Source organism: Homo sapiens, chromosome 4, assembly GCF_000001405.40.
Source record: "Homo sapiens chromosome 4, GRCh38.p14 Primary Assembly".
In the NCBI taxonomy this organism is placed as follows: domain Eukaryota; kingdom Metazoa; phylum Chordata; class Mammalia; order Primates; family Hominidae; genus Homo; species Homo sapiens.
Window position 1 is genome coordinate 125,285,996 of NC_000004.12, and position 288,358 is coordinate 125,574,353.

Here is a 288,358-nt window from a genome sequence, read left to right on the forward strand (position 1 = left end):
TTATATTTTTGATCCCCATCAAGTTTTATAAGATGCAGTTGCCAATTTCTTATCCTTAGAAGTATGCATACCATCTGTTACAATGTTTCCTCTCCTTTCATGAAGTCACATGATCAAAAGAATCTATTTCCTTAAGAGCTGATATTATATTATTCACTTCGCTTTTTTTTATTTATTTTTTTGAGATGGAGTTTCACTCGTGTTGCCCAGGCTGGAGTGCAGTGGTATAATCTCGGCTGACTGCAACCTCCACCTCCCGGGTTCAAGTAATTCTCCTGCCTCAGCCTCCTGAGTGGCTGGGCTTACAGGCATCCACCACCATGCTCAGCTAATGTTTTGTATTTTTAGTAGAGATGGGGTTTCGCCATGTTGGCCAGGCTAGCCTCAAACTCCTGACCTCAGGTGTTTCATCCAACTTGGCCTCCCAAAGTGCTGGGATTATAGGCATGAGCCACCATACCCGGCCATATTATTCACTTTTCATTGCAAAATCATTTCAATTGTCAGATAATTTAGGTAAAGTATCAGTTAGGGGAAAGTGATTTACTATTCCACATAATTCTTCTTACTTCTTCTTCATAATGTTATATAAGAAAGAAAGAATGAACAACCACCATCTTTCACTTCCTCTAAAAATTATAGGTAGAGGAAAGTCCAAAACTTTTTAAAAATAGTCTAGAGATGTTTTGTGAAATCCTGTCCTAAAAACATTGCTGCAATAACTGTGGACTGTATCTGCAAAGCAAAAACAAAGAAACTTTATTACATAATTTTCACAAGTCAAAACAAAAGAAAATCACTAAATTTGAGCCTACTGTTCTGGTTTTATCTTTCTCTAATATTTTAAAAATCTATGATATACAGCAATCCCCCCTTATGTGTGATTATGCTTTCTGTGGCTTCAGCTACCCATGTTCAACTCTGATTTGAAAATATTAAATAAAAAACTCCAGAAATAAACAATTCATCAGTTTTAAATTGCATGCTTTTCTGAGTAGTGTGATGGAATGTCACACTGTCCTGCTTCATCCCACTCTGTCCAGCCCAGGTCCAGAATCATCCCTTTGTCCAGCATATTCACACTACACTACCCAGCTGTTAGTCATTTAGCAGCAATTTTTCACTATCATATATATATATATATGTGTATATATATACACATACACACACACATACATATATATATATAAAAACATGGTATACATAGGGTTGGATACTTTCCAAGGCTTCAGACATGCATCAGGAATCTTGGAACTTGCCTCTGTAGATAAGGGGGGAAACTACTGTACCCTCAAAAGTTTAAGGTACAGCGCTACATGTGCTGTACTCAGGATTTAAGTTGATTTGGCACTAAAGAGATCCATTACTCGAACTTTTTAAAATTAAAAATATCTATTAATGTTGCATCTCTGCTTCTATTTAATATATACTGCAATCTTCCATAACTATTTGCAACCATCTTAGGAAAGAGATCTTGATAGCTGCTTAAAACTGCAGGTAAAGTAGGCTTTAGATAATTCAGGTGTAGAAAATACAACTACTAATAATGTTCCTTGAATTTCTTCAATTGACATATGTTTGTTGAATATTTACTACCAGGTAGGTTTTTTTCTAAGAACACATAGAACTTCAGTGAGTCAAGGGTTCTTACCCACATGAAGCTTACATTCTAGAGGACCAGACACTTTATGAACAAGTAAACAAATAACCAGCATAACTTCAGGTAGTGACTACTGCACTGAAGAAAATTAAGCAAAATACTCTAATAGTGAGTGACTGTTGGAAGTCAACATTAAATATAGAAATTGGACAAGAAATTTCTGAGAAGGGGACATCTAGCTGGACTTATATAAGAAAGAATGAGCCATGCAAACACCTGAAAGAAGAGCACTGAACCAAAAAGAATTAGAAAGTGAAGAGGTCCCATGGGGAAATCTAATCTGAATTTTTTTAAAAGGCAGGGTAATGGAATCAAATAAGTGATAATGACCGAGTTGGCTTAATGTAAAACATTTTTGTTTGCTTTAACAAAAAAAATGGTGTTTTTTGTTTTTGTTCTGTTTTTGTTTTTTTGGTTGTTTTTTTTTTTTGTCTTTACTGGTCACTTGGTCAGTTGTTCTAGGAAATTTGGTGCTGAAAAACTGGACTGTAACTTATTAAGGATGATGTAGATCAGTAAATCTCAAAGTGCTTCTGAAAGTATTTCTGAAACTTGAATTTACATAGTATTATGTAAAAAATGAAGCTTCTGGTTCAGTAATTACCAATATTCAAGAGGTGGGTTCAGGATTTTCTTTTTAAAAAATTTTGGGTTCAGCGGGTACATGTGCAGGTTTGTTACATGGATATATTGCATAGTGCTGAGATTTGGACTTTTATTGAACATAACATCCAAATAGTGCACATAGTACCCAATTGGTAGTTTTTCAACCCTTGCTTATCTCCCTCCCTCCCCACTTTGAGAGTACCCAGTGTCTATTATTGACATCTTTATGTCTGTACGTAACCATTGTTTAGCTCCTACATATAAGTGAGAACATGAAGTATTTAAATTTCTGTTTCTGCATTAATTCACTTTGGATAATGCCCTCCAGCGGTACCCGTGCTGCTGCAAAGGGTATAATTTTATTCTTTGTGTGACTGCATAGTATTCCATGGTGTATAAGTAGCATCTTTTCTTTATCCAATCCACCATTGATGGACACCTATGTTGATTCCATGTCATTACTATTGTGAATAGTGCTGTGATAAACATATGAGTGCAGGTATCTTTTTGGTAGAATGATTTATTTTCCTTAGTAATAATCATAGTAATGAGATGGATAGGTCAAATGGTAGTTCTGTTTTTAGGTCTTTGGGGAATCTCCAAACTGCTTTCCTCAGGGGCTGAAGCAGTTTACATTCCCTCCAACAATGTATAAGTGTTCCTGTTTCTCCACATCCTTACCAACATCTGTTATTTTTTCACTTTTTAATAATAGCCATTCTGACTGATGTGAGATGGTATCTCACTGTTGTTTTAATTTGCATTTCTGTAATGATTAGTGATATTGTGCATATTTTTCTATGTTTGTTGGCTGAGTGTATGCCTTTTGAGAAGTGCCTATTTTTGTCATTTGCCTACAGTTTAATGTTTTTTTTTTAAATTTAAGTTCCTTATAGATTCTGGATAGTTGTCCTTTGTCAGATGCAGAGTTTTCAAATATTTTCCCCCATTCTGTAGGTTGTCTGTTTACTCTGTTGATAGTTTCTTTTGCTGTGCAAAAGCTCTTTAGTGTAATGAGATCCCACTTGTCTATTATTGTTCTTGTCGCCATTGCTTTTGAGGTCTGGAAGAAGGAAGAAAAATCTTCCAGACATTGGCCTAGGCAAATAACTTATGACTAAGTTTCTTCTAAGATTTTTATCTTAAAAGGAAACTTATAACTAAGTTTCTTTCTATGATTTTTATTTTTCTTCTACGATTATGACTAGGTTTTCTTCTAAGATTTTTATCATTTGAAGTCTTATATTTATGTCTTTGATCCATCTTGAGTTAATTTTTGTATATGGTGACAGGTACCAGTTCAGTTTCATTCCTCTACAAATGGCTAGCCATCTATCCCAGCACCATTTATTAAATAGGATGTCCTTTCCTCATTGTTTATTTTTGTTGACTTTGTCAAAGATCAGTTGGCTGTAGGTGTGGAGCATGGTTTCTGGGTTCTCCATTATGCTCCATTGATTATGTGTCTATTTTTATACCAGTACTCTGCTGTTTTGTTTACTATAGCCTTATAGTATAGTTTGAAGTCAAATAATATTACCTCTAGCTTTGTTCTTTTTGCTCAGGGGTGCTTTGGCTATTTGGGCTCTTTTATGGTTCCATATGAATTTTTGAATAGTTTTTTTCTAATTCTGTGAAAAATGACATTGGTAATTTCATAAGGATTGTGTTGAATCTGGGAACAATGGACATTCTAATGACATTGACTCTTCCAATCCATGAGCATGGAATGTTTTGCCATTTGTTTGTGTTATCTGTAATTCCTTTCAGCAGTGTTTTATAGTTCTCCTTGAAGAGACCTTTCACTTCCTTGGTTAGATATATTCTTAGGTACTTTATTATTTTTTGTACTATTGTATATAAATAATAATAATTTTATTATTTTTGTGGCTATTGTACATGAGATTACATTCTTGATTTTGTTCTCTGCTTGAACATTATTGATGTATAGAAAATGCTACTGATTTTTGTCCATTTGTTTTGCATCTTGAAACTTTACTAAAGTCATATATTAGATTTAGGAGTGTTTTGGAGGAATCCTCATGGCTTTCCATGTATAGAAACACATAATCAACAAACAGAGATAATTTGACTTGCTTTTTCCTATTTGGACGCCTTTTGTTTCTTTCTCTTTGCTGACTGCTCTGGATAGGACATCCATTATTATGTTGAATAGGAGTGTTGAAAGTGAACACTCTTGTCATATTTCACTTCTTAGGGGGAATTCTTCTAACTTCTGCCCATTTAGCACAATGTTGGCTGTGGGTTTGTCATAGATAGCTCTTATTATTTTGAAGTATGTTCTTTTAATGCCTATATGGTTGAAGGTTTTTAATCACGAAGGAATATTGGATTTGATTACATAATTTTTCTGTGTCTATTGAGATGATCATATAGTTTTTGTTTTTAATTTTATTTACATGATGAATCACATTTATTGATATGCATATGTTGAACTAACCTTGCATCCCAACAATAAAGACTGCTTGATTTTGGTGAATTATCTTTTCGATATGCTGCTGGATTTGGTTTGCTAGTATTTTGTTGAGGATATTTTCATCTATGCTCATCAGATATATAAGCTTGTAGGTTTTTTATTGTTGTTGTTGTTGTTGTTGTTGTGTCCTTGCCAGATTTGGGTATCAAAGTAATACTGGTTTGTAGAAAGAGTTAGGGAGGAATCCCTACTCCTTGATTTTTTGGAATAGTTTCATTAGTATTGGTACCAGGTTTTCTTTGTAGGTCTGGTAGAATTTGCTTGTGAATCTCTCTGGTCCAGGGCTTTCTGTGATTGGTAACATTTTTATTACTGATTCAATTTTGTAATTTATTATTGGTCTGTTCAGTTTCATTTTCTCTCTGGTTCAATCTTGGAAGGTTGTATGTTTCCAGAAATTTATTCATTTCCTCTAGATTTTCTAGTTTGTTTGTATACAGATGTTCACAGTAGTCTCTGAGAATTTTTTGTATTTCTGTGTGATCAGTTGTAATGTCACCTTTGTCATTTCTGATTGTGCTTGTTTGTAACATTTCTTTTTTCTTTTTGAATGCAACTAATGGTTTATTGATCTTGTTTATCCTTTCAAAGAACGAACTTTATGTTTCATTGATCCTTTGTATGTTTTTTTTCCAATTTCCTTTAGTTCTGCTCTAATTTTAGTTATTTCTTTTTTTCTGCTAGTTTTGAGTTTCGTTTGTCTTGTTTTTGTAGTTTGTTATGTTGTTAGCTTGATATCTTTCTAACTTCTTGATGTAGGCTTTTAGCTCTATAAACTCTCCTCTTAACATTGATTTGGCCATATCCCAATATCACAAATGTTTTGGTATGTTGTGTTTTGATTTTCATTTGTTTCAAATTTTTTTTATTTCTGTGTTAATTTTGTTGTTTACCCAAAAGTCATTCAGGAGTGAGTTATTTAGTTTCCATGTATTTGTGTAGTTTTGAGAGTTCCTCTTGGTATTGACTTCTATTTTTATTCCACTCTTATATGACAAGATGATTCGTAAGATTTTTATTCTCTTGAATTTATTGAGACTTGCTTTATGACTGAACATGTGGTCAGTCTTAGAGTATGTTCCACGTGCAGATGAGAAGAAAGTATTTTCTGTGGTATTTGGGTGGAGTATTCTGTAGATGTCTATTATGTTCATTTGGTAAAATATCAAATTTAAGTCCAGAATTTCTTTTGAAGTTTTCTGCCTCTGTCTAATGTTGTCAGGGGGGTGTTGAAGTCACCCACTATTATTGAATGGCTGTCTGTCTCTTCTCTTAAGTCTAGTAGTAATTGTTTTATAAATCTGGGTACTCAAATGTTGGCTGCATGTGTATTTAGGATAATTAAATCTTCTTGTTTAATTGAGCTATTTATGCTCAACTTTAATATTGATATGTGAAGTTTTCGTTCAGTAATAGTGTTGTTATCCAGTTGCTTTGTAGTCTCAATTGTGTAGTTGCTCTATGAGATCTATGGGCTTTTTACCTTTATCATGGGAGTGGGTTAGTCATCTCACAAGTGGGCTGCTGATAAAAGTATAAAGATTAGGCCTCTTTCTCTCTGTCTCAAGCACACATTTCCTCATCATGTGGTGTCATCTGCCATGTTATGATGCATCAAGAAGGCCCTCACCATAAATGTATACCCTCAACTTTGGACTTTCTAGCCTCTAGAACAACTAGCTAAATAAAGCTCATTTCATAAATTACCCAGTCTGTGGTATTCTATGATAGCAGTAGGAAACAGACTAAGACACTGGTATAAATGCAAAATGGTACAGATATTTTGGAATACAATTTGATAATTTAATATACAAGCAAACACACTCTTCTAATACAATCCAGCAATCATACTCCCTGAGTTTATACAAAAGAGTTAAAGCTTATCTCCACATAAAAACCTGTGCATGATGTTTGTAACAGCTTTTTTTTTCATAATTTCCGAACTTGGAAGCAACCAATATGTCCTTCAGTAGGTGAATGGATAAGTAAACTGTGGTACATCCAGACAATGGAATATTATTCAATGCTAAAAAGAGATGCTCTATTAAGCCATTAAAAGACAACCAGAAAATGGAACATCATTTAGTTATAAAAATATATGATATAATAAGCCATGAAAGAACATAGAAAAAATTTAAAAGCATGTTACTGAGTGACATACCCTGAAAAGGTATATACTGTATGACTATGATTCCAACTGTTTGACATTCTAGGAAAAACGAAACTAGAGAGACAGTAAAAAGATTTGTGATTGTCAGGGGTTAAGGGGAAGGGGAGGATGAGTAGGCAGAACATAAAGGAATTTGGGGACAGTGAAACTATTCTGTATGATACTATAATGGTGGATGTATGTCAAAGCCCATAGAATATATAACACCAAGAGTGAACCCTATTGTAGCCTACACACTTTGGTGGACAATGGTATATCAATGTAGATTCATGGGTTGTAACAAATTTACCACTCTGGTGGAGGATATTAATAATGGAGGAGGCTATGCATGTGTAAGGGCAGGGGGTATATGTGAGATCTGTTTCTTTCTGATTTGCTGTGAACCTAAAACTGCTCTAAAAGGTTGTTAATTTAAAAAAAAAAACTCAAGAAACAACAGATGCTGGCAAAGTTAGGGAGAAATAGGAACACCTTTACACTGTTGGTGGAAATGTAAATTAGTTCAACCATTGTGGAAGACAGTGTGGTGATTAGTCAATGATCTAGAACCAGAAATACCATTTGCTCCAGCAATCCCATTACTGGGTATATATGCAAAGGAATGTAAATCATTCCATTATAAAGATACATGCACGTGTATATTCATTGCAGCACTGTTCACAATAGCAAAGACATGGAATCAACCACAGTGCTCATCAATGATAGACTCGATAAACAAAATGTGGTGCATATACACCATGGAATACTATGCAGCCTTAAAAAGGAATGAGGTCATGTCCTTTGCAGGGACATGGATGGAGCTGGAAGCTCTTATCCTCAACAAACTAACACAGGAGCAGAAAACCAAACACATCTTCTCATTTATAAGTGGGAGCTGAACAATGAGAACACATGGACAGAGGGAAGGGAACAACACACACTGGGGCTTGTTGGGAGGTGAGGCAGAGGGAGAGCATTAGGAAAATTAGCTAATGCATGCTTGGCTTAATACCTAGGTGATGGGTTGATAGATGTAGCAAACCACTGTGGCACACATTTCCCTATGTAACAAACCTGCACATCTTGCACATGTACCCCAGAACATTAAAAAAAAAGTCAATGACTTGAAAAGCACATTAAAGAGTTAGATGAGTGGCCAGGCATGGTGGCTTATGCCTGTAACCCCAGCACTTTGGGAAGCCTAGGTGGGCAGATCATCTGAGGTCAGGAGTTCGAGACCAGCCTGGCCAACATAGTGAAACCCCCATCTCTAGTAAAAATACAAAAAAAATTGCTGAGTGTGGTGGGCGCCTATAAACCCAGCTCCTCGGAAGGCTGAGGTAGGAGAATCACTTGAATCCAGGAGGAGGAGCTTGCAGTGAGCGGAGATAGTGCCATTGCACTCCAGCCTGGGCAACAAGAGTGAAACTCTGTCTCACTAAATTTTAAAAATTAAAACGATACAACTGAATTCAAGTGTGAACATTTTTTGATATGAAAATAAAACATTTGTAATAGAAATTTGAGGAACAATTTCAACATTAACTATAAACTAGTTAGTTGATAGGAAATTATTAATATTTTTGGTCTGAAAATATATTTTGGTTATGTATGAGAATGCCCTACATAGACATTTATGCATTTGCTCTTAATTCAAAGAATTAAAGTTTTAAGATGTTTCCAAGTTATTTGCAACTAAATCAGATAAATTATAACATTCATAAATGGAAAGCAAATATTTTAAAATATCAAGAATTATTGAATGTCGGTAAGTGAGGAGTAAACAGATGTTCATTGTGTGAAATTGTTTATAGTAAGAACTTGGAAAAAAACAAACAATAAGATGAAGCATTAATATGGAACAGTATTTTTAGTGGTGGAATTACAGGTACTTTATTTTTACTTTTCAGCACTGTTCATTTTTATAGTACTTTTAAATTATCATTCAATCACTTTAAATTTAGTTTATCTTCATTCAACATATTAGTCATTCAACATTTTAATACTTTTATCCCTTCCACCATAAATATACAATAAATAATTTGCTTTGAAAAGATGATGAATCAGTGCTCTCATTTTTTCTCATGCAACTAAGATGTGCTTCAGTGATACTAATTTGTAAATCAATATGACAGGAGACTTCAGGTAGATCCTAAAATAATTCTCTCCTTCAACATGGGTTTCTATTCTTTGGAATGTTAGCTAGATAATGACCCTAAAGACCTTCTAACAAAAATTATGCGTTACTTACAGAGATGTTACCAAAACCTGTTGTTAGAATTAAAAACCAAACATGGAAAAAAATGATTCTAATAATTGTCTACATAGTTTGACTCTTCAGGCAGACATTTGTCAGGTCAGCTTTAATTAGGCCAGAATCCAGCAGGAAATTACATGGTGCACCAGGTTTATCATTGCTTAAGTTGCTGTTGTCATCTTTATTTGAGGCTGTCTTCAGCCAGGCTTTCCCCATAACAAGCCAGCAACAAAAGCATCTTTTAAAGTAACTTTTTAAATATTTTGAAGTTGTTTCAGATTTTCAGAAAAATTGTGACACTAGTTCAGATTGTTCAAATGCATCCTACACCCAGCTCCTCATATTTTTAACATTTACATTACTATGGTATCTTTGTTGCAATTAATGAACCGATATTGATATATTATCATTAACTGAAGTCCATACTTTATTCAGATTTCCTAAGATTTAATCTAAAGTCCTTTTCTGTTCCAGGATCCCATACAGAATATCACGTTACATTTAGTCATCATCATGTTTCTTTATATTTCTTTGACTGTAACAGTTGATCAGAATTTTCTTATTTTTCATGAGCTTGGCAAAAGTACTGGTGAATTACTTTGCAGAATTACTTTGGAGTTGTCTAATGTTGTTCCTATTATTAGAGTGGGGTTATGGGTATTTTGGCAGAAGACCACAGAGGTCAGGTGTTATTTTATCATATCTTATCAAGAACAAATGCCATCGACATGAGTTTTTTGTTAACTTTTTGGATTTTTCACATATTCATGTCAATTATAAAGAAGGATGATTTCATTTTTTTCTTCCCAATCTGTATATCTTTTATTTCCTTTTCTTATGTTATTAAATAAGCTAGGACTTATATAATATATTGAATATGAAGTAGGGAGAGAGGACATTCTGGTTTTGCTCCTGATCTCAGAAACATATCCAGTTTCTTATACTTAAATATGATATAGTCTGTAGGCTTTTTGGTAGTTATTCTTTATCAGACTGAGGAAGTTCTTCTTCATTAGTTTGCTGGGACTTTTCATCATTAATGGGTGATGTATTCTGTCAATTACTTTATCTGCATCAATTGATAGGAATATATAATTTTCCTTCTTTATCCTGTTGATATGTTGGATTACATTGAGGGATATTTTGTTGTAGATCAAGCATTGCTAGTACTATTTTAGTAGGAATAAGTCTTACTTGGTAATGGCGTATAAATCACATTGTTGGATTTGATTTGGTAATATTTTGTTGAGGATTTTTGTGTTTGAGTTTATTAAATATATTGGTTTGGAGCTTTTTCTGTCTCGCAGTGTCTTTATCCAGTTTCGTGGGTGCCTAACAACCCACAGTGTCAATTAAAATGCTAGTGTGAAATTAAATAACAAAGAGGTGCTCTCTGAATGAAAAATATATTTATTTGGGAGTAGAACATTTCAATGGAAATAACTTCTGCTATAGTATACTATGTGCACATTTAGGTAAGTAAATTGAAACCTTTACCTTAACCAACAACTATAAAAAAGACTCACATCCCAATTATGTAAAATCATCTATCACATGCGCCTTTACCATCAACATTTTTTATTATTTATGGTTATTATTTTTATAATTTCAGCATTTATTTTAGATTCAGGGGGTACATATGCAGGTTTGTTATCTTGGTGTGTTGCATGATGTTGAGGTTTAGGGTACAATTGATCCTGTCTTCCAGGTAGTGAGCATAGTAACCAGTAGGCAGGTTTTCAATCCTTGCCTGCCCCTGCCCTCTGGTAGTTCTCAGTGTCTATTGTAGCCAACTTCATGTCTATGTGTATTGAATGTTTAGCTCCTACATATAATTGACAGCATGTGGTATTTGATTTTCTGTTTCTGTGTTAATTTTCTTAGAAAAATGACCTCCAGCTGCATCCATGTTGTTGCAAAGGACATGATTTCATTTTTTGTCACGGATAGTATTCCATGTATTCCATGGTATATATGTACCTCATTTTCTTTATCCAGTCCACTCTTGACGGGCATCTTGGTTGATTCCATGTCTTTACTATTGTGAAAAGTGCTGTGATAAGCATACAAGTACAAGTGTCTTTTTGGTAGAATTATTTATTTTCCTTTGGATATATTCCCAGCAACGGGATTTCTGGCTCATTTTGCTTTAAGTTATTTGAGAAGTCTCCAAACTGCTTTCCACAATGGCTAAACTAATTTACATTTCCACCAACAGTATGTAAGTGTTCTCTTTTCTCAGCAGCCTTGCCAGCATCTGATGTTTTTTGACTTTTTAATAGCCATTCTGACTGGTGTGAGATGGTATCCAGTAGTTATTTTTTGTTTTTGTTTTTGTTTTTTTCTTTGAGACAGAATCTGGCTCTGTTGCCCAGGCTGGAGTGCAGTAGTGCATTTCAGCTCACCGCAACCTCTGCCTCCTGGGTTCAAGTAATTCTCGTGCCTCAGCCTCCCAAGTGGCTGAGATTACAGATATGCACCACCATACCCAGCTAATGTTTTGTATTTTTAGTAGAGACAGGGTTTCACCATGTTGGCCTGGCTAGTCTCAAACTTCTGATCTCATGAGATCCACATGCCTTGGCCTCCAAAAGTGCTGGGATTACAGGCATGAGCCACTGTGCCCAGCCTAGTTTCTAGTAGTTTTGATTTGCATTTCTGTGATAATTCACGATGACAAGCGTGTCTTTCATTTGTGTTTTGCCACTTGTATGTCTTCTTTTGAAAAGTATATGTTCATGTATTTTACCCACTTTTTAATAGGGTTATTTGATTTTTGCTTGTTGAATTGTGTAAGTTCCTTTTATATCCTGGATATTAGACCTTTGTCAGTTTATAGTTTACAAATATTTTCTCCTATTCTGTAGGTTGTCTATTTACTTAGTTAATAGTTTCCTTTGCTGTGCAGAAGCACAGAAGCGGACATGCTTGCAGTGGTATTTTTTTGTGAAAGGTTGCAGTGGCCTCTGTGCAAAGTTAAGATTTTTGCAGAGTATTTTACAATACTTTTTGTTAATAGGCATATAAGCATAAGAATCTTCTCTTCGTAATCTTTCCTGGTTCTATCTGTCAGGTTTTTAAAAATTCCATGTTGATTCTGAAAATTTTCACACTAGAAAGACTCAAATAACTTAGAATAACTGTCATACTCACACTTATGGTTTATTACAGTAAAAAGGATACAGATTAAAATCAGCAAAGGAAAAACATGAATGGAGGAAGTCCAGGAGAAACAAGGCAGAAGCTTCCATGTTTCCTCTCCCAGTGAAGTCATGTGGAGAATACTTAATTCTCCCAACAATGATGTTTGATAACACATGAAATTTTGTCAACAAGGTAGCTCACTTGAGTCTTGATGTTCAGGGATTTTACTGGAAGGTGAGATATGTAGGCATGCAGCCCCTGTGTGACTACTTAGTCTCCACCCCTGAGAGGCAAGTCTTATACAGTGTGGCCCTGGACATCAGGCATATAAAAACAAACATTTACCATAAATTATAATAGTAGAATAAACCATCTGCCCAAACTCATACAGCATAACCAGGACTTCTACATCCAATCATACTCTTATCAGACAGGCTCAGAAATTATCTCCCAGTATCTGACAACAACCTGTCCTCCTGATGACAATCCTTTCTTTGGAATGTGCAAGGTTTGGGCAGTTCTGGCTTGCTGAGTTAACCCTTTACTGAACAGATGTTAGGGTAATACTGTTCTCATTGAATGTGTTAATGTTCCTCTGCTTTTATTTTGTAAAAGATATTACGGAGAATTAATATCGTTTGTTTTTAAAATATTTCTTATAATTGACCAATAAAATTATCTGGCTGTGGTGACTTCTTTTTTTGGAAGAATATCGATTATCAATTTTATTTCTTTAACAGATATAGGCCTATTTAGATTATTATTTTCCTTTTATAAATTCTAGTACTTTGTGTCTTTCAGGGAGTTGTTCTATTTTATCTAAGTTGTTAAATGCGTGGACATAGAGAAGCCAGGTATTATTTAATTATCCTTTAATGTCCACTGGATCAATATTAGTGAACTCTATTTTATTTCTGATATTGGCAATTTGTGTTCTCCTTTTTTTACTTGTTTATTGTGATTTATCAGTTTTATCTTTTCCAAAATAACAGCTTTTGATTATGTTGATATTCTCTATTGCCTTTCTTTTTTCAATTTTACTGATTACTGTGCTAAATTATATTATTTATTTCCTTCTACTTTCTTTAGTTATGAGTTGGTTCTCTTTAGTTTCTTAAAGTGGAAACTTAGGTTACTGGTTATAACTTTCTTATTTTCTTTTTTGTTGTTGTGCTCAACTTTTATTTTTTAATTTTATTTATTTATTTTTTAATTTTTTATTATTATACTTTAAGTTCTGGAGTACATGTGCAGAATGTGCAGTTTTGTTACATAGGTATACATGTGCCATGGTGGTTTGCTGCACCCATCAACCCATCACTTACATGATGTTAATGTTATAATATGTTGTTTGTTATATAATGTTATGTACATTATTCTCTAAGAAGTTATTTTACTGCATCCCACAAATTATGATGAGTTAAATTTTCATTTCTTTCAAAATGCTTTGAGTTTCTTCTGAGACACTTCTTTTATCTATCTTTTATTTTTAAAGTACTGTTCAATTAACAAATATTTGAAGATTTTCCAGCTATCTTTCTGTTATTGATTTCTAACTTACTTCCATTGTGATCAGAAAACAAACTTTGTATAACTTATATTATTTTAAATATGTTAAGGTGTATTTATAAGAATAAGGTCTATTTTTTGTTCTAAGTGAGCTTGGGAAGAATGTTTTGCAACTGTTGTTGAATAGATTTTGTAAATATCAACTAGAGTAAGTTGAATGTATTGTTCAAGCAAACTATCCTTAATGTTATTATGCTTCTCAGATCTATCAATCAGTAAAAGAGGACTATTAAATCTCTAATTACGAAAGTTTTAGCAATAGTTTGTCTATTGCTCCTTTCAATTTGTCAGTTTTTGCTTTACATATTTTGGTGCTTTGTTTGTTGGTGCATACTTACTTAGGATTGTTACATCTTCTTAAAGAATTAATCCCTTTATCATTATATAATGTCTCTCATAATTCTTCATAATTTTCTTTGTTTTGAAGTCAGTTCCCTCTGAAATTAATGTAGCTGCTCTGTTTTAAAACAATTAGTATCAGCATTGTATACATTTCTCCAGTCTTTTAAACTTTCTGAATATTTACTATTTTAAGGTTTTCTATAAAAAACACATAATTTTATGTGTTCTCTCTGTCTTTCAATTGGTGCATTTTGACAACTCTTGCTTGGAGATTACTGATAAGTGGAATTAATATCTACTATATATAACTTTTAAATAATTCTTGCATGTTGTTTTTTCTCTAATTTTTTCTGATTTCTCTTGATTTCCTTGGGCATTTAATATGATTTAGTTTTCTCTCCTCTATTAGCATATCAGTTATACTACTTTTTAAAATGTTAGTGGGTTCCACAGTGTTTGTAATATATATTTTAAACTGATGTAAGTCACTTTCAAGTAACTAATTACCACTTCCTGTGTAGTATAGGTTTGTTTAATATTCTCAATTCCTTAATGCATCCTTTATGACATTTTCTTTACTCATTTCACATATCCTTATGCTATACTTACCCAGTACACTATTACTATTATTACAGCTCTACATCACCATCCATTGAATAAATGAATATATATATTCATTTATATATATTCATATATATATTCATATATATATATATATGAATCTGAAAGAAGCCTATATCCAATGTACCTCCAGTACAGATAGCAAAAGAAAGCACTTAATTCTAAGAGCTCTTTAGTGGAATTAGGATTAGAATTTATCGAGCACAAAACTGGGTTATCAATGATACAAAATACTGAAATCAAGCAAGATTGTCACAAACTTTAGCAAAATTATTAAAGACATAAAAATTGGCTTTAAATCTGTATAATATATCATCTCAATCAACCTTCTTAATAGCATCAATTTAGTGTCTTGAATTATGTAATTGTATGATAAATGTAATCATCAAAAAGGGATTGAAAACTAAGGACAGACTTATCATTTGCAAGCAGTAGTCTACCATGAGGCATTAACCATCATATCTATGAAGCAAAGATGAAGCACAGATTATCAAAGCAAGATGGTTATTTTAAACCATATTGTTATTATAAAGAAAATCCTTAAAAAAGAAAAAACAAGTCCTAGACCTACTGGGGATGAGAGATGGTTTGCTCTATTCCCTTAAAATGTGTGATGTAAACCTGTTACTATCAATCTGCTGACTCAGTAGCAACAGAAACATTTTTATAAAATTAAATTCATTTTTTTCTTTTTGAGTCAGAGTTTCGCTCTGTGGCCCAGGCTGGAGTGCAGTGGCGCGATCTCGGCTCACAACAACTTCTGCCTCCTGGGTTCAAGAGATTCTTCTGCCTCAGCCTCCGCAGTAGCTGGGACTACAGGCATGCACCACTACGCCCAGCTAACTATTTTGTATTTTTAGTAGAGACAGGGTTTCGCCATGTTGGCCAGGCTGGTCTCTAACGCTTGATGTCTAGTGATCTGCCAGCCTCGGACTCCCGAAGTGCTGGATGAGGCACGGCGATTCAAACGTAATGTATATATTCCCAAAAGAATCAGGTGATATAACTGTACAGTAGTATTTATTGCCTATAGTAATATTCAGTGACATATTTGCTTTTACTAAGAGTATTAACATGACATTAGAATTTCCTGAAGTGAATTATTGTATTTGAAGATGATAAAACCTTTATTAGCTATGACTATCTATACAGGCTTATATTCAACTTTATATGATTTTGCTGTTTTCTTAGCACTTAATTTTATTAATATATTGTCCTGTTTGAATCTACTCCATTGGAATGTATTTAAACTTAGTTTAAAATAAATGCACTATTCATACTTTCTTTTATATAACCATATTATCGCATTTAACTTTACCTATATATATTTACTTTATATTATTTTTCTTGTTTTCCTCCAAAGTTTGTAGGAAATTACTATTTATCTCAAAATTCTATCTATCCAACTATTCAGTGTTGTTTTTACATGAATACAGTTATGTTTCTTTCCATAAAAATTGAAACTATATTTTCAAATTTTCCTCTCTCTCTATATATATATATGTTTATACCCAATGAACAGCATTTAACTTTTATCTAGAACTTTTTCTAATTAAATTAAGATGTGTCTCATACACTGGCAGGCAGCAATCAACTCAGTTAACATGTGAGTTGATTTCTCTCGTTTTACAAATGAAGAAAAATTCATTACAAATTTAATCATGGAATACTGAAATTACTTTCATGTAACCTTACAGAGAATAGGAAACAGGGTCAGGTTTAGATCCAAAGACTGTCAGATTCCAAAACTGATCTTTGTTTAATAGCATAAATTAAGAGTCTTAACTACAATAATATCCTATCTGTGATTTCTTATACTATTTTAGTTCAGCATTTTTTCGTAAATATTTGTCACTTTTTTTTTTTTCCTGAGATGGATTTTCACTCTGTCACCCAGGCTGAAGTGCAGTGGCATGATCTCAGCTCACTGCAACCTCTGCCTTCTGGATTCAAGCAATTCTCCTGCCTCAGCCTCCTGAGTAGCTAGGATTACAGGCGGGTGCCACCGCACCTGGCTAGTTTTTTTTTTTTTTTATTTTTAGTAGAAACGGGATTTCACCATTTGGCCAGGCTGGTCTCAAACTCCTGACCTCGTGATCCACCTGCCTTGGCCTTCCAAAGTACTGGGATTACAGGCGTGAGCCACTGTACCCAGCCATCACTTTTTGTTTATTTCTTCAGAAACATCTCCTTGTACAAACAGCAATTGAACTGAAAACTGTTCTATTTTTCTATGCTTTACTTTGTGTTTACTGTTTACCTGTACATTTCTGTGAATTCATAAGCAAGGTGGAGAGAAAGGGGTTAATATGTTCTGCCCCTGAGGAATTACTACCCACAACCAAAATCATAGCTTAGTTTCTTCTCAAAACACATGTTTGCCATTTTTAATCACAGACTCGGTGATTAAGAATGGAATGAAAAAGAGACATGACTAAGGAGCAATTCAAATAAACAAAGAATTAAGATGCTGTGATATGTTTACAAAGACTAGAAACATCTGCAATATTCCAACTAAGTACTACAGATAATGTACTCTTTCTTTTAACAAGGGTTGTGAGCACCACAAAATATCAAAAAATGTTTAAGTACTACAGAGATCCTCTGCTAGTTTTCCTTTGTCTTCTAGCATATGCTACGTTAAGGTTTTTCTTTATTTCAATGTGTGTGTGTTCACTATTTCTGACTCAGATGCTTGTCTTTACTAAAGAGAATCTATCTTGTATTCGAACAGTGTCATGTTAATCAAATCTTGATGAATTATACTTGTCATATAGGACTATTCACTTAGATTACTTTCTATTCAAAAGGAAAATATGCAATGTTATAGGGTCTGATACCAATCACAAAATTTCTCCTTTATTTGAAAGAGAAATGAAAATGGAATAACTGTCTTCAACTATGATTGTATCAGTCAAGATCCAGTTGCAGAAACTATAAGGCAGTATAGCTGTTTCAAAAAGGACACTTACTACAGGTAATCGAGTGATTTCTAAATTATTGGAAATGCTATAGAAATAGTAATACCTCACCATGGGCACTGTGACTTCTGCCATAGTCAGCAAGGTGAAAAGATTGGAGGCCTTCACTGGAATAATTAACTTCACCGACACACCAAAGTAACTGATCCAGCGATGAGGAATTTGCTGTAGCTGCAAATAGTATGACTGTGGCTTCTCAACACGTGGACAGGCCACTGGCATACCAGGGTGGACATGCATCCATGGCTCTGTCGACCAGCAGATAAACAGCTAACACAATAGGAAGTCAGCCTCCATAGTATGTTTGCCTGAGAAGTTCTAAGCAGAGGAACATTACATGAAGAAACAAGGATGAGAGGGTGTTTTGGAAAAACAAACAAACAAACAAACAAAAAACCTCTAAAATGCACATTAAAAGAGAGCTGTAAGATTTCAATGGAGGTTGAATGTCAAGCCACAGTATTGAATACTTTAAAAATTCTCATTTCTTGTACCATTCAAAATCCTCTTCTGAGCCCCCTGAAATCATCACCATTACATTTCAAATGCTGTTTCAGACTATGGAGTCTAAGCCATCTGTTACTGCTGTTTTTTTCTAATACATTTTTTAAATTTTAGGCACCGTATAAGGTATGACATTGAGTAAACATTCATTGAATACTATCTGAGTGCCAAGAAACATGCTAGACACAGAAAAAAACAAAAGTAATCATTTATTTTCCCGGCTCCTATGGTGTTATGTCAATTGTTACAAGGTAAGTACAAATTTAAAAGAAAGATAGATGTTCACAAAGGAAACCAAATAGATTTAACAACAATGCAGCAATGACCAAAAAAAAAAAAAAAAAAAAAAAAATATCTGAGACTTCAAATGATTAAAAGGGCAAAGACATGAATAATTTATGAGAAAGAGAAATACAAGTAGCTAATATAAAAATATAGTAGAAATTCATGTTAAAAGAAGGCACCTCTTTTAGCTCCCTTAAATGGGTCAGGATTTAAGACATTTTACACTTAAATGTGTGTGTCTCTCCTTTTTGCTGAAAAAAGAACCCTGATATACTTCTGTTTCTATTATATATTGGTACATCATTTATGGAAAGCAGCTTAACACTGTGTAATAAGGGTGATTAAATGTTTACATTCTTTTTCAAATTTCTGTAATCTGACTAAATATTATACAAGTTATATCTTTTGTTCACCACTGTATTCTCTGTAATATTAAAGTACTGGACATATATTTACCTTTCAAAAAATTTTGCTGGATGATTGAATGATGATTATCAAAGCATTACTTATAATAGCAAAATAACCTAGAAAAATCCTGAATGTCAGCATCAAAGGAACAATTACTTTTTGGCTTATTTTTGTGGCAAAATGTTACATAGCCAATAAAAGAATATTTATGTCAAATTATTGTAATGACAAGAGAATGCTCATTAAATACTAGTACAAAATAGTCTTACAGTAGTCTATACTTCATTATATCAAGTAAGTTTAAAATTAAAAATTAAAAAAGATAAAATGTTAGCTGTCAGTAAAGGTGATTACAGTTCCTAGATTCAACTCTTCTGGTAGAACTCTCCTATTGATAATGAAAGTTGTAGTGCAAATAGTTCTGTATTTTCAAAATTTGTTTATACATTAAAATTCTGGTGAATGTTGACTATTATTCTCCTTAATACTCCTCTGGCATGACGAATATACATCTTGCATATAAGTTAAAGGCATTTATTCTTCCTTTTCTCTTTATATTCTAGCATGAAATGCAATGTCAGGTTTATTTTATGTTTTGAATAGGATATACACAGTCTTTGATCACTACTCATGTTAGTATATTTTTAGTCTGAGATAAGCAGGATACATATATCTAATAAAGATTAAAATATGACTAACTCTTGACATATATTTCAACAAAATGTTAGCTTGTCACAAAACAGTTGTTGGACTGAGAAGTTTCTCCAAATTATGGTAGGTAATTACTAGTTTGTGGCAAATGCCACAATATTCAGAGACCTAGTCTCACATGTACTATTGCAATTTCCATTCCAGTGGGTTTGCTCACATACTCACATGTACTATATTATGAAGGACTTTAAAGCAAACCCTTCATTTTGTTTCTGCCATAAGTGTGATGTTAAAAAATATGATTCTAGTTTCCATCATGTAGTTTTAGGCTTATTTACATCCACACAGGTTTCACATAATCTTTGGAAATTAAATACTAGTCAGAAAAAATTATGTATATATGAATTATGAAAATTATGTATATATAATGAGTAATGGATAATGAAGGAAGAAAGCTAAGTACGAAATAATGAAATCCAGATAGTTTGTGTCAAAGGCTAGAAAGGATGAATATTTAGGGAAAAAAAAAGCTTTTCTCACTACACTGTGTTGCCTTGAAGCAAACATTGCTTGCCTTTCTGCAGATTTCAGCAGCAGCAACAAAGACACCAGTGCCCTCATTAAATAGGTGCAAACTGGCCAGCTGCCCTTAGGCACTGAGTATCCTAGTCCTAAAATCCCCAAGGCTGTATATTGCAATTTAGGGAGATTGTCTCCTTCTAATCATGCTTTACCTCCCAGTTTAAAATTCAAGGATACAAATGGGAGTGATTAACAGAAGTTCCTGGTAGGTTTTCCATACAAGGCTTATTTCCTATGCTCTAAAACAGAGTCAGCCTATGATAACCTGTGGGACAAACTGGCCTTGCTTCTTGTTTTTATAAATAATGTTTTATTGGAACACTACCATACCCAACCCATTATTTCTGTAGTATCTAAAGCTGCTGTTATAGTACAAGAGCAGGAATCACTAGTGTGACAGGGATTGCCTGGCTCTCAAAACCCAAAATATTTACTATCTTGTGTTTAGAGAAAAAGTTTGTTAACCCCTGCTCTAAACTCAGAGACTAACTCCTGGCCTTTGCACCCTCCTCAACACACATTGCCAGTAATGTGTAATGAGCTCCTGAACCAAAATAACTAAACATATAAAGAAAGCCATTCTTCAGAGAAAAACAAACTGGATAATACAGGCCATAAGAAGCTAAGCATTTTAACATATGAACAAGAATATACAATTAATAAGTGTGCTAAAGATAAACAAATGATTGGTATTGCCAATACAAAATAAAATAAAAATTTCTTTTTGAATAAAGTAGAAATATTAGGCATGAAAAAGTATGAGTCGAAATAAAGAAAACAAAACATTGTTCACTCGTAGTGTACCTAAGGGATGAATTAATAAGTTGGAGCATCAGATTCTGGAATTTTCCCGAAAGATAGCAAGAAAAGCTAAAGAGACATGGATGACAGATAACGATCAAATAAGATTTCCCAAAGGAGAGAAGAAAATTGAAGAGAGGAAAATATTTGAAAAAATAATGAAGATGGCGTTCCTATTCTGGTGATATATCAGGATATTATTTTACCACTAAAACAACTAAAATTACTGAATTTTAAAGTATTTTCTTAGGAGATCAAATAGCTGACATGATAGCAATTAGCATATGATCTAGAGAAAATTGAGAACCCACATAAATAAACTCAATGATGAATTAGTTGTTGCCCTGAGAACATTTACCAAAGTTTGCAAATCTGAGCTCTGACTATTAAGGTGTGGTAAGATGTGAAAGCTGAGAGAAAAAGGTCAGCTATCTCTGGAGGTATGAAGTCTAATAGGAAATTTTTCCTATTAAAGCTGGAGCCCTCAAATCCCAAGTTCTCCGTTAAGAGTTAACTAGACATATATATATATATGGACATATGTCTATATATATATATATACACACATACACACACACACCCACACTTAGTCACCCTGCCTTCTGCAAAAGACTGTAAATGAAGTTGCCTTGACACTGATTAGACAAGGGTTGTGGGAGTGGATAAATATGAGAAGTTTAAGCTATAAAGCAACTCTCAAAATCATATTACTAGGTAGGTACAGAAAAAACTAAAACAAAACAAAACCTTATGTTGCGAATTATCATATTTTATTGTTTTAATATTCACTTTTTCGAGTCCCATTTATTTCACAAAGTAATATTTAATAGGTGGAAATGTGTACTGATTTGTTAAAGGCTGGAAAGCAGTTGTGACTTAATTACTATTGAATGTACATGAGCGTCGAAGAGGCAGTGTCAGTATGTTAACACACAAACACAGTCAATGATACGGCACTCTTCCTTTCAATAAATGCTGCACCCCTTTCAGATGGATTTTCAATATGAAGATGATCTAAGGGTGCCTTGCCCAATTCATTTTTCTTATAGTTTCCTTTTTATAGATACAGAAAATGACACATAACATCAACTTAGATGAGTGTAAAATAATTTTTTAAATAAAAATTCAAAGAAAAGAGAGTATTTTATTATTTATTTAGCAGCATTACTTAGCAATTCATAAAATATTGTTGCTTTTTATTGTTGGCATCTTTGCTTCAATGAAAACAGTAGTGGTTGCAGATGAGTAGTATCCCACATGCACCTAATAGAAACATAATCAGATTTTCTTTATAGGGGCACACCTACCTTAAGCCTCAAGGAACACCCACAAATAATTTTTCAATTAAAATAAGTAGCTTACATTCAAGCATAACTAATCACACAACAAAACAATTTATGATCAGCTAAAATTAGTAATAACAATACAAAGCAGAAACAGACCATTAAATATTTCTGATATTGAAATTGTCAGACACAAATATAAAACAACAGGAAAACTATATTTAACATTCTTGAAGAAGTAGAAAATAAGTTTGAATATAACTGCAAAGGATAGTTATCTATGAAACAACATAGGATAACATTTATGTATAAGAATTCATTCATTAAATTGAAAATCAAATGGATGAGTTTAAAAGCAGATCAAAATAGCAGAATAAAGAACTTGTGAACTGGAAGACAAGTCAGAAGTTATTCAGAAGTATGCACAGAGAAAACTTAAAAAAAATCAAAGTGACATTCGATACATGGAAGACATGAGATGTCCTGGCAAATGTCAGATTTCTTCTAAAAGAAGAATTATATTCACAGTTAAAGCCAAATTTCCATGTAAAAAAAAACTGTGCTAATAAATATGGATAGTAATGATTTGAGCCAAAAAATTCATATGAATTGAACTATGTGTAGTATTAAAAATACCCAACTAAGCTATTTCCTTTATATTTCCTTTTTATGTATGTGCACAAGAATGGCACATGGCAAAAAAATTCTGTCTAAATAAGTCTAAAATTATTTTGAATTTAGAACTGTATTCTTAAAGGAAAAAAATATTTTGAGAGCAAGGGTACAATAAAATGTTCCTAACAACACCTGCCATTCTAAAGGAAATTCAGAAAGATATATATATACACACGCACACATATATATGACTGTGTGTATATATATATGACTTACAATATATGTAATTGCCTTACAATGTATAATGTAATTATAATCATATAATTATAATGTAATTAAAACCATACATTACAATTATAATGTAATTATAATTATACATTATAATGTATAATGTAAGGAATGACTTTACATATATACATATATATACACACACACATATATATGTACATACTTATATATAGCTCTTCTTCCTTCACATTGTAAGGCAATTATACGTGTGTGTGTACATATATAATTGCCTTACAACATAAAGCAAGAATAGCTACATAACTCTATAAGGAGAATTAAAACTGCAATCATAAATGCAGCTTGAACATACCTTTTTTAGTCATCAATATATGAAGCTAACAGAAAATCAGTAATGATACATAAGATTGTAATAGCATAGTTAACAAACAATCTAATGGATATGGATAGAATATTGCACCCAAGAACCACATAATTAATATTTTTTTCTGAGTTTTCTCAACTTGTTGGAAGTCTTGAGACAGAACAAGGTGACCATGGGACTGAGTGGGCATGGGAAAGAGAAGAAGGCAATTCCTCTCTTTAGCCCTGAGGCACGACATTATAAAATGCCTCAGACTGAAAAGCAGTGGTCCATGACTTAGGAGGATGTCCTGCAGTGCAAATGAGGAAAAGTGAATCAAGGAGAAGGAAGTAATCAGCTGTGACTCTGATAAGAAAAATTTTGGTGTAGTGCTCTGGGTACAACTCTAATTGGAGTGGATTAAAAAAACATGAGAGCAGAGAATTTGGAGACTTCTTTCTATCACAGATTACCTGCTTTTAATGTAACACAATAAATAATTAGTAACAAAGGGATGTAGATTCTATGTATCAAGGAAGGTGGGGAAAGGCAGCAGGTTTTGCTGAAGGAGAGGGCTCTTAGACTAGACTTATTCCGAACTGTAATCATATATTAATAAATAATCTTGTGCTATAGAGAAAACCAAAACATAAATTTTTTGTTTGTTTTTGTTTTTGTTTTTTGTTTGTTTTTTGAGGCGGAGTCTGGCACTGTGGCCCAGCCTGGAGTGCAGTGGTGCGATCTAGGCTCACTGCGAGCTCCGCCTCATGGGTTCACGCCCTTCTCCTGCCTCAGCGTCCCAACTAGCTGTGACTACAGGGGCCTGCCACCATACCTGGCTAACTTTTGGAATTTTCAGTAGAGACGGGGTTTCACCGTGTTAGCCAGGATGGTCTCGATCTCCTGACCTTGTGATCTGCCCTCCTCGGCTTCCCAAAGTGCTGGGATTACAGGCGTGAGCCACCGCTCCCAGCCCCAAACATAAATATTTAAAAGTGAATGTGTAATACTTTGTGGGACTAGGTTAATGTAGTATTTTGAGGAATATTTATAGCTTTCAAGATACTTATCAGGAAATAAGAAAATAAAATACTGAATTAAATATTTATCACAGGAAATTGGAAAATAACAGAGCTAGATCAAAGAAATAAAAGATAGAAATAATGAAATAATGAAAACTGATTAAGAAGACAAAAATAACAATAACAGATGAAGGCGACAAAAATCCTATCCACTTGTACTTACCAAACCAGTTTTAGAACCATTCCAAATCAACGTTGAATTTACATCAGTAACCAAACTTCTGAAATCCAGCCAATCTGCAAAAACTGCCCTCTACATAAGTTAACCTATCTCTAACCCCTCCTACTTCTGAAAGTTTGCCATCTATTAACTCCATGCTTCCCCAAATCTAAATAAGATGAGTTCTCTGTTTTGCTCAGAAAGACAGTCCTACAAACACAGCTCCCTCTTGTTTAGCAAGCAGTCCAGTCAGCTATTTGTTTCAGATACTGTGTAAAGTCTTTTTCCATTTACACTATATATCTGAAAAATATTTCTATTCCTTTCCATATGGGGACAGTTGCAAGGATGTTCAGTGCAGACTTACTGTGATGACAAAGGTTTGGAGGAAAACTGGATGTCTATAACTGTGTAAGTGGATATTTTGAAATGAATGGTTGTACACATTAAAGTAAACTGCAAAAGTCAGAAACAACAGTTCAGATATACACATAGCGATATGTATAAATCTTAAAAACATAGTGCTTGGTGAAAAGATAAGAAATAGGATGAGCTATATACACAATATAATGCAATATAATTTATTTCAAAAATACAAGGTAACTACATAATACACATTTTGTAAGAACACATAGAAACAAAAAGATACACATTTCACTCAGAATGTTTGCCTCTGGGGATGAGGTAAGGAGAGTGAAGAACAATAAGGAAGTACAGTAGAGTACAGGAAGGTAGAGTAAAGTGAGCAAAAGAGAGTCCAGCGTAAAATAATAGTATAAGGTGTAAATTAAGGGGGAAAGTGAGGGGAGAGGAGTGGAAGGGAGGACAGAAGAGCCTAGAGGAGGGAAGGGGAGAGAAGGGTGTAAAGAAGAAGGAATTGGAAGGAAAGAGAAAAAAAAGGAGAGGGAGAGAGGAAAGGAGAGGAAATGAGGGGAAGAAAGGGAGGAAAAGGGAGAGGAAGAGAAGGGAGTACAAGGGATGGAGAAGGAAGGGAAGGGAAGAGGAGAAGAAAGGAGAAGAGGGGAGGAAAGCAGGAAGTTGAGAGAATACCCTTTCCTGGAATAATGTTGCTAATGCCTTACGAATTGAGGAATATAATTAACCTAGCCTTTGCCACCTGGAGTCTAAAACATGACAAAAACATAATTTCATACATTTAATTAAATAATGATGGCAAATGTGTATAGATCATAACAAATTGTTACAGAGCTATTTGTTTTAACGTATGTTCTAAGGTTCAAATGAGGTATTCTCTGGTTTCTTTCATATTTGGACATAAAAATATGTCCCCCACAGTCTATTAACATCGGGGAATATCTTCCTCTTCAGAACTTTATTAAAAGCTTTGACTAAACAACACTTCTCACACAAGCCTTTGGTAGAAAAGCACAGATAAACTTAACTTTTTTTTTTTGAAAGGCAATTAATTAAAGAAAATGTACAATGAGAAATGATTCTTACACTAACTGTTTATTAATGTGTTCCATTATAATATCTACCTAGTAATGTATTCCATGGCTTTTTTGCATATTTCATGCATACAATGATCTCTATATGTCTTTACTTTCTTTCATTTACTTTTGGAGAGGGATCCATATTATTTATCATGCATGATTTACTTTTTGGGAGGGCATCCATTTTTTAACATGCATGATATTACAGGTTGAAATGCAAAAGAGAAAAGTAACAACAAAATACCTTTGTCTTTTATTAAAACCATGCTCTATATCTTACCTTAAATTGTGTACCTATCTATACATAGATTGTAAATTCATGTATAGGTTTTATCTATAAATGAATATGTTACTTTAAAGTAGTCATCATGCGAAAAGTTTCTACTTGTTAAAATAACCACACTATTGGCTAAATAATTTTCGATAATCCTCTTTTGAAATTGTCCAAAAAATTTTTATGTACTCTATCTCTCTATATATTTTCTGTATTAGTTTATTTTGCCATATCTTGTTTTGTAAAACTAAAATGTATACATATTGCACTGATTGAATACTTTCCATTTCACAGAATGAATGATCTTCACCTGTTTCCCAAATTAAATTCACTCATATATAATGCAAATGTAATACTATTGACACTAAATCTGAAGATTATCCCACAGGCAAAAAAAAACAAGCAAACCAACAAAAGTCCATGATCTCCTACAACAAGTATCTGAATGATTTCTTTCTGTTTATTTCTCTATAAATACTTGAATAATAGTGCATTAGGAAACAAAATAAAACAAAACAGTAATATTCTCTTAAAATCACACAGACATGATTTGTAAAAATTTGTAAAAATTTGTTTGCCACTTTAGTTAATCTACAAATATTTTTTGGCTAAATTATACCAAAAATAATGGTGTTAGGATTGTAACTTAAGAAAAATACGATTTTTGAAAAACAGGCTTAAATGTCTCTAAAAAGTCTAGAGTCTAATGTTTTCAAGTTTTAAAATACATAAATGGTTAAATTTAACTTTTTTGTCTGTTTCCAGTTAACTCATTACATTACAGTAGAGGAATATGTAGAAGTTAGCTTTTTAACCTAAACAGAGGAATTGGTGATAGCTTTAGAAATCATGTTTCCATAAATCAGTTTTGAGTTACAGGCTGCCTGCATCATCAAGACTTGAATTTGCTGTCTGTCCTACTATTCTTGATTTTTTTTTTTTTACTCTAAATAAGAAAGGCACTAGGAAAGTCTTAGAGATCGTTTTCTTTGCTGCTATCCCTAGGCAAGAAGCAGGAATTAGCCTTGTAATCCGATCCTTTTAGTCTCTGCATTTAATTTTAAGCAAGAAACCAGGAGACTAAAGATGTAAGACTGACGTAGAACAGCAGAGGGCAGTATTTACTCATGACTGAACCCTCTCTGGGCGCAGAAAGTTTTACGTTTGTGAGGGATCCTTGTGGCAGAAATGTATGACATATGCCCTGTATTTGCATTGTTTGGCTTGAATTCTTATTTTCTAGGTTGGTTCCCTTAAAGGGGAAAAATATCGATCTGATTCCTAGTAACGTTTTTCTTCTTTTAAAGAAACGATGCATGCCACCACAAAAATTAACTGCAGTGAATAGTGGGTGAGTTGATCTGAGTGCATTAAGTGGCATGTGGGTATTTTTAAAAACTTAAGCTTAAATATTATTTTATTTATTTCTACTTTCTCGTATCTATTTCTCCCAGACTGAAAAGCAAAATAAAACTTTATTAGGTTTCCTTTGACTAAAAAATGTGGAGGTGGAAATACTCCATCAGGGATCAAAATTCCAAACTAACTTTGCAACAGGAAAAGATCTCCCTCTTTTCAAAGGGCTGCCATTATTATTGTTGTTGAAACCCTAAGGTTTGGGCTACTGGCACCTGGAATCCAGTTGGGAAAGAAAACAAAACAAACACTGAGTTCCCCTGGCCTTTCCTATAGTAGGAAGTCCAAAGTGCCCTTGCTACGGAGGCCTCCTGCCCCCTAGTCACCTGGAAGGTGGGGGAGAGGGGCAAGTGAGTGAAGATTTAGAGTTTAGCTCGCCCTAGACAGCAGGGAGCCCACTGTGTAGAAAGAGGAGCAAAGGGGAGGATTTGATTTGGATTCTGTGGGATCACACTGTATGGCAGCTCTATCCCTTGCATAAAGAGAGAAGGGGCAGGAAATGGTTAAAGCAAATCTGCACTGTGCATTCCCAGACAGGCTTTGCTTAATCCTTCCTCCCCGCTTTAACAGACCCTCACCCCCCGCCTTTCTTTTATTTCTCTCGACCCCCTTACCCCTGAGTTATTACTAGCATAACAACCTAACGGTCTTCCCCCAGACCCTGCCACTAAAGTTATTTATCTGCAAACCTGACCCCACCCCCATCTATTCTGCGGCAGCCTTTTGCTGTTATTGCTCTGACGCCGGCCAAGATTTGGCCGAAAAGGAAAAAAAAAAAAAAAAAAGAAAAGAAAAAAAATCACCCCCCTTTTTAGCGCCTCCGCCTCGCTGTGCTCCCACACCAGACCGCCTACAGCCCTCCGGGAGGCTGAAGTGATTAGCATCCCGAGAAGCCAGTCGGAGGCCGGGCAAGGCGGAGGGCGCTCGCGGTAGGAGTGCCGGTCGGGGCTGCTTCAGCTCCGGCCCAATGGGGCTGGGGCGAGGGAGGGGCAGAAGGTGACAGGACTGGGAGCTAGGGGGAGTCCAGGCGAACTAAAGTGCGGGGATCAATGAGTGTCGAGCAAAGTTTCTGAGTGCTGCTCCAGCTCGCGGTCTTCCCTCCCCCTCTGTTTGTGTTTCGGCGACGCGCTGTGTGTGTGTGTGTGCGTGTGTATGTGTGTGTGTGTGCATGCCTGTGCGGCGGGGAAGGGGCGGGGAGAGTGTGAGGGACCAGGCGGGAGGTGGAGAAGGGCTCGCGGAGCCCTAGCTCCACCGCAGTCCAACCTTCGGCCCCGGCCGGCGAGAGGGAGAGCGCTGACAGGCGCCGTCCGGAGCTGCGGAGGGCGTCACTACAGCCCAGCGCCGACTTCGCCGCCTCCGCTGCCAACTGTGAAGGAGAGAGAGGCATCAACCACCCCCCGCCCCAAACAAAAAGCCTTGTGGATTACAAAGTGAAACTGACACGGGACAATAAAAGCAGAGATAGCGAGGGCAGGGGCGAGGCGCGCTAGAGTGGGCTTCTGACTGGGGCCGCCGGAGAACGACCCCCCCTGGCATGGTGAGGGGAGGGCGACTCGGGGACCGCACGCTGTTTCTGCCCGACCCCTGCGAGGCCGAGAAGAAAGGGGAAACTGCGTTCGATTTGGATGTACAAATAATGGGTCGGCAGGCGCCCCGGCAGAGGTGAAAAATGCCGAGGAGCCCTGGCTGTTGTTTGTGCCGGACCACGGGCTTGAAGCCGCAACAGGGGCGGCGGCGGCGGCGGCTGCAGGAGGGGAAGGGGCAGAGTTGAGCGCTCCCGGGTACGGGAGCCAGAGCGCGAACGCTAGCGCTTGGAACGCAGTTCCCGAACTGCCTGCGCGCAGACGCCGCCGCCTGGGCCTCAGCGGCCACTGCCGGCGCCCTGTTGGAGGGGCGTTGCAGCCTGGTTTTTGAGGAGTGGGGACTCCAGGAATTCCATCGCCTCCAGCTTTTGGGAAAGAAATTCGATTCTCCCGGTTCCCCACCACCCCTTCCCCGGTGCGCAGTTGTGCTTGGACGTTTGTTCCTCCCTCTTCACGTTCTTCGCTGCGGGTAAGTTCTAAAGTTTCTGAAGACCGTTCTTTGCAATGATTCCTCATATACCTTAGATACAGGCAACTTCTCCCAACTCTCATCCACCCGGGTGAAAACGCTCAGACTATCTGGATTCAAAAACAAAGTAAAAGGGGGCATATATAAGAGGCTTGAGAAACTTTTCTGGGAACTCAGCTCACAGGAGTGTCCCGCGGAATGCCCTGCCGCTTTTCGCCACAGCATCTCTCTTGCACTCCGCGTTCAACTGGCTACCTAGAGTCTTTTGCTGATGCTACTTGCTTTTGCCGGACTGGAGGTTCTTTGAAATAGCAGAGGTCTCAGACCAAGCCGTCAGCTGAATCTTTGCTGGCGCTCCTTAATCCCTGTAAATATCATTGCGTTTGCTTCACCCCTTCCTTCTCTTTATCACATCGTTTTAGGGAGCCAGGACCATGGACTTAGCACCAGACAGGGCTACTGGCCGCCCGTGGCTCCCGTTGCACACTCTATCAGTATCTCAGCTCCTTCGAGTGTTTTGGCTACTGTCATTGCTTCCGGGGCAGGCCTGGGTCCACGGGGCCGAGCCGCGCCAGGTGTTCCAAGTGCTGGAAGAGCAACCTCCAGGCACTCTGGTAGGCACCATCCAGACGCGCCCCGGCTTCACCTACAGGCTCAGCGAAAGCCACGCCCTGTTTGCCATAAACAGTAGCACCGGAGCCCTGTACACCACCTCCACCATCGACCGCGAGAGCCTGCCCAGCGACGTGATCAACCTGGTGGTCCTTTCCAGCGCGCCCACCTACCCCACCGAAGTGCGAGTGCTGGTGCGGGACCTCAATGACAACGCCCCCGTTTTCCCGGACCCCTCTATCGTGGTCACTTTCAAGGAAGACAGTAGCAGCGGACGCCAAGTCATCTTAGACACCGCCACCGACTCGGACATCGGCTCAAACGGTGTGGACCACCGCTCCTACCGCATCATCCGCGGCAATGAGGCGGGGCGCTTCCGTCTGGACATCACCCTGAACCCGAGCGGCGAGGGAGCGTTCCTGCATCTGGTGTCCAAGGGCGGACTGGACCGTGAGGTCACTCCGCAGTACCAGCTCCTGGTTGAGGTGGAGGACAAGGGTGAGCCTAAGCGGCGGGGCTACCTTCAGGTAAACGTGACTGTGCAAGACATTAATGACAACCCCCCGGTTTTTGGCAGTTCTCACTACCAGGCGGGGGTGCCTGAGGACGCGGTTGTGGGTTCCAGCGTCCTCCAGGTGGCGGCGGCGGACGCGGACGAGGGCACCAACGCGGACATCCGCTATCGCCTGCAGGACGAGGGGACCCCCTTCCAAATGGACCCTGAGACGGGACTTATCACGGTGCGGGAGCCCCTGGACTTCGAAGCTCGGCGCCAATACTCGCTTACGGTGCAGGCGATGGACAGAGGCGTGCCTTCCCTCACTGGGCGCGCCGAGGCGCTGATTCAGCTGCTGGACGTGAATGACAATGACCCGGTAGTGAAGTTCCGCTACTTCCCGGCCACCTCGCGCTACGCCTCGGTAGATGAGAATGCTCAAGTGGGCACCGTGGTGGCTCTGCTCACCGTGACGGACGCAGATTCTCCCGCGGCCAACGGGAACATCTCCGTGCAAATTCTCGGGGGCAATGAGCAGCGCCACTTTGAAGTGCAAAGCAGCAAAGTGCCGAACCTGAGCCTAATCAAGGTGGCCAGCGCCTTGGACCGCGAGCGCATCCCTTCCTACAACCTCACAGTTTCCGTCTCTGATAACTACGGGGCGCCCCCTGGCGCAGCAGTCCAGGCGCGCTCTTCTGTGGCAAGCCTGGTGATTTTTGTTAATGACATCAATGACCATCCTCCTGTCTTTTCACAGCAAGTGTACAGAGTGAACCTGAGCGAGGAGGCGCCTCCGGGAAGCTATGTGAGTGGGATATCTGCCACTGATGGCGACTCTGGTCTCAATGCTAATCTGCGTTACAGCATTGTCTCTGGCAATGGACTGGGATGGTTCCATATCAGTGAACATAGCGGCCTCGTGACCACTGGGTCCTCTGGGGGCCTGGACCGTGAACTTGCTTCCCAGATTGTTCTGAATATAAGTGCCCGGGACCAGGGAGTTCACCCCAAGGTGTCCTATGCCCAGCTTGTAGTAACTCTCCTAGATGTGAATGATGAAAAGCCAGTATTTAGCCAGCCAGAAGGGTATGATGTGTCTGTGGTTGAGAATGCCCCAACAGGGACAGAACTGTTGATGCTCAGGGCAACTGACGGGGACCTGGGTGACAACGGAACAGTGCGCTTCTCCTTACAAGAGGCAGAGACTGACCGGAGGTCCTTCCGTCTGGATCCTGTGTCTGGGAGGTTGAGTACTATTTCCTCCTTGGACAGAGAAGAGCAAGCCTTCTACTCCCTGTTGGTTCTGGCCACAGATCTGGGCTCCCCTCCCCAGTCATCAATGGCTCGCATAAATGTGAGTCTTCTGGATATAAATGATAACAGCCCTGTCTTCTACCCGGTCCAATACTTTGCTCACATTAAGGAGAATGAGCCTGGAGGTAGCTACATCACCACTGTGTCTGCCACTGACCCAGACTTGGGTACCAATGGTACTGTCAAATATAGCATATCTGCTGGGGACAGGTCTCGGTTTCAGGTCAATGCTCAGAGTGGGGTTATTTCTACAAGAATGGCCCTAGACAGAGAAGAAAAAACAGCTTATCAGTTGCAAATAGTAGCTACTGATGGTGGCAATTTACAATCTCCCAACCAGGCAATAGTAACCATCACTGTATTGGACACTCAAGACAACCCACCTGTATTCAGTCAGGTTGCCTACAGCTTTGTGGTTTTTGAGAACGTGGCGCTGGGATATCATGTGGGTAGTGTGTCTGCATCCACCATGGATCTCAATTCCAACATCAGTTATCTCATTACTACTGGGGATCAGAAAGGTATGTTTGCTATCAACCAGGTCACTGGGCAGCTTACCACAGCAAATGTGATTGATAGAGAAGAGCAATCCTTTTATCAGCTGAAGGTAGTGGCCAGTGGGGGCACAGTGACTGGAGACACTATGGTTAACATAACAGTTAAGGATTTGAATGACAACTCTCCCCATTTCCTTCAGGCAATAGAGAGTGTAAATGTGGTGGAGAATTGGCAGGCAGGTCACAGCATTTTCCAGGCCAAAGCTGTGGACCCTGATGAAGGTGTCAATGGCATGGTACTCTATAGTCTGAAGCAAAACCCCAAGAACCTGTTTGCTATCAATGAAAAGAATGGCACTATTAGTCTGCTTGGGCCCCTGGATGTTCATGCTGGCTCCTACCAAATAGAGATCTTGGCATCTGACATGGGTGTCCCACAGCTCTCCTCTAGTGTCATCTTAACAGTTTATGTCCATGATGTAAATGACAATTCACCAGTGTTTGACCAACTCTCTTATGAAGTCACCCTTTCTGAGTCAGAACCTGTGAATTCTCGATTCTTTAAAGTACAAGCTTCTGATAAGGATTCAGGAGCAAATGGTGAAATTGCATACACCATTGCTGAAGGAAATACAGGGGATGCTTTTGGCATATTCCCAGATGGTCAATTGTATATAAAAAGTGAACTGGACCGTGAACTTCAAGACAGATATGTTTTAATGGTTGTTGCTTCTGACAGAGCAGTGGAACCCCTTAGTGCTACTGTGAATGTTACTGTAATTTTAGAAGATGTAAATGATAACAGACCTCTTTTTAACAGTACCAATTACACATTTTACTTCGAAGAAGAGCAGAGGGCTGGGTCGTTTGTGGGCAAAGTAAGTGCTGTAGATAAAGACTTTGGGCCAAATGGAGAAGTAAGGTATTCTTTTGAAATGGTGCAGCCAGATTTTGAGTTGCATGCCATCAGTGGGGAAATTACAAATACTCATCAGTTTGACAGGGAGTCTCTTATGAGGCGGAGAGGGACTGCTGTGTTTAGCTTTACAGTCATAGCAACAGATCAGGGGATCCCTCAGCCTCTCAAGGATCAGGCCACTGTACATGTTTACATGAAGGATATAAATGATAATGCTCCCAAATTTTTAAAAGACTTTTACCAAGCTACAATATCAGAATCAGCAGCCAATCTGACACAAGTGTTAAGAGTATCTGCCTCAGATGTTGATGAAGGTAATAATGGACTTATTCACTATTCTATAATAAAAGGAAATGAAGAAAGACAGTTTGCTATAGACAGTACCTCTGGTCAGGTAACACTAATTGGCAAATTAGACTATGAAGCAACACCTGCCTATTCCCTTGTAATTCAAGCAGTGGATTCAGGGACAATCCCCCTCAATTCAACGTGTACTTTAAATATTGATATTTTAGATGAAAATGACAATACCCCTTCTTTCCCTAAATCAACACTCTTTGTTGATGTTTTGGAAAACATGAGAATTGGTGAACTCGTGTCCTCTGTTACTGCAACTGATTCCGATTCAGGTGACAATGCTGATTTATATTACAGTATTACTGGGACTAACAACCACGGAACTTTTAGCATTAGCCCAAACACTGGGAGTATTTTTCTTGCCAAAAAACTGGACTTTGAAACACAGTCTTTGTATAAATTAAATATAACAGCAAAAGACCAAGGAAGACCTCCTCGTTCATCTACAATGTCAGTGGTTATTCACGTGAGGGACTTTAATGACAATCCTCCTAGCTTTCCTCCTGGAGATATTTTCAAGTCTATTGTTGAGAACATTCCCATCGGTACATCTGTCATTTCAGTGACTGCACATGACCCTGATGCAGACATTAATGGTCAACTATCCTACACAATCATTCAACAGATGCCAAGAGGCAACCACTTTACCATAGATGAAGTCAAAGGGACTATATATACTAATGCTGAAATAGATCGGGAATTTGCTAATCTCTTTGAGTTGACTGTAAAAGCCAATGATCAAGCTGTGCCAATAGAAACTAGACGGTATGCTTTGAAGAACGTGACCATTTTGGTTACAGACCTCAATGACAATGTCCCAATGTTTATATCACAAAACGCCCTTGCTGCAGACCCATCAGCTGTGATTGGTTCCGTTCTGACAACAATTATGGCTGCTGACCCAGATGAAGGTGCTAATGGAGAAATAGAGTATGAGATCATCAATGGGGACACAGACACCTTCATTGTTGATCGTTATAGTGGAGACCTGAGAGTGGCTTCAGCGTTGGTGCCTTCACAGTTGATCTACAATCTCATAGTTTCAGCAACAGACCTTGGGCCTGAAAGGAGGAAATCGACCACTGAATTGACCATCATTCTTCAGGGCCTTGATGGACCTGTTTTTACTCAACCCAAATATATAACTATTTTGAAGGAAGGAGAACCCATTGGCACAAACGTGATATCAATAGAAGCAGCTAGCCCCAGAGGATCTGAGGCCCCAGTGGAGTATTATATTGTTTCAGTTCGTTGTGAAGAAAAAACTGTTGGACGCCTCTTTACTATTGGACGACATACTGGTATAATTCAGACCGCAGCCATTCTGGACCGGGAGCAAGGAGCATGTCTTTACCTGGTGGATGTTTATGCCATAGAAAAATCAACTGCTTTTCCCAGAACACAGAGAGCAGAGGTAATGATTTTGTAGTCATTTATTATTTGTTGATTTGCTTTTTAGAAAAATCATTCTCTTTATATTTACTCTCTATAATTGTTTACCTTCATTGTTTATTGTTAAATTTGTGAACAGGAACACCTAAAAATGTTCTGTCAAAGGCTAACAGAGAGTTACATAAACTTTAGTTTTAATCTTGGTTGCAACTAAACAACAAACTTTCTTTTCACTTTATATTTTACTTTATAGCAATCACATATATAAGGTTAAGGAGAAATCTTTAGCCATTTCAGAGGGGAAAAAATCCATATATCTAAGCTAAATTGCTGAGGTAATCTAAATACCACTCAATAAGGAAGGCTACCAGAAGATGGGCACTTTCAGAATTAAGAAGACCTATTCCAAAATGAAGAGCTTTGGTAGGAATCAGCATTGTACCATAGCTCTTCAGGAAGAGTGGCCATGGAGGATGGGCTGACAGTGTACACCAGGACAGTATTAACTTTCACATCCTCAGCAGTCTTGGCAGTTTCTTTATAGACAGTGACTAATTTTAATGTGCTGAGCCAAGTTTTGGAAGATTCCTGATTTCATCTGCCTTAACATTTTAGACACTGTCTTCTGACTTAGGATAATCCTTCCTTTTCCCTCTTAAATTAAGGCATGCAATGGGCTGTGAATAATCAGAGACTAGGGATTGTTTCTTGACAATACTGAGTTCAATGCCATGGGATAGATACACTCTGTTCTGTTTGTTGGTGAGTAAGAAATTAGTGTTTCATAGCATAAGCCAAAAGAATTCCAAGCTCAGCCTTCCCTGGAGTGTATTTTAGGCTACTGCCTCCTTGTATCGTTGATTTGCTTTTTAATTGAACTACTTTCAATGTTATTTTGATAATCAACTAGAAATGATATAGCTATACTCCAGAAAACTCTTGTTTGCTGTTTCTCAGTTCATTCTTTCCCTCCCCAGGCCCCTCAAAGACATTCTAGTGTCAGTCAGCCAAAAACACAAACATCAAATGTGGTTTGTGATACTTGGCAGTGACCCAGACACAACATGCAAGTGAAATTGAGGCTCATGTGCTTGTTTTCTTGCTTCTTTTCTTTTTTGGGGGGAGGAGGTGGGGATTTTCTTTATTTTAAATGATAATTTATTATTATTATTATATATTTTTGTATCCTCTGTGATTTTTTTTCATAGTAGTTGGTTATGTCTATCTATGGATGGGGAAGAATATTTATGGCTTAAAGGACCATATTAATTAGAGATATAATTCTAAGGGGAATTCAATTTTATCTTTACCTACATAGCACTGAAAGGATTTCTAAGCCAAATAACCTCTTTTACCTAATTATTTAAAAAATATTTTAATATAGGGCTTATATGTTGAGCTATTTGGTGTAGCTCAGGCCATGATTTATATGTAATTGAATTTTGATTTGAAGTTATCCATCTTCTAAACCCACAATCCTCTCTCTAACTTTCTTCTCTGGAATGAATACTTACATGAAAATATTTGATTAGTTTGAAAACCAAAATATTGATTGAAGGCAGGAAATTAAGTCATTCCAGACTTTAGATGAATTTGTTAAACTGTAAAACAGATTATGTTATTAGATGCTGTTGTTTGGTTCAGTGTAGTACATTTTATTAGAATACTATGGAGAATGAGAATAAATGCTCAGTTTTATCATTAGATTTATTGTGTCTTTTTTATTTACCCATTAGCTATGCAAAGATTGGCTTAGCATGAAAGTATTAAATAGTGCTGCCTCTGCAATAGGCAAGAAGATTAAAAATGTTTATAAGTAATTTTGTTATTAATAGGGGATGATTTGTTTATTACTTTTTATAAGTCAAGTAACACCAATATGAAAAGTTATCATATATACTATGTTCTATTCATTTAAAAATCTGGGGAGAATTCAATGTGATGATTTTTTTAATTAAAAAAAAGTCAGCATATCTTCTGTGAACTTAAGTGCTGAAATTGTAAACCCAATTTGAGTTCTCAAGATCCAACCACTTTGAAAATGAAAAGCAAATGTGTTTCTCCAAAGAATATTGAAAGCAGTGGTTGTGAGCTAGAATTTCATATTATTATTGGTTGGATTTTTCAAGTGTATACAATAAAGTGCTGTTTTCCTTCTGCTCAAACAATTAATTTACTGTGATTCTGCAAAAATAAGTTATACATTTCCTCTTGTTATCAAAGGCGATTTTTAAATTGTTTGTTTAATTGGACTTTGTCCAGCGCATTTTAAAAAATTATTCATGTACACTGATAAGAGTCTGGGTTGCTTACTCAGGTTTCTGGCAGAGTCATGCTGATCACATTCCATGGGCAGGCAGAGAGTCAGCGGGTAAAAGAGAAACAATTTCATCTGCATTCTTTTCCTAGCTCTGACATTTGGGGTAAGAGGCTAATGACTATGACTCTGATATTGTTCATTCCAAAGATGTGTCCAGTTATACACCTTTACTTACGCTACTTGTTATATCCAAAGATTTGGCATTGGTAGTAATGTCATTGAAAGATTGTGTTTGGGTTTCAGACACAAGATTAATTACCTTTTTATTTTGTCTCTTTATGTTCTCAGAAGAGCTTAGATAGTCTTGATTATGTTAGAATAGGCCATGTAAAGTTTGTGGCATTTTTCTAGGTTCACCAAAAAATAGATATATGTACTTCAGTAAGCATTTATCCTTTAATGTGTATTACATAGGAACATGCAACTTAGGAACGTGGTTAGACCTCATGATGGTCAGGGGCTTGTTTTATTGGTCTTTGTTATTTCAGACCGTGGCATATTACCTGATGTATAGTAGGTGCTCCATACATGTTTGCTGAATAAGATGGTAGAAGACCTAAGATCAGAACATATGTCTTTATAACTTGGGAATAAATCACCAGAGAAAAGCTGAGGAAATGAAGGAAGTTAATAAATCTGATGCTGCTCATTAATTGAACTCAGGTCAGAGCATAATAATTATCTCTGCTCTACAAATGAATTGATAACTGTCAGGAAACTCAACAAGGAAGAGGAATTTACGTGGGTGTTCTGATATGGAGCTTAGTGTTTAAATGGAAGGAAGCAATCTTATACATTCAGGTAGTCACCAGGCCATAGTTCCCAAACTTGCTACATTCAGGACCCCTTTATGCTCTTAAGAATTGTCAAGGACACCCCTGGAGACTTTGTGTAAGCATGTCTTGTCTATTGATATTTACCACTTTTAACAGTACAACTGAGGAAATTAAAAATATTTGTTAATTCATTTTAAAACTACATTATATTTTAAATATATAACATGTTTATTTTGTTTTAAAAAAGTTTATTTTTTCTAACTAAAAATTAAAGAGTGGCATTATCTTACATCTTTACAAATCTCTTTAATATCTAGCTCAATAGAATACAGCTGGATTCTCAAATCTTCTTGGGCAATATATTGCAATATGTTGTGTTTTTGGCTAAAATATACAAGCAGAATCCATCCTTACACAGATATTTTGAGTGGGATAATAGAGAAATAGTTTGCCTACTGCATCAGAAGTCCACAGTGGCAGTTTCTTAAGACTTACTTGCAGTGTGGAATATGAAACCCTGTCAGCAAACTTTTCATAGTCTGTTACATAAAAATACATTTATCTCGCATTCGTAATGATTTTTTTTTACCTATTCCTGATTTAGAAATATCAGGCATTGATCATTTCAAAATTATTGGTGTAACTGATAAGGAATTTATCATAAAAGTCTTTAATATATGACTCTCAACCTGTTGGTGATGGTTAGAAGTTTTCCAAATTTGAATTTTTACTCGAAAGCTCAAATTTCACTATTAGTAACATATATTGTTGTTTTCCTGGAAGTGTCAGGCTTCCTTTGTTCATGATAAAAAGAAAAGATTATGCATACTCAAATATTTAAAAAGAAACAGTTGCTCTTTCGAGTAAAAATCGTATTCCACAAATCAAGTGGCTAGTTCAGCTTACAATTCAATTACACATATGCATTTCTTTGAGAAAACCACAATACCTAGGTACAGAGTAATGGGTCTTTGTGCACATATTGCTTTGTGTCACACAGGATATTGAAAAGACATCAAAGTTGAGTCTAGATTTGATAAAATTAATACGTTTTTTGTTTTCTCAAGAAAACTTATTTACCTTTTTAAATGAAATAGTTTTGTTTGTTTGTTTGTTTTACTGTGAGTATGTGGTGGTGAAGAACACAATTACTGCTAAAGTACTTTGGATCTACTGCTTTGATTTGTGCTAAAGTACCACCAGTTTTACCCACCATTGCTTTTGCACCTCTAGCATAAATGCCAACACAGTGAACAAAGGCAGAGGATGGTTTGCATTATCATGTAAACAGTGTTGATTTCCCAGGACTCCTTAAACAGGTCTCTGGTTTGCATGGAGGTCCATGCATACTCCACAGTGAGAGAACCATTGGTGTGGGTAGTGAGATTTTGGCAGTTCAGTTAACAACCAGGAAAAAAAGAGCCACTCGAAATAATATATTAAAAGTATGTTTGGAATATTAGGTAAATGGACTATGATTCATTAATGATTACAAATGAGTTTTAGCAATCTGATAATAAATTAATTTATTTTCACAAGAAACTATTAAGATTTCCAAGAGAAATGATGGAGACATTTGTGAGGTCAGTTTTGGATACAAACGTTAGAAATGATTTTCTTTCACAGGGTTTTGAATCACAGTAGTGCACCTTAGATTAAATGTCTGTATATCTTGTGTATTGAACCTCACAAGCAGAATACAGGCAAGAGAGCTGGATATATAATAACTGTTATTATTATAAAATTTATTGAATATTGCTATGTTTAGACATAATGATAAGTGCATAGTGATAAGTGCATTTTTAGGGATTTTATTTAACCCATACAATACTAATATCATTTGCATTTTGTAGCTATGGAAACTGAGTCTCAGATAAGTTAATAAGTCGCTTAAGTTCATATAGATAGAAAGAAAACCATATCCAGACTTGAGTAACTTCACAATGCATCCTCATAACTACTCTTCTATCAAGCTGGATCAGTCTGTGGTTTTGGTTAAGAGAAAAGCTCTTTGCCCTATAGCTATGATGATATATGTATGCTTTTTAATAACTTTGTTTTCACTCTCTGATTTGTTGCTTAAAAAGCATTTAAGGCCAGGCAAAGTGGCTCACACCTTAAATGGGAGGCCAAGGCAGACAATTCCTTGAGGCCAGGATTTTGAGACCAGCCTGGGCAACATGGTAAAACCCCATCTCTACTAAAAATACAAAAATTTGCCGGGCATGGTGGTGCACGCCTGTAGTCCCAGCTACTTGGGAGGCTGAGATAGGAGAACCACTCAAACCCTGGGAGCAGAGGCTGCAGTGAGCTGAGATCATGCCATTGCACTCCAGGCTGGGTGACAGAATTAGACTTTATCTCAAAAAAAAATTCATAAGTATTTTTATGTATTGTGTAAAATAAAGGGAAACAATTTTTGCCTACCACAGCTAAGGCCCTCAGCAGATCGGTTACATCCCTAGGCATCATTAGTGGTGGTAGCAAGGAGCCTAAATTGAATTAGGAAGACTTCCAAGGGTTTCTAGAGCAGGGAAGAAGATGAGAATTTGAGAGAAGGGAGCTGAAGGCAAATGGAGAGCAAAGGTAGATGAGGGGCCTCTTCTAACCTACAGCACTATTCACTTTGGAAGCAGTCACTGGAGTTTAAGAAGGTGGAGAATTATTTTTGAATTTTTAGGTGATAAATCATCTTCTTTGGAATAATGATGGGGTTGGAGTGGATGGAGTGTGAAGATTATTTTAAATAGGAAAACATTTTACTGCTTCCTATGTGTTTGAAGTCAAGAGTGTTTCTTTAAAAAACAGCCTGGGATAAATTTTTTGATTTTGTTTCTTCCCTATTGGTATGTTTTTAAATGTATTGAACAAAATGCTGTGAATTAAAGGGCTTTATAAATTTTTAAGATGGGTACAAATGTGTATGACAAACAGGATTATTGATGGCTAATTATGTTCATGCTGCATATTTTATATATATCTTCAGGATGCTTGATTTACTCCTGCTGCTAGATTTCTATAGACATAACTCATCTTCCAATGAATTTACAATTTATTACTTTTTTATCTTTATTAAAACCCTAATGATTTTAATTCTTTTTTGTTTTATTCAATTTTGAGGAATCTGCTCTAGGAATAGTTTTGAAAAATAGTTATTTACTTAGAATTTTGTGGAATCAATTTTTCATTGCATTGTCTGCAGCTTGCACTTTGTCATCATTAGAGTGAAAAACTGCCTAAGAACCTCATTAGTTGTGAGGGACTGTTGCATTAGTGACTGTAGCAAACTGCATAGGCCCTGAGGTGGGTTCTGTATTTCAAGAATTAATAAATCTAGGCCCAGCGCTTTATAAAACCCATAAAAGTAGGTGGTATTCCGAATTAGGCACTCGTGAGTGGAAATAGGAAAAGAATAACTGGCAGGTAATGTGGGTCAAGATGAATATAAAGTGTCCAATATAGAATATGGTAAATATTTTCTAATAATTTCAAGCTTTATGTAGTCTGTGACAAAAGTAGCCATTTTAATAGTATGTTGACTGAGAAGGAGAGTATAGGGAATGCAGACAGGTGAAAATATTCTATTAAACAAACATTCTGTATAAAATACACACATGTAATTATATATTAACACGTATGCCCCCATTGTACAAAGACTGTTGGCTTTTCTTTGCTCTTAATATCCTGAGACAAAATTGGACAATTAAGTCATGAAGAGGAAACAATCTAATTGGCAGATAATTTATATGTGGTAATTAAACAGTGATTATAGGACCACAATCTTCTTCAGTTTCCAGACGTGTATGCATTTTTAAGAAACGATCAGTGAGTAAAAACCAAAGAATTTTAAGGCTTTGAAGAAATGTTGAAAGACATTTAGAAACATGCTTTGCTACTGGCAGGTGGGAGCAAGTGGCATTTTTGATGATTGTTACAGATTATTTGACATTTCTCTAAGGCTTTTTATCATTCACAGATTCTAACATATATAAATCGTTTATGTTATTGTTAGACACTGGTAAACAGTCTTGCCAGGTGCTGTCTTGCCTTTGCAATGGTTCTGGAGGTAGATACAACATATCATCATTTGACAAATGAGAATACTGAGGCTCATGGAGGTTGCTTATGGAGTTGGTTTATGGTGGAAGCAGGATTTAAACCCAGCAGTCTGCCTCTGAAGTCTGTGCATTTAGTTCCAACACAGCACTAACTAATGCTACTTGTAAGAATGATTATTTCTATACATTTGTAGACATAATTCTCACCATGTAAAAAGTTGTTTTCATATTTCTATACTTGTTCATGTTAATGATGAAAAAATATAAGATAAAATGAAATTTTGGTGATGAACCAGTAGTAGGATTACTTTAGGTCCCTATCAATCTTTGTTTAGGTCCCTATTAACCTTTATAATCTTTATTAACCTATAATCTGTTATTTCTTCATTTTGCTTTCTAAATCCCAAGGCAGGAATATATTTCCATTCTTTCAGTTGCTCATTTATTTTCTTCCCTTTGCAGCAAAACTTTTTGAAAGAGTTGCCTGTACCTGCATTTTTTCTTCTCATGATCTCTTAAATCTACTCCCATCAGACTTGGCCCCTGCCACTCCAGTGAAATTGCTCTTACTGAGGCCACTATGATGGACACATTGCTAGATCCAATGGCCTTTCTCAATGCTCATTGTAGCTAATCTAAAGAATATTTGACCTAGTGGATTTTACTTCCATTAAATGCTTTATTCGGTTGGCTTCCGAGTCATCATATTCTGTGACTTTTTACCCTTTTTTATTTCTTGGACCAATCACTTCTCAGCCTCGTTCGCAAGCATCTCACCATGTCCTCAAACTCTAAGTGTTGGAACATCCCTAAAGCCAGTTCTTGCAGTCTTTCTCTTTTTACTCTATACTCATTCCCTTGAGGATCTCAATCTCATAGCATTAAATGACATATATACACTGATGACTCCAAAATTTTGCCTCCAGCCCATATGTCTTTTCTGAACCCTACATTCGTATAACCAATCACTTATTCATTGATTAGCTTCCTAACTGATATTTTAAATTAACATTTTTAAATCTGAGCTGCTGATATTCTCCCCAATAAAAACATATTCCATCTTCACCCATCTTCTTTTCAGTTGATGGCAATTCCAACCTTCTGATTGATCAGGTCAAAAATCTTAGCGTTATCTTTGACTCCTAACTTTCTTTCTCACCCTACTTACAACCTTTCAGTTGATCTTGTTGGCTCTGTCTTCAAAATATTTCATTTCAATATGATCATTTCATGATAATTTCTCATCATGCTCACTGTTAGTAACTTGGTCTAAGACACCATCATTCTTCCCTTGGATTATTGAAGACATCTTCTTGTTGATTTCTGACAGTGTTCCTATTGTTCTCTTCTCTTACTTGGCTTTACCTACACTGGCTTCTTTCTATTCTCGGAACTTGCTAGGCACACATTAGCCTTCGGGCTTTTGCCTTGGCTCTTCCTTCTGCATAGAACACCCTTTCTCCAGACATCAGCCTGGACAACAACCTCCCATACTTCAAGTATTTTTTTTTATCTCACATTGCAAATTAGGCTAAATCTTCCTTTAATAACTTATTATTGTAACTATCCCCTCATGCTGCCTGATTTCCATTGCCTTGCGGCATTTCTTCATCTTCCTCTCCCATAAGGCTTACCAGCCTCCTTCACCAATTTCTACTTATCTCCTCACATGTTAAATGTTGGAATGCCCCTGGAACTAGTTGTTGAATTTTTTCTCTTTTTAATCAATTTCACTGAGGAGCTCAACCAATCTCATTCCTTTATATAAAATATGAACACTATATATGTATAGGGGTGGGTGTGAGTGATATAATTTATTGATTTATAATGTTGATTATTGTTTGATCTGTCTTCTTCCCACTGGAATTAATTTCTACGAGGGCAGATATATTGATCTGCTATGTTCCTTAACATATCTTAAGAGTCTAGAACATTACTTGGAACAAACATAGTAGACACAATATAAGTTTCTGTTGAATGACTAAGTGAATGAATGAATGAACTGGCATCTCAGCCTTTGTCCTTGTCCCCTTCAGTTTAGTCTAGCAACCAGAGTGAGAGTGATCTTTTAGATCATTTCATTTGCCCAAAAACTTCCTATTTCACTTATAGTAAAAGTCAAATTCTTACAATGACCCTGAAGACCCTAGTTGACTGCTCTTATTAGTTACTGTTTGGACCTCTTTTTTCCTGATTCCCCTTGCCTGAACTTGTTCAGCAACCATCAGAGCTCCAGGCCCCAGCCTCAGGCGCCCCTCCTTAGGGTCTTTGTGGCAGCTCTGGCCTGGACTGCTCCCTTCCTCACTTTCCCCACATCATTTCTGAGAGTCACCTTGCAAAGTCCTTCTTCCCTCCAGTTTTCGTTTTTCTCTTTCCTTCCTTTTGTTTCTGCTTTTTTCTTATCATCACCCGACATAACACATATGTTACTTGTTTATTCTGTTTATGGTGTGCCTTCCCTTTAGAATATATGTTTCATGAGGGGAAAGCTTTTCATCTGTTTCTGCTATATGCACAGCACCTACAGTGTGGCTGGCTCTAGGCAGATGCTCAGTAAATCATTGATAAGCTAAGGATTTACTGTTGATAATGCTGCAAATATGCTGCTTAAGCTTCAGGAGCTCAACCAGTGATGCATGCTGAAGTAGGGGAGTCATTTTTCATCTCTTAAGCCAAGACTTTAGAGCCTCTTCTGAAATTAGGGAAGTTAACTGATTGGAAAAGACTGGTTTTCCTTCATAAAAAGATAGTGGCTACATGACTTGATTGGCTAAGAACGTGTAACCCAAACTTCAGAAACATTTATGGTGTCTGTGAAGGAAAGTGGGACCACTAATGCTATAGATGTTTTGGTAAAGTAGAACATTTTAGAAAATATATATCACAGTGTATGCTACACCATCTCATGTCTTCTCATCTCCTTCAACCTTATCTAATTTTGCTTTAGAGAGCAGATCTTAAGTTATTGTTATCGTAAACCATGTTGTTCATCAGAAAACAGGTGAATACATAGAAACTTTGAAAACATTACTACTTTTAATATTGATAACTTTAATTACTGTCATTCCTTTTTTCTAATTTACCATCCTTGTTCAACATTTCACATCAATAATATCAGTAAACTTGATTTTAACACGCAGCAAAGAAAATACTGCTGGACAATCCCTCTTGCCTTAAGTTTAGTTGAAAGAATGCAGGCTTTTGATTTAAGAGAAGCTTGATTCAGATGTTGTCACAGCTACTCTCAGAATCTTATTTTCCTCATTTGTAAAATGGTAAGGATAGCCTACTTCATAGCTTCTTGTGAGAAAAACAATGGCACTCTATAAAGTTTATTAGTGCTCTTCCCCTTTTTCCTCAAAATATAGATCTGCACAGGACTATTAACATTTAAGAAAATGTCTTTCTATTTTTAAAGTATTTTAGAGTTCCGTTCCATTCTTTTTTTTTTTTTTTTTCCTTTCTCAATTTCCTCAACAAGCCTGTAAGGAAGTCAAGCATTTTTATGTTCATTTTAAGGAAAAGACACAAGGAATTTCATTATTTCTGTGTGGTCACAAATCTAGACTAGCACCCAGGTTTATATGACTTTGGTCAACATGCCTGACATTAAACAATACTGCCCAGTCTGGTGTTAATGCTATTTTTCATCCACTATTGTATTGTTGTTGACATAATTTAGTAATAGTTATAACCCCTTAAGTGAAGTTATTTATGAATTGTGAAACTTTTTTAAAGGTTTAGTTGCTCAGGAAACAAACAAGTTAGAATATTTGAATATTCAGTGTTTGTTTCATTTTCATTTGATTTAATTTGATTTGATTTCATTCAGTGTTTTGTTTCATTCAGAGAGAAGCCTTATCTCTGATTTAGATGAGGGATATTCATCTCTCAATTTTTAGTGATGGTAGTAAAATATTGACTATTATGGAATTGTGTGTGTTTGTTTGTGAGCCTATTTAGAAATCGTTTTTTGTCCATGACTTAATGCAGTTTTCTTAATTGAGGTCGACTTGGCTTCTCCAGTCCAAAAAAGGGAAAACTATCTATCTTTCGAAACTACTCTTTAACAAAACATATAAATTCTGGTAACTTTTTAAGTGAAGATTTTCTAACTAATGATTAAAACGTTTTCCTGGACAGAAAAGTATTTTCTTACTTCATAAAATATTCAAAATAAGCAAATACACAAAGAAGATGGGCTTTCTTCTGCTCGGGGTAGTGTTTTATGGTATATACATTTTTGTTCTTTGGTTAAAATACTTACTCTTATTTTTATTTATACATTGGCTTCATTCTACAATAGATTTGAAGCAGTTTACAAAAGTATATATACAACAAAGAGATACAATATTTAAATGAATCTCTAAGTAGTAAAAATAAGTGTTACTAAAAATAATCCTGAAATATATAAGATTAGCATACAGATATATGTAATTTAGGTAACTCATTGAGTTTATGTTTAGCTTTCTAAAGGCCAAGTCAAGCAGAGAAGCAAGATCAGATATGTAAGTCATGGTGCTCTTATACTAAACAAACACAGGGTAAACAAAGGAAATACAGATTTTCTAAACCCAAGGAACTTAATAGAATTCGTCCCACAGATGCTCAAAACAGACCTATTTTAAAGTGATGATTTTCTTAATGGCATCTTCACTAGTTCAATGACAGATTTTTAACATCATTTTAATGTGACGTCTTTTCGTGTGGATTTGTGGCAAATTGTAAAAGTGCAGTTCTGGCAAATTATTTATTTATGGATCAAAAGAGATTCCCCATTGATAAGTGCTTTTGTTTAGCTTTATTTCATGAAGTGGATTAATATTTTATAACCAAAGCAAGAATATCCCTACTGGGTTTTTTCACATTAGCATATCTGTAGCACATCACAGGAAAAATCTAACTAGAGAGGTTTTCTGTAAAACTGTAGCTTAATCCTTAAGGAGACTTTATTTTAAGCTATGCTGCAGTGATTAAAATGCTTAGCACCAATTTCTAGTAATCTGTGTCTTAGATTGTTTCCATTTTTCAAGAAATAGAAACAATCATCCTGTGAGATAACAAAATTTGCTATTGAAAACATCGGTGCTGTTTAAAAATGTCATATATTTTCAAATATTAAAAATATAAAAGAATAACTATCACATACACTCTAACTTTTCCTCTGGTGGAGTCACTAATATCCTAAGGCTAGGAAGGTGAGGAATCAATACCAAGTAAAGGTCAGAGCTCTAGGATGGGAATGGGAGTCTCAGGTTTTTAATTCTAGGACAGTCATTTGACACCTCATTTTCAAATGATAAACTGAAACAATAGGGTTTATGTGGCCCACTCATATAACACACTTAGTTGGCAGAGGAGTCCCAGATTAGAATTTCTTACTTACTGAGTATAGTCAACCTATACTCAGTGTTGACTCCAGTCCTTAAACTCGGAGTGAGAAAAGGAGGCTACAGCTTCCTCATGATCTTCACATCTCCATCAGCATCCTCCCAAAGACATCTCCCAAAAACATGGAATTTAAAGTAAAAGAAAGATTTTTTGTTATGCAAATGCGGCTTCAAGATGAAGCCTTTGGACCCCGATTCTTGCTCTTTCCCACATGCCCCCTCACCTCTTCCCATGCACCTGTCCCCATCCCATCCATATTGTTGTCCCTAAATCCCATTTGCAAAGATCCTGGATCCACCAACAGCTATAACCTTTCTTTTTTCATGACACTGCTTCTAAATCCTTTGCACAATTCTGAGAAATTGCTTCCTATCAGGTGCTAATGGCATTTAACCTTTTAGGGATCTCCTGTCTTCAAATTAAAAAATAATAAAATGTATTCAATTCTATTGTCATGTTAATTTCAAATTTTTTAACAATTTTGAGATGTTTGACAGTTTCAGGAGATTTGCTTAAAACAAGACATGTATTTCATATATTACTTTAATACCAAAACCAATTGTGATTATGTCTATCTAATGGCAAATTTGAAACATAATTCAGAGTTATTAAATGTTACTTGAATTGATTATATTATATGGTCATAGAATTTTCCTCACCAGTAGCTGTATGGCAATCCTTTAATTGCACAAAAGTTAACCCATAGTCTCTTTTTTTTAAGATAGTACTTTAAAATTTCCACTAAAAACATTAAAATACCAATTCATGTATAGTATAGCTATGTGGAACAGAACAGCCTGTGTTGCAACGCCAGCTTAATATTTTATTACTTCACATAATAAAATAGGGAACGTATTTATCCACTGAGGTTGTAATTAGTTACAAGTAATGAATCTTTAGTGTTCTAATTCCAGAGCCTGGCAGATTTAGAACACCAGTTGACCCTGTCTTGCTGGAAAATGAAGGAAGTGGGAGTAGAATTTTCTCTGTAGGACAAGACAGCTTTGGATGGGAGGGACAATAGAAGCTTGCCAAAAACATGGGTCAAACTGAACACAGATGGCTGTAGCTGATAGAGGTGTCTATTATTGTGTTTTCTTCTCAGCAGTTTTCTCTTTGTTTGTCAGTATTTTTATACTTACATGAAGAAATTTTGTTGCTCAGCAACCAAGAGAAAATATACTAATAGAATCCATTTTTGTTGGAAAAAAAATGTTGGTGGTAGATGTTGATGATGGGGTTGAGGTAGTGTTGTGATTGAGCAGTATTAACGTAGGAGTAGAGGTGATTTTCTCGGAGTGCTGTTTATTATAAGTGTCTAAAATTAAATATATCACATTATCCATTTACTGCTTAGCTTGCCTCTGTCTTACACCTCCAATACTATTTGGGAAAAAAATGGCCTAAGTAAATGTATTCCATTAGTTAATAATATAATTTATAATACACGGAGGAAACATTTGAAGAAATAAAACTATAATTTACATATTTTTTATAACTTCAGTGTTTCCTAAAGTCAATTTTTTAAGCTTCATTAAAGGATTTCATGTGTATTTCATTTTTTTTTTCTGGAGGAGTTCTATTTATTATTCTTGAGTACATCTGTTTTCTGCATGGTGAAATATTAAAATAAATATATATTTGAAAGTCAGAATAGTTTTGTTCAAATACTGGCTTAACTTTTCATGCTGTGTGACTTTAAGGGAGAAGCCAAACTTCTCTGAACCACAGTACCTTTATCTGTTAAAAAAAGAGAATTCCAATCCCTTAATAAGTGTTGTGAGGAAAATGTGCAGTACACATAGCACTGCATATTTTCCTAAAAGACTGTTTGATTTACTTTTGTTGATGCTACATTCAGTTATTTACTTCTTGTGTGGTCCAGAAGGCAATGATAAAAAAATGTAAACAACTCCTGGTCATGTAAATAGCTACTGTTCATACAAAAATTGTGATGACATTTTTAATGATACCACATAAAGGGAAATCAAGACCAATCTTACAAATTCTGTTTCTTGGTTTTAAGGAAATTATTAAGGAACTGCATTAAAAATAACTCTGTGGTAATTTTCTTCATTGTACTGTATCAGGTAGAAAAATAATTTTTAAATGAGTGACTAGTGAGCCGCAAGACATAACCAAGAACAGAAGGGTTATTAGCTAACAAAGGGAAGCAGATGTAATTTTTAAACATTGATTTTGCATTTATTTATTTTAAGTAAACTACAGAATTTTTAAATTTTAATATAATGCAAAGGTAGAGTAGCATTTTCCAATTTATACACTATGTTTTGATAAGTGTCAGATACTGAAGTTATATTCTAAATATAATCCACCCGCCTAGGGAAACGAATAAAAATATAACCTTTGTTAAAAGATAGGGTAAGTGAATTGTTAATGACTATTCCAGAAGTGAGACTTCAGAACATAGTTTGGCTCTAAAAGACCTTTCTTTCATTTTAATATTATATTTGAAACACTTAGTAAAGATAAATTTTTAAATGTTCAATGTCTGATCATTGTAAGCAATGTCATTTTGTGAGCTCTATTTCTGGAACTAGAAAAATTACTTTGAAAACTGTCCATTCTGGTTGTGCTTTTTTGAGTAAGTGGTCTTAGTTGTATTTTAATAGAGGAAATGAAACAAGGTACCACTCTTTTAATGTATTTATTCTGATGTTGAGGCGATATGTTAGAACAAATTTAATTATACTATGACTATGAAAACAAAATTAGGCAGAACTAGAGTGATAGGCGGGAACTCATTGTTGATTTTCAACTTAAATATCATATACTTATTAATATATGCATTACAAATATATCATTTAATTATCTCAACAACTCTAGAAGGTAAGTAATGGTATTTCCATTTTGTAGATGGAGTATCAAGGATCATGAAATTGTCAGTATATTGTTTTGTGGTAGAGCGCCATTTGAGTTCATTTGGTTCCAAGGCTTTAGTTCTTTCCAGTACACTTCACTGGTCTTCAATTGTTATAAATCACAGCCTGCTAATTTCACAGAAAGGAGATTAAAAGCAAAAGCCATAAATATAAATACGAAGTATTTGAATGCTGATCTATATCATAACTAGATCTTTCTTTTTTGTTTGGATTATAGTGAATTTTTAAACTAGAAAATATAAGCAAACAGTATTTTTGAAGGATGTAATAACCACACTCCAAAGTACATCAATGAATCATATTAAATTAACCATTAATTAATCACATTAAAAGGAAAAGCATACTTAGGAAACACAGAAAATTTATTTTTTAAGGGTTGAACTTATAATTAACTGAATTAAATGAGATGTTAAATTAACTTTGAAAGGCACATTTCGATCACTGATATACCTAAACTTGCCTCCTAATTAAATACTTAAAAATAAATGAATCAACATTTGCTTTTAATAATGACCCTGAGAGAAGGAAAATATAGAATATTTAACTACAAGTTAATAACTAATAATTAGTGTAGATTTAGTAGTAGAAGAAAAGGTAAGATGGAGCCAATACTGTAACTACATTATATGTTAAAACACTTATGTAAACACAGCCAGATATAATTATATGGAGGTTGCTTTAAGGATTACTGTTATTACATATAAAATTTTCCTTACAAGAGTAGGTGAACATAAAAAGACTATTGAATTCAAATCTAGGGAACTTGGGAAGAAAAATAAAACTCTTTTAGAGAGTCTATGTAATACATGGGAAGAGTAAGGACTTTTGATTCAAACACACTTGGGTACAATCATGACTTGGGGAAGCTGTCTTCCCCAAGAGTATCACAGTATCAGTTGCCTCTTTTGTGAAATCTATTTCACAGAGCAGCTTTGAGAAACAAAACTTAAAAATGCACCCATGATACTCACCCAAAATAAGTATCCATTCACTTCTCTCTCATTTTCTTCATTTGCATAGATGCTGGTTTTGTCATTCATCAGACAAGATTGCCAGGATATAACATTGAGAACTATGTAAATGACACTACATCTTTTCATCCCTGTTCTTAGATGAAGATAAGTTTGAGAATTTTCTTGGGGTGTTTCAGTAGAGAATTAAACCTCCTTAGGATTTCTGGTTTTGTTCTGAAATGCAAGATGGACATGGAAGCAGAAGGGACATTAACCTGTTTCTCTGCCATTTGCCTGGATGTATATATTTACATTGCTAAGATCTTGGTTCTGCACACTGTCATTTAGACAATAACTAAGGATTTCCGAATTAGAAGGGATAAGTGTTAACTAGGACCTTGTTCTTATGTTTTATTGTGGATAATGTGTTGGCCTTTGTACTACCTTCCCATCCTCAACTATCATTCCAGTATTCAATATGCGAGCTACAGTGTTTCTTACTGGGGATTTAAATATGCATAGTTCAGGTCAGATACACATATTTCAAATATGCATGGTTCAAAGGTAAGCAGTTACCTTTAACAGGATAGCTTCTATTTATAGCTTTTATCCATGCCCTCAAGAGACTAGCAATCTAATAGGAAGACAAACATCACATAAACTATTATCAGAAAATCTAAAAGATTGCTGTGATGAAAAAGTTTCACCAGCTGATTACGGTAACTGGTTTCTGTAATCTCAACACAATTGAGATTATTTATCCTGTCTGAGCTTTTGGTTTTTGCATTTCATAAGGCTTTGTCTGCATATTTTAAACTATTGGAAATGAATTTTTTTTAATCTATGTGCAGAAAAAATATCAGGCAAATTATACCCACCTTTATTCTTCTGTTTTTAAAATACTGAATATGAAATATTACATTCCTATGTAATTAAATAGCGTTTGATTTAAAGCATGTGGACCTTGGGCCTCATCCAAGGGATACTCTAGTGTACCTTGGTCTGAGGCTGCTTATCAGTCCTGATGTGCTTTCCCTTTCCTTCCTGTTTGAATACAGGTCCATTCTGTGCTGTTACCATCTCTGTCCTTAAGAGCTTCCTTTGCCCTAAGATGCCCCGATGTATGTTTGTATTTGATGACATATTTTTACATCCTGGTCAGGAAATATAATTATTCATCTCTCTACAACATTATCAACATTATCTCCTTTTTTTTGAGACGGAGTCTTGCCCTGTCGCCCAGGCTGGAGTACAGTGGCACGATCTTGGCTCATTACAACCTCTGCCTCCCGGGTTCAAGCGATTCTCCTGCCTCAGCCTCCCGGGTTCAAGCGATTCTCCTGCCTCAGCCTCCCGAGTAGCTGGGATTACAGGCTCATGCCACCACGCCTGGCTAATTTTTTTGTATTTTTAGTAGAGACGGGGTTTCACCGTGTTAGCCAGGATGGTCTCGATCTTCTGACCTCGTGATCCGCCTGCCTCGGCCTCCCAAAGTGCTGGGATTATAGGAGTGAACCACCGCACCCAGCCTCCAACATTATTTCTATGGTAATAGTTATTAAACAATAATAGCATCATTATTAATAATTATGGAACATTAACAGCAACTACCTCTAAAACAACTAAAACTAACATTTATTTAAAACAAATGGCTATTTATGCTATTTTATTCAAACCTCAAAATAATGCTATGAAATAGTTATCGTTGTTATTACCATTTCACTGATGAGAAAACTGAGGCTCAGGGAAGATTAGTTAACTCCCTTTGGATCATACAATTAGGAAGACCTAGAGCCAAGATTTCAGCCTAAGCAAAATTCATCCTTAGCAATAGCACATCCTGACCTGGTCATATATAAGAATTTAATAGTAGTTTCTGATAAAGATATCGGTTTGGAAAATTTAAAAAAATAATATTTTATTGTACATCTATAATATAATTGTATAGTTAATTGTATAATTGTATAATTGTATATGTGTATATGAGATAGACAGTTTAAAAAATATTACTTTAAGTCCTTTTTGAAATGAATCGTGAATAAAAATAGTTTGAATATAGAAGCAGGATTTTAATCAAATGAATATAGAAAATATTCTTTAAAATCACTGACAGAAAATACAAGAATTTCAGAAAATGAACGTTCAACATATTTTTTCAAGGGCTCTTATTCTTTTCTATTTTGTGGATATTCAATATAAGCAAAATTTTAAATTCAAAAAATATTTAATTTTATATGTTGATATATTTTAGTTTGATTAATTCTCAAAACTTAATGTACATGAGACTCTCTTAGGTGGATATTTATTTAAAATGCATATTACTTTTCAGAAGATTTCATGAAAGTTCTTGAAACATATTTTAACAAGTCCCTCAAGGGATTCTGATGCAAATGTCTCGTAGAGCACATTGTAAGAAACAACTCTTTTTTTTTTTTTGAGACGGAGCCTCGCTCTGTCGCCCAGGCTGGAGTGCAGTGGCGTGATCTCGGCTAGCTGCAAGCTCCGCCTCCCGGGTTCACGCCATTCTCCTCCTGCCTCAGTCTCTGGAGAAGCTGGGACTACAGGCGCCCGCCACCACGCCCGGCTAATTTTTTGTGTTTTTAGTAGAGACGGGGTTTCACCGTGTTAGCCAGGATGGTCTCGATCTCTTTTTAATAGGTTAGGTCATATATAAGAATTTAATTACACATTTGCAAATTTAGAAGCTCTTCTCTAAAGTTTTCCAGTTTCACTAGTTCTTTGAAGTAGTAGTTGTGTAGCAGTTGCGGTGGCAATAGTAGTAGCAGCAGCAGTAGTAGTATTAGCAGTAATAGTAACAGCATAGTAACAGTAGTAGTAGTAGGATAATCAACACATGGAACACTAAGGGATAGTTATCTTTTCTAATGTGGTTGCTACTCAAACACATTACAAGATTTTGGCATTAGTTGACAAGCTATTGCAAGCAATCATTGAGATAATAAACTATAACTTAAGTAAAAATGTACACTGTCCTGTTTATTAAGTTTGTGTAAATGTGTTATGTGTTGTTATGTAGCTTTAGAATACCTTCACTGACTTTTCAGCAATTACCTTTAACAGAATAGTTTTTATTTATTTTTACATTTATTATACATTTAGAAAGAAGATGAGAGCAATAGTTTTTTATTAGTATAAGGCAAACTTAACTGATTAAACCTTCTTAGGAAAAGCAATAGTTCTGAAAGATATGCAAGAAAAAAAATGACAAAAGTGAAAGAACTCTAGTGTTTCAAGAACAAGGAATGGCTCTATGAGCTATCCCTAGGAAAGCATATTTAAAATGAACTAAAATAAGGATCTTTTGCTTAGCACAGAATGTATGAGGTGTTTTTAAAAGAGGTGGCCTGAGGCAGTGGTTATATGGGAATTCATACAAATGTTAGAGATTTGTTAGTTTTTACATTATACTTCTATTAACTGTAGAATTACTATTAGTATAGAGACCTCAAGTGTTTCTTATTTCTGAAGTCTTCTTAGTAGTGAAATGATGAGGGGTATAGTAATGTCCATTTGTAATAAAAATGATTAATGAAAAATAGAATTTTTTATTTTTTAACTTTTAGGATTCATCATATGCTGAACATCTTTTTAAAGTTCTGACTGTATTGTGCAATGTCTTTTAATTCATGTGTGTTCTTCCTTATCTAAAAATCATTTACATTTACAAATAAGAATATTTTTACCTGCACCAATCAAGATACAATTAGTAGCTATAAATGTAACATTCTATATGTAACAGAATAAGAAAACAAGAGAAAAAAATTGTAACTTAGCATAATTGAAACATGTGCCTAGCCATCTGGAGCACTTCTGCATAATATAAAGACATTTGACATTTTAAATAAAGGATTTTGAAATAAACAAGAATTCTTTTGTGTCTTCCAAAGACATTGATTTATTGAGACTATGTGTGGCTTTTCATCATATACAAAAGATTAATGATTTCCTAAAAGTCCTTGCATTTCTTCATTTTATAAAATGTATACACACAGTTAAGAAAAATGAATCCTTGAAGTCCTGTGAAGAAAGGTGACAGGAAATAGTTCAAAGTATTTCATTTTAAATAACATCAAATATTATAAAATATAAATTTTCTCAAAGTAAAAAAATGAGCTTGGCATTATTGAATGTTGGTTGAATGATAAATGCATAAGTTTATGATTATCCCAATACTATATATGTGATTTTTATCAAACATATTAAAGAGTACTATAAAATAATTTTAACTTTTGATCTATAAATTTCTAAAATTTCAGCACGGTGATTGGTGTTGATAAATTTAAAGCATCAAACAGATCTTGTCTTATCAATAAGAAGTAGTTTAAATAAACATTTTTGAAAGTAAAATTTTTATCAAGCTCAAATAATTTCAAAGCATAGTTCAAGAGATTAGAAAGCTTTTATGGTATAAAATATGAAATTGATACTGGTTTTGTTCAGAATCCCTTCATTGACTTTTCAGCACTTACCTTTAACAGGATTGTTTTATTTACATATTTTTACATTTATTATACATTTAGAAAGAAGATGAGAGCAATAGCTTTTTATTAGTATATGGCAAACTTAAACTGATTAAAGCTTCAGTTAAATTTTGCCTTATACACTCATATTTCCTGTTAAAAATACAATTTAAATTTAGATATGTTTACATTAAAACACTCAGCACATTATAAACTTAACTATTGACTTAAAAATTTTGTAGACGTCATCATATATGTTTGAATTTTATTTTTTTATTACAATAACAATATGGTCAAGAATGAAACACAATTTTATATTACTTTATAGCTAAGAATGTTAAAATGAGATAAAAATTCAGGTGTAAAATTTTGGTTCATTCTTTTTCACTACTACTTTTATTTCTTAGTTATTGCATTAAATCAGGATTTTAGAGAAATATTCCATCCAATGTACAGTTCTTTTGAGTAAATATTCCAATGCAAATAAATCAATGCAATATCATTTTGAAATTATAAATTGGGTTATAATTAACTATATTGGCTAATATTAGTTTTATAAGTGTTTTAATAACTACATAGCAAAAGTTCTGCCCAATTTTAATGTAATTTAGAAGCTGTGTAAATTTTAAGTAATCATTTACGCTTTTAAAATCATATTCATATTCATATATTTTGGTTTCCAAAATAGTGGTTTTTATAAGGCCTCAATTTTTTTCCCATGTAAATTGAGGTATGCTATTGAGTTCTCTGAATCTGCTCTTGTCCATAAAGATAGCTTATTCTCCTTCAGACAGGGCGGATGATATTTCCAGAAGCAAGTCAGTGTATTAACCTAGTTACGTTAAACCATATCTCTGCTATTTTAGAAACAATGATGAATTAAGCAGCTTCAGTTCTTGGGGCAGCATCCAGGGCTAGAACCCATAGCACCAAGTCCATGGGCTCCTCCCACTTCACCTCCTGTGCATGTTACCAGCCATTTAATCTGTTTTGGCCCCTAAATCAGTCAGGAATTTCCATATGATTTACAACTCCATTTGCTAAGAAGAAAAAAAAAATGAAGAAACTTAAATTTCATCTCTTAATATAGTTTTAATAGCACTTAATAATTTTATCTTAGAATTTTGAACACATTTTTAAAACTCTGAGTTCGAGTATTGACTACCTACTATGTGAAGAACTTTACTGCTCAAGAATATACGTTAAAAATACATATTGACCCAGCTCTGAGAGAAAATTTGAGAATCCACACTACAGAATAAAAGAAATACAGTAGAAATTGTGGAAGAGGATACAAAGTAAATTAGTTAAGCATATTATTAGGCAGGTTGATTCGAAAGGGCTTTCTGAAAAAAAGTTTGATCTTAGATTTACATGAATTGTTAAATATAAATAAAAAGAGATAAAGCATGAGATATTTCCAAAAGCATATTTAATCCAGGCCTGTGCAAAAGGAGGGTGAAGAACAGTAATGAATTGGTCTCTGGATCATGTTGTGTTCTAATAGATGATTTGATAAAGACTTGGTATGGGATGTGAGTTAGAGGAATTGAGCAGGAGGAGTGTATTAGGAGAGAGAGCCTTTATTGCTAGGTTAAGTAATTTACATTTTTGAAGTTGTGGGAACATCTTATAACTCAATTACTAGAATGCAAAAAGTTGCTGATGAATGTTGAGCAATGCTGTAAGTTTTCCAAAGCATATCCAAGAGAGATTGCATTTGGATTTCGAATAAGATTATCTCCTTTATACATCTATTCTTTTAATGTATTCTACTATATTCTACTCTTGATTCCCCTTTTCTGTGGTGTATGGATTTCCCAACTACCTTGAAGAATTGAGAAGCAAATTTATTAGGTGAATTATTCCAATTTCCTAGTAATTAAACAGCATGAACATAGTTAGTCTAGGAGGCCTGGTGTTATTTTAATTCACTTTTCCTTGTGAGTTTACTGAAGTGGAGATTATCCATTACAGCCAGAGGCTTTAACGACCAGAAAATTCTTCAGCATACCTTAAACACCAATTCCCCATGTTGAAATACTTAATCACCACTCTTGCTTCTTTGGGTGCTGAAAAGAAGTTTGATCTTAGATTACCTGAATTGCTAAATATAAATAAAAAGAGAGAAAACGAGATATTTTCATAACCAAATAGTATCTGTGATGCCAATGGGCGTTATTCTGCTTTCCTATGTGGAAGATTCCTTCTCATCATTCACTGTTTTGGTCAAGAACACCCTGATGAAAAAAATCTTTGGTTGCCTTCCAGGTAGAGTTAGTCTCTTCTAAGTTCCACCATTTTTATTCACACCATAATTGTAATGCTTACCCCATTGATAAATTACTTGCATTTCTAACTGTCCCCCCTGCCCCCCACCACCATGACTATGATCTCTTTGTGCCTGGTGTATTTCTCACTCATCCCTGGGTCCTCCATGTCTTACAGTGGTGCCTGGCACATGGCAATAATCAATAAATGCCAAGAGAATGAATACATTGAAATGAATTTGTGAATGGATGAGTTTTGCTTTCTTTGGTACTGTAGTGATTGTTATTTGCAGATTATTTCTGTCTTTTACCTAATTTAGAAGGTCCATGTGTAATTTGGTCATGGTTTGAACTGCTAGTAAAAACAAAGGTCATCCTTTATTTAAATTCCCACAGTAGCTGCTGCTTCCATTTACACATTGTAGATGGTCAACGATTGTTTAAAATTGGTGAGCAGATGAATATCCAGGTGCTTCCTGGAGGAAAAGTGAATGGAGCAGATCATCCTCCAACTTAATCACTGCAATGTAATTTTTCATATGGGAATAGAACAGCGAAAATATTCTCTGCAAACGAAAAATATTGGACAATTAAGGTGCTAAGATTGCCTTTTTTGTGTTTTTGGTTTGGGGTCTCTGTTTGAAATGACACTAGTGAGCTTCAGGTTTCTTTCCTTGTTAACTTTTGCTGAAGGCCAAAGAGGAATGATTAAGGACTTCTAAAGAAGTATTGAAAAAAAAAACACACAAAAAGTGGTGACAAAAATACTTATTATTTTCCTTTAATTTTTTTCTGCAATTTTGTTGATGTTGTTATTACTACCATTTAAATATAGTTAATATTAATGATTACTTTTAGTAGCATTTAAGGATTTTCATCTTTCAAATTACTACTCTGGCATGTATTATTTATGCACTTTGAATTGCTTTGCATGTTGAAATTTTCTTTTGGCCTCTAATTCAATTAGAATGCCCTTAGAGTTTTGAAGGTTGCAGTTTATATAACTTACCTTATTAGCTATAAATGGAATACAGATTTACCCTTAAAATGATCTAGTTGTCTATATTTTAATCACATATATACATGTAGTGCTATAAATGTTAACCAGGTAGATTTTTCCCAGCTGCCTAGCCAAAGAGAACGGTATTAGTGTCACAGTTCAGTTGAGCTGTTGTTATCTGTATGAGATCAATCTTTTGGAGAAGGCAGTGAAGGTTTTCTTATTTAATTTGCTTTCAGCAAGTCCTCCCCCTCTTTTTTTTTATATATAATTTTAAGTACTGCTCTTAGTGGGTCATTAGACTTTGAGAATTATTCACTTTGTTAGCCCAAACACTAAAACCTTGTGTCTTTTAACTCTGATTAGTGACACTTTAATAAAGTCATTTGAAGTTCAGTGGACTGAATTTTCCAACTTTTCTGATGTTTCTATGGTCACGGTAGAGCAACCTGTATTGAAGCTTGTACACAAACTTTTAAATGCAAATCTTGGAAAGCTGTGTGTAATTTTGTATATCTGACTTCAACAGGGACTGCAAAATGTGAGGGATTAAAAATAAAAGCGGTAGCAGTGTTTTCCTTCTTTTTGTTTTTCAAGTTGGGGTACAGTAAGCTTTGGGAAATAGAGAAGTTGTCACTTGACTAAACTTGATTCTCTGAGAAAAAAAAACTTGCAGATTAAAACTTTTATGGCTATACTTTTTTTTTGACAAACCAATGAGCACAAAACCTCATTTTCTTCCACATGATTAGACAATAAGGGTAATGCAAACTATTGAATCATAAATTTCTTAGAGATAGAGCCTTGAATTTTTTTTTGAAAAAGTAAAGAAAAAGTATATTCAATGGCTATAATTAAATCATGCACGGTGAACCCACTTTGGAGGAATTACTTCATTTTGTATTGCATTGCGACTTGAGTGAACATTTACAACACGTGAGAATGGAAAGGATGAAAAATTATGGTTGTCTTTCGGTTCACAAGAATTCAAGGAGGCAGGTCATTGAGTTAATTTTCATGGGAAGACTAACTCTGGCCTGCTCGCATATTCAGAGGCCAAACAACCTGGTATTGACAGCCTCAATTTGGGAGGGGAACATGCAGCAGCATTGTGCCATGGTTTGTTGAGGAAAAACAAGGGAAGATTTAAAACAAAGCTGTGAATAGGAACAGTAGCCCTTGTGTCTTGAAGCTGATTGACTTTTCCTTTTTAGACCTTTGTGAAAGTGTTACCCTCTCCTTTAAATAAGGGCTATACTGTGGTAAGAGAAATATTTAAGATATAATTCAGTGACTCTAGGAATGGGAGCATTTACACTTCTTGAAAGAAATCAGGTGAGAGCTATTAATTGCAAATGCCATATGAAAGCATCAGCCTGAGCGGTAGGCTCAGTGCTAGGCAAGGCATATATAAGAATACTAATACTAATAGGCATTTTTTCCAAACCATAGATATATATTACCAATCATATGTTATAAATTATATATTATCATAATATATAATATATGGCATATATTATGTCTATGTATTTCAATCATATAACCTATTTACATATTTTATATACAGAAACATACACATGTAGATAAAAAGACCAATCAATTAATGGTACTAACAAAAGAAAGAAGATAAGAAAAATCTGTATAGTCATATTTACAGATATTTTTAGAAGTAAAAATAAATGTCAACAGTACATCCAGTGGAAAAATAGTTTTCTAGAACTGCCCTTCTTTTTCCAGTACCTCTTCAGTTTATTGACCTTTGAAGAGATGGCTGCTAACACTTAACTACCAACATTTGTTTAAAAAAGAAAAATTAGTTTGTACTTTTGAATATATATTTGATATATAATTTGAATATTGTATTTAAAATATAAAGCATAAATATAAATCATAAATAAAAATTACTAATAAATTACAATTTGTAAGTGTGCTCACTGTGTTATATTTCCATTTGGATTTGAATCCACTTATCAGACTACAATAGAAATTACATTTATTTTTAAAAATTAATACAGATTACATAAAATACTAAGATGATTTCAGTACATACTTACTAAAATTTTAAGAAGACCCAAGACTTTATAGTAGGACCTCTGAGTTATATGTCTGAAAATTAATTGACTTTTGGATTTGAATATATTACTAATTCACTTAGCCAGTTTAATTGGATTTATCAGTTGTTAAGAGTTAGCAGTTTATCATAATAATCATATTGATGCTTAATACCCTCTGCATCTATTATTTGGGATGTCTGGAGTTGAAAAACTCCAGACACAATTTAAATGAACTAGAAAAAATCATAAGGTTTAGGATCAGAAGGCCCAGAGTTCAAATTTCACATCACTCAGTCCCTGAACTAGCTCATGATGCTGTAAAAGTTGCACAATATTTCTGAACCTCGATTTCTTTATCCATAAAACAATGATGTTAATATTTACATTGTTTAGTTATTGTGTGTCCTAATTAGTTAATGTACCAAAACACCTAACATTGTAGTTTCTATACGAAGCATATTTAAGGAAATAATGTTTATCACATAAATTGGAACGTATTCTTTTATATATAAAATGCCCAATTAATATACAACTTTAGAGTTCAGAGAACACAACAAAATAGTAGGGTGCCCACATCTGCAATATGAAGAACAATGAAGTTTTTTATGTAGGGTGTAAACTTCAGAAAGTTGAAGGATCCTTTCTGATCTCATGTGTCCTGCTCATCAGTGTATCCCCAGCGCTGATCCTGATGCCTGATACCTAGAGAGCAATCAATAATTAATGCTATATTGAGGAAGTGAACCAACACCCAGGATTAGAGTGGAGAAAACTAATTTTTCTCCACTCTAGGTATGACCACTCAAGGTAGTACACTAGAGTAGTTCTTCTTTTTTTAATATGAATACACAAATTAATAATCCTGGAAAATATGTTCAGATTAAGTAAATAGTCAAACTTGGAGCAATTATCCAAGACAGCCATATAAGGCTGTCTGCATGGATAATAGCCATAATAATGTTGATAATTCTATGTTTAATTGTGATCGAAGCCGACATCTTTTTCCTAAAAGGGTGTGCTGAGTTTATTATGAAATTAAATTTAGGATAATTTATATTTTAGTGATCACATCTTAGAGAAAACTGCAGGCATATTTTATGATGCTAAGGTTGGAGAAATCTAAGAGTTCTCTATAGTTAATTTCCTGAAAATAGAAGTTAGTTTTCAAAAGTCCAAACAAATCAGGAAGATTAGAAACTAAAATAAATTGTCATATAAGAAATAATGAATCTATGCATTGGGGATGTTGCATTTAGTTTTCGTTACCACGATTAGGAAAGATTCTGAAAAAGGATTAAATTATCCAGAGGGGTTTAGAAGAGTATACTAAAAATATGAAAATTAGGACTCTTAAGTCTATGGAAGAAAATATAAAAGGCATTTTTGTTGAAGTTTATTAAATGATGTAAATTATTACTGAAACTGCATTTGTTTTGAATTTTCCAGTATATTAAAACAATGGCTAACAATTATAGTTGAGAGAAATATATTTAGGAAAAGTAATGCATTATTCAGCATTCTATTATCTATACTATATTAACACATGTGTTATGGGCTGAAATTACACCAGTATCACATGAGGGTAAATGGGTTGAAAGTGTAAGTTTAAAAGAGTTTCAAATGAGTTTGTGAATGGATATCATACCCTTCCACAAATGACAGAGATGGACTATTAAATCAGAGTTGGTAGTTTTTGCTTTTGTTTACTGTGTTTCTCATTCACCCTAAATGGTCCTATCTATAACAAGCTTTGGAAAAGCACCATGCACCTGAAATTCTTGCATTCTGATGTTCATACCTAGAGAGATTTATGGTGACATAAGCAGCCAAATAGCACAAGTGAAATTTTATATGAAGTATATGACATGCATGATTCAATATATATGCCCACTTTTAAATATACCAATAGTATATTTGGACTATAATAATGAATTCATTTCAAATATTGTCATTTTGCTTGACATTCGTATCATCACATAAGCTAGATTCCCGTTATATAAAGATGCACAAAGGCTCATTTCAGAAATAAAAACAAATAACTGTTATTATTTTTTACAAAGGTGAAGGACAATAAAAATTGACTAAAATCCTGAAAAAACAATTCAGAGTGCTTCAGTTGGGCCCTAAACTCAATGCGCAATCTTGACACATATATTGAGTTATAATTATTTACTACATTATATTTATTTTGTAACTGTCGTCAGTTTTTTATGTATGGATCTATTAATTTCAATGAAATTTGGATCCAGTAAATTTCTATACAATGGAGTTTGGTTATTTGGCACTTCATAAAAATGTACCTTTCACATAATGAATGAATAATTTATATTATGATTTCTCTTGTGTAGGACAGTTCTTGCAGGAATACAAAGTAATGGTAAATTTTGATTTAAAGTGCAGCAATTCATGCACTTTAGAGCCAGTTGGATGCCAAAGTAACTTGGTTGGTGTTTATTTCTAGTTACAGTCAGTGTTTTCTTTCTTTCTACCAATGAGATGAGATATTTGAAGGCTTTTTTTCTTCTTAGGCCATATCAATTCAAAGAAAATGAGAAACCATAGATTTTGGGTTGGCCTTACAATGTGCTGTCATTTCATCTTTCCAAATATAAAAATCAAAACTTCATCCTACTTCACTTAATCTTTTCAAAGCTGTGTTCCTTAATGCTGATTTTTTTAAATCAATTTCAATGACTTCGTTTCTTGTATACAGCAGAAAGAATCCAGTTTGGTCTTTGTAAGGAGTGAAAGACTAGGAAGGAAGTATGTGTTGTATAGTCAGTGCTTCAGAGTTGGTAGATTTTGCTTTTGTTTACTGAGTTTCTCATTCAGTCCGAATGTTCCTATCTATAACAAGCTTTGGAGAAGCACCTTTGTCCCCAGAGCTGGCCTCCAGGAAGGCTTGGATCCTTACAAGTTTGGAAAAATGGTTACTGGCGGTCATCCATAGGAAAACAGAGCAAGTTTACAAAGTTCCTGCTGATTTCCTTGAAAGTACTCCCTCCTCATTCTCTACAGTAAGCCATTGAATGTTACTAGGGATGGACACTAAGCAGAAAGATTTCTGAGTATCTATTCATCTTCCCCAATCAGACAGTCCTTTAAATTTAAAGAAGAATGCCTGACCCTTAAGACAGGGAGGTTCATCATATTTCCCATTCTGACAGTTTGGAATGAAAGGACACATAAATTATTATTATTATTATTGAATTAGAGGTATGGGTATGATGACTGAGGTTTCTCAGCAGAAGATTTCTGATTCCATGCTTTGCATCATTAGACAGCCAACAGAAGCTGCACTTAGTGGCCGCGTGATGTGATTGATTGGTTAGATTGGAATAAAACTTTTTTGTTGTTTTTTAAATCCAATATTACTTTATTTTTATTTAATTAACTTACATTCAAATGCAATTGATCATATGATTTTCTAATTTTAGGATTAAAATATATATGAAGATAAGTTTGGTGCCACCAATTTGAAATTAAATGTACAGATAAAACAATAGAACAATTACTGATACAGGCCATCACTGATACAGTAACTACTTTAGAATGCATCATAAATTTCATTTTCATATGGATTTGGTAAATGTGCTTTTAGTTACAGAATTGTTAGTCATAAATCAACTAGCAAAACAGAATTTCAAATTTTTGAGAAACCATGAACCATGTGATGCATGTTATTTTGTTATCCTCTGCTGTCTCTTAAGAAATTATTTTTTTCTAGTCACATTATTTGTATCAGCCTGTCTGCAAAACTGAGTCTGTGCATTTCTCTCTGTCTTCACAATAAATTCAGTTCCATTGTATGTGCAAGAGTTCTTGTTCATACCATAAGCTTTTTAGCTGTTTCATGATAGCTTAGTTTTGTTAATATATAGAACCAAACTCCCATATGAAGTGAGGAAATAAATGTGTAATGAGTAAGAAGGCAGAATTTTGTTTTGATTTTTCAAAACTTGTTACTGAAAGTCAGAAATGTTTGTACACATGTTCTCCTGATTATGATCAGTGATTAAACTTTTGTATTAAGAACTCTTCCTACCAGAAATACTCATCCTAAGAAAGATGAATTCTTCAGAATTTTCCCATTTATTACTAAATTCTAGACACTTCCAACTCAGAACAAACTTGGTTTTGAGGAATACCAAGTAGGCACAGGATTTAAGGCAGAAATTCAGCTAATTCCAGAACGGTTGATGCTACCTGTTGAAGCATTTTATAGTGGAATTTCAATAAACAGTAGATATATTATGCCCTTTGATTTATTGTAGTATAACTTTTATTTTCCCCAACAAATCCTTTTTTTAAAAAGGGATTTAGGTTGTTTCAAGTATATACTAATTTAATTGTCATGATTTGTCTAGCTTATAGAATACTACTTATGAAGACTATTATACATTGAAGTTCTGTGCTTAAATAGAATATAGCTCTAAGTAATTACGTTAGTGGTAATTAAAATATTCTGGAAACATTTTTTGGTCACCTGGTGCTGTGATTTTCAAACTAGAGCTGAAAAAAACCTCAAGGGCCAGGGAAAACTTTGTCACTAGTACTTCTCACCCTCTTCACCATTTCAATCAGTATAGCTCCAAGTGTAACAGCTTTAAATGATTTCTTCCATGTAACATTAGTTATTTTTAATATAATAATTTATTGTTCTCAAAAAAATGTTTACACAGAATAGGTAATCACTAAATGTTTTGTCTGAAAATGCACTAGCATGCAGGCCACCAACATATTTGGGAAATACATCTCCTGTGCTTGACTGTTCCTCTTTTAAGTAAAAACTTCTTTTTCCATTGTTACTTTTTAAGCCTATTGATCAGTGTTTTCTGCACTTCATTTGTGTACATCACAATGAGGACATTTAAAAAATGGGCTTCCCTAATTTCAGAGACAAGTTCTTCAGATTGCTTCCCCATATGTGCAATACTTTCCTCTCTGAGAGCTGCCAGTCTTCTTTGTAGGGCTAGCACGCATACATTGCCCTTTTCTGAAATGAAACTAGGGCTTTCTTCTGCTTCTTCAGCATATTGCAGCCTTGGCTTTAAAAGAAAAAATGCCAGAGTCAACTGTATAAGCCATAAGACTACACTGAATTCTACTGGATGCAGTGATGTATTAAAAAAATGATTTATTTCCATATTGCTGTTTCCTCAGCAGAATGCCTTGGACATAATAGGACCTTGATGAATGTGTTTTTAATTCCTGGTTAGCCCTCTTCTGTATGGAAATCTTAAAAATATTATTTCACTCTAATTTGAAGATATTGTCAAATCTTTGTGAAATTTTAGCAGATTGTAAATTTTAGAAAGATCCAAAGGAAACATTGTTAATACTAATAAAGATTTTATGTGACCAAAATCGGATCTTATTTTTCAAGAAATACTCAGTTCTATAGAAAGTTTGGCCTTCAGTCAGAATGACTTCTTCATTCAATCAGTTTTATAATAATTTGAAAATGAAAACCAGCCAGCATTTACTGATGATAGTTTACAGAAGTTTCACCAAAACATTACTTCATCACAAACAAAGAAACTATTCATTGCCTGTTAGGCATCATCTCAACATCTGTCCACTATTGGCTTGTCCATTTTTATATTGTTTTAGAATATGATATAAATAATTTTTTATTATTTTCTCTTTAGTTTAAAATTGTACTGTGCCCCAAATTGGTATTGGCTCAGAAATGAGATGAATATGTTTTAAAGTAAGTCCTTTTCATAATATGTTTAGTATTCTTTGTCAATCTTTTAGTTGGCTTAGAGCTTGATATTATCTTTAAAAACAGAAATTAATACTTGTCATTAGAGTAAAACAGTGCTGTAGCAGAGCTCACGGTTACATTGATAAACTATACATACATATATGTATTATATATTTATCTTAAGTAGAAACTATCAGTGCTGGTATTGTTGTAAGGGAGATCTGTGGTTTCTATAATATGACTTATATGCATACATACTTTATTAAAAGTGAACATTTGTTACATTTTAATCGTTAGAGTAAAATATTTAGTGACTGAAAAATTCCAAATGAAGACTAAGTAAAATATGTTTTGGTTGAATTGTGAAGTTTGAGAATTTGCAAAGCCATAATGATAGAATCAACCCAAAGGTCCCAGAAATTTTCAATAATCTATCATCCTTATTTAAAATTATTATACAATAAAAAATTGTGTTTTAATCGCATGAGTAGACAGATGTTTATGCTGTTATTCAGCGAATCTTGCAAAAGTGAGTGTAATTCATAGAATAAAACAATGTTGGAAATATGCTTTCTTAAAGGCAATAAAAGTTGAAGTCTATGTATCAAAGACAAAGGTGGGAAATTGTATTGCATTTTATAATATTTTGGAAAAATTCTGTAAACTGCTATTACTAAGATTATTTTATAAGATTTTACCCCAGATTTTCATAGGTAATAAATGGGCAAATAACTTATCGTTTTCCCTAGTCAGATCGCTGGTGTTAAATTAATATAAAGTTTTAATATAAGGGATTTTTATTAATAAAGTATTTTGGTAACACTCAACATGTACTTTATTTGCTTTTGGATATGTTTTTGATTCAAATATAGAAAAGAATAACTAAGATACTTTGGTGTTATATATGGATATAGTCAACTTAGAAAATTATACACATTGAATCTTTTTATTGTGCTTACTCAAAAATGAATTGGTTTCATTTCTTTGCTGATGGAATATTGAACACGCTCTCACTCTGATGTACAGTTATAGTGTATACTAGGTAAGAAAAGAGAGTCCCAGGCCAATTTAAACAATGATAGGGTTTGCTTTTCTGAATTCTGAGAAGCTAGTTCAGGGGAAGAAATGAAACCACAGTGTAGAGGGTCGAATGGTGAAGGTGAAAAATTAGTATCAAGCCTCAGTTCAACAGGAAAATGTGTGTGGAAATGGAAGAATGAAGGTAATATTGGTAGATGGGAGAATAGTAAACAAGCCTTTCAGAGTTTAATGAAAAAAAAAAAAAAAACTGGTTAGAACAGTTGGGTAAGAAGGAAAATAAATCTAAAGTTTAGTTTTTAACTTGATCAGAGTCCTGGATCAAACAGTGGACCTCAAAGGAACTGTTCAAAGCAGTACTCCTAGTATGGTTTCTGAGACTTTCTGAATTTTAAGATTCAGAAACGTGGGAGGAAGTCATACTAGCTTAGCTTCAACTGCACATTTATATTATGACAGTTTTTCCTGTTATCCACATATTTTTTAAATTTAGACATGAATATAGAGAAATTTAGTATAGCCTCTACTTATTAAAATGTTAGTACTTTACTTTTACCAAATAATTCCCTGCATATCATCAAAAATTTATATTTTTAGCCAATTTAATTTTAGAGAACCTTCATATGAGGTATTGACACCGGATAGAAAATTAAAGGAATTTTAAAATATATATTTCTTTCCAAGAAAATGATTTATACATTCATGTAATAATTTGTATTACCCTAAAACATATTTACATCTCTAAAGTAAAATTAGTTTCTAAGGTGGATATGAGAGTTGGCTAGTTATAACAGAAAATTTGGATATCCTCCACATATTTTAATGTAACAAAAAAACAAATTCTTTTGATCCATCTCATTACAGAATGTGTTCCAGATATAATTCCAAATGCATGTAGGTAAATGGAAAGAAAAATTGGATCCTGGAGTTGTACTGATCTGATGGAAATAATATTACGAACTTGGTTTGAGTGTCAGCTCTTTTTACTAGCTTTGTGCCCTTGGTCAAGTTACTTGATTTTTGTTAACTTACGCTTTCTTATCTGTGAATGAGGAAACACCTATGTTTGGGGTTTTGTAAAGATTAGAGAATGTAATTTATGCATGGTACACATGCCTTTTATGATACAGGTAAAATATTTCACATCTTCATCTCATTTGTTTCTGGTGATGTAGAGGTGGTAGGTCAATCTTTTTTTCTTTTTTTTCCTCCAATAATCAGTGGACTCAATTGAATTGGAGAAGGGGTTGCTTGGTGGAAGAGAAAAAACATATGGCACTGATGATGATGATGATGACAAAGTTGATTTGCAATTTTTTAACAGATTATCTTTCTATAGGGCCAGAAGCCATATTGTCTCTTCCTTCCCCAGATATTCTTACATTAGAGGATTTTTTCTATCACAGTTGCACCCCTTGATTGACATAGCAATATCCTATAAGTAGCAGCCCTGCTGTTTGGATCATGTTTTTTTTCTGTCGGCAGTGTATCACAAGTATTTTCCTCAGTGGCCTAAACAGACCCTGAGTGGAAGGCTGGTAAAAGCAACCTCGTCTGCATGCATCACTTTGAATGATTTCAAAGAGGAAAGAAGCAGCTGTGACAATGTTCACATGAACCACTCAGAGTGGCCTTATCTTTGTAGTCTAACAATAATAGTACACCCTGGCTGCATTCCTCTGCTTGAGAAGAGCAAAGTTGCCTAAGAGCCATCCATACATTTGTATTCCTTGACATGTCTTAAAGTTGGATGTATGATAAAGCTAATGACATCTTTACATCCCTGAGTAATTTGTCTTGAAAGTAAATGTAGAGAAATGCTCTTTATGGATTTATTGCATGTGTGGTCAATATTTATTTTATGCAGATATATGAACTAATATGTAACAGATTGTTATTTACAAAAGAAATTTGAAGTTTTATTTATTTGACTAGCTAAAGAAATATAAAAAGAAGTTTTCTACATATGCAGATCATTATAGAAATAATATTCTTCTCTAAATTTGTAGATATAGGGTGTTTTGTTTTTTGTTTTTTTTTTTTTTTTGCCATTTATAGGTTACAAGCTATGTTTAGGTATTTCAGAGTGCCCCATATATGAGTTATTTTAAAAAGTGACAATATTACAGGTGACAAGACTAATATAAGTAGAATATAGTTGAGTTACAGAATATGTTGTAATAGTCTTTACAATGCACATCCAATGAACATCATATAGACAGATATTAATATCAATATATCTACACATAATTGATATATAGTATATATTATAATAAATATAAGATATGATAATATAACAGATAATATAATAGAAATCATAGATATCTGTATATCAATAGATACAGACTATAAGTCAATGGCGGGATACTGCACATTGCATTAAATCTCCACTAGTTCTTTGTTGAACATTCATGAATCTAAAAATGTAAAAATTAAGTCCCCTGAGGGAGTAACTATGTCTTTGCATGCCTTCTATTTTAATATCTCAGTATAGCTCCCCCAACACTTCCCATTATGTGCTTTTATACAAAGCAACCAGTAATAATGCTGAATGAATAAAAGTGAACATAGCATATAATGTATTCCATATGTATAAAACAATATTCACATGAATGAAATTGATCCATCAGTGTGTTCAACTATGAGTCTGTGTTTCTGAGTACCTGTAAACAAAAAGAAGCGTTGAAACCTTTTAGGGAGTTATGAGAAATAATAGAGTAAAATGATAAATACATTTTTACTGAATAAATATACCTGAATGAGTTATTCCAGTTTTTTCATGAATTTAGGCAAATGTACAGTCTCTCGATTGATAATAAAATTTGTCATTTTCTCAGTTAAATTGATACAGATTCTTGTAGAGCAAAAAGACCTAAAGATAAGATTTGGGATAGATTTATACCTTAACCCAGGTAATAAATAGATTATTCGGGTACTTTAATAGTAACAAAGGAATCAAATGGAATTTTAATTGAAATGATTTTACTAATATGGTCATTAGCATTAAGTAAATGAGATACATTTGCCATTTCAGCTGTATTTGTTAACATTAGATTTTCATACAAATACAAGAGATGTTATTTTAACTGCTCATTCTTATGGATTTTACTGCTTTCACTAAAGAGAAACAAAATATTTTATCTCCTCATTGCAATTTAGGCTTAGGGAGTAACAACTAAGCATATACATTGTTGAACACTGCTGGCATGTGCTTTGTGAATATGTTTGAATCAAGGGCCTTTACAAAGGGCTCAGACCTTCCTCCTAGGGGGTTGTCATTTACCGTGGATGCTCTCGTTTGTTGTGGTAAACAGCCTCAGAAAACGTCTTGACATTGTCAATTCCAACAGATTAATGAAGTAACTGGGCCATACATCCCTTCCCCTTTACATATGAAAGGAAAAGCTAACTACTTCATAGAGCTGTAAGATTGTTTCCTTTTACCCCTTGGTATTAGTTTCCTTTGTAGTCAGTTAAGTATGGTTCTTTTAAGTAAGCCAGACCAGAATTCTTTTAAGTAAGCCAGCTTGGGCGGGGGAACTCCAGTGTGATTATAAGTGAGTATATAGGAAAAAAAGAAATGAAATTAACCTTTTTTTCTTTAGAAATCTTGTGTTTAATTTTATGTTCCAGTGTTTTAAATAACTGAAACCTTATTATGGACAAATTTACCTGTTATGTTAGGAGAAATGAGTTTCATTTACCATCTTCATCAGCGATCCCCAACCTTTTTGGCACCAGGGACCGGTTTCATGGAAGACAATTTTTCCATGGACCCAGGTGGAGGGATAGTTTCAGGATGATTCAAGTGCATTACATTTATCGTGCACTTTATTTCTATTATTATTATATTGTAATATCTAATGAAATAGTTATACAACTCATCATAATGCAGAATTAGTGGGAGTCCTGAACTCGTTTTCCTGCAACTAGATGTTCCCATCTGGGTATAAAGGGATACAGTGACAGATCATCACCATTGGATTCTCATAAGGAGCGTGCAACTTAGATCCCTCACATGCGCACTTCACAATAGGGTTTGTGCTCCTATGAGAATCTAATGCTGTGGCTGATCTGACAGGAGGCAGAGCTCAGGTGATAAAGTGAGTGATGGGAAGATGGGAAGCGGCTATAAATAGAGATGAAGCTTCACTCCCTTGCTCACTGCTCACCGCTCACCTCCTGCTGTGTGGCCCAGTTCATATCAGGCCGGTTTCCTATCAGGTAATGGTCTGTGGCCCAGGGGTTGGGGACCCCTTATCTACATCCACGTTTTCTATGTTTGTGAAGATTTGATGTGGGGTTATGGGTTTGAGGAGCTAAAAATTATAGTTAGTAGAAGGAAAGACAGCTAGAAGTGGAAAGTAAAATCACTTACATTGTACTTTTACTAGGACCTATATTGTAGGTATTATAAATCATACAAACAAGTTTGTTATACAAAACATGATTACCTTATCATTGTTTTATTAAGTATTTAATTGTGCATGAGTAATCATTGCCATTATTGATTTGTCCATATTAAACTTATGATCAGACTTAGTGGACAAATTTTCAACAAATAATAGAAGCAGCAGCATAAATATCTATATAGAATTAGCCAGGTTCTAGTCTGGCACATCATCACATAGTAGCACATTTAATGCCCCCAATTATTCTATGATATAGATACTACTAGTTTCCCCATTTTCCTAATGAGAAAAGTGAGTCATAGTCAGGTGGAGATAATTCACCCCACGTCTTAAGGCCAAATGGAAAAAATCTTCTTACTCTGGAATTAGGTGGTTAAGTATCTTGATTTTAATGGATGTTGTTGTTTTCCTAATAATTGAGTTATTTGTATTAAAATGCTAAACTGGCAATATATGCCGATGGCCAATTTACCTCCAAATATATTGAGTTCATACATATTCATTAAGTGGGATATTTTGGAGAATATACTGCTTATATGTTCAAATGCAAATAATTTAATTCGCTGTGATTTATAATACTGTTACTCAGTAAATGGACTAAAGGCAGGGTAAGATTTATCAGTCTTAAAAATGTAACTATGAGATCATTATAATCCTATTATCTTCTAATTATCCTTTTAAATCAAAAACATACTTTCATGTTGGTATGAGTATCATAACCAAAAGAGAAGAGAAACTTCAAAGAGAAAACTGAATTAGTGGAGAGTAACTTAATTTCAGAAGAAAATCGTACTTTCATATAAATTCATAGTGAAAGGTAACTATGTGATACCAGCATTCAGGGAACAAATGCCCTTACGTTTTTGCCTGTGTGTTTGTGGGGAGGGAGGTTGTTTCATTTTGTTTTTATTTCTTGCCTGTTTAAATTTCTTTTACTCACAGGCTCCAGCCTGGATCTCTGGGAGGGAGAAGTAGTTCCAAAGATTACAGTGCTTAATCTTAACTCTGAAAACACTACTTATTGACTCTCCACTGGATTCCACTCGCCCAAATTCCCTAGATGGATTTTCCCTCAGGATGAAACAACCTAAATTCAAGTGTCCTAAACTGTCTTCCTCTCCCTCCTGCCATTGCCTTTCCTTGTTTCTCTAGTCTAATCCATCTTATCTTTTGTTCTTTTCTGTTAATCTATTAATCAGGTCTCTGACATTCTAAAAGCTCTCATGCCCCTTCGCAATATTTCCTCCTTTACGCATTGCTAGCACCAGCACTTCCACTACTCCAGGAATTAACACCTCTTTCTCTCTTTCCTCAATGGCTAAGAGATCTGGAGTCATCATGTCTGGGTTCATATTCCACTTTCCCAATTTACTGACTTCGTGACCTTACCAAGTCAGTTAACTTCATTAAATTTTCATTTCTTCATTTTCAAAACATTTTCATCACGTTTCCCACACAGGCTTGTAAGGAGGACACAATTATGTCATGAATATAAAGTTCTTAGCGGGGAGTTTGGCACATAGATCACAGATTAGCCGTTCTTATTATTGCTCCCTCGGTAGAGTCCCACTGTGAAGTCATTATTTCTCACATAACTCACTAATTCAGGAACTCTTTAATCAAACCTATTATGTCTAAGGACCTGAGTAAACAGTTACTGTTCTCAAGGAACTCACTGTCTAGAAGAAGAAGAGGCTGACCAGCAAAGCCATAATTACAATAAACCTATGCTATTTGTACTGAACAATAATACATATGCACTTAATTGTAGTCATCCCCCTGACTATACTCACAAAACTTAACATGTCTTTAGGGGAGGAGGATGGATTGCAGATATGCTATTAGAGGCATAGCCATCTTTACTTCATTAAAAGTTTAGTTTACTAAAATTTGCAAATGTTTAAAATATGGTCTTGCTTAATTTCACAAATTCTGGGATAAATATTTAAGGATTTAATATTTATTAAATTTTTTATTTATTTATTATTTATTTTATTTATTTATTTTATTATTTTTATTTTATTTTATTTATATTTTTATTATTATTTATTTTATTTATTTATTATTTATAAATATTTATTAAATATTTATTAAATGAGTGCACTGATGTGTATTGTTTCAAATACATTTTATTAAATTTAGTGTCAAATTGCTAGCTACTGTATGGCTAAATATTACATTTTTCCCCAGTGGGGCAAAGTTCAATTCAATTAGCTGCAATGAATATGTATTAGATCTCAATTCTCTCCTGTGATAAGTGTTGGAGGGAATTCAGAAATAATAAAAATATATCTCTGTTCTTTGGGATTTCAGTCTATTATTAACTAAGCATCTGGAGCAGTTACACCTATGAAACAGTTTGGTATGGCATGACAGTGAAAGCAGTAACAAGGTACAAGGGGAATAAAAAGAATGAGATCCATCAAATTGTTAATCCGGAAGGCACAGGGAGTGAGATGGCATGTGACAGTCAATGGTTAGTGATGGGGTAGAGGCCCATATGCTCATGAGAGATTTGAGAAATATAAAGTCATTGTCTTTGTTTAAAAGGATGGTGTGCAGGTGGTAAATACTGAGAGGTGATCTGACAAGTGTTCATTCAAACTCTGCAACCTTGATTGAGACTGTGCTAGATGATATAAAAATACATATGCCCTAACAGGGAGGATAGGCAACCAAACAATTAATTTTAAAATTGTGAATTTACAAACTGTGGGTTATTATATGCTACAGAAGCCACACAGAGAAAGAGTTATTTGCTCTGTTTCAGAAAATAGAATAGAGGAGATGTGGGAAGGCAAGATAGTCCTTATAGAAAAGTGGTCGTTTTATTACCTGCAACCGTTCTGACCCGCTTGTCATTCTATGTCTTCCTACGTCAGTCATGAGCTCTATTTGTTCTCATGTGCAAATCCCAGCCTCACTAGGATGCACTCCAGTTATCCATTAAGCACGGAGATTCCCATGAGCAATGGGACAAAATGACTATTGGACTTCTATCTCAACTGCTTGTGTAGAATGTTGCCTTGTTTATTTTAAGTCCCAGATTCTATTATTTTCCCTACTAACCATGGGTAGACTCTGGATCAGACTTCTCATTGAAAGACCTTTGAAATTTGCTTATACTCAATTGCCATTTCAGTCCCCTCTCTCACTAGATGTTCTTGACTGCTGTACCACTCTTCAGATTCATGATGTGCTGATAATACAATGTTTCCTTGCATTGTTATTTTGTTATATTTACCCTTATATTATCATGGTTTTTGATTAAAAGCGTATGTGTGTGTTTACACATAAACATTTTTTTTTCCTTTCTCAACTTTTTAGGGATATGCAGACTATATATTTCTTTTCAAGAGGGCAAGACTGTAAATAGATTGAGGGCAAGCATCATGTTCTGTCCAGTGTAAGAGAACATTCTGAGAACCTAGCCGGACATCAGGTATACATTGAAAGATATTAGTTGAAATTATAGGTAGAGCTGTCATGATGACATGAGTAGGTAATATTTTGAGAAGTTTGGTGGTATGATATTAGAAGAGAAATGATTCTTCTCTTCTGATGCAGGGAAAAAGATTCCCAAAATCTGCAAGCGAAGAATTGGGTAGAGGAATTATTCAGTTTAGGATCTGGTCTAGAGATATACAGATTTACATTTACTGTTTGGCCTTTTTTACATGGTTGAATACCATATGAATTTTAAATATTAGTAAAATATCCAAAATTACTTTTGATAGAGGAAAATGTATTGCACTATATATTCTTCTTTGAATAGAGAACTTTGTCAAGTAAGAGAATAAAAAATACAGGATGATTTCTATTAAACATACAGTATTCAAAAGCTATGTGAGGGAATCCAGCTAGTGTGATTATGTCAAAAGGGAAGATAGCTGGTCTGAAGGTAATGAGTTATCTCAACTGATTGGTCATGGCCAATTACAGACAGAACTCCTTATTTTACTTCCCCACCCCCCGACTACTGCACTTGACTAGTCAAAAAATAAAACAAACACCAAAACCAAACTAAAGGGAAGACAGTCTTTTCCTAGCTTGGCATTAGTTGGATGGTTTATATAAATGTGAAACTTTTAGAACTCATTTGAAAAAAAAAATTTAGTAAAGCAAAAAGAAGTTTTTCAAATAGTTAAAAAATTTAAAAGACTGAAATTATCAAATCATTTTTCACAACAATAAAAATTGTATACAAGGCAAACTATGTACATATATGTGGGTGTCCTTAGGAATAAATGCATAATTTCAAAGACATGGAATTTGTAAGTGTTAGTCATGTTCTCACCTGTAATAAAGCAATGTGTTAATGAAATTGGGTGCTTATATATATTTATATATAATTTCTTAGTTTGAGAGAAGCAAATAGAAGTGAATATATGTAGCCACTTTTTAATATTTGTATTCAGCTATAATTCCTCCTGATTTGCTCCTCGTTTTAGAGTGATGTACTGGGAATGGAATCCTAAAATTAAACTTATTTTAGATTAAATCATACCATGTTAGTTTAATTTTTTTTATTTTTTCAATTCTATATCAATATAGCTTTTTTTTAATTTATATATATATTTTTTTGAGAAAGAATCTTGCTGTATTGCCAGCCTGGAGTGCAGTGGTATGATCTCGGCTCACTAAAACCTCCGCCTCCTGGGTTCAAGCGATTCCCCTGCCTCAGCCTCCCAAGTAGCTGGGACAACAGGCGCATGCCACCACTCCTGGCTAATTTTTTGTATTTTAGTAGAGACGGGGTTTCACTATGTTGGCCAGGATGGGCTCGATCTCCTGACCTCATGATCCGTCCACCTTGGCCTCTCAAAGTACTGGGATTGCAGGTGTGAGCCACCGTGCCTGGCCTGTAGCTTATTTTTTAAAACTAGATTTGATTTTGGAATTGCAACGATTATGGATTATTATATTCACTACTTATTATCTCATCACTGTTTAGTTTGCAGAAAGGCTTACTTAATATTTCATTTATATGTTCCCCTATTGATAGTTCCTGGAAAACTTTTAATGCTGGCCATTAATTTAACATATATTTGCTTAGAGTCTACTGTGCATTACAATCATTCTAGATTTCAAGGATGCAAAAGTGAGCAGAAACAGTTGTCCGTTGTTGATGGACTGATGGAGGTTCTTGAAACTTGCTTATTTTTTGCTTACTTTTGTGGATGTTCCTATTCCTTCTCTCTCTCTCTCTCTCTTTCTCTCTTCTCTCCACCCCATGTGTGCCCTCACTCTAGCTTCCCCTCTTTCATCCTCCCTCTTGCTACAAATTAAATGTAGTTTTTTTCAAATACCTTTTCTTGGACTTTTTTCTCTCTATAGTGATTCTTGTAGTAATCTTATAGCATCATCTGTCACATTTATGTTGATCTCTTTTTACTTCTGTCTCTTCTTCAGCATCACAATCTGTTTATGTGCTGGACCTAGAAATTTAGCCCCCCGTGAATTTCAACTTCACCCTGTCTATTAAGAAAGCCAGTTATTAATAACGTATTTTAATAAATTATGATAAGCATATGATAAGGAGAAAGAATAGGGGACTTTCAGAATATATTAGAAGGGAACCCAAACTAGACTGTGGATCACCAGAGGAGTCACTAAAGGAGTCTCGGTGGAAGTGATATTTAAACTGCGATACGAAGGATCGCTTGAATTAACTAGGCCATCTTCAGTGGTCAGGAGTCAGTTTTCTGAGCAGAAAGAGTAGTATGCATAAATGCCATGAGCTGGAAACGCATACAACTCTGTATAACTGAAGGAAGTGAGGTTTTTTCAGCTGGTGCATGGAGTGCTGAAAGGAAACTGAGAAGAGACCCTGGAAGGTCAGCTTGGGTGTGAGAGTGAAGAGCACCCAAAGTAAGACTAAAAGTTTGGTAGTTCTCATACCAAAATGAGAAGCCATCAAGAGTTTTTATCAAATTATTGACTTTATCTTATTTGTGTTTCATAAAAAGCTTTCTGGCTACATGAAAAGAAAACAGTTAGAGGTTGGGGGCATTGCGGATTTAGAAATTGAGCATGGAGAACTTGGGGCCCTGGACTAACAGTTGATAGTAGAGTTGGAGGTACATGCATTGAGTGGAGATGTGTTGAAGATGTGGTCCTGGTATTTCTTGATGACGAATTGAATGTAGATGTGGAAGATGATGGAAGAACCAAGGAAGATGGCTTAGTTTCTGCCTTGAGCAACTAAGTGGATGATGAGTTAGGGAATACCGGATGAGGAGTCATAACAAGAAGACAATAAATTAGTTCAGGACCTTGTTAAATGTGAGGTCACTCTGAGATACCAGTGGAAATATCCAGCAGGCAGATGGATATGTGAACTGGAGCACAACAGAGAAGTCTAGATTAAAATTTGCATTTGGAGTGTAGTATCCATGAAAGTAGCCACGAGCTTGGATATGTTGTCCAAAAGAATGTGGACTCTCTTCTCATCATTCAAGCTGAAAACCTCAACTTTATTCCTTGACTCCTCTTTCTCTTTTTTTCTTGCTTCCTATATGTAAATAAATGGTGAAGTCTTATCAGTTTTGCTCTCTATTGTCTTTCCTATTCATACCACCATTTCTGTTTCCAATAGTCTAATTAGGTTCTTGTTATTTCTGACGAGAGAGCTATTATATACTTGAGGATAGCAAGACTGGTTGCCAGGAGATTCATAGACTATTGCAGTAAGCTGGAGAGTTATGACTGCTGTTTAAACAAGATCATTAGCTGTAGGAAAAGAGGAAAGTATATTTAAGAAATAAAGTATATGATAAAGTAATAGAAAATGAATATTTGACTAAAACTAGTATGGGAAACAGAAACGCCTTGAATATAACTAAATTAGAATTATCCTCCTTTATAGATTTAACTTTTATTTTAAGTTCAGAGCTAAATGTACAGGTTCGTTATATAGGTCAGGAGTTCCCAACCCCGGGGCCACTGACCAGTACGGGTCTGTGGTCTGTTAGGAACCGGGACGCACAGCAGGAGGTGAGCGGCAGGCTAACGAGCATTACCACCTGAGCTCTGCCTTCTGTCAGATCAGCCCCTGCTTTGGATTCTCGTGGGAGCGTGAACCCTATTGTGAAGTGAGCATGTGAGAGATCTAGATTGCGTGCCCTTATGAGACCTGCCCCACCCTGCTCTGTGGAACAATTGTCTTCCACAAAACTGGTCCCTGGTGCCAAAAAGGTTGGGGACTGCTGATATAGGTAAACTTCTGTCATGGGGTTTGTTGTACAGATTATTTCATCACCCAGGTATTAATTAAGGCTAGTACCCATTAGTTATTTTTCCTGATGCTCTCCCTCCTCCCATCCTCTGCCCTCTAATAGACCCCAGTATGTGTTGTTCCCTTCTATGTGTTTATATGTTCTCCTCATTTAGCTCCCACTTATTAGTAAGAACATGGAATATTTGGTTTTCTGTTCCCAGGTTAGTTGGGTAAGGAAATGGTCTCCAGCTCCATCCATGTTCCTGCAAAGGACATGATCTTGTTCTTTTAATGGCTGCGTAGTATTCCATGGTGTGTATGTACTATATATATATTTTTAATCTGGTCTACCATTGATGGGTATTTGGGTTGATTCCACGTCTTTGCCATTGTGAATAGTGTTGCAATGAACATAACATGTGCATCTTTACAATAGAATGATGCATATTCCTTTGGGTATATACCCAGTAATGGGATTGCTGGGTTGAATGGTATTTCTGTTTTAGGTCTTGGAAGAATTGCCACACTGTCTTTCACAATGGTTGAACTAATTTACAGTCCCACCTACGGTGTACACATGTTATTTTTTCTCTGAAAGCTTGCCAGCATCTGTTATTTTTTTGACTTTTTAGTAATAGCCATTCTGCTTGTATGAGATGGTATCTCATTGTGGTTTTGACTTGCATTTCTCTAATGATCAGTGATATTGAGCTTTTTGTCATATGCTTGTTGGCCATATGTATGTCTTTTTTTTGAAAAGTGTCTGTTCATGTCCTTTGCCCACTTTTTAATGGTATTTGTTATTTTTATGTGTAAATGTGTTTAAGTTCCTTGTAGATGCTGGATATTAGACCTTTGTCAGATGCATAGTTTGCAAATTTTTTTTGCATTCTGTAGGATGTTTGTTCACTCTGTTGATAGTTTCTTTTGCCATACAGAAGCTTTTCTTTAGTTTAGTTAGAATATAAATAAACCAGAAGTTTCCCTTTTAATTTTAGCATCGCAAATATGCATCAAATGTTATCAATTTATTTTACCACATTGCTCCACAAAGTCTCATCCACCAATTATAATTCTTCCAGGTAAAATTTACTGGAAGCAATTATTGGTAGAGCTGGAAATAGCATTTGCCAGACATTTTTCTACACACTGTACATATATTAAATCATTTAATATTTATAAACATTCTATGAAACATCACATTTTACAGGTGAGGAAATGAAGAACACAAAGGTTATAGAGGGTATTTTTCAAGGTCATACAATTTGTAACTGTCAGCAATAGACTTGAACCCAAGTATTCTGGTTCCAGAATCTACACACTAATCCAGGAAAGTAAAGGACTGCGTATGTTTTAAGCACCTATTAACGTGCCAAGAACTGTGGAATATATGAAAAATACATAGGAGTCAATATGTAAATACACATAGTTTAAATAGCAGGTTGGGGGAAAAAATAACATACTCTGTAACTAGTTTTTTCAACCGTATATCATAGAAAGTTAAGTTATTCAGTTGTTCAAAGTCAGTCAGTTTCCATGAGAGATGGTTAAAATGAAAAACCTTCCTTATAGGTGAAATTTAGGGTGACCATTGCCATTTTTAATCAGATATCCCCAAAATTCACCTTTCCTTGACTAGCATTTAAGAAAGTACTGCAAAATAGTATATGCAAACATTGGCTTTGGTAACTTTTGCCAACTAACTTACCATAGTTTTAATCAGGGAAAATGGTGAGTTCATGTGTGGAAGTTCTACTCTGACTCAGGTAGGTAGAGATTATGAACAAAAAGGGAAAAGGCAATTTCCTACCTGATGGTGTGGAACTCTCTAAATCTGCCAGTCCAGTTTTTTTCCCCCTTCCGTTTAAGGTTTTATAAGACTTTCTAAATAGGCAATTTAGTATTTGTTACTAGTTTGGAAATTATTTTTCTGGAGCCATATGAAGTACTAAGTATTTATAGACAAAAATGTTGGCAAAGAATATAGAGGTTCTTGAAATGGCCTTTCACTGTGGCAGAAGAACTTGAATACATTCAAGTGCAAATCCAGATTTGTAGAGAGTACTGTGGGTTTATGGAAATAAAGCATTTGATTGAAAAAGTCATTTTTTCCAGTATGACTTAGTGATTATTAAATAACCATGTTTTTAATCTGACTCACTGGAGGGAAGCTCCATAGCATTAGTGGTAAACAGTTTATGCAGTTAGAATATGAAAAAGACAAAGAAAAGCAAACTAAAAAGACATTTTAGAGTAGAGTGGGAATTGAGCCAATGTGCCTGACTGGTAAAGTCTTTGGAGGGAAGCCAGGAAGTCTGTGATATTTCTCTAGTTAGGATATATATATATATGTATGTATATATTATATATATGTATATATATATATATATAAAAATCATATTGGATAAAAAATGTTAACCCTTTCTATCAAATTTCAGACTTTCCTGATTCTGAAACTCAAAACTGAATGCAAATTAAGATTTTTAAAAAGTATGATTAAAAAAAATACCGCATACACACATGACATCTGGCAATGCCTTAGATCTCTCTAAAATGTCAAGATGGGAAAATATCCAAAACTTTTTTTTTTTGAGAGAGAGAGAGAGAAAGAGAAAGTTGGCTTCTAGCCATAAGCCTGCCGAGGAATTCTTACGAGAATTTCTGGAAACTGTACTTTTTAAGGCAATCATGTTCTCCATGCTTTCGTGGCCTCAGATGTTACTTGAAGGAATTTAAAGTTTCATCTATTTGTGCTTTGTTGCTGTACACCCTTTAGACTTCAGTGGTCAAGTTTCACTTTGGAGAACTGACAAAAGAAAAATATTGTGTTTGGCACTACACAATCTTAGAATACTTTAAGAATGAATATGCCAAGGGAGAGTCATATTATATAGCTTGAATTGTATTTTTCATGCATGATATGTACATCACCTTATGTCACACAAATCTCTATCAGCCTTTTGCTTTTCCATTAAAATAAATACCCATCAGATACTTGATATAGATATTCTGTGGTTGGAGGGCTTAAGTGAGATGCAGTTTCAGGTAAATAACATAAAATCAGCAGACCTCTAATCTGAATTGAATGTGTTAAATCTTATCAACCTAGAGTTTTAAGGAAGAGGGAACAACTGTCTTCAGTGAGTAATGGCGCGTGCATTAATACCAGTTACTCAGGAGGCTGAGGCAGGAGAATCACTTTAACCCAGGAGATGGAGGTTGCAGTGAGCTGAGATTGCCTCATTGCACTCCATCCTGCCTGGGTGATACAGTGAGACTCCATCTCACAAAACAAGCAAACAAATAAATAAAAAAACAAAAGAAATGGCCAAGAAGAAAAATGCCTAGCTTTCCTGCAACAATTTGGGAGATTACCATCATCTGTATTAATTCATTCATTCTGTTGTTTAATGAAAATGGCTAAAGTCTGGCCTTGCCATTGAGGTTTTTAAAAATTCTGGTAAAATATGCATAACATATAATTTGCCATTTTAATATTTTTAAGTGTATTATTCTGAGTCATTGAATAATTTCAAATTGCTCTGCAACTGTAGCCGTCATCTATCTCCAGAATGTTTTTGTTTCCCAAACTGAAACTCTCTACCCATTAAACACTAACTTTCCATTTCCTCCAATCGGCAAGCTCCAGGCCACCACTGTTCTGCTTTCTGTTCCCATGAAGTTGACTACTTTTGCTAACTGATATAAATGGAATCATACATATTTGTTTTTCTGTGTCTGGCTTATTTTACTTAGCATAATGTCCTCCAGGTAGATCCAAGTTGTAGTAAATGTCAGAATTTCCTTTTTTTTTAAAGACCGAATAGTATTCCATTGTATGTATATACTACATTTTGTTTATCAAAAATGGACACTTGGGTTCCTTTCTCCTTTTTCCATTGGGCGTATTGGGTTTTAATATTACACGTTTGTTATAAAGGCAGATATAGGGTGATAGAATTCATACTAGATTTGGAAATAATCAAACTAGGCTTTGTTCTGCCACAACTAGGTAAAAATGTTACTTCTTTCTGACTTTTTGTAAAATCAGGATGGAAATATATTTCATATCATTGTTATAGCTAATAGCTATTAAGCACTTGTATGTTTCATACTGTGTTAAGGGCTTTTATATATTTCTCATTGTATTCCGACAGGAACCCTACAAAGTAGAGACAGTTCCAAATTTCCAGAATGAATGTGAGATTGTGATACATATGACAAACTGCTTATTAAACTGTACAGCACCTAACAACATGAGGGATTATGCCTAATTCCCTACACAGTGCATGGCATACACAAGGACTCATGAGATGCTGTTGAAGAATAAAAGCAGCTCTACTTTACAGCCATAGGAAGCACATACATATTCAGCCATTTGAAAACAGTGTGTCTTGATGAAAGAGGATTGCAGTTGGATTAATATGAACAGTCACTAAAAAATAAATGAAAACCAAACCTCTAAATCACGTATACAGACAATATTCGCAATATTGATAATATTCAAATTGTGTAAGGTAAACCTGATTACTCAGCAGAATTAAAGTTTCACTGGTGATATGGGGTGCAGGCAGTGTCATCTCTCTGACAAAATTTTTCAAATTTTCAAAATTTTCAAAGTTTGAAAATTTCAAATTGACAAAAATTTTCAAAAAATTTCAAAATTTTATAGAAATCATCACAGTTCTCTTTATTAATCAGAGTTTAAATGTTAGGCCAGCCTGGGTGGCTCACGCCTGTAATCCCAGCACTTTGGGAGGCCAAGGCAGGCGGGTCACCTGAGGTCAGGAGTTCGAAACCAGCCTGGCCAACGTGGTGAAACCTCGTCTCTACTAAAACTACAAAAAAATTAGCCAGGCCTGGTGGTGCATGCCTGTAATCCCAGCTACTTGGGAGACTGAGGCAGGCAAATCGCTTAAATCTGGGAGGCAGAGGTTGCAGTGAGCTGAGATCGCGCCATTGCACTTCAGCCTGGGCAATGAGAGCTAAACTCCATCTCAAAAAAAAAAAAAAAAAAGAAGAAGTTTAAATGTCTACTGATAGGCATTATTTTATAGGGTTATTTTATAGGGACTTAAAAATTTCTACATATCAAATATCTAACATAAATATTGGATCACATGGATATATATTAATTCTGCAAATAATTATACAAATAATATTAAATATACAAATAATTAGTTATACAAATAATATTATACTGTGTATGCCTTTTTATAGAATTTCTTCCAAAAAGCAACAGTGGATAAGTTGGAGAGAGCCATGAAATTCCCCAGGAGAGTGGCTGTGAAGGGTGGCCAGGGATTGAGACATAGGGTATCTTCCTAGAGTCTATCCATGAGAAACTGACATGATTTCATGCCATCTGCTATAAGTGCTATAAGTAATAATATAGAAATAGTTGACCTCACAGTTAATTTATTAAGCAAATAGTGGAGAAGATGCTAGTAATTTCTAGACCTTGCCTCAGGGGCTGTGAATATAGGAGGGGATAAGATAAAAAGTGGCTCTTTCATTGGAGTATCAATTGTGGGGAGAGATTGAATATCCTCAATAATATCTTAATTAATATATAAATATATATAAGAAATATATAAATTGAATAATTACAGATAGAGTTTTTTGTGAATAAAACTGAACAAAGTGATGTAATGGAGAATGATAGCAGTATATGGGGCATATTCTTTAGATGGGGTCATTTAGGGAATGTCTTCCTGTGACGGGGGCATCATAAACAACAATTGTTCAACTGCTCTATTCCATCAGGGTGGGAATCACATACTCATTGTTGGCTAGCGTGTCTGCAGTGCCTAGGACAGAACCTGGCACTTGATAGGCATTTACTGAATATTTTTTGAATAAAAGAAGAACGAAATGGATGACAGTAAATAAGTCTTTTAAAAACGTTGAATCAAGGCTGGGCATAGTGGCTCATACCTGTAATCCCAACACTTTGGAAGGCAGAGGTGGGAGGGTTGCATGTGCTTAGGAGTTCAAAACCATCCTGAGCAATGTAGTGAGACCTCGTCTCCACCAAAAAAAAGAAAAAAGAAAAAAGGAAAATTATCCAGCTGTGGTGGTACACACCTGCAGTTCCAGCTAATCAGGAGGCTGAGGTGGGAGGATCGCTTGAACCCAGAAGATTCAGAATGCAATGAGTTATGCTTATGCCACTGCCCTCCAGCCTGGATGGCATAGAGTGAGACCCTGTTTCAAAAAAAAAAAAAAAAGATGGATCAACAAAAGTGATATCAATAGTAATGACACTAATAACAAAAAAAATAGTGAAATCATGACTTGCAAGTATAAATCACTTTAAAAGATTATTTTAATAGAAAACATGTTAATCTTTAGAACTACCTGAGGTAGTGTGATAGGAACTATTAACTACATTTGATGAATTTGAGGTACTTAGAACATATTACTGGTGAATGGGGAAGCTGGCTTAAAAAAAAGGGAGGGTCTTCTCAGACAGTTCTCTTTTTACATACGTGGCACAATGATTCATGATTTGTTATATTGTGAATGTTGAATGTGGAATATTTATAGGAATGCAAATCACATTTCCTTTACACAATAGTATTAAACTGATTTCAAAGTGTTTTGATATATGCTTCTATCCTTACAATGGTCCAGTGAGAAAGAAAATATGATATTCATCATTGTAGACATGGAAATAAAAGTTAAGAAAAGTTGTCTTGATCAATATCATATGCAATAGCAAGTGGAAAACCCATGTTTTTAATTTAGAATTTAATACTAACAGTCTATGCTCTCATGGATGTTTTATGTAGTTTAATGTTTTTAAAAAACTCTAAGCCCGACAACTTCGCTGTTTAAAATATTTGAAATAAAAATAGCTTTGCCATTTTTTAAATAAAACATTACCTTTTATTATAACAAAATTCAGAAAATACACAAAATAACAAAACAGGAATGACCACCAGTTATCATTTAATGTGAATCATTGAACTCCTTTCTTTCTATAAAATTACAAAGTTGAAATATGTTTTAAAATTTGTGTAAAAGTTAGAGGATGATTTGATTTAAATCTATTATTTAAATTTATTTTTAGTCAAGTAATAATAATTCAGTGAATTGTTCAAATCAGAATTGCCATGATGCAGGTTTCACATACATGAAACAAGTTAATATGAGGAATATTCTTTCCTATACTTTCCTTTTTATGTTGTTTTTATCTTAATTACTCTAACAGAGACAAATTTCATCTAAAGAGGTGATATCTAAAGGAAATGTAGAGATCAGAATATAGGACAGATTGTTTTAAAAAGTTTGATATTTATTATTAGGTGCCTAATAAATGCTCCTTCTAGTTTATGAAGCTTTATTTCTAAAACTATAATCTATGTTTATGTGTGTTTATTGAATATTTGTGTTCCGTTGGTAACAAATGAAATTTAAGTGTACTATTAAGTAATGCTAATACTAATATCAGTTCTATTTTGACAAACACTGTGCTGGCCACTATTCCATGTGCCTCACACACTTTTATCTCATTTAAATTTCATAAAAACCCTATGACTGAGGTACTTTTCTTATCTAGAGATTACTTGATTGAAGAAACAGGGGCACAGGGAGGCAAAACAATTTTCCAGGGTCATACAGGTGAACATGAAAAAGCCAAAAGTAACACCCATCAATAGGGCTACGGCATTCATGCCTTCCTTTAAAAATTAATTGAGGGCAAGAAACCATTGTTTAATATGTAATTTCAAACATCTAGATGAAGAAAATATCTGTATTAGAAAATAATAAGGACTATGTATATATGATTTCAGACGATTTCCTATTTAAATAAATTAGGATAAATGACATATTTGTTATAGGGTGAAATGTTAGGGAAAATCTCAGTTTTAGTCACAGATCTCTACTAACCTTGAAATCAGATATACCAATTTAACTCTTTGGCTTGGGATTTTTTTATTCAAAGGCATCAGATGAAATGAGCTCAACAGTCTGCCGGTTCTAAAGTTCTTTGTCACCTTCTGTGTTATCACGTGGTGGTCTGTGAATCTTACAGAGATTGATGGCTTCAGTCTTCTCCAAATATTTCTCCTACATCCCTCGTTGTAAAAGGAAACTGAGTGTAAGGAAAGAATGTAAATCCGTAATCACATTTGGATATCTTTGAAGTTGCAACACTCCAGAAATTTGGTGACAAGCAAATGCCCCTATTTTTAAAATGATGAAGCATCAGTGTATTAGTGTAAGTTGATAAGCTTGGAGATATTCCATAAGAGATTATTATATTCTTTGGAAAAAACTCAGGAGGAGAGGTGCTATCAATAAGAAGCCATCTTGGCTTCAACAGAAATAAATTATTTGAATAGGATTCACGTCCTTATTCTACAGACATTAATTGCAAAACGACCCTTACTTATTTTTAAAGAAATTTGAAAAATATAATTCACATGCCACAAAGTTTTCCCTTTAAAGGGTACAATGTAGTTGTCCCACGTATATTCACAGAGCTGTTCAGATTGTCCCTTATTGAATCATTTTGCTTATTCAAGAGCATCTAACCCAGTGAAGTATGCAGTGATAGTATTGCATCAATATTTGCTGAATTCTCCACTCAATGAATACAAGGTACAGCAAAAGAGACCAGATAATTCTAGCTAAACTCAGATGAAATAATTGTAAAATCCAGAATAATTAAGTATTCAGATATATTCAGATAAAGATTCCAGAAGGATACAAGTAAATGATAAAAAGAGCACATTTATTTCTAATATTAGCTGTCATATTAACACATAGAAAAAAATGTAGGCTTGTTAGCATCAAGTAAGTTGCCAAATATGATATTGCCCCTTATATAACTTGAATAACTTTAGGTGTTACTTAAATTCATAGGCACATATTGGCATCTTCAGAGCAAGATGAATTAACACTCTGGAGTTTTTATTTTATTTATTTAAAAATAGATTATCACTTGAGAAAAGACAGCATCATAACATTTAGTGACAAAGTGTGAAATTTTCCTACAGGTCTTAGTGATTTAGCAACCACAAAACCAAAGAAAGGAGAGTTTAATCATTATTTTAGGTTCCCTCATGGTGACTCTAAATTGTAAGTAAGAATAGCAAGAACGTTTTCACTGGCAACCTTCTTTATCTTAAAATTTAATGTCATAACACGTTTGGTAAAGCAGCTAAATTATTTCTAATGTATATGTTTGGCTGAGGCAGTTAATACAAAGTAAAAGGCAAAAAGTCATGAAGCTTTTATTTTCTATCTTGTTTCACTTGTGCCTCCAATGAGCATTGGCTTGGAGTGCTTATCGTCATGTCACTGACATTCTTGCCCAGGCCTTGGCAAACTACTTGGATACCCTGGTGAGAGAGGTTTCTGGGACTTTGGCCTGGAAATATGCATTTTGAAAATTATATCCAGTGATTCTAATTTGTAACTAGTTAGACATCACTGCACTAAGAGTAAACTTTCAGCTCTCTGGCCTAGTTCAGTAATTTTCTTTATCACAAACACGTCTTTCATAACTTGGTTCCAAAGGCATTCATGACTTTTGATGTCATCCGTAAATGCATTTTAAGGAATTAATTTCTGCTTTTAACCAATTACAAGATTTTATTAACAATCTGTTTACTGTTTGACAAGTATTAGTCAGCTTTTATTTTATGTCATTACTGAGATTTGAAGTCACCTGCACTACGTTTAAACAAAACCTATTCTTATGATTACAATATATTTACCTGACATTATGCAAAACTGCATTTTTTTTGCATTTGGGAACACCATTTTATATATGAAGTTGTTGAGGCTTATAAAAGGTCACAAGTAACTGACTAATAGCGTCAAGACTAGAACCCATGTAGTGTTGGCATCTGTTTAGGAACCTGTGTCAGATCCCACACTTGTAATGGAGAGCTTAATTTCAGAGAACATTAGCCATATCTAGCTATTGCTGTGAATTTAAATTGTTTTGAGTGTGCATTTAATTTGCAAATTTGTATTGGTTTGTTATTTGTGTAAGAATTATACACCTACAAAGATTTTACCAAGTTTATATTTTTACATTTTAAAGTAGTGTTTTAAAACAAATAAATTAAATTGACACTTGGTGATGCAAGATTTTATTTTTCCTTTTAGAAAAGGTCTTTACAATATTTAAATTTAAATCAAACAGTTCTCACTGAAATAATTAGGGGTAAAATGGACCTCTGTTGATGCTATTTGAAAAAACTATTTGAACAATGAGAACACTTGGACACAGGGTGGGAAACATCACACACCGGGGCCTGTCGTGACCGGGGCCTGTCGTGGGGTGAGGGGAGGGGAGAGGAATAGCATTAGGAGAAATACCTAATGTAAATGACGAGTTAATGGGTGCAGTAAACCAACATGGCATATGTATACATATGTAACAAACCTGCACGTTGTGCACGTGAACCCTAGATCTTAAGTATAATTAAAAATAAATAAATAAATAGGCCTGGCGCGGTGGCTCATGCCTGTAATCCCAGTACTTTGGGAGGCTGAGATAGGCGGATCACCTGAGGTCGGGAGTTCGAAACCAGACTGACCAACATAGAGAAACCCGGTCTCTACTAAAAATACAAAATTAGTGGGGCGTGGTGGCGCATGCCTGCAATGGGCTGAGGCAGGAGAATCACTTGAACCCAGGAGGTGGAGGTTCCGGTGAGCCGAGATCATGCCATTGCACTCCAGCCTGGGCAACAAGAGTGAAACTCTATCTCAAAAATAAATAAATAAATAACAATAAAATAACAAAATAGAAGAAATTGGTTGGATGCCACGATTAAATATAGATTTGTTTTTGCATTTGTAGGCAGTCAGAGCAAAATGGGAGCATAGTAAATTTTCTCTTATCATAAGGGAAGAAAAATCTGGCTCCTGAGGTGGTTGTTATTTTCTTTGTGTTTTTCTTCTTCTAAATTCTAAAAGAAAGTGTCATGTGGGGTTTCATATAAATGACACAGATGTCATAGACCTTTTTTCAATATTTTTATGGCAATTACAGGCACAAATTACCAACGACTATTTGTTATAGAACTTTTTGATCAAAAACTTACTTCATTTTTTCTCTAGAGGATTTTCAATGAGGAAAAGAAGCCTTTACTATTTACTTTTATATTTCATATGTAGCTACAAAGTTGCTTAAATAAAATGAGCATTCTTTATCAAAAAAAAACAAAAAGCTATTCACTGAAACTTTGGGGATACTCATCTTCATGTACAGTTTCCAACTCTGATTAGACCACAGCTCCTCCCTATATTTATGATTTGCTTGCTTTATAATCAATATTATTTCTGAAACTAGACCCCAAACAAGTCAGTTTTGGTTTTGCTAAGATTTGCTTAAATGTAAACCTTTAGAAAATCTTATGTATATTATTTTATGACTCTTAACTGAGTACATACTTGAGTGGTTATTCTGCTGTTACATTTGTTCTGAAGAATCATGCACATTTTAATAGGCAAGTTATTAATGCAACCAAACCTTTAAGTTTTGGAGTTTTATAGGTAAAATATGTTTTTCTAGAGGTCTGTTTCTAAAGTTAAAAGCTGTTCTAATAAATAATAAACAGATTCAAAAACCTTGGCAAACTCTCACAAACCAAAACAAAATTAGGACATTTTGATTGATTTTAATATTACTTTATCTAATAAAAAATAAGTTAGATGCTATAAAAATATTTTTAAATGTGGAGGTAATTTAGTTCAGTTATCACACAAACATTCTCTCCAATATACACTTGAGTGTAAATTATATGTTGTTATTTACTTTAATAACAGTTTGCTCAAGCAGAAAACCTGAAAAAACTATTGCACGTATGCCCAGGGTTGTATTGCATATTAACACCTGCAAAATAAGGCACAATTACCTTTCTATTTAGACAATTAAAAACTTCGATAACATAAGCTTAGTTATTGCCTGATAAAAAATATGCCAATCCTGCTCCAGATTAACAGATGTCTTATTGATTCTATGTATGTACCAAGTTAGACATATAAACCAATGGGTTTAGGAATGGTTAGTCTTCTAAAATCTAAACTGTTTGTAGCAAAATGTCATTGTAAAAGCCCAATATAAAGAATAGCTTTAAGAATTCATTAAAATGTAAGGTACATGAAAGCGGAGTACGTGGTTGGTTTTGTTCATTGCTATATATTTATCACCTATAACAGACACATAGTAACTCCTATAGAAATATTTATTGGATAAGTTAATGAAGTATAATTATGGAGGCATAGTTATTTTTCAGAAAAGTAACTATACATCACATATCAACCATTGTTTATATAAAAATCAGATGTAATTTCATATGATTTGGTGAGCTAAGTATGGTCAAGAAGCATGTGTTCTTATCACAGATAATCATAAAACTAATTTGAAAATTATAGAAAATCTCAAATTATATCCCAAAATGGACAATTATTACTTGTACTATATTTTCTCTTAGTAAGATAATATTTGTTTTGTTATAGAATATTTGTTGTCATTCCTACTCATCAATGTTAGTACAATTTCTCAAATAGATGTAAGCATAACTTCTAAATTTAACAATCAAAATATGGTCTAATAAACTAAGATGAATTCCATACTCAATATTTGTCTTTGTAACCTAGAATATTTTCTCAATTGCTACTATGAAAATTAAGAATAAAAAGAAAATTTTAAATGTAGGAAGTGCACTGAACTGAGAAGATTATTTTCCTAAAGGGAAATTCCACTGGCTATGGAGTAACTGGGAACTCTGTCCTTTATTGTAAAACATTTATGAAAATTGCTTGACTTGCAACTTCATTGGTTGCCTTGGAGAGTTCATTCTATAAAAAAAGGTGCATCACGTGAACAAGAAATGTATCTACACAATGCTCAACAGAAAACCCTTGATTAATTGAAGTATAGTAAATGGTTATTGGTCCATTCCAATTTCCTTTAATTTGCAGTTGCTTGGAAGCATAAAGCTTTTTAATGTCTTTGTTTTGACAAAGAATTCACTTAAAAGTGAGAACAAATTTAATTTATTAATATAATTTAAAAACATGTTAAAGCAAATTAAAAAATTAACATGCGGAACAATCTTTTAAAAAGTTTTTTTTTTTTTAAAGTAGGAAGTACACTGAACTGAGAAGATTATTTTCCTAAAGGGAAATTCCATTGGCTATTGACTAACTGGGAACTCTGTCTTTTATTGTAACACATTTATGAAAATTGCTTGACTTGCAACTTCATTGGTTGCCTTGGAGAGTTTATAAAAAAGTTATTTATTAAGTTAGAACTTTAATAAAAGACTTTTTATTTTTATTTATTTATTTTTTTTGAGATGGAGTCTTGCTCTGTCACCCAGGCTGGAGTACAGTTGTGCAATCTCGGCTCACTGTAACCTTGGCCTCCTGGCTTCAAGCAATTCTTTTGCCTCAGACTACCCAGTAGCTGGGATTACAGGCTCATGCCACCATGTCCAGCTAATTTTTGTATTTTTAGTGGAGACATGGTTTCACCATGTTGGCCAGGCTGGTATTGAACTCGTGACCTCAGGTAATCCACCCACCTCGGCCTCCCAAAGTGCTTGGATTACAGGTATGAGCCACCGCGCTTGGCCAGACATTGATATTTAACTCTTTCTTAATCAAATTTTGAACTTATTTCATACCTTGTATATTCTAAAAAAAAAAACACACACATATATATGTATACATATTTCTAGCTTATATGCCCACGTGTTTATGGAGTTCACTCTTTTGTTTTGTTTTGAGATGGAGTTTTGCTCTTGTTGCCCAGGCTGGAGTGCAGTGGCGCGATCTGGGCTCACCGCAACCTCCACCTCCAGAGTTCAAGTGATTCTCCTGCCTCAGCCTCCTGAGTAGCTGGGATTACAGGCATATGCCACCACATCCGGCTAATTTTGTATTTTTAGTAGAGACAGGGTTTCTCCATGTTGGTCAGGATGGTCTCGAACTCCCAACATCAGGTGATCCACCTGCCTCGGCCTCCCAAAGTGCTGGGATTACAGGCGTGAGCCACCGCGCCTGGTGTTCACTCTTAGGGAATTTAGGTGAATGCAGATAGTTACCTACTAAAAAGATATAAATCGAAAGAGATAAACTTTGGCTGTTGGGAAAATGGTTGAATCAATCAAGCAGCAATATTAACCTGCGAAGGGTAAGTCACTTTTGTCAAAATAAAAAGGCTATGTTGAGGTTCTTACAGAAAATACTTTTAAAAATAGGGACCTACACAATGTAATGTAGAGGTGTTTTGGCAGTTTAAGGGAAATGTAATGTAAAAATTTGCATAATGCTTTTACATATGTAATCCATACAATATTAAAAACCGTCAATAAAAACATGTTGAAAGTCCTTAATCTCTCTTTAGTATTAGTTTAACAGTTAACAGAGACTATTAAGATTGTAATTTATTCTCTTATTAAAAATTATTATCTGATTTACTGAAAAAACAATCACAGGTTTTGAATATCTAAAAACAACCACTAGAGGAAAGCAATTGATTTCCTGTAACATTTATTAATGTAAGCAGACTGCGAGAATTCTATTAATCTAGACAGGAGAACTGTAATGTTTCTGTTGTCTTCTTTATTAAATTTGACAAATTTGAAATGCTTGCAATTCTGCACTAACAGGATTTCATAAATACTCTTTGCTGACACATTTTAATTTTTGTGCATTTACTGGATATTCTTAAAATGCAATCATTTATTATATTTCAGGGCAGGAAAACCTAATTAGTAGTAAACGATTATATCAAACATTTGCTTTTTTAATAAACTTGGCTTTATATTACCTTATTTAGATATCATGAATTCATATTAGTACAGACTTCTGATTACCTATTACAGAAACATTCCAATTTCAATAAAACTAACGTTAGTAGTCAAGTAGTTTCTCTAAGCAACTGAAATAAATTTGCAAGTGATGGACTATGCATTCTTAGTATTAACTGCAGTCATATAAGGCCATCAGTAACATGGTATTAAGAGAAAACCAATAAATTTACCCAGTTAGTCAGTCTCTTGGTATGTGAGTAGAAGAGACAAAAAGAAAAAACTAATAATACAGTTGTCACATATTATTGACCATTTTCTGCCCTTCTATACTTTTCTAAGCCCATAGGCTGTGGTTATATTGCTATGATCAGTTTGGGTAGCTACTTGAATTTTTGATCTTTAAATGCAGGTATACCTCTGAGACATTTCAGATTTAGTTCTAGACAACTGCAATAAAGTGAATATCACAATAAAGCAAGTCATACAGTTTTTTTGGTGTTTCATTGCATATAAAATTATGTTTATTCTATACTGTAGTCTGTTAAGTGTGCAATAACATTACATTTTTAAAAAACAATGTATATACCTTAATTTAAAAATACTTTATGCTAATACATGCTAACAGCTACCTGAGCCTTCAGCAAGTTGTCCTCTTCTTGCTGGTGGAGGATCCTACCTTAATGTTGATGGCTGCTGACTGATCAGGGTGGTAATTGCTGAAGGTTGTGGTGGCTGTGGCAATTTTGTGAAATAAGACAACAATGAAGTTTGCGGCTTTGATTGAGTCTGACTGTCATGAAAGATTTCTCTGTAGCATTCAATACTGTTTGAGAGCATTTTACACATAGTAGAATGTCATTCAAAACTGGAGTCAATCCTCTCAAACCCTGCCACTCTTTTATCAGCTAAGTTGATTTATTATTCTAAATATTTTGTTGTCATTTCAACGGTATTTACAGCATCTTCACCAGGAATAGGTTCCATCTCAAGAAACCACTTTCTTTGCTAATCCATAAGAAGCAAATCTTCATCTGTTCTAGTTTTATCTTGTGACTGTGGAAATTCAGTCACATCTTTTGGCTCTACTTCTAATTCTAGTTTTCTTGCTATGTCTACCACATCCGTGGTTACTTTCAGTACTGAAGTTTTGAACCCTTCAAAGTCATCCTTAAGGGTTGGAAACAATTTCTTCCAAACTCCTGTTGACGTTGGTATTTTTACCTCCTCCCATGAATCACAAATGTCTTTAATGGCATCTAGAATGGTGAATTCTTTCCAAGTTTTCAATTACTTTGCCCAGATTCATCAGAGAAATCACTATCTATGGCAGCTATAGCCTTACAAGATGTATTTCTTCGATCATAAGACTTGAAAGTTTAGATTACTCCTTGATCCATTGGCTGCAGAATGGATGCTGTGTTACCAGGAATGTAAACATTAATCTCTTTGCACATCTTTTTCAGAGCTCTTGGATGACCAGGTAGATTGTCAATGATCAGTAATATTTTGAAAATAATCTTTTTTACTGAGCAGTAATTGTCAACAGCGGGCTTAAGATATTCAGCAAATCATGCTGTAAACATTTGCTGTCATCCAGGGTTTGTTGTTTCATTGGTAGGGAGCAGGTAGAGTAGACATAGCATACTTCTGTGGGGCTTCAGGATTTTCAGAATGGTAAAAGATCAGTGGCTTCAGCTTAAAGTCACCAACTGTACTAGTCCCTGACAAGAAACTCAACCTGTCCTTTGAAGCTTCAAAGCCAGGCATTGATTTCTCCTCTATAGCTATGAATGTCTCATGTGGCATCTACCAGTAGAAGGCTGTTCATCTACATTGAAAATCTGTTTTTTAATGAAGCCACCTTTATCAATTATCTTTGCTAGATCTTCTGGATATCTTCTTGCAGCTTGTACATCAGCATTTGCTGCTTCACCTTGTGCTTTTATGTTATGGAGATGCCTTCTTCCCTTAAACCTTATGAACCAAGCCCTGCTAGCTTCCAACTTTTCTTCTGTGGCTTCCTCAGCTCTCTCAGCCTTCAAAGAATTGCAGAATTAGGGTCTTGCTCTGTATTAGGCTTTGCTTTAAGGGAATGTTGTGGTTAGTTTTCTTCGTGTCAGCAATAAGGCTGTTTTGTTTTCTTATCTTTTGTGTGTTCTCTGGAGCAGCACTTTTAATTTCCTTCAGTATCATTTCCTTTGCATTTACAACTTGGCTAGCTATTTGGCACAAGAGACCTAGCTTTTGATTTACCTTGGCTTTCAACTTATCTACTTCACTAAGCTTAATTATTTATAGCTTTTGATTTAAAATAAGAGATGTGCAGCTACTCCTTTCACATGAACACTTAGAGGCCATTGGAGGGTTATTTCAATATTGTGCTTCAGGTCTTGTTTCCATATTGTTGTTCTCAGGAATAGGGAGGCCCTAGGAGAAGGTGAGAAATGGAAGAATGGCTGGACAGTAGAGGACTCTGAACACACACAATATTTATCCATCCAGTTCACTGTCTTATATGGGTGCAGCTTGTAATTCTCCCAAGAAAATAGTAACCTCAGTAATCGCTGATCATAGATCACCTTAATAATGAAAAAGTTTGATGTATTGTAAGAATTACCAAAATGTGACACAGACACAAAGGGAGCACATGCTACTGGAAAAATAATGCTGATAGAAACTTGCTCAATGCAGGGATGTCACAAACTTCTAATTTGTAACAATATGCAAATATCTGTGAAGCATGATAAAGGCAAGTGCAATGAAACATGGTTTTCCAGTACGTGATATTAAACCATATCATGAAATTCTAGACTCTGAGATTTACAAGGGACTGACAACTCAATCAGTTCAGCTTCTCATTTCCACTCTTAAGAGGTACCTCTTTAAATAAAAAAGCCTATTAAGATCATTAAAATAAATCCATGGAAATCCTTTTTATTAAGCAAAATGTGACAAAATTGTTGGAATAACCAGAATGAAAAAGTCTATCATTGTCACTGCCCTATCAGACTGACATACTTCATTGAGCATAAGAGGGATACTATAAACTGTACTAATATGACTTTATTTCTTTTTACTGCTGAATATGATTCCATTGTATGAATATATCACATTTTGTGTATTCATGCATCAGCTGATGGACATTTGGGTTGTTTTCACCTTTTGAATATTATAAATAATGCTGCTCTGAACATTTGTGTACAAGTTTTTGTGCAAACATGTTTCATTTCTCTATGGTAGAATTCCTATGACTGGAATTACAAGTCATGTGATAGCTATATTTAACATATTGAGGAACTGCCAAAGTATTTTCCAAAGTGGTTGCACCATCTTATATTCTCACCAACAACATATGAGTGTTTTGATTTTTGTATGTACTCACCAACACTTGTTATTATCTGTTGTTTTTAATATAGCCATTTTTATGTGTGACATATTGTATTTTTAATTTTCATATCTCAAATGACTAATGAATTTAACATCTTTTTATGTGTTGTTTAACTATTCTTACATTTTCTTTGGAGGATTGTATATTCAAATTCTTTTCCCATTTTAAATTGGGTTATTTATTTTTATTATTGAATTGTATTAGTTCTTTATATATTTTGGATATAAGTCCCTTTCAGATATATGACTTGCAAATGTTTTCTCCCATTCTGTGAGGTTTTCTTTCACTTAATAATGTCCTTCAAAGCAAAAAAGGTTTAAATTGTGATGAAGTCTAAATTTCCAGTCTTCTATCACTTGTGCTTTTCCTTTAGACTCTCTGTAATTTTTTACTTAGAGCAACATGTAGTGTAATTTTGGTTTAGGTGACTGTGCTTCTACTAGACAGTAAATGTGAACACCTGGGTATTTTGTATCCTAAGCAACAAGCAAAGGGCCTGAGCTCTAGTAAGATATCAATGAATGTTTGTTGGATTCATTAATGGATTTTTTGATACTCCTTTTCAATAAGTAAATTTAACACTACTCAGTAACAAAATAATTTTTACTAAGGAATGACAATATTTGATCTTTGAATAATTAATTTTAGAAACACACACATATATATATATACATATATATATATATATATATATATTTTTTTTTTTTTTGAGATGGAGTGTTGCTCTTGATGCCCAGGCTGGAGTGCAATGGCATGATCTCCACTCACTGCAACCTCTGCTTCCCGGGTTCAAGCAATTCTTCTGCCTCAGCCTCCTGAGTAGCTGGAACTACAGGCTCCCGCCACCACACCTGGCTAATTTTTTGTATATTTAGTAGAGATGGAGTTTCACCATGTTGGTCAGGCTGGTCTCAAATTCCTGACCTCAGGTGATCTACCTGCCTCGGCCTCCCAAAGTGCTGGGATTACAGGCATGAGCCACTGCGCCCTGCCAATTTTAGAAACTTCTTGGTCATCCTCACACAAAATTCAGATATTGATTCCTTAAATTAAATTTTAGTGTGCATATTTAAAAGCATGTTTCAATGATAATATTAAGTAGTTAATTGCCTTATTTTATCTTGGAAAAAGCAGAATGAGTGATGAAGTGTCATCTGTTTTATTTTTCCAGTTTTTTTCCATAGAACATACCTTTATTTGAAAACTAAAATCAAAGTATCCCTTGATGTCATAGGATACTTTGAAATTATAGATAATCATAGTTATATAGTCATAAATTGAGGAAGAGTGAGAGAGTAGTAGAAAAAAATCATCAAACCGTATTATTTCATGGAGATGGTTAGTTGTAGTCAGTATTTATAATTGATGGCTTTTTCCATTACTCTGGAGTCTAATTTCAAATCTTTCATAAGTGTACAGATGTTTTATCTGATTTTGCACATTATTTTCTTTCTACATTTCCATAGTAGTTCAGACTTCTTAAAAGTCAATTTTTAAAAAAAATTCAGCTTTTCGTCCAGCTTTTTGTCATACTCTTATTCCACTAAAAATGTTGGTACTTTGGTTTTGACAATGAAAAATAGAAAACAAATAGCCTTTTATGCTGAAACATCTTATTAAAGAAAATTTATTTTGTGATTTATTTCTTTATTTTTCATATTGAAAAATTTTTCCTTCTGTTAATTAGTTTTAACTCTGATGATCATCAGGGGATAATTCTTAGGACTTTCATTACTCAATGTAATTGTAATAGTTGGTTCACCTCCTTCTTAATTTGCGTGTGTGTGTAACAATAAAATGTACTAGTGCAATGAACAAACTGGTTTTTACATCATTGAATAAATGTACATTAAATGCCTTCTGTACCCTAGGCGTTATATTGAAACTGATCTAAATGTTTCACTGTTTGAAACTTAGAAAAGAAGCAGGCTTTCTGAGTTTTGTTTTGTTTTGTTTTGATTTTTTTGAGGCGGATTCTCACTCTGTTGCCCAGGCTTGAGTGCAGTGGCACCATCTCGGCTTACTGCAACCTCCACCTCTGGGGTTCAAGTGATTCTCCTGCCTCAGCCTCCTGAGTAGCTGGGATTACAGGTGCACACCTGGCTAATTTTTGTATTTTTAGTAGAGACAGGGTTTCATCATGTTGGCCTGGCTGGTCTCAAACTCCTGACCTCAAGTAATCCACCTACCTTGGCCTCCCAAAGTGCTGGGATTATAGGTGTGAGCCACTGCACCTGGCCCTGAGTTTAGAAAAATAGGATGTCTAAATAGAATTAAAGAACAATGCATTTCCAAAAAATTGATTTTGATAAGTTGAATTTCTTTAGAACATATACTTTACAATTTATATCACATAAAATTTTATTCATTACTGTTTATTAGTGAGCTAAAGCTGTTTCATATAAATTAAATTTGTTATTGTTTTGAAGTAAAAATACAACACAAGACTCTAGAAAGAGACTTTAATTTTATAGTTTAAGATAGCTGTTTAAAAGATATAAGGACATATAACTATTATAGACCAGTGGTCCCCAAACTTTTTGGTACCAGGGACCAGTTTGGTGAAAGACATTTTTCCACATACTGGGTGGGAGGGTGGTTTTGGGATGAAAGTGTTCCACCTCAGGCCATCAGGCATTAGATTCTCATAAAGAGCGTGCAACCTAGATCCTTCGCATGCACCATTCACAATAGGGTCCACCCTTCTTTGAGAATCTAATGCCGCAGCTGATCTGACAGGAGGCAGAGCTCAGGCAGTAACGCTCACTTGCCCGCCCCTCACCTGCTGCTATGGGCCGGGTTCCTAACAGGCCACAAACCAGTACCGGTCTGTGCCCAGGGGTTGGAGACCCCTGTTATAGACTAATAACCAACTGAAATAGAATAGCATAGCTATGAGTCAAAGGTTTGTGTCTTTTGCATCAAAGAATAGAAATGTCTGCAAAGGTGAAGACTACTATGCAAATGTGAAATGAGGAAGAGTGATTATTTTGACATTGCAGTCATTCCATAAAAGAACTATAGCCAAGTCTCGTGTAGGTTCTAGAAAACCACTAAAGATGGCGACCATGTTATCATGGGGGCTGCATTGTTTCTTATTGTACTTGTGCCATTATTTTGTTCTTGCAATGTTCTTTGTGTTTTTGTTTTGTTTTTGTTTGTTTAAATTTTCTATTCTTAAAAAAACACAATCTGATGAACTCTCCCCAATCTATGATTCGTTCCTCTTGGATCATGTATTCCCACCACTCCTCTAATCTTTGGATTGTTGGAGGGGGAGGAAGAACTTGATATGTATTATTTTGAGTTGCCCCTGACAGATAGCAGTATGGCATGGTAAGTGAGAATGTGTAGCTATATAGGGTAGGAAAAGGTATTAATAGATTCAGAGAAATAAAACTCCCAGTACAAGCCATACAACAGATCAATATACATTAGCTTTTTACTCTTCTTTGTGCTGCTCATGTTAGACCAGTAATTATTTAGAACATGGAAACAAAGTAAAATAACCAGTTAATGAATTCATTGTTTTGGCTTTTGTATCTGTTAGCTACTGCCAGAATAATGTTGCATAATAAAGAGCCACAAAAATCTCAAAGGCCTACAAAAATTCACTTTTATCCTCACACATTTCTGGATAACTGCAGTTGGGCTTCTCTAGGCTAGACTCAACTAGGAAGCTTGGCTTCAGTCTAAAAACCTTCCAGCTGAGATTCCTCTACTCAGTATCTCTAGTCTTTCTGGTAGTAGTGGGCTAGCAGAAACATACTGTTCTAGTGACCATGGCAGAGGTAGAAAAGAATAAGTGTATTTTAAGCCCCTTCTTGTGCTATTTTTATAGATAGCCCATTGTCCAATCCAAATATTATGAAAGAGCCCAAAAAAGGCAAGGAGAAAAATCTCACCTTTAGTGGGAGGGACTGCAAAGTTGTTTATGGGGAGGGGTAACGGGACCAATAATTCAGTCTACCGTAGTTTGTACCTTTAATAGAAATCAAACCACTTCTTTATTTTTCAGTAGTTTGAATAGAAGCCTTCTTTATTTCATAGTATCCAGTACACATTAGGCAAAAAAAGAGAAGAAAAAATTTAGTGGCATTTTTTGTTTGTTTGTTTTATACTAAAATTTCCCTTTGATATGTGTCTACCACATTCAGATTAACATCTATTGAAAAATATACTACAGGACGCATTTGTAGGGTGTTTGTTTTGAAGAATAGTATAAAAATTTCCATAAGTTTCTTATGCAACCACACATATTTTAACTTGATGTTTTATTCTGCATTTACTTTTGAGCATCCTTAAGAATTTGTTAAAATGCAGAAATTATGCAGTATTGATTTCAGGAAAAATTGAAGTGGTTACACATGGTTGCCTTTGCCTTAAAATAAATCCTTATTTGGTTCTAACTTGAACAATATTGAAAGCACAACAAAACTAGCTTTTTATTATGTCACCACACATTTAGTGAGTTATGGAAAGCATTTTGTTTTAAGAATGGAGTTAACTATGTGTTATCCACGCTTCTAGCCATTCTTGTCACTCCTGGCTACTCTCCAAGCCTGCCTGTTATTCATACATATTTCTTCTTAGTAAGAAATGCATCAAAATCCCAGGAACATGTGCTGCTGACTGTTAGAAGAGTTTTAGTGGTGAGAGATTAATGTAATTACTTTTGTTTGAGAAATATAATTGGTCACAGTTATATACATGTAGCTTATATGAGAAGTACATTCAGTTTTAAAACTCATTATGATTAATTTTACTTTCCTTAAAAAATGAAACCAAAGAGAATCTAAAATGTGTATGCTTCTTTCATTCCTAATATTCCAGAATACTTAGATATTTTTATGTGAAGTAAATGCCCAGATATCTAAATAGATATAATATTATTTAAATTTAAGGTATAAACTTTTACATGACAAAATGCTTAATAGCCTATAATCTTAAAAACAGAATTATTCCAATTCCCATATTGTATGTTACTTCATCAAATATTACCATTATATCATGTTTCTTGTACTAAAGTGTTTCCTGTGAAATAACGTAATAAAATGGCCTTTAGTATGCATGATAATATTTAAATACGCATTTTCTAGTAAAATATAATGCTTATTCATTTTTTTCTTCTAGTTCTAAAGAAAAAAATGCACCAAATGCATACACTTACTTTATGATAATTTCTGAAACTTAAGTAGAGTTTGGGCCTGCAACAGACTTGTGTTTTCTAGTAGTTATGTTTCATTCATGCAGGTGGTAGTGGTCCTATTAGTTTTCCTTAATAAGTCCCATATAGCTCTGGCCAGTCTTTCATAGAATGAGTTGGTAGGTCTTTCCTCCAAAGTTTGATTTCTCCCATTTTTTTCACATTGCAATTTCAAACTTTCAGTAATACCATCAAGATGAGACAGTAAACTATTATTAGAGTTACCACAAGTTTGAACAAAGTTGATTATACATCGCAAACAAATAAATACTTAAAACCTTGTTCATAGAGATCAGGCCTTGCATACCTACATAGTCCAAACATTACATTCCTGACATTTAGAACATTTAAATGCAAACTGTTCTTTGTTAGGGCTTTCTCATAACTGAAATATGAGTCACTTGCAAACCATAATAGATTTTGGCTCTGCTACATGATGAAGTGTTCTGGATGTCGTGAAACATTTCACCCAGACTTATGGCAGTAGAATTCCCAGTGGTCACCCAAAATAGGGAAAAAAATGAAGAACAAACTTAAAGGAAATATGCAGACTCTGGCACCATCCTTTCGTGGCAATACAGCTCTTTATTGTTGTTAAGAAATGGAAATATTTAGAGCCTAAACCCATAAACTATAGTACAATTAGGCGTTGAATTTTTTTTTTGTTCCTAATTACGAAATTTAACTCTATACTTGATTCTCATGTTTAAGGTCAGGTCATAGAGTGTTTCTTTACACATCACCCTGATGCGGTCATACTGAGTTGTCTCCCAGCACTGAGCTTCTCACTGCATTGTGGGCAAACTCATATTCCACACTCTACACTCATCTCAGGCAGGAAAGGTGGAGTTTTCCTTTTCAGGGCCAAAGGAAGCAACAGCTGAGGCGTGATGGTTGTACTGATATTGGTGTGGGTTTCAATTTGGTTAGTTTGCTTTCAATTTCAACTCCTCACTTGAGATTCCATACAGAAAAGTAAATGGTAGGCTTCCAGCATCTTGTTTCACTCTGGTGAATAAAAATTGTTTTGAATGTAAGATTAGAGTTTTTCCTTGCTTAATTTTAGTAGTACCTACACAGCATAAACTGAGGCATCATTTAGCAAAATGTTATTGAGTTGACATCATAATGACCTATTAAGGGCAATACACATTTGAATGAGCTCAGTTATTCTTCCAGGTTTACACGTGCCTTTCATGGTGTTTAGTGTAGCAGCTTTTGAAGCAGAGATGGGCAATGTGTAGGACCTTTTATTCCAGTCTCCTAAGTGGGAGATATTCTGAACAAAACATATTAAGGATATTTTTTCTGAAGTTTTTGAAATTTTAAGTCATGATTCACTTTTCAAAAGAAGACATTTATGTGGCCAACAAACATGAAAAAAAGCTCAACATCACTGATAATCAGAGAGATGCAAATCAAAACCACATGGAGATACCATCTCATGCCAGTCAGAATGGCAATTATTAAAAAGTCAGGAAACAATAGATGCTTCTGAGGCTGTGGAGAAATAAGAACACTTTTACACTGTTGGGGGTAATGTAAGTAAGTTTGACCATTGTAGAAGACAATGGCAATTCCTCAAGGATCTAGAATCAGAAGTACCATTTGACCCAGCAATCCCATTACTGGGTATATACCCAAAGGAATATAAATCATTCTGCTATAAAGACATATGCACATGTATGTTTACTGCAGCTCTATTTACAATAGCAAAGAAATGGATCCAACCCAAATGCCCATCAATGATAGACTAGACAAAGAAAATGTGGTACATATACACCATGGAATACTATGCAGCCATAAAAAGGAATGAGATCATGTCCTTTTCAGGGAAATGGATGAAGCTGGAAGCCGTCATCCTCAGCAAACTAACACAGGAACAGAAAACCATATTCTGCATGCTCTCACTCATAAGTGGAAGTTGAACAATGAGAACACGTGGACACAGAGAAGGGAACAACACACACCAAGGCTTGTTGGGGGCAGTGGGAGGCAAGGGGAGGGAAGTTGGAGGTTGGTTCAATCAGTGCAGCAAACCACCATGGCACATGTATACCTATGCAACAAACCTACACATTCTGCCCATGTATCCTGTTTTTCTTTTTTAGAAGAAATGTTTTGTTTTAAAAGAAAAAAATAGTAAGTCATTATTATGAGTAGTTACTGAATTATCATAAAATATCATTTCATAACATAAAAATTATATATGATAGCATGTTCCCACACAAAAACTAGGAAATCAATAGGTTTGAATTGCTTTAAAATATCATTGTAATAGTGGATAACTTTGATTAATACATCTTTATATGCCAGTAGAATGCCTATGTTATTATTACATTTGCTGAATATGGGACTTTAATAAAAATGTAAAAATGACCTGGATTTGCTTAAAAACAGAAATATTTCTAGAGGAGAATTTACATGCTAGACATGGATAAGTTGTCAGAATGAGCAGGACACATTATTGCTCTTGGAATCTCAGAATATAGAAGTCTCTAATTTAAGTAATATAAATGATCTTCAGTATCCTGAAGATATTTGCAATTACCTATGTTGGTAATATATAAACTTAAATCAGAGCTACAAAATACTATTATTGAAATAAATATTTCTGACAAAACTGTTACTTGCTTGTATTTAAAAGCAATCTTGATGGCATTATCTTAATATCTTTAGAGATAACACTTGTGAACTCTAAACATTATTTTTAGTGCAAAGTTTGTCATAATTTATGTGGTTTAAGTGACAATATTACATGAGACAATTAATTTTGGAGTGTCAGTTCCACAAATCCAAAAAGTCAATAAAGTAAATAATTATTTTTGCCACTAAACAAAACAAAAAATTAAGCACTATTTGCCTTGATGCATCAGGTGTTACTATTTTATAGTTTGTACAGTTTCTGTCTATCCTGCCAACTATTTAAATGTAAGCCATTCTGAAAATGGGTATTTATATGTTGCATCTTTTAAGAAAAAGAAATAGCTTTTTGTATACGTTTTAATAGTAATCACTTTCACTGATATTTACAGAGAATTTAACTATAGTTTCTTTAGTTGTAATACATACCTATTGTCTTTCTGCTGAATGTCTGTTTTCCAGTGGCATTGATAAGACGAACTCTCACAGATTATTTTATCTTAATATAAATATAAAAGAACCTAAAAATAGGCAAGAAGTGAATAAAATGTTTTTTAAAGTAGCCCATCAAATATTATTTTCATCAGAAATTATTTTCTTGTTGACATAAAATGCATATTTTTTATGAAAGATCATTCTCTCTGTGCAAAGATCAGAGACATTGTGTCTTAGGCACATCATTCAGCTTGCTCCACAGCCCTGGCTGTCTCCACTACTCTGGAAAAATCAGTGCCCTCGAGTAGGAGGCTTAACATTGTTTTTCTTAGATAAATCACTTGACATTTCAGTGCCTTAATTTTGACTCTCTGTAAAATAACAGAAATGGAATGGAAATGGACTTGATGATATTTAACATTCCTACAAAAAGTATTAGTATGTTGACTTGCAAATGAATGGATTTCTGAACTTTCAGTGTACTACAAATCCTACGGTCTCCCAAAAGAAAACAAAAGATTGTTTTTCTTCTTTATTTGAGAACCATTTTATGTAGATTGCAGGAAGGTTGTGAATTAAAATATGTTTAGATTTTTTCATTCCGTTCATTAAGAAACATTTGATTTAAGCTGCAGAGAGGATATGCATTTAAGAATATGTTTAGAATTGTGGTTGAGGTGGCAACCACCATGCAATTATCAGTTTATTAACAGGGGAATGAACTCATAATGGACTTTGCTATTTTAGTCATTTCCTTTAACTTGAATATAATCTTCTACTTTCATAATATCAATTTAAATTGGGGAAATAGCATGTTTTATCATTAGATCCACAAATATATAATGGTTTGATATTAGCGATTGTTAGGTAATGATTGTTCCTTAGTTATGTAGTTGTATGCTGAAACATTTAAAAAATTAATCCCCATGTATAATAACATTCTTGATGTAGAGCAAAATAAAATGATAGACTGCATATTATAAAAAAAAGAGAAAAGCATTATATTATTTTATGCACTATTCCCACAGAAATATTTTTTAGTTTTAAAATATCCATTTGACCCTTCAGCAAGCTGAATACCAGGGATTTTATTCCTTCAGCATAAAGTAATTTGGTAACAATATTTAAAGGCATATTTCTAACTTAAATTTTACTTTTATAAAATTACCAAAAGACAGATCATTTGTGAACTAATTGGTTATTAGCTCCTTTAATCTCAGTCATGTGTTTGTCTCTAAATAAAATTATTTCATTTACCAGAGTTTTACTGCTCAGGGCTCAGGTGACTCAGTCAAGAAAGTCATTCTTGTGAAGCTACCTAAATGGTAACAACGGTAGTGGCAGTGGGTGATACCTTAGCTCAACCATTAGCTGCAGCTGAAGTGTTTATTGTAAGTCAAGCACAGATCTACCAACTACATTTCTTCTAATTGTAGCAGATGAAACCACACACATTTTTAAAGGACCAGATATCTAAGCACAAAGGTCAACATTTGGTAGGCATGCAGAAAACATGGAAGTGCCTTATCTTAACGGGATCATGAATCTTCATCTTTAAAGGGCAGTTTTTACAGATTTTCAGAATTGATACCTTAAGTTGTTCTGAACTTCAATTACAAAAGCTATTGCCAGATTGTGTTTTGTTTTTATTCAAAATGTAGCCACTCATGAAGAGAAACTTCTGAGTTTGAAATGTGATTTGTGTTTTTGCAAAATGTTTATTTGAATGCAATTTTACCTCCAGTCTAAACAAATGTAAAGATAAATGTAAAACACTAAGAGGGGCAATGCTGGCACTGAAAGCTTAACTATGTAGTAGTATTGGGTTTGTCCTTTAATTTTTACAACATATGCTTTTTTAGTTTAGAAATAATATTGTAGACTTTTAAGATCTCAGAATTTTAAGCTAAACCACTAATAACAACTGTCTTCATTATTTAAAGTGATCTAAATTGTATAGAAATAAAAGGGTTTTAAGAATTATAAAAATGTAGTTATTGTTTCCTGCTTTTTTCTCTAAACTTCTAATGTTCAATTCTTGTGTTTTATATAACGTTTTAAAATAAATCACACCAAACCTTAGTCTAAAGAAGGTATAGTAATGGTTGGTGTCAGATCTGAGAGTGAACCAAGCACATGTTAGGATTTAGAATCATCAAGATAAATAGTAACACCAATGGCAACAAGGAAGCAATTTAAAGACAAATTTCTGGAATCAAGATGTCAACAGTGTATTTTCCCAGGGATGACTGCTTCTGTTTGTAAATATTGCTATTAAAGTACATCACCTATTTTCTACAAGGGATGCTGACTTGTCTTATTTTCTTTTATATATTTTGGTGACTAATACATACTTGTTATGTGACAGATTCTAAAATATTCAATGAATAAATGTTAGATTTAGTGACCACATCACATGTAAATGGGTTCAGAATCTTGCAATTCTTGGTAGATAAAACCATGGCACTAAGGATCTGGATAAGTGAAGAAATGGCAGGATAACACTTATCTATGCTAATGAGTTCAGATCTTCTCTCCTAGATAATTAAAACCGCAGGCTACTGAGATAACTTTGCCAAACCATGCTGAAAGCTTTTCAGTTATATCTAAGGAACTGTGGAGTAGAGAAAAGGGAATGGGCAATTAAGGAAAAATATCTAGATTTTCAAGAAATGGAATATGAAGTTATTCACTTTTCTTTTTTATTCTTTTTTGAGACAGAGTCTCACTCTGTCGCTGAGGCTGGAGTGCAGTGATGCCATCTTGGCTCACTGCAACCTCTGCATCCTGGGTTCAAGCGATTCTCCTGTCTCAGCCTCCTGAGTAGCTGGGATTACAGGTGCACGCCACCACGCCCAACTAATTTTTGTATTTTCAGTAGTGATGGGGTTTTGCCATGTTGGCCAGGCTGGTATTGAACTCAGGCTTGTCCTGACCTCAGGTGATTCCCCTGCCTAGGCCTCCCAAAGCGTTGGGATTACAGGTGTGAACCACCGCGCCCGGCCATTATTCACTTTTAGAATGACAAGATGACACTAATTTTGGGAAAGAGGATAGCCTGATTTATTAAATAAATGACCTATGGAATTCTTACTAAAAATATAACTTTGCATATATCAGAATATAATGATGATGAAATGGTCTAGATCTGTATATACAACTGGTCTATATAGATTCATTCAAAAAGGTGTCGTTTTGAACTCAATAATATTTAACTAAATTTACTATCTCTACTAAAGCAAAAAGAAAGACTTTTCCGTATTTGAAATGACCAAAATCTCACAGAGCATACGGGATCACAGACTTCTAGAGCACTATGTAGTGATCCCCTAGTTTAGTTTTTTAAAAAATTTTGACAGAGAGAGATTGATTAATAGTTAGTTAGTTCTTATGTAAGTGATCCAGATTCCAGATGTGAATGAAATGCACATTTATGAAAATATATTTGTATAGCTGTAGCATATATTTTAAAAACATGATTCATTATGTTTTTTTAACACACACGCATGAGACTGTGTAAGTTTTCTTTACTGACTGATTAGCTCTGTGGCACTAGGTCGTTCCTTACCACTGGACTTTCATTAACTCACCTATCCAATGGGAGATAAAGTTCTTAGGTCATAGGGCTCTGCTGAGGTTTTTATATGTATATATGTGTGTGTAGGTGTGTATGTATCTACATACACATATAACCTAAAAAAATCAGGTATGTTTATTAGTTATTTTATTAAAACTATTAAAATATAGAATTGGCTTGCTGAATTCATGGACCCACCAGTTACACTGAGACATCTTTTAGGTATACTCAACTTGTTCCTAGTGTGTGACTCTGTTTCCTGATGTGCCTTTGATGGTCATATTTAATTGGTGTCAATCTAGACCTTCCTTACGCTCAATTTGATGTTCTTCCCTGCACATACACACTTACATGCACACATTTACACACACCCACACATACTTACATAAACACACGTACATTTTTTCACAAAGACATTTACAAAATCATACATGCACACGCATGCATGCGAGCACACATGCACACACACACACCCCTAGCATGCACAAGGGTGGCTTGTTGCTTTCCCAATAAAGTCATAAGATTACAGATGAAAGACAATTTAGAATTTTTTAAAATTCTATGAATCTAAAAGTTCAGAGTTGAATTATGATGCATTCAGTTACCTTTTATTTGTTATTTTTTCTTGTTTTAAGGACTATGCATATATATGCAAAAAATTTACGTGTATAAAGTGAAGATATTTAGTAATTTCTGAAGAACATTCATTACATATATGTATGTGTATGTGTGTGTGTATATATATATATATATATATATATATATATATATATATAAAATATGTATGTGTGTGTGTATTTCAAAGCTCTTCCCACATGAAAACTCAGTGTACATTCAGTATGTGCCAGTTGAACCTGTATGTGGGACTGGAATTCTGATTTTTAAAAATACCTTTTCTCAAAGCCTTTCTCTGGCTCTAAGAAGCTTCCAGATCTGTCCTAACAGCTTGAAAACCAAGATCTTGACTTTTTATAGAATACTTCACTCTGTGCCAGAAACTGTGTTAAGCATTTTCTTTACCTATATCATCAGGATTTAGTCTTCACAAAATACTCTAGGACACATATTATTATACTGATTTTAAAAGGATGGACTGAGGCTAAGAGAAATTAAGTGCCCGAGTTCATCTAGCTAATAAGTGTCAGACAGGAATTTGAAGTCTGGTCTCTCTAATTCTAAAACCCATGATATTTACAACCCTGCAAGGAAGTTGGAAATGCATCTTCCAGGCTGCAGTTGTAGTTATTGTGGGCATTTCCTTAAAGGAAATGGTGTCGAGAATGGTTGTTGCTAGCCAAAATCAGAAGTGTCAGATTTCTAACTGCTGAGACTTGCCTGTCTTCACCATTCTCTGGACTCATTTGAGCCATTTGTTTTATGATCCACTCTTCTACTAAAAGGTGGAACTAGAGGTATAACAATTATTTAGTACTTAATTTTATATATTGTTTTCTATTTTTATAAATTGCTCATTTATTTGTCTAGCTCTTGTATATTTCCCATTCATTCCTTTTCAGATAATGATGACAGTCCTACTTACTGCCTCTCCCCTTCCCACAGCTTCCATTCTTCCTGGGAAAGGAGAAATCAGAATTATTTTGCTCTCCCCACTTCCTTCAGATTCATCCTTATCACTCATCACTGATGGAGTTTTTACAGCATAATTATAAAAGATGACATTTTATCCTATGACAAACATGCCCTGGTTATATCCTAACTAAATGGATGGGTGGGTTTTTTAATTAAATGGATGACTTAATTTTGTGATCCAGCTGGGAAGATTTCAGTTTTATTAGCAGCTGTCTTTCCCCTTTTCTTACCAGAACTTGAGCTATTAGCACCTAACTCAAAAGAGAAAATACAGAGTTTGAAGTTATTATTTTATACTTCACAAATCCTTTCTTCTAAACATTTTTTCTTAGGTGAGGAAGCAAACAAATAACTCTGGCTAGGATCTTTTAAACAAAGCTGTTAATATTTGCAACCTATATCCACATGACATCTGAAAGAAATGATGGCTTAGCTTTAGTCACAAATAGAGAGTGCTGATACGAGTGGAAATAGAAAGAAAAGATGTATTTTTCTTCCCATTAAAGGTTGAGCGTGGACTTTAAAGGGGGAAATTCTGAGTGATTCTTAAAACAACATGTGAACTTTTTTATTTCCCCCAGACATTAGTTGCCAATATGTAAACATTTCAGCAAGAAATTTTATACCACCTCCTCTGTTTGTCAGGCAGCATTTAATGGTTGAATGACAGACAGTGCTGAGCCTTGGCAGTTCCATAGTGATGTGCAAATCTGGGGATTAAAATGACAGTTAATCAGTGGACCTTTTCTAGTATAAACTCCATGGCCACTATTTAAAATCAGTTACTTATCAACAAGGCAGACGATTTTTATTTCGACTTTATGTTTTCGTGTAAAGATTTCACAACTTTTCCCTAGGGGTAGTTTCTGTTGTTTGGATGTTAGATGCAAAGGTTCCAATTCATTTTGGCAGTCTTGATTGCGTGGATTCCTGGTAGTCATTTTAATTGGTATCTTGCAGACACGTGGGAGTCATTCACACATTGTTTCCTTTTTCTTTGTAGGTAGAAATAACACTTCAGGATATCAATGACAATCCACCAGTATTTCCAACGGACATGCTGGATCTCACGGTAGAGGAGAACATTGGAGATGGCTCTAAGATTATGCAGCTGACAGCCATGGATGCTGATGAGGTAGCTCAAGCATGTCTCTGAATTTGTGAAACTTCGTAGTGCAGTGATTTATCAAATTTCTAGGATATGTTGACTACTTTTATTACCCAATAATTAAGGTTAAGCATGTGTGCTCCTTTCCAAAGAACATTAATTCTTGAAATGTAACATAAAAATGTTAAAAAAGAGATTACTATCAAGAGGTAATTTTCCTCTGATCAGCAATCCACAACTCACTTGCTGCTTGCACTTTAGGTTACTTAGCCAAATTATTTTTTTTCTTTAATAATAAAAATATCTAAAGAGGTATCTCTATTTTATGCCATTATTATTCCCCTTTGCTATCTTATAGCAGCTAAGGATTGGTTTTTATTTTATTTGTAATTGTTAAAAGCAAATAATTTAAAACTACAGAATTTTAAGGTTTAGATTACTATTTTCTATATTTATATATTAAGTTCAGCTATGTAATTATTATGTTTCAAATGGCATGGAAACAAATACTTTGTGATTTGTATTTTTCTTATGAAAAAAACTCCATAGCTTATTTTCTCTTTACTGGGTAAGGAGTTTAACTAATGTTCTGGAGTTTAAGGAAGAGAAGTAACTTTCCAGACACCAGTATCTCCTTACCTCTTTCCCCTTAAGCCAAGCCGAACACAGAACAGAGAATTTAATTTTCTTCCTCTCATCTAAACTCAGAAATATCAGAAACTTGATTCCTGGCATATGAATCAGTGCTTTATAAATGTATTTCTGTAACCTTAAAAATTTAAATAAATAAATAATAAAATAATTTTAACTGCCAATACAGAAAGGTAATGACTTAGTCATTTATACATTTTGCCAAAATCTAACTATTACAAATGAACAAAATAAAGCATACACATTTAGGTAATTGCAATTTGCTATTAGAAAAGATACGATGTTTTATGTTTAGTACATTCTACTCAATTTTACAATGTGAAGTTCACACTTATTTCAAATTTAGCTAGCTTTAAAAGAGTTATCTGACTTAATATTTCTATTGTTGATAGATATGTGATATCATTAGCCATAATTCAGTAAATATTTCATTTTCTTAAAGTTTATCATTGATAATATACATTTTGATTTATCAATTCATAAAATTTCATTAACTCTTATTTGAAAGTAGCAGCAATAACAAAAAACTCATGTAATTGGCATAGGACAATTGACATCAAATAATTGAAATTGTAATGACTATTTCATTGGTTATACTCTAAGAATAGAGCAAATAAAACTCATTTATTTGAAGTGATTTATTCTAATCACTTTAAAAGAATGAAGTAATAATCATGTTAATTATAATAGATATTCTAATGGGATGGCTATTTACTCCATGGAATATTATAATTAGAGTGGGATTATTTAATAGGAATTACAGGAATCACAGGTAGAATTGCATTTGGAAATTTAGTTGTTTTAATCATCATACTGCTCTCTTAAGAAATGGTTATTTCAGAGATTCCAACACTCACCCCTTTTAATACTGTTCTCTTGATACTGTTATAATTTTATTTCCTTCCCAATATTTTCTCTTTAAGAATATTTCATGTAAGTATTAGTATAAATGCAATGCTGCCAGCATTCTTATTTTTCTCCATCTGACTTCCGTGTGTGTGTTTGTGTATGTGTGCACACACTTGCATTGCCTCCAAGTTCATCTTTTAAGCTATGTTTACCTTTATGATGAGACTAGAGGAAGCCTAGGAAGGTCCTTATACATCTAGGTATTTAGACCAACACTGGTTTTTGTGAATTTTTATTTTATTTCTACTGAGCTTTGTTTTTTAAGTTTAAAAAAAAATGTAAGTAACCTTGCAGATGTTATCACTTAGACATGCTAGTTAAGAAAAATACAGAATGTAAAGTGATGATAGCTAGGATATATAAGAAGTACTTTTGAGATGAGACAGAGTCGGGTATTAGGGCCAGAAAAGTATAAGGCTATAATGTTGGAATGAACAAGAGAATTGGAGGGAAGGCTGTTAGCAATTCAAGGGTAGAGAGGGATGCTGACAATATGTATGAGGTGTGACTGTGCCTGAAGGCATAAAAATCACCACATTCTTATAACTCGATTTGTTTGTGTGCGAGTGTAGAAAGGCAGAGAGGATGGAAGGGAGTAACTAGGTGCACCTACAACATTAAAGGAAAGGGGGGCATTTCAGGAAAACTACAACCATTGTTTTTTAAAGAAAAAGCTCACAAAGTTGTTTGTCTTCTTAAATGCATTTTTCTCTTAAACAATTTAATAACGTTTTAATAACTGCTGACTGACTATAACTCTTGACACGAGGAACTCACATGTCTTTGGTTTCATATTAAGTAGAATGGCTGCCTATGGCATTTAGAATTTTGGGCTGTTTTCTTTTTGTTGTTGTTTTTAGTTGCTTATAATAAATATTAATGCTTTTAGATAAACCTTTGTTTTATTTTCTACTTTATTCTCAGCTCCTTACCTCTTAGCCAAATTTTGGGGAAAATATTTTAAAAATTTTCTCTCTTTTCAAATCCTGGCTCTGTTTTCTTTCTTCATCTAGTTTGAGTAAGACTCGAGATTATGTAGGTCATCAGCCAATTGTGTAGATTTTTAAAAATTATTTATATACTTTTCATTAATTACTTTACCTAACATATAAGTGTTAGTATGCTATAGGAACTCTTGTAGGGCACTGTAGAACAAAGCCTGGGTAAAGGAATTACAATTTTATAAAACAACATGTACATGTTGAACTTAATTTAGATATCATTTGAAATGTGTTGGATCAAGATTTACATGTTTCAGAAGCACATGATTCCGTTTGTCTCTTGTTCCCTTTTATAAATTATGCTAGTAATGGGCTAGGATACTCAAACTTTGCTTCGTGGTACCATACATGTTTTTGAAAATACTATTTAAGGTTCTAATATGCATTTGAAATTTATAGCTATTTACTTTTAGAATTCCTTCTATGTGCTTTTGTCTCTGTGGTTCATCCGGAGAGCAGAATATTTTTAACCAGCATTATTTCCACTGCAGTGAAGCTGAAACATGATATTTGTTTCTTGTTTTGTTGCTGATATGGCATATTTTGAATATTTAGTAAATAGACTTTTCAAAAGACCTAATTAAATCATTACTCTTGGCCAGATATTTTCAGACATTCACTAATATTATGAATTCACCACATCAGCTGATTTTGAATATGAAAAAGATTGTTTTTTATCAACACAGCCTGATATGTTTACCTCTTTTCAGAAAAATTATTACAACTTTAGGAATATTATTATTTATTACAGCCCATTTGTAGACAGGGCATTTCTAAATATCAAACCATTTTTGTAATAGCATTAAATAGGTTTTTGTTTCTTTTCTTTACCTTAATTTCCAAGTACTTACTATTTTCATGGGTCTGAATTGAATGTAGCTACTTCCATACCTCACCCACTTTACTAAAATAATGGAATTCCTAGTGAAACAGAACAAATGTACAGAGTGTGGTCAGATGAGAATTCTCACATGCTTATTGAAAGTTTTTGTTAAACCATAAAATTACAATAAATACGTTAGATATTCAATGTACACCTGAATATACAAGGTAAATGTGGGTAATGTCTTAGACTCAGCTGTTCCATTATTAAATTTAAATGTGCTTTGAGGCATTCATTTTACTAAATGTTAAGACTGGCCTGAAGAATGCAGTACAAACTAACACTAAATATAGCGGGAATATTTTTGCTTTAGACTGTTAGAAATCATCTCCTTATATGTTTGACCATGAAGGAAAAAATGTATGTAAGCTATGATGGAAAAGATGTATGGAAACTGTGGATGCTGTAATCCCCCACTGTGTCAGCTTTACATGCCTATACACTCCAAACTTACCTTCTTCCTAATATTCTCATTGAGAGCTCTGTGTCTTTATATTTTAATAAATACATTCTTTGAGGTTAATTACAATAAATGGTATATTTGTTTTAGGTAAGTATATTAAATTAAAGAGTAATTTTTGAAGTCAACATTTCTAGCACTACTTATACCTAGTGTCAAGGTCAATAATAACATATAATAGGAAATCTGATACTGTATTTTCCCATGGATATATGGCAACTCTAGTTATATTTTGATTTAAATTATTCATTTGCAGAAGTCTAAGTCATCAAATAAATTTAAGCCATCATGTTTCTCTTATAAGAAAATAGTAAGAATAAGAATAAAATAACAACTATCATTTTCCTGTGCTTACTATCTGTCAAGGGTTGTTCTAGGTTTTTAAAATATATGTTCACTAAATTAACCTCCAAAACAATCCTTTTTGGCAGGTAATATTATCATCCCAGTGTACAGATGAGGAAACATGGGCTTGGAGAGGTTAAGTATGTGGTCCAATGCCACATGACTAATAAATGGAGCACAAATTCAACCACAAAATATGGCCCCAGAGCATCATATCTCAATCAGCACAGGGTATATTAAACGCAGTATTTTGATTGTAATATACAGAATTAAGAAATATCTCTCTTCCTTCTTCTTCTGCCGATCCTTGCTTCTCTTCTTTTTTCCCATTCCTTCACCATCATTCAGTCCTTATATGAGTGTTCCTATCTCTATCTATTCTAATTTAATTTCTGAACGACTCTTGTGGCTTCAACTGACACCCACATAAAATGACCCTCAGATATTTATTTTAAACCTCATTCCCAAATCTCTAATTGCCAGATAACCATTTCTATGATGCTATTCTTTAATCCCTAAATACACCGCAAATAAAATTTCACTTCCTATTTATCCTGCATCAAAGCAGGTCCTATTCTTGAAATGTCCTCAGTAAGAGTACTCTCTTAATTGCCAGCCAAAGTAACTTGAAATTTAAAAAGACTTTTTTTTCTTTTTTGCTTTTACTTTGCACATGGGGTTGTTAAAAAAGTGAGAATATATATGGAAATGTTGAGCAAATGAGAGAGCTATTAGTATTATTTCTATTTTCAATAATCTGTCAAATTTTACTAATTTGTCCCATGAATTGATTCAGAGCAAGACGGCCAGGATTCCAATCCCTTAATTTCTTTTAAAATGGGCATTCTAATAGTACTTACCTTGCTAGTTTGCCTTTAACAAATTAATTAGTGCCCTGGAATTGATGTGCTCAAGGTGGCGTTTAGCAGCTAGCAAACACTATGAATATTCTATTTTTCTCTCCGCCATCTCTCTAGTTCAGAATTTTGAGGGTCACAGCTCAAAGACCTGAGAGTACGTAGGAAATCACCCCCATTTTCATTTTCCAGAACAGGGACTTTCATTTTACAGAACTGTTTCAGCAACTTGGGGGAAATGAAGCCTCAGTCTCTTGGGCCCCAACTGTATTCACAATCTGCCTTCTCTGGCCTCTCCCTACACTAGTCCATACTGCAATATCAATATCCTTAAAAGATTGCTTCCAATTAAAACAATATTGGGGTTCCTTGGCTGTAGAATTGAGGCAAAGTTGTGTTATATTTGAAGTTCTCAAAAAATATACCGATACTCTAACATTTTAGCTTGACTTTCTTCTTTTGTTCTATATTAAAATTGTCCACTCTAACACACTGTTCAACAGTAAGCCAAGTCCATGAATAGTGAATGACTGTAAAATATTGTATTCATTTGATACGCTTTTATTTTTATTTTATTGTGATAAGAACATTAATGTGAGATCTGCCCTTTTAAAAGATTTCTAAATGTACAATACAGTATTGTTAACTATAGGCACGATGTTGTACAGTAGATCTAGAAATTATTCCTCTTGCATAAGTGAAGATGTATACCCATGGCTTATAAGCTCCTGATTTCTCCCTACTGTCTGTCCTGGAAAACCACCATTCTACTCCCTGCTTCTATGTGTTTGACCATTTTAGATACTTCATATATATAAATACCTACCAAGCAGCATTTGTCCTTCTGTGACTATCTAATATAACATCCTTAAGGCTCATCCATGTAGTCACATATGGCAGGATTTCGTTTTGTTTTTGAGCTGAATAATATTCCTTTGTATGTATATACAGGTTGAGTATTTCTTATCCGAAATACTTGGGACCAGAAGTGTCTCAAATTCCTTTTTTTTTTTTTTAAATTTTGGAAGTTGCATTATACATGCTGATTTAGCATCCCTAATCTGAAATGTCAAAATCTGAAATGTTCCAATAAGCATTTCCTTTGAACATCATATTGGCACTTGGAAATGTTTGGATTTTGGGGCATTTGGATTTTGGATTAGTTTTGATTAGGGATGCTAAACCTATATCACCTTTTTTTATCTATTCGTTTGTTAATGGCTATTTAGTTTGTTTCCAAATCATGACCATTGTGAAAAAAGGATTGCTGGATCATACGGTGATTCTATTTGTTATTTTTTTGAGGACCTCCATACTGTTTTTCCACAACAGCTGTATCATTTTGCATTCCCACCAACAGTGTACAAGGGTTCCAATTTCCCCACTTCTTCACCAACACTTGTTTTGGTTTATTTGTTATGATAGCCATGCCAACAGGTGTGAGGTGATTTCTCATTGTGGTTTTGATTTGCATTTCCCTGATGATTAGTGACACTGAGTATTTTTTATATACTTGTTGGCCTTTTTTTTTTTGAGACAAGAGTCTCGCTCTGTTACCTAGGCTACAGTACAGTGGTGCGATCTTGGCTCACTGCAAGCTCTGCCTCCCGAGTTCATGCCATTCTCCTGCATCAGCCTCCCGAGTAGCTGGGACTCCAGGCTACTGGCTAATGTTTTGAATTTTTTTTTAGTAGAGACGGGGTTTCACTATGTTGGCCAGGATGGTCTCGATCTCCTGACCTCATGATCCGCCCACCTTAGCCTCCCAAAGTGCTGGGATTACAGGTGTGAGCCACCACGCCTGGCCACTTGTTGGCCATTTTTATGTATTCTTTTAAAGAAACATCTATATAAGACCTTAACCATTTTTTTATTGGATTACCAAACTTAATAGCTATTATGTTGTAGGACTTATTTATATATTTTGAAAATTAACTTTCTATCAGATATACAGTTTGCAAATATTTTCTCACATCCCATAGATTGCCTTTTCATTTTCTCGACTGTTTACTGTAGAGAAACTTTAGTTTGATATACTTTCACTTGTCTGCTTTTGCTTATGTTGCTTGTTTTGGGAGTCATATACATGAAATAATTGCCCAGGCTGTCTTTTAGCAATTTTCAACTAGGAGTTCTATAGTTTCAGGTCTTAATTTTAAGTCTTTAATCCATTTTAAATTGATATTTGTGTATAATGTATATTTACATTCTTTTGCATATGGATATCCAGTTTTCCCAACACCCCTTGTTGAAGTGACTATCCTTTCCCCATTATATATCCTTGGCACCCTTATGGAATATCAATTGACTATCATGCATGGATTTATTTATAGGCGTTCTAGTCTGTTTGGTTTGTCTGTATGTGTGTCTTTATGCCAGCACAATACTTTATTCATTACTGTAACTTTGTAGTATATTTTAAAATCAGGAAGCACAATACCTCTAACTTTGTTTATCTTTCTCAAGATTGTTTTGGCTATTTAGGCTCCTTTGTGGTTTCGTATGAATTTTGGAATTGCTTTACCTATTTGTATAAAAAATGCTGTTAGGATTTTGATATAAATTGTATTGAATTTGTAAATTGCATAGATAACATGGACATTTTAACAATATTAAGTCTTCCAATGCATGAACTTGGGATGTCTTTCCATTTGTTTGTATCTTTGTTGATTTCTTTCAGCAATGTTTTGTAATTTGGGGCATACAAAGCTTTTACCGCCTTCGTTAGTTAGTAAGTTTATCTCTCATTACCTGTTTAAGTCTTATAATATCATATGAACTTAAAGCCAAAAAGCCTTCCTTTGTCAAATACATGTTCAAAAGAAAATATAAGGAGCAATGCTTTTCTACTTCCAATAGCTCAGATGCTTGGTCTCTTTTTTTAGGGTGCAAATGCTCTCGTCACATACACTATCATTAGTGGAGCTGATGATAGTTTTCGCATCGACCCAGAATCCGGAGATCTGATAGCAACCAGGCGGTTGGACAGGGAACGCCGCTCCAAATATTCACTGCTAGTTCGTGCTGATGATGGTCTTCAGTCCTCGGATATGAGAATTAATATCACTGTCAGTGATGTGAATGACCATACACCCAAATTTTCCAGACCCGTGTACTCTTTTGACATTCCTGAGGACACAATCCCTGGTAGGTGATGGGTCTCTTATGTGTATTTTGCAAGAATCGCTTTTGAACCAAAATTACATACTATGTTTCGGCTGCTCTTAATCAATGATTAGTTTTTAATCATATACTACTAGTTATAAAAATATATATGCTGGATTGTTGGATCTTTTCATTAACGATCTTTGGTAAAATTCTCAAGCAAATGGCTAAATTTTTTAGGATGAATGAGGTTAGCCATTTATGTGTCTGAAAGTATTTGTGACATGGGTTATTAATTTTCTGTCAATCACAGTTTTGGTACTCTTTCTGCTTTAAAAACGTCTAATGTGATTTGGGGGCTATGTATAAAAAGAACAGCAAAAAAAAAATACATGAAAAACTGTGAATATTGATTCTAACGCTCACTAGCTGTGTGACCAACGGCAAGTTAATTCATTTCTCTTAGTTTCAATTCTCTATCCTGTAAATGGAAACAGTAATTCCTGTTAGAGTTAAGGTAAAGGATAATTTAGAAAGTACATTGAGTTTGCTAACACAGGGCTTGGGTATTAGCAAATGCCCATTAAGTGTTATAAGAAACTGAATCTTTAATTATAATCTTGCTTCTTTGAACATATTATATTGTGATTTTTTTTAGTCTGAGTACTCAATATCCATGTTTCTGGTGTGTGTGTGTATGCTTCATTCCCATTATTGGAAATTTTTATGTAAAATTAAAATTTTATTCTGAATTACATTTGGAATGATTATTCATGATAAGCCATACATTTTAGAAACTCCATTTGGCAAAGGAATTAAACATCTACAGGAGACTCCTTCTACCTGAAGTTTTTTCTTCACTCCTCAAGATATCTTGTGCAAGTCCTTTATGGAAATCCCATCACACTTATTTCTTGACTTAGTTATTGCAATGACCACATAAGTTCTAGAGTAGTATCACCAGGGCATAAGTCTATATATTTTTTGGAATCCTCAGTTCCTGACACTAGCAATATGCTACCTTAAATGTTGATTGAATTCATCAGTATATTTATGGATAGGTACTGCTAGATGGAAACATAACATCAGATATATTATTAATTCCTCAGGAAATTTATGCTGAAACCTGAGGTCCACTGGATATCTGATATGTCACATACTGTATTCAAATAGGGAAATGGTAATATCAAAATCTGCAGAATGTTATGTTCACTGTATTTTCATAGCGGTTTTCAGTTAAGATATTTTACTGTACAAATACATTTTTTGGTCTCTTTCTATATGTTCTCTTAGTAATACTTCTTACTTCCTTGATTTTATACTATTAATTTATTCTTTTGATAGGTTCTTTGGTAGCAGCCATTTTAGCCACGGATGATGACTCTGGTGTGAATGGAGAAATTACATATATTGTGAATGAAGATGATGAAGATGGCATCTTTTTCCTGAATCCTATTACTGGGGTCTTTAATTTGACTCGATTATTAGATTATGAAGTACAGCAATATTATATCCTCACTGTTCGAGCAGAAGATGGTGGGGGACAATTTACTACCATCAGAGTTTATTTCAATATTCTAGATGTAAATGATAATCCACCTATTTTCAGCTTGAATTCATACAGCACATCTTTAATGGAGAATCTACCTGTGGGATCTACTGTTCTTGTGTTTAATGTTACTGATGCAGATGATGGTATGTATTTTATTTAATATAATTTTTAAAACATCTATAAACTGTCATCAGATTTATATTACATTTATTTATTGTGTTGAGCTGTCACAAAAATGCATTTTGTGAATATAGGTTGGAAGTTGAGGAATAGAATTATAACTGAACTGTAGAGGATTTTAAAAATTAAGTACTTTATCGGTTAAATTCTTATTTATAACAGAAAACATACCTTGTATTGTTTTATAAACTTTATCTTATTTTTCCCCCTAAATGTAGGGTCGTGTTTCAATTTAGCAATGTAGAAGTCATAAGACCACTTTTTTTTGTATAATTTTGTTAGATAAATAAAAATATTAGGTTTACATATGTTATTTTAACTTGAAAAGGATAGAATTTCAAAGCAAAATGAAACCAAAGACTTAAGTAAAAATACTTACGAATGCAAAAACTAAGTTTCACATTTTTGGCTGACAAATAGCTAATAATTTTTTTTTTTTTTTGAGACAGAGTTTCACTCTTGTTGCCCAGGCTGGAGTGCAATGATGCAATCTCAGCTCACTGCAACCTCCACCTCCCAGGTTCAAGCAATTCTCCTGCCTCAGCCTCCCGAGTAGCTAGGATTATAGGCATGCACCACCACGCCTGGCTAATTTTGTATTTTTAGTAGAGACGGGGTTTCTCCATGTTGGTCAGGCTAATCTCCAACTCCTGACCTCAGATGACCCGCCTGCCTTGGCCTCCCAAAGTACTGGGATTGCAGGCGTGAGCCACTGCACCCAGCCCAGCTAATAATATTTTAACTAGGTTTCATTTCAGCTCGAACAGTCTCAGATCTGTTTAATTTATGCTAATGATCAAGTTAAAATTTTGCATTAAATTTATACTTTACATGTGTTTGATTTGTATTTATTGCAAAAGCAATTGGCAAACTTTATTTTAATAGCTGACTCCTTTGGCCTTTCTTCTAACACCTGTTTTGTAAGTATACATATCATATAATATAGCATTAGAGAAAACATTGTATGGATTATCAACCTTTAACTGAATTGTCTGGAAAATTAGTACGTGTTTTTCCCTTATGTTGGATGCAACTAAATTGTCTCATCAATATATAAAACAAGGGACAGTACTTTGAAGAAGAAATAGGTCTCTATTGACAGGCATATCTATCTCAATTTAGAATTGCCTTATTCTTATGACTTGGATGATTTGTGAAATCTCAGAATACTATTCTATTTTAACATTCTATTCTATACTTACTTTCCTTCTCATAGTGTCTATAAATGGCACTTGGAACGATATGAGAAGCAAAAAGGACAGTATTTTATATATGTTTCAATAAGTAAAATGGGAAATACTTTCTTTAGAATTCATTGAGTAAGAGCATTTTGATGTTTCCTCCTCTAATTTAAGTGCAGTTAAAATTGGGCACAAAGATATATCTAAAATAGATACAGCTGTAATGCTAGTACTACTACTATTACTACTACTGTTGCTAGTAACAATACTTTAATGTTAACGATGTTAATAAGAATCTCAAGAACTGACATCTGCCAAGTGTTTTGCATGTACCCAGTCCTGGCCTAAGAACATTGCACACTCTATTTCATGTACCTCATCCCAGGTCTGTGGATTGGCTCCAGTTAGATATCTGTATATAATTGAGGTTAGTCCCTATTTTGGAGATTGGTTTATCTGCTATAACTTTTAGTTAGTCTACCTATTCCATAGATAAGAATATTTTCAAAGCTAATCATGTATTCTTATTTGTCCTGTGACTGTGCTCAACTTTTCTACAGAGAAGAATTTTCCACCATGTTTCTTTTTGATTTATTAGTTATGTATTAGAGAGAGCCCATTGTTTCATAGAATTGTATGTTTTCCTGGAATAAGTTTTATTTACCATCATAACTTAAAATATAGGGAAACTGCGAAGATACCAAAAAATTAAAAAGAAAAAGAAAAGAATTTTGTTTGTCAAAAACCTGCTGGAATATTCCATGCACATGTAAGCACAGAAATACATTGACCATTGTCTCTAAGTAAGTTTTTGTGATATTTTTTCTTTAATTGCATTGAGTAAAAGTTTCAAGCTATATTTATTCATTGTTTTAGTTTTGAATACGTTTATCAGTGTAATTTCCTGCACCTTGACATAAAATATATGACACAATTCCTATTCTTTCTGAATTTCAAGGACAGTGATAAGGCTATACAAAGGTAAGCTTGTTTGTAAAACTTTCCAGCTCAGTTACACAAAAGGGTCTCAAGTGTTTCACAGACAATATTAGTCAGACATTTTTTAAAAATAACAAATTAACAAATAAATCTCAATCACTGATCAGAAGGTTCCAATGAGGTAATATTGTCATCTTTTTAGATGAAGGAATTTTATATGAAAATAAATGTCACAATCTGTTATCTGTCTATGGATTCTGTCAGAGTTTAAAATTTAGCTTACATGATGATTTCATAAACATAAATCAGATCTTTTACTGTTTTCACAAGAAGGGTAATACCTCTGTTAGCATCAAGACTACTAAGCATGCGGTATTACATTGAGGAAATATCGGAGCATCACGGAAATATTCTGGCTTTGATGGTTATTTCGTTATCCTATAAATTATTTACACTTTAAATATTGGGAAGTCATATTAAAATGTTTTGCTAATAATACAATTGGAATTTTTGCTGAATAAATGTAGCTATATAATATTGGTGTACAATACAGACCATTGAGTTTCATATATTCCAGTGACCTGATGACCTTGTTGAAACTGCTTTATAAAGATGGGTGTTATTCAAAACACTTCTATGTGTTGCAGCTATGTGAAAAGTTGACAAATATTAGTTCTTTATAGAAATTAGAAGATAACATTTATAGATTGTGAGTAAATATACATATTTTATAGCATGAAACTATACACCTATACTTTTAAAATATATTTTACTATTTATATATATTTTTATATATTTATAATATATATTTTATGTGCTGTGCTTCTTAGAACAAAATTATTCATGAGACTGAAATACTATATATAGATATCTACATATCTATATATAGTGTGTGTGTATGTGTGTATATATATATATATATGACGAAACCATAAAACCATATGTATGCAATAAAACTGCCAGGAAGAGTCATGTAACTAAATGACTTGGAGAACATTGAACACAAATGGTTCACAGTGGGCTGTTTGAAGTTTAAAGATCTGGTGGGCCATTAAAGCCCACTAAATTTAAATTGCAACACTTATGGCTAAAGCTTAGAATTCAAAACAATGTAAAAATAATAATTTTACAATAATGTGTTTACTGTCTCATGGTTCAGATATTTGTTGAAAAAATAGAAAAAAATGGTCTGAGCTTAGTATTTTTCAGTATACTTCAAATATTCCGGGAGAAATTTGAGTTTTGCTATGTCTGCATGTATTTTTTAGATGTAGTGTATGTGGCCAAAGTCACTTTTTAGACTTGTCAGAAATGAAAAGTTATTTTCTTTACAGTAAAGTAAATGCAGATGGATTCCATGACCTGTAATTGCAGCAATTAATTTTCAGTTCCTGAGATGAGAGCTACTTCTTCTATAATATGGCAATATTTTATGTAAAAATAGTTATATTTTTTATTTGTTTCATCAACAATAATCTTCAGTTTATTTTTAATGTTGTTACTTAATATATTTGTCATTATGTATTTGAATATAAAAGCAAATTTTTCTTTTGTTATACTTTTAGTTAGCTTAAAATTTATTACTTCCCTTACCCATTCATCTACCAAACTTTTTGCCTTTATAAAAGAGGCTGTTCTGCTGTTTACAACAACGCTATAAAATTTTGGGATCGTGTTCTCTTTTTGCCTCTGCAATTTAGCTGTTTACTCAAGGAAGTAGCATACATGATGGACTAAGGATGATCAGATACTTGATTTAATTGCTCCCATTCCTGTTGATTTATGTAGAAATGTTAGGCCATGTAAAATGTCAGTATTTTTAATGTATTTTGATCTTAGATATGAAAGATTTTATATGCTTCTCTAGAATTAAATTTTATATCTTTGCTTGTTGGTATTTATTTTCATTCATGTGTTTTCATAACTGCATTTCTCAATAATAGTCATGTCCCCAAAAGAATGGGGATTCAATATTTACTGATGAACTTTTTTGTAGGAAATGCAGAAAATTTTCTTAAAAAGTAATTAAACGTAACTATATATGTAGATGTTAATAGAAACACACGTATACACATAATTAAAAATAAATTCTGTGTGTATATATAGATACTCAAATATGTATATGTTATAATGTTTGAGTAAATATATATACACACACAATATAATGTATATACGTATATTTACGTTGTAATGAAAGTCCTAAAAGCTTTATATATATATATGTGAAGATAGTGGAAATTTTTATCCTCTAAAGCCTGTGGAATTTTAAGACAAGGGGTTGAAATAAGCTGTTAACCTTGTTCTAGTCAGATTCTACAATTCTGTTTCTTTCCTGCGGGTGAATTGACCTCTGACACCTATTAGCTTTATTTATTCATATTTTTCCTGATCTTCAGACTCCTAAGTATTCTGAACTTTGTAATCTCTTCCTTGTTCACTTGTGAGTAGTCTTAAATAAACTATAAAGATTAAAAGTCACAACTCATAATGAGGGGGAAAAAATAAACTACGCTTTCAACGATTTACTCAATCATTGTTTATCCTAGAAATTTTTGTTAATAAGTCATTGTCTGAAAGTTATATTCATAAATATTTTTCCCATGTTTCAAATTAGGCAAAGGATATTAGAGACAGTAAAGTCACAGAATAAGAGTAAGTGTGGCGTTTTTAAAAACATTGAGTTCTACATGGTAGAAAAAAATCTCATACTCAAGTTAAATTTGACTTCTTAAAGAACTTGATGAAGTTCAAAAAAAGGCAAAAGTTAACTGAAGTATTGATAGAATAATGAGAAAGAATTTTTTTAAAGAAAAGAGTAAAAGGGTGATTAAATTGTTCTAGACGACTTTTGCCAAAAGTGAACATCACTTCTCATAGGTAGAATTCAGAAACCTGGATAGTTGAAATTAATGTTAGAAATATAGAAGCTAATTGTAGGTAATTCAGGTTAGTCAGTAGATATTTGCTAGTCCCAGAATATACATCTTTATTAAAGATAGATTACCTGGATGTACAGTACGTTTTTATCATAATATCCTGTAATTTTTCCAATGTCATTAGGATAAGATATAAAAATGCACATCGTTACAGGCCAGAGAAGAAAACATCACTCTGAGGCAGAAACTGACTTCTTTCTGTTTTCACTGCTTATTTGTTATTTACCTTTAGTTACTAAAACAGTAAGATGATGTATATGCTCCACATCATTTTTGTTATAAGACTCTCTGCAATCATTTTCTGAAGTGAGGATTTAGAAACAATTTTTAAACTAAAAAATGACACATGATCCTAAGAAAAATCAACAGTATCTAAATACAGTTCAATAATAGCATGAGCATTTATATTTGGAAAGTTTTATGTATAATTTTACTGCTAACAATTTCTTTAAAAATACTTTTTAGAAACTTTAAATATGTTTAATAAAATTTGAAAGAGAACTATTGTCTCAAAGGTCCATTACTTAGCTAGACACTTAATAGGAATTAATAAGTATTTATTGATTTTGACACGAAATATAGAAGTACACTTACAGCATTCATGACTAATGCCATACATCAGAACATTTTATTACCCTTTCTTGAAAATTGGTGTCAGCCTCCCTAAATTACTAAAGTTACAAATGTTTGACTAATAGTATAGCGTGTGGCACTGTTAGTGTTGGACCATCAGGAATTATGTGATAGAAACAAGGAAATATATAGAAAAATATCTGCTCTCTGGAATATTTTTCTCCTCTTTACTTTTGTAATTTAACATTTCAACACCCTAGTAAATAGCAAGCAGTATATAGATCATTTGTTCACAGGATTTCCTAAAGTGTGTTTGGATGCACGGCATATCAAACATGCCAAATTACTTGCTAAAAGTTTTGGTATAGCTTGTTCTGCAATCAGCATATGTTTAAGAAAATTTTTTCTTCCCTTTAATTTCAGGCATCAACTCTCAATTGACTTATAGCATTGCTTCAGGTGATAGCCTTGGGCAGTTTACTGTTGACAAGAATGGTGTACTCAAAGTCCTAAAAGCTTTGGATCGGGAAAGTCAGTCCTTCTACAACTTGGTTGTTCAAGTGCATGACCTGCCACAGATTCCAGCCTCCAGATTCACAAGCACTGCTCAAGTCTCCATTATTTTGTTGGATGTAAATGATAACCCACCGACATTTCTTTCCCCTAAATTGACATACATTCCAGAAAATACACCTATTGATACTGTTGTTTTCAAAGCTCAAGCAACTGACCCAGATAGTGGCCCAAACAGCTATATTGAGTACACTCTGCTGAACCCTTTGGGAAACAAGTTCAGTATTGGGACCATTGATGGTGAAGTGAGGCTCACTGGAGAACTGGACAGAGAAGAAGTTTCTAATTATACTCTAACAGTGGTGGCTACAGACAAAGGTCAACCATCTCTCTCTTCATCTACAGAGGTTGTAGTTATGGTACTTGACATCAATGATAACAACCCCATCTTTGCACAAGCTTTGTATAAAGTGGAGATTAATGAAAACACACTTACTGGAACAGATATAATACAAGTGTTCGCAGCAGATGGAGATGAAGGCACAAATGGACAGGTTCGCTATGGCATTGTTAATGGTAATACCAATCAGGAATTTCGGATAGACTCTGTCACAGGTGCCATCACTGTCGCTAAACCTTTGGATAGAGAAAAGACCCCTACCTACCATTTAACTGTTCAGGCAACAGATCGAGGCAGCACACCCAGAACTGATACCTCCACGGTCAGCATTGTTCTACTGGATATTAATGACTTTGTTCCTGTATTTGAGCTATCTCCATATTCTGTAAATGTCCCTGAGAATTTAGGGACACTACCCAGAACAATTCTTCAGGTCAGTATATTTAAATAAAGCAAGTATTGTCTTAATTATAAGACATCTATTTGAAAACCTCCCCTCTTCTACAGCGTTTACGCTTCCCCTGTTCTCTCCTCATTCTCATCCATAAATGCTCAATTGCAGATACAGCAAATTTTGAAAAGGAAAGGTTTATAAACATCATACCTAAGAACCTCTTAATTTCCTCATTGATGAAACTTTTGTATTTTACTAGCTTTCTTTTGTGTATACTCATGTTGCACACATTTATGTATTTGTGTTTTTGAATTTTGTTCCACAAGGATAATATCTGCACATAGTAAAAAACTAAAATGATGGAAATGTTTGAAACTTCGTTATAAATATTGTTCTACTCTTTTCCTTCATATATTTAACTACCTAGGTGAAACTGCTCTTAAAAATTTTTATGAAGCCTTCCAAAAATGCTGTGCATTAGCTTTACACATATTTTTACACAAATAGACTCGGGTGATATATACTATAGTGTGCCATTTTTATTTTTTACTTGAAAATCTAAAAATATATCTTTGGAATCTCTTAACATAGTTTTACCTCATTTTTTTTTAATGGAGGCATTTTATTTCATGAGATGCATTGTTTGTTTTACTCACATCTTGGTATGTACTGTTCTACAGGTGGTGGCAAGAGATGATGATCGAGGATCTAACAGCAAACTCTCATATGTTCTGTTTGGTGGTAATGAAGACAATGCTTTTACTCTCTCAGCCAGTGGAGAACTTGGAGTAACACAGAGTCTGGATCGGGAAACAAAAGAGCGCTTTGTCTTAATGATTACAGCTACAGATTCAGGTAAGTCCATTACACCCTTGTTCATTTGTAGATAATTTCTAGGCCAGGCACGGTGGCTCATGCCTGTAACCCCAGCACTTTGGGAGGCCAAGGTGGATGGATTACTTGAGGTCGGGAGTTCAAGACCAGCCTGACCAACATGGTGAAACCCCATCACTACTAAAAATACAAACATTAGCTGGACATGGTGGTGCGTGCCTGTAATCCCAGCTACTCAGAAGGCTGAGGCAGGAGAATCGCTTGAAACCAGGAGGCGGAGGTTGCAGTGAGCCGAGATCACACCACTGTTCTCCAGCCTGGGCAACAAGAACGAAACTCGTCTCAAAATAAACAAATAAATTAAATAATAATAATTTCTTCATAATATGAGTATGAAGTATTTTCTGTTTGCCATTAAATGAAATATTTGTTCACTTTTACTAATGCTTGAAATTCTGATTGCCTCTATGTTATTGATGGCACATCATTCACTTTATGACATTTATATATAAGTGGCAAGGGCTTAAGGACATCGCCACCTAAGCCCTATTCCCATAAAACAGAATGAATTGTTGCCCTATAAGCTTATTGAGTACCTCTGGATGTGACCTTACACTCTACTTCCTGAGCTAGGGGCATTTAAAGTACTTTAGCTTTGGAAACATGTAGATGGTTCCAACCACTTCTCTTCTGATAGACATGGGTGAGTGAGTCTGTTAGGAGGAGCTTTCACTAGAAGGTGGCTCAGTATTCAGTGAAGCATTGGTCTAAATGTGCAGGCTGCTCAAGAACAAAGTCCTGGTTCCAGGGAGCCAAACTATAAGTTCCTGATGCCATCAGCCTTGAAAATCAGGGTCAGGGGGAAACCAGGACTTGGAATTATTAGTATAAGTATAAATAACAGAAGTCTAACCCTAATTTCTATTAAATAAGAAATATGCAGATCAGATGTGTGAAGATTCTGCCCAATAGAGTTATGGAGGATTCTAAGTTATGGAGGGTGAGCAATCAGATTATCAGTAACATTATGATATGTGGAAGCCTGTCACTCAAAGCTTTAAAAATGATGCTGAAGACCATGATGGGAGGCACAAATGAGTTTCAGTGACATTAGTGTCCTAAGTCATGGTGTTTTGGCAGCTCTAAAAATGAAAGCATTAATTAAACCTTGTTTCAAAGCACAGCTCTCTATGGGCACTGTTTTTCGAGTCGCTCTGAAATAGACTGGCATTTCTGAGGCCACTGGTGGATAAATACTCAATTAGATGTCTGAAGTTCACTTTTATGAGTGATACAGAAAACAGAAGTTGTGAGGAAAGTTGAACTGGGTGATCTTGAAATTAATTCCCTTGGATACTCTTGATATGAATAACCACTTTTTTCAGGAGAATGTGAGTTTTAGACATCCGGTTTTAGAATCTACAGTTTAATCTTATTTTCCAAGAATGAGATCTTTGACAGAGGACTTAAATTACATATTCACTGTTTTCATTCAAAAGTCAAACTTGTAGATGACATGAGAAATTTCGGAAAAATATGGCAGCTATTAGATCCCAGATGCAATGTTTTTCTCAAATCTGTAGTGTTCTAAGGGCCTGGAAAATATCAAAGTGTTTCAAAAAAATTTTGAGAGTTTAATTCTTTATCTCACAAATCACCTTTCCTTTGCATTTTTTTTGAACTATTACCTTAGCCCAGAGATAGGTCAACTTCATCAGTATGGCACAGATTGCAGTGGCAGTTTTTAATCATGCAAACCACTAAATGTTTCAATGTGGGAGGGAGAAAACATTACCATTTAAACTCTCATCATATTTTTATTTACTGACTGCATGGTTACAGAGTAGCACATTTGGAAACTCTAACTACTCCTGTCTACTGCTCCAGTAAGCTACAACCACAGTATCATATGTATGCAGTGCTAAAAGTTACATTACTAAATTACAAAACCGGAAGAGGGTATAATAATTATATCTCATTTTTCCTGTAGATAATTAAATTGCTAAACAGACTACAATTCCATTACTGATGATATGTTGCTTAGCTATAACAGAAAGTATGGATATTCGGCCTTCATTATGCATTACTTATAGTTATTTCTTCTGGAAATATTTACTGTACCAAGTAGAAACTCATAGGAGGCTAACACATCCACCTGGTATAGTAATGCAGGTACTACTACATGGTTTAAAGGAGAATTTGCTCAAAAGCAGTTATGTCCTTCATATGGGTTAGGCATTCTACTCCTAAGTAGCCTTTCTTACAAGAGTTTGCCTTACCATTTTCTCATATGTGCAATAAATAAAATAATGTTTTAAATGGAGCAAGTAGCAGGAAATTATCAGGGAAACTAGAAGAGTATACTTTAAAAAATGAATTCAGATAATTAATTTAGAAATGGAAGTATATCATGTAGTTAAATACATAGACTTTATAGTTAAACCCCAGTTCACATCCTACCTCTGACATTCCCAGCTATATGACCTTCAACAACTTTACTATTCCTTCATGTTTGTATCTATGATTGGAAATACTAATATCTATATGAAAGTTTATTGATCAAATAGATAAAAAGGAATACTTATTCTAGCTATTAATGTCAGTCAGCATGTTTACTAGACATTTCAAGCTTAGTAAGGCCAAAGTAACACTTTTGACTTCTATTCACCTCCCTACCTTAAATGAATTGCTTCATAGATCATTTCACAATTGCTGAAGGCAAACCTTGTTATTATTCTTCATTCCTCTTCCTCTGTACACCATATCCAACAAATTCATTAACAAGGAGACTCAGCTTCAAAAATGTCCAAAAGTGTCCTGAATTTATCCACTTTTCTTTACCTCCAAAACGACCTCCTTAGTCTAAGCTGGGGTAGTATGATAGCTTGCTAACTGCCTATCTTTTCTCCTGCATGGTGCATTATTCAACAGGCAACCCAAGAACATTTAAAACTATAAATTAGATAATCATACCCTATCTCTTGCATAGACAGCATGCAGTGATTTCTAAGAATAAAATTTAAATGTCTTACCATTGACTACATGGGATTCAATAACTTGGTCTCTGTCCATTTATCTGAACCCCTCCACCACCACCAGCTGCCACCTTTATTTTGAGCCAGAGTCGTGCACTGGCCCCAGCTCACCCTTTGTCTCCTGTCAGTTCTGCATTTAGTATCATCACATTATTAGATTGTAATTGGCCAACATGGAAGTATTTACACCCTGGAAATCAGTAAGTGCTTTGAATGTAGTTGGCCTGTTTCTTGAAAGCAGTTGCTAAACATTTACTGAATACTGCCAATGCCAACCAATCAATCAGGCTTCCTTAAAAATGCCAACCTTTCTGCCATGTTGGCCTTTTGCACTTGTAGTTCTCTCTGCCTGGAATTTTCTATTCTACAGCGAGCTGTTTGGTTTGGTTTGGTGAGGGAGAAGGGCATCCATGTCATGGTCATTTTGTCATTATTTTAGATAAAATGTCAACTTCTCAGAGAGGACTTGTCTGACCAGTAATGTTATGTTTGCCCTTTCCCTTTTCCCAGTGTCACTCTATCAACTTCCTCTTTATGATTTCTTAACACAAATTCCTATCTAAAATTGTGTTCTTCTACATAAAATATATGAGTATATAGAGTTTGTTTACCTTATCCTTCTCTATCAGATTTCCAGAGAAAGTAAACTTCCTAAGTCTTATTCAAAATGGGATTCTCAGAAACACTTAGAAAAGGACCTGCAACATAATAGGTGCTTAATAAATATTTGTTGAATGAGTAAGTTATATATGTTGAATAATGATAGTTGTCATTTGAAAGACAACCTATTATTTTAATATGCAACTGTTATTTATATTTATTTAACATACTTATATTTAGTTTATTGTTATATATTCATTGTTTGCAGATTTTTTTAAAGAAACTTCCAAAAGAAAAAAGTGCAAATCATTTTTAATTCATGGCTGAAATTCCAGAAGTTTTTGCTACATTGGCTGTGGTCATTCAAAGTGACCTCTCTTTTGAAAAGCAGCACAAGTGTTTAAAGCTTTGTGGTGTTTAGTGTGATGTGACAAATTGCAGTCACATGTAAGGACCCAGTGAAGCATTTTATGGCTTTAATTCAGTTTCAAGTGCTTAAAATACTGCTTGAGCTATATTCTCATGACTTTCCCCTGAACCTTCTGGCTCTGATTCAATTCTGTTATCTATTAGACGTTTCTAGACAGGTCGTATTGCTACTCTGTGCTTTACTATCCACCTTTTCTTACTCTGGTTCATAAGATTTAATTCAAAACCTGCATGAGCAGAAACTACATGCTTCTGAATAGTTTTTGTTTGTTTGTTTGTTTTGGAGAGGGAGTCTCACTCTGTTGTGCAGGCTGGTGTGTAGTGGCATGATCTTGGCTCACTGCAACCTTCGCCTCCCGGGTTCAAACAATTCTCCTGCCTCAGCCTCCCAAGTAACTGGGACTACAGGCACATGCCTGGCTAATTTTTTTTTATTTTAGTAGAGACAGGGTTTCACCATGTTGCCAGGCTGGTCTCGAACCCCTGAGCACAGACAATCCATCTGCCTTGGCCTCCCAAAGTGCTAGGCGTGAGCCACTGCGCCTGGCCTGAATAGTTTCACCATTCGACAATTCTTTTATACCTGGTTTTCCCAAAGCAAACAATTGTGAATCTTCCATATCTCCCACATATCTAAGCACTTTCTAAGCACACGTGGCAATTGGTTTCACATAGCTTAAATATAAGGGCCCATCATTTCACACCAACTTAATATGAAAAATTTGCTTGTTTTAAATTTTATTATGGAAATTTTGGTGTTCACATAAATTATTCCAACAGATATATACTTACGCAAGTAATTTGTCCAGACCTTTTAGAATTTTTTTAACTCAAGATGAGATTATACCCTCAAAAATAAATTTAAATGCTGTGAGGCATTAATATCTGCCACTACTCTTTCAGGGAACTGAATTAATGTGCGAGAAAGCAGTAAAACAAACTGGTATGACACTTTGGGGATGCTACAGTTATACTCAGAGGAGTTTTTAAAGAAAGCTACATATGAAAAAATTCTAAGTTAGAGAAATCTGACATTAAGTGATGGTTTTTTTTTGGCCAGGAGGTTTCTTGGAGATGAGCCAGTCCACTTCCTTTATTTTCCAGATAAGAAAATTGAAGGCTGGGATAGATAAGCAGTGTGCTAGAACTTGCAGACCCAGGTAGTAGCAAAGTCAGGTATAATATTTAGAATTTCTGCCTTTCAACTAAATTCTTGCTCATCCATATCATATTTATTAAATTTTTTTAAGGAAATCAGGATATTCCTTAAAATATATTGCTGACTCTCTCCATGAAATAAATTTATAAATATGCAATTTAAAAAATATTTTCTTTTTTACTTTATTCATTTCACTTTAATAAATGAAACATTCAACTGCTATTTTTCTTTCCCCAAATAAATAAATGTTTGAAAACATTTTTAAATGAAGCCAAATTAAGTGGAATCAGTAATTTCAATATTGGTATTTTGAAAATAAGCTTAAATTTAGACATTGTTTAAATTTAATTGTTAAATAAAGAAGATATAAAGAATTTGTTAGGCTTTATGCCTAGAAGATGATAATATTGGTAATTATCACTGCCAATTATCATTTTGCATTAATTAAAATCAAACTATGGTGCTAATTTAATGCACTTTATAAATAAGTTCTGATTACAGTTAGTGATATGGTTTGCCTGTGTGTCCACCAAATCGCATCTTGAATTGTGGTTCCCATAATCCCCATGTGTCATGGGAGGGACCTGGTGGAAAGTTATTGAATCATGGGGGCAGTTACCTCCATGCTGTTCTCCTGATAGTGAGTGAGTTCTTATGAGATCTAATGGTTTTATAAGGGGATTTTCCCCCTTTGCTCAGCACTTCTCTCTCCTGCCACCATGTGAAGAAAGACGTGATTGCTTCCCCCTCCGCTGTGATTGTAAGTTTCTTGAGGCCTTCCCAGCCATGCCAAACTGTGGGTCAATTAAACCTCTTTCCTTTATAAATTACCCAGTCTTGGGTATGTCTTTATTAGCTGCATGACAGCAGACTAATACAGGTTACTGATATCAGAGAGAGTAGGGCACTGCTGTAAAAATACCAAAGTGACTTTGGAACTGGGTAACTGGCAGAGACTGGAACAGTTTGGAGGGTTCAGAATAAGAGAGAAAAATGTTGGAAAGTTTGGAACTTCCTACAGACTTTTTGAATGGCTTTGACCAAAATGCTGAGGTGTTATGGAAAATGAAGTCCAGGCTGAGGTGGTCACAGATGGAGATGAGGAACTTCTTGGAAACTGGAGCAAAGGTCACTCTTGCTATGCAAAGAGACTGGCAACATTTTGCCCCTGCCCTAGAGATCTGTGGAACTTTGAACTGGAGAGAGATGATTTAAGGTATCTGGCAGAGGAAATTTCTAAATGACAAAGGATTTAAGATGAAGCAGAGCATAAAAGTTTGGAAAATTTGCAGCCTGAGATTGCAATATAAAAGAAAAACCCATTTTCTGGGGAGAAATTCAAGCCCACTGCAGAAATTTGCATGAGTAACCAAGAGCTGAATGATAATCACCAAGACAGTGGGAAAAATGTCTCCAAGGCATGTCAGAGACCTTCTCGACAGCCTCTCCCATCACAGGCCTGGAAGTCCAGGAGGAAAAAATGGTTTCCTTGGGTGGGCCCAGGGCACCCCTGCTGTGTAAAACCTAGGGATGTGGTGCCCCACATCATAGTCACTCTAGCCATGGCTAAAAGGGGCCAAGGTTCAGCTCAGGCTGTTGCTTCAGAGGGTACAAACCCTAAGCCTTGGAAGTTTCCACATGGTGTTGAGCCTGCAGGTGCACAGAGGTCAAGAAGTAAGGTTTGGGAACCTCCGCCTGAATTTCAGAGGATGAAAATAAGCTTAAATTTATACATTGTTTAAATTTAATTGTTAAATAAAGAAGATATATGCCTGCTGGGGCATTGCCTCATGGAGCTGTGAGAAGAAGGCCAGCATCCTCCAGACCCTAGAATGGTAGCTCCACTGACAACTTGCAGCTATGCACCTGGCAAAGCTGCAGGCACTCACCACCAGCCTGTGAAGGCAGCTGGGAGTGGGACTGTACCCTGCAAAGCCACAGGGGCAGAGCTGCCCAAGACCATGGGAGCCCATGTCTTGCATCAGCATGCCCTGGATGTGAGACATGGAGTCAAAGGAGATCAATTTGGAGCTTTAAGCTTTAACTGCCCCTCTGCATTTTGGACTTTCAGGGGCCTGTAGCCCCTTCATTTTGGCCAATTTCTCCCATTTGGAATGGGTGTATTTACCTAATGCCTGTACCGTATTATATCTATGAAGTAACTGCTTTGCTTTTGATTTTACAGGCTCATAGGTGGAAGGAATGTACCTTTTCTCAGATAAGACTTTGGACTTGGACTTTTGAGTTAATGCTGAAATAAGTTAAGACTTTGGGAGACTGTTGGGAAGGCATGATTGTGTTTTGAAATGTGAGGACATGAGATTTGAGAGGGGCCAGGGACAGAATGATATGATTTGGCTGTGTGCCCAGCCAAATCTCATCGTGAATTGTAGTTCCCTTAATCCCCATGTGTCCTGAGAGGGACCTAGTGGGTGGTAATTAAATCATGGGGGCAGTTACCTCCATGCTGTTCTCCTAATAGTGAGTGAGTTCTCAGGAGATGTGATGGTTCTATAAGGGCTTCACCCCACTTCACTCTGCACATCTCATTTTTCTCTCTCCTGCTGCCTTGTGAATAAGGACATGTTTGCTTCTGATTCTGCCACGATTATAAGTTTCCTGAGGCCTCCCCAGCTCTGGGTTAATTGTGAGTCAATTAAACCTCTTTCCTTTATAAATTGCCCAGTCCCAGGTATGGCCTTATAGCAGTGTGAGAAGGGATTAACACAGTCAGTGAGACTATTATACTTCTATGGGCTTATTGATATTTAACAAGTCTCTTAATATTGCTTTTTCACAAAATGTTTATAGAGCACTCTACTCCAGATATTCTTCTAGGTGCTGAAGATAGGCTGGTGAAGAGGTCTCTGTCTTTATACAGCTTAAATTACAATCACAAAAATAGACAGTAAAAAATAAACAATATAGTATATAGATTGGGAGTGTTATGAAACATGATGCGGTTAAATTAACTGGCGAGAGAGTGTTAAGTACTTACGTATTTTACCCATTTTGAAAGTTGAATCTTTGGACTTGATGGTAGAATCGGAAGGATAGGAAGCTGCAAAAAGGCACGAATCAGGCATGAGTCCTAGAATATTTGGATGAACAATTTGGAGATGGGGAGAAAAAAGATTTTAGGGCAAATTACCAAGACTTAGTTTTTGGACATATTACGTTTGAAATATTATAACTAATTGAGATGTCACGTAGAAAGTTAAATATAAAAGTTTAGTTCTCAGGGAAGACATTCAAGTAGAGATACATCTTAGAAAGTCATAAACATTAGATGATATTCATTATATGCACACTTAGTGCTTGTAAGTTCCAGAATATGTATTATATTATCTCATTTAATCTCACAATAGCCCTGAAAGTTAGGGACTAGTATCTCAATTTTATTGATTTATAAAACAACCAACAAAAATTTGTGTTATAAAAACTAAACAACTTGTACTGCCCATTCAGCTGTTTGTCAGTGACTACAGGATTTGAGGCCAACCCACTTAACAGGTGATGATTTCTTAACAATTATTTACCAATTCCCAAATGTCAGCCTGTCTACCATATTCTGTTTTATATAGACTATGTTTATACGAATTTCTTCCCTTTGGATTAAATTTTATTTTTATATTAAAGAGAACATTGGTTTAGGAAGCAAAAAATCTTGTGGTTCTCTCTAAGTAAAATAGCTGGTAAAGTCATAATATTCATGAATTAGAAATCACAGCATTATTCCCCTCAATAAATAAAAAATATGTATCCAAGGGTTTTATTAAGTATAAAGTACAAAGCGAATCTTAGATATTATACTATGAACGTACAATACATATGATATGCTCATACCTGCATAGACAATGCAGTTAGTTGGGCTGTATGTTTGCATTGAATTTGGGGGTAGGAGATTAATCTGCGCACAAATTAAATATGTTATCCTTTATCCTTTATAGATAATTCTCAGTCTGTTGTACTAAAGGGATATAGAGATTCTGTCTCTAGATTTGGCACAAAAGTTTAGTTATAAAGTATTTGTGTGTCAGCATAAATAGTAGGTCTTCAGGGAACAGTTCAGTTATTAGCATTTCTAATTAAGGGCATTTATCATCCAACTGAAAGGGAATATATTTCATTCTTATGCAGGGATTGAAAATTGCTTTTTAATGGAGGGAAACATGCTGTTTTTGCAAAGTTAATGCTAAAAGCTAAAAGGAGTGATCATCATGCTTTATTTTATTGGTGAGCACCTGGTAACATTTTGAATTGTTGTCTGTCACATTATTTAGTTGAAGCTGGTCATTGCATTATAAATGGCTCTGTAATCAAAAGAGAGGTCAGAATTGTGTAATATGACATTTTACATCCGAAGATAATTGTTTTTAAATATTCCAGAAAGATCACATTTTGTCAATATTATTTGTGGGAATGTATGATAGAAAAGTTTGCCTTGTCTGTTATGATCAACATTTTTAATAATGAAAATTGCTTGAAAACTTTTAAGGCCCCAATAATTCTATAAATCAAATCATGCTAGAGTTGCCTTCAATTACCAGACATGAAATGCATTTGACTTAATTTTATTTTTGAGTCTCGGGCAGCTTTTGTTATTTCCATTGGCATATTTGTCATAGATGGGAATCTTGTTTCCAAAGTTGATAACTGGTTATTGTTTTAATTCCTCTTATTTGTAGCAGACTTTCTATGAAGTTTGTTAGTGATCTAAATATTATTCTAAATCATTTATTTAAATAGCATTCTTTTAAATCAGCTACTCTTTAGTCAGAAAAAAATATTTCTACATAGAATTTTATTTGTGTTTTCTTAAGATAAAACTCCAGAAACATTTAATTTCCAAAATTCCATTGAATAAGAGCTAAAGTTGCCATCAGGTTCCATAGAATTGAAATTTGATAAAACAGTTTCAATCTATTATCCATTTACTCCATGTGAGCTACAAATCTGAGTATACAAAGTAAATTAAACTTTGAAATGGCAATAAACTATGATTAATATTTATGATAAAATTTATAGAAACTGAATGATAAAGATTATATAAAATCAAAACCAACATGATTTCATTATGAGGATTTCATTATTTTCAAAAAAGTTTTCTAATTCTATCTTTTTGAAACAAACCTTTTTTAAAGCTTATTTTGATAAGTATTCTTAAATATATAATTTGATATTTTCACTCAGGAGGCAGGCAGAGGTAGGTTGAGTTTAAAATTAGGTGGTAGCCTCTAGTGTTTCAGAGTTTCAATAACTGTGTTGAAATTTTTGGGTTTCTTTAATGTCCTCCAAATAGTAATTCCTCATATGTGCTTTTTGCAGGCATAAAATATTTGGTTATTATTATTTTTTATTTTATAATTTTTAAAAATTATGATAAGATGTACTTATCATTACATTTCTCATTTTAACGATTTTTTAAGTGTATGGTTTAGTGATTAAGTATATTCACTTTGTTGTGCAATTTTTCAGTGGCATTGTCATAACTTTACTAAAGTAATTATTTTAGTTTTACTTCATGCCTTTATTTAGTATGTAATTTATCTTAAGGAAATATAGTGTTTTTGATAGATTCCTATGCAAAAATAATGAAAAAAATATTAAGTGTGTATATATCTAATTTATATAAGCATATATGTAGAACTAATTAGCAGCAATACATTATTTTATAAAACAGAATTTTTAAAATACAGAAGTGTTGTTAATATTTAAATTGTTACATACCTTTTGTTTTATGTATTTTTTGTATTCAAATTTTAATCTAACCACATAATCTTCAATGCTAATATAGGATGACTGAATTTCAATACATTTTTTAGTGGATGGCTTACTTACTGTGAGAAAAATGAGTTTACTTCATGGGGAAAAAAAGAAGCTAATACTTTATTACAACAAACACACCGCTAGTCAGGGGACCCATTTACCAAATATTTGATGTCAAGAAAGAAAATGGCTTTGTTGCAAAGCAACAGAATTAAGTTAAGCAGAATTCTATTTCTGCTGAATAGCCTTTTATGTTTCAGAGAAGTATTTTTGATTTATAGTTGCTATTATAAAAAATATAATCTTCCTGACATTTGAACTTCAATCGTTTAAACTCATTCATTACACTTATTATCTGTGTATATTCTGATAGAGCAGTGACCTGAAACTTTTTTCTTTTTTCAAATCTTATTTTAAGTTTTAGGCCAGGTGCGGTGGCTCACACCTGTAATCTCAGCACTTTTGGAGGCTGAGGCAGGAGATCACTTGAGGTCAGGAGTTCGAGACTAGCCTGACCGACAAGGTGAAACCCCGTCTCTACTAAAAACACAAAAATTAGCCAAGTATGGTGACACATGCCTGTAATCCCAGCTACTTGGAAGGTTGAGCCAGGAGAATCGCTTGAACCCGGGAGGCGGAGGTTGCAGTGAGCCGAGATCACACCGCTGCTCTTCAGCCTGGGCAACAAGAGCGAAACTCCGTCTCAAAAAAAAAAGTCTTATTTTAAATTTTCTTGAACTTCATTTGATATATTTGAGCTGACTAAGCTACCAGTCTTAAAGGCAATGCTAGTTATTAGTTTAATGGTTTTTCATACTTAAGAGTATAAAATGTGACTCACACAAGGCCCAGGGTTAACTGTGGTATCATAAATAATTGGAAGATTAACCTGTGCACAGTCTCTCTCTCTCTCTGTCTCTCTTCCCATGAGTGTGTGCATGTGCACAATTTGGTTTGTGTAAATTTTAAGATATGCCATTCAGAATTTGGGTTTTCTTTTTTGGCTATTTTATGTGAAAACTGAAGAAGAATTTTATCACTTTTTCCATGTTTATGTTATATTTATGTTTATATGAATACATATGTGCATACATATGTACACACACTACATACAACTTTACAAATTTAAATTTGAAATTTTTTCATCTGACTACTAATTGTAATTAGGTTTTTGACTTTTCACTGGAGTTCTGACTTCTAATTCAAATATCCACTGCATCTTCTTAACCTCTACAATTACAAGTTTCTGAGACCTTCACTTTTAATTTTATTTGTATATTTTACCCCTTTCATTGGCTCACTGTCCTCTATCAGGAGCCCGTGTCATTATATCCTGCCTCTTTGTGATTGCATCTGGTTTTCATAAATCAATCCCAGGTGGAATTGAACAATTTTGCCCTATTACACCACTACCTATATAATTCATCATTATCAGATCTATTTGAGCTAAACATTGGCCCTAGTATTCTGACTCTTCTCATGGGATTCACGTTTAATTGGGACCTTCTGTTTCTAAGTAGTACACTATCTGCAAAACTTTGACCTTTGTCTGTAGTCTTGTTCTCTGACCCCAGCCTTAGGCTAAGTCCCAGACTATAAAAGTATAGTCCTAGATTGTATATTTCTAGAAGTGTTCAATTATGTGAACTTTCATCCATGTAGACCAGGTTTTCATATAGAAAATTAGAGAAAGAGTTAATACAGACAGAGCACAAGACCTAATGGTATGCATTATGGGCTAATATAAAAATTAATTAAACATAATTATTCCTGTTTTCAATTAACTTATAACTTAATAGGACGTGACTGGAGTACGTTGATAATTATAATAATATAGAGCAAAACATCTGCAATAAGAGTGGCAGAGTTTTATCTGAGCTTAATTAACTTAGAAAAGATTTTTTTTAAGAATTCAAAACTGGCTCTCTGTCTATTCTGGCTAAATGGAAATTGGTTCAGTTCTTTGGGTCTTAAGTTGTTTAACAAAATCAAACAAGAATACCTACTTTATGGAATCTGTGCATTAAATGAGCAATACATGTATAAAATATGTATAGATCTGGTATCAAATGTGTTCAATGAAATATGTATAACACATGCATGTATGTATATGCACCTATATTTCAATTTAGATATAAATATATGAGCAAGGTTTACAGATAATGACTCTGATTTCAGTTTTTGACACACTAATGTTGAGACTCTTCAGTAACTTGCAAGAGCAGACCAACAAATGGGCAGTTGGATCTGACAGCCCAGAGGCAGCAGAAAGCTTTGGACGGAAGATAAAGTAATAGTAAACATTATGCAGCACTTCAAATAGGATGTATCCACTACACGGTGGGAAACAGTAATACTCCGGAGAACCTCTCCACACAGTTAAAAGGAAGGGTTACATCACACACCGGGTTCTGTCCTGGGGTGGGATGAGGGGGGAGGGAAAGCATTAGGAGATATACCTAATGTAAATGATGAGTTAATGGGTGCAGCACACCAACATGGCACATGTATACATATGTAACAAACCTGCACGTTGTGCACATGTACCCTAGAACTTAAAGTATAAAAAAAAAAAAAAAAGCAAACACACAGACACAGAAAAGCAACAACAAAAACACAGCGTCTTCATTCAATTAGCACATAAAAGAAGTGCCAAGATCTGTGGTCGCCAAGGACTAGGGAGTTTGTGTCACTCATCTGGCACAAATGCAGTGAAAATAAGATTCACTTGAAATTAAGAGACATTCCATTTTTCTCCCTTGATTTCATTTTTCTGTGTAAAGCTGATTTGGAGGTTATGCTATCAGTCAACAAGCAAGATGTTGTAGTGGGATGGAGGGTTGGTAAGCCCCATTCACAGGAATAATAGTCAAACACATTGGAGGCACGATTCAAATTTCAGGTTAATTAAATCTCAGTAAAAGGCTTAGAAATGTAGAACAAAATTTCTGTAAGGTTTCCTATGAAAAAAAATTTTTAAAACTAACAAGACTTGTGTGCACATTTCCTGGGGTAATAAGAAAGTTGAGACAGTTGAAGAAATTGTACTTCACTTTTCTTGAGGTGGGAAAAAAAAATAAGAAGAGAACTCCAAGTGCTTATGAAGTGGGTTGTGGCTGATAATAAGGGGAGAAAAGGGATACTCTGGAGAAAGTTCTTGGCTTGAAAACAGACTCATATAGATGTAGAATCACCTATGGGGCTGATCGTGGCTTAAGGATCATCTGCCAGTCTTGAGAATCATTTACTAATCTCAAGGATCAACAAATGATCCTCAAGCCAGAATTGTCTGTTGTCACCTGAGTGCTTTGAAAATCATCTGGAAAAATAAGTTGATATTCTTTGGTATGAACACAGTGAGACTGAACTTGCTGTAAGCTTTCCTTGATAAACAGGGCTCATTTTTTACTCCCCCCAGCATTTGCTTTCTACAGTATCTACAGTAATGTATCAACAGTAGTAATGTATCTACAGTAATATATGGTTTACAGACAAAGAAAGAAATCACATATTCTTGTCCAAATGAGTCAGTCATAATTTAATGTGGTTTTCCATATGTGTATCACCAGACACTTTAGAATACCAAATATTAATGTAAAGACTTTGACTGGCGGTTACTTATTTTCTAATTGTGAATTACAGCACAATGTGTATATCAGAAATATTCAGATCTTTCTTGAAATCTCACTGTAAGTCTTAAAATACCACATTTAAAAATGTCCAATTTACTATGTCTTCCATAAAGCTGTGAATTTTTAGAGAGCTAAATGTCTCATGTATTTTTACCACAAGTGAATCATTGAGATGAATTATTATTCAAAATATTTTCCTGAATAATATGAGACTGAATTGAAAGGTTTGGGGAGGGGGCAGAATCCTGAGAGCTGTAATACAGAAAACTATATAATAAAAAATGACTTTTTATAGTCAATTTCTGTGAGTTTTTTGGTCTCTAAAACAAGTACAAGAAGAACAATGGGTAACATAGAATATAATTTATGTGCTAGGTAGTGTCCTAAGCACATTACATTTTTCTCAATACCCCTTTGGGGTAGAGTCTATTATAATTCTCATTTTATGGATGAAGATTGATTTTTAGTGAGTAGAGTGAAATATCAGTAAAAGAGATTAAAGAACCCTGCATCTCCTCCCATCCTTTGCCTCTCTGGAACCTTGATTAATGTATCCCCTCTTTCAGTTTCTCTCTCTCTTCCATGACACCTCCTTTTGCTCACACAAATGCACACATATTCCCTAGGTAATTTTTTTTTTATGCAACTGGTGGGAATTCTACTAACATTATTCAGAGCATTAACTTCCATTTCATAAAATTGTATATAGTGAAACACACATTCAAGAAATTTAAGCCAAACATTGGTACTCAACAATACACTCCAAACTGTTTATTTTAGCCTTAATATATTGCTTGTGAGAAATTTAAAATCTATGCCAAGATTATTGTGCTCAAATGTCCCACAAACTTAAGCTGGCCAGTAGTGAAGGTCCCTCCCTGTTGGGCCTCTTCACCTCCTGCCTGGTGCTCTTCTAGGCTCAGCGACAGAGCTGCTTGTCCAGACCCCCAAAGCAGCGCAGGAAGCAGCACTGTTCCCCCTACTGGCAGTACCTTCCAGCTTCTTGTCAGTGGTAAAGACTCCAGGGCTGCTTTACATGGGTCACATCTCAGTGACATTCCTCACTAGGTCTGTGGCCTTGAAAAAGCTACTTAAACTTTCTAAACTTGAGCTTACTCATATACCAAATGGAGATGACAGCAGTGCTGATTTATGGGGATTAGATAAGACAGTTTATGTAAACTTCTTAAACCAGTGCATGCATATCTAAGGACTAAACAAATATTTACTGTTATTGATATTTCTTTCAATATGTTGCATGGAATTTTGACAGTCTTATTTGATGTGTTTCTTATCGTATCCTACATTCATATCTATTTTGTGTGTGTGAAATATTTGTTGCATAATTTTACCATTGCTTACAGTAAGCAAGTACTAAAAAGGCATTTACATTTTTTTTTAGTTTATAGTTCATTATGCATATTACCAATAGATTGAGGGCTATTTTTCCCTTTAGTGTAAAATCAAACACTAATAGGTAAGATTTCTGAAGTCATAAACTTTATGTTAAATTTTTAGATATTTCTTAGACGTCAAAATTTTTTGACTTTGTATGTTAATTTAAATGAAACACTTAATATAAAATATCTTATGATATATATATATATATGGCAACAATGATCAGTGTGCAGTCTAAATTTAATTGCATCATTTTCTGGGAGGTATCATGCTTCTTTATTGTGCTCTGCTCAACTGGGTATACACATTCTTTCATCTAACCTAGAATTCACAAAAATAACAGATCTCCAAAACCATTTCATTCCATAATTTCCCCATCTGTTGATTTTGGTTCCTATACACACATCTGAGCATAAAAGCTCATTGGTACTAGGCCACGAGTAATTACAATCTAAGAACATAGAAGAATGATTGAATAGTGGTAAAGGAAATACCAGCAAATCACTTGACTATTAGAAAATAATATGGTAAGGTTGTGAATCTCAATACCATTCTGTGATAATGAGGGCACTCCATAAACATTTTACAAATAAATGAATGAGTGGCTTTATTTACAGAATATTGAATGGTAAAGTTAAGTAGAATTTAAATGTCATATTAAGGGAAATAACTTTATTGAAGGTAAAGTAGTATCTTAAGCAGAAAAGGAGAGTATCTGGGGTTTTATTTTATTTTACATAAATGCAGTTAAATGGATCTTCATTGTTTCTATTTAGAAGAGTTTGAGTTTGAAAAACGGTTTTGAAAACACAACCAACAGCAGATAATTTGTCTTTCAGTTATGGGGACAGCCCACAGAATTCCAACACATATGGCATCTAGCCTTCACCACAAAATTAGTCTAGTACAGATAGTGTGGCCCAAGTGTTTGGCAAATGTTGGGTTTTCACCATATATTGATAGCAGCTGGAACAGGAAATAAAAATGAATCATTTCACGTTACATTGAATTTTAAGTAGAAGCAGCACACATGATTCTGAGTTAGCTCATCATTATGAAGTTATTCTAGCACGTAGAAGATAACACTTTTGAGATATAACTTGAAGCTATTTTTTGTTTCCCACAGACAGTATGGGAAAGGGATTTAAATACCTCAGAGACTCTGGAATTTGTGATAGTAACAATGATAGTCACAGCTGAGAGTCCAGTTTTTAACATTGCCTTGTTAGTTGGCCAGCTCTTCCATGCCTGTGGGTATTCTTCAAATCTGGTTTTGTGCTATTTTAATGTAATTTCAGAGAAATTACCGGCAGTGCCTCTTTTGTGGCATTCAAATGATATTGTTGTGTTCTACATTGTTGAATCAGCACCTTTAAAATAGAATAAGAGCATGACATATACTTTTCGTGCAGAGTTACTAGGAAAGAGTTGAAATTCTAGTTCACAAATGAAAACATTTGTCTTGTAACAAAATTAAAAATCACTCAATCACTTATGTGTTCAGAAATTTTACTTTGATGTTTCCTAAATTCTCTTTAGTAATTCTGTCTACAGCTAATTTTTGTTAAATTTGTTATTTTTTGTTTATAAACATTGAGACTTGATTTTCTTTTCTTTTTAGGATCCCCTGCCTTGACTGGAACTGGAACAATCAACGTCATAGTAGATGATGTCAATGACAATGTCCCCACATTTGCCAGTAAAGCGTATTTCACAACAATTCCTGAGGATGCACCAACTGGAACAGATGTTTTATTGGTAAATGCCTCAGATGCTGATGCTTCAAAGAATGCAGTTATAAGGTCAGTACATTTTCCTTTGTAAAGTTTGTCTGTTTTCTCATTAAACATTAGTTTTTGAACTACATGAATATAATGTTTAATTTAAATGAACGTCATATTAACACATATCCTCTTCTTGTTATCCATTGCTGATAGCCAACAATTCATTAAATGAAGATTCAAACAGTAAACATTTTACTTATTACTCTAAGATTTTATTTAATTTTTATTTTATTTATATTTTTATCATATCTCATGGTTTTGTGGTTTGGGACTACACTGGGTGCTTCTGTCTCATGAGGTTGACTGGTGGCACTTCACAGTATTTACATGGTGACTGAATGATCTGGAGGGGCCAAGATGACTTTGCATGCCTGCTGCCTTGGCAGGGTTGGTTGGAAGGTTCAGGATCATCTTGGCCCCCTCTGTCCTCAAGTAGTCTCAGAACTTCCTGATGTGGTTCTTTAGCAAAGTAGTTGGACTTTTTAGTTGGTGGTTCTCAACTCCAAGAGCCACAAGTGAAAGCTCCCAGAACTCTCAAAGGTCAGACTCAGATGTGCCATAGCAGCACTTCTATAATACTCTGTTGGTCAAAGCAGTGGTGACCAGCTCAGATTCACTGTGAGGAGAAACATGCATCACTCGTTGATTGGAGAAATGTCAAAGAATTTTGACCATTTTTATTCCACTACTAGCTCTAATAAGAATATTTGTGTATTCTTCATTTAGTAAATGTATTTTACTTTGCTTAAATCCTCTTAAAATTGAGAACACAAATATGATAACTTGTTCAGAGAGGATGTGAAAGAAATTTGAGTTGCAACATTTTATCAACCTAGATTGTCCCCTTCTTCCATATCTATTCTAAACTACAAGAAATGAAGATTTCCAAAGGTTCTAGAGAAAAACTCACACACATAAATATTTTATACCCCTCCTCCACTTTCTATAGGCTGGTATTAGGTAAATTAGAGTTGGTTAGATGGCTATGAAAGTAATGGAGCAGAAGATAAAATTTGAGACATTAAGAATTATCAGCTATGGGTACCAGATATACGGATATGGTAATGAGCTGATTCATGTCTTATTTTGTTGTTTGTTACCAATTTTCTTTTAACAAAATCATTTTGGAAAACTGGTTTTCACCACACAAATTTTAAGAAACACATTCAGACCACAATACTTGGTCTCTCTAAGAAATGACCTTTAAGCTGAAAGGACTGAGCTATGGAATGGAATTAATCTCGTTGTTTTATCTAAGAAGGTCAGCATGTCTGGACCAGAGTGAGAAAGGAGTCAGAGAGGTAGGCAGGGGCTAAATCATGCAGGCCATATACAGGCCATATATGTCACGATACAGAATTGGGGTTTTCCAATTTACCTTTAGGTGAGAAACTACTGGGGAGTTTTAAACAGAAGAGACACATAAACTGGTCTACATTTGGATAGAATCTGATGAGAGAGGATTTACGGAGAGAAACCAGTGCACCATTTAGGCACTAATTAATATAGTTATCCAAGTAGAGTAACTTTGTACTTACGTGGAGAAATGAAAATTGAGTAAATAGATTTGGGGCATACCTTTGAAATTGGATGTGAGACAGGAAGGGGAACATCACACACCGGGGCCTGTCATGGGGTCGGGGGAGGGGGGGAGGGATAGCATTAGGAGATATACCTAATGTAAATGATGAGTTAATGGGTGCAGCACACCAACATGGCACATGTATACATATGTAACAAACCTGCACATTGTGCACATGTACCCTAGAACTTAAAGTATAATAATAAAAAAAAAACAAAGAAATTGGACGTGAGATCAAATGAAAGAGAGAAATCAGAATCATCTAAGTTTTCCACTCAAACACCTAGGCAGATCATGATATGATATCATTTACTGAAATGGGTAGCATTGAAGGAGGAACAGTTTTGTGAGAAGTCAGAAGTATTCTATTTGAATACAGTTTCAAATGACTGTTACTCATTCATTTAGAGATACCAGTTAGGAAGCTGGAGATATGAGTGTGGAGCTTAGGGTTGGGGTTAGGGCTGGATATACACATTTGAGAGTCATCAGTGTTTAGAGGACATTTAAAACCAATAAACTGAATGAGAACACGTTTGCGGAGTGTATTAGTCTGTTCTCATGCTGCTAATAAAGACATACCTGAGACTGGGTAATTTATAAAGAAAAAGAAGTTTAATGGGCATATAGTTCCACATTGGCTGGGGAGGCCTCAAAATCATGGCCGAAGGTGAGGAAGAGCAAAATCACGTCTTACATGGTAGCAGGCAAGAGAGCTTGTACAGGGGAACTCCCATTTATAAAACCATCAGTTCTTGTGAGACTTATTCACTACCACAAGAACAGTATGCTCGAAGCTGCCCCCATGATTCAATTATCTCCACCTGACCCTGCCCTTGACACATGGGGATTATTTTTATTTATTTATCTATGTATTTTTTTTGAGATGGAGTCTTGCTTTGTCACCCAGGCTGGAGTGCAGTGGCACAATCTCAGCTCACTGCAGCCTCTGCTTCCCAGGTTCCAGTGATTCTCCTGCCTCAGCCTCCTGGGTAGCTGGGATTACAGGTGCACGCCACCACACTCGGCTAATTTTTGTATTTTTAGTTGAGATGGGGTTTCACCATGTTGGCCACACTGGTCTCCAACTCCTGATCTCAGGTGATCTGCCCACTTCCGCCTTCCAAAGTGCTGGGATTACAGGCATGAGCCACCATGCCTGGCCGACACATGGGGATTATTACAATTCAGGGTGAGATTTGAGTGAGGACACAGCCAAACCATATCAGAGAGAGTATAGCAGGATAAGGAAAGAGGCACTAGAACCAGTCACTGGGAATTCTCCAACACTTTAAAGGTAGGTTTAGGAGGAAAGGTCTCCAAGGAGACTAGGAGTTAAGGTAGGAGTTAAGAAGGTCTGAAGTTAAGGAGGCCTGGCTAGAGACAACAGAGGAAATGCAGGACAGAATGAATTATTTGCATGCATTGCAAAAGGATGGAAAGCTATATACAAATTTCTTTCAGTGAGCTACATACAGATTTCTTTCAGTGGACCAAGACTTATTCCAAGAGAAGAGTTGAGTTCTCAGAGTCCTGTAAAGTCAAATCATAGAGGACTGAGAAATTTCTGTCCAGGGTCATAACCCGTTTGAGTCATTGTACTTAGCACCAACCAGAGAGAGGCAGGTACAACTGAACTTCTTCCAGGTTATGAGCTTCAAAAGGCCACTAAATACCCTTTCTTTTACTTGTCTTATACCAAAGCATAGAAATAATAAAAATCATATCATAAGATTCAATCCAAAGTCTTTAGCTTAACATTAAGAGTAGAACCTTGGGAATTAAGTTGTGTGGAATTGAATCCTGACTCTACTATTACTATTGCATTAGTATGGGCAAATTAACATTTCTGGACCCGGTTTTCAGTGGATTAAGCAGAGTAATAATGAAACTAACTTTAAAGAGAGTAAGTAAAATAATTTAAGTGAGCTGGTTAGAATAGCACCAGGAACAAAAAACAATGCTCAATAAATGTCAACCCATATTGTTCTAATCATGCAAAGCACCTAGCCCTCTACCTGTCTATCATTTGTTAGTGCTAAATAAGTTTCTGATAATGATTTTGGAAGAGATGCCCTATCTATTGTAATGTTATAATCTAATAATTCTTTATCTGCCATGCAGATGCTGTTTCTTAGACAGTATATAGAATATTACCAATCAGATATAGGGAAATTCTCTTGTATGAGATGTATAAATTCCTGAATATGAAGTTGAATGTTTACAAACTTGATCCTGTCTTCCATTGAGTCATTCATTTATTTCTATAATAAAGTAAATGCTGTGATGACCTGCTGTTTTTTTCTAGTGCATGTTAAAGATTCATTGCAAAATGCTATCCTATGCTTGTGAATTATGCTTGTAAATTTGGTCTAGAAAAATTGTATTCATACTCTCAAACTGTTTTACAAAGCTGTACTGGTAGGTCTGATGGGATTGTTTTGCTTTGGTAGTATGTATTTTGGTTATTTGATTGGTTGATTAAATTTTCTTCTTTTAACATGAGAATTAACATTATACTTTTACATACATTGAAATCCAAAAACCCCATCAGTGAAAATCTTAAAATGACTCTACAGACTATCATATATTCAGTTAAAATGAAAATTGAAGCTATTTTTGTCTTGTGAATAAAAAACATTCAATTCACTTGCAAATTAACAGGGCAAACAATTATTGCAGCTTAAATAGAAAATATTTTCACAGACAAAGTAAATAGTTATTATAACCTCAACTTTATTTACTCTGGTTTGATAAAATCTTAATGGAATATAATGTATTTTATGGTTGGTGTTAATAACTCCTTGCTATTCATGGTATCCTGAAGAAAATCTATTCTTTCTTCAGATTAAAAGAGCTATTGGTTTAATTATTTATCTCCCATTTAAATTTTACATGGTTCGGTTATTTACTGAACTACTGTTGGGATCTCCAGGAGCATAAACTTTTATGTGTCTTATAAGTTAATTTTTTTCCAATGATCTAGCATGATTTTGCATATAGCATCCAGCCAACAATGTTTCTTTTTTACTTCTACCTATTTGATCAAACTTTGTATTTCTACAAATGGTGTACTTACTTTATGTTATACATTTTACTTCACCTTTAGTATTTTCCCTTATAGAAAATCAGACTGTATTAATTCTTAGTCTTTCTCTATCCAGATTATGTCTTTGCCTTCCACATATCTATTCCAGAGCTTAGCTTTTACAGATATGTATCCCCTTTTCTCCCAACTGGACCAAATCTCTATTCAAGCCCCACTTCTAATTCTTCTGTATCACAACCCTGGAGACAGCCACAAACTCCACTGACAAAGTCAACATTCTAAGGAAGATTTCTTTTCTTTTTTTTTTTTTTTGAGATGGAGTCTCGCTCTGTCACCCAGGCTGGCGTGCTGCGTCGTGATCTCAGCTCACTGCAACCTCCGCCTTCCAGGTTCACGCCATTCTCCTGTCTCAGCCTCCTGAGTAGCTGGGACTACAGGCACCCACCACCATGCCCGGCTAATTTTTTTTTTTTTGTATTTTTAGTAGAGATGGGGTTTCACCGTGTTAGCCAGGATGGTCTCGATCTTCTGATCTCGTGATCTGCCTGCCTTGGCCTCCCAAAGTGCTGGGATTACAGGCGTGAGCCACCGCGCCCCGGCCAGGAAAATTTCTTAATATGTGCTATTAATCTCTTCCCATTCAATTTCCTCCAACTCTTTAATTCAAAAGTTACTCATTTTTCTTGTGTTTCTTCAAGTTCTCTCTCTTCCTTGAACCATGTAGATATCTATATAAATGCTCATTTACATAAGTTAGCGTATCTACAGAAATGCTCAGAATTTCTGTTGAATTCTGGTTCTTTTATTTGCCTCCCATGGCCTAGGAAAGTCATTTTAGTGCCTCAAAGGCTTAGTTTCTGCATCAATAAAAATGAACATAAAAATTTATACTTTACAGTTTGTGAGACAAACATTTACTAACCACCTACTATGTATCAAACAGTATGTATGGAATCAGTTAATATCCATAAATGTCTCTGGCATAATTATTAGGACATAGAAGTCACTAAATTAATTCAAGGTTTCTTTTTTCTTTTTATTCTTCTCATATCATCTTTTTTACTCCTAATATATTCTTTCTTTTACAATATCTGGTACATAACAGTGGTTGTCACTTAAATAAATGCATTGAATGAACGATTTTAATATTCTCTGGAATGGCTGCTTTTACTCATTCTATTTTTACTACAACATTCTTGAAAGCTTCACAACCTGTTTTCTCTGACCATTTATTCCTGAAAATCTTTAGTCTGATTTTTTTTTTCCTTCATTGCTTTACTAAAAAAAGGCCCTGTCAGAAGACTACTGAAATTTTTCAAGTCCAGTGACTTTTCTAAGTCCTTATTCTCCTTTACTTTTTGCAATGTTCACACTACAGGCCAGGCCATCTTTTCTTTTTGGCATTTTTTCCTGCTCAATGTCTATATAAATATTATTTCTTATCATCCTGCATCTCTGATCACACACAGTTTGTTTTCTGTTTCTCTTTTCTCTCTCTGGAAAGTAATTTGAATACTTCTCACTGCATTATTTTCTCAGTACTTGTGTGTGTGTGTGTGTGTGTGTGTGTGTGAGAGAGAGAGAGAGAGAGAGAGAGAGAGAGAGAATTTATTCCATTGCTGCAAGCATCAATTCTGTGAACAAAACCTCCAAATCTGTACTATCAACTCTGATTCCACTCCAAAATTTTGCACCCATATTTATAACTCGCTGATAGACATATTACACTGGAGGTTCTGTTGGCATCATAAACACAGTGTACCTAAAATTCTTTGCTTTTCCTGTTTCTCATTTTGGTTTTCTGCTTTGTTTTAATAATATTGTCTTGGTTTGTTTTTTACCACACCTTGCAGCTAAGGGTCATCCCCTCTCTTATACTCAATCAGTGGACAAATTCTCATGTTTCTTCTTTTCTAATGCATCTGGCACCCATTCTTTTCAGTGCATCCCTTCTGCCAAGATCCTAGTTCAGTTCATAATTACATCATGCCTGTACTATTATAATAAGAATTAACTCACTTCCACGCCTCTAGTTTCTAATCCTTCCAATCTATGTAGTACACTGTCCTGTAAAATTATGAAGCCCTGACTATGCACCAAAAATTTATTAAACTCTCAGGAGTTTGGAACTCTAGGGCCCATAAGAAGTGCAATTTAATAGAAGAGATAATTTTGTAATTTCTTAAGTGTAGTACCGTATAACAAGTATAGTTTAAGCACAGAATAGGTGGAAAGAATAGTATGGCCAATGATCCTTCAATGATACTAAGTAGAAGTAGTTTATGGAGAAATAAAGGAATGAAAGATATTCTAGGCAAAGACAGTATCAGGTACTAAGGCAAAGAGCTATGCAAAAAACATGGCATTAGAGAAAGAAAGTATTTCCATATGGTTGGTGTGGGTTAGGAATGGACTTTGTATACCATATAAAAAATTCAAAATTTCTTTCTGCATCTAAGGAGAGAAACAATGGAAATGTTTTAAGCAGCAAGCACAAAAACATGCCTAGTTATATTTCATAATTATTTCTTTCCCAGCATTATAGGAAATAATTTGTACAAAGCAAAGCTGGAGTCAGTGAATTAAAGGGCAATGGCAGAAGTATGCATCAACATGAGCATCTCTTGGCTCTGCTTTAACAATTATACTTCCTTCCTCAAAATCTTTCAATTCCAGTTTGCCTATGGTATAACCCCCAGTCTTCAAATTCTAGTCACCCCATAAATGGCCCCAGCTAATTCTGCAAAACTCTGCAACATATGGCCAAAAGTTCAGTATTACTGGATCATTTTCTGCTCATGGGACAAGGATCTGTGCTTTCCCAAGCCTTATAGGTTTGCTCAATTTATTCTATATCTTTGACCAGGGCTTGGCAAACTACTACCTGCAGGCCAAATTGGGCCTAGTGCCTGTTTTTGTAAATAAAGTGTTATTGGAACACAGCCATGCCCATTCATGTACCTATTGTCTTTGGCTGCTCTTGCCATATGATGGTAAGCTGAGTATTGCAACAGAGAATATATGACCTGTAAAACTGAATATCTTTACAATCTGGCCCATTATATAAAAGGTTTGCTGACCACTAGCCTAGACCTTCTTTTGTTTCTGCCTTTTTGAACACTATTGAAAGATGGGTAGCCCCTTTACAACTTATGTTAAATTTACCTTTCTCTGAGGAAGCTTTATTTTAATCATTCCAGTCAAGAGTGTTCTGTCTTCTGAATACCTACAGTGACACCTCTTTACTGTTTCATAGCACTTTACTGTTTTGTAATTACCTTTTTTTTATATCTTTCTGTCATAAAGGACATAAACTTGAAACCAGGATTTTTTTTAACCTACTTAACCGTGTCTCTGTTTTGAATTTTTAGTCCCTTTATCCATTTAACTATCTAAATATAGGTTGAGCATCCCTAATCTGAAAGTCCAAAATCTAAAATGCACCAAAATCCTAAACTTTTTGAGCATGAACATGATGCCACAGGTGGAAAATTCCACACCTGATACCTTTGCTTTCTGATGTTTCAATGTTCACAAACCTTGTTTCAAGCAATTATCAAAAATATTAGATAAAATTATCTTCTGGCTATGTATATGAGGTATATGAAACATAAATGAATTTTGTGTTCAGACTTGAGACCCATCCCCTAGATCTCTCATTATGTATATGCAAATATTCTATCCAGAGAAATCCAAACACCCCTGGTTCCAAGAATTTTGGATAATGGATACTCAACCTATGTATAGATAGATATGGATAGATTGTATGTAATAGACTATTACGTTATACATATATATTATATAGGTCCTATTATGTTGGTAAACTTAGACTTTTAAAGGCTCACCATTTATCAATTACAATGCCAAGTGCTCTTTATACAAAATATTTTTAATAGTCAAAACTACCAAATAAAAAGTAAAATATGACCTCCACTTTACAGATAAAGAAAGAAGGCTTAAAAATGTTAAGAAATTTTTGTGAATTTAAGTGCTATTCATGGGGTTTAAATTTATGTCCAAGTGAACTATGTTCTAAAGTCCAGTCTCTTAACTAAATGATCATATTCTCCCAGCAGACAGTATAATGCCTATAACCCTAGTAGATCTCAGGAAGAGGCAAAGAAGTTTTACAAAATCAAATGGGGATATTTTAACTTTACAAAAGCAATAGTTGATTTAGGGTTCAGATCACAGTGGTCTCTGTTTATGCAAATAATTTGAAATAGTAATGTATTCTCAAATTAGAAAATAATTTAACGTGTTTATTGATTTTCATTGAACTAAATGTGAACAAATTCTATATTGACACAACTTGAGCAAGAGTCCATGTTGGCCTTCGCAATTGGTACATTTTCCGTCTTCACTACATTCCCTCAGTTGAGTTTTACCTTCCTTCTACTGTGGAATAATGGGAAAAGTGCATGGTGAAGTCATAAAGACAGAAATTCAAACTCTAGATCTGCTATTTATAGATTGTATGTTTCTTTGTGCAACTACTTTAGTCTCTGTTAGATTCAGATTCATTATCCCTAAACAGTCAAAACTAAAACTAAACTATAAGGATAGTTTTGGGATTTAAATAAGAGCATATATAAATTGCCCAGTAGTGTGCTTGACATGCACTAAGAAATCAATAAGCTCCTGGAAATATTTAAGTAACAGCATAAATGTTTAACTGTTAAGAAGATACCACAAGACACAATCTAATAAAGTTTTTAACTTTACAAAAATTAATGCAGGCCAGAGAAGCAAGAGAGGTCATCAGGAGGGATGAGAATAGAACCAAGCCTCAAGTAAGAGATGTGGCAAAAATCTAGACATATTATCTTAACTGTCGATCTACGTACAGAGCTTATTGTGTTTCTTCTATTTTTAAAATTAGAAGTATAAATTTTCATCCAACTGGTGTTATAGAACATCTCATATTTAAAATATACTTTTATATGCTTTAGAATCTAGTGAAGTCTAGAAAAAATTAATTAGATATTAATGACTATTTGCTCATTCATTTTAAAAAATACTAAATATATTACCTACTTTAAAATAGACAGTCATACGGGCAATAGCATGTGCAATAGCATAAAATTAAAAAATCAGAATTTATACCATAGGTTTCTTTGTCTGTTTTGTGCTGCTATAGCTACAGACTGGGTAATTTATAAAGAATAGAAGTGTATTTGGCTCACAGTTCTGGAGGCTGGGAAGTCTAAGGGCATGGGGCCTGCTTTTGGTGAGTGCTTCCTGTGTGTTATTTCATGGCAGAAGGGCAGAAGGCATCACATGGTGAGCAATCATGTGAGACAGAGAGAGGGAATCAGGCTGAACTCATTCTTTTATCAGAAGCTCACTCCCTCAATAACTAACTCCCACTTCCGTGATAATGGCATTAATCCACTCATAATGATGGAACCCTGATGGTCTAATTCACCTCTTAAAGGCCCTACTTCTCAACATTGTTACAACACTGTTACAATGACTAATTTCAAGGAACATTTAAATGATAGCAAGTCTTTTTGAATGGATCATTTAGTGAAACTGGACTAAAGGCCACACCATTTGCCTATCAACACATTACGCTTAATAATACACCATGGTCTTGGCATATACAAAACATCCAGATGAAAATTTATGTTTTTTATCAATCTCATTTTATTTTTATTTGTGAATATTTATAGGAATAAATATTTGATTGAACCTTGATCCTTGCCATTATAAAACTAAAAAAGTTTATGGCAGCATGGCTTACTTTATTTTCCTATTAAATTATTTGATTATTTCTACATCCACTGACAGCAACAAGGTTCCAAAAATAAAATTACACAATTCTCAAATCCAGTTTTCTACACTTTGTAAAACGTTAAGGTATTTTGATTATTTTGTGAGTCCTGAATTTTCAAGTTTTAAGAATTCATGTATAAAACTTGATATTTATATTTTGATAAAGAGAATATATATTATCTACTGTAAAGGGCAATAATTATACCTAATAGTCACTTCTGGCCCAATAACTATAGTTAATGCTATTTTCACACATGCCTGATTCTGTCGTGTGATTTGCCAAGCATATTAAAAATCTGAGTGACACAAAGTATTTTATCAATACTGAAGCCATTTCTCAACCAAACCACTTCTCTATTCTTTCCCTGTTTTGCTATCATTTTATAAGACTTCTAATAGTTTTAAATATAAGGTCCTCAACAGTTGATTATTTCACTAAAGTAGGATAAAAAATGCTGAAATATTTGTTTTAAGCTGTGAGCATAATAGGAGAATGAACATACTACTGGCTGCAATATAGTTTTTTCCCCTGCAGTTTATATTAGATATATGCTGTTGCTATGTTTATATAGACACAAAGCAAACTGTAGAAACATGCAGCCAACTCCAACAAGGGTATCTATTTGTTGGTATAAAAGAAGAAAACTTTTAAAGATATCTATTTCCATGCTATCTTTCAACTTTAAAAATTACGGACCATAGCCAATTTCTGAACCTTCAAGCTTAGCTACTTCTTTCCTGGCTGATCTTTGGGACCTCACCTTATACACAAAATCAGGAATATATGCAGACAACTGTACTCTTCAGAAAGAAGAGAGAAGCTTTTCTCAGTGGAAACTCTTGCCCGTTAACCTATCTGGTTAGCATCAAAACATCCATGAAGATGTCATACCTCTCCTGACAAGAAAGCAACAAAACCATATGAGGAATGACAAAGACAGAATTAATCACTAGAAAGGTCTTTGTATAAATAATCAGTCCTTGAGTTGTTCTGAGAAGCAGATACATGTCAAATACAGGTTTTGTCTTAAAAGAATACAATTTTCAACTGATCTTCTCTGGTTTATTATGGTATACAGCAGAAAAATAATTTTTAGTTTCATTTAAAAGATATTCATTTGTAATCCTGGCTACTAACCACAATATTAGAGCAAGTCCCCTGATTTATGCTTTTAGGCTCATTTATTTAAAGCCTTAGGGGTTTGTTTGGTGGCCTTGCACAACTTAAGAGTCCTAAAAACCTTGTGAAGACTTCCTTGACATCACTGGACATCTCACGATAAAGACTGTCAATGTGATGTTCACAGAAAATTTGAAATATTTATTAGCTAGACTAGTTGTATTCTTTCCAACATTGTTGTATGATCTTTCTTGTAACGTTTTCTTGCATTTCTACCTCAGTTTTTTAATTATAGTAAATAGAAGTTACGATATTAAAACTATATGACATATCCCTATTTCTGCTTTCTGCTTTAGTTATAGGATCATCGGTGGAAACTCTCAGTTCACGATCAACCCATCGACAGGACAAATCATCACCAGCGCATTGTTAGATAGGGAAACAAAAGATAATTATACTTTGGTAGTGGTCTGCAGTGATGCGGGATCCCCAGAGCCTCTTTCCAGTTCCACCAGTGTGCTTGTCACTGTGACTGATGTCAATGACAATCCACCAAGATTTCAGCATCACCCATATGTCACTCACATCCCATCTCCTACTCTTCCAGGTAATCAACCAAATTCTGAGGCCACATGGATATAAACAAACTATGTATCAGACATTTCTATAAAAATATTTATGATATTTTACATACATATTTCTGATATAGCCTAATTTTGCAAATCCTCTAAAATTCAGGTTGTTTTGTCTGATGGAAATGAAAAAATGCTTGAAACTTGAAAATTAACCCTTTCTTGCTAGACTAATTGTGTATAATGTTTTATAATTGTTATGTATTATTATTTCTTAATATTACTTGAATATTATAAATAATTAACATATATATTACATCATCGTTAATGATGTTTATGGCCTGAGGTATAACTTTGTGTAAGTTTGCTAAGAGGAGGGGCATTGTCTCTATTTTGCATGCCATATGCCACTACCTGAAACATGATATGGGAGATAATAGGCATTCAACTATGTTTGTCAGTGGAAAATGAATATTTGACTTCAATTTTTCATAGATATGTTTTCAAAAAGTTTAATAAATGGATAATTCTTGTTAATATTTATTTTATTCCAGGTTTTACAAATGAAAACTGTTCTGTTAGCAAGTTTATGGATCCATTTATGAATCATTTTCATATTGACAATATGCATTTATCCTTCTGTATCTCTTTAAATTTAGTTTGACATTTGCTAAGAAAGGCATACTCTAAGAACTGCACAAATCTGCCATTTTAATTTTTAAAATGAGTTTTCAAAGAGGAAAATATAGAAATATAGCTCATTATTGATTTAATCTTCCTTGCTCGGAAATATTTTTAATTATTAGAAGAAAAACTTAACAGATAGAGTTAACAGATCCTCCTTTCAGTGATCTTTGATCTTCTATTAATCTGAGAATGATACCAATCTAAAATATAGGATTCATAAATTTATGTGCCAACTTTCTATCAAAGGAAATGTCAGTATCAAAATGATAAATACCTGCTAAAGGTCTTCAGATGAAATGATGTTGGCAGGCATGGTTCTAATTACATCCAATGTGTGGTGGTGCAAGATAAAATTTCCTATGTAAAATGAGGTATGCTTAAGCATCTTTTCCTCATTGGACTTATAACCACTGGCCTTTTTAAAATTAAAGATATTTTACTTTTGTTACCGTTTCTTCTGTAGGGGTGAGAGTGCAGGTTTGGGAATGGTTTCTGAATGAGTAGATTGAAAATATGTCCTTATGGCAGCTTTTCTGCATATTTTTACGACAATCTGTTTCATTGGCACTCAGTCTAAGCACTAACTTTTGGAGTCCAAGTTGAGTCCATTATCCCTCAATTCTTATTTCTTACTACTTTACAATTATTTTAATTGGCTTATGTATATATCTGTGTATGTATATACACACACATATAAACATACACATATGCACTTTTTTTTCCATCTGATAATAGTTCACGTATAAAGGAATTTTGTCATAAAACAGTGGGGACAAGGAATAAATGGTAATGAACATGATTTTTGTTGACAAGATTACATATAAAGTGATTGGAAGATATTTTAAGACACACTAGAGCAACGGTATCATTGCATTGGGTAGAGGCATAGCACTTTGCAGAGCTCGCATATTATGTTTCTTGGAATGTTGTTTTATGTGCAGATTTTTCTCCTAGAAACTATGATTTTTGAACGATTAGCAAGTTCTTTTCCCTAGGCTTCTCTCAAAGGCATACTGAAAAGTATTAAATCCAACAGACTGTATAAATTTTAGTTAGAAAATGGCAGGTTAGTCTCTGAAGACAATCATAGAGCAGATTTGACTTGTGAACCTCGGAGAAAATATAGGAGATACTGTTCTCCCTAGTAATCATGAGAAAATAAGGTCACATCAAGCAGCAATAGAGTGTCTTATATGCACTTATCTGCTACCAAATATTTTATTTAAATTCCACGTGAGTATAACTGCACACTTTCTCTTTTATAGGTTCCTTTGTCTTTGCGGTTACAGTCACAGATGCTGATATTGGACCAAATTCTGAACTGCATTATTCTCTTTCGGGTAGAAATTCTGAAAAATTTCACATTGACCCACTGAGGGGAGCCATTATGGCCGCCGGACCACTAAACGGAGCTTCAGAAGTGACATTTTCTGTGCATGTAAAAGATGGTGGCTCATTTCCAAAGACAGATTCTACAACAGTGACTGTTAGATTCGTGAATAAGGCCGATTTCCCTAAAGTGAGAGCCAAAGAACAAACGTTCATGTTTCCTGAAAACCAACCAGTCAGCTCTCTTGTCACCACCATCACAGGATCCTCTTTAAGAGGAGAACCTATGTCATATTATATCGCAAGTGGGAATCTTGGCAATACTTTCCAGATTGATCAGTTAACAGGGCAGGTGTCTATTAGTCAACCTCTGGATTTTGAAAAGATACAAAAATATGTTGTATGGATAGAGGCCAGAGACGGTGGTTTCCCTCCTTTCTCCTCTTACGAGAAACTTGATATAACAGTATTAGATGTCAATGATAATGCCCCAATTTTTAAGGAAGACCCATTTATATCTGAAATATTGGAAAACCTTTCCCCTCGAAAAATACTTACTGTTTCGGCAATGGACAAGGACAGTGGACCCAATGGACAGTTAGATTATGAAATTGTTAATGGCAACATGGAAAATAGTTTCAGTATCAATCATGCTACTGGTGAAATTAGAAGCGTTAGACCTTTGGACAGGGAAAAAGTATCTCATTATGTCCTAACCATAAAATCATCAGACAAAGGGTCCCCGTCTCAGAGTACTTCAGTAAAAGTCATGATTAACATTTTAGATGAAAATGATAATGCCCCTAGGTTTTCTCAGATATTTAGTGCCCATGTTCCTGAAAATTCCCCCTTAGGATACACAGTTACCCGTGTCACAACTTCTGATGAAGACATTGGGATCAATGCAATTAGTAGATATTCTATAATGGATGCAAGTCTTCCATTTACAATTAATCCCAGCACAGGGGATATTGTCATAAGCAGACCTTTAAATAGGGAAGATACAGACCGTTACAGAATTCGAGTTTCCGCACATGATTCTGGGTGGACTGTAAGTACAGATGTCACAATATTTGTGACAGACATCAATGACAATGCTCCAAGATTTAGCAGAACTTCCTATTATTTAGATTGCCCTGAACTTACTGAGATTGGCTCCAAAGTAACTCAGGTATTTGCAACAGATCCTGATGAGGGATCAAATGGACAAGTGTTTTATTTCATAAAATCCCAATCAGAATATTTCAGGATTAATGCCACCACTGGAGAGATTTTCAATAAACAGATCTTAAAATACCAAAATGTCACTGGCTTCAGTAATGTGAATATCAACAGGCATAGTTTTATAGTGACATCTTCAGATCGAGGTAAACCTTCCTTAATTAGTGAGACAACAGTTACCATCAATATAGTGGACAGTAATGACAATGCACCTCAATTTCTTAAAAGTAAATATTTCACTCCAGTCACCAAAAATGTTAAGGTTGGTACGAAGTTAATCAGAGTTACAGCAATAGATGACAAAGATTTTGGACTGAATTCAGAAGTGGAGTATTTCATTTCTAATGATAACCATTTAGGAAAATTTAAGTTGGACAATGATACGGGGTGGATTTCAGTAGCATCCTCCCTGATTTCTGACTTGAACCAAAACTTTTTTATCACAGTCACTGCAAAGGATAAGGGAAACCCTCCACTTTCTTCCCAAGCAACTGTTCACATAACTGTCACTGAGGAAAACTACCATACACCTGAATTCTCTCAAAGCCACATGAGTGCAACCATCCCTGAGAGCCATAGCATTGGGTCCATTGTCAGAACTGTTTCTGCAAGAGATAGAGATGCAGCGATGAATGGCTTGATTAAGTACAGCATTTCTTCAGGAAATGAAGAAGGCATTTTTGCAATCAATTCTTCTACAGGTATATTAACACTAGCCAAAGCTCTTGATTATGAGCTATGCCAGAAACACGAAATGACGATTAGTGCTATAGATGGAGGATGGGTTGCAAGAACTGGTTACTGCAGTGTGACCGTAAATGTGATTGATGTGAATGATAATTCTCCAGTATTCCTCTCTGATGACTATTTCCCTACTGTTTTGGAAAATGCCCCAAGTGGAACAACAGTTATCCACCTAAATGCAACAGATGCTGACTCTGGAACAAATGCTGTGATTGCGTATACTGTACAGTCATCTGACAGTGACCTCTTTGTCATTGACCCTAACACAGGAGTCATAACCACTCAAGGCTTCTTGGATTTTGAAACCAAGCAGAGCTACCATCTTACTGTGAAAGCCTTCAATGTCCCCGATGAGGAAAGGTGTAGCTTTGCCACTGTTAATATACAATTAAAAGGGACAAATGAATATGTGCCCCGTTTTGTTTCCAAACTTTACTATTTTGAAATCTCAGAAGCAGCTCCTAAAGGTACTATTGTTGGAGAAGTGTTTGCTAGCGACCGTGATTTGGGCACTGATGGGGAGGTACACTATTTGATTTTTGGTAATAGTCGAAAGAAGGGTTTCCAGATCAATAAGAAGACTGGACAGATTTATGTTTCTGGAATTCTTGATCGAGAAAAAGAAGAAAGGGTGTCTTTGAAGGTATTGGCCAAGAACTTTGGCAGCATTAGAGGTGCAGATATAGATGAGGTCACTGTAAATGTCACCGTGCTTGATGCAAATGACCCACCCATTTTTACTCTAAACATCTACAGTGTGCAGATCAGTGAAGGGGTCCCAATAGGAACTCATGTGACCTTTGTCAGTGCCTTTGACTCAGACTCCATCCCCAGCTGGAGCAGGTTTTCTTACTTCATCGGATCAGGGAATGAAAATGGTGCCTTTTCTATTAATCCGCAGACAGGACAGATCACCGTTACTGCAGAATTAGATCGAGAAACCCTTCCCATCTATAATCTCTCAGTTTTGGCTGTTGATTCAGGGACCCCCTCAGCTACAGGTAGTGCCTCTTTATTAGTCACCCTGGAAGATATAAATGATAACGGGCCCATGCTGACTGTCAGTGAAGGAGAAGTCATGGAAAACAAACGGCCAGGCACTTTGGTGATGACCCTTCAGTCCACTGACCCTGATCTCCCTCCAAATCAAGGTCCCTTTACTTATTACTTGCTGAGCACAGGTCCTGCCACCAGTTATTTCAGTCTGAGCACTGCTGGAGTTCTGAGCACAACCAGAGAGATTGACAGAGAGCAGATTGCAGACTTCTATCTGTCTGTGGTTACCAAGGATTCTGGTGTTCCTCAAATGTCTTCCACAGGAACTGTGCATATCACAGTTATAGACCAAAATGACAATCCTTCACAGTCTCGGACGGTGGAGATATTTGTTAATTATTATGGTAACTTGTTTCCCGGTGGGATTTTAGGCTCTGTGAAGCCACAGGATCCAGATGTGTTAGACAGCTTCCACTGCTCCCTTACTTCAGGAGTTACCAGCCTCTTCAGTATTCCAGGGGGTACTTGTGATCTGAATTCCCAGCCAAGGTCCACAGATGGCACGTTTGATCTGACTGTCCTTAGCAATGATGGAGTTCACAGCACAGTCACGAGCAACATCCGAGTTTTCTTTGCTGGATTTTCCAATGCCACAGTGGATAACAGCATCTTACTTCGTCTCGGCGTACCAACAGTAAAGGACTTCTTGACCAACCACTATCTTCATTTTTTACGCATTGCCAGCTCACAGCTGACAGGCTTAGGGACTGCTGTGCAACTGTACAGTGCATATGAAGAGAACAATAGAACGTTTCTTTTGGCAGCTGTGAAGCGAAATCATAATCAGTATGTGAATCCCAGTGGCGTAGCCACCTTCTTTGAAAGCATCAAAGAGATCCTTCTCCGGCAGAGTGGAGTAAAGGTGGAATCTGTGGATCATGACTCCTGTGTGCATGGCCCATGTCAGAATGGAGGGAGCTGTCTACGAAGATTGGCTGTGAGCTCCGTATTAAAAAGCCGTGAGAGTCTTCCAGTCATCATCGTGGCAAATGAACCTCTGCAGCCTTTCTTATGCAAGTGTCTGCCAGGATATGCGGGTAGCTGGTGTGAAATAGATATAGATGAATGTCTTCCATCACCTTGCCACAGTGGTGGAACCTGTCACAATTTAGTGGGAGGATTTTCATGCAGCTGCCCAGATGGCTTCACTGGTAGGGCGTGTGAGAGAGATATCAATGAGTGCCTGCAGAGTCCTTGCAAGAATGGTGCCATCTGCCAGAATTTTCCAGGAAGCTTCAACTGTGTTTGCAAAACTGGATACACAGGTATGACAACGTTTGTACTTTTCTCACTAAGACTTTAGCCATGTCAAGTATATTGAAACGAAATAATTTTATCATTTTCCAATGATTTTCATATAAATGAGCATAATAGTAACAAATGTTTTTAAACATTTACTGTTGGTCAAATACTGTTCTAAGCACTTTTTATGTATTTGTTTTGTTTACTTCTTACAAGAAAACTTATGAGGTAGGAATATTTTCCAGTTTCTATAGGCAAGGAAGTTGAAGTAGAGAGTAAGTAATTAGGTTTTCTCAGGTGATTCAGTTACTTTGCTGTAATGTCACTATTCAAGTCTACACAGTTAAATCCAGAACTTAAGTGCTTAATCTCGTAGCGTCTCTTACAAGAGCAAAAAAGAGAATAATATCTACTTAAAAGAGTATTCTAGATATTAAAGGATAAAATATATACAAAACATAAGATTTGGACCATTTTGTGTGTTAAATAATTGTTAACAATGATTGTTGTTGATTCTTTATCATCATCGTTTTTGTGACCTTTTAAAATCATAGTCGTCATTATTATCGAAATGTGATCCACATCGTGAGAAGAGCGAGAATCATGTTTTCAGATTTAGATTAAAATGATGTGTTATTGGGCCAGGCAAGGTGGCTCATGCCTGTAATCCCAGCACTTTGGAAGGCCAAGGCGGGCAGATCACGAGGCTGAGAGATCGAGACCATCCTGGCCAACATGTGAAAACCCATCTCTACTAAAAATGCAAAAATTAACTGGGCGCGGTGTTGTGCGCCTGTAGTCCCAGCTACTCGGGAGGCTGAGGCAGAAGAATCACTTAAATTCGGGAGGCAGAGGTTGCAGTGAGCCGAGATCGCGTCACTGCACTCCAGCCTGGCAACAGAGCAAGACTCTGTCTTAAAAAAAAAAAAAAAATGGTGTGTTATTCCTAATGGTTGGGTAGAAAGCACAATAGGCTTATTTCTCAAGAAAGCTAGAACACAACTGAGCCACAGCTTATCTTGACAGACTAGAAAGCAGCATTAAACATAGCAGTAAAAATTTTGAACTAGTCTTTGGCACCCTAGTGGGATATGATGTCCATATATACATAGATCTCTACCTATTTCTACTCCATGTCTATATCATTATTATCTATCAACCTATCTATTAGTTAATCAGTGGTTGATGTTCCTTCAAATGTGAATAAATGTTATGCTATTGATAAGTTCGAGGAGAGCAAAATTCTATCTTATAACTTGCACATTATACATTTGTAAAGCATGCATATTACATTGAGTTACTCTGCAGTATTTATAAACATAATTTACAGTACTAGTAGTATAGGTAGAATCAAGATAGATTGCTTTAACTTTTGTAGATGTATTACAGAATAATATTTTAAGCAAATGCATTTCTATGTTATATTTTCAAAAGTGTCCATTATGTGTATACTGATGGTTTTATATTTGGAGAATTGAATCACTTGAGGAAAATATAGAGCAAGTTTGAAAATGTTGAAACAGAACATGCAGTCTTTGCCTTCTAATGAAATAACTTTGAAATGTAAATGAAGAAAAAGTGGCAGAAAACATGTGTAATAGAAAAAGTGATAGATTTCACAGAATCTGATTTAGCTATAGCTTTTGGGAAGTCACCTAACCTTAGCTGATTCTTCATTTCTCTGTCCACAAAATGGGAATAATCATAAGTACTTTCAGGGTTTTTGTAATGAGTAAATATAATGTTTGTAAAACACCTAGTACAGGCCAGGTGCAGTGGCTCACGCCTGTAATCCCAGGACTTTGGGAGGCTGAGGCAGGTGGATCACCTGAGGTCAGGAGTTCAAGACCAGCCTGTCCAACATGGTGAAACCCATCTCTACTAAAAATACAAAAATTAGCTGGGCGTGGTGGCAGGTGCCTGTAATCTCAGCTACTCAGGAGACTGAGGCAGAGGAATTGCTGGAACCCGGGAGATGGAGGTTGCAGTGAGCTGAGGTCGCGCCATTGCACTCCAGCCCAGGCCGACAACAGTAAGACTCCATTTCAAAACAAACAAACAAAACCCACGTGGTACACTGTGCAGTATTCAGTAATTGCAGTCTAATTAGTAGTAGTAATAATGGTATTAGTATAGTGGTAGTAATAGAGGAGTACCACAGAATTTTTAAAAAGACATGAAACCTGTGTAGCGGAAGTTAACTGTGAGTCTTATGAGAGTTATTTATATGCTAAGATCATGAATAATAGAGCTATATACATGCTGAGGTCAGGATTTCTAGAACACTTCCCTCACTCTTTCTTACCCATCCCCAAAATTACTTTATCGGCTGGGAATTCAACAATAAGAGTTTTTATATTCTACATTAGTCTAATGCATTTATTCACACTTAGGTTTAGATTGAGTTTACATTTAGTCCTAGAATGAAGAAAGTGCAAATGTATTAGGTATGGATAAGAAACATGGAAAGTACTACTGGTGTGAACAAAGGCACCATTTGCTGATTTTAGCATAAATGATGAGTAAGTTACTTCTGTCTGGCTTGTTTATTTCTTTGTTTCATTTCATTTAAATATACATTGCATACTTTTCTAAACGTGATAGTTGAAACTCTTAAAAATGCCTTTCCTTACATCATAAAATATTAATAACATTTATCAAGCAGTTATGTAAAGCACTTTTTAAATCTCCTTGCATTATAGACATTATTACATTTAGTTCTTACAACTCTGTAAGATGGATATTATGATTATTGTTCCAATTTTGAAGACCAAAAAATTAAGTCTTCGAGTCATTAAAAGAGATTAGACAACTTGCCTCCAGCCATGGCACAGAAAGTGTTCTAACTAGTTTTTTACTAGAAACTTGGCTCTGGTGCCTCTGCTATTTATATACATGTCGCACTCATCACACTTTGATTTGCACTTGCTATGGAGTGTTATGGTGAGTTCTATGGTGATATTATTTAAGAATGTTTTGTCCATCATTCTATTAATACTTAATCCTCACAGAAAGCCTATAAGACAGTGTATTGTCTGAGACTGATCAGAAATCGGAACTACTCTCAGACTTTGAGGCAGGAAAGTATTTGCTACAAGGAAACAGCTTACAAAATCTTCAAACTGGCTAAGAATACAGGTCAGGAACATTCACCAATGGGCGCAGCAATAAAGACATGGCAGGCATTGCAAGACACCGCTGCTGATCCTCTTGCCCACCTGCAGTGCTGCACCAAGTGATCTGAGGAGAATGGTTCCTGCTTTGCTTTTACCATTCAGATATCATCACAGTCTTTTTTGCTGGCAGAATATAAACTTGAACCCCGCTGGAAGGGAGTCTGGAAAAGGTAGTTTTCAGACTTCCAGCCCTTGCAATATGGAAAGGTAGGAACGATGCTGAATGTCAGCAGATGATATGTGGCTCAGGAAGATGTTATTATTCTTCCTGTTTTACACTGTAGGAAATTGAGCCTACAGTCTGGTGACTCCAGGGCCAGAGCTGCCAAAGTCTATATCATAAACTCTTTCTAGGGAAGGTTGTTTGAAGTTATACATTAACGTTACATACTTCTCCTCAGAGTTCACTTCAGTCTTCATTTGCATAGTAGGAGATAATCCAACTGATCAGGAATGATATAAACAAACATAAAATTGAATGATTAAGATGAATCTTACATTTTTTAAATCAAGTTTCAAATTCTGTATGAAAAAAACCATCCAGTAAAACTGGCAGATAATTAATGTCTGACAGTTTTATTTCCTTTTTGTATTTTGTAGGAAACAATATGAAAAAAGCATAGTGAGTGGCAAATGTTAATCCATACTTTAAATTAGAAATGTATTGCTTAAATTTCTATAGTTTGTTAATTTTTTTTGTAGAGGTAATCTCTGAAGGATCATTCTGAGTTATTCTTTTTACCTAGTCTCTGCCAGATAGCCTGGCTCAGGAAGACAGAGCTAATATACCAAAACATCTTAACATCTAACCTAGTCAGAGCTAATAAACCATAAGACAAAATTTACACATAACTGTATGTGTGCCTCATAGAATGATTTTTTAAAAAATTACTCATAATAGCTAGATTTTACTTCAGTTAACATGAATTAAATTGTAGTGCCTTAGTAAAGCTTCACTTCTTCAAGGTCTGTATATAATTTTTGGCCATCAGAATTATTTTAAATTACTGTATTTTTCATACTCTACTTTTGTGGGCTTCCACCTGCATTTTATCAATAGGTTTCAAAGTCTGTGAAATTACAAATTGGAGCTGCACAATTTTCTGAACTTTCTGCTTAAAATAATCCTCAGCCACTACCCATACCCAGTTTCTCTCATACACACACACACACACACACACACACACACACACCACTGAGTATTTTATGTGGATTTAGAAATTGTGTTAAGGATTAGAAGAGTAAGTGGCTTATGAGTTGATGCAAACTAAGAGACTTTATCCCCAGAATCCCCTAGGGTGTGATTAAATGTTAGCTGAATGGAGATTTTATGTAGAGAACAACTTATAAGGACGCAAGTATGAAAATGATAATCATGGAACAAAAAATAGGAAGGGATATAGTTATTATCATACTGTCACAAGTTTATTTCTGAAATATTCTTAAAGTTTATTTTCAAGTCTGTAACCATGCACATAAGTATAAAACAACTATATTTTTTAATGAATGAGTGATTTAGAGGGAATGAATTTGTATAACATGTATTTCTTATCTCTTTTCCTTAGTTACTGGAAAAAGAACCAAAAGAAAATTGAAAAAAAGTAACATATTCAGTTATAATCACTTCATATGTTTCATTATTAAGAAAATTTTCTTATAATTTTTATATTAATATCACCATATGAAGCTTTGATTAACTGTAACATAAATTATTAGAAAAGATGGATAAAGTTTATTATAGTATAGGCCATGTGAAAAATTAATTTCTAAATTTTCACAAAATGTAATGACACCAAAAATTAACATCAGTTGTCAGTATGCCTCAGTGAATAAAAACTATTATTCCTGCCACATAAGTCTAGGGGTTCCTAGAGGAAAACTTTAGCCTAATAACGACACATGTAGTATTTATTTTCATATACAAATGAAAATGTCTTGCACTTAATAGAACACTAATTAGAAAGTACAGTAATAGTAACCACATCAACATTTGTCTACTGCTGCCAGGTTTTCGCTGTTTGCATCACATTCCTGGCATTAAATCCTTCATGGGAATGGATGGTGTTATAAAATGCAGCATTTTGATAGAGCTTATTTATAAATCTGGCTATCTTATAACATAATTAGTTCATAGTCTCTTTAACCTTTTCCATTCACTTTCACACATCTGGATGCATTTCAGGTGTAGTATTTGGAATAATGCCGGGGGTTTATTACCTTATGGAGAAGTTTTCCTATGTTCTCAATTAAGTCCCGATATTTCAGGAAAGATGAGGTTTGTTCATTCATCACTTTTATGTCATTTGACAGTATAAACAGTAAAATTTTTTCAGACATACCAACTTATATACAGAATATGCATAGTAATTTTACTGAGAAACTTGCCAGATATTTGCTTTCATAAAGATGGAAAGAGTTACTAAGAGTGATTCTTTTAAAATTACTACGGTCATGTATTGGTGTTGTTGATGATCATGTGACCGGAAAACCATATAATATAAAAGAAATTTAGTAAATATATATGAAATTAAATTTTGTTTGAGATAAAGAAGAGTGGCTCATGTAAGAGACAATAAAGAGTGCAATTATTTTTATTTAATTTGATTCCTGAAAGCAGAATTAGGCAGTTTACATTAGGTAATACATTAACTTATAAAAGCATTAATAACGTATGTTTCTAAGAAGTAGCTTAAATGCTTATTTCTGTAGAAAATAAGCATATATTTATAAGCTTATGAACATTATGTGTGTAATCATATGTAATCATTTGTAGTCTCATTGAGGTTGTGTTTGTGCTTGTTTTACAAGACAAAGGTAAAAACTTTTTTTGGTTGTTGCTTTTGTTACTGGCAGCCCTTATTAAAACATGGTATTTTTGCTTTTGTTTCAATGCAAAAAAGCCATAAGGCTATTGAACAGGATACTTAGACTATCTTCATAGCTCCTTAACAATAATGGGAAACATTTGCATACTGTGCAAAAGACAGCTACTTTTTGCTAAAATAATTTGGAAAATATATAAGATAAATGCCTAGAATGAATAGCATATATTTATTATAGAATTTCTTTATTAATAACATAATCAATTTAGACCTAAAATGGATTTTTAGAGTTGCACATATTCTCCCATCTCCTCTGTGTAGAAATACAGGAGATTTAAAAATAATATTTATGGTAGTCTAATATGTATATATAATCTAAGATCTTAAATTGAAGGCTACATGTATCATAGGGTATCAAAAATTATCGTATCTTCATGGAGTGGTCCAATTTAGCAGTTGAGAATAAATTTAGCTCTATTTCACATAATCCAACATTAAAATGTGCTTGGACAAGTGAAACTTGAATATACATTCTTGTTGAAAAGACCATAGGTGATTACAATAGATTCAGTTTATGTTCAACACGTCATCACATCTTCTGCCCCCAAACATGAAAATAGACACAAAATTTCTCCTGTAAGTTTAGGAAAGTCTGCGGATACCATGGATTCCTATTATGCATTTATTTTCACCTTAAGCTATTCCCACTTTCCATGTGCTAAGAATTTACACTTCTTCAAGCACATCTCCTTCTAGTTATGATAAATAGTGTATGGCAACACAATTAATTGATGGATGTCAAAGCAATGAGATCAATTTATTCTTCTAAACAGCTGCTATGGCAGTAAACATATCTTAATGGAAGGAGGCCTCTTGAGTTCAAGAGGAATAAATGCCTGTCTTTGTGCAAGTCCTATCAGCATACTTCCAAGCCTGAAGGCGTTTGGCAAGTATTGTTAATTGACTTGTAGCATTAATTAAGTTAATGATCCAAGATTTTGTTTCACAGTGCTTCAACACATCAGATTATTGTACCAAGAGCATGTTAGAGTAATTCAAACTACTGCATTCTCTGATACTCATTATGCTATTAACACTACAATTTAAGTAGATAGACTTGCACAAAACAATTCAGAATTTTGTTAATTTCTAATTGGGTAAAAAAGCATAAACTTTCCAAACCTGAGAAATATGCATTTAGAAGCTTTCTTTTGATTCTAAGTAAAATTATGGAATCCTTTTCTCACACAAAAGACACAGGTGTTTTAAATAATAATTTAAATTTAAATCTGTTTTCCTACTATGTCTTTGAATTCAAGTATCTGCTATGGCAACCTCTGAGTTCATGAATTGTAAAAAATTTTTACTCTTTAAATGGAGAACTCAATTTTTAAATAGTAAATAATTTACATACTCTACCACCAACAGATAAGACTATTTTTTCCAAACTCAACAACAAATTCCTTTATTTAACCCCAAACAAAGCCATTTTATCTATTTTTTTAACTTATATTTTAGGTTCTGGGTACATGTGAAGGTTTGGTACATAGGTAAACTCATGTCACAGGGTTCGTTATACAGATTATTTCATCAACTAGGAATTAAGCCCAATACCAAATAGTGATCTTTCCTGCTCCCCTCCCTCCTCCCACCCTCCACCCTCCAGTAGACCCCAGTGTCTGTTGTTTCCTTCTCTGTGTCCATGTGTTCTCATCATTTAGCTCCCACTTATAAGTGAGAACAGGTGGTATTTGGTTTTCTGTTCCTATGTTAGTTTGCTGAGGATAATAGCCTCCAGCTCCATCCATGTTCCCACAAAAGACATAATCTTGTTCTTTTTTATGACTGCATAGTATTCCATGATGTGTATGTACCACATTTTCTTTATCCAATCTGTCATTTATCAGCATTTAGGTTAATTCCATGTCTTTGCTATTGTGAATAGTGCTGCATTGCACATTCATTTGTATGTGTCTGTATGGTAAAATGATTTATATTCCTCTGGGTATATACCCAGTAATGGGATTGTTGGGTCAAACAGTAGTTCTGCTTTTAGCTCTTGAGGAATAGCCATTATTAATTATTTGTAATTATCCACTAAGACAAAGTAAAAAGGAACAACCTTATTTTTAAACTGAAATACTGAATGCAAGGTTGAATTTGTTTTTTCTTAACAATTTCTATTTCTATTTGTGTATACTTGAAGAATCAGATTCTATTGAGAATTTAAGTTTTATAGGAAATTCGTTCTCAAAATTAGTATTTTATTGGTTTGTAACATCTTCTGCCACTTTGTAATCACTGTATGTTTTAATAAATGAATAAGTCTTATTTGTGTTAGGATATATTTCCACTCCTCACTCTGGAGTAACTGCAATAGCCTGTATTTTATATTTAAATTAAACTCAGATGTCTATGTTAAAATATTTTATACAGGGTTAAATAAGAATTGATTCATATAATTATACACAAAAAGAACAACACGTAAATTTCATTTGTTGCTATTTAACTCAAGATTTATAAAGGTAGTATTTGTAAATGAAATTCAAAAAACATATAGTAGCTTTATAGGAACAATGACTTGGGATTTATACTCATATATTTTTGTCAGAGAGCACATATGTCCAATTATTTGAGTAAGTATACATAGCAGTACCCTCTACATTTGTTACTTCTTATTTGTTCCTCATTTCCAGTCGTTAAGAAGTGAAGGTGGCAATTTTGTAACCCACTAACATGTTTTCATGATAACAAGGCTATATTGAACACACTTATAAATACATATATAAGTCTATGTATTTTATACATGTTACTTTTAACACAACTCTAAAATAATTTTTTGGATAAAGAAAGGAATGAAAGAAAGTAAAACTGTACCTAGTCAAAAAGCACAAGTGAAAATTATGTGTGCTTTTACAGTGAAAACCAAATGGAAAGAGTAGAATATTACTTTATTGATGACAACTAATCAAAAATATGGCCAGTAGACCTTATGTATTTGCAACTGGGAAATACTGTGCTGTAAGAAAAAAAAATCTACATCACTAAAATGGCCTTCACATAATCAGTTGAAAAACAAAACAGGAAAGAGTTCTGTGAAACCGCAACTCTCTGGTGAGAAATCAAGCACTATTTGAAGTTTTCCTGCCTATTTCTCCAATGTAGTACACTGCTACAATACTTAAAACCTGATTTCTGTGCCCATAAATTTGTAACTTGTTTATTTTCATGCCCTTGCCTTAACAATACAAAGGTATTCTGAAATTGTTAGCTCAATGTTTTGCCTTATAAGGAGGTTCCCAATTTATTTATAAGGGAAAAAATGTTGTGTTTATGATTCTGTGATGTACAGAAATGGGCTTAGTTAGCATCATGAGATCTGACTCACACTTATAATTTCAGACCAGAATAAGTGTGGCTCCGTAATCAAGCCACAAAAACAGAACCAATTTAAACAAAATTTTGACTGTGTTTTAAGCAAAGTTAGTATGATGAAATGAAGTATCTATGCTCAGCAGTAGGTCTCGTTGTGCATATAGAATGCATATCATTTCCTGAGCTATCTAATAAATGCATTAGTGAAATTGGGCTGGGAAGTAGAAAGTAACTTCCAGAAACAAATGATGTAGTATTTACAATCCTACTCTCAATGAAAAGAAATTAACTAAGAATTCTGTAACATCTCACTGCATTATGAAATTTGAAAATTAGATCCTAACGAATGTATCAAATGATTGCAATACTTTAAAGTTATAGAACAGTGGTATTAGAACATGTTTAAGTTTAGGTAAAAATAAGTAACAACAACAAAAACAAGTGGGACTTATACTCCAAGTTTTATACACCACGTGATCAACTACCATAGTTTTGTGAAACCTGGATATGGGAGCAGAAGCCCTAAATTGGTCTGTGTCATAGTTTTACAGTTTCACAGACAATATATTAGCCTCCAAGAGGCTTTTATTCTTCACTTTTGAAATGTAAATATTTCCTTTGTATGGATTAATACTCCCTACTGAAATGGAAACACAGTCTGAAGACACTTGTTTGCTTTCTTCACTGCCATATCCCCCTCCATTATCATGTCTGGCCCATAATAAGCACTCACTCAATATTAGTTGATTCAATTTAACAAGATCATGTATGAGAAAAGTCTTTATAAACTGAAAAATATGCTGTTTAGGTATTATCGCTTCAGACAAAAGACAAAGTATACATAATCTGTAGTCAAGAATAAATTTTCATAAGCATTTGAAAATATGATGTGTTTTCTTATTTCTTATTCTGCTTTACAACAGATATGTGTAATTCAAGTGATATTTCTTAGTAGTAGAAAGAGTGTAGTTTGATAAATAAGATAAGTTATTATCTTTGAAATACCTAAGTCAAGAAAATCTCTGCAGTGAAAAGAATACTGTAAGTTTCAACTTTCTATCTATAAAATATAAAAGATGAAGGGACATTGACACAGAAAATAAATTCAGTGAAAGCATTTAAATATGTTTATCATGTCATTTCTCTGCAAACAGTATTTTCTTCCAAGATGATTATGTAAATTATTTCCTAAGTATTATAATGCACATTTTACAATAGGACAACTAAACAAGATTTTAAATTCTAAGATATTATTCTAATTTCCTTATGTCAAGTAAAACGTTTTTATATTTCTTTTCTCCGTGATATGCCTTAGGAAAGATTTTTACGTATGGTAATGGTGTAACGGTGTTAATATATTTATGTATGAGATTTAAAAAAAACTGAATTTGATATATTTTAGGGAAAATGTGTGAATCTTCAGTCAATTACTGTGAATGCAACCCCTGCTTTAATGGTGGTTCCTGCCAAAGTGGTGTGGATTCTTATTATTGTCATTGTCCATTTGGTGAGTAAAACTTATTTGTTGATATAAAATATAAGTTTATTTTTGCACACAGTTTAGCAATTTTGTTTTATTATGAGTATGAAAGACCAAAAAATTATTGTTTTACATGGAAGGTTTTATTAAAATAAAATCTTAAATGTTTAACATTTGTAAAAGTTATGGAAATCCCATTGAATACATTGCATTGGTCATTACTAGAAAAAGAGTCAACTCAAGATAATTGAATTAATATTGTTTCCATAGGATATTTCCCCCCAAAGATTTATGGATATCTTCTTTTCAGCTGAGAAGTTATGAAATAAAAAAATTCTGTAAGCACTCTTTCACGTCACTCTCTATTTCAAATCTTTAAGAGTAGTCAAAGTAAGGTTTTTTGTTTGTTTCACTTTTGTGAATTTTGCTTTATTTTTTATTTTTGTTTTTTACATTAGTTTTTAATTTTGTTTTTTATGTTAATTCAGCCACTTTTATTAGAAGGACTTAGTAACTATACCTGACGTTTTCATAATAGGCTTTTTGTAGCTGATACTACCTGACTAATAAAATTTCAGACTAATCTGTCTTTTGGATAAGAAAAATTGTTAAAAAGAACTTTTTTGTATACATACATATTTATTCACCCTAGTGGAATGAACTAAAAGATTCCTTCCAGGTCTTATCCAGCTGTTACCCATTACTGTGCCAGCCAAAAACCATGAGATTCAGAGGAAGCATTTGTATTAGCTTGGCTTGTTTCATAAGTTTGTGATTATTCCATTCTTTTTAAAGGCTGCTTTACACCACAGCATAGAATCCATCTCCAAATGACTCTGTCTCTTTTCTTTTTTTTTTTGTCCCCTTTGTATATCTATTTATTTATTTTTTTATTATACTTTAAGTTCTAGGGTAATGTGCACAACGTGCAGGTTTGTTACATATGTATACATGTGCCATGTTGGTTTGCTGCACCCATCAACTCGTCATTTACATTAGGTATTTCTCCTAATGCTATCCCTCCCCCCTTCCCCACCCCATGACAGGTCACGGTGTGTGAAGATCCCCTTCCTGTGTCCAAGTGTTCTCATTGTTCAATTCCCACCTATGAGTGAGAACATGCGGTGTTTGGTTTTTTGTCCTTGCGATAGTTTGCTGAGAATGATGGTTTCCAGCTTCATCTATGTCTCTTTTCTTAAGCAAGAAAGAGCAAGGATATTTTTCTAGTCTTCCTTTGGGCATATAACTGTGCTATATGGACCTGAACAGTAAAGCTCAATCTATAGTAGATAATAGAATTTAAAAGACATACGCAGTTCCTAATAACCTGTATAATTTACTAGGTATTTTTAATTTCCAAACAACTTCATGACTATCTGTTTTTATTAAGCACATCCATAGAATGATAAAGACAAACAAAATAGAAAAATATCTAATTTTGAGGAATGTATTTTACCAATGGTTTTGAGGCCCAGAAATTGGCTGATTTGCCCAAAGTCAAAAAATGAAGTTGAGGCAAAACTACCCCAAGACGATGTAGCAACTAGAACACAATTTTTTATTTTCAGTCCAGTATGACATTCACAGAACCCCTTTTTATACAATTTCTTTGAAATTCTAACAATGCCTGTGAAGTAATGAAAGGTATATCAAGGTCAAAATAACCACAACTTGAGATGTCCAAAAACTTTTTCTTTCTTTCAATGGTGTCTCATCATTTTAAGTGGTGCTGCTTTCTACAGATAACCACAGTCAAATTTCATGGTTTAACTTAACATTTTGAGATAAAAGATAAGGGGATTAGAGTGTAAACTAGAAATGATTTTCAAGTGACTGAACAGAGATGTTCATATTTTTAGGGATCCCTTTGCAAATTTTAAGGATTTAAGTTTTGAGGATTTTGAGTTGCAAATTTGGGGATTTAAGAAAATTGATACACAATAAAAACAAGTTGCTGCTGCAGTGTAGTGGTACAACTGTCGTTGCCTATTAAGTGGAACTACTTGAGGGGCCAAATGTACCTTCTTGTCACTCTGTAGACATCGCCAGGGGAAGAGGAATAGCACAATGTAAATTAAAATAGACACAAATCACACATAGCCGGCAGTGCAAATTTCTCCCCCTATTCCTTCCAGGGGCAAAGACAAAAAACATTATCTAAACTTAGATATTGTCAGTTGACAACATAAGCACTTACAAAAGAAAACAAAAATCACTGAAACACTGCTATGTAATTTGAAACTAAAGAGATAGAAGCAGAAACAAAAATGATTTTTGTTCTCAAATGGAATGTGGATGAAAGGTACAAATAACCATGTCAGATGGCATGCCTCAAATAAATAGCCAGAGGTAGGTAGTTACACTTGCATCCTTTAAAACAAAACTTTATCATTTTGAAGTTAGAAAAAAGTTTTTTGCACTGTTTAGCTTCTCATCAATAAAAGATTGGCTATTTGGATTTCAAAAAATTTTTTCGATACTTAGATTTTTTAATTTAAATTACATCTTAGGAAAAACATAGTGCTTCAGACATTATAAAGGCGACATGTATAATTATAACTTCTTAGAATTAAGATGCGACCTTTCTGTGAAAACAGTACCAAAACCTTTTAAGAATAAATATTTTAAATTCCATAAAGAAATATTTTCATGTTTGAAAATACAGTATCAATTTGAATTAAAATGTAAGTATCTATATACTTTCTCCATATATTTACACTCAAATATTCAGCACATTGTTATAGATTTATTGAAGTTTATTCAGAAGAGACCTAAGTGAACACATAATACAAATTTTTTCAGTAGTATTTTTATTTCATTTATATGCTTTATTTTTCCTTTTACTTTAACTTCACTTACTCTTTCTGCATAGATAGCATATTTATATACAAATTATTAATACATACAAATTATAAATATTAAATATAGATGCCACAGAAATGTATAAAATACAAATACAAATTCTACAGGATAGATATAAGTATATAATGTATAAGATTATACTATGTATAAAATATTATCTCTATATATCATATATATGACATAACATATATATCAATAAATATCATTTCTATAATTCCTTTGCCTTTTCTTCAACTTTGGTTAAAGATTAAAAATTAAAAATTATGTATAATTTCTTTTTTTTTTTTTTTGAGACGGAGTCTCGCTCTGTCGCCCAGGCTGGAGTGCAGTGGCATGTTCTAGGCTCACTGCAAGCTCAGCCTCCCAGGTTCACGCCATTCTCCTGCCTCAGCCTCCCGAGTAGCTGTGACTGCAGGTGCCTGCCACCATGCCCGGCTAATTTTTTTTTGTATTTTTAGTAGAAACGGGGTTTCACCGTGTTAGCCAGGATGGTCTTGATCTCCTGACCTCGTGATCCGCCCACCTCGGCCTCCCAAAGTGCTGGGATTACAGGCGTGAGCCACCATGCCTGGCCAAAATGATGTTTAATTTCTACTCATTTATAATAAATATTATTTCAGTCTGGACAGAAAAGGAAAAGATAAATAACACAAACTTTTATAGCAACTTCTAGGCTGTTTTAATTTTAAAAATGTTCTGATATAACATGTGGTAGTCAAAATAGCTAGACAATCAGTAGATCTGGCCTCAAATTTTGGCTGTTTCTCTTGGTTCTGTGACCTTAGGCAAGTTTTAAATACTCTATAAAATAATGGCATTGGTTCCTTCTAGCTGAACAATTCTCTCACTCTAAATTTTATGCATTTATGGGACATATAAAGCCAAAATTAAGAAATGAAACTTTTGCAAGTTAATAAGAATCATGAGGTATTGGCATGGGTTAATTTTCCAATCATTTGCCACAGTCTACTAATATTTGTGGGAAAAGAATTTTGGCATAACATTGTAACATCAATAAAACTCATTTTTCAAGTTTGAAAAAGAACCAGCACAAACAAATGGGAATGCTGACTTTCAGAAAAACAGACAGCTATTTTAAAGTAGCCTGCTATAAATCATACCCACAGAGGGTATAAAACAAGAAAGAGATAAAAACTTAAAAGACAGTTATTTCCTTTCCTAAACCAATGATTCCACTTGTCAGATTTTGTGGCCCTTGAAAATAACATGAATATAGGTACTGATTTTAAAAAAATCAAAACAAATGCATTTGCCATCTTCAATTGAGTTGAAATAGTTTTTAAGAACTATATATTATGAAGGAAGTATGTTGGCTGAAAATTGTAGCATAATACAACTTTTAAAAGATCAACAAATTTGGGCCGCTTGCGGTAGCTCATGCCTGTAATCCCAACACTTTGGGAGGCTGAGGCAGGCGGATCACCTGAGGTCAGGAGTTCAAGACCAGCCTGACCAACAAGGTGAAATCTCGTCTCTATTAAAAATACAAAATTAGCCAGGCATGGTTCCCGGCACCTATAATCCCAGCTTCTCGGGAAGCTGAGACAAGAGAATCGCTTGAACCCAGTAGGCAGAGGTTGCAGTGAGCAGGCACTCTAGTCTAGGCAACAAGAGCAAAACTCTGTCCCAAAATAAAAAAAATAAAAAAAAAATCAATGAATTTTGAAACGTTTCTGGGAAAGAAATCTCTTCAGACATACTCCATTCCACTAAGCCTTTCATTTTGAGAAACAAAACATACTTAGATATGTTCCCTAATTAGACAATGAAAAATAATTACATCAGTTAATCATTTCTGCCATGTTTTAAAGATCATTCATTCATAAAGATCATTAACTATTTTAATTTTAGTTTAGATGAAATTTTTTGGAAAGTAAAAAAAGTTGTTAAAAGATATCTCATTTTATAATTCAAAAATATTTTAATCAAAATATATAATAAAATTTTCATGAAATTTTATGCCAGTTTGTCAATTTTCCCTCCAACAGGTGTCTTTGGAAAACACTGCGAGTTGAACAGTTATGGATTTGAGGAGTTATCATACATGGAATTTCCAAGCTTGGACCCCAATAACAACTATATTTATGTCAAATTTGCCACGATTAAAAGTCATGCCTTATTGCTTTACAACTATGACAACCAGACAGGCGACCGGGCTGAGTTTTTGGCCCTTGAAATTGCCGAAGAAAGACTAAGATTCTCTTATAATTTAGGCAGTGGTACATATAAGCTCACCACCATGAAGAAGGTGTCAGATGGACATTTTCACACTGTGATTGCCAGGAGAGCAGGAATGGTAAGATATTTCATTTTATTGTTGTTGTATATCCAACTGGATCTTCAAATAAAGTATGAATTGGGGTGCAAATCATGTTAAATTAGGTTTATTCATTAAATGAACACTTTAGTTATGAAAAACTTAGACATAATATTTTTCTTTTGCTCATGACAACTCTGTTCAAAAACAATAAAAAGGAGAACAATTGAGAATATAGCCTAGTGCGTGAAATAATTTCATTGATATTTTTTGTATGTTTTTAAGGCCATGTCAGGACTATACTTAAAATAACTACCTTTCTTTCCTAAGTATTTCTGCCTTGACTAAGTATTTCTGCCTTGACTGAAGAAACAATTTAGGAACAGAGGAGACTTTTCTACAAAATCTACATAAAATAACTTAATCAAAAACACTTTATTGTTAAAAAATGGTAACAATAGTCTTAGCTAGTCATAGTCTTTTTGCTGGTGGAGGGTCTTGCCTTGATATTGGTGGCTCCTGACTGAGCCAGGTAGTAGTGGCTGAAGATTCGTGGTGGGGGCTATGGAAATGTCTTAAAATAAAACAACAGGAAACGTTGTCACATTGATTAACTCCTTTTTCATGAAAGATTTCTCTGTAGCATTTGAGGCTATTTGATTGATACCATTTTACCCACAGATGAAATTGTTTCAAACTTGAAGTCAAGCCTCTCTCAAACCTTGATGCTAATTTATTAATTAAGCCTATGGAATATTCTAAATCCTCTGTTGTCATTTCAACAATGTTCACAGCATCTTCACCTGGAGTAAGTTGTATCTTAATAAACCGCTTCCTTTGTTTATCCCTAAGAAGCAGCTTCTCATCCTTTCATGTTTGTTTTGCAAGATTGTAGCAGCTCAATCACATCTTCGGGCTTCACTTCAAATTCTAGTTCTCCCACTGTGTCTACCACATTGGCAATTACTTCCTCCATTGAAGTCTGGAAGCCCTCAAGCTCATCCATGAGAGTCAAAAATCAACTTCCTCCGAACTCCTTTTAATATTTGATATTTTGACCTCCTTCCATTAATCATGAATGTTCTTCATGGCATCTAGAATGGTGACTCCTTTCCAGAAGGTTTTTAATTTACTTTGCCCAGACCTATCAGAGGAATCATCATCTGTGGCAGCTATAGCCTTATGAAATGTATTTTTTAAATAATAGGACTTGAAAGTCCAAGTGACTCTTTGATCCATAGGCTGTAGTCTGGATGCTGTGTTAGCAAGCATGAAAACAACACTAATCTCCTTATACATCATTGTCAGAGCTTTTGGGTGACCAGGTGCATTGTCAGTGAGCAGTAATATTTTGAAAGGAATCTTTTTTTCCGAGTAGTAGATCTTAACAGTAGGCTAAAAAATATTCAATAAACCATGCTGTAAACAGATGCACTGTCATCCAGGCATTTCTGTTTACTGATAGAGCACAGATGCAGTAGATTTAGCATAATTCTTAAAGACCCTAGGATTTTTAATATGGAAAAGGAGCACTGGTTTCAATTTCAAGACACCAGCTATATTCACCCCTGATGAGAGAGTCAGCCTATCCTTTGAAGCTTTTAACCCAGGCATTCACTTCTTTTCTCTAGCTATGAAAATCCTAGATGACATCTTCTAATAAAAGGCTGTTTTTTTACATTGAAAGTCTGTTCTTTAGTGTAACCACCTTCATCAATGACCTTAGCTAGATCTTCTGGATAACTTGCTGCAGCTTCTATATCACCATTCACTGCTTTGCTTTGTCCTACTACCTTACAGAGATGACTTCTTTCCTTAAACCTCATGAGCCAACCTCTGCTACATTCCAACTTTTCTTCTGTACTTTCCTCACCTCTCTCAGCCTTCATGCAATGGAAGAGAGTTAGTGCCTTTTTCTAGATTAGATGTTGGCTTAAGGGAATGTTGTAACAGGTTTGATCTTCTATCCAGACTGCTAAAACTTTCTCCATATCAGCAATAAGGCTGTCTTGCTTTCTTATCATTTGTATATTCACTGGAGTAGCACCTTTAATTTCCTTCAAGAACTTTTACTTTGCATTTACAGCTCGGCTAACTATTTGGCACAAGAAGCCTATTTGGCCTATCTTGACTTTCGAAATGCCTTCGTCACTAAGCTTATTCATTTTTACATTTTCATATAAAGTGAGAGAAATGCAACTCTTCCTTTCACTTGAGCACTTAGAGGCCATTGTAGGGTTATTCGTTGGCATAATTTCAGTAGTGTTTTATCTCAAGGTACAAGGAAGCCTGAGGATAGGTAGAGAGACCAGAGACAGATAATTGCTGGAACAGCCAGAACATAAATAACATTTATCAATTAAGCTTGCCATCGTATATGGCACGGTTCATGTTGCCACAAAATAATTATAATAGTAACATCCAAGGACACTTCACTCATCACAGATCACCATACCACATAAAATAATAATGAAATATTTGAAATATTGTGAGAATTATTCAAATGTGACTCACAGTCACAAAGTAAGCACATGCTGTTGGAAAAATGGTGCTGATAGACTTGCTGGATGCAGGATTACCAGAAACCTTCAATTGGTAAAAAATAAAATATCTGCAAAGTGCAATAAAGTGAAGAGCAATAAAATGAGGCATGCATGTATTTATAGATTATATTGATTTTATTATGTGGCTTTCATGTTACAAGAATGACATATCTATTTAGGACTTGTGTTTATTAAATAAATACTTTTCTTTATAAAGGAAAATGCATCACATCTTTTCTTTATTAATGTTTGAAAATATTTGACATAGTATAATAGAATGGAATGGCTTATTTATTTTTTATTCTTTATTTATCTTCACAACTATCTCTCCATATTTCCCCCATCTCTAACAGCTATCAAGGATTTTTAATAAGAAAATGCTAACAAATCTGTCTTAAAGTATTTTTGCACTTTAACTTTGAGCCTTTAAAAGTGTAGTTACTGGTGGCCAGGCGGGGTGGCTCACGCCTGTAATCCCAGCACTTTGGGAGGCCGAGGCGGGCGGATCACGAGGTCAGGAGATCGAGACCATCCTGGCTAACACAGTGAAACCCTGTCTCTACTAAAAATACAAAAAAAAAAAAAAAAAAAAAAAAAAAAAAAATTAGCCCGGCATAGCGGTGTGCGCCTGTAGTCCCAGCTGCTGGGGATAGGCAGGAGAATGGCGTGAACCTGGGAGGCGGAGCTTGCAGTGAGCCGAGATCTCGCCACTGCACGCCAGCCTGGGTGACAGAGCAAGACTCTGTCTCAAAAAAAAAAAAAAAAAGGGTAGTTACTGGTAAGATTTATAATTCACCCTAGATAAAGGAATTGTGTAAAATGTTAAATTGTCTGTTAAAAAGAAAGCCTAGCCAAAACAACAAAATAAGTGCCCTTAAATCATTTTAAATGAAAAAACTTGGTATGTAAATGATTATAATTGTATTTCTGACTTCATGGCAATCTTTAAAATATATGACAACTTATATAGTCCTTAGACTGATCATATGAATCATACATTTGTGTGACTATAGAGAAATTTTTGCCACTAAATGTATGGAATATGTTATATTGCTGAATGCATATCAGCAATATTCAGAAGTAATATTTAAAATGTTTTTAACCAAGCTTTTGCTAGTTTTTTTCCCTATGACACGTAGTTAATTTTAAAGGCTAAAATTTATGCAATCTATAATTACCAATTTCATAAGGGCATAAGACAGAAACTACCTTATAATATTAATTATTTTTGACCAGTACACATAACAGACAATCTATTATGAAAGAACAAAATTTGTCATTTGATCTCAGGAATATTTTATAAATCCATGTTTATTTTGAATTGGCATCAGATACAATGACATTTCTCTCCTCCACTCTAATTTACTACAACATTAAAGGAAATTTAAGCAAGTTTTAAAATACAGAACTATTTTTAATTATGAGGGGGAAAAAGAATAATGATTAGCTTTAAATATAACCAATTGATTGTGTCAACATGGTCAAGGGTAGCTGCTCAGACATGTCATTCACGGATATCGCCACATCCATCAAACTGCATTCAGGGTCCTACCAGGTTATTAAATGTATGTTACTTGAAATATTGGTGAGAAAACAACAGAAGTATTGTATGGTTTTTATCAATCATTTTAGTTATAGATGGTTTTCCATTTCCTTTTGAACTTAGTGTTAATATTTTCCAGCTGGAACATTTTTCTAATATATTTAATTTATATAGTGTTTACTTAATAAAATTACCCCCAACATTCCAAAAATGTTGTCAAGACATAATGTTATATTTTATATTTTAATTCTAATATGCCCACATTTCCATATTATTGTAAAGGTTAATATTAATCATAATTAAAATTTTATTTCTGTGAATTAGGTGCTTAAACAGGTGTTGGTCACCCTGAATTATCACCAACACAACCCACATATAACCTTTTGAAGTAAAATAATGGAATATTTTACTTGATCTTGGTCTCAATGAAGTTTACATTATGAGTAGTGCCTAAAAATCCACCTGACTTTAATGAACATTAGTAGAGGTATAACAAACAAATCTTGGATAAAATATATTTTCTGATTAGTATAGGTTACTGCACTGATTTTTGCTTGAGATTTTAAAAATCCAGCATTCTCTGGAAGAATATAGATTTAATCAATTCTAGTATTCCTGATGATTGATGTAACCAGAAATATTGGGCCTTAAAGAATTAGAAAAACATTTAGAGATTGATATATATAGATTGGGCTCACATTAGCCATAATAATATCCTAAAACTGATGAGTAATAGTAGACATCACCTCACCCCCATTCTCCACACATATGTAAGATAACCATATTTCTGATATGTTGTCAAGTATACTATAATGTAAAATAAACGATTTTACCTGATGACCTCCAAGGTCTCTTTAAACTTCATGAGCATTTGATTCTATCAGACAAGGACATGGGATCAAGAGGTGAGTGGAGAAGGATGCAGTTTCATTTGTATTATTGTGACCATAGTCATCAATTTTTAATAATACCAAATGTGAAAAAAACTCTGTCATTATTACTTGAGTCATAGGAAAAATGTCTTCCTGTTTCAGAAAACATCCAAAATAAGGCCCCTACTGGATTCTGAATTTGTCATTTTCTACATTTCAAAATAATTTTGGTTGGAAACTGGCAAAATCATTAACCTCTAAGCTTTAAGTCATTGCATAGTTGGGATAAAACATTTTAATTTATGGTGGTAAAGCTATAAAAATTCAACAGTAAAAGAGAATTTAACTCTGAAGATTAAATTGCATAAGCTTACTATTAAAATAAAACATCTCCTCCATTATTCTTTCTTTGAGTTGTATCAGCAAGCTTTTAGATGTATACGAAATATTAACAATGACTAAAATATAATTATGTTATCCAAGGTTATTTTTCTAATTGAGGCATTTATAAATATCCATGTGGTACTTTCTAGTTTATGATACTTTTAGGGATCTCTACAAGGATACTTGCATAATATATGTGGAGAGATGTGTTCAATCAAGTAGTCACCTAAGCAGCAGAAGTTGAATTATAAAAACCTAATACTGCTTTTGAGATTGGATGTCACCGCATTTTACAGATAACTGAAAATAATCATAACTATCAAAAGAGTAAACTAAATGGGGCATGAATGACTTGCCAGAGAATTGGAAGTATAAATTTTTCCTACAAATGTTAGTATTTATTATAATTTACTTGAAAAAAATGGCAAAAAAAATTCCATGTGGCTCACAAGAGTTTACTGTATAGAGCTTATAATAATTAACTTAGAAACATTTAAGAATATGTTAGCCAGTAATATTTGATAAACAATTAATAAATGGATTATACATTCACCTCAGTCTTTGTTTTTAAAATGTGAGATACTTCAGATAAATTTTTACAAGTCTCCCATTTAAATATATGTTTTATGGATACTGCCTAAAAATCATAAGCAATATTGATAAAAGTAGGATATTAAGGAAATTAATCATTTTCATTCCTAATGAAAGTGGCCTGATTTTTTAATACAGAAAATTTGATATCCAAAACTTTGCATTTAAGTTTGGCATGTTATTAGTCAACTTGCTTAACTTCCTGCACTGTTTTCTACATTTGCTTTGCTCTTATTAAACTGAAATGATAAGCATCCTGATAAATGAATAGTTGCATTGTATTTATATTTCTCTGCTACATATGTAACAAATTTGGATTAACCCTGTCTGTGGCATTCGTAAATTTAGAATAACGCTTTATTGTCTGCATTGGGAGAAACCTTTCAACCTCTTGTCCATTTGGATAATGAATTATTGCTATTCCTGTGATATACTGGCACTACACTCCATCCTTCTTACAATTTCAGCAAGTAAAGTGTGCAAAGTTTGTCATTTGTCAAATTTTAATGAAGTTTGGGGAACAAAGGAGGTGTATCACAATAGCATTGGAGATTACACAATAATATAGATATACAACTTTGGTCTTAGACTGCACTGCAGCCATCCTCACTTGCTGGTACTCATTATACAGGACTCTGACTTGTATGGTTATCATGTTCTGAGGCCTTTTAACCATAAATTTATGACTTTGTTTATCAATCAAAAGGAGTATTCATATGTTCTACTAAACAGAAGGCTTTTGTCTCAAGGGAATACGCATCCCTTAGAATGCAAAAATACTACTTAGTCATTATTTAAATACTATTGGGGATTTTTTACTGTAAAGTGATCTACAGTAATACATCCTGATTATACAGAAATATGCTGTAATGTTATTTATAAATAATTATTCTTAACAAAAATGAGAGGAGCACTTACTTGATTTAACAAATTTCAAATTTTAATCCAAATATTTAAATTTTCATAGATTGCTATATAGTATTTATATTGTATTTTCCTAATCTTTTTGTAAATGTGGCTGAAATCATATTAGAATAAGACTTTTGAAAATCAAAAATTAAGTGTCTTTTGTTAACATAGCTTGACAGTACAATAAACACGTTTCTTAAGATTGTAATCTACAGGAAGATGTTTCAGACCTATTGTGTATTATTCTAAAAAAGATTAACGGCATTTTTATCTTTTTTCACCTATAAAACAGGGGAGCAGGAGAGGATTTTTAAAGGTACCCTTTTACCTCTCATAGGTATAGATAGTCATAATTTTAGTTTGAGATATCAAAGAAACATGTGCCCATGATTCAATATTATAATTATGTGATTTATACATTAAATCAAGATGTTATCATAGTTTCTAAGTCATGTTCACATAGAAGCAAGTCATGGGTAGTGTTGGCTGGAAAGGCTAATAGGGACGGTAGAACTCAAAGTTGAATGTTTCTTTCTCTTGCTTCGTAGGCAGCCTCCTTAACTGTGGACTCCTGTTCTGAGAACCAAGAGCCAGGATATTGTACTGTCAGTAATGTGGCAGTTTCAGATGACTGGTAAGGAATAGGATTAGTTTAATTTTTATTATTACTTAAAATTTTTTAAAATAAACTTTATACCTAAAAATAATTATAGGATGCTAAGTAGTACATAAAGCTTAAGATATTTTATTTCCCTCTCCAAATTTTCATAATATAAAATAGTCAATAATTACTGTGCAAAATGTGTTAAAATGTGTGAAATGAAGTGGTAGAAATAAGGATAAAATTGGAGAAAAGGAAATTAAATATAGCCAGTAGTCTTTGGAAAGATTCATGAAATAATTGCATATGACCTTCATTCTGAAAAACATGTAGGATAAAGACCTCAGTTCTTTCAAATGCGTTTCTAAAAGTTTACGTGAAAATTATTAACAGATATTTTTCCATAGCACTTAAAGCTGAGCACAGCAGTAATCTACCAGAAAATAAGTGATTTTAATAGGAAAAATGATAAACAGAGAAAAATAAGTAGTCACGCATCATGATGCATCATTCATTGCCTCAATCAACTTATTGGCATCCCTTGCATTGATCAACTTACTGATATTCTTTATCATCTCTTCAGGGAAGGAGCAGTGTAATCTAACGTAAATATTAGAGTTGTCACTAATTCTACAGCATTTTATTTTCCCTCTGAGAGTATGCTCCTTCTTGTTGACTCAGTATTGTGATAATATACATCTAACTTGACTAATTGAAAACATAATTTCCATAAATATTATTATTTTTCATAATTCGGAAGTCTAACAACTCTGTGTGTGTATTGGACACTCTTCTACATATTTTCCATTGAAATTTATCACACTATAATAAATGTCAAAAAAAAGCTATATTCACTCTTTTTCGAACTAAACATTATACTAAAAATGTAATCTTTTGACACTAATATTTATATCTTCCATTATTTATTTAGGACTCTTGATGTTCAGCCAAATAGAGTTACAGTTGGAGGTATCAGATCTCTAGAACCAATCCTTCAGAGAAGAGGACACGTGGAAAGCCATGATTTTGTTGGGTGTATAATGGAGTTTGCAGTCAATGGAAGGCCTCTGGAACCCAGCCAAGCTTTGGCAGCACAAGGCATCCTAGATCAGTATGGCGATTTTATTTCTTACTGTTTTAAAGAAAAAAAATGCAAAAAAGTATGCTTCAGTGAGCATCAAAAGATGAAATTATTATGCTCAAATCTCTAAAAATACCAAATGATTTACATTGTTTTGAATTTTAAATACTATACCTTTGAAATTTTGGCATAAAGTATGATATTTAATTAGAAAATTAATATGTTTCTAGATTCTTATACATATATATATATATATATATGCATGTGGGCATGTATATGTTTTATCCTCTTACAGAGAGTTGTGAAGATTAAATTAGTTAAGTTGGTAAATTATATAAAAAAGGGTTCCAGCACAGAGAGATATGTAGATGTTAGCCATCATGGACACATAGAACTTTATTTCACATTAAATAGTTTTACTTATAGACATACATATTCCTAAAAACTTGATACAGCTTTAAAAACAGGCAATAACTTGATTAATTATGAACTGTAAGGCTTTTTTATTTGATTATTAATTAGGTTTCTAGCAATAACTTAGGGATGTTAGAAATTACATATTTTATTTTAAAATTCCTTTTGTTCATTATCGAAGTTTGAAAAATTCTGAAAAAATACAAGGAAGAAAACAAAATTAACCTATAATCTAACCACCCAGAGACAACTACTCTTAGGTTATTGTCATGTTTTGACTGCTTAGTATCCCAAGATGTGAATGTGCTATATTTTAACTGTTGCTATACACTTTAGTTATTTCCAATTTTATTAATATACCAATTACCCTGTGATGAACACATTTTCACAAAAATCTTTGCTCACATTATTTTTTGGATGAGATTACCAGAAATAAAACTATTAAAGGCAAAGCTAGGAATACTTTCTAATGTTTGTAACTTAAGTATTTTAATAACATTTTCTATTTGCCTTTCTTTTCCTACATGTTGTTACTGTTTTGTTACAAAGTCACACTAGTTCGTTATTATTATTAATCAAACAGTACAGAAAAACAAAGGATTGGGATTGCCACCATTGTTAATACTTCGGTGTGCATCCTTTTATATCTCCGTGTTCACACAAGTACTTTTTTAAATATCAATTTTTTTTTTCATTTAGAGATATTTTGTGAACATCTTTTTAGGTCAAAACCTACTGAAACAAAACTTTTAGACTTACCTTTAACTCCTCTGTTTCTGTTAGACCTTATGTCCAGAATGATGTTTCTGTTTGTTTGTTTGTTTGCTTTTTGAGACAGAGTCTTGTTCTGTCGCCCAGGCTGGAGTGCAATGGCGGGATCTCGGCCCCCTGCAACCTCCACCTCCTGGGTTCAAGCAATTATCTGCCTCAGCCTCCGGAGTAGCTGGGATTACAGGTGCCTGCCACCACGCACAGCTAATTTTTGTATTTTTAGTAGAGACGGGGTTTCACCATGTTGACCAGGCTGGTCTTGAACTCCTGACCTCATGATCCACCACCTCAGCCTCCCAAAGTGCTGGGATTATAGAGGAGAGCCACTGCACCCAGCCTAGAATGGTTTTTAAAACATAAGTCAGTTAACTTTTCACTTCTTGGCTCAAAGTGCTTCAATAGCTTCCCATCTCACCCAGCTTCAAAGCCAAAATCCTGACCCTGAATGAAAACATTTTTATGATCTGCCATCTCCCTTCACTTCCTGAACATATCTAACTATTCTTCTTCTTGTGCCCTGAGCTCCAACCATGTTGGGCCTCGGTGTTTCTCAAACATGGCAGTACGCTTTCACTTCAAGGCTTTCTCACTGGCTGTTTCCTCTAGCTGAAAAGATATTCTACCAGATATACTTCATTCCCTTATTTTATTTAGGTCTTAACAAAGATTAAGATTAATTCACTGCCTAATCTAAAGATTCAGCAAACCCGCAAACTCACTATACCCTTTCTCACCTTGATTTTCTCTATAGCTATTTTTTTCTTTATTTTCTGCCTCTTCCACAAGAAAAAATAAGTACTTCCTCAGTACACGGTTATTTTTTCATTACTTTACTTCCATGCTTAGAACAGTGCTTAGCATATGGTAGGCATTCAATAAACATTAGTTGCATGAGTATCCTGATAGACATGTGTCAAAAAATATGTGGTCCCTGGATCATATGTATTAACCAAAGTGTTTATTTGACCAAGGTATTTTATTCAAGTAAGAATTAATTTAAAGAAGAAATTGTCACAGCTTTCTCATTATTATATAAGACATAATTTTTTTTGAATCTTCTTTAGTGTGAGGCAGACTATGTTTTCTAGGAAAACTTCTGGTTTGATTAGTTTCTCCAAATGTAGTTGTAACTTGAGCTTCAAATAATGGAGTGCTTGAAATTAAACAAGCTAATAAAAGTGTATATTGAGTTTTAGCAAACTTCTCCTCATCTTTTATGTGCGTTATTGTTCTCATTATGATTTATTTTAGATGCCCTAGGCTGGAAGGCGCTTGTACTCGCAGCCCATGCCAACATGGTGGCACATGTATGGATTACTGGTCATGGCAGCAGTGTCATTGCAAAGAGGGACTCACTGGGAAATACTGTGAAAAATGTATGTAAGGTCTTCCGTCTTCCCCTGGAAATTTTAATAACTATGAAAAGTAAAATATATGCACCCAAGTATGTAATCAAATTAAAAATTATGCTTTCATTCTAAATATTAAAATATTAAATGGACAATAATTGGTAAAATACAGTGACATTTTAAAAATTATTTTTGTAACCTGAAGAAGAATGATATCCTTTTAAAAAATCGTTTACTAACTAAATCTCTAGCTTCCACTTTAAAGGTATTTTATTCACTTATTTTTGTTTGTTTTATTTCTTAGAATTCTAGGCAATCTAAAAGATCAAAGGTTATAGTTAGGCTTTTTTTCATATTATCTGCCTTTGGGGGATATTTTTCTGGTGAATTTTTGTGCATAAAAAGGTATACACACTAAATCACTCAACACTGAGATCAAAACATCATACAGAGCCATCATAATATGTTAAAATTAATGTTGATACTTTCATTTTAATGTACAAGTAGTAGAATTAATTTTGAATATTACTTTTTAAAATCCTTTCATCATTGTCTTCTAAGCCTAATGTTATTATTTAGACATTAATGATGTTCATATCATCATTAGAAAATGGTGCTCTCTAATTTCGAGCTGCACATCTCACTAACTAACCCTAATGGTTCCTCTTTTGTAAAAATTCTTCATTTTCAAACAAGTGGTTACTACTTAACTCCATTGCAGGTATCTGACTACATTTAAGGAGTCATTTGATTAAATTATATTATGAAAACAAATAGAAATGCATAATAAAATTGAGGATATAATATAATCTAAAAGGTCTTAGCAGAAAGTGTAATTGTGTGTAATAATATTAGATATAATGAAAACATAGAAAATATATACTGTCATGTGATTTTCAATGTAATAAATATTTATTAAGGAGCCTAATTATATCTGAAATATGAGTCATTGGCTAGATAAATACCAGAGACACTTTTTCTTAAATCATGATATAACTCACATACTATAAAATGTATTCTTTTAAAGTGTATCTTTCAGGGCTGAAATCCATTTGAGCTCATTTTCTTAATATTCTTTCTTTAGCTATATTATTTGTTTCTATAACTTAAGCTTCAATATTTCTGGAATGTGGATTTTTTTCAGATTACAATAAACTATAATATACATACTGATTATACATGATGATAAATTATATGTGATGATTACTGAAAATAAAGTTAGTTACCGATGTAAATACTTGATTGAACACTTCTTTGTCCTAATTTATAGCATACTAGAGACTAAAGATTACAAATCATTTTAACCATGCAAACGTATATTTTGGAAACACAGTGAAAATGATTACAAACAAATTTTTCAAGTACATATTACCAACAAGTGCCTGTCTTTAGATATTCATAATTTACGTAATGTGGCAAATAGTTTAGTAAAATATTTCCCAAATGGTTAATGACTGTCATAGAGTATTTTAAGTTCATGGTTCTGAAATGCATTTAAACATGTGAAATCAACTTATATAATGATTCATAAATGGAAATTATTTTTTAAGAGTAGAGTTGGGGGACATTAATTCCCAAAACGACATTTTCATTGTCCTTTTTATATTTTTGTCACTATAGAAAACACTCCAAGAAATGCCAAATGAATGCATTCATTTTCCCTTTTTTCCTTTGACTTCCAGCTGTTACTCCTGACACTGCCTTATCATTAGAAGGCAAAGGGCGCTTGGACTACCACATGAGTCAGAATGAGAAGCGGGAATATTTGTTAAGGCAAAGCTTACGAGGTGCCATGTTGGAGCCTTTTGGTGTGAACAGTCTGGAAGTAAAATTTAGGACCAGAAGCGAGAATGGCGTTTTAATCCATATCCAAGAAAGCAGCAATTACACTACTGTGAAGGTGAGATAAAAGCTAATGGTGACTTCATTTGATTAGACCGCCTGCCGTGTAGTGGTTTAAATCACTTCCCCCATAATTTCTGTCCTTTTCTTTACAACCCATTAGAGTTCCGACTAATGCTGGGCACTATTCCAATGTCATCTATCTTAACTATTCCCCAGGCATTGGCCAGAGTAACAAAGATCTGAATGGTTTGGTTTCTACACACTTTTGTGTTGCTTTAGAGTAGAGAACCCTGCCAGGTAGGCCAGCACACAAAGAATTAGTTGCAATCTATTTTTCTGGTAAGAATTTATATCACTTCTTTTCTTACTTTTAGACAAAGCAAACCAAAAATATAATGTTTGTTTGAAATACAAAAATATTTTTCTCCAACAATTATTTCAAATATTGATATGTATATGTCAATTGACAGGATTAGAATAAGGAAAAACATTTTGAAATAAGCAAAAACATTTTGAAATTATATGATTTCTGGAGCATATATTCAATTCTCTATATAAACTCTGTGGAGTAAAGTATATTTGGAATTCATTATAATTTTACTTAACCTTTCCAAATAATTTTTAAATAATCTTAAAAATTATGCTTCATGAGAACAATGGATTTATCATTAGGCTTTTACATAATTTGTTTTTTCTTATCTGTAAATAAGATACTAGACTTATATACAGATGAATAATTTCATTAGATATCCATTTTTGCATCGGCCCTTAGCTTTCTGAAGTTTTAAACCTATGTTCTGCTTTCTTTCCCACAAATAAGTCATCTCCTAGACCAACAGTTTCTTTAGTTTAGTTATATTTACTGCCTTCCATTAATATTACTTTGTATCATTCTACTGATAATTTTTTATATAAATTTTAGTAAATTCTTAAGATAACAAATCCAGATTTCCTGAATTATTTTCATCTATTAGTCAATATTTAATAACTACTCCAGGGATAGTTCACAGAGAAAAAGAGCAATTTGTTCAGAAAAATTATTTGGTTTAATTCACATATAATACTAAAAATAAAAATAGATGTTCACTTCTAAACTTCAGCCTCTTTCATCCTCAAAATTTTTCTCTGTGCAAGCCAACCATGATTATGTTGCATATAAATATATTTAATAAGTAGTACAAAAACCAATATTTCTTACCTTCTCAAATGATAATTCCTCTAGTCCAGTCATTTCCAACTAGGATAGATTTTACCCCCATGGGACATTTGGCAATATCTGGAGACATTTTCAATTGTCACGGTTAGGAGTTGGGAGAGTACTTCTGGCGTCTAGCGGTAGAGGTCAAGAATGCTGCTAAACAGTAGCACTTCACAACAAAGAGTTATCTGGCCCCAAATATCATTAGTGCCAAATGGCAGACACTCTACCCTTTTCCCTTACAAGAGAACATCTTCAGGTTTTAACTTTACCTCTATTGAAGCAAAGGACCCAGTTCCAGAGTTAATAAAACAACTGTAAAAGAGAACACATAAGCCATTGTATTACATTATTATCTGGTACTTATAATTTTCATTGAAAATGGTATTAGAAGTAAACAAAGTAAAGAAGCAAAAAAAGAAATAGATCCTCATCTTCTATAAGAAACATATTTTATATGGTTTGAGAGGCTTTGACATTGAGGTCTGTGTGTTATCTGTTAAGTTGCTTCCAAGTCTTCGTGCCATTTAAATGACATATGAAATATTTCTGTACTAACGTACACTTAAAGCCAAGGAATTCAGTCAAAATACAATGTGGTTGAAAAAAATCAGAGACACATTTTTTTCTTCACTAAGGAAAAAGCTGAATGTCAGGATCCATTTTTGTCACCATAAATTCTTCTACTTCCAACAGGACAGCGCATACAACTCCAGATTTTGTTAGCTTGGTAGCAATAACTTAATTTTTTTCCTGAAAGGAAAGTAAGTGCAAATTAATAAAAAAATGAATAATACAGACCAAAATGCATAGTTTTATATGAAAATTTTGAAAAGAAGCTTTTCAAAGGGGCTTGGCAGGTAAAGAGAATAGGTAAGAAAAAATAACAACAGTGAATTAAGAATAACTAAGTAAACCAAAAGAAAGTGGCTGTTGTAAGCAGGCAAATTATTTGGATGATAGGAGTATCAAGTGCTTATACAGACTAGGAAGCTAGTTAGGATGGACTTTTACTTATCAATTAGCTTATTGGTCACCAAGACCCCAGGGTTCCGTTTTTTTTTTTTTTTTTTTTGGCTCCTTTTCTGATCCTTTCTTTAACTCTTTCTTATGGTTTGCATTCTCTCTCTCTCATTCTCTTTTCTATCATTCTTTCTCTCTCTCTCTACAGACACACATACACACACACACACACACACACACACACACACACACGCAGACAGAAGATGAGGACATTTTGTGAAAAATGAGGAAGGGTGTTGGGTAAATGGGATTCCATGTGGCTAGAAGAGAGAGAGGGTGTCAGTGTCAGGTGTGGGCAGCAATAGTGATGAGAGGAGAGAGAAGAATATGTAGAATCAATTGGGTCTATTCAGAAAAAGAAAAAATTAAGAAAAGAAAGTTTCAGAGAGAAAGGCAAAAGGAAAGCATAATTGTGTAAAACTTTGTAGGCCAATATTTAACTCATTTCACAAATCTCTCTTCATTCATGGCATGCCCTATAGCTCCATATTTGATGTTCTGTAATAATAGTAATGTGATGGACTTTATTTCTACTCTAAATCAGTTCTTTTGTGTTTGTCTGGTTTTTTTAAGTGGGCAACATAGGTGATACAGAATAATTGGAATAAGGAATTCAAAGCTCTATAGATTCAAATTAAATAAATGAACAAATAAATGCAGTCATGAGTTGCATAATGACAGGAATGCATTTCGATAAATGCATTGTTAGGTGATTTCATTCTTGTGCAAACATCATAGAGTGAACTTGCTCAAACCTAGATGGTACAACCTACTATACACCTAGGCTATATGGAATAGTCTATTGCTCCTGTGCTATAAACCTGTATGGCATGTTTACTGTACTAAATACTGTAGGCAATTGTGACACAGTGGAAAGTATTTGTGTATATAATCATATCCAAAAATAAAAAAGGTACAGTAAAAAGGCTGCATTGAAGATTTTTGGGGGGATGGGGGACAGCCTGGGCAACAGGGTCTTGCTCTGTTGCCCAGGCTGGAGTGCAGTGGCATGATCTCGGCTCACTGCAGCCTCTGCCTCCTGGGCTCAATGTATCCTCCCACCTCAGCCTCCCAAGTAGATGGGACTACAGGTGTGCGTAACCATGCCGGGCTAACTTTTGTATTTTTTTGTAGGGATGAGGTTTCACATGTTGCCTAAATTGCACTTACTGTGACTGAAGCTTGTAGGACTGAAAGTTGCTCTGAGTCAGAGAGTCATTAAGCAAGTGGTGGGTCAATGTGAAGGCCTAAGACATTATTATACACTTCTGCAGACTTTATAAACACTGTATGCTTAGGTTACATTAAATTTATCAAAAATATTTTTCTTCAATAATAAATTAACTTTAGCTTACTGTAACTCTTTTAGTTTATAAACTTAAAATTTTTAACTTTTTTCTCTTTTGTAATAACAATTAAAACACAAATACATTGTACAGCTGTACAAAAATATTTTCTTTCCTTATACCCTTATTCCATAAGCTTTTTTTCTATTTTAAAAGTTTTTTATTTCATTTTATTTTTACTTTTAAACTTTTGCATTAGTAACTAAGAAACAAAAAAACACATTAGCCTCAGCCTACACAGGGTCAGTATCATCAAATCCCTGTCTTCCACCTCCACATCTTGTCCCAGTGGAAGGTCTTCAGGGACAATAACACAGATGGAACTGTCATCTCCTATGATAACAATGCCTTCTTCTGGAATCCCACCTAAAGGACCTGGATGAGGCTGGTTTACAGCTATTTTTTATATCATTAGAAGCAGTACCCTCTAAAATAATGATTAAAAAAACGGTGTAGTAAATGCATAAACCACTAATATAGTCATTTATTATCAAATTGCATGTGATATACTTTTATACAACTGGCAGCTCAGTAGGCTTGCTTACACCTGTATCCCCGCAATGAGTAATTCGTTGTGCTATGACATTACAATGGCTACTAGGTCACTAGGCAATAATAATTTTTCAGCTCCTATGGTTCATCATTGACTGTTTATTAATAAATAAAACCAAGCAAAAATTAGCATGATGTTTTAAAAGTGAAGAATTATATAAGTGTTAAGTACAGTACTGCCAGGGAGAAGGAAAACATTAAGAATGTTATAATGGGAACTTATATTCTTATCCACCCCAATTTGTGGTATATTCCAAGTGCTCTTTCATCAAAAATTTATTGAATAAAAGGATGACATGATGAAATCAATTAGGAGGAAAGAGCTGGGAGAAGGCTTTTCCTTTTTTTTTTTTTCAAAAAGGACTCCAGCTATAACCAAAGAAAGTTGCTGTTTTTACTGTGTGTCATGAGATGTTGCCCATTTGATGAAATGTTATTGTCATTTAGCTAGAATTTTCTGTTTTTTTTTTTTAGTTTGGTACTGAAATATATTATTATCTGGAAAAATTGGCTTTAATAAAATATTGCTATATGAATAACATATGTAAATGTGTTAGACATCTTTTCGGTAAAGTACAAATGAACTGATTTTTAGTTTTACCAGATGTGTTTGTTACATGTAGAAATAGCATTTGATCTGAGTGACAAAATAAACTGATCCATCTTTTCATTCCCGTTATTTGAGGAACAGTGCCACTGCATCCCCCTGCCAACACACCAGCTCTGTCTGGCAGTGGTAACAGGATTATGCTCCCTGAACCAAATGTTCATCTTGCCTCATAAATTATCTCATTTTCTAAAATGGTCTACTCAGGATACTGGAAACTCGGTAGCTGGAAACTGGAGTGGGAGCACCCTGTTACCCAATGTTCTCCTGGACAAAATAAAATAAACCAAATATCCTTTAGATAAATTGTAAAAGACAGCCAAAGTGAAGGCTTGCCCAGACACCTCATTAAGAATTCACTCTTTGTTCATCATAGTTTTTGATCTCAATAAATGATATAAACAATAGGCATCATTTTTTCCTAAAATTTGTGTGTAAAAGATGAGAGGTAAAACAATTATTTTCATCTTTATTTTTAAACTATGCTTCCCTTTTAGCTGAGCATTCTTTTTCTTTTTGCAAGTGGTTTTCACAATTTTTTAGTACTATGGGCCTTTTACTAAACGAACCAGCATAACACACTCCAATGGCAGGTTGTCATTGGAATACAAATAATTTAAAAAGGTATAATTTAATTATCTTAAATGGACATTCGCCCCTTTATTATTTCAATTGTGTTCTGGAAAATAATTCATCAAGTTTTGAGAAATTAGGTATACATATAAGAATACGTTGAAAACCATTGAAACTTAAATGTAAAAGTACATGTTGCCTAAAATTAGAGACAAAGTGTGTAAGTATATTCTAATACAACCAGATTCTTCAGCTATTCTATCTGCTGTGGACTGGTCAAAAATTTAAGTTTAGTTTTGTTAATGATTTTTATTTAAGCATACCATATTTTAATTGCATACTATTTTTAATATGTTTTACAGATTAAGAATGGCAAAGTATATTTTACATCCGATGCAGGAATTGCTGGGAAAGTGGAGAGAAATATTCCTGAAGTATATGTTGCAGACGGCCACTGGCACACTTTTCTAATTGGGAAAAATGGAACAGCAACAGTATTGTCTGTTGACAGAATATATAACAGAGATATTATCCACCCTACTCAGGACTTCGGTGGCCTTGATGTGCTTACTATATCACTTGGAGGAATTCCACCCAATCAAGCACATCGAGATGCCCAAACAGGTAAATGCCTTTATTAAGTAGAGTCACAAGGGAAGTAAAATTGTTCTTCAAAAAGTAATTGCTTTTTCTTGTGGCAAGACTACACATTTAACATGAATCTCATATACAGAACAATTTCATTCAATAAAATTTATGTTTAAAAAAGTAGTTTGATGTCTGATAATATCAATTATAAATATCCTAAGAATGTCATAACTATCTTCAGAAAGTTTGTAATAAACTATTAGCCACCACTTTCTCGAGAGCTTGCATCTTTCTTACCAAGGTTGTAATTCAGTCCATAGTGTTTTGATGCTTTGCTTGTCCACCAAGCATTTCATATACATTTGTTCATTTATTTATTCATTCACAGCCACTCTCTTCATAGACCATTAATGGAGACAAACATTAATCAAATTCTTACACAAGTAACTGCATTATTCTAATGTGTGATAAATAATACAAATGAAGAATGTAGAATTCTAAAATATAGTGAAAAAAGAGAAAGGAAGGGGAATTTTGCTGTGGAATTGACATGTATACATAAATCTGAATGATGAGGAGGATGAAAGTGTACGAAAGGTTAATTTATGTTGATAGGAATTTTTTTAAAGAAATCGTTTAAGCCAAAGTTATAGAAGACAACACATTGGAGGCTAACATCATAGGCAAATGATGAAGTTGGAGAATGAAGCAACTTCCTGACCATGTTGCAGTTTTGGTCTTATTTACAGAGCAATGGGAAGTAATTGAAAACTTTAATCACAGTAGGATCAAGTTAGATATGCAGTAATATTACAGATCATTCAGGCTACAGCATGGAGAATGAATTGGAGGAGGACACGAGTGGATCTACAGAAATGAGTTGGGATCTGGGCAAGATGTCTTCTGAGCTCCTACTAGTGTGGTGGCTGAGGAGTTAGAAAGAAATGGATAGGCAAGAAATATTCTGGGAACTAAAATCAACCAAACTGTTAGTGATTATGGTAAAATTCAAGGAGGTTTCTACTTCTCAACTCAAAGAAGGGTAGGTCAGCAAGAGAGGAAACTGCAGAACCCTCCAAAAGCAGCATATGTCTGAGAAATATTAGATTTGGTTTGGGACATTTTGGATTTGAAGCATCTTTGAGAAAATCCTTTGGATGGATGGGCTGGAAATCAGAAATAGACTTTAGCTGGAAATATATATTTAAGAGTGGTCAGTGTCAAGCAGGTAACTGAAGTACTGGACATGGATGTGATCACCTAACATGAGGGCGTAGAGTGAAAAGAAAGCCTGGGACGTCATCTTGATTAACCGTAAGAGTTAATGGTTATGTAGAGGAGAATAAGTCGGAAAAGAAGACTAAGTAATAGGAAGAAAATCAGGAGTATAGGAACAAAAAGAAAAGATGTCACAAAAGCTCATGGAAAAAATATATCAAGAATGAGAATGTCACTATGGTAGAATGATGCATTAAATAAGAGGAAAAAAATGCATGTGAGACTAATAGATTTAAGGCATAAAAGTTAAAGTCCAGGTCATAAGTCCTTTTTATATGGTTATTATAGAATGTTGTGAGAAAACAAACCAATGGAAATTACGCTTTTTGTAGTGTCAAAATAGATTGTTGGGCCCTGAGATAGGAATATCAGCACTGTTAACACACTCAAGTGTAATGAAGTGTTTCTTAACTTTGCATTTTATCTTTATCATTCCCCTAAGGAGACACTTAATATAGTCTAAACTTTGCCATCCCCAAGTCATAAAATGTTAACACCAGAGGTATGTTTTTATCTGCCTTTTAGAGGCCCACAAACCATTGTAATAGCTAAGATTTTTTTGTTTTGCTCCCCAAGAACCTATGTTCCACACCTTTGGTGTATTATCACCTTCAATGGGAATGCATGATTTAGTAGTTGAAGCCATTGGCCTATTTCATGTTCTTTACAAATTTAAAAAATATATATTTTATTTGTATGTATGCAATTTTTGGTATATGGGATGTAAAAAGGAAGGAAATTGATAAATAAATGAGTAAGAAAAAGAAAATTCAGCCTGCCCAAGTCATTCATAAATCTTCAGAATGAGTGGGATTCAAGCAATCTGACCCATGTTTGGTCATGGTAATCTTAACGCACCTTGCTAAGTTATAAGATGCACAGCTTAATTATCTTTCAGCTGGATGATGGTTCTGAGACTGAGGTTTCTGTATTCATGTATTCATATGAGGTGATTGTGGAGCTTCTCTTTACAAGAACCCAGCAGTGTAGTATAAGCTCTTTTTTTTTTTTTTTTTTTTTGTAAAAAGCCTTACTCCTTCTTCTTCTCCCAGCAGGTTTTGATGGCTGCATTGCTTCTATGTGGTATGGTGGAGAAAGTCTTCCTTTCAGCGGGAAGCATAGCTTGGCCTCCATCTCAAAAACAGATCCCTCAGTGAAGATTGGCTGCCGTGGCCCGAACATTTGTGCCAGCAACCCCTGCTGGGGTGATTTGCTGTGCATTAATCAGTGGTATGCCTACAGGTGTGTCCCTCCTGGGGACTGTGCCTCCCACCCGTGCCAGAATGGTGGCAGCTGTGAGCCAGGCCTGCACTCCGGCTTCACCTGTAGCTGCCCAGACTCGCACACGGGAAGGACCTGTGAGATGGTGGTGGCCTGTCTTGGCGTCCTCTGTCCTCAGGGGAAGGTGTGCAAAGCTGGAAGTCCTGCGGGGCATGTCTGTGTTCTGAGTCAGGGCCCTGAAGAGATCTCTCTGCCTTTGTGGGCTGTGCCTGCCATCGTGGGCAGCTGCGCAACCGTCTTGGCCCTCCTGGTCCTTAGCCTGATCCTGTGTAACCAGTGCAGGGGGAAGAAGGCCAAAAATCCCAAAGAGGAGAAGAAACCGAAGGAGAAGAAGAAAAAGGGAAGTGAGAACGTTGCTTTTGATGACCCTGACAATATCCCTCCCTATGGGGATGACATGACTGTGAGGAAGCAGCCTGAAGGGAACCCAAAACCAGATATCATTGAAAGGGAAAACCCCTACCTTATCTATGATGAAACTGATATTCCTCACAACTCAGAAACCATCCCCAGCGCCCCTTTGGCATCTCCAGAGCAGGAGATAGAGCACTATGACATTGACAACGCCAGCAGCATCGCCCCTTCGGATGCAGACATCATTCAACACTACAAGCAGTTCCGCAGCCACACACCAAAATTTTCAATCCAGAGGCACAGTCCCCTAGGCTTTGCAAGGCAATCCCCCATGCCCTTAGGAGCAAGCAGTTTGACTTACCAGCCTTCATATGGTCAAGGTTTGAGAACCAGCTCCCTAAGCCACTCAGCATGCCCAACTCCCAACCCTCTGTCTCGACACAGTCCAGCCCCTTTCTCCAAATCTTCTACGTTCTATAGAAACAGCCCAGCAAGGGAATTGCATCTTCCTATAAGGGATGGTAATACTTTGGAAATGCATGGTGACACCTGCCAACCTGGCATTTTCAACTATGCCACAAGGCTGGGAAGGAGAAGCAAGAGTCCTCAGGCCATGGCATCACATGGTTCTAGACCAGGGAGTCGCCTAAAGCAGCCGATTGGGCAGATTCCACTGGAATCTTCTCCTCCAGTCGGACTTTCTATTGAAGAAGTGGAGAGGCTCAACACACCTCGCCCTAGAAACCCAAGTATCTGCAGTGCAGACCATGGGAGGTCTTCTTCAGAGGAGGACTGCAGAAGGCCACTGTCTAGAACAAGGAATCCAGCGGATGGCATTCCAGCTCCAGAATCCTCTTCTGATAGTGACTCCCATGAATCTTTCACTTGCTCAGAAATGGAATATGACAGGGAGAAGCCAATGGTATATACTTCCAGAATGCCCAAATTATCTCAAGTCAATGAATCTGATGCAGATGATGAAGATAATTATGGAGCCAGACTGAAGCCTCGAAGGTACCACGGTCGCAGGGCCGAGGGAGGACCTGTGGGCACCCAGGCAGCAGCACCAGGCACTGCTGACAACACACTGCCCATGAAGCTAGGGCAGCAAGCAGGGACTTTCAACTGGGACAACCTTTTGAACTGGGGCCCTGGCTTTGGCCATTATGTAGATGTTTTTAAAGATTTGGCATCTCTTCCAGAAAAAGCAGCAGCAAATGAAGAAGGCAAAGCTGGGACAACTAAACCAGTCCCCAAAGATGGGGAAGCAGAACAGTATGTGTGAAGTTTATGTACTGGCACTATAAAATATAAAAACAAGAAATAATACTCAAACCATTGTAAAGTTGCTGACTAGGTTGGGTCACATTTGAAAAACAGGCCAGTATGGACTAGTGGTGGAGGGAAAACTTTAAAAATAATAACCACAATGCTGCTGAAACAGACTCACAACAACTCTTAATTTAAACATGTGTGGTTGAATTTATTTCCCTGCATGCATTGTGTTTTGTAACTAGTTATGTGGCATGCAGCATTTGGAAAATTTTTCTTATTTACCAGTGTTTGATTTGTGATTTTTAAAAATTGATACCTTTACCATTGCAGAAAAGAACTTGTGCTTTCCCAGTGGCGTATGTGTATTGTTTCAACTGTATTATTATAATTATATTTTGCATTGCAAGATTCTTGATGTTAAACCAATCCTTGTAAAGTGTAAAAAGGAACCCTCCTATCGTGGAATGAAAGATTAAGTATATTAACACTTTTCAGAATGATAGTTTCTGTATTTGATGTTGCTCAGAAATGTCTCAGTATTTGAGTAAGTTTTACATGACAGTGGGTACTGAAATTAAGTCATTTTGTTCAGCACTTTAACGCTTTCTTATAGAATTGTCTTAAAACTTCTGGATCCTTGAGCAAATGATTATAGTCTCCTGACTTTCATGAGGCTTCCATTAGGAACAGAATGATTGCATGTTGTCCCCAGAACACTGCCACCTTGCTATGCGAATGATGTTCTCAGCAGCACTTCTAAGAAACACTCTTAAAAGTTATTTATTGAAAATTTTTCGTATGCTTTTAATATTTTAAAGAATTGACCTAAGGAAAGCTTATGATTGGACTTATTTTCCAACCAGATAACATTTACTCTAAGTACCCAGTTTTTATAATTTATATGAAATCAGATTTCAACACTTACTTTGTCATTTTGTAGATCATTTTTTTAAAATACTGTGTAAAAACTTTTTTTACACCTAAGCTGTGTTTTTGATACTGATATTTTCCTATGCTGAATAGTTTTCTTACTTTCAGGGAAGGTAAGAAAATACTTTTTTTATATTTGTTACTTATGTAACATTCATATTTTTCTCATTTTGATATTTGTAACATACTGTATGCTTTCTACTTGTAAATGTCAACAATAGAATTAAAATATTTATTTAAAATATTTTGTATTCATAGTGTAATATTAATTTTTATCTTTCTATACTCTTTGTATGCCCAATTGAGAATAGTCTCTACTTGTCAATAGGGTATGGCTACTTGAACTGTATATGAGCAGCATCATTTTCTTTTAAAAAAATGTGAATATGGATCATTGCCAGAAGAGATATTTTAAAGTCACTTCAGTGCATTCCTACCTGTCAGAGTTCTTGGCCTTCCCTGGAGTATAATGAGTCTAGACTAGGTTGATCTTAGGGGACTAACTTTGTTAGGAAGCTGGTTTAAGCATTCTGGCAAGAAATGTTTGGAAATTCCCAGTAGAATGTGTTCACTGAAGACCAGCTTTAGATCAGTCTTACAGCTATAGAAGCAGCAATGAATTAGAGCTAATTACGGAAAAATGTCTGGGACTAATCTTCTCCAAAGACCCAGCCCAAAATTCTCTAAGTCCAAGGGCGGGTAGAAAGAATGATAGTGAAAGCTCCACTCTACATATGTGTCTTTAATTTATTGATTACTCTGCTGCATAATTCTAAAGAAACTATACATGCTGTCTTAGCCAAGACAAACCTCTGTTTTCAGGAGTCATAGTTATGTCTTAAATAACAGGACTTTAAAAAATTACCTCACAATCTCAGCACATTTGTAATTAAATATCCGCCCCAAACCTAATATTCATTGAGAATACTCTCCTTTAATACTGACTCTACAATATTGAATAGGAATTTTAACAATACATAAATTAACACCCACAGATTGAGGCATATGCCAGAATTATTTTGTCATTTAATAATGTTGACTTTATTATTTTTTTGTTTCAGATTAGGAAATGTAATGTGGATTTAATCTAAATCATGATATTCCTTTAGGTTTAAACACTGAATGTAAGATAATGATCTGATTTTCTCTTTTTTTGTCACCTGCAATGAGCCAACATGTTTTAATATTTCTCTATGAATTTTATAAATTTCTTCTCCAAATATGGAAACATGTTCATTGCTTTGTGTAACTCAAAACAGAATACATTTTTTAAAAAACTCTGAAGCATCTCAATGTCCTCAAGAATATAAACTCTATAATTTAGAACAGAGCTAAATGTAAGATGATAAACATGATTATAGTTAAGAGTAAAGGGGAAGGAACTTGGTGCCAAGATTTTGTATTCTTATTCTCTAAGAATTCTTTGTGAGATACAGAATTACTAATCCCTTGACTAATCAATCCCAGTTTAGGAACATGATAGGATTCTCATAGGACAATTTCTAATCTTTGGTTCTTCTTGGAAATCTCTTCTACTGAAGCAAAGCCAATATTTATATCAAAATAAATCAGAAATCTCTGAAATGAAGGTCTCACTTTAAAATGGACAGTAATAATTTATTGAAATATTGAAGTGACATATGGTGTACTATGAGGAGGAGGGATTATAGGCAAATTAACAGATTTACAATCCCCACAAATTGAATGGTTGGTAGTGACTTGCATGTTCACACATAAAATTATGACCTGAGAATTTTAATCCATCCCCTGTCAAGTTTTATTGGATTTCCTGGAATACAGTTACTCTACTCTGTAGAGGGCAGAGCAACTCCATCTTGGATGCTCATCTTCCATGTCTACTTCTGATTAACCCCAGTTCTGGGAATGCCTCTAATATTTCCAGTATATCTATAGTTCCTTATGTAAGAGCTTGTACTAACTGCAAATCCTGACCTTAGGCAGATTCACATAGCAGTCTTGCATTTCCATAAGGGGTCAACTTCAATTGTCCTACATTTTTTTTCCTATGATATATAATGCCTGGGCTGGGGGTTAATGGTGCAGAGATCCGCCATTTTGTCTCTCCACTGCCTGAGGCACAAGCATGGCTTCTGTTCATAAGTCCCCATTGAATGATTCTTTCTGAGCAGCTGGATATGTCAACTTCTTTCTTCAACCTGTCAGATTTTGAGGGTAGAGTTGCATAGACTCACTGCAGAACAGACTCCTTTAGGCTCTTCTGCATCTGTGTTGTGGGGAAAATATTACTTTCTTTCTGGTGCATATTGAAAATACCCTTGCAGTTATGCTGTCATAACTGCATGTGATCACCCAGCCACAAGTTCTGTGAACATGATGTGGCAGCATGACACAGGACTTTGCTTACTCAGTTCTAAGGAGTACATTATTGTTGCTTTCAATGTCATCTCTAGAATTTTCTAAATTACTTGATTTTATCAATAGCTTAAGATAAATTAAAATCACTTTAAGAGAATGGAAGCTGCTCTGCCAGTGGATAGCCTTTTTTTTTTTCTTATCAAATAAACTTGCTTTCACTTTACTCTAAAAAGAAAAAAAACAAATGAAAAGAAAATGGAGCAGCAGAAGGTCCTGGAGCACAACTCCCCATTGCATGTTGCTAGCAAAATACTTAACAATATCAAGGCTGATGAGAAATAGAACTGGCTTACACTATTGAAAGTCATGTCCCTTATAGATATTTATAAGGGAAATAGAATATATCACCAAGTGGCTTTATTACTTCAGGCATTCCATATCAGAACAAATCACTATTGTCAAGCAAATGCATTTTTATTTTATTAAAATTTAATATTATGGTAAAATACAACTGAGAAAAGTGAAATATTTTTAAATTATGAATAAATAATACAGCAATGCAATTATTCTTTTTCTATTTTATGTCATAGATTCCATTTTAAAGGACTAACATTTCAAGATGACTGAACTTATCTTCACTTAGGAAAATAAACCTAGAAATAAAATACACTTTACACATTATTAGGCCATTCAGTGTGAAGTAAAACATTAAAGACTATGATTAGTATATGTCCCTTAAAATATTTAAAATGAAATGCCATATTATTAATAATTTACATGTCTATTACTACTGAGCCAACCAGCAGTTTTATGGGTTTGTCAGTCCAAGTGTTATAGGTCAGTGTTACACATGAATTCTATATTTTTATTTATTCTTAATGAGGGAAAAGGCAGTAGGATCTAATAAATTTGGGTGCATGCAATTTTGGTACCTACAAATACATATCAAGGATTGAATCCTAACAAAACCTATGCATCTCTGATAATCATTGCAAATAAATATATTCTGACCTAAAGACCATGAAGTAGAATAATCTTTTTTTTTTTTGAGACGGAGTCTCCCTCTGTCGCCCAGGCTGGAGTGCAGTGGCGCTATCTCGGCTCGCTGCAAGCTCCGCCTCCTGGGTTCACGCCATTCTCCTGCCTCAGCCTCCAGAGTAGCTGGGACTACAGGTGCCCGTCACCACGCCCGGCTAATGTTTTTTTTTTGTGTGTGTGTTTTTAGTAGAGATGGGGTTTCACCGTGTTAGCCAGGATGGTCTTGATATCCTGACATCGTGATCCCCCCGCCTCAGCATCCCAAAGTGCTGGGATTACAGGCGTGAGCCACCGCGCCCGGCCATGAAGTAGAATAATCTTTAACAGAGAAATATATTAAAATACAAAGAAATTTAGTGTCCTGGGTTAAATTTGATCACAGACATAATTACTGCCCTTTACATGTCAAGTACCCCCCTAGGTCGTGGAATAAAGTAGTGAAAAACAGGCATAACACTAGCATTAATAGAACTTACATTCCAGTAGAGGAGATAAATAAATATAATGCTAATTATGTAGTGTAATATCTAGTGGAGGCAAGTGCTATCAAGCCAACTAAAACAGGCTAAGGGTAAGAGGTTGACTTGAGAATGTGTATGCTAGTTTGAATCAGAAAATCAGAAAGACCTTTCTGGGGAGGAAACATTTGAGCAGAGAGCTGAATGAGGCAGAGAGTGAGCCTCAGACATATGTGTGACACTTTTGCAGTCAGAGAGAGTGACATGGGGAAGCCCAGATTCAAACAGGTCATGTTAGAGGAACAGCAAGAGAATCAATTAGGCTACATAATTATCAACACATTAGCAAAGACTGAACCACAAAAAGCTTAAGGATAAATGTATGTAAAGAATATTTCAAAAAGAATAATTCAAAACTGATCTAGAAACAGAATTACTGTTGAAGTAACTCTCCTGATGCAAAGTAAATCCTGAGAAGGTGGACATGCATTCACTTAGCCCTGATGGCTAAGATCCATGTATAATCAAGGCAACTAAGGGTTGCCCATATAGCTGTTAATGAGGTTTTTTGTTGTTGTTGTTGTTGTTTATAATGAGTATAGTTACCTAAATCTTTGCATCACTAATACACTTTTCAAAGTATGCTAGAATTTCAATAAGTATCCAAGTGAAGCATGCTGAAATAGAATTGATATATAAATACATATTTTTGGCATTGACCATGAAAAGGCTTGGGTAAGTCTTTTTATTAACTGTATAATGTATATGTTGAACCCATAGTTGTATCATGATTCACACAATTCTGAAAATGTGTAATTGACATCTATATATAATATAAAGACTGTTTATACTTATGAAAGGAATATGTTGAATTAATGACAGATTCATCAAATACTCATATAGTGTATGATATATTCAAAATAGACATATTTGTGAGAGACTCTCCATATCTGTCAAAATGGAAAGACCCATGGAATGTTTTAAAACACACTACCTAAAGGCAGATGATTTTCAGGTGATCCATTTGAATACTTCTAACTTTATTAGTTTATGAATCAGTCTGCCAAACTCTCAAATCAGGTTGCAAACTACAAAATACAGTCATCATGGTATTCTGGCAAAAAGTTGGGATTTTAATCTGTGTACCATTCTAGCCCAAATAAAATTACCTACAGTGTACAAAGTTCTTTGGCAAGGTCACTAAGTTCCCCATTTCAAATTGAAAACATATTTCATGTGGTACAAATGTTGATCAAAATAAGATTCTGTTTTGCCAGAGCAGTCTTCTTACTCAAACCATCCTTCCCCTACTCTATTTGCACAGTTCTGGGCCAGAATGTTGCTGAAAACAGTTGTTGATCCTTGATTTTTAAGTAAAAAATTAAAACAGTCTAAGAAAATATCTTTTTAGAGAAATGGTATGATTGAGACAAAGAGCAGCATAACCTATGCCAAAAATGTGTAAATTCTTTTATAGCTATGAGTCTGAGAAAATAGAAAGATACCATCTACTGAATCTGGAGTAATGCTACGCAGAATGTCAGATGACTCTTTATGGAAAACTGATGAATTTGAGAAATGGCTTTGGATAAAAAAAGTGAAAAGAGAATTGTCCTCTTGGCAGAATCATCATCAAGAAACTTCAATTGACAGTCATATACTATTTAACAGAAAACCATGTCTTAAAAATATGTTATCTAATCCAGGCAAAAAGCCTACTGTAGCACATGATGCAAAGACTGACACATAGATCTTGGGAGTGAACCTCAACAAGATTTTCTTTTTTCATTTAAGCTTTATAGACAGTGAGCATTGGATAGTGTTCTAAGAAAGAGGATGGTTTTGGTTTTCATTATTATAGGACAGAGCAGGTTAGTATATTGTTATTTGAAACTATCTTATGCAGCTTCAGATCAAGGACAGAATAAGCCCAAGAAATGCTCAATAGATTTTAAAGCAGCAAAGACAATTATTTATAATTCATAGTTTTCTATTCTAATTAGAGTACAATTCCTGGCTATTCAACATTTAATAGTCACTTTTAAACAGATATTTGTCGAACATTGCATGAGAAAAAAACGTCTTATAAGTTAGCCTGTAAGTCTTGCTATTGCATCCACTTTTTAAATTTGTTCAACACCAGAGCTACTGTGTGCCAAGCACCATATTTAGATAAGTGAGAGATGACTCTTGCCTTCAAGAGGTTTGCAGTTTTTGGTGACTAGACTTTCCCTTTTCCAAAGTAGTTTAAGATTTGCATAGCTCTGTTTGCAGAGAATTATTTAAATATGTCTAAGGTATTCATACGAATGTGTGCTCCACATGCAGTCTTCTGAACAATCAATTACATCCCAAGATTTAGTAATCTACTAAATTTTCAAAAGAAACAAAATAATAGGTTCAGTGTGATTTAAAGAACATTTTGGGCAATTTACTAATATTTTTCAGCAGTTCCTGCATTGTATAATTATGTAAGACAATTAAAATTCTTATATTTAAAGCTATTACCATGAACTAACTACTATCAGGTTTGTTCTACCATGTGCTACTTACTTTGAAGCTGGTTCAGTTGGTTTTGGAAATATACTTTTTCACAAAATTGGTGTCATCTCTAGTAAAAAGTATGTGAGGTTATCCAGATTGATCATGTTCTGCTGAGTTTGCAGTAAATAGAGCTGAAGCTTAGTTTGGGTAAAATTACTGAAGAATTACTTCTGACAGTTGTCTAGCTATCCTCAGAGTTTCTTTGCTTTCCAATCCCAACGGTGTTAATTTTCCACTTTAATTTCCTAGCCCTCATTCAGATTGTTATAGGACTCATTTGTGACTATATTTTGTGGAAAGGAGACATTCAAAACTGTGAAGAAAAAAAAAAGACACAACAAAATGACACGTTTTTCTGAAATTTTTGTTTTTCTAACCATATTTTTTCTGATTATTCTGCTGAAACTGAATAAAATATCTGTATGTGTCCTAGTTTTGCTGTAAATTTCCTCTATAATATTAATTTCATATTACATCTTAAGACTTTCATTTAAGCAAATTACATAACTCCTAAAAGGTGCTGCATTGAGGCCAGGCACGGTGGCTCATGCCTGTAATCCCAGCACTTTGGGAGGCCGAGACAGGTGGATCACCTGAGGTCAGGAGTTTCAGACCAGCCTGGCTAACATGGTGAAACCCCATTTGTACTAAAAATACAAAAAAATTGGACAGGCATGGTGGCACACACCTGTAATCCCAGCTGCTCAGGAAGCTGAGGCAGGACAATCGCTTGAACCCAGGAGGCAGAGGTTGCAGTGAGCCAAGATCGCGCCATTGCACTCCAGCTTGGGCAACAAGAGCAAAACTCCTTCTCAAAAACAAACAAACAAACAAATAGAAGGTGCTGCATTGAGCAGCTGGCAAAAATACTTTATGGACTCCATAATTATCATGAGATAATTGGAAATAGAATCTTGTTTTATCATTATATACATATTATTATCATTAATGTCTAAACCAAATTAAATACACATTTAGATATTAAATTCTGCTAATACAGTTTAGAATATCAACTCATTGTTACCATTTTTTTTTGATAGTACTAATCAGATAACTTAACTTTATTTTACGATAATACCATCCTTAAATTTTGTTTAGTAAGTAGCAAATTCTAATAACAAAGTCAAAAACTGTAATAGTTTTATTAATAACACTGTATAACAAAGATAACACACAAAATAGTGAATGGGGTGTCCATGGCTGCCTGAAGAAAGGAAGCATTTTGCCTGTAATATCAAACATGGAGGAATTTTTGAAAATACTAAAAATTTTGGCTTTCACAACATGTCCTAGTAAAGTTGTTCAACTTTTGGAATAATTGAGACTTGAGGGGCAATTTCAGAGACCAGTACCAAAAAAAAAATGAATTTCAAATTTTAGTAAGCTAACATGACCTCTTTAACATTCCCTTAAAATTGTTTTTTAGAATATCCGTATTCAAACAAGATTAGTTAATGAAAGAAAGTAAAGTTAACAGTATATCTAACAGTTTAGATTCATATCCTATGATGGCAACTCCTTGATATCACATATAGACAAATATACACATATAAACAAAGCATATGATGACATTGTCTTTTAAATCGAAGCTTCTTGAGTATTTTTGACAATTTGATGGCATTGAAAGTTGTAAAAATATTCTAATATTCTTAAAACAAAGACAAAATGAATTTGCATTTAGTATACTAAGTGTTGTCTTTAGTTCTAAAAGGATGCGTTGTGATTCTGGGATTTGGCACAAGAGAAGAAAAAAGGAGGAAGTTACTGATAAGGATGGTTAAAGAAGTCCCCTCTGCAGAGCGAATATTGAAGCTGAGATTTAGAAGAGAGTCGACCAGGTAGAGAGCTGGGAAAGAGCATCTTTCACAAAGGGAAGGGAATGAGCAAAGCCACCACAGTGGGAAGAGTCACTATCTTCCAGAAATGAAAAGGGGCCAGGGTGTTTGAAACATGGTGAGCAAATGAGAGAGCAGGTCAAAATGGGGACAGAGGAGAAGTAGCGTTTGAATCACACACACAACGTTCAAATGTGATGAGGCATGTGGATCTTATTCTTAACTATGATGAGTGTTCTTTACAAAACAGACCATTGAATCTCAACTGCATTTTTAGTTGCTTCAAGTCACATTTAACAAAAATCTACGCAGATATAAGGTTTGTTAGGAGAGACTTGTGGCATTATACTTACAAAATACGTAACAGGCATAAATCAAGGTTATTTATGTATATCTGTTTTGAAGAATGAGCACTAGGAACTCTTACTGCCAGCATCTTTCTTTGACACACCCAGTGAATATTCATGAAGCATTTAATTTGTGTAATCCACAACACTATGAAATTCCCCATCTAAATAAGAAATTAGTATCTAACACTAGGTTTCTATTATAACATTTTATAGACGTGTGAAGTTAAAATATATCTATGAAATTATATTTTATTGTCAATTGGCATTTGTAATTTAATTTGTTTCAATAGTTGAAATACATTATCTCTTAGCAATTGCAATAGACATACCAACATGGTAGCTAAAATCTGGGCAAATAACTCATACAATTCACTTTAAGCTGTTTCTTTGATATGCAATTCTTAGCCATTACTCTTTGAGCCTGTCGTACTACTGTCATTATTATCATTATTTGTGACCCTGCCTTTTGCATTCCGCATCATTACACATTCTTTAGTTCAAAGTGGAGAACTAATGTCTTCCTGCTTCAAGCGAGGCTGTCTTGTCAGCTCTTTATATTTCTCTGCAGTCTAAAGCTAAGCCAGTGTTTGATGCTTGCCCTCACTGCTGGCAGCTAACCTGTTTCTTCCCTTCTTATGACAGCTGTCTAACCCTCCCTGTCATCCATTCTCTACCCACATTGAATGCAATGAAATCGTGTCATGATAAACACAATTTCATTCCCTATAGTTTCATAATTAAATCGTCATGGACTACAAGAGAATCTCCCTTCAATTTTTATTCTTAGACTCCAATAAATTTGTTACCTTTATATTCAGAAACCTAATTGAATCGGAGTAGACGAGGACTAAAAGCATAAGGAATAATAATCACTAATCTTCACTATTTTTCCTTGTTTGTGTTGCAAATATTGTGTGTTGGCTGGTGTTAGGCATGGTGAAATATATGAAAATGATATTAATATAAAACAATGTCCAAGTCCTAGAGGCAACCTATAGATTTATAGGTAAGATAAACTTCCGTCAAAAACCAAAGTAGCATTATCCAGCAGCAAGATTTTATTTTTTGAAAGTAAATATTATTCTTCCCAATTCTAGTTATAAATACTGAGAATCAAAGAGTCAGTGACTTCCACAAGGCTGGTAAGGGCCAAGGGCAGAATTTAAACTGGTTTGTACTAGATTTCAAAGCTTATTATTTTTCCATTACTACCTAACACTTGTGTATCTCTTCTTCAGCTTTCAAAGAGTTTTCAGGTGAGTTATCTAATTTGAACATTACGTTACATCTGTGAGGTTGATTACAGAAAAGTAATTAACACATTTTAGAGAAAGGAAAACATAAATGAAAAGAGACTTACTCAAAGTCACAAAGTAACGGTGAATAGCTGGTGAAGTTCTTAATGCTTTCCTTTGAATATAATCACTAACCCCACATGCAGTGTTCTTTCTGCTATATCACAATAAAATGTGAAAAAGGTGGAATGCCAAAGTGATATCTTTGATGTTAAACTTCAGGCATTTAAGGAATATTGAGCCAGGAATGATCATACACAAAATAATGGAATGTTAATCAGGCAATAGTGCATGTTATTAAAAATTAGGAACCAATATTAAAGAAGCTATAAAGAAAATATGACATTGTATTAGTTCGTTCTCATGAGGCTAATAAAGACATACCTGAGACTTGGTAATTTATAGAGGAAAGAGGTTTAATGGACTTACAGTTCCACAGGGCTAGGGAGGCCCCACAATCATGGCAGAAGACGAGGGAAGGGCAAAGGGACATTCTGGTAGGCAGAAGAGAGCATGTGCAGGAGAACTCCCCTTTATAAAACCATCAGATCTTGCGAGACTTATTCACTATCATGAGAACAACACAGGAAAGACATGCCCTCATGATTCAATTACCTCCCACTGGGTCCCTTCCACAACACGTGGGAATTATGGGAGCTACAATTCAAGATGAGAATTGGATGAGTACGTAGCCAAACCATATCAGACATCAGAAAGCAGTGTATAGAGAAAATACTCAGACCATGCTAAGCATCTTATGTACACTATTCTACTTAACTCAATTAGTTGGTTTTGTTTAAGTCTCAGAACCATAAGAAGTAATAATTTTACTATATGATTTGCATATGAAGAAGTTTAGGGTCTTATTCAAAGTCATGTAACAAATGAAGAGTAGAACTGGAATTTAAACTCTGGTCTCTGAGTTCAGTCAACTTTTCTACTAAGTACATCAATAACTTTAAAGCTGTCACAGTTTTCTCTTGCTTACTAGGTCCTTTAACTTTTGCCTACAATGTATACCATGTTATATTTTTGCTATGTCTTCCCACAACATGTCTTCTATATCTGGCTCTTATCCTCCACTTCTCTTTACTTAGAGTGTGGATTCTGAATCAATATGCTTATGTCATTACATTCTATTTGCTATTCCTTCATGAGCATAACGATGATGATAATATCAACCTCATAGGGTGGTATGAAGATTAAATGGACTGATTTACATGAAGTTCTTAAAACGTAATATGCCTTCCACATAATCAGCTCCATTAGCAATGAGGAGGATGAAGCTGATCATTTTTCTTGAGACATTTAGTAAGCACCTGTAATGATTTTAATCCTGAGGCCAGGGATTCTATTTTCAGACTAGTAGAATCTGATTTGATCTCTAGTCAAATGAATTGGAAAGATACCAGACTAATCCCTTAATACCCTTGGTATAACAGTATAAGAACTTTACTCCAGAGAAGAGGCAAATGAATTTGAAAGACCTTTCTGATATCATATGAGTGTCAAAGACAGTTCATATATAAGGTTCTAAATGGACAAGCTCAGGAATTTATATTTAGAGTATAATATGAGTACCTGAGACATATTGGTCACTGGACTTGAGGTAATGAATTCAAATTTTCAAGTATTTCTAATTGAAAGTACATTCTTTTCAGAAAGGCATTGCGTTTGCATTGTTTTACCTTTTTAAAGCTAAGATTTCTCTTGTATTGATTATTTTCCCTTGCCATTTGCAGCTAGAAAAGCTGCACTTAAGGCAGAAATGACAAGGCAGTTCAGTTAACACAGTGATTTCTAGAGCAGTCAATTTATTATCTTTATCATGTGCCAGGTTTATAAATCATCATATGGTCTCTGGGAGAATGATTGCTCCTGTGAAGGGGAATAATGTGCATATATTATTATTGCTTATCTATTTTCATTGCGAATAATAGAATGCTTAAAAAGAAGTCAGTTTATTACACAGTGTAGCTTATTTAGAGAGCTATATTGTTATAAAATCCTAAACTTTCTTGTGCCCAAAGCTGATAATCTAAAAAGTCATCATCTTATACTAACATCAGTGGAAGCTGAATTTTTTTTGATACAAAGAAGCATTTATCTTCTGTTAATTCTTATAATGATAGTAAAATATTATACTACAATTCTCCTTTCTTCCTTCATTATTTGATTGCACATGGAATTATTGTGTTTATTTCTTTTATTCTTATTTCCTACTGAGCATAGTTTAGTCCTTTGACATTTCAAAATAATTATAACTACACCTGAAAAACCCACTGACAGGAAAGAAAAAAGAGAACACTTGGTTCAAATGGCATTTGAAACACAATATCTAAAACACATTAACAAAAAATGTCAGAGCTTCTACTGTTGAAGCGTCTCTGTTTTGTGTGTGTTCTGTGTGGGTGTGTGTTATGTGTGTGTGTTCTGTGTGTGTGTGTTCTGTGTGTGTGTGTTCTGTGTGTGTTCTGTGTGGGTGTGTTTTGTGTGTGTGGGGGGGGTGTTGTGTGTGTGTATGTGTTCTATGTGTGGACTCGAGAGGCTGAAGGTGTGCTCTCTTGGCTAGGGTTAGAGTAAGCCCTCACCTTGAATTTCTGTGTTATTCTCATCTTCCTTTAAAAAGTTCTTTGCCACTACAGTAAGTTGTTCAGTTTTCTGAATTACTGTGCCTTCAATCCTCCCGAAGATTGAGAGGCATAGTTATATAGAATACATGAAAGCACATACGTAGCCAGTAAAGCAAAATACAAATAGATTTAAAATTAAGTCACAGGTGCCTTATTTTCAGCACTCAATTCTTGCATGTGTAGATTCTTTCTTCCAAATCTGTCTGAAGGCTATTTAAATTATTTCTTAGTTGAAGAGACAATAATTTAAGACATCAAATTAGAAGTTGCTTCAAAGTAATACATTACATTTTCCTATTTTGGATTTCTAGTCCCAAAATACAAAAGGAAGAATATATTTTGAAGTGTAATTACTGTATTTCTCTCTCTCTCTTTTTGGCTAGGGACTATGGATCATTAGAGTCTAGTATCCTCAAACAAGAAATAAAGCAGATAGAGATAGGATATGATACAGAGACGAAGATTTACTCAAGTATTAAACTTTGTTGCAAATGACATATCAGTTAAAACACATGTACATTTTACTCTTTTTCTTCTGAGTTTAAAGACTCAAAAACATTTCCTTCAGGCACTGGGAATGAGCTCCTGGAGCCACGTCCTAACTTTAGCAATAGCCGGTTGCCAGCCCTAGTTCTCTATTTTGGAGCTTCGTTCCTAGTCTTCATTGTGTTGAGTGACAAATTTGCAGGCTGTATGGATGACTTCATAGTTGGAGCAATGTCTTTTTGTGCTAACACTGCTTTGGTATTTAGTAAACAGTGAGATGCTCTTAAAATATTGCCAATGATTCTAAAGGAGTCCATCCTAGGATTAAAACATGGGTTTAATACAGACATTTCTTATTCTTACCTATTTATGTACAATTTTGGGGCAACTATACCATTTCCCCATTTCTAAAACTTTTCATTCATTTATTCAAAATTAAATACACTTATTTATATAATTTATCCATGTATTTATCAATGTGACTGAGTAAAAAAAAATCAGAATAGGAAGTGAACTGATGCTCATTAAACTCTTCTAAATGTAGTCATGTAAGTATTAGACCAGAGCTGTAAGCAGAGTAATAGTCTAACAAAAATACCTATTCTTACCTCAATCTTATGGAGAGTATTAGAATGATAATGTCAGTTTCTTATGACTTTAAGCCAGATTAAGGGACATAAATATATGACAGTATTTTTTCATAACCTACTGTAATATTTTCTAATTTTTTGCTGTATTTACTCAAAATTTTTCTGAGCTTCTTATGAACTTTATTTCAGGACTGGGGGAAAAGTTTTATAAATCGGTTTTAGAAAAATGCTTAAAGAATTGACCACATTATAATACAGATTTTTGCTATATGTTCTTGCACAAACTATTCCTGTAGGGAAATGTTACTTCTCATCACACTGACATCAAGTTTGGCCATGTGAATTTCTTTAGCTAGTTAAATGTGTATGGAAGTAATATGTGACACTTCTGAGCAAATATTTTCAGAGCATCCTCTAGATCCTCCGTCATTACTTTCTTTCTGCCATCAGAACCACTTTAGTAGAGATTTCCCCCTTCCAATGGGGTATTGGAATGATGAGGATGTGGAGCAGAGCTGCAATGGGCATGAACATGAGTGACAAAGAAACCTTCCTTGTTTAAGCCATTGAGATCTTGGAATGATTTGCTACTATAGCATGCCGTTGTAACCTGCCTGATACAAATAAGCTAATAAAACAAAGATTTAATTGCTCTGAATTTCAAGTTTAATACTATAAGATGGTGTTAGAACTATACCAAAATGGAGATGCTTTGTGGTATCAAAATGTTAGAATAATCCTTTATACTCTTTTACTACTTCAGATTATTTCACTAAAATATCTTGGTGTATAAATTATATAAATATATTGAGATGGAAACTAATAATTCTACTTTGATCTCCCAATAGATGAGAGCAAGTGAGAATTAATTTATTTGCATTTTTCAGTGGTACAATTAGCCATCTGTTGATTGGCTTATTAATACTCCCATTGAATCCATGAGTTTTTGCTAGGTTTCCTTTGGCAACAATTAAGAAGCACCAGTGTGTAGATTCTCCTTCTTCCTGTAATATAAATTTAATTTATTCTCTATCATTAAAAAATGTATTACAGAGGAGCATATTAAAATATTCAACAGAGGGTAATTAGCTGTCTATGTTTTATATGCAGTAATAATGCTTGAGACTGCTTCTAAATTTAGTAAGTAAACTCAGGCTAGAGCAACACAAACTGGTTGTCTGAAGATAACAATTAATTCAGACAAACCAAGTGACTGATGGTCCCTTGTAGACTTGAGTTTTCTCCTGTTTCTCATATTGCTCAGTTTTATAATCAATAACAGAAGCAAAATTACAGAATTTTCTTTTGGTGAGATATAAATTTCCCCAGTGACTCTCACTGAAAGGCAGAGCAATCAGCAATGCACCAGATAATCTGATAGCAAGTATAAATTTGCTATATTTACATAAACATATTTATAAAACATATATTTATATAAACATATTTATATAGACATATATTTATATAAATATCAATAAATAAAATAAAATTTAAGTTAGCTAGTTTATTGTGTTATTTAAAAAGTCAAGGACATGAAGTTATCAAAACTAAAAGACTCAGAGCAAAACTTCTCCAAAAGAGTCACTTCATGATTAATCGGTCTCTAACCAGATTTTTTTAAAATTGTACTTCTTGGGGTAAAAGACAATTTAATCCTGATATCAGCTGATCTTTTGATTCTCCTACTTTAATGGCTAATTAATCACCTATTTTATTTCCAAGGCACAGATATAATTTGAGTCTGTTGAAATTTTACAGGTTGGGAGCAATCTAGATAGTTTAAAAATGCATACGTATACATTTGGTATAATCTTTGCAGGCTTTGAATTCTAGTGTCTTCAACTAATCTGGACTTCTTGTACGGAAATGTAATCTTTTCTGCCTCTAAACAATTGACAAAGGGCAAGAGTTTCTAAGGAGGAAGAAAAGAAAGTTGAAGAAAACCTGACATTTTGCACAACACTGGTTGAGAATAGGCAAAAAAAGAAAAAAAAAAAAAACATTTAGAACAGAACTGAAAACCCATTAAGTGTTCTGGGTCCTAGGGGATACCCATTGCTAGCCTGCTCAGCAGAAGTTTTTCCATTACAATTTTTTGTAGATAAGTACTTTAATAGTAAAATAGGTCGTTGTTTTCCTGCGACTCTCATTAAGCTATTCAAAGAAAACACTTATTCATTTTCCTTTATCATTACCTTCCTTAGTTAGAAAAGTCTGGATTTCAGTTTTTTTTGGTTGCTTGTTTATTTTTGATTTATATTAATTTTCCCTTATGAAGAAATCAATATAAGTCCCCCGTGATTTCTTGAAAGAATATATCTAAAGACATAGCATTTTGTTTTTAGGTGGGAAGTTTCAGTAAAATTGTTTTGTTTGCAAAACTACATCAAGTAAAAAGAGGTTCTGGAATTTTACATTTCATAGCAGTTTTCCTAAATAATCTAGAGAAAATGATTCCTAACTTTTACTTCATTAATAAGAAATAGTCTCACTTTAAGAAATAAAAAGATTTTAAAGCTAGACAAAAACAGATATTTTTGTAAAAATTCAAGTCAATATAAAAGCAATCCTTTCAAGAAATGAAATATTTTTCATACATTATTGTGAAAGAAAAAAATTCCTACACATTTAAACCAAGCATATGTATCACTCATTAAACAAAATAATGTAACTTCACTATATTTATACATTGCTGAAATATATTTAAATATTGAAATATTTTCTTTGAGCAAATATAGCCCACATTTTAAAAATAACCAAATGAATCTATAAAATCATAATTTAAAAAGTAACAACAAATGAAAATTAGATGTCAAGTTATTTTTTAAGAAAAAAGCAACATCCAAAAGCTTGGGTCTTCCTAATGTACTGCACAGAAAAACATCATATGCATTTTTATATGGTGCTCATATTATGATATGTTAACACGTGGTCTGCAAAATAAGATAAGCTCAAATTCATTACCTTCTGATAGTACCTGCCAGCAAGGTTGCTATGAACAATTTTGAATAAAAAAGTAATAAGACAGGCAGTAATATTGTTTGCTGAAACTAATTGAACAATAGGATGTTATTGGATCAGATGTAATTAATCTAATTGACTCTTGTAGAATTAAGTATAAGAAAAGACCCTTGGCACAAGTTGGTCAGTTGGTCAAAAATGACACACTAAGATCAATTTGTAACACTTCCAAAAAATATTAAATAATTCCTCCTTGTAATATTGTGTTAGTCTGTTCACACACTGCTATGAAAAAATCCCAAAGATTGGGTAATTTATAAAGAAAAGAGGTTTAACTGACTCACACTTCTGCATGGCTGCGAAGGCCTCAGGAAACTTACAATCATGGCAGAAGGGGAATCAAACATGTTCTTCTCCACATGGCAGCAGGAGAGAGAAGTGCTGAGCAAAAGGGGAAAAGCCCCTTATAAAACAATCAGATCACGTGAGAACTCACTCACTATCAAGAGAGCAGCATGAGGGTAACCACCCCATGATTCAGTTACCTCCCACCTGGTCCCTCCCATGGCATGTGGGGATTATGGGAACTATAATTCAAGATGAGATTTGGGTAGGGACACAGCCAAACCATATCAAATATTTTTCCTCATCAAATATATAGATGGTAGCATAATAATCACTCAATCTCCTGAGAGTTCAGCAGTTGGTGGTAACACAGTTCGTGGTATGGGTGGGTTGGTCATGTTTGAAGTAATCCATGACTTAATTAGCACTTACTAATAAAGGTGAATGATTTATACCCTTTTGCGTTCATCACTTCCTTTCTATATTCCTTCAGTAAAGGGCATTCTGTGTAAAAACAGAGAAAAGAGATAAAGCTGAAAAAGCCTGCATGAATCATATATTGTGGGTACTTCCTAGTTTCTTGTTTATACATTAACAATCCTAAGTAAGACAAGAAGAGTCACTCTCCTAAACCATTCCCCAAGTAAATACATTTGCCTTCCCAGATTCTAATCTGATCATTCATTTATTCAACAAATATTTATTCAGTGCCTCATTTATCCAGAAGACCAGGGTGAAGAAGACATAGAGACCCTACTTCACACATCTTAGAGTGCGGAGACATAGCAAATCTCTGAGTTATGCAGGAGTTTTGTGTATGCCAGCAAATGAAAGACAGCAGTGTGTCTACCTACATTTCCTATTGCTGCTTTAACTGTTTACCATGAATTTAGGGGCTTAAAATGACAAAACTTTATTATTTTACATTTCTGCAGGTCATAAGTCCAAAATCTGTTTTACTGAGCTAAAATCAAGGTGTCAGCAGGCCTGCATTCCTTCTGAAGGCTCTAGGGGAGAATCCATCTCCCTGCCTTTTCCAGCTTCTAGAAACCACCTGTAATCCTGGGCTCAAGGTGCCTTACTCCATCTTCAAAGTCAGCAGAGATCAAACCTTCTCTCTGATCTCTGCTTCCATGTTTACATCTCTCTCTGACTCTAATCCTCCTCCATCTCTCTTATAAGGTTGCATGTTTTTATATTAGGCCCAACTGGATAATCCAGAATAATTTCCTATCTCAAGATGCTTAATCACATCTGCAAAATCCCTTTCACATGTAAGGTATTACACTCACAGGTCCTTGGGATTTGGATATGGACATCTTTGGGGACTATTATTCAGACTACTGTAATGGCCAGTGATCTGTGATTGAAGAGTGAACAGTGGCAGAGCTTCATGAGTGAGGCAGACATCAGTTCTAGCTTGTTCAGGCTCTTGTATTAAGAATCGGTTTTTTACTAATGCAATGAAGAATCCTGGAAATGTTGGTTGTTTGTTCTGCTTAAATTTAAGAAACAGATTTACATGACCTAATTTTTGATATGATTTATTGTTTTATTAACAATAGATTAGAGTGAAGCAAATTGAAGAAAAAGGCTTATTTGTTTTCTAGATTTTAATATATTCATTTGGGAATGAAAGTGTTTGGAAAATGAAATAGGCAATTATTAAACTGGTGTTTGAGAGGTAAAATATTTTATTTAGTATGCTGTAAAAAGGAGCATTGACTTTTAGCCTCTATACTAGAAAAGTTACTAACTGTGAAGTTTGGAAAATTAAGGTCATAGTGCACATTAGATTTTTCATGAGTTTAGAGTTCATGATAAACTCTAAAATTATAGGTTGCTGCAGACAGTTAATTAAAAAAATAGTTCCAACATTATATAACTAATACAAATTACTCTAAGACACAATAGTCACAGCAGCGGTTCTCTGCCATAATTTGAATTGCCTCTTGAATTTGAATATGATTGTCTCAATTCCTTTATTTAGTTAAATTCTCATAAAATTTTGAAATGCCCTTCTAACTCTTCTGCGCTTGGTTTTATGACGAAATATAATCATCACATAAGTTACAAGTTGACAATCCTAAATATCTAGGTCATACATTTTCTTCATGTGATTTATTTGGAAAACATTTTGCCTAAAATTCTGGGATACAGTAAATCCCTGAGATGATTATCACTGGTTGTCAATGTCCTAAATTCATCTACTGAGAAAGAGCACCACTAGGTAGTAGCAATATTTACTGAAAGATCCTGTGCTGCAAACTCAGTGTGATTCCTGCCATTTCAAAGAGCAATCCTCTCCACAGCTGTAATGATTCTCTCACCTTGTAGCCCGCTGCCAGGTGATTTCTCACAGGAGAAGTTACGTTCACTTCTAGGGCATGGGTTCAGCTCTGATCTATGTTGACTAATTTGAACCATCTGAAGGCTGATTGTTGACCTCTGCTTAAAAGAAAATAAAAACTCAGTGGTTTCGAAACAATTTTAGACAACTGAAACTGAGGAAACTGGAAAAAAAAGGCAAGGCATGTTCTACCATAAAACTGTGGATGGTATCATGAATGCCACACACCTGCCCTCTGAAAATTCTTACCAGACTCTTATGGCTTGCAGTGTCTAATTAAATTCCTTAAGGGGCACAGCAATGGAAGTTCGTTTGCCTGTCTTGATGTACCTGAAGCAGCATTAATGTAGCTACTTAATGCATATGACATAGTTAGATTGGGTATTCAGTCCTAGATGAATGATCATCCACATTAAAAATCTACGTTATGAAATAAACACATGCTTAAAAATAATGCTTAGATATAAAGACGCTTCAAAACAAACATAATATTGGAAGTGTGCTGTGCCTTTCTGGCCACAGTCAACTTTTGTTTGCATTCCAAGTTACCCTCACTGCATTGAATACTTAGACAGGAAAAAGGTTGGGCATGAGCAGAGGCATTTTCAAGTGCATCAGGACAATTTTCCTTTGGTCGGCTTTTAAGAAAATCAAAACAATTAATAAGGAGGCCCACAGGAACAGTTTTTTGACATTTTGAAAATTTCACGAATGTTAAGCCCCACGATGCAATTTCTTTTTTCTACCTCTCAACAAAATTTAAGGATCTCTTACAGAAAGAGGGTGCTTAAGAATATGCAACTTCTCTGGGTAATCAGTCCTTACCTAGTGATTAAATAGTCTGGCTCCAAACCACCCAGCTCATTGTTTTTTTACCCACAGTGTGAAAGAAAAATCATCTTTGTGCCAACCCCACATCATAAAAAACCCTAACAATGTGTTGAGTGTGACTTAAGAACCCATAATGCATTTTTCATGAAGGTAAGGAAAATCCATTAAGGAGATTAATTTGTGTTTGGAGAGCCTATCCCTCTACAGCCAAAAATATTTGTTCTGTTAACTGCAGTTTGCTGATACACTATGATAGTGCTGCAGCCTAGTAAAGACATTGCTATCTATACCATTATATTTTCTGCAGATGGATTGTTTATGAATTATTAAATAGCTATTTCTTGAAGGAAACTGTAGGTTATAAAACTGTCTTTTTTCCTTTTGCTAATTATTATAGTTAATGGTGTTAAAAAGGCTAATTGAGGCCTAATGTTTTCTTCAGTAACATTTATGTTAGGGAAACCTCCTCTTTCATACCCAGGTAATGTTCATTTGCTACTATTCAGAAAGAACTTTCTAGGAAAAAGAAATATACTATCTATAATGCATTTTATAATTGGTTACCAACATTGTGCATTTAGCCATTTGATAACCTTGAAGAGAGGGACTTAAACGACTTGAGTTAAATTCTATAGTTAAACTTTTTGAAATAATAAGATAGACCTTTTATGTTATAAATAAATCACTTGAGTCACACAAACTCATTATGGTGAGATGTGATCCAAGGAAGGAAGAAGATTGTACAGTTTTATTCTTACACCACCTCCCAATGATTCAAATCATCAGTGGTTCTCAGCTTTGCTCATGGCTATTATCTGAAGCTCTTAAAGAATACAGATGCTTAGGTTCTGTCCTCTTAGTTTCTGATCTCACTGGTCTGGGATAGAGCCCAATGATTAAGAGTTTTCAAGTTTCTCCAGGTAATTCCAGTATTCAACCAAAGTTGAGAACCATTACACTGGAAAAAGAATAAAAGATTCTATGGGATTTATTTTCTAGTAATGGACAGAGGGAATACAAAAAAAGCAAAGTCAGTTGTTTCTTTTTTCAACATTTCTATCAACCAGCCTGGTTTCATAATTTTCTTCTTAAGGCTCTTCTAACTATGGATTATTAAGGAGGAATATTGTTGTTAACCAGGAATAGGAAGCATATGAGATCTGAGACTCTCAATTTTATAGCTGCTTTGTGCCTCAGAACTCTGAGAAGGAATAAGGACTATTACAAACTTTTTGACCAAGATGTTTACTGTACAATGACACACACCTGGTCAATCTAACCTAAGCTCCCCTCTTCGGGCTATATTCTGATGCAGGGATTTTTCTCCCACAGAAAGGGTGACCTTTAATTCATGCCAAGGTGGCACAGAAGATAGTGATAGACCTCCATGAAAGGGAAGACTCATGTTGTAGATTCAGTTATTAGGTTAGCCAAGAGAAGGTGCAGTTTCACCAACTTATATGCAGGAATACCTCAGAGATATTGTAGGTTCAGTTCCAGAGCACCACAATAAAACAAGTAATAGAAACTTTTTGACCCCCAAGTGCATATAAAAGTTATGTGTACACTATATTGTAGCCTATTGTGCAAAAGCATTATGTCTAAGAAAAAATAATTTGCATATGTTAGTTGAAAAATACTTTATTGCTATAAGATGCTAATGATCATCTGAGCCTTCAATGAATCATAATCTTTTTGCCAGTGAAGGATCTTGCCTCCATGTAGATGGCTGCTGACCAATCAGAGTGATGATTCCTTAAGTTGGAGTGGCTGTGAAAAAATTTAAAAATAAGACAAGTTTCTCACATCAATTGACTTTTCCTTTCATGGAAGATTTCTCTGTAGCATTTGATGCTGTTTGATAGGTAGCATTTTATGCACAGTAGAAATTCTTTCAAAACTAGAATCAATCCTCTGAAACCCTGCTACTTTTTATCAACCAAATTGATATAATACTCTAAATCCATTGTCAGCATTTCAAAAAGTTCACACCATCTTCAGCGGGAGTAGATTTTATTTCAATAAACCAACTTCTTTGCTCATCCGTAAGAAGCAATTCTTCATCTGTTCAAGTTTTATAATGAAATTACGGCAACCCAGTATCATCAGGTTCCACTTCTAATTCCAGTCCTCTTGCTATTTCCACCACATCTGCAGTTACTTCCTTCACTGAAGTCTTGATCTCCTCAGAATAATCCATCAGGGTTGGAATAAACTTCTTCCAAACACCTTTTAATATTGATATTTTGTCCTCCTCTAATGAATCATGAATGTTTTTCATAGAAGCTAGAATGGTCAATCCTTTCCAGAAGGTTTTTAATTTACTTTGTCCACATTCATCAGAGGTATCATTATCTATGGAATTTAGAGCTTTATAAAATGTGCTTCTTAAATAAAAAAACTTGAATGTCAAAATGACTCATTGATCCATGGGCTGCAGAATAGATGTTGTGTTACCAGGCATGGAAACAATGTTAGTCTTCTTGCACATCATTTTCAGAGCTCTTGAGTGTCTAGGCACATTGCCTATAATAATATTTTGAAAGGAATCTTTTTTTTCTGGCAGTAGGTCTCAACAGTGGGCTTAAAATAATCAGTAAACCACACTATAAACAATTGTGCTTTCATACAGTCTTTGTTGTTGCATTTATAGAGCACAGGTACGGTCAATTTGGCATAATTCTTGAAGGCACTAGAGTTTTTGAAATGATAAATGAGCATTGGCTTCAACTGCAAGTCACCAGCTGCATTAGCCCTAACAAGAGAGTCAGCCTGTCCTTTGAAGCATTGAACCCAGGCATGGATTTCTCCTTTATAGCTATGGAAGTCCTAGATGGCTTCCTCTTCCAAGTCAGTTTTTTCTATGTTAAAAATCCATTGTTTAGCGTAGCTACATTTAACAATTACCTTATCTAGATATTCTAAATAACTTATAGAAGCTACAGCTTCTATAACAGCACTTTCTTCTTCACCTTGCACTTTTATATTAAGATGGCTTTTTCTTAAACCTCATAAACCAAGCTCTACTAGCTTCAAACTTTTATTTTGACATTTCTTACCTCTTTCAACCTTCACAGAATTGAAGAAAGTTGGGGTCTTGCACTAGATTAGGCTTTGGTTTAAGAGAATGTTATGCCCAATTTGGTCTTTTATCCAAATCGCTAAAACTTTCTCCATCAGCAATAAGGCTGTGTTGCTTTCTTATCACTTGTGTGTTCACTGGAGTAGCACTTTTACTTTTCTTTGGGAATGTTACTTTTGTATTCAGAACTTGGCTGTTTGGCACAAGAGGTCTAGTTTTCAGCCTATCATGGCTTTTGACATGCCTTCCTCACAAAACTTAATATTTTCTAGCTTTTTATTTAAAGAGAGATATGCGGCTCTTCCTTTCATTTGAACACTTACAGGTCATTGCAGAGTTATTAATTGGCCTAATTTCAACAGTGTTGTGTCACAGGGAATAGGGAGGCCTGAGAAGAGAGAGAGAGAGATGAGGAATGGTCAGTCCCAGGGCAGTCAGAACACACACAACATTCATCAATTAAGTTTGCCGTCTTATTTGGGTGTGGTGCATGGTGACAGTTACCATATTAACATATTAATTAAAAGAGTTGCCATATTAACATCAAAGACCACTCATCACAGATCACTATGACAGATATAATAATAAGAGCTTGAGATATTGTGAGTGTATTAGTCTTTTTTCAAACTGCTATAAAGAACTACCTGAGACTGGGTGATTTATGAAGAACAGAGGTTTAATTGACTCAGTTCTGCAGGCTTAACAGGAAGCATGACTGGGAGTCTTCAGGAAACTTACAATCATGGGAGAAGGTGAAGGGGAAGCAAGTACTTCTTACTATGGCAGCAAGAGAGAGAGTAAGCGAAGGTGGAAGTGCCACACTTTTAAACCATGAGATCTCCTGAGAACTCACTATCACAAGAACAGCATGGGGAAAATCTGCCCCCATGATCCAATCGCCTCTCACTGGGTCCCTCTCCTGACATGTGACGATTACAATTAGACATGAGATTTAGGTGGGGACACAGGGCTGAACCATATCAGTGATAATTACTAAAGTGTGACACAGGGACACAAAATGAGCACACGCTATTGGAAAAATAGTGCAAATATACTTGCTAGACACAGGGTTGCCACAAACCTTCAATTTGTAAAAAGTGCAGTATCTGCAAAGCATAATAAAGCAAAGTGCAACAAAATGAGACTTGCCTGTAGTTTGGACTCCGAAGGAAAGATGCAACCCAAGCAAATAGCAGATGCAACAAATTTAGTGTAGCCTTGGGCATCTACATATAGTCCTCACACCCATTCTGCAGCCATTCTTGACTGAGCTCTGGAGGCCAGAAGTAGGAATGCAGCAACAGCAAGAAAAAAATAAAAGAAGTTTAAGAAAGCACCCAAAGTTTTCTGACACAGCACAAGCTGAGATGTGATCTTACTAAATGGGATATCTTTGTAATTATCATTTTATATATGAGGAATAAATTCCATGTTTAACAGACAGGTGTTTGAAGTGGCTACTTTTTCATTGGGTAAACTCATAAAGAAGAAATGTGATCCTATAGAGTCTTAATGGAAAGGATTACATTAGATATGTAGAATTCTTTAAGATTTATGGAAACACACACACATGCACCCTACAAAAACACACAATGTGTACTCAAACTCATACAACAAGTGTGTGTTTATTTTATTAGTATTTCTGGATGTTCCAACCATCTCATGTTTGTAATGTGGGAAAGTGAAGGAGATAATGCAACAAAATTATTAAGAACATGGAGTTTGGTGTCAGATTAAATAAAATTTTAATGTGTGTAACTTTGAGAAATTTACATAACTTTTTGCATTCTAGTATTCCTATTAAGTAAGCAGGATGAGAATTTCAAGGGTGCCTACAATATATGGTAGTTGTAAGGGCTAAATGGGATAATCCACGTGAGAAGCTGAGCTCAGAGTTTGGCACATAGTAAGTGCTTAATAAGAATTGGTTATGATACTTTTTATTAATCAGTCCTCAATCTAAGTTTTAAAAAGAATAATAACCCATTAACATTAATTCATTGCCAACATATTACAAAATACTCCAGAAGTGTCTGCATTACAAAGTAGCCTTCCCCACCAAGGGAGTGCTTCCTTTTCAATGTTTTGCAGTTAAATAAAATCATAAGGTTTGAGAGAGATGGTTTTTTAAAAATATTGGCAGGGGGCCTGGAATTTTTAAAAAAATAATAATAATTCTTATCGTCCTTTCAATCATCTGTGCCTCTCCAATCACTGCCAAAACACTTCTTTGTTACCATAGAGACCCATAGCGATTATTCATATATTAAATAACAAAAGTTGTTCAACAAGAATAGAATTGAGGACAAGGCACTCCTGTTTAAATTCCTTAGTTAGATTTAGTTTTGCCAGAATATAGTCCTGAAGATTTGAACATATGGAGTCTTCTGCAAGTTTAATCAGAAAGCAAATTTTGGTCCTTGAAATACACTATAACCAGTATATTGCATAAGTGGGATTCATCGGGTATGATTAGAAATTATATTTTCTTCTTTAATGATTGCCCCAGCATAGCCATTCTCTATTAGATAGTTCTTGCTTACATTGGTGCATACAATCAAGAGATTTTTCTAGATGCTCTCAGATAATAAAATACTCTTTGGTGGTGTTAATCTCTCAGACAGTCTCAATTCATAATGTTCTTTTATTATGTTAATGTGCTTAGTACTATAAAGTAGTAAAAATCCTATACTCCTTTTAAAGGAAAATCTCCTGGTCTCTACTGGTTTTCTGTGTGTATTTGTGGTGGATGAGTTTCCAGTATGCACAGTAAACCCACTCTAAAGAATTCCTCCAAATTCCAACATTCCTACCTCCTCAATTTTACCATCTAAACAGGTGAAAGGGTTAAGAGCCAAGACCACAAAGGTGTTAACCCCCACCCTTGGCACACACCGCATAGGTGTTTTATTGAACTTTATTTTAAAATTAGGGAGAAACTGGGGTTTAATGTTTTGGAAACTTAGTTGAAATGCTTTGCTTTTTAACATTCTGTTGTATAGACTAATAAACTGTGCAGTATATCTTCTTATAATAGATAGGACAAGGGCCAGATATTTTAAGGCAGTTTTTTTCTAGTTCTCCTGTTTAGTTTGGCTATACTAACTTTTGTTTGCATGCTTTCTAATTAGTAAATTATCATTTAATTCCATGCAGCCATTCTTTAAGACAGTAATGTGAGATGTTACCAGAAAAAAATTAATACAGCTTCTCTAAATTACCGAATGCTGTAGATACTGTATTTCTTCTACTTTCCCTTCCTTCCTCTTTTTCTTTCTCTCCTTCTTCAACAAAAATAATAAGAACAACTATTAACTTAAAACTTTCTCTTTCTCAGGCAAAGTATTGAAGTGTATATATTAACCCTTGAAATTTGACTTAAGCATAATATTCAGCAACACTAAATATCCCACTATAATGTATATCCAGAGAGTGAAGTCCAAGAAGCAAACGTCGTAAGTTTCTGCCAATGCTTCAGAAAATTAATTCCTCTAAGCACAATTATTTATCAGTTTCTATTTTCTGATAAAACTCTGGACTACTTTTGCAAAGTTGCCATGGGTAATTCTTATTACTTTGAGAAGAGAGGAAGGCATTTTGTTCATGTAAGAATCCGGGAAATTTTTGTCCAGCGGAAAATATTCCATTCTTTCTTTACAAACTGCAACAGCAACACCTCCCACCTGTCAGAGTTATATATTCACCAACAAGAGAGTTTAATCATTTTCCCAAGCTTGTATGGTAGGCTCAGGCCCCTCCTCATGCAGCGTACAATGTGGAGGAAAGTACATATGCATGAGGAAGAGACTCATTAACTCTATGGCAAGTCGTGGTTCAAAGTACCTATTTTGTGGAGGATCAAAAAGGTTATGTAACTCTCATTTTAATCAACATTTCCAAAATTAGACTTGTTTTCTTTTAAAAAGGACGGGGGAATAAAAGCAGAGATTATTCCTGTTAATAGTGTCAAATACACTTACAGGCAGACATTTGAAAATAAAAAATCTTACGTGCAGATTTTCAAGGCCTTAAAGCTTTTCAAATAAATGTATGCACCATTAGCATTCACTCAGCTATACAGGCTTTGATCTTCCTTTAAAAGAAGTGAGGGGAAGAAAGAAGGGAGCAAAATAAAGAAGTGAGAAGTGAAGCTGTCAGCAATCTGAATGCTGCCAATTATTACACTGCTTATAAAGAGCTAATTAAACTCAACTGCTTCCAAGAAGAATCATTTTTACTCTTTTTTGTGATCTCATTTTATTTGCACTGTAAAGAAACTTAATTATTGATAAGACCCATGTTGCAAGCTGAAATGTTAATGTCTTTCTACAATAATGGTACCATTCCTTTAGTACACTCCAGTTCAGGCTATCTGGTATTTCTGGGTTAAGAATTCGAGTCTAATGACATAAGCCTTAAGCTCAGTTTCAACAGTTTGCAAATAAAATGTAGAATTACTGAATTTATATCTGCTTCTCCAGTTCTCTCTCGGTATTCTTAGCAGGACATAAATATAACCTATTCATTAATATTTCCAGCAAATGAATAATTTTCCAGCAATACACTCAAGACCTGTGAGTCATTCTAAATAAATTCTTTCCTCTACCTTATCTCCCCACTTTAATGGTCAAGCCGTGTTTATAACTTCGTACTATCACTGAAATGGTTTCCTTTCTTCCTGTTTCTACTGGCTCTCTCTTTGTTCAGGCCCTTATTTCTTCTTGGAAATTATTGAAATTTACCCTCAATTGCTGGTTTTGATTTCCACATTGAAGAGTCTCCTCAACAATTCTTTTATTACTGGAAGTGAAATAATCTTGCTTTTAGAACATTTAATAATTATAAAAAATAAAGTACAGAAAACTTTGCAGATTGAAATTGTGCAGATTTTGTACAGATGCATTCTTTCACGAAGTGAACATCTGTGGAACTACGACTACCCAGGTCAAGAAGTCAACACTGACAGACCACAGAATTTCCCTTCATGCCAACACAGATAGAACACAAAATTTCCCTTCATGCCACCAATTCCATAAACCCAGTGCCTATCCAAATATCTTGTTCACTTTCTATGGGATCACCTTTTTCTTACTTATGTATATTATGATAAGCTATTTGTTTGTCACATGTGTGATAAATACCTTATCCCTCTCCTTAGCTTGTCTTTTTATCCTCTTTATACTCTTAATGAACAGAAGTCTAAAATTTTGAGTGCATGACTTTTTAATGATTGCCATTCTAACTGGTGTGAGATGGTATCTCATTGTGGTTTTGATTTGCATTTCTCTGATGGCCAGTGATGATGAGCATTTTTTCATGTGTCTTTTGGCTGCATAAATGTCTTCTTTTGAGGAGTGTCTGCTCATATCCTTCACCCACTTTTTGATGGGGTTGTTTTTTTTTTTTCTTGTAAATTTGTTTGAGTTCTTTGTAGATTCTGGATATTAGCCCTTTGTCAGATGAGTAGATTGTAAAAATTTTCTCCCATTCTGTAGGTTGCCTGTTCACTCTGATGGTAGTTTCTTTTGCCATGCAGAAGCTCTTTAGTTTAATTAGATTTGTCAATTTTGGCTTTTGTTGCCATTGCTTTTGGTGTTTTAGTCATGAATTCCTTGCCCATGCCTATGTCCTGAATGGTATTGCCTAGGTTTTCTTCTAGGGTTTTTATGGTCTTAGGTCTAACATTTAAGTCTTAGTCCATCTTGAATTAATTTTTGTATAAGGTGTAAGGAAGGGATCCAGTTTTTCAGCTTTCTGCTTATGGCTAGCCAGTTTTCCCAGCACCATTTATTACATAGAGAATCCTTTCTTATATCATAGTAAATGACTTAATGCTTAATGTAACTTCATAATAGCTTTTAAAATTAATTAGAATAAGTCTTTCCAATTTGTTTTTCTTTTTCAATTTTTTTTGGTTATTCTAACTGCTTTGCTGTATACTAACTTTAGATCAACTTATCAAGTTTTAATTGGGATTGCATTGGTTATATAAACATTTGGGAGAGAATCTATTTTGTACTAGTCTTTTAAAACATGAAGATATTTTTAATCCACTTATTTAGGTTTCAAACATTTCTACTAATAACTTTTTATTCCTTTGCATAGAGGTCATAAAGGTCTTCCACATCTTTCATAATATCAAGTTATATTTATTTGAAATATTTTAAAACTATTGTTGCTATATATATAGATTGATAGCCATTTAATTATTCAGACGTTTATGTTTAGAAATAAAACAGACACTTTATATTAAACTCTGGCCACATTTTACAAATAACATCTTAATTCCAGTAATGTATTTGTAAACTTTTGAATTTTTAAGGTACATGCTTGTAAAATCTTCCAATAATGATATATTTACTTATGCATTTCAATTATATAACTTTTATTTCTTTTTCTTGCTATGCTGTGCTGGCAATAACATCTGTTACATTTGTAAAAAGCAGGGAGATATAGTAGTAGACGTCTATTTTTTTTCCTGCTCTCAAAGGAAACGTTTTCACCATTAAATACCAGGCTCATAGAATGCTATAGACACACTTTGTCATAAGGAAGCTCCTGTGTAATATTTGTCTTGTAATATGTTTTTTCTTTAGCATGAGCAGTTGTTGAATTTATCAAATCCTTTTTCTGTATCTTCTGTTGATTGTGTGATTTTTTTGTTATGTTAATGCAGTACATTTCATCAATTGACATTTCAATACTAAAATAAACTTGTAATTCTGTAATAAACCCAAAATAGTAAAAACAAACAAACAAACAAACAAACAAAAAAACAGTATTGGTATGGACAGGAGGCAGAAGGTGGGGTCCCTGGTGAGGGCTCCACCCTCAAGCCTGGAGCTATGGCTCTAAATGAGAACAGGCATTCCTGTTTTTCCGCCCAAATGTTGCCTTTTCCAAGACCACTCTGGCCTGCCCTACTCACTATGCTGTGCGCATAAGAACCTCAAACTCCAGGCTCCAAGAGCAGAATCGCGGCAGAGTGGCGTGGCAGAGAAGGAGAGAAGAGAAGGATATGAAAGTCGAAGAAGCAGCTGGACGGTGGGAGAGGAGTTCGGCCATTTCCCAACTCCAGGGAAGATTATCGTCCCACTCCATCAGCTTTCCAGCATCCCATCCCACTGAGAACCACTTCCACACTCAATAAAATCTCTGCATTCACTGTCCGTTAAGTCCCTGTGACCTGATTCTTCCTGGATGTCAGACAAGAACCCAGGTACCAAGAGGGCAGGGTGTATGTCACCCTGACTCTCCACTGGGCTGGTTAACACTTAAGCTATTTGCCGACCGCAACTGCATTGTTTGTAACACATGCCCTCTGGGGCTCCAGAGGTTGCAGACAACCGCTAGACACTGCTGCTGGCTGGTACAGGTGTCATTCCTGCCGGAGCCTAAAGGCACTCACTCCGGCTCCCTCACCCGCCCACTCCCTGGGTGCGCCTGCTGCCACAAAAGGTTTGAGCTCGACCTATGATCAAAACCAGCCACCCCCTCCCCTCACGAGGGGGTCAGAGAACTCTCCTGTCTCAGCATCATTTTTTAATGTTTATTGTATTTGATTCAATATATATTTTTAAACGTTTGCATCTAATTAATGAATAGGTTGACGTGTAAACATTATTTTTTATAATATCTTTCAGGTTTTGCTGTCAAGGGCTAACTTTATAAAGTGACTTGAGAGCGTTCTCTCTTTTTTTATTTACTCCTAGAGTCTGTGGGAAAATCCATTATTTCTTTTTAAATATTTCAGGTGCAATTGCTGGTCAAATAACCTAAGCATAGGGTTTTCTTTGTGAAAATATGTTACTAATGCTTTTATTTCAATGGAACTGTTCATATTTTCATTTTTAATTGGTCAGTATTGGTTGTCAGTATGGATTTTGATTTCAGAATCATTCAGTTTCATCTAAATTTGGAAATTAACCTGCATAAGATTAACCGTACTATTATCATATTATTTATTATATATAATATATACATCAGTGATATAATAATATAATATTTGCTGTTATATTATATCGTTATTTTATTATCTGGTTGATTTTTAGTATTCTCTCCTATTTATTACTGATATTGCTTAATTATGACCTCTTCTTTTATTCTTCTAAAGTTTTACCAATATTTTATTGTCTTTAAAAATCTTTTCATCAAATCATTCTTGCCTTTGTTAATCCTTTTGTCCCACGACTGTTTTCTGTTTCACCATGTTCTGTTGTTTTCATTATCTTTTTTCTTTTACTTTTATTTTGGATTGGCAGTGCTGTTTATTTGCTTTGTTCTAAATTTCCAATTGAATTTTAGTGTTTCTTCTTTCCCAATACATATGGCTAAGGACATAATTGCCTTTAAGTATGCCAAAAAATGTTAATATGTAGCATGTAAGCACTAATAATCATTTGTTTATGAATAGTTTCCAATATTGACTGTGATTTCTTCTCTGACCTCTGAGTTATCTAGAAATATATTGTCTCATTTAAGAACATATGATTTTCTCTAGTTACTTTTGTATATTCATCTTGTTTTATTATATTATGGTCAGATTAAATCTTCTATATTATTTTAAGTTTCTGAAGTTTAATGAAACAAACTTTAGGCCTAAAACATGGTTATTATTTTGTTTATGTTCTGTGTGTTTGAAAATAATGCACTTATTGCAATTTGAGAAATTAGAGTCCTTTCTATATCCATTAATTTAAGTTTGCAATCATGTTGTTCAAATTGACACAGTAATGGAGGAAGCTAGAAGAAAAAAAGAATAGTCAGGAATTATAAGCTGGGCATGGTGGCTCACACCTATAATCCCAGCACTTTAGAAGGCTGAGGTGGGAGGATAGTTTGACCCCAAGAGTTCAAGACCAGCCTGGGCAACATAGCAAGACCCCATCTCAAAATAAATAAATAAATAAATAAATATAAAACAAAAAAGAAAAAGGAATTGTTGCAATCACTCATGGAGAGGTGAGGTTAGCCTAAACTAGCCTGTTACTGGAGGATGGCGTGGGAAATGATTGTTGGAGTCTAGTAGACTTTTCTACTTTAAACTTAAATCCCCCAAACCAGGCTCCTCATATTGTATCCCACTGCGCTACCTACCCCTGTAATAACTTCTTTAATGATCTTCCTCATCTCAGTAAATAGAACTCCATTCCTTCCATTGTTTAGTTCAAATATCTTGAAATCATCCCTGACTGCTCTCTTTCTTTAACACCTCAGATCACACTGTCAGTGAATCACATTATTATATCTTTAAAATATATCTTCCTGTCCACCTCTTTATGACCTCCTGCATCTAATACTCCATTATTTTTTGCCTACATTATTATACTAACATCCTTAGAAATCTCCCTTCTCCAGTCCTTCTCTCATAAACCTTTTGTCAATAAAATAGGCAGAAAAAGAGAGCCTGTTTACATACCGTGGATTGTATCGGTCCTGTGTTCAAAACTCTACATCAGCCCCCTACCTCTCTGGGAAGTGAAGATGAATCCTGCTGATGGGCTCCAAGGCTGTTACCTATTCATCTCTTGTACTTTGTCTTCTCCTCCTCTCAAGTTCATCACCCTCACATTCTATTTTTCTTTGGCAATTTCAAACACACAACCACCTCCAACTTTGGTATTTCTTTCTCCTCTGCTTGCAATATTCTGTCCTAAGAAATCTATGTGATTGGATTGTGTACATCTTTCATATTCTTATTCTAAGTTTTCTCCATGAAGTTCTACCTGGCAAGTCAATCTAAAGCTCCACACCTCTGCGCATACTCTACTTTATCCCTTCTCTGCTTTTCTTCTAAGTATTCATCACTACAGTTGTCTAACAGTATACATTTTGCTTATTTATGTTGTTTATTGTGTGTCTCCTCTATTAGAATCTAGATTCCATAAGGCCAAGGAATTTTTTGCTTTAGAAATGTCACTGCTGTCTCCCCAGAAACTACAAGAGTATCTGAAATATTATAGATACTTAATAACTATTTATTAAAACAATCAAAATGTAATTTTAATGGATCAAATTTCTTAGAATAATTCCAGACAGTAGTTGAAAAAAAGTGTCAATAAATCCAAACTGTGGCTGAAAAAAAGTACCTTTCATATTAAAATAAATGTTCTTTTTTGTTTCTAGGTGGGGAAAAGAGATTAAAAATTTGTAAAGAAAAAAAGTGTGAGTATGTTTGTGTCTGGTGTATGAAGGACAAAATAATTGCTCAATTAAGAAAGCGTTTATTGAACATTTATATGTCCTATGTCTTTTGCTGGGAGATGTTAGATAGAGAAATCAACAAGCAATGCTTCTGCACACAAGGAATTCAGAATTTGTATTTTGAATTTTGTATTTTGTATTTTGAACTTGGCATTTAATGCATGCCAAGAAGGGAGCTATTTCAGTTACTACACAATCCCATTTTATATTCTCAACCATGTCACGTGCTATGTTAAAACATAGGCTTGAAGTGCAACCACATCACTTTGCTAGTCTTGTACATTTGGGATATTATCTTCCTAGACTGCATTTTTCTCGTTTGTATAATCAAACCAAGTTGCTGAGGATATTCAATGAATTAGTACATGTAAACTATTTAGTTATGGTGGTTGTACTATAGCAAATTATATATTTTAATTATATTAATAATTATTTTACATCTATTCTTAACAAGTTAATATTGTTATTAACTGTCTTACAAACTTAGCAACTTCTGAAGACAACTATTATATGAATACATAATTATAAAATGCTATTATTGAAAACACAAAATTATGGAGTTTTGGAAATGACGTATGGAAACACTTATACCCTGCTGGCAGGAATGTTAATTGTTATAACAGTTTAGGAAAAATTAGGCCATAGTTATCAAGAGGCTTAAAACTGTAGAAGATGCGTGTGCAGGTCAGATAAAGTCTAAGAACAGATGATTTGTTCAGAGAAGAAATTCAAAATAAATTTAGTAGCTGAAACTAAGACTAGTTTGAGGAATAGTTTTAATATGAAACTAAAAGCTATGGACTTGAACTTCTAGATAACAGAGAGTTGTTAGGAATTTTTAAGGATTTAATCTCTTAGGACTATGTAATTTGTATTGGAAGAAGAGGGCACTTCAGGAAAGTAGAGCCTATGAAGAATTTTAGCAATTGCACAAGTGTCTGGTGACATGGCCTTGAACTAGTGATTATGACAATTTTAAAAAAGTAAACATTTTGAGAACTATTACAAAAGAATTGACAAAAAAATCAAGAATGATTAGATTATATACAAAAACAAAAAGCAAAGATGCTTAATATTTTGAACACAGAGTTACTGAAATCTTGAGACATTTTTAATTACAAGGGATTAGAAAGGTCAGTGTCTTTTTAATTAAGGGCATATAATCATAAGCTTAACAGCAACAAAAACTCATAGATCTTGCAGAAAATTGTGTTAAATTTCAATGTAAATTTTAAAAGTAAAAAATAAAATGATTAATGCAATCTAGAACAGACAGATGAATCAAAGCCATTAATTTAATTTTGAGAAACTAAATTATTAAATTCACTAAATTAATTCAGAAATGGCTTCTCTTGACATAAAGAAGTTATCATTCCTTTTGAATAATATAAATATTGATGTCTTTCAATATTATATGCATGTAAAAATTTTATAATGTTCAAAATATTTGGAAATTTTAATTGTTATTTATTACTGGTAGCAAGTAATTAAATGTAAAATAAACATTTGTTTGGCACACTGGGGATTCCTTATTACAAATGAGAACGTTTAACAAAGCTTATTCTTGTAAGTTTCTTCACTTTAATTTTTTAGTTTAATCAAATACAGATGACTTATCCAAGACTAAAATGTTTATCTTTTAATCTTTGGTGTTTGTTAAAAATTAAACTAACTACTTATCAGTTTGATGTTCTTCTTTCACAGTATGCATTTGAATAATAAACTGTTATAACATAATAGGGACAGATGGATGTTTACACCTAAACTGAATGATACATAATTTTCATGGTCATCTTTTTCCCTTTTCAAAAGTCTATTTTGGCATTTTTCCCACTTCCATCTACTTCATTAGTACTACAAGCATTGTCCAACATGACAGTTATTTGATTTAACCAATTCAAAGGCATCCTACTGAGTAAGTAATCAAGGCCTTGCTGATTCAAGATTATACTGTGGAAAACTATTTCAAGCTATATTATCTCTCAGTATATAATTAAGGACACTTGCATTTTAAAATTTGATAAAATCTGACAATTTTTTAACTGAAACGTCAAAGTAGTTAAAGATTTATACACTTACGATTTAAATGCTAACCCCTAACAATTTTCTTTGGAAACAAACGAACATTCTCTGTATGCAATGACTATGTTTTATGCAACTTGAATTTTGTTTCAGGAAAAGACATCCTAGATAATTTATCAAACTGATACCCTGAAATGGCATCAATATTTAATAACTATTAATCTTTAAATTAGGTTTTATTTCTTGGTTTTTTGTTTGTTTCACTTGAGATACTAGGCTTGGAGCCACAGTTCTACACATTTTTAGGAAGAATATGTGAAAGTTGAGATATTTTCAAAGCAGCGACTACATGCACATTATCCTTTTTTTCGAAACCAAAGAAGATGTTAGAAATGATCTACATATAAAAGTGCCATCTTCCTATTCAAGCAACATTTAAAAAAAATATAGAATGTCATAAAAATACCCTTTCCTATATCTTGGCACCCAGTACATGATGTATAATTTCATCTCTGAATTTATTACATGTATTATCCGGTTTCCTCTAAGATTTCATTCAAGTCATTGTCCATAGGCTTGATCAGTAGAAAGGAGATTTGAGAGTATTATTCAAGGAGCAACAAGTCTCCTTTTAGGGTCTGGTACAGTTTGGAAACCGCTCTTCCAAATAGTAAACCTATTTCTACACTCTAATATACTCAGAAATATACAGAGAAAGACAAAGAGGTGGCAGCACCAAGAATTATCAGGAATAGTATCTCTAGATAATAATAAAAACCTGCCTGGCATTTTTAGTGCGAAGTTGCAATGTAATGCAATTTGTATTGAAACTGTAACATGAAAAATAAATTTTTCTGACCTATATGAACCAAAGCTATTGTAATTAAAAGTTTTAACAGAATATGACCAAGAAAATGAGAGAATTAGGAACAAATGTAGACAGAGAAAATGATGTTACCCATAATATGTCTTAGGAATGTACCAGTTCTTTGAGAGCTGAGATATAGTAATTGTATTTATATATTTATAGAAAATTAAATTTAATTATTATTCCAGAAAGTACATTTTGTCACTTATTTTATCTGCTCTTTTTATAAAGTCATAAGGAGTCCTACAGATACAAAAATCTTCAGCAGAGTAAAAGCAAACCAAACCCAATAACATACTAAAAAGATCATTTCACATGATCAAATGAGTTTCAGCCCAGTGAGTCAAGGCTGTTTCAACATATGCAAATCAAAAAACATGACATGTTATATTCGCAGATTCAAGGATGAAAACCATATGACCATTTCATTAGATGCAGAAAAAGCACTCAATACAATTTAACATCCCTTTATGATGAAAACTCTCAATAAACTGGGTTTAAAAAGAGCGTACCTCAATCAACAAAGACCACATATGACAAACCTACAGCTAATATCATACTGAATGAGGAAAAATTGAAAGCCTTTTCCCTAAGGTCTGAAACAAGACAAGGATGCCCATTTTCACCTCTTTTTACTTTCATTTTAGAGTACTAGAAAACCCAGAGAAAGCAATTAGGCAAGAGACTGAAATAAAAGACATACAAATTGAAAAGAAAGAAGTCAAATTGTGCTTGTTTGCAAATGACATGGTCTTATATTTAGAAAATCTCCCCCCAGAAACTTTTAGAACTGATCAATAAATTCAAGAACATTGCAGGATACAAAATCAACACACAAAAATCAGTATCAATTCTATATGTCAATCTGTAAAAGAATTCAAGAAAGCAATTTCATTTACAATAGCTACAAAAAATCCCCAGGAATAAATTTAAGCAAAGAAGTGAAAGATATCTGAAATGAAAATTATAAAACACTGATGACAGAAATTGAAGAAGGCACAAAAAATTAAAAGACATCTCATATTTATAGACTAAAAAATATAATGGTGTTAAAATGTTTATATTATCCAAAGTAATATACAGATTCAATGCAATCCCTAACAAAATGCCAGTGAAGTTCTTTACAGAAACAGAAAAAAAAATCCTAAAATTCATATGTAATGACAGAAGACCTAGGACAGCCAAAGCAATCTGGAGCAAAAACAAAATACAAACAACAAAAAAAAACCCCAAAACCGACAGCATCCCACCACCTTACTTCAAACTATACTGCAAAGCTATAGTAACCAAAAGAACATGATACTGAGATTAAAACAGACAAATAGACCAATGGAACAGAGTAAGAAATTCAGAAATAAATTTACACATTTAAGCCAAGCCATTTTGAGAAAGTCACCAAGAACATACATTGAGGATAGTGCTGGGAAACTGGATATCCATAAACAGAAGAATAAAACCAATGAAACTGCATACCAAGAAAGGGGCCACCACTAAGAACCAAATCCACTAATACGTTTATCATGGACTTCCCAGCCTCTACAATTATGAGAAATAAATATTTGTTGTTTAAGTCACTGTCTATGGGATTCTTTATAGCAACCCAACCTAATTAAGGGAGCACCTTAAGGTGATAAAGAGATTAAGCAAATTTGGTCTCTCCTTTGAAGTTATCCTAACAGCACTGTGATTTCCCCATATATGTGCTACTTACAAATGGATTTAAAAGAGAAACAATATTTCAAATTAGCTTGTTTCTTTCATGAAAACTTTTGGTACATAAATGGAATTACAGACTGAACTGGCAAATATTACTCTATTGTTAAATATAAATATATTTCCTTATGCTTGAAATTTCCTTTCTCTGTCTTCCACATAAAATTGTGCTGACAATCTCAAAGTATACGAAATAGGAGATATAATTAGCTCTAAAGAAGTGAAATGTATTCAGCCTGAAGTAATGACAAGATAGAGATAATTCTCTGCCAAGAATTAGTGTTAATATCTTAATGTTTTTTAATCTCACAACTGATAGTAGTATGGCTTAAAAAATCCATATTAAAATAATAATTTATAAATTGTTTGGTATTATTTTAAATGCTTTGGGACATTGATGAAATAATATTTTTGGATAATTTAAGTGAATTTATTTTAAGGTAAGTTTCTCAATTGATACTTTTTATCTATTTGACTTATATCTACCTACAGCAATAAAAGACAAATTTTTTTCAACTTTGTTGTATATAGAGAAGCATCAAAGCATTATTTTATGTGGGGAAATAAGTTATAAAACATAGTATCTGAAATCATTTATTTATTTATTCATTCATTCATTCATTCATTTTTTGAAATAAGGTCTCACTCTGTCACCCAGGCTGGAGTGTGGTGGTAAGACCTCAGCTCACTGCAACCTCTGCCTCCCAGGCTCAAGGGCTCCTTCCAACTTCTCAGCCTCCTGAGTAGCTGGGACTACAGTCACGCACCACCACGTCTGGCTAATTTTTGTATTTTTTTGTAGAGACGGAGTTTCGCCATGTTGCCCAGGCTGGTCTCAAACTCCTGGACTCAAGCCATCCACCCACCTCCACCTCCCAAAGTGCTAGGATTACAGACATGAGCCCCAACACCTGGCCTAGAATTTTACTTTTTTAATTTAACTTTGTAATAGATTTTAAGGAATTTAAGTAAAGAATGTAGCTAATTAATGTATTTTTTTAATTTTTAATTTTTGTGGATACATAGTAGGCATACGTATTTATGGGTTACATGAGACATTTTGATACAGGCATACATGTGTAATAATCACATCAGGGAAAATGAGGTATCCACTACCTCAAGCATTTATGCTTTGTGTTACAGACAATCCAATTATACTCATTTATTTTTAAAATGTATAATTATATTATTTTTAATATAGTCACACTTGTACTATCAAATACTTATTCATTCTTTTTAACTATTTTTTAATAGTTATAATAACTAATAACCATTAGTCATCCCTACCCTCTACCCCCACTCCACTACCCTTCCCAGCCTCTGGTAACCATCCTTCTACTCTCTATCTCCATGAGTTCAATGTTTTAATTTTTAGCTCCCAGAAATAAATGAGAATATGCAAAGTTTGTCTTTCTGTGCCTGGCTTATTTCACTTAACATAATGACCTACAGTTTCATCCATGTTGTTGAAAATGACAGGGTCTTATTCTTTTTTGTAGCTTAATAGTACTCCATTGTGTATAAATACCACATTTTATTAATCTATTCATCTTTTGATGGACACGTAGGTCACTTCCAAATATTAGCTATTGTGACTAGTGCTGCAACAAACATGAGAGTACAGATATCTTTTCAATATAGTGATTTTCATTCTTTTGCATATATACTTAGGAGTGGGATTGCTGGATTGTATGGTAGCTCTATTTTCAGTTTTTTGAGGAGCCCCCAAACCGTCCTCCATAGTTGTACTAATTTGCATTCCCACCAACAGTGTACAAGGATTCCCTTTTCTTCACATCCTCACCAGCATTTGTTATTGCCTGACTTTTGGTTATCAGCCATTTTAACTGGAATGAGATGACTACTTACTATAGTTTTGATGTGCATTTCTCTGATTATCATTGATGTTGGGCACTTTTTCATATACCTGTTTGTCATTTGAATGTCTTCTTTGGAGAAATATCTATTCAGATCTTTTGCTCATTTTTAAATTGAGCTATTAAATTTTTCCTATAGAGTTGTTAGAGCTCCTTATATATTCTTGTTATTAATCCCTTGTCAGATGGATAGTTTGAAAATATTTTCTCCCATGCTGTGGGTTGTCTCTTCACTTCGTTGATTGTATTCTTTGCTGTATAGAAGCTTTTTAACTTGATGTGATTCCATTTGTCCATTTTTGCTTTGGTTGTTTGTGCTATGGGGTATTATTCAAGATATCTTTGCCCATTCCAATGTCCTGAAGAGTTTCCCCAGTGTTTCCTTTTGTAGTTTCATAGTTTGAAGGCATAAGTTTAAGTCCTTAATTCATTTTGATATTTGATTTTTGTATATGGTGAGAGATACGGATTTAGTTTCATTCTTCTGCATATGGATATCCGGTTTTCCAGCACCATTTATTGAAGAGACTGCCCTTTTCTCAATGTATGATTCCAGCACCATTTTCCAGCACCATTTATTGAAGAGACTGCCCTTTTCTCAATGTATAATCTTGGCAACTTTGTCAAAAATGAGTTCACTGTAGAGGTATTGGTTTATCTCTGGGTTTGCTATTCTGTTTCACTGATCTACGTGTCTGTTTTTATGTCAGTACCATACCATTTTGGTTACTATAGCTCTGTAGTACAATTTAAAGTCTAGTAATGTGATTCCTCTAATTTTGTTCTTTTTGCTTAGGATAGTTTTGGCTATTCTGAAAATAAAGTGGTGAAAAAAGACATTCCAAGCCAATGGAAATGAAAAAACAGCAGAAGTAGCTGTACTTATTTCAGACAAAATAGATTTCAAGACAAAGGCCGTAAGAAGAGAGATTAAGTCTGATGTTTCTTTGTTGATTTTCTGTCTGGAAGATTTGTCCAATGATGAAAGTAGAGTGTTAAAATCTTTAGCTATTATGGTATTTGGGTGTGTCTTTCTCTTTTTCTCTAATAATATTTGCTTTATATATCTGGGTGCTCCAGTGTTGAGTGTATATATATTTATAATTGTTATATTATCTTGCTGAATTTACCCCTTTATCATTTCTCCTCATGCTAAATATATTAACTCTATCCTCAGACCTTTAAAGCTTTCTCCCAATACAGCATTAACTCAGATTCCTGAATCTTGTAATTCAAATTAGATGTAGGTGTTCTGATGCTCCTTAGATATCATTTTTTGAGCATGATCTCTCTCATCCTATAAATGTGTGAACTAAATTGGTAAGTTGCCTGCTGATTCCTGCTCCAGGGAAAACAAAACATAACACAAAACAATATACAACAATAAGACAGAGGCAGTGTAACCACAATAGCCATTCCCATTCAAAAAGGAAATTCATAGGCACGTAACAGTCACTATTTCATAGAAACTTTGAAACCCAGTCTGGAAGATGTCACCAATTTCATGATTAGAGCTGAGTTCTGCTCCCTGGAAATGTATGCTCTGACTTTTAGCTCTAGTTCATGGGTTTTGTCCTTTGAATCATTGTTTTGGCCCATGTTTGTGACTACACGGGCCTCCTATGGTTGTTTAGAAGACTAGGTGGCTGTAAGATCTTTTTATTTTGTGCTCTCTGTGGTCCTTTTATTCTAAGTTATTGTTGTTTGTGAGTGACATAGTTATCATAAAAATTTTACAGGTTTCATTAATATTGTTAGGTTATTTGATTGGATAGGCTCTTCTCTCTCGTAAAAAAATGTGTGGGTCTTCTGTAAAATAATGTCTTTAAGATTCTTATAAGCGCTTGATTTTTAAAAGAGATTAACAAAGTAATGTCTTAAAACCTGTTGGCTTTTGACTAGTTGAAAGGTTATGTGTGGCAGCACTTTCACTTTTATATCTAAAACCTTGTCAAAGATGAGGGGAAGGATGGACTAAGCTTGGACTATTGACTGTAGCAACAATGCATGGCATCCAAGCATAGTCGGGATACCCAGCCTCCCCACATGGTAGATGAGAGCTCCTGGAGAGAGTTAGCAGAGACAGATGTGGATGCTGCCAGTTTGTTCTGTTAAGGCCTTATCCTGGACACTGGCAGAGGATGACTTCATCATATTGGCAAAGTAATCATCCAGCCTCCTCGTATTAAATGGAAGGATATTATAAAGGAATCACCGCTCCTGTTTAATCCATCACATGCATTTTGGGGAGAATTAGGTCACAGTAGTATATCATGAGAAGAAACCAGAATCACAAATAGAAATTACAATGAAGCAATCTTTAATGTTATGACAAACAGCCTGAACTTTCATTCTAAAAGCAACTGGGAGGCATCAGAGATATCTTAATGAAGAATTATAAATGTTGATGTAATTAAGAAATTTGGGAATGAAAGAAAAGAGAAATGGAGCAGAATCTTTATGGCAAGAAAATTTGAATGAAGACTGAAAGTTTTTTGCTTTTGTTTTTGAGAGCATTAAAGGTAGTGAAGGTATATTTATACATTCTTTTAGTCTGTAGGAAAGGAGTCCATATAAAAGGAGAGACTAATGCAAAAGAAAGAGTAAGGGAATAATTGATGGGAAAAGGTCATGAAATAAAACCACAAGAAATGAGATCCCCACTACAGGTGTTGCAATTAGTCTGGCAAGGAAGGAGAATTTCTCCTTTCCTGGAGTCCAAAGAATGTGGTGAAAATGGATAAAATATTAATAATTTTGAGTTATAGTATGTGGTGGGCTGAAATATATGCCTCTCCCTCCAAAGGATATCCTATTTCTAATCCGTGGAACTTGTGAATGTTTCCTTATATGTCAATAATAATGACAAAGCCAAACCTTGGCAGATGTGATTCAATTAAGGATCTTAAGATGAGGCGATTGTTCTGTATTATCTGGCTGGGCCTTAAAAGGAATTACTTGTATCCTTATAAGAAGGAGACCGAGCGATCTTACTACACACAAAGGGGTAGGTGATATGAAAAAAAAAAAAAAGAAAGAAAAAAAAACCGGACACTTGAAGATTCTGGCCTTGAAGATTAGAGGGAAGACACAAGGCAAAGAATGTTGACAGCCACCAGAAGATGAAAAAGGCAAGAAAAGGATATTTCCCTAGAGCCTCGGTAGTGAGTGTGGCCTGCCAACACCTTCATTTTGGTCCTCTGTGCTTCAGTATTGTGGGAGGATACATTTCTGCTGTTTTAAAACATAAATTTGGTGGTACTTTGTTACAGCAGCCACAGCAAACTGATACAGAGTGGATGAGAACTCTATAAACCATCACACTTTGGCATTATAGTTTTGGAAATCCCCTAGGTAGAGTCCTGTATAGTTCTTATTAAGAAACATACAGATAGAGTCTTCATGTTTAGTCGAGAATGAAGTAATGGCACATTAGTTTACTTGGGCTACTATAACTAAATACCACAGACTGACTGGCTTAAACAACAGAAATTTATTTCTCACAGTTCTGCAGGTGCAAAAGTCCAAGATTAAGGTGCTGGCTAATTTGGTTTCTGGTGAAGGCTCTCTTTCTAACTTGCAGATGGCTGCCTTCTCACATGTCCTCATTTAGTAGAGAGAGGGCTTTGTTGTATCTTCCTCTTCTTATAAGGCCACAAGTCCTATTGAATTAGGGACCCATGCTTATTACCTTATTTAATCTCTATCACCTCCTCATAGGCCTTCTCTCCAAATAACAGTCTTGCCAAGGATTAGGGGTCCAATATATGAATTTTGGAAGGAACACAATTTAGTTCCTAGCAGGCATCCAAGATAAAGCCCTGTTTTGGAATCAGAAAGCACTGGGATTATAAAATGGAAAAATATATAATACACATTTTATAGTATTACTGAGAAGATAAAAAAATACGTGTATGTAATTCCAGAAATATATTAGTAAGAATAACTAAACAATTGGCTCTCTCTATCCATGGCTTCCACTTCTGTAGATTTAACCAACCATAGATCAGAAATATTAGAAAAAAATTGCATCTGTACTGCACATGTACAAACTTTTTTCTTGTCATCATTTCCTAACAATATAATACCTACAGACATAGCATTTACATTGTATTAGTTATTATAAATAATCTAGAGATTATTTAAAGCATACGGAAGAATCTACATAAACTATATGCAAATGTTATGCAATTTTATGTCAATTCAAATCTATTATTTTTGTATTCGTGGGAGATTCTGGAACATATCCCCCATGAATAATGAGAAATAATTGTATGTGCTTCTGTGTATGTAAGGGTGTGCATGGAAGTGGGGGTGGAGTGCATATAGCCTGTACTCAGTGTACAGAAGATCATGGTTGATTTTGGTCTTTGGAATCAAATTCTATATTTTCAATGTCTAAGAACACTACTTTTTTTAACTTTAGACAAGTTATTTAACTTCTCTATACCTCAGTTTTAGTCTTTGAGAAATGGTGATAATTACAGAATCTATTTTATGGAATTGTTTTGTTTGATTAATCAGTCTATAACTATAAAACATAAAGTGCCTACAGCCTTGTACAAATATTATCTATGCAATATTCTACTGTAGTTCAACAAAGGCATAAATGTTGGTTAATTTTCATGAAGATTCTCTTTGTCCATTTAATATTTTTTTTTACTTAAGTGATTTATCATCTCTATATTAATTATATTTGTTTTGGCTCATGCACCAGTTAATAGATCTAGCCCAAGTCTGAGAATATAGTGTTATTATTTATAGGAGCTGAATAAAGCAATTACTACAGCCAATGTGGAAAGTTAATTAATTAAATAACCACTAGGTATGCTATAAAATGATCTTCATCAAAATGTATATTTATAGCTTGTGAGTTGAAAGGTCTGAAACCAATGCCAAGTTTAGGTTTTTTTGTGGTTAATTTTTCAAAAACTGGGAGTATTGGAGCATTAAATTCTAAATTACTCACTTCACTGAGGATAATTTCTCTTATTTTTATCTTCAATCAAACTCATAATGATTGAAAGATTAGGAAATACTTAAAGAACATGTGGCTTTTCTTATATTTTCCCCTTAAATACCCAGTTCATTAGAAGATTTCATTTGAAATGAACGTCAACAAATGGCCATATTATGATCATTTTATCAAAACTATTAGCACATAATTTAAAATATGAATGCTACATCTGGAATGTGTGTCTTTCTTCTTAATGAAAGCAATGAAACTTCAGAGATGTTGAAAGACAGCTATAAGTTTGTTTAAAAAAAAAAATCTGCAGGCTGGGTGCGGTGGCTTTATGCCTCTAATCCCAGCACTTTGGGAGGCCGAGGCGGGCAGATCATCTGAGGTCGGGAGTTCAAGACCAGCCTGACCAACATGAAGAAACCCCGTCTCTACTAAAAAAAAATACAGAAAAAATCAGCCGGGCGTGGTGGTGCATGCCTGTAATCCCAGCTACTCCGGAGACTAAGGCAGGAGAATCGTTTGAACCTGGGAGGCGGAGGTTGTGGTGAGCCAAGATGGTGCCTTTGCACTCCAGCCTCGGCAACAAAAGCGAAACTCCATCTCAAAAAAATAAAAATAAAATAATAAAAATAAAATAATAAATCTGCAAAAATTTAAGCTAAAGTTTTGATATTTTGCAGCTTACACTGATCAGATTTATTCTTTTGGGACACTTGGTTTCATTGGAGGAAGAGAATTAAAGTTAGCAACAAACTCAGAGATAATTATATAAATCAAACAGTAAATTTAAACCTCTCATTTTTGGAAGAGATCAGGAATTACAGAAAAAAGTAATATTAAAAAGAGGTGTGAAAGAAAGTTGGGTTTGAGGTTTTGATAATAACACAGATATAAATAAATGAATAGAAGAGGGACTTCAGCAAAATGGTGGAATAAAAAGTTTTAGACTTTTTTTCCCACAGAGACCCTTACTACTAAACAATATAAAGTCTAAAAAGCCTTTATGAAAACTCCAGAAACTTGTTAAGAAGTCACAGTACTTCAGACAAAGTCAAGAACAGCCACACTGCCAAGAAGAGCTGCAATAAAATGTGTAAGAAAAGCCATTTCATTTCACAAATTGTAGCTTGTTTCCCAAGCCAGCACATGCTAGCCCGATTAGGAGAAAACTCTTAACTAGCAGCTTTTCCTTGGGAGAAAGAGAGAGAAGAGTGAAATATATGTCCAATGGTTCAGCTTTTGAGGGAACTTTTTAAAAGAGTCTGGTTTCTGTCTTTCCTGACTTGAAGTGCTAACTAGGAAACAGTGTACTTTAGATACCTAGGAATGTCTAAGAGCAAAGGAGAGCTAGGAGGGTTGTTGCAGGACCAGAAAACCTGTGGTACTGTAGACAGACACCAGAGAGAGCATGAGAGTATGGGCTATTTAAAAAGAAGCTGGCCTAGGAGATGGAGTTTGCAGTGAGCTGAGATTGTGCCATTGCACTCCAGCCTGGGCAACAACAGTGAGACTCGATTTCAAAAAAAAAAAAAAAGAAAGAAAAGAAACTGGCAAACCTTTATCAATGGGAAATTACATGTACAAACAAAAAGAAGATGCATTCCCAGAAAATGTTTGAGAGGCCTTGAGAATCTGCAGCTGGGCTGATAGATGTAGGTCTTTCCCTGTATAAAGACAGTTCTTAAAGATTGGAAGAAGTGGCTGCTTTTTCAAATGCACAAATCCCTGAAAAAAATAATAAAGCATATGAAGATATAGAAAAAAAAGTCCAACAAAGGAAAACATAAATCTCCATATGTGACCCTAAAAATAAAGTTCTATTAATTCCCTGAAAAAGAATTCAAAATAATTGTGTTAGAGAAACTCACTGAGCTACAAAAGAACACAGAAAAATAAATGAAACAAGGAAAATGATGCATGAACAAAATGGGAATATCAACAAAGAGATGAAAAGTATAAAATAGAACCAAATAGAAATTCTGGGTTAAAATTTCAATAGCAGGGTTCAACAGAAGACTTGATCAAACAGAAAAATCAATCAGGGAACTTGAAGACAGGTAATTTGCAATTATTAAATCAGAGAAACAAAGACAAAAAGTAATGAAGAAAAGTGAAGAAAGACTGGGGGATTTATGGAACACCATCAAGTGGAAAACATATGTACTATGGGAGTCTCAGAATGAGAAGAGAAAAGAAAGGGTCAGAGAGCTTGTTTGAAAAGGTAAGGGCCGAAAACTTTCAAAATCTCAAGAAGGAAAAAACGTCCAAACTCAGGAAGTTCAAAAGACTCCAGTAGAATGAACCCAAAAAGGCACATACCAAGACATATTACAACTGGACTGTCAGAACTCAAAAGCAGAGGATCTTGAAAGATGCAAGATAAAAGCAACTTTTCATATACAAGGAAGCTGTCATTAGATTATCAGCAGATTTCTCAGCAGAAACATTGTAGAGCAGAAGGAAGTGGATGTTATATTCAAAGTACTGAAAGGAAAAATTACCTGTCAACTAAGAATACTACAGCAAGCATAACCATTCTTCAAAAATGAAAGAGGAATAAAGACCCAAAAATGAAAGAGGAATGAAAACTTTTCTAAATAAACTAAACCTGATAGAGTTCATCAGTGCTAGACTTACATTAGAAGAAATGCCAAAGGAAGTATTTCAAGGTGTAGTGAAAGTGTGCTAGAGAGCAACCCAAAAGTATTTGAACACAGAAAGCTCGCTGGTAAGTTAAATACATAAACAAATACAGAATCCTCTAATACTATAATTGTGATGCATAAATCACTTTTAATTTGGGGACAGAATTTAAAAGACAAAAGAATAAAAACTATAACTGTAAAACTAGTTTAATAGACTTCAAATCTAAAAAGATTTAATTTATAATATTGATAATACAATATGGGGGAGGCAGGATATAAAGGAATAGAGTTTTTCTATGTAATATAAATTAAGTTGTTATCAGTTTAAAATAGATTGTTATAAGTATTAGATTTTCTATAATCTTCATGGTAAACATGAAGAAAATACCTATAGGTGATATATAAAAGAAAATGAGAAAGAAATCACTGCACATTACTACCAAAAATTCAATAATAGGCAAAAGAAAACAACAAAAGGAAAAAAAGATGGACAAACTACAAGACATACAATAAACAATTAACATAACAATAGTGAGTCCTTCCATATCAGTAATTACTTTAAATGTCAATTATACTCCCCAATCAAAAGACACAGTGTCAGTGGCTGAATGAACATAAAAACAAGATACAACTATATGCTTTCTACAAAAGACTAACTTCGAATATTAAGGAAACACACAGGTTGAACACGAAGGCATTCACCTTAAGGATATTATGCTTCCTGAAATAAACCATTCACAAAAAGACAAATGTTTCATGATTCAACTTATATGAGGTATCTAAAGCAGTCAAACTCTTAGAACATAATAGAACAGTGGCTGCTAGGGGTTAAAGGGGAGAGGAAAAAGGAATTTATTAAATAGGGAGTTTCAGCTTCACAAGATGAAAAAGTTCTAGAGATCTGTTGCACAATAATTTGCATATAGTGAACACTACTGTACACTTAAAACGATTAAGATGGTAAATCTTATGTTATATATGTTTTATCATAATAAAAAAAAGAAATCCACCTAGGCTAAGAGGGGTAACACCAAAACCATCTGTCAAGAAACATTTGTTTAGCACTTCTTTCAGGTGTGAGAGCCTGAGGAGTTACCACGGGATTTTCTTACAGTTGTTTTGAGCTCCCTTGGAGAAATGAACATAACCACATGAAAAGATAATAATATACATAAGGTAGTAGATAGTAAGTGCCACGTGAACAATTCAGATCGTGAGGACAGACACTGAGTTGCATCTGAGGGTTCCAATCAAGATTCTGGGCTCAGATGTTAGATTTAGATTTAAATTCTGGTCTTTCTTCTTATCATCTATAAAATATAGGGCAAGTTTATATTAGTCTTATTTTCTAAAAAAAAAAAAAAAAAGGAGCAACAAAACCTACTTCACAGGATTGTTGTGTGGAGTAAATGAAATGCTTATGTAAAATGTCTAGCATAGAATAAAACTTCAGAATGCTTAATAGTTCAGGACATTCTTATAAATTAAAAAAAAAAGAAGGAAACGAGAGAAAATACCCCATAAGATGGAGTCATTATAAACATTGCAGTTTATTAATTGCAGTAAAAGAGGAAAAGCACACAGTTCAGTCTCCTAAGCTACTGGGCCTCCCACTGCCAGAAGGAGATGGAGAAGTTGTCTAAGAAGGAAAACTGGGTTGCCAGAGCCCCATAGGAAGCCTTAACAGTGCGGGTGGGTTGGAGATTAATACAAAGGAACTGCTTTAACTAACACCACTGCCTTTTGAAATATCCTGATAAAAGGAAGACTAAACAAAAGACTTGCAAGCTTCAGAGATCTTATGATGAAGAACAAAGAATAAAAGTGCCAGAAACATATGCCCTTTATTTCCTCAGCACTAAAGTTATATTGAAGATATGATTTGTTAAATACATGTGAAATATCATAAAACAAAGTAAGCTTTAGCATTCATTGTGAAGAGTAACAAGTCACTTAGGCTTAATTCTCCTAAAGGAAGAAAGGAAATAAAACAGTGCATAATGATATCCCACCAAAACTAAGCCCTTAATTTGTCCACTTCTTTGGTTGGAAGATGAAAAAAAGTAAAGGGGCTGGGAAGGGTGCTTGGTTTTAATACAACACTCTGCTAAATGCAAATGCAAATCATTTCTAAAGAATAAGATTATGGGGGCATGAAAATCCCAGCTCCTGACTGAAAATGAAAATGCTAATGTCTCCAGCTTTGAAAAATATGACTTCCTTCTCTAATTTCCCACTTCATCCTATAACCAGTGCTCTTTCTTAATGTGTCATCTTTTCCAAGCAAAAGAAAGCCTAAGAAGTATGTGAGCATGTTTTTGGCTGGAAGAGATTAATATGTGTGGTGATTTATTGAAAAGCTACATACTGCTTAGTACTTTTCTCTTTTTTATCATATTATTTTTCTAAGTTTATGGTTAAAATTAATGCCCAAGGTTGGTCCTTTCAAGATAAAAGAATCAGAAATTCAGTTTTAAGGATTTTGCAATTCCACTTATACAGAGGTTTTATGTTGTGAGTAGCAACTGGTTATCCTTAGAATGTAAATTATATGTGCATATATATATATATATATATATACACACACACACACACACAGAGGCTAGTATTCATTCAGTAAAAAATGTTTCCTAATCACCTAGGTGTCACGCACCCACCTGGGCTTGGCACTTATTATAAGGCATGCAAGTTTCTTGGTCTCACAAATTCTATATTCTGAAGACGGAGAAGCAATAAACAAGTAAGTTAATTGAAAAAATAGACATTATGATTAATGTTATGCAGGCAATGGCATGTTGTGATGGGAAAATAAGGCACAAGTTTGGGGGTAGCTACTTAAATAAGGTAATTAAAGAACACCCTTCAGAAGAACTGATATTTCTAGTGGGACTTGAGGACAGACACCGAGAATCAAGCATGAGAGGAGCTTGGATAAGGCTTCAAGGGAATGTCACAAATTGACAAAGGGGCCTCCAGGAAAAGGTATTGTTTGACAAGCTTGTGGTAGGCAGAACCCTAAGGTGGCCCACAGCCAAGACTTCCTGTTGCCCATCTATTCCTGGGTACTGCTGGAAAGGGATTTTTCAGATTTAATGAAAGTTCCCAGTCATTTCAACTTAAAATGCAGAAATCATCTGGGTGGACCTGACATCATCTGTTGAGTCCTTTAAAGGCAGAGTTTTCTGTGGCTAGTGGGAGAAGTCAGAGGGGTGAGTTTTGCTGGCCTTGAGGAAGAAAGCAAACAGGCAACTTCTGAACTGTTGGTAAACAGGGAAAGGCCTCTGAAAGCTGAGAATGACTCCTTGCCCATGATGAAGATGAAAATAAGGAGGAAAACTGGTCCTACTACCACACGCACACACACACACACACACACACACACACACAAACCCACACAGATCAATTCTTCCAACAACCAGTGAGCTTGGAAAATGACCAATAGCTTCAGATGAGGTTTGCACATCTGATAGACACTCTGACTTAAGCCCGTGAGATCTGAACAGAAGATCCAGCTAAACCGTGCCTCGGCTCCTAACACATGGAGAATGTGTAATAGTAAGTGTATAGTGTTTTAATCCACTAAGTGTGTGGTGATTTGTTACAAGAGTAATAGAAAGACTACTAAAGCTGTAGAGACCTATCAGGAGGCTGCGGTGACTGGTGCTTCCTGAGCACAGAGGTATAACCTGTACTCAGGAAGTATTGGTTGGGCTACATAACTCTGTTAAGTATTATATGTATGTAACCTAATATTTAAAACAACTTTTCATCCCAAACATATCAGGCCTTGTGGTGTGTAATGTCCATTATCAGACATTGAAGATACAAATATGGTAAAAGCATGGTCACTAGGGTGGAAACATTTACATTCAAGGACAGCAGAATACACACACACACACACACACACACACACACAACTTTAATTGGTAGAAATATTGATTAGGAGCCATGTGTGTTCAGAGGAGTAGTGGGGAAATTCAGTAATGTGTCCTAGAGAAGTAAGATAAGGACTGGGCCTTGAAAAGTGAGTTGAAGTGGTTCAGACAGAAGTTTCTTCTGCCTGATAGAAATATAACAGGAAGTACAGAGCACCATCTTTTGAATACCCTCACCAACAACAACAAAAAAGCACAACTATGGTCAAAATATAAGGGCTATCAGTGTGCCAGAAATAAAAAAGATGGAAGAACACATTAAATGACACGAGAACACATTTAGACTCATGCAGAATGTGAAAATTTTCCAGGACAAATGAGGCTGATAACAACAACAACAAAAAAAGAATAGGAATAGATTTTGAAGATATACTGAAATGGTTTGGCTGTGACCCTACCCAAAATCTCATCTTGAATTATAATCCCTATAATCTCCATAATCCCCACATGTCAAGGGCAGGACCAGGTGAAGGTACTGGATCATGGGGGTGGTTTCCCCTATGCTGTTCTCGTGATACTGAGTGAGTCCATGAGATATGATGGTTTTATAAGCATCTGGCATCTCCACTACTTGCAGTCACTCTGTCCTGCTGCCCTGTGAAGAAGATGCCTGCTTCTCCTTTGCCTTCCGCCATTATTATAAATTTCCTCAGGCCTCCCCAGCCACACAGAACTGTGAGTCAATTAAACCTCTTTCCTTTATAAATTACCCACTCTCGGGTATTTCTTCATAGCAGTGTGAGAACAAACTAATACATATACATTTCAAAATAGGCCTTGTTGACATCTTAATTCAAAATATCACTGTCCAAAGTTATTTTTAAGGTAATTGTAGAAAAATTAAAACAGAATAGCTGTTAAATGATACTGAGAGGCCATTTTTAATTTTGATGTGTAAGATGATCTTTAAAATATCATTATCTGTTAAAGACACTGTTGTAGTTTGTTTGGGCTGCTATAACAAACTACCATAAACTGGGTGGTTTGCAAACAACAGAAATCCATTTCTCTCACAATTCTGAAGATTGGGTGCCAGCAGATTTGTTTTCTCATGAGGGTCTGCTTCCCTGTTTATGGATAGCCATCTTTTCACCATGTCCTGTGAACCCCGAATATCTGAGACAGGTCTCAGTCAATTTAGAAAGTTAATTTTGCCAAAGTTAAAGACATGCACCTGTGACACAGCCTCAGGCGATCCTGAAGACATGTGCCTAAAGTGGTCTGAGCACAGCTTGATTTTATACATTTTAGAGAGACAGGAGACATCAGTCAGTATATGTAAAGTGAACATTGTTTTGGTCCAGGAAGGCAGGACAACTCAAAGCAAAGGTGGGACAACTCAAAGTGGGGAAGGGGCTTGTGGGTCATAGGTAGATAAGGGAAAAATAGTTGCATTCTTTTGAGTTTCTGATTAGCCTTTCCAAAGGAGGAAAGCAGATAGGCACTTTTTTTCAGTGAGCAGAGGGATGACTTGGAATAGAATGGGAAAAGTAATGCTGGGAACTTGCCCAGGCAGTTCCCAAATTGACTTTTCCCTTTAGCTTAGTTTTGGGGCCCCAAGATTTAGATAAATTTGGGGGCTCCAAGATTTGTTTTCCTTTCACAGTCCTCACATGGTAGAAGAGTGAGACCTCCCAGCTTCCAGAACTGTGAGAAATAGATTTCTGTTGTTATGATCCACCCAGTCTATGGTAGTTTATTTTAGAAGCCCAAAGTAGAAGAGTGTCAGATAACAGTTTAAAGATTGTCTTATCATCAATTTTGGTGAATCTTTAATAGTCAAAAAGCTTCCACTAGTATACAATCTATATTTTGATTATTAGACTATTAATATTAGTATTATTTTGTGATTTACCTATCCACAGATTTTTATTTTTATGTATTGCATAAAAATTAACACTGGATAATTTTTGTGACCTTAAGCATGCTACGTTAGGTCTATTCCTCAGCTTCCTCCTCTATAATATGTGAATACTATTATCTGTCCCACTGTATCAGTGTGAAGAACAAGCAAATTAATGGTGTTAAATCCTTAATGTGATTCTTACTACATAAACTGTCAACAAATCTTAGCTATTATTATATATTCTATTGTAAATAATAGAAAACATGTGTGCATCTTCAATTACATACAGTTATGTTTTGAATGACTGTCTTCTCTGCTGGATAGAAAATTCTTGGAGAAATGTTCATATTGTTTAAGTAATTTTAGAATCTCCTGGACTAGCACAGCCACTGGCACGAAAGAAACTCAAAAATGACACAGGAATCGTCTCTCGGCCCCTTTCACCAGTGTGCCGCCGGGGTGTGCCATCTTCTCGGCCCAACGTGCTCAGCCCCTGTGGGAAGGAGCATGTGAGCTAGCGAGTGCAGGATCCTTCCAGCCACTCTAGGTACCAACACAGGAACAATCTCCATGTGGGGCCCGTGGCCAGACCAGGCATATCACCTTGAGGGGAACACGACGGCACCCAGGCAAGTGTGCCCGTGACCTCAAAGCCCTAGGCGGGTATTAATGAGCCAATTACCCCTTTTAGTTATGCCTTCCACAGCCTGATGGACTGCGGCATGTTCGCAGCTCAGTCAGCCCCTGGCTGCTTTCCTGGTGAGGGCAAAAGGCCAGTGTGACTGCCATTCTCGGTACCTGCACTCAGTGAGTTGCAAGCTTTTGTCCAGTGTCCAAGAAGAATGAGAATATGCTGACAATCAAAGAGTGAGCAAGGTGGGGAGTTTTATTGAGTGACAGAACAGGTTTCCTCAGAGAGGGGACACAGGAGGATCTCCTACTAAAGGCAGGAAAGTCCTCCCCAATGTGGCTGATTGCAGGGCTTTTATGGGCTCACAGTTAGGGAGGAGCAGGCTGTAGGTAGTACTGGAAAAGGCAACATTCAATTGGTTAAAAGGTATTATTCAGAAAGAATCAATTGGGAAAGGGCAGGCAAACAGGAACGGAAGTTTTCACTCTGAGTAGCTGGTTTGACCTGGGACCAGCAGTCCAGTCTTTCAGACTTCAGGCTGTTTTTTGGCTTGAAGGTGGAGTTTCACCAGAGACCCTCTCCCATCTGCCTAGGCATTTGACTGCCTCCTGTCACTATCAAAATGACCATTTACTGAGTCAATGAATGGTTTAGAGACTAAATTGCTCATAGTATGAGATTGTATGACTTAATAGAAAGTCACCTTTCATTTGCTATGAATCCATACCCAACATTATATATTGATATAAAATTAGTATTATATTTAATCAATTAAAATTGGGGCTTAAAAATTTAAGAGTAGTTTTCTAAACTTTGATTTTGTTTAACGATTATAAACAACCAAAAATTAAAATAACTGCATTTCACTGAAATTTTTTATTATGCAATTTGATGACAATCTGCAAGCCATTTAAATAGTTATGTTCAATGTGTATTTTATATTTTTGGTGGGTATTTATATTTTTATCATTAAATAAATAAGCAACCATAAAATATCATTAATTGTTAAATTTATTTTAAATAGACATTATTATACACAAAAAAATAAGAAGTTTAAATGTCTATGTCTAAGACTCTGCATTCATTTTTTTTCAGGCTCTTCCCTTGGCCTATTGTATTCTAAGTATGTAACTTTTCATGAGACTATAAACTAAAAACAAAACATTTTTTATGAACAAAGAGATGTTATTGTTTACCAAATGTATGCTTCATTTATCACTTATGATTATTAAGTACTCTTTTAACATTTGTTCATTTTGTTGACATTACAAATACATTGTTAAACCAAACATTGTCTTATAAAGGGCAATCTTTCATATTGTTATGCCTTCAAATTAATGCTATGTCTCGTGTAAAATATTTACGTATAATGTACAAAACTAAGAACTTTCATTTTTAGTGTTACTCGCATTATAGAAGCCATTTATATAACATGACACAGTAATGTATGTTTACAAAGTGAAGATATGCCAAACATTTATGTCATGTTTACAGGGTTATCTGACTATGTAATGGAAAAACCCTGTCATAGCACATAATACCAGTGCTAGTTTCACTTTGCTATGAGGACCCAATTTCTGAATCTCCTGATTTATGTAAGCTTAAATATCTCAGCTTAACACTACCCTGATATAACTTTGTTACATTTAAATTTATATGCATGTTATCTTCGTGGGGGTATGTGTGTGTGAATACATAGGTGTGTGCTTGCATTTGTAGGAGACCCATGATGCATACACAGCTGTGCACACCCATGCAAATCCACGTGTGGATTATCACCAGCAATTGCAGGGAAGATGATCTTATGAGAGTACTTGGATCCAAAGGTAGGTATGAAAGCTAAAATAACATGATTTTAAGAGAAGAATACCCTTATATGATGTTTTTACATATGGAACAGATTAATTATAGTAAGTTGGCAATAAATATATTCTTGGAATCGACTGTCAATCTACCAAATTTTTATTAGCTTCATTAGACTTTGGTTTCAATTAGGATGCTTTGAGGGGGTACAGAGCCATAGCACCCCCCCAAAACTCAATTTTTTATCAAATATTTCAATATCTTCCAAAATTTGAACATTAATTCTAAAACTGTGTTTCAGTGATTGAATATGCCCTTGAATTAGAAATGTAATTTGTGAATCAGAGCCATGTGCTTCATTTTCCATCTAGTCACCAGCAAAGTATTGATAAAGAATTATAAAATTATAAGAAATCAATTTTTTTCTTAAGCAAATGTGTCATCATTTAACTTTCTAAATGCCAATATGAACACAGCCTGGTGGGGAAAAATGCATTAGCATTAAGATTTTTATTTCAAATAACTTGCTTGTAGAACTGAAAAGTAAAATCTATATTGTTATTCTGAAAAAGTAATAAAATTAGGCAATTTTTTAAAAAATGAAATTTGAACAAAAGCAGACTGAAGACCAGATTTTTTGATAAGGACATTGCTTATGCAGTTTATTTCGACAAACATAGCCTGAGAGCCTACCAGAGTTAAGACTGCTCAAGTGGTGTCCAATCCAGGAGAGCACTTTATTACAAAGCTGAAGGAGAGAAAGAGAGTTTGGGGAGACTGAAATGGTCAAAAAATCACATACTCCTGGGGACTAAGAACTGATCTTGAAAACCAGTAGAGCAGCAATTCCCAACTTTTGATGTGTTTCAAAACCCTCCGGGGGACTTATACCAATAGAGAGGCCCCAGCCCTATCCACTTTAAGGAGTATGGGACTAGGTTCTTTATTAGTTCTCCGAGTGATTTTGTTACACAACAACTTTGTCCACTTTAAGGTGTACGGGACTAGGTTCTTTTTGGTTCTCCAAGTGATTTTGTCACACAACAACTTTGAAGAATGAATTCATTGGAGTGCATGTGCCCCATAAGAAGGTGGAGCAGAAATACCAGCATGAGAGTCTAAGAAGTGATTCGGTGGTTGACAGAGCACAATCAGCAATCTAGACAGGTCTTTAGACATGGGCACCAGTAAATATTTAGAGAAGGAGGAAGGATGCAATGGCAAAGTAGTCTAGTCAAAGATCAGGGAAGATATGGTAAAAAGAAAAGAAGGATTCAAGGCAGAGAATGGTCTAAGTACTAGAAAAGCTAAGGAGATCAGATCCACAGCTCCACTGCAAAAGCTAACTTGAGAAAGAAGGCAATTTCTTCCATTGAGGAAGAACAAGAAGAGGATAAATAAAGACAGCAAGTTTGAGAAGGCAGGTAGAGAATATTAAGGGAATTGTGTAAATTATTTTTCTTATCTGCTGAAGGTGAAAGTAGAAGTGTGTCAATTGTTAAGAGACAGTAGAAGCAGAATATGAGTGTATGTGCAAGAAGTTGCAACAAGAATAGTGAAAACAATATAAAAATTTGAGGGATCCTATTCTTTGTGATAGTGAAAAAATTACATTAAACATTTTATGCCATGTCTAAAATTTACTGAAATGGAAGGGACATTCAATAAATTTAGCTTTGTTCTCAGTTATAAAGAATCGAAATTGAAACTTTTCATCCTGATTGATTTTTGGAGTCATCATCTTAGATTTGTTCTCAGATAATTAACTCTTACAGTTGTTGGATGCCAACCCTATGGTTTTATGCATAAGTTTCATAAAATGAGCAAGAAAAGGAAGTATTGGTTAGAATTTGTATATTAAGTTCAAGTAAATAGCAATAATAGGGATAAGAGTTAAGGAATAACATATATATATATATATATATATATATATATATATATATATATACACACACACACACACATATATTTCTTATTTCATATTCCTTAGTGGCAGTTGACCATCAAAGCTGATATAAGCATTTTGTTTGCTTAGGTCTCACCTGGGGAGAGGAGGAGATGGAAATTTCAATAATCAGCTTTGGAGTCTCAAAATGAGGATTTCCATATAAAGGAAAATTTTCATCAAAATGATAGTGTCCCAGTTGCTTTGAGAAAATAATAGTTTTTCAATATTGTTTGCCTGTTACTTTAACATAAGAAAAGCTGGGATAGAATTCTGCTCTATGGTAGTGGAAGAGAGAACTCAGGTTTTGATATGAACATGAAGTAATGTGGAAATCTCCAACTTCAAGTCCCAGGGAACAATGTGAAGAAAAAAAGGACAGAAAATGGAAACAGGAGTAAAAAGGGGATAAGTACGTGAACAGAAGAATGAAACTTCTGTGTTCTTCATTCTCAGGCTGGAATTTTAGAGTTGGACTGAGAAAGTTTAAAGGGAAACCAAAAAGCAAAGCAGAATTTCTCATTTGGGAATCTACGAGGTGTCTGCTTTACACGATTCTCTGTTTATTAACAGATAAAGCAAAATTTCAGTAAAATTGACAGCTCTACGTAATCGGGCAGATGCAGTGCATATGATTATTTCCTAATACACACACACTCTTGAGTGGCACAGAAAAGTCCAAAGGCCACAAATGTCCTGAGGTAATAGCTGGGCTTGTGAGTTTAGAAGGGGGCCAGGAGATAGAGCAACCAGCTTGAAATGATCCTGTCGAAAAGGTACACAGCAGCACAGCAGAAGCCCAAAATAATCACACTAGAACCTCAGAACTAGAATTTATTCTGTCCAGAATTAAGATGGGGCTAATATTGACTAATATTAGTATTAATTAAGATGGAGCTAATACTGACTAATGGGGGTAACTAATGAGTTCTAACCAAATACTCAGTAAATATTTATTGGTTATGTACTATGTACCATGAATTATTCTAAAATTGGGGATACAGCAATAAACAAATCAAAGTCTTCCTCCAACCATGGAACTTACATGCCAGTGGTAGGAAACAGACAATTTACATTATTGTGTATGTGTTACTAAAATTTTGTAAGAAAAAGTGATGATTGAGGAGTGGAGCTTTCAATCTAACAAGAAAGACATCTGCAATAATGTTACATTTGACTGTATACTTTCAGGAGATAAGAAAGTCACAATGGTAACTGTGGCAAAATCATTTTAGGCAGAGAAAAAAGCAAAATCTCTTAGACAATAACTTCTTGGCCTATTGGAGGAGTAGCAGGAGACTTAATGTGCCCAGAGATTAGAGAGATTATGAGGGGAAGTGGTGAGAACTGAAGTCAGAAATGTATCAGAGGACCAGATGGTGCAAGCCTCTGTAGGCGTCTGTAAGGGTATTAGCTTCTATGCTGGAGTGAAGTGGGAAGCCATTAGAGGATTTTGATCAGAAAAGCGGTATAAATTTACATACATTTTAAAACAATCATTCTGGCTACTCTGTAAGAATAACCTGTGGTGACAGTGGAAATAAGGAGACTGGTCATATTGTAATTATTAGTCAATAGATGACAGTGGCTTGGATCACATTGGTAGGGGTAGAGGTAGTGAGAAGCTATCAGAGTTTTGACAAATTTTAATAGTAAAGCCAACTGGATTTGATGACAGATTGGATATGATGTGTAAGGAAAATGCAGAAATCAATATGACTCCAATGTTTTTGGCACAAGCAACTGGGGAAGTATGTTAGTTCATTCTATGTTGCTGTAACATAATATCCAAGACTGGGTAATTTATAGTGAACAAAAATATTATTTTTCAAGGCTATAGAGGCTGGGAAGTCAAGATTGAAGGACCCACATCTACTGAGAGCCTTTTTGCTGTGTCATCAAATGGCAGAAAGCAGAAGGGCAAGAGAACAGGTGCGCATGAGAGAGAAAGAAGGGAAAGAAAGTGGGGCAGACTCATCCTTTTATCAGGAATCTATTCCTGTGATAACTAACTCTCTCTAACAATAATGGCATTACTCCATTCATGAGGGCAGGACCCTCATGATTCAATCACCTCTTAAAGCTCCCACCTCTCAAGACTATTACATTGGAGATTACGTTTCCAACACATGACCTTTGGGAACCATATTCAAACCATAGCAGGGAGATTATGATAGGAATATATTTCAGAGAGGGTGAGTGGGTGTAGGGGAAGTAAGAGTTTACAGTGTATATTTATCCTTTGATATCAGTAGCTACATATTCATCATTTGACACCAAAAAGAGGCAAAGCTAATAATTGTACAAGGGATATTTTGATGAAGTTGGAAGGAGCCAGAATATATATAAGGATGTATTGTAGATTTGATGGTCTAATTCATCTCAAACATACAAAGTGAAATAGATATGTCTCCCTGATTTTTTCAGATACTGTTTGATAGGAGCATAAGAGGTGTGGAAAATTAAAACAGTGGACATGTAGATATCCATAAGGTATTATACATTACATAGTATACATCCATATACCATTTAATAGTCTGAATAAATATTGGAGTAGACTGCATTTACCTTTAATGCCTTTGTAGGAACTTTTAGAAGTCACATGTTACATTCCATTCTGCAAAATAAAATTTAGCTTATGTATTTTCTGTAACAGACCTCATCTTTCTTTTGTACTTCCACACCAATAGATAGTAGGGAAAACTCACATTTTTTATATTAGCAAAATATTCCTATGTTATTGTATCTGCTTTCTGTTAGTTAGTAAATTAAGCCAAATGGGAAAGCCAGTATTTTTACTTTGACTAGCTAAAAATTATAAAATACTAGTAAAACCTGCTACTCAATATAAGAACATTTTTCTTGTTGCTAGTTCATGAATATACAGTGATAATACTGACAAGATTGAGAAGGACTAAAAGAGGAAAAGGAAGAGTGAAAGAATAGAAAAATAAAGCAAGATGGTAGGTTTCTTAGAATAAATTATTTTCATCTTCCATACATGCATCAATGTTTATTGAGAATGAACCATTTACAGTACAGATACTCAAATATTATGATAAATAAACTAGAGCCATTTCCTGCTTTCTTAGCACTGAGTTATTTTGCCAGTAAATACTAAGGTAAATACTAAGGAGGTAAATAAAGAATTATATCAGAGATGATTATTATGAAAATATAATTTAGTAAGGGTGATAGAGGAACTGTAAGGCAGAGAAGAAATTCTTTTAGATAAGATTGTTAGAGGCCGGGCGCGGTGGCTCACGCCTGTAATCCCAGCACTTTGGGAGGCCGAGGCGGGCGGATCACGACGTCAGGAGATCGAGACCATCCCGGCTAAAACGGTGAAACCCCGTCTCTACTAAAACTACAAAAAATAGCCGGGCGTAGTGGCGGGCGCCTGTAGTCCTAGCTACTTGGGAGGCTGAGGCAGGAGAATGGCGTGAACCCGGGAGGCGGAGCTTGCAGTGAGCCGAGATCCCGCCACTGCACTCCAGCCTGGGCGACAGAGCGAGACTCCGTCTCAAAAAAAAAAAAAAAAAAAAAAAAGATTGTTAGAATGTTTTGTTCTGAGGTAGTAGCATATGTAAAACGATGTCAGAAATAAGAAGAGAAACCCATAACCTATGACTTTATTCCTATTACAAATAAGTAAGTAGATGATAGAGATAGATAGATGATATATAGATATAAAAAAGTGATTAAATAAATTTTTCATCCATTACTTTATTGTCATTCAAAGAACATAAAAATTTACCTTCTCCATTATTATATTTTATATAAAGCTATATTATTAGTGATTTTTCTGAAATGAGTATCTTTCTTTAGTCATGAAGGAAAATATTTTCTAAAACTCGTTCATGAATAAGACAAACGCCAATTGTTTGAATTATAAACAAATACATGTTAAATTAATAAAGGTTTTTAAAACTTTTTGATATAGCTTTGGATTCTGCTCATTAATTTATTTAACAGTGAAAATTATTGAATTCATAAAAATTAGGTTATATTTATGAATATTTATTTATTTGTTTAATCATTATTTAATTATGTTTAGCGATAAGGTTTCAGTCTATCATCTGGGTTGGCATGCAGGCACATGCCACCATACCCAGCTAATTTTATGGAGATCAGGTCTTGCTATGTTGCCCAGGATGCTATGGAACTCAAGTTATTCTCTTGTCTTGGCCTCCTAAAGTGCTGGGATTACAGGTATGAGTCACTGTATTTATAATTATAACCTTTATTTACAATTTCGTTGTTCTAGGCTATGTTGGGGAAATACAGTGACAATGACAATAATTACTAAAAGTAAAGGGATTATACAAATCATTATCATAACTAAGACTTGATAGTCAAATAAGGCATTATTATTACACTGGGACAACAGGTAACAATTCTCAGCGTAGTTAACCTGAGAGGTAAGAGGGCTTTCCTCAGTGTGGTCAGCCTAGCTATAAAAGTATAGAAGTATTCAGATATGAGCAATTATTTTCAAAGAGATTTGTAGCTGAATCAATATATATTTTCTATCAGGTATTAAGTCACTATAATGGGAATCTGTCACAGTCTGAATAAAACTGTATTATTGAAAATTCTATAAAATAACATAAATTGCTGTGAAATGTTATCTTAGTTAACACAACACCACAGACCAGGAAATTGATAATGAACAGAAATGTATTAGCTCATGGTCTGGAGGCTGGGAAGTCCAACATCAAGTGATTGGCATATGGTGAGAGCCTTCTTGCTGTGTCATTCCATGACAAAGGGAAAAGAGAAGGTGAGAGAGAGGCAAAAGCAGGCCAAATTCATCCTTTTATTAGGAATCCACTTCTTTTTTTGTTTTTTTGTTTGTTTTTTGAGACAGAGTTTCGCTCAGTTGCCCAGGTTAGAGTGAAGTGGTGTGATCTTGGCTCACTGCAACCTCTGCCCTCTGGGTTCAAGTGATTCTCCTGCCTCAGTCTCCCAAGTAGCTGGGATTTTAGGAGCCACCACCATGCCTGGCTAATTTTCATAATTTTAGTAAAGATTGTGGTTTCACCATCTTGGCCAGTCTGGCCTTGAACTCCTGACCTCAGGTGATCTACCTGCCTTGGGCTCCCAAAGTGCTAGGATTACAGGCATAAGCCACCGTGCCTGGCCTAAGGAATCCACTTCTGTGATAACTGCATTAATCCTTTCATGACAGCAGAGACCTCATGGCCAGGCCATGAGGCCATGATTGGCATGAATGAATGCCCATCTCTTAATGCTGTCACAATGGAAATAAAACTTCAACATAAGTTTTGGAGGTGACATTCAAACCACAGCATTCTGTCCCTAGATCCTAAAAATGAATGTCCTTTTCATACAAATTCAGTTTTCCCATTCCAATAGCCCCCCAAAGTATTAACTAGTTCTAGCATCAACTCAAAAGACCAGTCAAGTCCAAAGTTTCGTCTAAAGCAGATATGGGTGAGACTCAAGGCACAATTCATCCTGAAGCAAATTCCTCTCTTGCTGTGAGTCTGTGAAATTAAAAGAAGTTATCTACCTGCAAAATACAATGATGGGACAGGCATAGGACAGATATTCCTATTCCAAAAGGGAGTAATAGACAAAAAAAAGGAGGAAACAGGCCACAAGTAGGTCTAAAACACAAGAGGGTAAACAATATCAAAACTTAAGTCTCCAGAATAATTTTTCTTGACTCCATGTCCTGCGTCCTGGACACACTGGGGCAGGGGTTGGGATCCCATGACCTTGGATAGCCCCATGCCTATGGCTTTGCTATAGTCAGCCCATGCAGCAGTTCTAGAGTTGGAGTCATATTCCTGTAGCTTTTCCACGCTGATGTTGCACATGGGTAGCTCTAAAGTTTTAGGGACTCTGTTGCAGCTGTAATCCCAGAGTTCTTGGACATTGTCATAATCAGGGCTGTCCGTTGTGGCCCCAACCCTATAGTTCCTTTGGGTATTGCCCTAGTTGGGGCTTTCTGTTGTGGCTCTGCCCTTGCAAAAAGTCTCTGCCTGGGCCACTAAGGTTTTGGAGCATCCTTTGAAATCTAGGTGGAGGAAGTCATGCCACATAGCTCTTGCCTTCTGTGCACCTGCATAATTAGCACTATGTGCATGTCACCAAAGCTTATCCTTTGCACCCTCTGGAGCAATGCACTGATCTGCAACTGTGTTGGCTTGAGCCTTGTCTGGGACATTGAGGTACACTGCACCGGAATGCAGAGAGCAGAGTTGTGAGGTGGCTCTGGGAATCCCTGAAAACGATTCTGGCTTCCCCTGAAACTATTCTGCTTCTTACAACTCTGGGTTTGTGATGAGAGGGGAACTTTAAAAATCTCTAAAATGTGTTCAGGGTAATTATCTCATAGTTTTGATGACTAGCATCTGGCTTTATTCTATCTATACTAATTCCCTTATGAAAGGGTTGCTTGGTCACACCCTTGGTATTTTTTCTCAAACAGGGATTTTTATTGTTTAGATGGTGTATTAGTCCATTCTGATGCTGCCAATAAAGATATACCTGAGGCTGGGTAATTTATAAAGGAAAGAGGTTTAATTGACACATAGTTCAGCATGTCTGGGGAGGCCTCAGGACACTTACAATCATGGCAGAAGGGGAAGCAAACATGTCCTTCTTCACATGGTGGCAGGAAGGAGAAGTGCCAAGCAAAAGGGGGAAGTGCTCCTTATAAAATCATCAGATCTCATGAGAACTCACTCACTATCACACAAATAGCACGAAGGTAAACACCCCCGTGATTCAATTACCTCCCACCGGGTACCTCTCATGACACATGGGGATTATGGGAACTATAATTCGAGATGAGATTTAGATGGGGACACAGCCAAACCATATCAGATGGCCAGGCTGGGGAAGTTCTAAATTTTTACATTTTGCTTCCCCATTAATTGCAAATTCTGTTTTTAAATTTCTTCTTGCATGTTACTATATACAGTTAAAATAAGTCATACAGCATGCTTACTGCTTTGCTACTTAGATATGTCTTCTGCCAGAAACTCTAGTTTATCATTCTTAAATTCTGTCTTCTATAAAGCCCTCAGGCATGAACACAATTCAGTTAAATTCTTTGCCAGTTTATAAAAAAGGATGCCTTTTACTCTATTTTCCAATACCTTGTTACTCATTTCCTTCTGAGATTTCATCAGAATTGTTTTTATCATCCATATATATATGTATATATGTGGATGAATAAATAGAATAAATATATATTTATATACTATATTATATAAAATTATATATCACATTATCAAATTATATATATATACAGATTTTTAGAGACAGAGTCTCACTGTGTCACTCAGGCTGGAGTGCAGTGGTGCAATCATAGCTCACTCTAACCTCAAACTCCTGGGCTCAAGTGATCCTCCTGCCTCAGCCTCCTGAATAGTAGGACTACAGGTGTGTGCCACAATACCCAGCTATTTTTTTTTAATTTGTAGAGAGGGAGACTCACTATGTTGCCCAGATTGGACTTGAACTCCTGGCCTCAAAGACACCTCCTGCCTCAGCCTCCTAAAGTGCTGTGATTACAGGGGTGAACCACTGTGCCCAGCCTAACATTTATATTTCTACCAGTATTTTGATGATAGCAACTTAAATGATCCCTAAGAAGTTTCACACTTTTCCTACAGTTCTCTTCCGAGCCTTCATCAGAATCATCCTTAATGCTCCATTAATGGCAATCTAGGCTTTTTCTAGCCTGCTCCTCCAAATTCTTTTAGCTTCCACTCATTACCCAGTTTCATAGCCACTTGCACATTTTCAGGTATTTATTACAGTACTTTCCCACTTCCTTTGTAACAATTTTCTGTATTTGTCCATTTTGTGCAGCTATAAAAGAATACCATTGAGCAGGTCATTTATAGTGAACATAAATGTATTGCCTCATGGTTCTGAAGCTGGGAAGTCCAAGCTCAAAGGGCTGGCATCAGGTGAGGGCCTGCTTGTTGTATCATCCCATGACGATGATAGAAGAGCAAGGAGAGGGTGACAGAGAGATAAAAAGGGGGCAAACTCTTCTTTTTATATTTAACCCACTCCTGCAATGAGGAACACATACCTGCAATAACAGCATTAATTCATTCATGACGGCAGAGCCCTCATGACCTAATCACCTCTTAAAGGTTTCACCTCTTAATACTATTAAAATGGCAATTAAATTTTAACATGAATTTTAGAGGAGACATTTAAATCATAGCATACGTATAAAATGGGAGTTATATGTCCTCATATAAAAATGACCTTGCCTTTAAAATCTTAGAGACACAATTTACTTATTTGATTGACTTGGATGTTGATTATTTATAGTTTCTATGTGTAATTAACAATTTCTGTTCCAGAATTATTGCCAACTTCCAAAGAGCACAACTGTGTGTTTTAAACCTCTAAAATTATATTTGTTTTGTGTAGAAATATTTTTTACTAGAAAAAACATCTTGAAAAGTTTCAGCCTCTTTCACACCTTCTGAATGATAAAATAGAGATTCAGTAGATGTGTTGGAATATAGCTTTATATAATCAGCAGTCATTTTGTTTCTGGCTTATTATAAAAGTAAGGCTATTGCAGATGGACTAACACTATTTCTTAACCAAGCCAGATTGGGGAAAATGAAATTTGGCTGATGATCAGAACCAGTGAAAGAAGAATTTTTATTAATTAGGCCAGATGGAAACCAATAATAGCAATATTGTGGAAAAGAGTTAAATTGAATAAATAGTTGCTAATTAACATGACTCTAATGTTTCTGAGATTAGAATACTTTTACTGTATAAAAAGTTTACTTCTTGAAATCAAGTTCTTTCTGTGATTTTGCTGCTAGATTAATTTTCTTTGGTGTAAGGATATCAAACCATTTAATTTTCTCAAATTTTGTGGCAGCCATAATGGAATGATTCCTTTAGTTTTAAAATACAATAAAAAATATGTATTAAGTATGTACTGGGTGCCAGGTAATTACTGCAAACAACGCTAACTTAAATGTTCTCCAGGAGCTTAGAACTGTAGGTTACTGCAAATTTTAAGAGACAGAGAATTTAGACTCTTTTTTAAAAAGTAATTGCTACTATTCATAATTATTTTTAATATAGAAACAATTGATCTATGTAGAATATGTATATTATATATTAATTAACTCAATATATGGCTTGGTGTACACAGCAAAAGCACCTGTACAAGTCTAATTTGTTGTTCTGAAAGCTTTAGTTTCTTTCTTTCTTTTCCCCTCCCTCCCTTCCTTCCTTCTTTCTTTTTTCTTCCCCCCCACTCCCTTCCTTCCATCCTTCCTTCCTTCCTTCCTTTTCCCTCCCTCCCTCCCTCCCTTCCTTCCTTCCTTCTCTCCTCCCTCTTTAAACTACCTTTGCAAAAAATTGAAACAGAAAATTAAGACAGTGAAAGAAATCTGACCAAACCAACTCCATCTTGGTTTTAATCTACAAACTGTCCTTGTTCATTTCTGGGCGTAGGCCAAATTAGTTTTGGGAGGAACATAGTTTATAGTTCAACAAACAAAATTGAAAACAGCCCTTTCCAAAACAAATCCCCTTCTTGGCTGGGGACTAGTCTGCCTTTTTAAGACTAACAAATTAGCTGCAAGATTAGAAATTATGGTTTGAAGTCAGGCAGTTGGAGGCTGCAAGATTCTGAACCTCACCAGTTGCTCCTGGGGATAACACCACTGTTGTAAAACCTGAGACCAGTGTTCGAGATATCTTGCAGTTCCCGTGTTTGGGAGCATCAGCTGACACCACCTGAATGGTAATCTGGCTCAACCAATTCTGTGATCCCACCAGGAACAGAATACAGCAAGAAAAACCCACTCTGAACCCCTATAATTTCATCTCCAACCTGACTAATCAGCACTCTCCACTTCCTGACCCCCTACCCACCAGATTATCCTGAAAAAACCCAATTCCCAAATCAGGGAGACTGATTGGAGTAATAATAAAACTCTGACCTCCTTACAGCTGGCTGTGTGTGAATTAAACTCTTTTTCTATTGCAATTCCCTTCTTTTTTTTTTTTTTTTTTGAGATGGAGTCTCCCTCTGTTGCCCATGCTGGAGTGCAGTGACCCGATCTCGGCTCACTGCAAACTCTGCCTCCTGGGTTCACGCCATTCTCCCCCTCAGCCTCTCTAGTAGCTGGGACTACAGGCCCCCGCCACCATGCCCAGCTAGTTTTGTTTTTGTATTTTTAGTAGAGACGGGGTTTCACCGTGTTAGCCAGGATGGTCTCGATCTCCTGACCTCGTGATCCTCCCACCTCGTCCTCCCAAAGCGCTGGGATTGCAGGTGTGAGTCACCGTGCCCGGACTGCAATTCGCTTCTTAATAAATCAGCTCTGTCTAGACAGCTGGGAGGGAGAGTATGTTGGGCAATTAAACTTCCTTCCTCCCTCCTTTCTTTCCTTTCTTCCTCCCTCACTCCTTTCCTTTCTCCCTTCCTATCTTCCTTCTTTCCCTTTTTCCTTTTTCTTTCCTTCTTTCTTTTCTCTTTCTATTCATTTATTTTTCTAAAGAAAATCGAGTGTCTGCAGAACGAAAAAAAGATTTCTTGAAATACTGGCAATAAGGGTCCTATCTGCATGAGAACTACAGGTCACACAAGAGGAATTCTAATGATAATTTTAGAATTCGTGGTTAAGTCCTCTGTTACCAGGAAGAAGGTGTTTCAGCCAAAAGGGAAGTTGATTACTGTTACTCTAGTTCTGAGAAGATTTATCTGGAGGTGAAAGAAGATGAGAGATACAATGCATTCTGAGGCAGGTGTGGGAGTAGGAATGGATATCTAGTAATATACAAGCTGGTGCTACCCTAATAGAGGCAGCTGTAGAATGAAATAATGTTCGAGAGCCAAACATGTATATTCACTCAAAGACCAGCCCATCTGAGGTGAGCTGGAAACCTGGTTTAAAAAAGAAATTGTTGTCCTCATTAGTGAAACCAACCATTCCTTGCTGTAGTTTGTCTCTTCAGTTTGTTGACTGTATCCTTTGCCGTGCAGAAGCTTTTCAACTTGATGTAATCCAATTTGTATATTTTTGCTTTGGTTCCCTGTGCTTATGGGGTATTACTCCAAGAAATTTTTGCCTAAACCAATGCCCTGAAGTGTTTCCACAGTGTTTTATTTTAGTAGTTTCATAGTTTAAGTTCTCAGATTTAAGTCTTTGTTCTTGATTTTTGTTTATATAGAAAGATAGAGGTCTAGTTTCATCATTCTGCATATGGATATTGAGCTTTCCCAGCACCATTTATTAAAGACATTTTTCCCCAGGGTATGGTCTTGGTACCTTTGTTGAAAATGAGTTCGTTGCAGGTGTGTGGTTTCACGTGCATCCGTGTGAAGAGACCACCAAACAGGCTTTGTGTGAGCAACATGGCTGTTTATTTCACCTGGGTGCAGGCGGGCTGAGTCTGAAAAGAGAGTCAGTGAAGGGAGATAGGGGTGGGGCCATTTTATAGGATTTGGGTAGGTAAAGGAAAATTACAGTCAAAGGGGGGTTGTTCTCTGGCGGGCAGGAGTGGGGGTCGCAAGGTGCTCAGTGGGGGTGCTTTTTGAGCCAGGATGAGCCAGGAAAAGGTCTTTCACAAGGTAATGTCATCAGTTAAGGCAAGGACCGGCCATTTACACTTCTTTTGTGGTGGAATGTCATCAGTTAAGGTGGGGCAGGGCATATTCACTTCTTTTGTGATTCTTCAGTTACTTCAGGCCATCTGGGCGTATACGTGCCAGTCACAGGGGATGCGATGGCTTGGCTTGGGCTCAGAGGCCTGACATTCCTGCCTTCTTATATTAATAAGAAAAATAAAACAAAATAGTGTTGAAGTGTTGGGGCGGCGAAAATTTTTTGGGGGTGGTATGGAGAGAGAATGGGCGATGTTTCGCAGGGGTGCTTCAAGCGGGATTAGGGGTGGCGTGGGAACCTAGAGTGGGAGAGATTAAGCTGAAGGGAGGTATTGTGGTAAGGGGTGATATGGTGAGGATGTTAGAAGAAACATTTGTCGTATAGAATGATTGGTGATGGCCTGGATATGGTTTTGGATGAATTGAGAAACTAAGTGGAATAACAGAAGGAGAAAAACAGGTATAAAAGGTCTAAGAATTGGGACGACTCAGGATATCTGATTAGAGAGTGCCTAAGGAGATTCAGCATAGTCCTGCCAGCAAAGATTATTTACTTCAAGAGTTAAGAGTGGCAGTTTGGGGATAGCACCAGGAGATATCAGCTGTGATGGCTTGGAGAAACAGTGTAAACCGGCAGTGTAAACAAGAGCAGGTCATATATGAGTAGTTGAGAACGGTGAATAGGAGTATGACTAGACAGAAGATAGTAGGGATGACAAGTTTTTTGGGGCACAGTCTAAGTTGGTCTGGTGTCTGGAATGAGACTGGGGCCTAATAAAAAGGGGCGTCTATACAGGAGCTTAAATGGGCTGTACCCTGTAGCATTCTGAGGACAGGCCTGAATTATGAGAAGGGAAAGTGGTAAAAGTATTGTGCAGTCCTTTTTAAGTTGGTGGCTGAGCTTGGTGAGGTGTGTTTTTAAAAGACCTTTAGTCCATTCTACTTTTCTTGAAGACGGAGGACCATAAGGGATATAAAGGTTTCACTGAATACTAAGAGCCTGAAAAACTGCTTGGCTGATTTGACTAATAAAGGCTCGTCTGTTATTAGACTGTATTGAGGTGGGAAGGCTAAACCGAGGAATTATGTCTGACAGAAGGGAAGAAATGACTGCAGTGGCCTTCTCAGACCCTGTAGGAAAGGCCTCTACCTATCCAGTGAAAGCATCTACCTAGACTAAGAGGTATTTTAGTTATCTGACTCAGGGCATGTTGAGTAAAGCTAATTTGCCAGTCCTGGGTGGGGCAAATCCTTGAGCTTGATGTGTAGGGAAGGGAAGGGGCCTGAATAATCCCTGAGGAGTAGTAGAAAAGCAGATGGAACACTGAGAAGTTATTTACTTGAGGATAGATTTCCATGATGGAAAGGAAATGAGAGGTTCTAAGAGGCGGGCTAGTGGCTTGTACTATAGTATAACCTGCCTTTGCTGGTGTGTGGCGATTCGGCCTGGTGGAACTGCCATCAATAAATCAAGCGTGATCAGGGTGAGGAACAGGAAAGAAGGAAATGTGGGGAAATGGGGTGAATGTCAGGTGGATCAGAGAGATACAGTCATGGGGGTCAGGTGTGGTATCAGGAATAATGTGGGAGGCCGGATTGAAGTCTGGGCCAGGAACAACGGTAATTGTGGGAGACTCAACAAAGAGTGAGTACAGCTGAAGGAGCCGGGGAGCAGAAAGTATATGCGTCAGGTGTGAGGAAGAAAATAGATTTTGGAAGTTATGAGAACTGTAGAGTGTGAGTTGAGCATAGTTTGTGATTTTGAGGGCCTCTAAAAGTATTAAAGCAGCGGCAGCCACTGCATGCAGACATGAGGGCTAGGCTAAAACAGTAAGGTCAAGTTGTTTGGACAGAAACACTACAGGGTGTGGTCCTGGCTCTTGTGTAAGAATTCTGACCGAACTAACCATGCCTAGGAAGGAAAGGAGTTGTTTTGTAGAAGGTGCTTGGGTTTGAGAGATCAGTTGGACACGATTGGCAGGGAGAGCATGTGTGTTTTTATGAGAATTATGCCGAGATAGGTAACAGATGAGGAAGAAATTTGGGCTTGATTGAAGTAATGGGGGCTGTCTGTGAAGCTTTGCAGGAGTACAGCCCAGGTAATTTGCTGAGCTTGATGGGTGTCAGGGTCAGTCCAAGTGAAAGCGAAGAGAGGCTGGGATTAAGGGTGCAAGGGAATAGTAAAGAAAGCATGTTTGAGATCTAGAACAGAATAATGGGTTTTGGAGGCAGGTATTGAGGATAGGAGAGTATATGGGTTTGGCACCATGGGGTGGATAGGCAAAACAATTTGGTTGATAAGGCGCAGATCCTGAACTAACTTGTAAGGCTTGTCTGGTTTTAGTACAGGTAAAATGGGGGAATCATAAGGAGAGTTTATAGGCTTTAAAAGGCCATGCTGTAGCAGGTGAATGATAACAGGCTTTAATATTTTTAAAGCGTGCTGCAGGATGGGATACTGGCATTGAGTGGGGTAAGGGTGATTAGGTTTTAATGAGATGGTAAGGGGTGCATGATCGGTCGCCAAGGAGGGAGTAAAGGTATCTTATACTTGTGGGTTAAGGTGGGGGGATACAAGAGGAGGACACAAAGGAGGCTTTGGATTGGGAAGAAGGGCGACAATGAGATATAGCTGTAGTCCAGGAATAGTCAGGGAAGCAGATAATTTAGTTAAAGTGTCTCAGCCTAATAAGGGAACTGGCAGGTGGGGATAACCAAAAAGGAGTGCTTAAAAAAGTATTGTCTAAGTTGGCACCAGAGTTGGGGAGTTTTAAGAGGTTTAGAAGCCTGGCCGTCAAGTCAATACCCACAACAGTTATGGAGGCAAGGGAAACAGACCCTTGAAAAGAAGGTAATTGGAGTGGGTAGCCTCTGTATTGATTAAGAAGGGGACGGGCTTACCCTCCACTGTGAGAGTTACCCGAAGCTCGGCGTCCGTGATGGTCTAGGGGGCTTCCGAGGTGATCGGGCAGTGTCAGTCTTCAGCCGCTAAGCCAAGAAGATCTGGGAAGGAGTCAGTCAGAGAGCCTTGGGCCAGAGTTCCAGGGGCTCTGGGAGTGGCTGCCAGGTGAGTTGAACAGTCCGATTTTCAGTGGGGTCCCACACAGATGGGACGCGGCTTAGGAGGAATCCCGGGCTGCGGGCATTCCTTGGCCCATTGGCCAGATTTACGGCACATGTAGCAAGCTCCTGTGCTAGGAGATTCTGGAGGAACGCCTGGCCGCTGCAGTTCAGGCATTTGGAAGTTCTTGTGTGCTGGAGATGTGGCTGGGGTTTGTCTCACAATGGAGGCAAGGAATTGCAACTTTTTTCTATTATTGTACATCTTGAAGGCAAGGTTAATTAAATCCTGTTGTGGGGTTTGAGGGCCGGAATTTAATTTTTGGAGTTTTATTTAATGTCGGGAGCAGATTGGGTAATAAAATGTATTTTAGAATAAGACGGCCTTTTGACCTTTTAGGGTCTAGGGCTGTAAAATGTCTCAGGGTTGCTGCCAAACAAGTCATGAACTGGGCTGGATTTTTATATTTGATGAAAAAGAGCCTAAATGCTATCTGATTTGGGATAAAGAAAAAGGAGTATTAACCTTGACTATGCCTTTAGCTCCAGCCACCTTTTTAAGAGTAAATTGCTGGGCAGGAGGGGGAGGGCTAGTCAGGGAACGAAATTGTAAGCCAGACCAGGTGTGAGGAGGGGAGGTGATAAAAAGATTATAGGGTGGAGGAGCAGAGGCTGAGGAAGAATTGGGACCTAGCTCGGCCTGGCAAGGAGCAGCCTGGGGAGGAAGGGAGAGGTCAGATGGGTCTGTAGAAAAGGAAGATTAGAAAGACTCAGTGATGCTTGGGGTTGGTACTGAGGGGACAGGCAGGAGGGAAAGAAGGAAGATTTGGGACGAGTTGCACTGCACACAGAGACTAGGAAGGGACTGATGTGTAAAAGAATGCCTGGACGTCAGGCACCTCAGACCGTTTGCCTATTTTACGACAAGAATTATTTAGATCTTGCAGGATGGAAAAATTCAAAGTGCCATTTTCTGGCTATTTGGAACTACTGTCGAGTTTGTACTGGGGTCAAGCGGCATTGCAGAAGAAAATAAGGCATTTAGGTTTTAGGTCAGGTGTGAGTTGAAGAGGTTTTAAGTTTTTGAGAACACAGGCAAAGGGGGTAGAAGGAGGAATGGAGGGTGGAAGTTTGCCTATAGTGAAGGAAGCAAGCCTAGAGAAAAGAGAGAGTAGAGAAATGGAGGGAAGGAGTTCGGGGGTTCTTACCTTCCAGAAAAGTGGGAAAAGGGGTTGGGGCACAGAGATAAGAGGTCGGGGTGCAGAAATAAGGGATGGGGCACAGAAATAAGGGGTAGGGGCATGGAAATAAGGGGTAGGGGCACAGAAATAAGGGGTCGGGGCACGGAAATAAGGGATTGGGGCACAGAGATATAAGAGGTTGGGGTGCAGAAATAAGGGATTGGGGCACAGAGATACAAGGTTGGGGTACTTGCCCCTCCTCTAGAAAAGCGGGACTTGCCGCCAAGAGTGAAGGAGAAGGGGTTGAGGGGTACTTGCCCCTCCCCCAGAAAAGCAGAGAAGGGGTAGAGACAAGGAGAGAAGGGGTTGGGGTACTTGCCCCTTTCCCAGAAAAGCGGGACTTGCCGCTAAGGGTGAAGGACCAAGGCAGGCGTCCCTGCGTGGTCTGACACCTTTGAAACGTGGGTGAATAATCAGAGAGGCATCCCTGCAATAATTAAACACCAAGGGAAGGCTGCCTTCCCAGTCCATGACCGGCACCGGAGTTCTGTGTCCACGGATAAAATGTGTCTCCTTTGTCTCTCCCAGAAAATGAAAGGAATTGAAATTAAGAGAAGGGAGAGATTGAAGAGTGGAAAGGAGAAAGTGGTTGAGGGACAGTGAGAGAGGTTGGAGAAGAGAGTAAGAAGAGGCTGCTTACCTGATTTAAAATTGGTGAGATGTTCCTTGGGCTGGTCGGTCTGAGGACCTGAGGTCGTAGGTGGATCTTTCTCACGGAGCAAAGAACAGGAGGACAGGGGATTGATCTCCCAAGGGAGGTTCCCCGATCCAACTCACGGCACCAAATTTCATGCGCGTCTGTGTGAAGAGACCACCAAACAGGCTTTGTGTGAGCAATAAAGCTTTTAATCACCTGGGTGCAGGTGGGCTGAGTCCGAAAAGAGAGTCAGCAAAGGGAGATAGGGGTGGGGCCGTTTTATAGGATTTGGGTAGGTAAAGGAAAATTACAGTCAAAGGGGGGTTGTTCTCTGGCGGGCAGGAGTGGGGGTCGCAAGGTGCTCAGTGGGGGTGCTTTTTGAGCCAGGATGAGCCAGGAAAAGGACTTTCACAAGGTAATGTCATCAGTTAAGGCAAGGACCGGCCATTTACACTTCTTTTGTGGTGGAATGTCATCAGTTAAGGTGGGGCAGGGCATATTCACTTCTTTTGTGATTCTTCAGTTACTTCAGGCCATCTGGGCGTATACGTGCCAGTCACAGGGGATGCGATGGCTTGGCTTGGGCTCAGAGGCCAAACATGTGGATTTGTTTCTGGGTTCTGTATTCTGTTCCATGGGTGAATATGTCTGTTTTTCTTGAGACAGAGTCTCTCTCTGTTGCCCAGGCTGGAGTGCAGTGGCACGATCTTGGCTCACTGCAACCTCTGCCTCGCAGGTTCAAGCGATTCTCCTGCCTCAGCCCCCTGAGTAGCTGAGATTACAGGTGTGCACCACCATGCCTGGCTAATTTTTGTATTTTTAGTAGAGACAGGGTTTCACCATGTTTGACAGGCTGGTCTCGAACTCCTGACCTTGTGATCCACCTGCCTTGGCCTCCCAAAGTGCTGGGATTACAGGTGTGAGCCACTGTGCCTGGCCAATATGTCTGTTTTTATGCCAGTGTCATGTTGATTTGGTTACAATCTCTGTAGTATACTACAAGCTCTGTAGTATTATTTATTACAGTCTCTGTAGTATACAGTATTACAATCTCTGTAGTATACCACAAGCTCTGTAGTATAATTTGAAGTCAGATAATGTGATTCCTCCAGTTTTGCTCTTTTTGATTAGGATAGCTTTGGTTATGCTGGAGAGTGTGTTTGTGTGTGTGTGATTCCATATAAACTTAAGACTTGTTTTTTCTATTACTGTGAAAAATGTCATTGGTATTTTGACAGGGATTGCATTGAATCTGCAGGTTGCTTTGGGTAGTATAGACATTTTAACAATATTGATTCTTCCAATACCTGAACATGGAATCTTTTTCAAATTTTTGATGTTCTCTTCAATTTATATCATCAGTGTTTTATTGTTTTCATCACAGAGTTCTTTCACTTCTTTGGTAAAGTTAATTCCATTACAGAATTGTTTCACTTCTTTGGTAAAGTTAATTCCTAGGTATTTAATTTTATTTGTTGCTATTGTAAATGGGATTACGTTTTTATTTCCTTTTCAGATAGTTCACTGTTAACATGTAGAAATACTACTGATTTTTGGTTGTTGATTTTGTAGTCTGCAACTTTACTGAATTTGCTTATCAGTTCTAATAGTTTTCGTATAGAGTCATTAGGTTTTTCCAAATATAAAGATCATATCATCTGCAAACAAAGGTACTTTGATTTCTTCCTTTCCAATTTGGATGCCTTCTATTTCTTTCTCTTTTCTGATTGCTCTAGCAAGGACTTCTAGTACTATGTTGAATAACAGTGGTGAAACTGGGCATCCTTGTTGTGTTCCAGATCTCAGAGGAAAGGCTTGCAGTTTTTCCTCATTCAGTATGATACTAGCTATAGGTCTCTCATATATGGCTTTTATTATGTTGAGATATGTTCCTTTTATACCAAATTTTTTGAGTTTTGTTTCCATGAAAAGATGTTGAATGTTGTCAAGTGCTTTTTCAGCATCAATTGAAATGATCATATGGTTTTTGTCCTTCATTCTGTTCATATGATGTATCACATTGATTGATTTGCATATAGTGAACCATCCTTGCATCCCTGGGATGAATTTCACTTGGTCATGATTAATGATCTTTTCAATATCTTGTTGAATTTAGTTTGCTAGTATTTTGTTTAAGATTTTTACATCAATATTCATCCAATATACTAGCAGGTAGTTTTATTTTTCTTTTCTTTTTGTGTGTATTTGTCTCGTTTTGGTATCAGGTTAATACTGGCCTTGTAAAATGAATTTTGAAGCATTCCCTCTTGTTCTGTCTTTCAGAATAACCCGAGTATGATTAGTATTAGTTCTTTGTTGAAAATTTGGTAGAATTCAACAGCAAAGCCATTGGATCCCGGGCTTTTCTTTACTGGGAAACATTTTATTTGTTACAACTTTGATATAGATAGTTGTTATTGGTCTGTTCAAGTTTTGGATTTCTTCCTATTTCAATCTTATAAGCTTTTCTGTGTCTCGAAATTTGTTCATTTATTCTGTATCTTTCAATTTTTGGCATACAGTTGCTCATAGTAGCCACTAATAATCCTTTGAATTTCTGCAGTATCAGTTGTAATGTCTCCTTTTTCATCTTTGATTTTATTTATTTGGATCTTCTCTTTTTTTTCCTTAGTCTGGGTAAAGATTTTTTCAATTTTGTTTAACTTAAAAAAGAAAAACTTTTGTCTGATTGATCTTTTATATTATTTTCTTCCTTTCAATTTTATTTATTTCTGCTCTGATCTTTATTATTTTCTTCTACTAAATTTTGATTTGGGCTGGGTGCAGTATCTCACACCTGTAACCCCAGCACTTTGGGAGGCCAATGCTGGAGTATCACTTGAGCTGAGGAATTTGAGACCAGCCTGGCCAACACAGGGAGACCCTGTTTCTACCAAAAAAAAAACACAAAAAACAAAAAAAACAACAGGACATGTTTGAACACACCTGTTGTCCCAGCTACTTGGGAGGCTGAGGCCCACTTGAGACTAGGATATCAAGGCTGCAGTGAGCCATAATTGGATCACTGCATTCCAGCCTGTGCAACAGAGTGAGCCTCTATCTCAAAAAAAAAAAAAAAAATGTGTTTGGTTTGCTCTTGCCATTCTACTTTTTAAAGATGTATTGTTCTATTGGTCTATATCTCTGTTTTGGTATCAGTACCTGCTGTTTTGGTTACTGTAGCCTTGTAGTATAGTTTGAAGTCAGGCAGCATGATGCCACCAGCTTTGTTCTTTTGGCTTAGGATTGTCTTGGCAATGCAGTCTCTTTTTTGGTTTCATATGAATTTTAAATGAGCTTTTTCCAATTCTGTGAAGAAAGTCATTGGTAGCTTGATGGAGGTGGCATTGAATCTATAAATTACCTTGGGCTGTATGGCTGTTTTCACAATATTGATCCTTGCTATCCATGAGCATGGAATGTTCTTCCATTTGTTTGTGTCCTCTTTTATTTCATTGAGCAATGGTGTGTAGTTCTCCTTGAAGAGGTCCTTCACATCCCTTACAAGTTGGATTCCTAGGTATTTAATTCTCTTTGAAGCAATTGTGAATGGGAGTTTACTCATGATTTGGCTCTCTGTTTGTCTGTTATTGGTGTATAGGAATGCTTGTGATTTTTGCACATTGATTTTGTATCCTGAGACTTTGCTGAAGTTGCTTATCAGCTTAAGAAGATTTTGAGCTGAGACAGTGGGGTTTTCTAGATATACAATAATGTCATCTGCAAACAGGGACAATTTGACTTCCTCTTTTCCTAATTGAATAAGCTTTATTTCTTTCTGCCCCAGCCAGAACTTTAAACACCGTGTTGAATAGGAGTGGTGAGACAGGGCATCCCTGTCTTGCACCAGTTTTCAAAGAGAATGCTTCCAGTTTTTGCCCATTCAGTATGATATTGGCTCTGGGTTGGTCATAAATAGCTCTTATTATTTTGGGATACATCCCATCAATACCTAATTTATTGAGAGTTTTTAGCATGAAGGGCTGTTGAATTTTGTCGAAGGCCTTTCCTGCATCTATTGAGATAATCATGTGGTTTTTGTCTTTGGTTATGTTTATGATGGATTACGTTCATTGATTTGCATATATTGAACCAGCCTTGCATCCCAGGGATGAAGCCAACTTGATTGTGTTGGATAAGCTTTTTGATGTGCTGCTGGATTCGGTTTGCCAGTATTTTATTGAGGATTTTTGCATCAGTACCACACATCTACAACCATCTGATCTTTGACAAACCTGAAAAACAAGAAATGGCAAAAGGATTCCCAACTTAATAAATTGTGCTGGGAAAACTGGCTAGCCATATGTAGAAACCTGAAACTGGGTCCCTTCCTTACACCTTACAGAAAAATTAATTCAAGATGGATTAAAGACTTAAATATTAGACCTAAAATCATAAAAACCCTAGAAGAAAACCTAGGCAATACCATTCAGGATGTAGGCATGGGCGAGGACTTCATGACTAAAACACCAAAAGCAATGGCAACAAAAGCAAAAATTGACAAATGGGATCTAATTAAATTAAAGAGCTTTGGCACAGCAAAAGAAACTACCATCAGAGTGAACAGGCAACCTACAGAATGGGAGAAAATTTTTACAATCTACACATCTGACAGAGGGCTAATATCCAGGATCTACAAAGAACTTAAACAAATTTACAAGAAAAAATCAAACAATCCCATCAAAAAGTGGGTGAAGGATATGAACAGACACTTCTCAAAAGAAGACATTTATGCAGCCAAAAGACACATGAAAAAATGCTCATCATCACTGGCCATCAGAGAAATGCAAATCAAAACTACAATGAGATACCATCTCACACCAGTTAGAATGGTGATCATTAAAAAGTCAGGAAACAACAGGTGCTGGAGAGGATGTGGAGAAATAGGAACACTTTTACACTGTTGGTGGGAGTGTAAACTAGTTCAACCCTTGTGGAAGACAGTGTGGTGATTCCTCAGGGATCTAGAACTAGAAATACCATTTGACCCAGCCATCACATTACTGGGTATATACCCAAAGGATTATAAATCATGCTGCTATAAAGACACATGCACACGTATATTTATTGTGGCACTATTCACAATAGCAAAGACCTGGAACCAACCCAAATGTCCATCAATGATAGACTGGATTAAGAAAATGTGGCACATATACACCATGGAATACTATGCAGCCATAAAAAAAGATGAGTTCGTGTCCTTTGTAGGGACATGGATGAAGCTGGAAACCATCATTCTGAACAAAGTATCACAAGGACAAAAAACCAAACACTCCATGTTGTCACTCATAGGTGGGAATTGAACAATGAGAACACTTGGACACAGTGTCCTCACTGTGACATCACACACCGGTGCCTGTCATGGGGTAGAGGGAGGGGGGAGGGATTGCATTAGTAGATATACCTAATGTAAAGGATGAGTTAATGGGTGCAGCACACCAACATGGCACATGTATACATATGTAACAAATCTGCACGTTGTGCACATGAATCCTAGAACTTAAAGTATAATTAAAAAAGAAAAGATGCATTGTTGTTTATTTCTAGTTTCTCTTCTTTTTTGATGTAAGTGCTTATAGCTATAAACTCCCCTCTTAGGACTGGTTTTGCTGTATCCCATAAAGTTTAATATGTTCTTTCTATTATCATTTATTTTAATAAATTTTTCAGTTTCCTCTTTATTTATTGACTCACTGGTCATTCAGGAGCATGTTGTTTGATTTGCATGTATTTGTGTAATTTTCCAAATTCCTCTTGTTATTAATTTATAGTTTTCTTCCATTGTGGTCAGAGAATATGCTTGATGTTATTTTAGTTACTTGGAATGTTTTAAGGGCTTGTTTTCTGACCCAAGATATGGTCTGTCTTTGAGAATGACTTACGTGCTGAGGGAAAGAATGTGTATCATGCATCCATTGGATGGAGCTGGGAGTAGAGTGACACAAACAACCTCACGGCTACCATTACTAGGAATGTGCTGGGTCAGACCTGAAGCTGGTACAGCACTCGGTGTCAACTAAGGCCTGATGTAACCACTTCCTGGCTACTACCTATGTTTGCTCAAGGCCCCAGGGCTCTACAGTCAGCAGATGGCAAGCCAACCAGGCCTGTGTCCTTCATTTTAGGGTAGTGAGTTCCCCAAGCCCCAGGCAGGTCCAGATTGCCATCCAGGAGTCAGGGACTGGAGTTAAAAACTTAGAAGTCTACCTGGTGTTCTACTGTACTGTGGTTGAGCTGATACTGAAATGACCAGATGCAGTCCTTCCCCCTTTTTCCTCCCCTTTCCAAAGGCAGAGTGTAAGGTTAGCCGAGAGAAGGAACGAGTAGACCCCAAAGTCAGGCAAGCAAGTTTGTATTAACCTGCCGGGCTGCTCCACTGTAAACAGAGGAGGCAGCCCCGCTTACAGGCTGCTGTGGGGTTTTATAGGGCAAGGGGCTACGCTGGGGTAGGGGAAACTGAGTAGGGTTGCAGATGTTTCAGCCGTTTCCTGGAAATGTTTTTGCCTGCTTGGCTAGGCAAGCTCAGCTAGGCAAGGTGGGCAGATGTCTTAACCGCATCCTGGAACTGTTTACCAGTTCTACTGAAAGTCTTGCACAAGACTGTAGGAAAGGTGAGGGGAGGTTGTTTGTAGGTGGTCACAAATTACTGTATTGCGAAGGACATGGAGGAGGAGGAGGCGTAGCCTGGATCTCTAACACAGAGGAGCCTCTTCCTGTGGCCACTGCCACCACAGTCTCATGAGGAGTACTGCCAGACTACCACTGATGTTCTCTTAAGTTCCAAGGGCTCTTCAGTCAGCTTGTAGTAAATTCTGCCTGGCCTTGGACTCATCCTTCAGAGAAGTAAGCTCCCCTCTGGTTCAGGGAGGGTCTAGAAATGCTGTCCAAGATCCAAGTCCTGGAATGGTCTGAGCTGGTACCTAAGATGCAAGACAAAGTCTCCCTTACTTTTCCCTCCACTGTTCTTAAGCAGAAGATATGTTGTCCCATAGTCAAGACAGCTGAGAATGTAGTGAGTCTTACCTGAAGCCAGCAAGTTTCAGAATCACACCCAGGGCCCTTGAGGTACTACCTGGGCATTATTGCTGCTTATTCAGGGTGCAAAGGCTATTCAGTTAGGAGGTAATAAATCCTGACAGGGTTGACTCCTTCCCTTCAAGGCAGCAGGTTCCATTCTAGCTCAGGGTGTGTCTAGAAATGTCATCTAGGAGCTAGGGCCTGGAAAGGGGGCCTCAAACTCTTACTGGTGCCCTATCTCGCTGTGGCTGAGCTTGTATCCAAGATGTAAGGCAAAGTCCTCCCCATTCTTCCTTCTTCTCTCCTCAAGCATAGGGAAGGTGTCTCTGTCAGAGAAGCGAGCTATGCAGTCTGGGGTTAGGAGAGGGATAATGCCAGCACTCTCTTAGCTGCCCTGGATGGTGTCTCAGTAGGTTATAAGCTCCCCCAGTCCACTGGCTCTTGGCCCAGTTCAGCACTGGGGCTCACCTATGAGTTGCA

General features: G+C 35.1%; 1 protein-coding gene and 1 non-coding gene across 7 annotated transcripts, besides 6 other annotated features; both read left to right on the forward strand.

Annotated features, from left to right (window-relative positions):
- FAT4 (FAT atypical cadherin 4) lies at positions 28,960–206,937 on the forward strand. Of its 6 annotated transcripts, none has more exons than NM_001291303.3 (18): positions 28,960–29,982; positions 30,405–35,591; positions 112,789–112,920; positions 120,885–121,146; positions 122,449–122,799; positions 128,889–129,811; positions 130,453–130,627; positions 148,250–148,430; positions 160,298–160,548; positions 162,466–166,815; positions 177,568–177,672; positions 182,517–182,824; positions 190,176–190,261; positions 191,160–191,339; positions 193,746–193,870; positions 195,526–195,743; positions 201,350–201,611; positions 203,906–206,937. In NM_001291303.3, exons 2-18 carry the CDS (start codon positions 30,417–30,419, stop codon positions 205,771–205,773), a joined length of 14,952 nt encoding a protein of 4,983 aa, NP_001278232.1. In that variant the 5' UTR covers positions 28,960–29,982; positions 30,405–30,416; the 3' UTR covers positions 205,774–206,937. The 6 variants fall into 6 exon arrangements, with proteins under 6 accessions (NP_001278232.1, NP_001278214.1, NP_078858.4 ...); NM_001291285.3 differs by having other exon boundaries at positions 203,909–206,937; NM_024582.6 differs by having other exon boundaries at positions 160,304–160,548.
- Positions 39,588–40,192: an enhancer, noted in NCBI's record as "OCT4-NANOG hESC enhancer chr4:126246738-126247342 (GRCh37/hg19 assembly coordinates)". NCBI's record gives its function as "activates a minimal SCP1, AML or CMV promoter by ChIP-STARR-seq in naive H9 embryonic stem cells {active_cell/tissue: H9 hESC(naive)}" and the evidence as "EXISTENCE:reporter gene assay evidence [ECO:0000049][PMID:30033119]".
- Positions 71,341–72,132: an enhancer, noted in NCBI's record as "OCT4-NANOG hESC enhancer chr4:126278491-126279282 (GRCh37/hg19 assembly coordinates)". NCBI's record gives its function as "activates a minimal SCP1, AML or CMV promoter by ChIP-STARR-seq in naive and primed H9 embryonic stem cells {active_cell/tissue: H9 hESC(naive and primed)}" and the evidence as "EXISTENCE:reporter gene assay evidence [ECO:0000049][PMID:30033119]".
- Positions 72,133–72,922: an enhancer, noted in NCBI's record as "OCT4-NANOG hESC enhancer chr4:126279283-126280072 (GRCh37/hg19 assembly coordinates)". NCBI's record gives its function as "activates a minimal SCP1, AML or CMV promoter by ChIP-STARR-seq in primed H9 embryonic stem cells {active_cell/tissue: H9 hESC(primed)}" and the evidence as "EXISTENCE:reporter gene assay evidence [ECO:0000049][PMID:30033119]".
- Positions 221,264–221,312, forward strand: MIR2054 (microRNA 2054). The gene has a single exon (NR_031746.1). It is a non-coding gene; the product is annotated as a microRNA 2054 (primary transcript).
- Positions 232,682–234,864: an enhancer, noted in NCBI's record as "VISTA enhancer hs1389". NCBI's record gives its function as "enhancer in: forebrain[4/6] | ear[5/6]" and the evidence as "EXISTENCE:transgenic organism evidence [ECO:0001131][PMID:17130149]".
- Positions 275,283–276,034: an enhancer, noted in NCBI's record as "OCT4-NANOG-H3K27ac hESC enhancer chr4:126482433-126483184 (GRCh37/hg19 assembly coordinates)". NCBI's record gives its function as "activates a minimal SCP1, AML or CMV promoter by ChIP-STARR-seq in primed H9 embryonic stem cells {active_cell/tissue: H9 hESC(primed)}" and the evidence as "EXISTENCE:reporter gene assay evidence [ECO:0000049][PMID:30033119]".
- Positions 280,871–281,535: an enhancer, noted in NCBI's record as "OCT4-NANOG-H3K27ac hESC enhancer chr4:126488021-126488685 (GRCh37/hg19 assembly coordinates)". NCBI's record gives its function as "activates a minimal SCP1, AML or CMV promoter by ChIP-STARR-seq in naive and primed H9 embryonic stem cells {active_cell/tissue: H9 hESC(naive and primed)}" and the evidence as "EXISTENCE:reporter gene assay evidence [ECO:0000049][PMID:30033119]".

Bases quoted from the DNA above. Each gene is read 5' to 3' on its own strand.
- FAT4 (NM_001438396.1), top strand. From the start codon at position 30,417: ATGGACTTAGCACCAGACAGGGCTACTGGCCGCCCGTGGCTCCCGTTG. The intron at 35,592-112,788 runs GTAATGATTTTG...TTTTCTTTGTAG, and splicing joins CCAGAACACAGAGAGCAGAG to GTAGAAATAACACTTCAGGA. The intron at 121,147-122,448 runs GTAGGTGATGGG...TTCTTTTGATAG, and splicing joins TCCTGAGGACACAATCCCTG to GTTCTTTGGTAGCAGCCATT.